A 288358-nucleotide genomic window follows, 5' to 3' on the forward strand; every position below is an offset into this window, starting at 1 on the left:
GCTCGATCACAGCGGCCGGTCAGCTTTTAAGAATACTAGATTCAGTATACTGGGTAGTCTTTCGGATTCTCTGCCTCTGATCTGTACTGCATTTTTGGTTAAACTTACAAGCTGAGTGCCCAGCATATATGATTTCTCTTTGCTTACCATGTAAGTTCTATGCACTATCACTGTAATGTTTAATGAAATCACCAAAATCATCTTTTTCATCCCCTTCTGTAGCCATCGAGAGCCATGTGAGAGACAGGCCTAACCATGTCTCTGAGCGATTGGTCTCTTTCCAAATGCCGTAACTTCAGCAGTCGCAGTTTCCCTCGGACAGCCTTATGTGGTTCAACGACTGTGGTTGTGGTAAGTTCCTATGGGGCCAAACTTCTGAGGTCATCGGTCGCAACGACCTTGTTTTGTCGACATATACTAAGCGGACTTTGGTGAGGTATACCGCTTATATATACTCACTTTTGCCTTTTCTCAGTCACATCAACCAGTGCAGTTAATTTGTTGAAAACAACAGAAAGATCCGAGAATAAGTACTTAATCCGTTAATACTTCTGTTGAGTGCTTGAAATCTAACAGTATGATGCGTAATACTGTCGTTGAGCTTCTGAATTTTCATGTTATCATTTCTCCCTGATAAAATTGTCTATACTGTAAAATATAATGTCATTACCCAGTTGTTCCACTACATATACACAATTCCATTATCTTTCAAAGACATCCTGAAAGCTCCAACATCATTCGGCTGTTTTGTTTTATCGATAGGTACAAAGCTATGCTGTAAACAATCGCATCAATCTCTATACAAATTTGTAAAGCCATCGAAAGTGCCTTGTAAATGTGTTTTGCCGGCAAAAAGATAAGTATTTGCTTATTTGATGCTGATTTTTCACAATGAGATCGTTGAATACGAACACCACAGTAGGTTTTACTCCTTCAGGTGCTGCGACGTCTTCACATTGATGAAAGTCTTTTATGAAATACCGTCAACACCTGAAAAAAGTAGCCGGTACTTTTGAAACAGTGTTTTTGACAATACATATCCATTCTCATGAACACCATTTTGACGCATTAGTAGGGACATGAGAAGATTAGTTTACCCTGAAGACGGCCCGCCCTGTTGGCCGTGCGGTCTAACGCACGGCTTTCCGGACTGTCATATTAACTATTACAAATACCCAAATATCAATAAACCTATAATATTTATGGGTGTCAGTGCAAGCCACTACATACAAATAAAATAATATTTAGGAGATAGGTGGGTAGGATTAGGAAAGGAAAACACACAAAACACACTCACTCATCTTTCATCCACATTAAGTACTACTGTGTAATTGAATAGTGTTAACTGTGTAAATGCAATTCTGTCAAAATTTGATGTTCATCTTGTGTATCAAGTAGTAGTGGCAGCAATGTATTACAGTCAATAATAGTTAAGTCAACGTCATAGTCTTCATGTCAAGACCAATGTTTGCCAAGCCAGATCAAAATGTACGGTTGCTGAACAACTGTCAGTGAGCCAAGATATGCAATTACTTCCTCTCTCCAAAAAAAAAGTATATACTGCTTAGTGATTTAACAAAGTGTGTGTATAGACAATCTTCCTTCTACTTGAGTGTTCTAGTCTGCTATCTTCATCCTCCTTGTTCCATATAGACCAACAAAAAAAATATGCACCTCACTTACTTTACCTCTTATCCACCAAAACTCCAATAATCATCAGCATCACATAATCTCAATACTTCAATAATACCTCTTACGTCGATACATATAAATCTTATTATCAATATCATTTACCTTACCTTTTGTCCACAAATACTCCAATAATCATCAACTTCATATAATCTCAGTACCTCAATAATACCTCTTCAATACGTCGACACTTACATACCTTATTACCAATATCATTTCACTTCCATAACAACTCTTTCCTCTAGTCAGTCTCCTCGAACAAGTACAGATAAAATCCTAATGCAAACCTCATCATCACATACAATCCGAAGACACACTGTCAACACACAACCTCTGTGTAATCCATCTGACCCAAATCTTCTACTCATTATGAATTATAAACAAAAGAAATGCATACATGACCTCTAACAGACTTAGTTCGAATAACTCTCAGTAATTAAGTACGATTACGGAGTGTGAATGATCATAATATTTCACAGTGTGTACACCACTTCAAGAATTATGGCAAACAGAAGCAAACATGTGGAGTATTTCTTGTGTCAAGTGTCACTTCCTATTTCAATTGCTCACGAAAAATGCAGTGTAATAACTGTCAATGGTCTAAACCTAGTTTTGGTATGTCATGTCGTTAGCTTCCTTCCTATTAGCATAAATTTATACAGCTTCCATAAAACCTCAGCTCATGTGACTTCTATGAAGTTTCTTGTACTAATGTCGTTCGTCGAATTATAGCAGTTCATTTTCTTATCTTAAAAATATAAGGCACTGAGCGTAAGCAAAACATGCAATAGCGAGTAAATATACCAGTAGAGAACAGAAGGTCAACAAGTGGATGCAGCACAATTCTTACAACGAGGCTCTGCCAAGCGAACAATCTATAATTCATACCATAGTGTGACCTAAACTCTATGTTCGTACACTGTACATCAGCATTTCTATATACCAAATCAAAGAGTAGTTATGACAACAAAACAGAAATGTGTAAATACGCAATCCATAAGCAAGGCAGCAAATATGTTATCTAACATAATAAACAGGTCATTAGCATCATATCAGCATAAGCAAATAAATGTTCATATGTAATCTTAATAAGTAAACATGAAGGCGCAAGCAGATAAATCACAAAGTATAACTTACACACATATCAGCATAACTAATCAGGTGACAATTATAATTTAAATAAATAAGCACAGCAGACACATAATAAAAAATATGACATCAGTGAAAAAGCAGTGCAGCCAAGCGATGCATAATATATACAAATAACAACCCTGTTCATTAATAATCATTGTCCAAATCAGTTAACGTACGCAAGCACGTCGCTTCACAAGTAAATTCATAGAACATGAAATTTAGCACAAAGTCTGAATCACGTAATCGCGAGTAGCAAATTACGTCTAAAGTACGTACCTAAGTGGAAATATGTTACCTGAAAAAATAAACTCAATTAATAGTTACCTTTTTAGTTTATTAGTTTCTTCTTGGAAATTACATTCTTTCTGAAATTTTCTCGATAGCAAGTCCTCTTAACGTCGGAGACACACAGAATTTACCTGAAGTTCTTAAATATTTTATACAACCGTATCCTGAAAAATACTGAACGTTAATAACATAATTCATCAAGTCACTATAGCTTTATACTGAATTTAGTCTGAGAAATTGGACTGTGTATTTGTTTACGGCTGTCAGTGCATTCGCACTGAGCGCTCGATCAGCTGTAGGCGCGTGACGTAGGAAGCAATTGTGTGCGGTCAACGACTGCCTTGTGGGGCGCGCAGACTTGACTGTTGCTTTGAGTATATGCCGCCGCCAAAACACAGCGCGGTATCCTTGTATTCTCTGCATGTTTACGTAAACTGTTGGTTTCTCGAAAGTATGTCATTCCACAAAAATTTTGACGTTTGATATATGATGTATTCCCTTAGAGCGTCGTGATTTAAGAGTTTCTACTTCAACAGTGTTATCATGAATAATTTTACGAATTCTATATGGACCGTTATAAAGCAGAAAAAATTTGCGACACAAGCCTTTTCCTTTGTGAGACAAACGGTGGGACTTAATTAACACCTTCTGACCAACTGACAAGATTTTTAAACGACCAGGACGCTTAGCTGATTTCTCTCTTCTAGCAGCCGCAGATGCAATATTTTGCAGAGCCATTTTCACAACGTCAGAATGCCGCAGTTTCCGTGAAGGCGGAAAAGGAACGATTTCAGATATGCGATTTGTCGGTGCTTTGTTTTTTAATATCAGTATAGGCGGTAAAGAAGTTAAGTCATTAGGAAGTTCATTCAGGATGTTTTGAAAAATATGAAGATACTGATCCCAAGTTCTGTGATTCTGATGACAATAAAGACGACACAATTTACTGATTTCCTTCATCCATCTCTCTGAAGCGTTAGATTGAGGGTGAAAAAGTGAAATGAAAATTGGTTTAATTTTACGACGCCGTAGAGTACGAAGCCAAATTTTAGAGCGAAACTGTGATCCATTATCTGATATAACCTTATCAACATGACCAACTTCTTTAAGAAAATGTTTGATGAAAGCGTTAGATACTGAACGAGCTATTGCTTTGCGTAAAGGTGTAAAACACACATATTTTGATGTCAATTCCACTACTACGAAAATGTACGCAAAACCATTAGTAGAACGAACCACTGGACCGAACAAATCAACTGCAGCCATGTCCTTTAATTTCGCTGGAACGATAGGAAACAACGGTGCTCTGTGAGAAATTGTTGGCGGCTTAGCCTTTTGACATAATTTGCATTTGGCCAGAACAGATCGAATACGTTTTTCCATATTACTGAAGTAGCAATTTTCCCGTAACTTATGAAAGCATTTTCTGGGACCAAAGTGTGCATAACTGAAATGCGTATACCAAATCAGCTTATTAACCCACTCATCAGGAATACAAACTAACCAAACAGAGTTGTCGAGCGATTTTCGTTTAAAAAGAACTTTCCAGATAGATCGCAAAAACGAGGTGTGGCCAAATCGTCCAATCTAACAAAGCGTCTAAGAAAATTACAGACACCAAGGAAACTACGAACATCACGTTTTGTGGTAGGAACAGCATAATTACGAATAGCGTCTAATTTCTCTGGATCAGGAAGAATACCTTCTGTAGACATAATGTGACCGAGAAATTTCACCTGAGAACGACCAAATTTAGATTTTTCTAAGTTCACTGTAATGCCAACTCTTGCAAAAATACGTAATAATGAATCCAAAATTTTGTTGTGCTCACTCCAAGAACGTTTAGCAATAAGAATATCGTCAACACATGAAGTAATATTGTCACGAAGATAAACAGGTAAATTTTCGTTTAAACTAGGATGAATGCTGCTGAAGATATAGTAAGTCTAAACGCTAATTTCCGAAATCACTTTTGGGTAAATAGTCATATCCGGTTATTGTTTACTTACTCTCTAGATAGATTGATAGTCGAAGAGTTGTTTTGACAGATGCAAAGAATAGTAAAAGAGTAGGCAGCGGTACAGAAAACTAAAAGGGAAATAGCACCACTACAGCTCGGGGCCCTATGCACACTACGGCACATATTCACTTAGTGTAGTGAATCCCCTGAGGACTTTAATAGCTGCACATAATTTCCAGTTTGTGACTTAGTGGCCAATTTGGTGGAAGTGCGTACATAAATTGATCTAACCATGCACATGGATGTAAGTCATTCTTAGAATTGCGGAAGATCTTAAATTTCCGAACAGTCAAAAAGTGTTTATAGTCAAAGCTTTCGCCTCGTGGCGACAAAGACCTACCGCGTCTGTCCCAGTCCCAATGGCGATTATTGTTAAATTCACGCGCCTGGCGCTCTCTTGTTGCATCCCGTAAATGAAACAAATTATTTTCTTCAAACCCCTCTGGTATCTGTGATCCTAAATTTCTTTTGCCGTCTTTTCCTACGATTTCGCCTTCAATTTGTTTGACTTGCTTTTATAATGCCTCAAATTCCCTTTTCACGCGTTCATTAAATTTTCCCAGATTTTCAACATGCTTATTTATGTTCTGACACTCTTCGGTTTCTGCAAGTGGCAATGGTGCTGTATCATCTGAATCTCTGTCCCCACTTAAACTAAGACTTGTCAGTTTATCCGAAATCTCCTCAACTCTTTCCGATAAATCACCTATTTGTTCTTTCTGTTTATTTACGTCTTCTGTAAGTGTCGCGACTCGGGTTTCAGTATTAACACATTTGGTAGTTAACTGTTCATATTGTTGTGTTAGGTTATTTATTCTGTCATTTGGTACGGATTCCTCGATTCTCTCAAATATTTCTTCCTTATCGTGTGCGCGTTGTAAATTTAACTCTGAAAATTTCTGTACTATCACGCGATTTCTTTCCTCCTGTTCTCTATCCTGTTCCCTTTGTCTAATCTCTACTGCAACTAATCTATTATTATGAGAATTCAAAATCAGTTGTACTTCTTCTCTGATTTCTTTCTTTAACTCATCTTTCATATTTTTGAAACATGTCCCTATTCGTGAGTCTAACCGTGTTTCCAAAGTTCCCATCTCTGTTTTAATTGATCCAATCTCTGTTTTAAATTCGGATTCTAACCGTGTTTCCATTGTTCCCATATCAGTTTTAATTGTTCCCATCTCAGTTTTAATTGTTCCTATCTCAGTTTTAATTGTTCCTATCTCTGTTTTAATTGTTCCTATTTGTGAGTCTAACCGTGTTTCCATTCGTGCTCCCAAATTTAATATAGCACTCATCAACTGCTCCGTATGAACTAGTTCAAAATTCCTTTCGCCCCTAACATTTCCCAATAAAAAACCAGCTTCCTTCGTCATAGCTGTAAGGCCATCTGTGTTCGATACTATTACAGAATCTTCTGTCGTAATCTCGTATTCTGTGAATTTTCTGATTGAGAAAAATTTTGAAATGGTTCCGGACTATTTTCCCGACTTATTAAATTGCTTTCCACTTCATTATTCATCACACTGTTCTCCTGTGTTGGCGAGTTCGCCATGTTAACAATTTCGTCATTCTCACTATTCATCATTTTTGCCTTTTTCATTGATCGCGTAATCATTTACAAAATATACAAAACTCGTCACTATATGAAAATTGCACACAATGACACTTTATCTCCAACAATACCATCCACACGAAATGTTTCCTTCAAACACGATTAACGAACAATTGAAATAATTGCACTAAATTATCAAACCCGTAGACAAGACAACAAAAATTAAATTCTACAAACAAACAAAAAATTACCATTAGAAGAATGACAATTACCAAATCTACACATGCAATATAGACTACAATTACTAAACTACAAATTACTACAACAATACTACTGTCTACTATTTTTACAATCAGAAGAATTCCAAGGGACGTGCATGGGGACTTAATTATTATTAAATTTGAAAATCATTTTTATTTTTGGTGGCTGTATGTCCGATTACGCTGTTTCGTAAACGGTTGGCCCTGACTAGTTTTTGTCCGCAATCTGACTGCATGGAACAACAACAAAGAATGAAATGAAATTTTTCGTTAACACAATTAATTAATTATGTCCCCAGCAACTATAAAACCTACGAAACCAAAGCACAAGTATAACTGTTCTGTATGTGGAAGTATGACTCAACGCACATCTGGCACGGTTCTTCTTCAACAAGACAAGAATTTTTAAATACCAATTATACTGACGTGATAAAAAAATTAGAAATACTATAATTGCGCAAGAAAACCAGAATTACACTCTAATACAAGAACGCACGCCAGATGCTTTGTTGACTGAACCTGTAAGGACGCATTATTCAGGACACTGAAATAATGAGAGAGAAAAGAAAATTTTTTTTACCTTCATTTATATTGATGGAAAGCACTCTAAACATTACAATATCTCCACACCGACTCGTTACTATCACATCTCAGCAAGCACTTACTACCACGAGTTTTCAACAAGCACTGACTACTACGAGTTCTCCCCAAGCACTGCTAGTGGAGGCGGCTGAATAATACTCTTTGGCGCAATCTCTGGCGCAGTGGCTCAGTGTAGCCACCTTTCAGTACACCACCATTACTCTTCCACGCAAAGATACTGGTTGCACTCGTCTGGTGAGAGACGTTCCCTGGGGGGTTCACCGGGGGCCGAACCGCACAATAACCCAGGGTTCGGTGTGGGGCGGCGGAGGGGTTAAGTGGACTGCGGTAGTCGTCGTGGGGTTGTGGACCACTGCGGCTGCGGTAGGGACGGAGCCTCTCCGTCGTTTCTAGGTCCCCAGTTAACATACAATACAATACAATACAATACAATTACCCTGAAGACGATGGACAGCAATAACCGATCTGATACAACTGGTCCGTAGTGCTCCATTCTTGTTATTCAATTTTTCTGTAGTATTCTCAGACCAACTAGTCTTAGCGAAGTCTTTGTAAAGAACATTCTTTGTCCATCTTCTCTTGTCGAATACTACAATACTACACTAGCATTCAAGATGTTTGCTATGATAAAAGAACACAGATGTCATATACATACTTCATTCATTTCTACAGATAGCTGAGTATATACAAAATGAAGAAAAAATGCCGCACTTTGGCGGTCGGCATGTGATTCCTTATCCTAGTTCAAGGCAAAAATGTTTCTAACAAAACTTAGCTCCAGCAATTGGTTTAATGGGAGTGCGATTTAAAAAAAAAACGAGTCTCTGACAACGCTGTAATTGCGTGCAGCAGGGTTAAGAACAGGTAGGATGAACTCGGTGCTGTGCTGGAGCTGTCCCTTTAGCTCAGTGAAACGAGGGAATATTGTGGGGAACGTGTATGCAGGCTCATCTATGTTTGAGTCGTGTTGGCACCAATTTGTTTAGTTAATGCAATACGTAGCTTGAATCTGAGTACTCCAACTTCAAATATGAAAATGACATCTGATAGTTACACTCACAGCTTCGGGCCAGGCTGCGACGCGGTCACCACGTCGGACGGCGCTTGACGTGCAGTGGCGAGTGACGTGTGGGCGGCTGCCGGTAGCCAGTGGCCGCGGGAGGGTGAGGAAAGTCTAGACCGTAAGGTGTGGTAGTGGTGTGGAGGTAACAATGTTACCAGTAGTATCCTGCGCCGTACACCCTTAGGTGGCTTGTAGATTATACTGGGTGTCTCTTTAGAGCGTGCAAAAATGTAACAGGACATAGAGAATGCTCCACTGAACAATTTGAGGTAGGGAACTTGGTGTCAGAGAAGCTATCTTAAGGAGATATGGAAGTAAACTTGTCTACCGCTTTGTCTAGCATTACTGTTTTCCAGCTTATTTACAATTAAGATGTGTAGAAGGTTACACGTGCTGTTTATTTACATGTACATTATGTGATCAAAAGCGCCCGGACACCCCCAAAAACATACATTTTTCATATCAAGGGCATTGTTCTGCCACCTACTGCCAGGTCCTTCATATCAACAACCTCAGTAGCCATTAGACGTCGTGAGAGAGCAGAATGGGGCGCTCCATAGAACTCACGGCCTTCTAGGCGCTCCATAGAACTCACAGCCTTCTAGGCGCTCCATAGAACTCACGGCTTTCTAACGTGGTCAGGTGATTGGGTGTCGCCGGCCGGTGTGGCCGAGCGGTTCTAGGCGCTTCAGTCTGGAACCGCGCGACCGCTACGGTCGCAGGTTCTAATCCTGTCTCGGCCATGTATGTGTGTGATGTCCTTAGGTTAATTAGGTTTAAGTAGTTCCAAGTTCTAGGGGACTGATTACCTCAGATGTTAAGTCCCATAGTGCTCAGAGTCATTTTGATTGGGTGTCCCTTGTGTCATTTATCTGTACGTGAGATTTCCACGCTTCTAAGCATCCCTAGGTCCACTGTTTCCTATGAGATAGTGAAGTGGAAACCTGAAGGGACACGTGCAGCACAGAAGCGTACAGGCCGACCTCGTCTGTTGACTGACAGAGACCGCCGGCATTTGAAGAGAGTCATAATGCATAATAGGCAGACATCTGTCCAGACCATCACACAGGTATTCCAAATTGCATCATGGTCCACTGCAAGTACTATGACAGTTGGGCAAGTACTATGACAGTTGGGCGGTAGGTGATGAAATTTGGATTTCATGGTCGAGGGGCTGCTCATAAGCCACCCATCATGCCGGTAGATGACAAACGACGCGTCGCTTCGTGTAAGGAGCCTACACATTGGACGATTGAAAAGTGGAAAAACCTTATGTGGAGTGACGAATCACGGTACATAATGTGGCGATCCGATGACAGAGTGTGGGAATGGTGAATGCCAGAACGCGAGTAATGCCAACAGTAAAATTGGGAGGCAGTGGTGTTATGGTGTGGTCACGTTTTTCATGGAGGGAGTTTTCACCTCTTGTTCTTTTGCGTGGAACCATTACAGAACAGGCCTACATTGATGTTTAAGCACCCTCTTACTTCCCACTGTTGAAGAGCAATTCGGGAATGGTGATTGCATCTTTCAACACGATCGAGCATCTATTCATAATGCACGGCCCTTGTTGGAGTGGTTACGCGACAGTAACATCCCTGTAATGGAGTCGCCTGCACAGAGTCCTGACCTGAATCCTATAGAACGCCTTTGAGATGTTTTGGAACGCCGACTTCGTGCCAATCCTCACCAACTGACAACGATACATCTCATCAGTGCATCACTCCGTGAAGAAAGGGCTGCCATTCCCCAAGAAACCTTCCAGCACCTGACTAAACGTATGCCTGCGGGAGTGGAAGTTGTCATCAAGGTTAAAGGTGGGCCTACACCATACTGAATTCCAGCATTAACGATGGAGGGCGCCACGCTAGTCATTTTCAGCCAGGTGTCCGGACACTTCTGATCACATAGTGTACATTTTTTATTTCCTACTAGCAAACAAGGAGGACGAACCTGATTACTAGGAAGTTATGATGCATGTTTTATTTACTTTGCTTGTTCATAAGATGGCTCTGTTGTATCGTATTTACATTTCGCCATAACAGAACGTGCTATAAATCAACGAATGACCATTTATTATTCAGTGCTATTCAGAGACGTACAGTGCAATACGCTAGAGCTGTACCGGTACAATTTCGCAGAACTCACTGACATGCACCCTGTGTATGGGGAAGTATACGTTGCAATGCTACCGCTGCACAAAGGCTATACAAGAAACGATTTCCTAACAGGAAGCTTCCGTTATGACGAGTTTTTATTTCTCTCGATCGATTAATGCAGGTGACTAGTTCATTGGAAAGAAGAACGTGAGGACCACTCGCACACCAGGTCGCGAAGAGAAGGTGCTGGAACGTGTTGCAGCGGATCCACTACAAGTACTCATCGTACTGCATATGAATGGGCGTTGCACATAGATGTGCCGAGTACTTCACGAACAGCGATTACACCCATATCACCCACAACGAGTCCATGCGATGCTGGTGACTGACGTTGCACCAAGGGTCGCATTGTATCAGTGGTTGCTGCAACAATGGACTGATCGACCAGATTTCTTCAAAATCGTGCTCTTTACTCACGAGGCCTCTTTTGATCGTGACGGTGTTTCGAACAGCAGAAACATCCATTTGTGGGATGAGGAAAACCATCACGCTCTAGTATAGTCAAACCATCAAGTACGTTTTGCTGTGAATGGGTCGGCATTGTAGGCAATAATCTCATTGGACCATATCTTCTACCTGGCCATCTGAGTGCCCACAGGTAGTTGAGGTTTTTGCAGAGAGTTCTCCCTGAGTCGTCGGAGAACGATTCTTTGGTTGTTCCTGAGGAGATGCGGATAAAACATGACTGTGAACCGCCTCACGTCAGTGTGGACGACCGCAGCCATCTCAATGCTGTATTTTCTGGTCGCTGGATTGGAAGGGGAGGTCCTATTCCATGGCCTACGACGTCACCTGACCTGAATAGCCTTACATATTTCCTATATAGATATCTAAAGTCACCTCTGTGTGAGACCCGAGTGGGTACGGAGATGGAATTAGTTGCTAGAATGCCTGTGATGTGATTCGAAACACACAGGAGATACTTGTCAGGATGCGTCAGAATCTTGTTCGCCGATGTCACGCTTGCAATGAGGCTGATGGCAGTCAGTTTTGTAAGATACAGTACAAATGGTAAGTTCATTGTGTAAGTTGTGGTATTTTCATTTAACTGTAGATAATATAAATAAAAAAGTATACAGTATTCGTATCATTTTAAGCTGCCTTTTCGAATTCAGGTTCCCTACCTCAAATTGTTCAGTGGAACACCCTCTTCGTCTTGTTAAATTTTTGCACACTCTTACGGAAACACTCTGTATATGTAGAGGTGGTAGTGAAGACTACTGACGGCTTTGTTCAGGGAGGGTCAGTCAGGCAGTAGCAGCCGGCCGCGACACAAGCAGCAACAGGGAAGTCACCGAGTTCGCAACTTTTACAAGTTCCTAACCGGGAACGGATTTTATAATGTAATCTGTGTGCTTTAATAGTTTAGTTTCTTGAGTTTCTGCGTGTTAATTTAATATCTAACAACCACAGTTCTCGCGTTTTCGTTTGCGTCGGAAAATAACAAATTTTATGACATATTACAAGTCCTAATCAGGCGAATTATTCAGTTTCACTTAAGTGGTTCGGTAGTTAGGTTTTTGAATCTCTGCGTATTAATCTAATTTGTTAGACACAATTCCTGCGTTTTCGTCAGGGTCTACAGTAGAGCTGCGCAGCTCGTGGCGGTAGTTCGTTTACCTGTATAGTTTAGTTTTCCACGGTCTTAAGTATGGACAGGGACTGCGATTGTTGCGTGCGGATGCGAGCAGAGTTGGTGACACTTCGCTTTCAGCTACAAGCTGTGATGGCCTCTGTTACACAGCTTGAGGCTGCAGTGGATGGGCACTACCATTGTGGGTCGGCCGTGGGGTTCAAACGGACGTCCAGCATGCCCGAGTTCTCCACTCAGCTCCCACCGGTGGCCAGCCTAGTTTCTGTTCGTAGTGAGGTTGACCCCTCGAGTGGGAGGTCGCCCCGGAGCGAATCAAGCTGTGAAAGACCTCCCAGGCGGCCGCACGTAAGGCCTCCGCGGTTCGTCTGACAAACAGGTTCCAGGTGCTGTCTTTGGCTGACACTGTCGCTGATCCAGATGCTGTTGCCTGTCCTGTTTCAGAGGAAACCTCTCAGCCAGCACGATCCGGACACTTACAGAGGGTGGGTTTATTGATAGTTGGGTGCTCCAGCGTTAGGCGCGTTAACGGGCCCCTTAGGGACATGACTGCCAAGAAGGGAAAGAAAACCAATATGCACTCTATGTGCATACCGGATTGAGTCATGCCAGATTGGAACGGATCCCACCGGATGCCATGAAGAGCATAGAGTGCAGTAAACTGCAGGTGGTTGCTCAAGTCGTTACCAATGACTTGTGTCACTTTGGATCAGAAGAAATTCTCTCTGGTTTCGACCGGCTAACAGAAGTGGTAAGGGGAAATCAGAGCTGACCATTTGCAGCATAGTCGACAGGACCGATTGCGGACCTCTGGTGCAGAGCCGAGTGGAGGGTCTGTATCAGAGGGTCAGACGGTTGTGCGACCGTGTAGGTTGCAGATTCCTCGACTTGCGCCAAAGGGTTGGTTGTGTTTCGGGTTCCGCTGAATTGGTTAGGTGTCCACTATACGCAGGAGGCGGCTACGCGGTTAGCAGGGGCTGTGTGACGTGGACTGCGCTGAGTTTTAGGTTATGGGGTCTCGGGAAAACACAAGAAGGGCTTCAGTCACAATAGGTGCATGCCGAACACAGAAAGAACGTAGATACAGGAACCATCGGTATAACAGATGTAAATTGTCGTACCTTTGTTGGGAAAGTACCAGAACTCCAAGCACTAATAGAAAGCACTATTGCTCAAACCGTTATAGGCAATAAAAGCTGGCTAAAGCCGGATATAAGCTCAGCCGAAATTTCAGCGAAGAACCTAACGATGTTCCGAAAGGACAGACTAAACACTGATGGCGGTGGCGTGTTTGTTGCTGTTAGAAGTAGTGTATCTTGTCGCGAAATTGAAGTAGACAGTGAAGCAACTTAAATCACCCAATAAAAGCAAGTATTCTGGTCCAGACTGTATACCAATTAGGTTCCTTTCAGAGTATGCTGATGCATTATCTCCATACTTAACAATCATGTACAACCGTTCGCTCGACGAAAGATCCGTATCCAAACACTGGAAAGTTGAACAGGTCACACCAATATTCAAGAAAGGTAGTAGGAGTAATCCACTTAATTGAGGGCCCATATAATTACCGTAGATATGCAGCAGCATTCTGGAACATGAATTGTGTTCGAGCATTATGAAATTACCGTGAAGGGAACGGTCTATTGTCAGACAGTCAACATGGGTTTAGAAAACATCGTTCTTGTGAAACACAAGTAGCTCTTTATTCGCATGAAATGTTAGTGCTATTGACAAGGAATTTCTGATCGATTCCGTAAGTCTAGATTTCCGGAAGCCTTTTGACATCACACAAGAGGCTTGTAGTGAAAATGCGTGCTTACGGACTATCATCTCAGTTATGTGACTGGATTTGTGATTTCCTGTCAGATAGGTCACAGTTCGTAGTAACTGACGGAAAGTCGTAGAGTAAAATAGAAGTGATTTCTGGTGTTCCCCAAAGTAGTGTTATAGACCCTTTCGTGTTCCTTATCTGTATAAACAATTTGGGAGACAATCTGAGCAGCCGTCTTCGGTTGTTTGCAGATGACGATGTCGTTTATCGACTAATTAAGTCATCATAAAATCAAAACAAATTTTAAAACGATTTAGAAAAGATATCTGAATGTTACGAAAATTGGATAACGGAAACTGTGAGGTCATCCACATGAGTGCTAAAAGGTATTAGTTAAACTTCGGTTACACGATAAATTAGTCAAATCTAAAGGCCGTAAATTCAACTAAAAACCTAGAAATTACAATTACGAACAACATAAATTCTAAGGGACACATAAAAAATGTTGCGGGGAAGGCTAACCAAAGATTGCGTTTTATCGGCAGGACACTTAGAAAATGTAAAAGATGTGCTAAGGAGACTACCTACACTACGCTTGTCCGTCCTCTTTTAGAACACTGCTGCGCGATGTGGGATTCTTAACAGATGGGACTGACGGAGTACATCGAAAAAGTTCAAACAAGGTCAGCGCGTTTTGTATTATCTCGAAATATGGGAGAGTGTCTCACTGAAATGATACAGGATGTGGGATGGACATCAGTAAAAGTAAGGCGTTTTTCGTTGTGACAGAATCTTCTCACGAAATTCCAGTCACCAATCTTCTCCTTCGAATGGGAAAATATTTTGTTGACACCGACCTACATAGGGAGAAACGATCACTGTGATAAAATACGCACTATACGAGGTTGGAATATTAGAGAGTTGTGAATGTGGTTCGATGAACCATCTGCCATTCACTTAAATATGATTTGCAGAGTATCCATGTAGATGTTGTTGAACGTTAGGAAGTTTAATACTGGTAGGAGTGATCTGGAGCAAGTAGGAGTGAGAATTGCTAGCCGGCCGGTGTGGCGCTTCAGTCCGAAACTGCGCGACTGCTACGGTTGCAGGTTCGAATCCTGCCTCGGGCATAGATGTGTGTGATGTCCTTAGGTTAGTTAGGTTTAAGTAGTTCTATGTTCTAGGGGACTGATGACCTTAGAAGTCAAGTCTCATAGTGCTCAGAGCCATTTGAACCATTTTGAACCATTGAGGATTGCTCTTAGGTAGTAGAGGTAAGAGACCGGGAATTTCTCAGTTTTAAATGTGTCACACTGGCAAATTGATTAAGAGCGAGTCTGTTCTTAGTGACAATGAGCATTGGTGGCCGGAAGACCCCTCGCGGGGTGGTTTGGCCACCGCTCCACAAGTTCTTTAACGCCATTACGGACTTGCGAGTGAATGAGGATGAAATGATGATGAAAGACACACAACACCCAGTCATCTCGAGGCAGAGAAAATCCCTGACCCCGCCGGGAATCGAACCCAGGACCTCATGCGCGGGAAGCGAGAACGCTACCGCAAGACCACGAGCCGCGGACTCTGTTCTTAGTAATTTTTGTAAGCATTAAATTTACACCAGTTTTTAATACCCCTCCTTTGAACCACCATTCAACAATGATAGTAAATAGTGTGTTGAAATAGGTTATTTTTCTGACTGACAAATATTGTTTACAATTTGGAAGAACTATTTTCTCTCTAATACATGGTTAACATAGGTTGATTGCAAATAAATTACCTCTATAAACTTTATTTAATTTGGTAGTAATGAAGAAGCTGAGATGCAGACAAATTTATTGAGTAAAATAACGTGTGAATGAACAGCCATAGATCGCTAGTGCAATAAATAAAGAAAACAACAGTTCTTTATTTCAAACTTAATATTTGCTTTTAGAGACTAAAGCTCACTATTTTTCATTTATTGCCGGCCGTTGTGGCCTAGCGGTTCTAGGCGCTTCAGTCCGGAACCGCGCTGCTGCTACGGTCGCAGGTTCGAATCCTGCTTCGGGCATGGATGTGTATGATGTCCTTAGGTTAGTTAGGTTTAAGTAGTTCTAAGTCTAGGGGACTGATGACCTCAGATGTTAAGTACCATAGTTCTCAGAGCCATTTGACCCATTTTTGAACCATTTTTTTCATTTATTGAAAAATTAATATATCGAAATATCAATATTTCGTATCCGATATAACACCGGCATCTGACGATTTATTGAAAAGTCAGCGTATCGATACTTCGGAATACTGCGCCATCTCTAATAGAGGGGTTGCTAGAGTTCATCTGAGAGGCCTCGGATGATTTCGTGTCTCACCCACCCTCAGCTTAGGCCACAAATGAAACATATACCCCTACGTTGGTGAGCTCGGGGAAGTCTCTCCGGCAAGCGGTGCCGGCAGGTGACACGCTGGGTGGATGTGTGAGGGAGGCAGCGAGCCGCCTCGGCTTGCGCTCGGGCTGGCTCACGGTGACTCGGCGCAGCCTTTGTTTTGGCAGTCCGGGTCCCAACAGCGGACGCGGCGGCGCCTGGCTCTGCCGGCGGCTGACGGGAACACAAAGGAGGCGTGTAGCGCCGTGGGGCGGCGCCGGCTCATCTGCCGGCCACGGCAAGGTGCGGGCCTCGCCTCCTGCCCCGTGTCTTCCGTGTGGTACCAACTGTCAGTGGACTGCCAACCCACCTGTGTGTGACAAAAATGTGTGATACTTTTACGCAGTTGTCCTCATGTGCAGTCAAGTATCCACTCATCTACTGTAACTGAACAGTCCCCAACAGGAAACTAAAACCTTCAGGTTGCAAATTTACCCTTTGCCTGATCTTATTTTTAAAGCCACTGAATCTTTAGGACACAGACCAGAAAAAGTATTTATTGTAGTGGCAGCTACCTCGGGTGAGCGTGCCATGAGCAAGGCGACCATTTTCTTTTTGGTCATCAGTCTTATGACTAGTTTGAGGCGGTCTGCCATGAATTCTTTTCCTGCGCAAACCTCTTCCTTTTAGAGTTGCACGCTACATCCTCAATTATGTATCGCAGTCTCTGTTTTCCTCTTCAGATTTTACTCTCTACGGTTCTCTCTAATACCATGGAGTGTAATCCCTGATCCCTTAATAAATGTCCCGTCATCCCGTTCTTTCTTATTGTCAATTTTTTTCAAATGCTCCTTTCTTCACCAACTCTGCAGAGAACATCCATTTTCCTTTTCTTATCAGTCCATTTGATTTTCAACATTCTTATGTAGCACCATGTCTTAAGCGCTTCTATTCTCCTCTCTTCCATTTTTTCCCCACTGTCCATGATTCTCTACCATACAGTGCTGTACTCCAAACGTACATTCGCAGAAATTTCTTCCTCAAATTAAGGCCTATGTTTGACACCGGTAGACTTCTCTTGGCCAAGTATACCCTCTTCTACAAGGACTAATCTGCTTTTTGTGTCCTCCTTGCTCCATCCGTCATAGATACATTGCTTCCAAGGTATAAAAATTCCTTAACTTCGTTTGTTTCATGATCACTAGTTTTCGTGTTAAGTTTCTCGGTATTTTTATTTCTGCTGCTTCTCATAACTTTCGTCTTTCTTACTCTCAATACATCTTCTGTACTCATTAGACAGTTCATTTCATTCAACAAATTTTATAATTCTCCTTCACTTTCACTGAGTATGCCAGTGTTATCAACGAATCTTGTCATCGATATCCTTTCATCCTGTATTTTAGTCCCACTCTTGAACTTTTTTTTATTTCTTTGCTTGTTCGATGTATAGATTGAACAGTAGGAACGAAACACCTTTTTCAATTCACGCACTTCATTCTAGGTCTTCCTGTTCCCTCCTGGTTCTTGTACATATTGCATATCATTCGTCTTTCTGTATAGCTGACTCCTATTTTTTTTCCTAATTCTTGAACATTTTGCACCATTTCTCATTGACTAAACGCTTTTTTTTAGATCGAGAAGATCCTTTTGATATTTCCTCAGTCTTGCTTCCATTATCAACCGCAAAGTCATCACTGTATCTATCGTGCCTTTACTTTTCATAAAGCCCAACTGATCATCAGCCATAAATACTTCCTCATGAATTTTTCAGTAAGGTAGCCATAAATCATTGTCCGCCATCGTTCCCTCGTCGACCCGCAGAAGTGTATGGCTCTCTGGACCCAAGGACATTTCGCTCCATTCATCGTCCTTCTGGAACTTCGTTTACTGACCATGTTTCAGATTACCACAGAATGTGGGCTGCAACTGAATCCCTGCCCTGGCTACAGCCCATGTTTTTTGCGCAAGAACATCTGCACAGTGCAAAGGAACACTGAGATATAGCCTATAGTGGCTATTTCTTGAAGATGACACCTCAGTCAGCTTCCCCATGGACATTTGCAATTTGTTAAGTAACTTTGTTAGGGATCCTTGTTGAATAATTAATGTAATTATCTCCTACTCTGTCTAAGTGAATGACATGTTCCAGACCATTGTTTTACATCTCTTTTTCATGAAAGAAAAATTATTTTTTGATTCTTACATATGATTTCCTAGTAGCCGCTTATAATTTATTTACGCTATCAATGAGGATGCAGTCATAAAAAAAACCTGGTGTTTTACGGATCAGAGCATGTAATGTTAGCTCCCTTAATCGAATAGTTAGAGAATTCAAAATGGAAAATTGATATTTTGATGGTAGATATAGCGTGACAGGAGTAAGATCAGGACTACAATTAAAAAGTCAAATAGTAGTAATGCAGGAGTAGGTCTAATAATGACTAACAAAACAGGACTGTAGATATGCTACTGTCAACAGATTAGTGAACATATTATCAGAGACAGAACAGACATGAAGCCAACTCTCACCACTGAAAGTCTGTATGTCTACTAGCTCCGCAGATGACAAAGAACTCGGAACGGTGTTTGATGAGATAACTAAAATAATCTGGTAGCTAAGTAATGGCCTTGCAGCAGTGGATACACCGGTTCCCGTGAGATCACCGAAGTTAAGCGCTGTCGGGGGTGGACGGCACTTGGGTGGATGACCATACAGGCCGTCAAGCGCTGTTGACATTTTTCGGGGTGCACTCAGCCTCGTGATGCCAATTGAGGAGCTACTCGACCGAATAGTAGCGGCTTCGGTAAAGAATACCACTTTACGACCAGGAGAGCGGTGTGCTGACCCCATGCCCCTCCTATCCGCATCCTCCACCGGTGATGACATGGCGGTCGGATTTTCCCGGTAGGCCACTCGTGGCCTGAAGACGGAGTGCTTTAATCTGGAAGTTAAATGTTTGAAGCCTCCTAGCAGATTTAAACTGTGGACAGACGCTCACCAACTGAGCTATCCAGGCACGATTCACGACACTCACCACAGATTCTCTTTTCACAAGTCCTTTTCCCTACCTTCTAAATTTTACAACAGTTCTGTTGCATACCAAGTGTGACTAACACTAATGGAAGAAAAGATACTGCGGCAACATGGTTTAGTCATAGTCTGCGGGATTGTTTACAGAAAGAATGTTACTTGTGCAGCGGAGTGTGAGGCGATTTCAAAATTCCTAGTAGATTAAAAATGTGTGCTGGACCGGGAATCGAACCTTGGACCTTTACGTTCCGAGGGAAAATACTTGCCGACTGAGCAATCCAAGCATAGAACTTTTAAAACGCACCTTCCAGGTTTCTGTAGCTCTGGGGAAAGTTCCACGGTAACAAGGCGCAACTTAACCAGAACCCTACTGTTCATAGCGTGGTCCGCAAATGTTACATTTGGAATAACTGACAGGAAATGCAAGGTAGCCAAACAGGGATGTTAAGAAGATAAATGCACGGCTGCTGAAGCGTGCAAGACTATGGGAATACCAATTATTGGAGAATTAAAGAGGTCGGTGGAGAAAAGAGAAGTAGCTGTAGGAATATCAAGAGCTCAGATAGCGAGCCAGTACTAAGAAAAGAAGGGAAACCGAAAGGTAGAAGAAATGTATAGAAAAACCACAAGGGAAATAGAGTCAGTAATATTGAAAGGGAAGAGGAAATGAACGAAGTTGAAATGAGTGATGGAACACTGCGAGAAGTATTTGATAGGGCACTGAAAGACATAAGTTGAAACGAGACACTTCGAACAGAAGACATTCTCTCAGAAATACTGAGATTCTCGGGGGAGATATTCATGACGAAACTATTCCACCTGGTATGCAAGATGTAGGAGGCAGGGGAAATACCTTTGTGCCTTCACGCTTCAGAAAGAATGTTGTAATTCCAGTTCCAAAGCAGGATTTGTTGACAAGTGTGCGTATTAAACAATTATCAGTATAAGAAGTCGTGGTTACAAAATAATGACAAATTATTTAGATGAGAGTGGAGGAATTGGTGGAGGCCGACCCTTGGAAAAATTTTATTGGATTCCGGAGAAATATGCGAGGCATTGTTGACGTTACAACTTATTATAGAAGACAGACTGAAAAAGGGCAAACCCACGTTTTAAAGCATTTGTAGATTTAGAAAAAACTTTTGATTATGTTAACTTGGATAAATTCTTTGAAATTCTGAGAGCAGTAGCGATAAAATACAGGGAGTGTAACACTATTCACAACTGTAGCCATAAAACACGAAGGGCATGAAAAAGAAGCAGTATTTGAGAAAGGAGTTAGACAGGATTGTTGCCTATTCCCAACGTCATTCAGTGTGCAAGCAGTAAGAAAAAGCAATGAGAAGCTATGAATTAACGTTCAAGAAGAATAAATAAAAACATTGATGTTCACCCACGGCATTTTAATTCCGTCAAACAGCAAAATACTTGGAAGAACCGTTGAGCGAAATGGGCAATGTCTTGAGTAGAGCTTATAAGAGGATCAGCAACAAAACTAAAACAAGGGTATGGGATGTAGCTGAATGCAATCAGGCAATGGTGAGGGAATTACGTGAGGAAATGAAACACATAAAAATAGTACAAGTGTTTTGCAATTTGGATAGCAAAGCAACTGATTGTGGCCGAAGTTCAGAGAATATAAAATGCACACTAAAGATAGCAAGAACAGAATTCTATGTAAGAGAAACTTGTTAATATCTAATATAAATTTGAATGTTATGAAGTTTTTTACGGAGATATTTGTCTTGGATCCAACCCTGTACAAAAGTGAAACATGGCCAATAAGCAGTTGAGACAAGACGAGAATAGAAGGTTTTGAAATGTTATGCTACAGAAGAATGCCGATGATTAGATGTGTTGATCAAATAACTGATGAGGTGATACTACACCTAATTGTGGAAAAAAGGAATTAATGGCTCAACATGCCTAAACGAAGGGACCAGTTGACAGGACACTTCATAAGGCATGAAGGAATCATCGATTTGGTAATGAAAGGAAGCGTGGGGACTATAACATTAGAGTAAGAGCAAGGCTTGAATAGTGTCCATACTCGTTTATAATAGCTCAGCTGTGTTGTGAATGCTGTTGCTGCTAGTAAAAATCGGTAACACCAGCCATTTTCCTGTTTACAAGAGAACATACTGCAATCCAAACAGTATGTTATACTATTATGTACGTCATTCCTTGTCGCTAGATCCTGCGAGATTTTATCCACTTCTTTTGGGTGGTAACGTGTGTCTGTATCTAAGCTCTGCACATCACTATGAAGTGCATGACAGGGATACGTTTTTCACTGCACATATTAAAATTTCTTTCTGTTCCATTCGTGTCTGCCTGTTTTGGGTGGAGTGGCCTCGGTTCAAGTGGGGGACCGAGACAAGACTAAAGTAAGCAGGTTCGAATGGATGTGGTTGTAGTAGTGATATAGAGATAAAACTAGAGCGAAGGGTTGTAACAAACCAGTCTTTACGTTCAAGAACACTAAAGACCACAAGGCCAATCTATTGTCTGCCCTACAAATCTAATGGTTCAAATGGCTCTGAGCACTATGCTACTTACCTTCTGAGGTCATCAGTCGCCTAGAACTTAGAACTAATTAAATCTAACTAACCTAAGGACATCACACACATCCATGCCCGAGGCAGGATTCGAACCTGCGACCGTAGCGGTGGCTTGGTTCCAGACTGTAGCGCCTAGAACCGCACGGCCACTCCGGCCGGCTACAAATCTAATCATTGTTTATCTTCAGCGGTATGGCACTCAGTTATTATAAGGAAAGTTGGTAGGACAGGAGGGTCACTACATATTATTGCGGCATGGATAAAATTATCTGGACACAGCATCACTATTAAAATCCAGTATTGTAAATTTTGTATGGCCCCAATCTCCATTGCTGACAAATTTATTCGAGATGGTGGATCCAAGATGGCGGTGAAAGATATGGCAACATCGCAATGACGTCACGGCGGGAAGCTCAAATTTTGGCGGGAAGATAGCTCAATTGGGCTACCTCGACTAACCTAACCTCCCTCCTCTTCTCCTCCCACACAAAATGGTGAGAAGTACAAACTTTGGTGGGGAAAAAAGGTCACTTGGGCTACCTCCACTAACCTAAGAAAATGACAGGAAAATAGGTCACTTGGGCTACCTCCACTAACCTAAGTCATCCAACTGCCATCTCTTCCAAGGAATTCGTTGGGAAAGGACTCAGCATGTGCTGGATAGGATGGACATTTTATTTTCAGTCTTTATTTAAACTATTTGAGGCAGGAGCTCCATCCAGTGTGTACACCATGAGGTCTTGAGTCCAGCTGACTTACCACACAGTACTGCAACCAGAGGGCGCTGTCGTCCCCTCTGTGACATAACCCAAGATGGCGATCTGGAGGGGACAAATGGCAGGAAAAGGTTTCAACCTGTTCTGGACTGCTGGAGAGAGGAAGGAGTGTGCTTTATTTATTTCAGAACAATGTATATAGAAACGGATTTGACATAGTATTTTTCTTACACTGATACAAAACACTCACCCTCACATGCTTGGGATCACAATACACGCCCTACAAGCCTCCAAACTGCTCATAAATAATGCAGTAGACTGATGTGCAGAGATGCAAAAAACATGCTTGTTAATTGTCAACTGTCGAAATCATGCACTGCACAGCCTGCACACTTGTTCACAAAATAATGCAACAGACACGAAAACAACTCGTAAATTCAAGAGGTAATGTGTGTCTAATGCTTTCAAAACCGCTCACAATGCTTAAACACAAGAAAATAATGTAGTGCACAAACACTCAGTGGATGTAAAAAACGCAACATATCAGCGAACTGTTTCAATACGTGCACGAGCTTTGCAGGGCCAGCCAGATGCAAGACAGCACCGGAGTGCGAGACATTGCTATTACGTCGCTGCAGGTGGCATGTGAAAGTTGCATCTATTTTCAGGTGTACAGTCAGAGTTCTTCGAGTGTTATACTGACGTCACATGTCTATGTTAATAAGCTCCCAATCACCCTCTGGACTGCATGCATGTGTTCATTTTTGGTGGTGGAATCACTCTCTCTATCTGCAGTCCAGTGAAGACCTGATTATCGAGCGACTAACCTTCGCAGATGCTGCAGAAAGCCATTCCATTGCTTTCGAGAATAGCACAGGCTTCATTGTTCCTAGCGATCGTAACGGGACACGCGAAATGCATCTAGTTGTGCACGCATTTACCAGCCAAGTATGGCTGACACATCACTGCAATTGCTTACATAGTTAAACACTACTGCAAGTGCATCTAAAAGGTTCTCATTGTTATACTCATGTCACATGGCTACGTAAAATAAGAGCCAAGTCGACCTCATGGAAATTGTATAGTGTCTCAGAAATAGTTAACGGTTGCTTTTGTAAGAGCTTTTGTGATGTCGCAGGTTGTCTGCATGGAAATTCTTGCCCTAACAGAACCTGTTTACGAAAATAGTGCAGAATAACGCCGAATGCATTCCTCATGATGGTCCCAATGTGGCACTCCGTCCATTACGTGTTACCCTTCCTGGAAATCGTCAAGTCCTGCTTTCAACGAACACCTCCGAAACGCTAACATTCACACCTCTATGTAGAGGATCCTATGCCCCAGCACGAAGGATGTCTTATGAGTGAATGGAGCATTAAAATTGTCTCTTATTGAATTTACGCGCCGAAATACTGATGCCGCCAGTGTGGAAGCACTGTCCACCTTTCTGTTTTCTTTCTGCAGATGAGATTTTCAGTGGCAAAATGTATTTTGTACAGATCACCATACTGAACCAATCATTAAACCCTGCAAAGTGGCCTACAGATCGTCAAATACAGAAAGATACTTACTCATTTACGCCGCTCTGACACTGGTGGTGGGAGCTTGAATATTTGGGCGTTAAACCGATCTACAACCCAGCAATATATCACCGACTACCATGTCGATGTAGTAAACATACAATTCGTATCCTGCTCTATACAAAATCGCCCCTTTTACATCATTCGTTTAGCTATCGACAGACGCTCGTACATATACCGTGAAGACAGACAGCATGAGCACGTGCTCCATAGGTATACTACTCCCTGCACTAGATATTTCCTGCGAGGTCGGGCAGTCATCCACCCCCAATGCGTGACAAGAGCGCCCTCAGTGGACCGAAGGCATTCTCAGAACTGTTCTACAAATTCGGGATCGGCTCCCCTCCGCACAAACGCGCTACTGTTTCTGGTCCCGAACTGGTAGCTTTTCTACACCCATCTCAAGACTCTGAGATTGCAAGAACATATGTAAGTTCGCATGGTTTGCAGGAATATCATTCCATTTTCACGATACTTCTCGATATCAAGGACGTAGCAATATCGCTTGAATAGCTTGCAAGAACTCCTCAATTTCCCCTAGTTTCATTGTATTTTCTATCAATTTACGTCCAAAGATGTGTTCTGTGTTCGAAGTTGGGGCCATCCGTGGCAGAACCTGGTCCTGGGAGCCACCTGTGTCACATACACATGTGAATACATATAGAAAACAGAGCAAACGCACTGCAGATGTGGAATATGTGGGTGGAGGCGACAGGATGCAATCGAGTACAGTGCTATACTACACCTCCCGATCAGTGCATCTGCGCTAGGTGTTGCCAGTTGCACTACATTTACAAGGAATTTTAGAACACGGAACTGGAGGTGACACCATGATTGCATGGGTAGAAGTGTCATAAAAAAATCAATAGAATTGTGGAAAATGATGGAAAATACGTATAAATTGATAGAAAATACACTGAAATGTGGGGAAATTGAGGAAGCTCTTGCATGCCTTCTGGTTGGCGCAAAAGAATTCTTGTACTTGAGAACGAGTATGCAACAGCAAGAGGAATACAAGCAAACATTGACATCAAAGCATCAGGAACTGGGTAGCAATCACTTTTTTCCCTTTGGGCAGCATTCTATTCTATGTCTATTGTGGTAATAGTGATACATATGAGTTGACTTCTGTCTTTGATGATTTCCTGGAAAAACAGAGAACCATCTGCCTCTAAACTTACTTGCATCTGCAATAAAGGATGACGTAGAGTGGATGGGGTGCTCGGTTGAGATGGAGTTGTAATGAGGTACGATTTAATGGTAGACTGACGATGGATTCTAGAGAGAGAGAGGGAGACGTTGCTGCAGGTGAGTTTTTCCAATGTTGTGTCAGGATGCAATGGTTGCATGACATAGGCTGCATTCAACTCGTATACAACTGCGTGTTCAGTATGGGTCTTAGAGCAGTGTGTACTTGCCATCATTAAGGGTGAACCTTTTGGTCATCAGAGGACTTCCATCTCATGTGTGATGAAATGTGACACATTCCTCTAAACGAACCAATTTATGTGATGTACTCCATTCTCCTATCACATACTGGGTATAACATCAAGACTTCAGTTTCACTACTAAGATGATTCTAAGTCAGCGACAGGTGTTTGTGAGGGACTGCAATCCTCATGTATACGTTTTCCTGACAGATGTCCTGTTTACAGCGATAGTGGTGCCATGATGTGTAAATTCACGTGTCAGTCGCCGCTGCTATGTGTTTACCTGTTTCTTTCTAGGAGGTATTCTCCATTACTAACGATCATTTTATATAGGACAGATGCAGGAATAATATAATTTCTGAATCATGATTGGATGTGAACAGTGGACGCGATACATCATGTATCACACAGAATCGATATTTTAAGGAAGCAGTTTTTTCATTTTACAGTTTGTTACCATAGTTTATTGTAGAGAAACCAGCAAGAAGGATGTATGTCTTGCACTGGAAATATATTTGTTACATTAGATTATTGAAGGCATTACATTCCATATGATTAATAAGTCGGAAACTGGAGAGATCTAACATTATAGCCAGTTTTAAGTGCGAAACCTTGTAGCCTAGGAGTCCATTTGTTTATGACCTCTCTCACCAGTACCTTCCAGGTACTGACCCCAGATTATAGAATAATACTTTCGAGTTGATAGCATGGTAGATTTGTGTAAAAATGCTTCGAACTCCATCCTCGTGGAGCTCCAACTTGCACAAAAACCAGCAGGTTCTTGTTATTCTTAACCGTCTTCAATTACATCACAACACATTCCAATCTGTTACTGTACACCGATAAGGGCCGCTAACCCCCTCGACATGGGCGCATCTGGAGAAATCTTGCGTACTTTTATGGGTGAGAACTCAGCTAGCTCCATTCATTCACGAGATGTGGAATGTAATGGTATACTTTTGGCCAGCTGCAGATTAAATCGGTAATGGTGCTGCAGGGCAGGCTGCTCAATGAAAGTGCAAGGGGTTCTTTCAGTCTATAATTTTATCCTAAGACTGCGACAATGCTCTGTGGCTCCCATCTGCATAGAGATGAGTCGTAAATTAAGCTTTACGCTCGAGGTGCTAGAAAAATGTAGGGCACTGTCTGGTATACTTTGATGATGTATGTTTTTGAGAATTAACAATGCATGGACATACCACACAGTCAGCTATCTACATTTGCAATGATACTCGCAAAGTAGAGAAGCGGTGGTTTAGCTATGATACTGAAACTGGGAAACATGCTGTTGCATCATTGGTTGGTGTTGTAATTACTGTATAATGGTTAAAATTGTTCGCTCCATCAACTGTGATGCCTATTATTATAGTACATCGATGGTGCCTTTCCCACTACATTTGTCTGCTGGTACAATGTGGGTTACCACAAATGATTGACTGACACCGTTTGTTTGAGATAAACAAAGAGTTTTGGTGGAGGGGCAACACCTCCTAGGGATGGCTAGCGCTGAAACACTGAATGCGTATGTGACTGAAATATGAGGAATCAGTCGAAACAGAATGCAGAGCCATCAGTTATTCTGTCACTGTGACAGATAAGTTCAGATGTAGAGGTCGTCAATTACCTTCAGACAGCAGTTTGCAAACTCTTCACAACGTCGCCAAACTCTTCCAGTTTCCTTATGTTGTAACTGTCTTTTATTTAAAATCATCCAGTGTGTGTGGTGTGTTATGGTAGAAACAGTAACAACATGACTTATACCATGTGACATCTAGTTTCCTGTGAGAGACAATGGGTCAGAACGTGTTAATGTCAGATTAGACCCTGACACAGGCCTCGATGCTGTGGCGGAAAAGCAAAATGTATGGCAGTTGACAAAGCGTTTTACAGCAGAAAAAAATCAATGTTTCATACGAGGTCACAGGGTCACAGGGAGGATCTCTTCGACTTGTAGCATGGTTTGTGGGATATAGTCACCCTCCTACAGTACAGGCAATGCAACTTTACACTGGTCTGTGGAATGGATCAATAGCTGTATATTTAATAGGATTGTCACATGTGGTCGATTCCAGCATGCAGATGGTATTTGTTTCCCATAAATGAGATGAGAGAGATGCAGCAAATATCTTATCAAGTTCTCTTTCAGATGAAGTTAGGAGAGCATTTGTAGTTCGTAATGTTTCTCTGTTGGATGGTACAGAATAACGAAGAAACATGTTGGTGTAATAGATATGAATGGGCTCTGAGTTACGCGGATCCGCTTCACACAACAATAGTTGTATGTAGTTTGGGGGTGCACCACAATGCAATAGCAAAATCCTCATTCTCACCCCAGCTTCTGTACTGTCTTTTATACTACCTGGTATTGTAGGAGCCGGCTTCGTTTGGTGCTCCCCTTACACATCGTACATTGTTAGCAGAGCTATGACAATATGTTCCCATTTTCACCAAATGGTGAAAACATGGTACGGTCATAGTAACTCAGGTCACTCTGTTTCTAAGTTGCAGAAGGTGGTAGACACAGCTCTCCCCGACTTCTGCTCAGTTCTTACTTAAATTGGAACGACCACATGTGCAAAGCTGCAGGAATGGCTGCAGTTGCATGTGGCATAGGGACTATTTAAAATTTTACTGTGGCTGATAGGTTCGAAAAAGGTGACTCTCAAGGTATGAGAGTGCCAGAAATATGATTCCCTACAGGCTGTAATCATGAAAGTACTTCTACATCGGATCCAATTCAGATATGTGGTTCAATGGAGAGACTTGATTTCAAATGCCAGACAGCATTTCTAGGAGATAGCGTACCAATAGAGATCTGAAAAGCTATTGTACATTTCTTATGACCTCAATCAGCACACCATCTACTGTTTGTGATCCTTCTCAATCAGCCATCACCTATAACCCAGTCGATATATCACCGAACCTCTGACACGGTATTGAGACAAAATGCGTTACAAACACTGGAAAATATCTATCGGCAGCAGCATGCGAGAGTTACAAATAAACAGTTTCTTACCATGTTCCTTAGTCAAATCACTTTCTAAATTCAGTAATTTTATAATACACTCTGACAATCACTGTCTATATTCAGTGTCACGGTATTCATCTGGGAAAACCACTTCATACGGAGGTAATGCCACACCTCGGTTTATACAGCCAGTAAAGCTTTTAACATGAATACTTCTGTGCACCTGTGTAACAAAGACAGTTTGTGATAGTTACGTGGTCGTGTTTTTTTAATCATATATCGGTTTGTAAGACTATTACACCACTCTTTCTAAGACACAGTGGTAGCACTCGCAAGAAAAACTTATCAGACATGTCCACCCATTGCTGATTTTCTATCAATATTATTTCGTATTGGCAGCAATAAATTATTGGCAGAGTATTATACATAGTAGTAGAGGGTGCGTGATAGGTTCGCCTTGAGTGTCAAGCTTATAAAAGTGTGTGTGTGTGTGTGTGTGTGTGTGTGTGTGTGTGTGTCTGCTTGTGTGTGTGTTCTGATATGTGCAAAGGAAATGACTATGTCCAGTCATAAGGAAGGTATAGTTTGATGTGGAATACTGTGATAGCGAGGGGGAAAGTATGTGAAGTCATAAGAATGGTACAGATCTTTCTATTTCCATAGCCACAGACGTCAGCAGCGTGTATTTCCGATACTTCACTCATTTTCAGATGTAATCCAATTGAGAGAGCGATCGTAATATTTAGTTGTAAGTACAGCGATAATATATATATATATATATATATATGTGTGTGTGTGTGTGTGTGTGTGTGTGTGTGTGTGTGTGGTCGTCTTCCTAGGATAATGATTCTGCCTATGCATGCTTGGCATGCAGCGCCAGTGCCCTGTAGCAGGAACGATTCACGTTTCTAGCTAATGGTTGGAGCTGTCTGAATGGAGAGATCTGTTGGGGTGCAGGATTGTAGCTGACATGACCATGGTGATCACATGGAAATTCGAGAAGATTCAATATGGGCGTGTGTTTATGTTGAACCATTATTCCCTTCCATGTAAATTGTCCAGTTGACTGCTTCTGGACATTTCGCACCTTTATTTAGTTGAGGGAACACCGATTGTGTTGTGTGCATCTAGCGGGTGAAAGACAAGTGGAAACACGTTTGCTGGTTCTCTAGACATGAAAAATACCTTAGTTGACTTTGTAAATTATAGGGTTGATTTGGAATCTCTTACATCACCGACATCAGGATTCATGAGTTGAAATATGTTTCCTCTATTTTTTTTTCTTCACATTATCATGGTTAAGGTCTTCACAGATGGGATAAGTTTGTGGTTACTCAGTGGCTTACAGTACGATCCATCTCACTAAAGTTTCAGGTTTGTAGAGAAATAGAATCCAATCTATATATTTGGAATTATGTTACGCAAGCGATTGGTAGGATACCGCGAAAATGGTATAATATGACGACAAACCATGCGAAAATACATGTGTTCTTGTAATTCGAGAGTTTGGAGATAGGTGTAGAAAAGCAAGCAAGCAAGTAGGTGCGGACCAGAAACAGTAACACGATTGTGCCAAGGGGCAACGAGCCCCGAATTTGTATCTCTCTTCTGAGAGTGACTTTGGTCCTCTGAGGGCGCTCTGGTCACATGTAGTGAGTGGATGACTTGTGACCATCGGCTGTGGGAAAATATCTAGTGATACGAGGAGTATATATGGTGCTGTCTGTCTTCACAGTAAATGTACGAGTGGCTGATGGTCAATAGCTATACAAATTATATAAAAGGGTCGATTTTTGTATGGCACAGGATATGTATTGCATGTTTACTACATCAGCATAGTATGTGGTGATATATTGCTGGGTTGGAGATCGGTTTCACACTCTATTATTCAAGCTCCTGTCCTCAGTGGCAGCACAGTGTAATTGACGTATTTGACGATCTGTAGGCACTTTGCAAGGTTTAATTGTCGGTTCAGTATGGTAATCTGTGCAAAATAGTATTTTGCTGCTAAGCGTCTCATCTGCAGAAAGAAAAAAAAGGAAGTCGGACAGTGCTTCCTCATCTGTGACATCATTAATTCGGTGGGTACATTCTATAAGAGCAATTCATAATGCTCCATTCATTTCAGAAGACATCCTTTGTACCGGGATGTAGGAGGCTCTATATAGTGGTGAGAACATTTGTGTTTCAGAGATGTTCATTGAAAGCATGACTTAACGATTTCCAGGAAGGGTAACATGTGATGGATGGGGTGCCATGTTAGGACAATCAGGAGGAATAGATTCGGCAATTTTCTGCTCTATTTTCGTAAACAGGTTCTGGTAGAACAGGAATATCCGTGTAGACAAGCTGAGACATCATAAAAGCCCCTACAAAAGCGACCATTAACTATTTCTGGGCCACAATACTGCATCTGAGAGGTTGACTTTGCTCTTATTTTACGTAGCCATGTGACATCACTATAAAACTTGAAGAACTGTAACTGTGATCCCAAAAACAGAAACGACTTTCACCTGTCGTCAGCATCGACACTGTAGCAATGGCCTGCCCTCCGGTGCTGGCTTGTGTCCGGCTGGCCCTGCAAAGCGTGTGTGAGCATTGGAACAGTTTGCTGATAATTTGCGATTTTTTAAGTGCACTGAGTGTTTGAGCACTACATTATTTTCTGGTGTTTAAGCGTTGTGAGCGCGTTTGAATAGCGTTACACACGCATTATCATTTGACAATTTACGAGTGTTTTTTGTAACTGTTGGATTAGTTTGTGAACAGGTGTGGAGGCTGCGAAATGCATGGTTTTGACAGTTCACAATTAGCAAGCATGTTGTTTGCATCTCTGCACATCATTATACTACATTATATATGAGTAGTTTGAACGTCTGTAGGCTGTGGATTGTGACAAGAAGCATGTGAGGGTTAGTGTTTTGTATCAGTGCAATAAATATACTATGTGAAATCCGTTTCTAAATACATTGTTCTCCTTCCATATATTGTGTGTGTGTGCGTGTGTGTGTGTGTGTGTGTGTGTGTGTGTGTGTGTGTGTGTGTGCGTGTGTGTATTTGTGTGTTTATGTGTTTGTATGTTTTACTAATGACAAAGCTCAAGTATTCATACTTTTTTGGACGTGTCTGTGCCCACATATGAGATGTGATGAGCAGAGGTGGAAAGTGAGAGAAAGAGAGAGAGAGAGAGAAATAGGAAATTTACATTGGTGCATAAATAAGAGAGATGATGATGAAGCAGATGCGGAAGTATTTTGTGCACTCAATCAATTGAGAGCAAACTTAAGGATGAGACAAATGGAATGTTATTCCAGTAGGTATTTTATACCCTGTTTTTTGTGTTCTTCTATAACTCTCTTCTTCAGCCATTACCAGTTACTTGGCTACCGAAACAGCTAAAATCGTCTACTACCATCAGTTTCTCATTTCGTAATCTGATTCCTTCACCATCGCCTGATTTGCTTTGATTACATTCAGTTAGCGTTACTTTACTTTTGCGGGTATCGTCTTATAACGTCCACTCCATCTCACCAACATTCAAAGCCATGTTGTGTCTCAGAGAATTATAGTGTCATCGGAAAATCCCATAGTTTATATTTATTCACGTTAAACTTTGTTTCCTTTGATTTCCCTTACTGATTTTTCAATGTGCAAATTGAATAACGTTGGGGTAAGCTATAATCTATCTCCCTTTCTTTTCCGACTCTTATGTCTATGATCTAGTCTCTTTACAAGTTATGGACAACTTTTTACTGATTGCGTAGATAGTTCTACAGTGGCCCACCCAAGTCTCAAGAATAGGGAATGAAACGTGCAAATAAAAAAAAAATTCTACAGTTTTGTCATCAAGTTAGTTCCCCTAATATGGATAGATCAGGTGTACCTTCCATTTCTTAGTCTTGTCTTCTTTGCTTAGAAATAGGTTCCCATCTCAGCTCTTAACATACACACAGGTGCTTCTCGTTCTGCCATAGGTCTTCATAATTTTTCTATAGGTGGCCTCGGAGTTCTCCATAGTGAGCAAATGAGCCCTTACCAACAGAAGGGACAAGGTAATTGGACGGGTGCTACAGCCTCCAGGAAATGTTAACCTGGTGCAATGAGCAGTAGCGAGGAAAAATAGGAGTGGCAGATGAAAAGTAGAATACGCAAAATAGATTGTAGCTGATGCTTAGTGTAGCAGTTATGTAGGGATGTAAAGTTTAGTACAGTGTACGACAAGGTAGAAAACGGCCTCAAAAAAAGGTAGACTTACTTAATTATGTCTGGCAAGGGCTATGTCGTCCATACGCCTGTTCTACAAATCTCTTTTAGTTCTTCCTGTATAGTGCGTTGGCTGACCATTCGGAGCTGATGTTCACACTAGCTGTCTCATCCCGGATATTTTCTCTTCTCCTAATTCTTGGTCTTCGTCGCGGTGTAACTACCCTTTTAGAGAATGTTAGTGCACGTAGACTATGTGACATAACAGTCATATGTCGTTACGAGATGTTTATTTTCTTATTTAATAATTTTTTATTCTTTTTGAGAAAGGCATGAAGCTGGCTAGCTATGGAGGATTATTTCAGCTTGCCTTGGTGGCAAGCGAGCGGGCTGAGTGGCCGCATAGCGGTTGCAGCGTGACCACAGGAGCTGTCTGTCACAAAGGCTCTGGTGGAAATAGGTCGAACTCATGGGTGCTGCTTTTCGCAGAAGCGTCTGTAGTAAGCCCCTGGCCGTCCGTTTCGACTACGAATGCGTTTTTTTTTTTTTTTTTTTTTCCTTTGAATGGAGTCGCCGACTAGCCTCCAGAGAATTGCCGTGTGTGACGCATTCACCTTTCGGTAAACAGAGCGCGTAAGAGAACGATATGGCGCCGCTAGCCTACCGTGGGAAGCTCGTTGCCTTCCCTCCAAAATTGAGGTTGTCCAATCATTTGAATTTTGAACGACACAATACTTTGGCGCGAAGGACTCGACCAGCGAGTGGAACCTATCTACTAGTCAGTACGAGCCTCCTTCATTCTGAAATGCATTCAGCAAGGAAAGGATGGGAAAAGGAAAATTTGTGCAGGGTTCACTGTGCTGGGGAAGAAACGAAATTCTCGCTGCTTACTGTGGCGACGCCTGGAGATTTTTCAAGAGGTATAGAGTTAGGAGGAGACGACAGTTCCATTTCGGGACCTGCCATCGAGAAGTTGTCTGGACCTGAGTAGTAGGATAATGGCGGCATGTTAGTGAAGGTTGCCTACATCAGGGGTTAGTATACATTCACAGGCAAACCTATTGTTCTCTTCTGATTGACAGGTCCTTAACCTATAGTTCTGTTAAGCAAAGTATGACCCCTGGAGGTAATCCATCCTTCCAAGAAATCTCCATCCCTCCCCCTCCTCCTTCCCCTCTCCCCCCCCCCCCCCCCCCCGCCCCACACACCTCGCAACTCCTTTCGCCAATAAATGTACACTTTGGTATCAATTGGATTGACTATTTTATTAAATCAGTCAAAATAATTAACCCTTTCCCTCTGGGAAGCCCCCAGACTTCCCTCTCCCTTCCAGTACCTGGAAGCTGGTGGGAAAAACTCAGTTGATTGGCCATTTGGTCGGAAATCGACAGCATTGTGTGGAATATTGTTCAGGAGTGGAATTAAAATACAAGGTGAAAGGATATCAATGATACGATTCGCTGATGACATTGCTATCCTGAGTGAAAGTGAAGAAGAATTATATGATCTGCCGAACGGGATGAACAGTCTAATGAGTACACAGTATGGTTTGAGAGTGAATCGGAGAAAGGCGAAGGTAATGAGAAGTAGTAGAAATGAGAACAGCGAGAAACTTAACATCAGGATTGATGGTCACGAAGTCAATGAAGTTAAGGAATTCTGCTACCTAGGCAGTAAAATAACCAATGACGGACGGAGCAAGGAAGACATCAAAAGCAGACTCGCTATGGCAAAAAAGGCATTTCTGGCCAAGAGAAGTCTACTAATATCAAATACCGGCCTTAATTTGAGAAAGAAATTTCTGAGGATGTACGTCTGGAGTACAGCATTGTATGGTAGTGAAACATGGACTGTGGGAAAACCGGAACAGAAGAGAATCGAAGCATTTGAGATGTGGTGCTGTAGACGAATGTTGAAAACTAGGTGGACTGATAAGGTAAGGAATGAGGAGGTTCTACGCAGAATCGGAGAGGAAAGGAATATGTGGGAAACACTGATAAGGAGAAGGGACAGGATGGTAGGACATCTGCTAAGACATGAGGGAATGACTTCCATGGTACTAGAGGGAGCTGTAGAGGGCAAAAACTGTAGAGGAAGACAGAGATTGGAATACGTCAAGCAAATAATTGAGGACGTAGGTTGCAAGTGCTACTCTGAGATGAAGAGGTTAGCACAGGAAAGGAATTCGTGGCGGGCCGCATCAAACCAGTCAGTAGACTGATGACCAAAAAAAAAAAATCTCCAAACACATGGACGAAGGTTTTCATCTCTCCTCAGAATAATATGTTGTTATTGGTTAAGGCTGGAGACGAAGGGAGAGCTGACCCAATTTCGATATAAAAACTAGAGTGAAATAATCCATTTGCACTACCGTATCAGATTAATGATTTAACAATTTACAGGAGTCAAATAGATGGCTTAAAACACTCACCTCCACCTTACAATGATCCTTCTCCATAATAAAACATACTTTCAACGTTTGAGCAATACACACAAACATTTTTAGTTGGTTGGTGTATAAGATGCGAAAATATTTTCGTAGAAAATCAAAGAGCACATGAATATGTGAGCAATATGACCATACACATATGAAATACCGTAAAAAACAAAAATGACAAAGACCGTAAAATTTGGCCGAAACCTTGTATAATCGCGAGAAATTGAGAGAAATACGATGAAATATGCAAAATCGCGAAGATCTAGTGAAACTGCAGAAATTGACTGAGAATAGATAAAATTAGAGAAAAGTACTGTGAAATGAGTACTGAGCAAAATCAATAAAATTGCGTGTTTTGTTTGAGGAGGGCTGTAGACTGATGTTACATATACATGCCTTAATAGTGGAGAGAGGAGGCATTCTAGAGACGTGGCGTCAAGGTGAAACGGCAATGTTATCCTGCACATGATCCATACAGCCTAACATCGGACCATGACTTCTGTGTGCAAGAGGAAGTTTGCCAGGGACAGTGTTGAACTACGATAAGACTGTTACATCTCCTCTGGCTGCAGAACATGGTGTTTATCTCCTCGTAAGATGTCACTGTTTCTTTGTATGCCTTTCCAGCTGTCGAAGATAACTGTATAGAACTGTTGTGAACATACTATAATTTCCGAACCGTGATCTGGATTTAACTTCATAATCATCAGGAATCATACAATTTACATTTTGTCACCATAGTTTATCAGATAGTAACTTGCAGAACATACTATAATTTCCGTACCGGAATCTGGATTTAACTTCATAATCAGCAGGAACCATACCATTTACATTTTGTCACCATAGTTTATCAGATAGCAACTTGCAGAGAGGGTGTATGTCATGCAAGGGCAATATATTTCTTACATTGTAATATTGACAGCGCTGCATTCCAGAGGAATAATAGGTCGCAAGCCGCACCACTCTAGCATTACAGCACGTTTCAGTGCAGAACCGTTTAACCCTTGGAATGCGTTCATGTTCCGTGATCATATCTCTCTTACCAATGTCTTCTTGGTAGGGGCACCAAAACCAGAACACTACTTCAGAATTGATAGCTCAGTCGATTTACGTAAAATGTTTTGAACTACGTCTGTCTGGAGCTGCATCATGCAATAAAACACATGTTTCTCCTTAAGTTACACCGAGCGAGGTGGCAAAGTGATTAGACACTGGACTCCCATTCGGGAGGACGACGGTTCAATCCCACGTTCGGCCATCCCTAAATCGCTCCAGGCAAATGCCGGGATGGTTCCTTTGAAAGGGCACGGCCGACTTCCTTCCCCGTCCTTCCCTAATCCGGTGAGGCCGATGACCTCTCTGTCTGGTCTCCTTCCCCAAACAACCCAACCCCAACCCTCTTAAGCGCCTGTTATATCATCACAACACTTTCATATCTTTCAAACACCGTTAAGGGCTGCTAACCTCCTCGACATGCACGCATCTGGAGAAATCTTTTGCATTTGTGTGGGTGCTGTGAGTAAGATTGGTGAGGAACAGAAGTTATGGACTCGACTCGCTCTGCTCCTTCACGAGAGATGGAATGTAGTAGTCTGTTTCTGTTCAGCTGCAAATTAAGTCGGTGATTGTTGGAAGGAGGTTTGGTCAAAGACAATGCGAGGAGATCTTTTGGCCTCTAATTTTATCCTGAGAATGCGAGAATGCTCTGTGACTTCCATCGACGTAAGGAAAGATAGGCAATCATCATCGTACATTACGCCCTATGATCGAAGTGCTTGAGGTTTGAAGATCGCAGTGTGGCATACTTTGGTGTATATGTTCGAGAATTAACAATGAATAGGGGTACTGCGCAGTCATCTATCTACATTCGCAATCTAGCATATGGTAATCGCAAAATAGTGGAGAGGTGGTTTAGTGGTGGTACAGAAATTGGGAAGCATGCTATCGTGTCACTGGTCGTCATTGAAATCACGGAAAAAATTGCTAAAATTGATGGCACTATCAACTGTGGTGTTTATTATAGTACATCGCTCCATGTCGATAGTGCCTTTTTCATCCACTTTGTCCACTGGCATGCTGTTGATTACCACATAATGATTGACTGATGGCACTTGTTTCAGATGGAGAGACTCTTGAAGGGAGTGACACCATTCGGGGATGGCTTGCATGAAACAGTGATCGTGTGCATGACTGTAATACAGGGTGTTTCAAAAATGACTGGTATATTTGAAACGGCAATAAAAACTAAACGAGCAGCGATAGAAATACACCGTTTGTTGCAATATGCTTCGGACAACAGCACATTTTCAGGCAGACAAACTTTCGAAATTACAGTAGTTACAATTTTCAACAACAGATGGCGCTGCAAGTGATGTGAAAGATATAGAAGACAACGCAGTCTGTGGGTGCGCCATTCTGTACGCCGTCTTTCTGCTGTAAGCGTGTGCTGTTCACAACGTGCAAGTGTGCTGTAGACAACATGGTTTATTCCTTAGAACAGAGGATTTTTCTAGTGTTGGAATTCCACCGCCTAGAACACAGTGTTGTTGCAACAAGACGAAGTTTTCAACGGAGGTTTAATGTAACCAAAGGACCGAAAAGCGATACAATAAAGGATCTGTTTGAAAAATTTCAACGGGCTGGGAACGTGATGGATGAACGTGCTGGAAAGGTAGGGTGACCGCGTACGGCAACCACAGAGGGCAACGCGCAGCTAGTGCAGCAGGTGATCCAACAGCGGCCTCGGGTTTCCGTTCGCCGTGTTGCAGCTGCGGTCCAAATGACGCCAACGTCCACGTATCGTCTCATGCTCCAGAGTTTACACCTCTATCCATACAAAATTCAGACGCGGCAACCCCTCAGCGCCGCTACCATTGCTGCACGAGAGACATTCACTAACGATATAGTGCACAGCATTGATAACGGCGATATGCATGTGGGCAGCATTTGGTTTACTGACGAAGCTCATTTTTACCTGGACGGCTTCGTCAATAAACAGCACTGGCGCATATGGGGAACCGAAAAGCCCTATGTTGCAGTCCCATAGTCCCTGCATCCGCAAAAAGTACTGGTCTGGGACGCCATTTCTTCCAAAGGAATCATTGGCCCATTTCTCAGATCCGAAACGATTACTGCATCACGCTATCTGGACATTCTTCGTGAATTTGTGGCGGTACAAACTGCCTTAGACGACACTGCGAGCACCTCGTGGTTTATGCAAGATGGTGCCCGGCCACATCGCACGGCCGACGTCTTTAATTTCCTGAATGAATATTTCGATGATCGTGTGATTGCTTTGGGCTATCCGAAACATACAGGAGGCGGCGTGGATTGGCCTCCCTAATCGCCAGACATGAACACCTGTGACTTCTTTCTGTGGGGACACTTGAAAGACCAGGTGTACCGCCAGACTCCAGAAACAATTGAACAGCTGAAGCAGTACATCTCATCTGCATGTGAAGCCATTCCGCCAGACACGTTGTCAAAGGTTTCGGGTAATTTCATTCAGAGACTACGCCATATTATTGCTACGCATGGTGGATATGTGGAAAATATCGTACTATTGAGTTTTCCAGACCGCAGCGCCATCTGTTGTTGAAAATTGTAACTACTGTAATTTCGAAAGTTTGTCTGCCTGAAAATGTACTGTTGTCCCAAACATATTGCAACAAACGGTGTGTTTCTATCGCTGCTCGTTTAGTTTTTATTGCCGTTTCAAATATACCGGTCATTTTTGAAACACCCTGTATGAGGAAACAATGAAAGCGGTACACCTTGAGATATACTACGCCGTCACTGTGGAAGATGAGTTTAATTGTAGGAGGTCATCAATCACCTTCGAGTAGCTGTTTGGAATTGGCCCACAATGCCGCAAACTCTTCCAGTTACCATATGTTATGATTCTTACAATTTTTTTTCAATAAGAAACACAATCTCTGTATTTCATTTCAGGCATCCTGTGTGTTGTGAGAACAGCAGCAGCATAATTTACACTGTGCAGTGTCAGAGCCAATGGACTGAAGCGTGTTAATGTCAGTTTAGCACCTGACACAGACCTCGAAGTCATGATAGAAGAAACATGTAGGGCTCTTTAAAATTATGAAGGTGGCAGGTGTAAAATACAGGGGGCGACAGGATGTTTACTATTTGTGCAGTAACCAGATGGCAGTTACAAGAGTCGAGTGGCACAAAAGAGAAGCAGTGGTTGAGAAGGGAGTGTAACAGGGTTGTAGACTATCCCCGATGTTGTTCAATCTGTATATTGAGCAAACAGTAAACAAAAGAAAAATTGGGAGTAAGAATTAAAATCCATGCAAAAGAAACAAAACCTTTGAGGTTTGCCGACAGCATTGAAATTTTGTCAGAGACAGCAAAGGACCTGGAAGAGCATTTGAATGGAATGGACAGTGTCTTGAAAGGAGGCAGTAAGATGAATGTCAACAAAAGCAAAACGTGGATAATAGAATGTGGTCAAATTAAATCAGGTGGTGCTGAGGGAATTAGATTAGGAAATGAGATACTTAAAGTAGTAGATGAGTTTCGCTATTTGGGAAGCAAAATAACTGATGATAGTTGAAATAGAGGGGATGTAAAATGTAGGTTGTCTGTGGCCAGGAAAGCGTTTCTGAAGAATAGTACTTTATTAATATTGAGTACAGATTTAAGTGTCAGGAAGTCCTTTCTGAAAGTATTAGTGTGGAGTATAACCATGTATGTAAGTGAAACATGGACGATAAATAGTTTAGATACGAATAGAATAGAAGCTTTTGAAATGTGGTGCTGCAGAAGAATGCTGAAGTTTAGATTGGTAGATCATGTAATTAATGAGGAGGTACAGAGAAGAATTGGGGGAAAAAAGAATTTGTGGCATAACATGACTAGAAGAAAGGATTGGTTGATAGGACACGTTCTGAGGTATCAAGGGATCATCATTTTAGTATTGGAGGGAAGTGTGGAGGGTAAAAATCGTAGAGGAAGACCAAGAGATGAATACACTAAGCAGTTTCAGAAGGATATGGTTGCAGTAGTTACCCGGAGATGAAGAGGCTTGCACAGGATACAGTCTCATGGAGAGCTGCATTAAACCAGTCTCTGGAGTGAAGACCACAATAACAACATGGCTGTGTACACACCTGCAGCTATAAACTGCTTCAATGTGTTACAGTAAATAAGCTAATGTATCCGGAAACAACACAGGGACCTTATCTTGCAACTGATAGTTCATGGAACATGATCCTCCTGCAGTATGGGTGAAAAAGCGTTACACTGGTCTGTGGAAGCGACTTCGATCATTGGTCGCCCGCTCCAGTGGGTCAACACATGTACTCGTATATACAACGGGATAATGATATGGTCAATGCCAGCATGCAGACGGTATTCATTTTTGATATATCGGAAGAGAGGGGCGTCGTAATATCTTACCGAGCACTCTACTGAGTGACATTAGCGATGTTTTTATAGTTCTCTGTTGGATGGTACACAATAACGAGAAGGGACAGAATGTTTGGGTGACAGACTTGAATGCTCTCTGAGAATGCAGATCTCCTTTGAACTACAGTACCTGTATATAGTTTGGTGACGCAGTGCAGTGCAGCAGCCAAATCATCATTTTTCTTCCAGTTCCCATACGATGTGGAGTTTCCCAATAAGTAATACCACCTTAATTGCTCGTACTGTCTTTTCTACTACCTCGTGTTGCAGAGGAGAGAAAGCTTCTTTTGTAACCTGCCTTACGCATCGTACGTGGTTGGCAGAGCTATGAAAATATGTTCCCATTTCCACCAAGTGGTCAAAAGATGGTTCTGTTACATTAACTCAACTCGAACTGTTTCTCTAGTGGTTGCAGGAGGTCTTAGATATAACGATTTCCGACTTCTGTTCAGTTCCAACTGAAACTGGAATGATCACACAGACAGAGCTGCACAGTGGAAGAGGGGGGGGGGGGGGGGGGGGCAGGGCAGAGACTTAGGAACAGTTACAAGATATGAGAGCGGCGCGAATATGATCACCAGTGGCTGTAGCTGTAATCATTAAAATACCTCTCCATAGTATCCAGTGCAAGTATGTGGTTGAATGGATAGACTTGATTCCAAATGGCAGACAGCATTTCTACCAGAGAGCGTAACACAATCAGCGACTCTTGTGTGTGCCTGTAGAACCAAGACCGCTTTTTATGCAGGGTGGAGGTAAAATAGTTCCTGTGATCGTGCTGTCCTTATGCGAAATGTATGTTGCTGGTAGTAGACTCCTTCTACGATCAGCTTTAAATATTAGTTCTCAATACTGTTCCTGGAAAGCAACATTGTCTTCCCTCCAATGATTCCCGTTTCAACTACCTGGCGAGTATAATCCTACTACTAAATTAGAAAAATTAGTCGCCCTGGAAAGTTACTCTCATGATCAATTTAATTAAGTAGTTATATGATCAGTTTGATATCAGTGATATGCCACCTGGCAAGTAGAAGCGATGGCTAGGATACTACGGATATGATTCTTCAGGTGGAGGGGTAACTAGGCGTTTTCTTCGTTGTGGCGATATCTATTACCAAAATTTCAGTCACCTACCTACACAGGGAGAGACGACCGTCGAAATAGAATCAGATGTATTACCGAATTTATGAAGTGATATGTAGTAAAAACCTAATATTTGTAAATTCTCTGTGCTGTTACTTTAAGAGATCCTGCGAGGCATTTGGTTGCTTTAAGATAGTTCGAAAGTGAGGAGGCATCCCTTGACAAGGGTACAGCATACTCTTAGCACACCGTCATTAACCAAATGGTTCAAATGGCTCTGAGTACTATGGGACTTAACATCTGTGGTCATCAGTCCCCTCGAACTTAGAACTACTTAAACCTAACTAACCTAAGGACAGCACACACAGCCATGCCCGAGGCAGGATTCGAACCTGCGACCGTAGCGGTCACGCGGTTCCAGACTGAAGCGCCTAGAACCGCACGGCCACACCGGCCGGCGTCATGAGCCAAAAATGAGTTTAATGTTCTATCCTTGTGACACGTAACGTTAACAGGTAATAGAAGATTTATCCTACCTGATAGAGAATACTCAGGGGAGATATAGCATATGCCAAAGTGTTGTACAGGATTTTCACAATAAGTAACTATACTTTAGCGATGTAAAAACGTGTGTATCCACCGATTTCTTCTGTCTTCGAAAGTAACTTTTATAAATGAGAGAAAACTACATTTCGTGTGAGAAATTCGAGGCGTATAGCCTACAGTATCGCTGTCTCGGATTGGGTAGAGTGAATTTTTTTTAAATTGGAGGATCTATGTCAGATGTAATTGGTTGGAACTACTGTCCACATCCAAGCCACAGCTGTTTGTTTCACACTGCAATGCGGCTCGCTGCAAGGGTGGTCACGAGCAGTCGGCGACAAGAAGTAATGGATTAGCTCAGCGTGTGACAGGATGTTAGGAACAAAGAATGCACTACATTGTCTGCTCTTGTCGGTGGCAGCATCGGCCAGCAAAGTGACCAATGTGTTGGGTGGGCAGCGATAGAAACCGACGCCTGTGTTTTGTGAGAAGATTCAAAATAAAAATGTTTGCGCTGCACGATTATTCCACTCATGGAAACTGATTGGTTGATGCTTGGTGAAAGTCTTTCTCTGATCTGTGAGCACTTGATAAGGCGGGTATGTGGATGTCGGGGGATGGGCGTGTGACTGTCGGCATAGCGGATACGTGTGGAGGTCTTCTTTTCTCAGTGGCGCTCCCAAGACGTGGCGATGTCCTGGCCGGAGGCGGATGGCGCGACTGCGGCTCCTGGCAGTGGCGGACAGCGCACTCTTCATGATCGCGAATTTAGGTGATCGGTTGGTTTTTTCACCTGATATGTCTAGTGGAGACCTCGTAGTGGAGAAGGGTGTTTTGCCATCAGACATCCGTGCATACAAGAGCTCGGATATACCGGGTGATAAAAAAGTCAGTATAAATTTGAAAACTTAATAAACCACGGAATAATGCAGATAGAGAGGTAAATATTGACACGCATGCTAGGAATGACATGGGGTTTTATTAGAACAAAAAAAATTTCACAAAATGTCCGACAGATGGCGCTGGACAGTAAACCGTCAGTGACTGCGCATGACAATCGTGTATAAAAGGAGCTGTAATGAGAGAGCGAATCAGATGCGCCAGAAGTCGCAGCATGTTGACGTTACCTGAAAAGGCGCTTTTAGTGAAGCTGTATTATCAGAATGGGGAATGTGTTAGTTCAGCGTTACGATCCTATCGCCATAGGAAGGGGATTCGAACGGGTAAAGATCCGTTAACAAATGCAGCTGTGGCAAGAATGATTTCGAAGTTCGAAGCCACGGGTTATTTAGACGATAGACCCCGTAGTGGCCGACCGAGCACAAGGCGTATTGCTGCTGAGACAGTTCAGGAAGAAATGGAGATTGCAGCGGGTTCGTCTATGCGCGGGGAAGTCAGCGCTCGTACAGTCGCACGTCGCACCGGCATTCCATACACTCCTGTTTGGTTGGCACTGAGGCGTACCCTCGGATACTATCCGTACAAAATCCATCGGCATCATGAACTGTTACCTGGCGATTTAGTGAAGCGGAGGGCATTTGCGGTGTGGGCGTTTCAGAAGATGGCGGAAGATAACGATTGGTTGAGTAACGTGTTGTGGACCGACGAAGCTCATTTTACGCTCCGAGGTTCTGTCAAAGCCCACAACTGCAGAATTAGAGATACCGAAAATCCTAGAACTGTCGTGGAAACTCCATTGCACGACAAGAAAGTCACGGTATGGGTTGGAATTACCATATCTACCGTTATCGGGCCTTTTTTCTTCGAGCAAATGCGTGATTCTGGTTTTGTAACTGCTACCGTGACGGGTGAGAGGTACGCAGATATGTTACAGAATGTAGTGGGACGCGAAATTGAAGCGTCACCCATCCACCAGTGTCAGCCCAGTTTGCAGGTGAATATAAGTTTAATTTAGTGTTTTGTTTATGTATTTTGTAATATTTGTAATGGTTGTGAACTATCTAAAGTTTTGTATTCATTTTTTATGTTTGATATACGGAGAGGGCGGCGCAACGAACGGACACAGCATCTTCACTGCCGGGACCAGAGAGAAAATTGCTGGCCACTATACGTCGCGGGTCGACAGCCAAAGAGCAACAGAAGATCCTGAAACCGAGTTGTTGCGTCGTGCTTCTAAAAACTGAAAAAATAAGAATTTGTAATGTTTCTACAACAATGACGTCATAGAAAGTTTAATCATGTTGTAAATGTTCAGTCCTATCTTGTCAAGTCTCAGGTTCACGTCTATATGTAGGAAGATAATAAACTAGTGGATGCTACTAAAGTTTAAATACGTGTTCCGAGAATTTATTAAGAAGAATTATGTTAATGAATTACTAATTTATTTGACAAAATTATTAATTTTGACAACGTTCATCGCGAGTTTGAGTCTTGAAAGTTTATTCAATATGGTTCTAATATTTATTAAAGCACATAACTTGCATTAATATAATTTCTGAGAAGAAACAAAACGACATCTAGATTGGAAAAAGATTGCGCAAACCAACTGGACTGAGTGACGTAATTCTGCGCATACGACTCAAATGATGATATTTTAATTACAGTTTCGTTCAAGAACCATTCAGAGACAATTTTAAAAAGAATTTAAATAATTTTGAAGTGTGTTGTAACTGACGTAGGTGACGAAGTGTGCACATGGTCATATGTCAAAAGAAAATCATTTATACAAAACGTACGTCGTTACACTACAAGAATCGAATCATCCCCAGCCTGATTGATAAACACCTGCTGGAACGTACGATGTTTATGCAGGATGGCGCTCCACCCCGTATTGCTAGACGCGTGAAAGATCTCTTGCGCGCGTCGTTTGGTGATGATCGTGTGCTCAGCCGCCACTTTCCTCATGCTTGACCTCCCAGGTCCCCAGACCTCAGTCCGTGCAATTATTGGGTTTGGGGTTGCCCGAAGTCGCAAGTGTATCGTGATCGACCGACATATCTAGTGCTGAAAGACAACATCCGAAGCCAATGCCACACCATAACTCCGGACATGCTTTACAGTGCTGTTCAAACATTATTCCTCGACTACAGCTATTGTTGAGGAATGATGGTGGACGTATTGAGTATTTCCTGTAAAGAACATCATCTTTGCTTTGTCTTACTTTATTATGCTAATTATTGCTATTTTGATCAGATGAAGCGCCATCTGTCGGACATTTTTTTAACTTTTGTATTTTTTTCGTTCTAGCAAAACCCCATGTCATTCCAAGGATGTGTGTCAATTTTTACCTCTCTATCTAGATTATTCCGTGGTTTATTAAGTTTTCAAATTTATACTGACTTTTTGATCACCCGGTATTTAATGCTACGATCTATTTGTAGCGGAAATTTCGTAACTTGGTTTACTTAATGTTTTTGTGTGACGCTTAAACGTTGTAAGTGTGTTTAATTATGTAGAAGGATCATTGTAAGGTGGAGGTGAGTGTTTTAAGCGATCTATTTGACTCCTGTAAATTGTTAACCAATTAATCTGATAGGGTAGTACAAATGGATTATTTCACTCTATTTTTGATATCGAAATTGTATCAGCTCTCCAGTTGTCTCCAGCATCAGCCAATAAGAACACAATATTCTGAGGAGAGACAAAAACCTTCGTCTGTGTGTTTCGAGACGTTGGTTCACATGAAAAAACGGGTAGTGGCCTCTTGAGAAAGACAGAGACAGGAAGCGAGTCTGGAATATCCCAATCAACGGAATGCAATCACTTGGTGCTTGATTTAAAGGCCGCCAGATTAAAGGAGGCCGATATTCGGTCCGTCGTCGTTGGTATTTAGGAATCTGATCTGTAATTAGGACGATGGGCGATTTTGACCTTCGTGGTGACGCCCTGACGATAGACACAGATGCGGGAGACCCCAAACAGTGGCTACTATATCACACTTCATTCCATTCATGATTCATAGAACACTTTTGCAGGGTTTAACTATCAGCGCAACATGACTGCTGCGTGTTTCTCGATCTGTACAAAATAGTTTGCCCCTAAAATTTTATTAATTTGTGCATCTGCAGAAAGTGGCGGACAGTGCTCCCACACCAGCAGCAGCAAAGTGGCTCTTAAATTTAGTAAGAACCAATCAGAATGCTCTATTCACAGGAAGTTCCATGACGTCACAGAGTCACAAGAGATTCTTTGTGGGTGGGCGTAGGAGTCTCTATAAATGGGTCGAAGAAGACAGAGGGAGAGCTATGTATCTACAGAATGTTATGTGACCTAAGAGAGTCATGTTATGTCATCTTTGTTCGAGTGTTCAGAGACAAGTCCAAGCACACCAGCCTCCTCTGGTTTGCCCAGAGGGGATACTGTCCCCCGGATCGCCATTGTGGCTTTAGAGCATATCCAGACCAGTATTTGTAGGACATCACAAATTCTCCGAAAAATCCAGTCATTTTTATTGTCTGGAGGACAGTGCTTCGAATTCTGTTAGAGATTTTTTTTACGATCTCTTGTCGGTTTCGAAATATGTGATGAGCTTTTAGATATGTAATTGTTCTGATTTTTCCATCTGTGCTTAGATACCGGTGTGCTTCGAAACGTGCAAAAATAACAAATAAGAGCCTTAACATACCTGACTCCCGGATCAGATGTATACTAAGCCCACTAAGCGTTTCCATGTGCGATCAGAATAAAAAAGCGCCACAGTTGTTTAAATATTCTATATTGCCTTGTCACCCACAAATTGTTTAAATAGACAGTATTTCATACACGGCTGTCAGTTGCCCCACAAATTCTTTAACTTAGTAAATGAACTATATTTCAAACGCTGCCTTGTGTCCCATAAACTGTTTAAATAAACAATATTCCACACATTGCCTTTTTTCCAGCAATTGTTTGAACAATATTGCACGCACTGCAATCGATTTCCCACCAAATTCTTCGAATACACAAATAAAGAAATAAACTATATTTAATACACTGACTTGCATCACATAAACTATTTAAATGAAGAATACTCCACAAACTGTCTAAATCCTATAAACTATATTCCATACACAGCAAACGATTTCCCACCAAACGGCAGATCAACTTTTTCTCTCAATTTTCAGATGAGGGGGGAGCTGGGTGGTTTCCCAGAGGGGAATGGGTTAATTAATTTATCAATTTTAATAATTAGTCAATGAAATTGATATCAAAAGTGTGCTACTATCAGCAAGAAGAGTTACCAGAGGGATGGGGGAGGAGGAGTGAAAGGGGGAGGGTAAGTGGGAGAGATGATGGTTTCTTGGAAGGATGGATTATCTCCAGGGAGATCTGTTTAGCAGAACAATAGGTTGACTTGTCAGTCAAAAGAGAATAGGTTGCCCCTTGATGTAGGCAATCTGCACTAACAAATTGTGTTCATCCCGCCAAGTATTGACCCAAGTATTGACCTGTCCTGACGCTTGCCTCAGGTTTTCCCATCCACCATCTCAGTTATTTAGCATTTGTTGCTTACTTGTGCGGTAGGACACATGTTCGTTGAGTTTTAAGTAAGCCACAAGGACTGAAGTCCGGGGAGTATGATGGATGGTACAGTACTTCTCAGTCCCATCGACCGAACAGAACAGCCACAGCTTGCGCTGTATGCTCCCGCGCATTGTCGTGCAAAATAATAGGTTGGTTGCGCAGAAAGTGTCGCCGCTTCTTTCGCAAAGCTGGTCGCAGATGATGCTTCACAAACGAACAGTAATACTGTGCAGTGAAGGTCCGCCGTGGAGGAACGTAATGTGTTATGATAACACCATCACAGTCGTACACGAGAATCACCATAACCTTACACCGCTCCATTCGCACCATCAACAGAACAGTCTCTGCTAACGGTATACTATGCCTTCCACATCGCTGGCAACGGGTTCTGCACAGCGCTGGTGACTACTTTGAAGGACAGTAACAGGTGCGAACATGTAACTCTTTTGTATCGGTTGTGAATAAATAGTTACCACTTTTTATGTTCCAACCCTCGTAATTTATACTTTAGTATTTGTGAATTGTTAACGTTATTCCGTAGATTATAGATAATCTTATTCCAGTATGAGCCGCGTTGCCGTATCTCGGACATATTTTTACATAATTATTCTACCTCGCTCTTAAAAGGTACGTTTTGTACAATCAATATTTTGAAATTCTCATTCAGTTCAATTAGCTGACCCTCATGACCACTGCCCTGAGTTAATCGAGAGAAAGTGTCGGCTACAATATTGTGTTTACTTTTAATATATTTAATTTCTATTTGGTATTCCTGTAATAGCCTGTCTCATCAGCCTTGAATGAAGAATTTTGCACGTCTTAAGAAAGGTCAAAGCCTTGTGGTCACAATATACTTCTACACTTTTTGCATATACAAAATGTCTAAACAACTCGAGAGCCCACACAACGGCTAATATCTCCCACTTGGTCGTAGTATATGCCCAATCGCAGTTGGAAAGTGTGCAGCTTGCAAATCAGATGACCTTAATATCTTCCAAATTGTCAGTCTCTTTGACCTGGAATAACATGGCACCTTTACCCACTGCTGATGCCCGTGTCATAATGGAAAATTCTTTATTGATGTCAGGGTGACACAATAGATTAGCCTTTAACAAAGCTCCATGTACATCGTCAAAAGCTTTGCTACATTAGTTATTACATTTCCAACGCGCATTCATTTTTAATAGTCTCAGAAGCACGTCATAGTTTAGTAAGAAACTGGGTAAAAGCGTTCTGAAAAAAGACGATGTATCTAGAAAAGATTTTGTCTCTTTGTTTGAGGGTACGGACAGTTCCTAATCACATCCAATTCTTTGGTTTAGGTGCTATCCCATCTGGCGAGATAATATTCCTGAGAAATTTGATTTTATCTCATCCAGATTTAGATTCTTCTAGATTCACAGTTACATCATATTCACTGAACTTATCTAAAACCCTCTTCACCAAATCAACGTGCGCTTCCCAAGTAGCAGTGGCTATTAGTAAATCATCGACATAAGTGGTTACTTTCCCAACACCGTGTCGAGCATGGCGATAAAAACACATCCACTTACGTTTAACACGAAGGGCATCACGCAAATCGAAAGCTCCTCCTGGCAAATATAAAAGACGTGTATTTCCTAAAATTTTTAGCTAGTTTAGTTTGCCATAAGATCATAAGTCCAGAGAAGTTAAACAGTGCACCCTGTGGAAACTCTGAACTAATTCTTCTAAATTTCATGTTCTGGTATGTACAGGTTTGATGATTTTATTAAAACATCAGGTGTCCAGAACCAAACACTAACTACCATCTGATTTAACCACAGCTACTAAGCGACTGCTGTACGGAGAAGTGAAAGGCTCAATAATGTTCCATTGCAACATGCTTCGAATTTCCTGTTTCTTTTCCGCCCAAAGTATTGAGTATGATGCTTTACAGAACATCTGATGAGGGTATATATCCATCTCGTACTCATAATCCTTTATAACACCAGGTTTTATTTTATCAAAAACATTACCATGATTCTGAAGTACTGCAGCTAGTTCTTACCTTTACCCATTGTATAGATATTCAGATTCTACCATTTTAACTCTTAAAACAGCGTAGTGAACGCATTATTGTGGCCAAGATAGACACGAAGCCCACGCCTACTACGGTAGTACAAGTTTACATGTCAACTAGCTCTGCAGATGACGAAGAAATTGATGAAATGTATGATGAGATAAAAGAAATTATTCAGGTAGTGAAGGTTTTAAATTGTAAGACATTTCCAGGCGCAGGTGTGGACTCTGACCACAATCTATTGGTTATGAACTGTAGATTAAAACGGCAGAAACTGCAAAAAAGTGGGAATTTACGGAGATGGGACCTGGATAAACTGAAAGAACCAGAGGTTGTAGAGAGATTCAGGGAGAGCATAAGGGGACAATCGACAGAAATGGGGGAAAGAAATACAGTAGAAGAAGAATAGGTAGCTTTGAGGGATGAAATAGTGAAGGCAGCAGAGGATCAAATAGGTAAAAAGACGAGGGCTGGTAGAAACCCTTGGGTAACAGAAGAAATACTGAATTTAATTGGTGAAAGGAGAAAATACAAAAATGCAGTAAATGAAGCAGGCAAAAAGGAATACAAACGTCTCAAAAATGAGATCGACAGGAAGTGCAAAATGACTAAGCGGGGATGGCTAGAGGACAAATGTGAGGATAAAGAGGCTTATCTCACTAGGGGTAAGATAGATACTGCTTACAGTAAAATTAAAGAGACCTATGGAGAAAGGAGAACCACTTGAATGAATATCAAGAGCTTTGATGGAAACCCAGTTCTAAGCAAAGAAGGGAAAGCAGAAAGGTGGAAGGAGTATATAGAGGGTCTATACGAGGGCGATGTACTTGAGGACAATATTATGGAAATGGAAGAGGATGTAGATGAAGACGAACTGGGAGATACGATACTGCGTGAAGAGTTTGACAGAGCACTGAAAGACCTAAGTCGAAACAAGGCCCCGGGAGTAGACAACATTCCATTAGAACTACTGACAGCCTTGGGAGAGCCAGTCCTGACAAAATTCTACCATCTGGTGAGCAAGATGTATGAGACAGGCGAAATACCCTCAGACTTAAAGAAGAATATAATAATCCCAATCCCAAAGAAAGCAGGTGTTGACAGATGTGAAAATTACCGAACTATCAGTTTAATAAATCACGGCTGCAAAATACTAACGCGAATTCTGTACAGACGAATGGAAAAACTGATAGAAGCCGACCTCGGGGAAGATCAGTTTGGATTCCGTAGAAATGTTGGAACACGTGAGGCAATACTGACCCTACGACTTATCTTAGAAGAAAGATTAAGAAAAGGCAAACCTACATTTCTAGCATTTGTAGACTTAGAGAAAGATTTTGACAATTTTGATTGGAATACTCTCTTTCATATTCTGAAGGTGGCAGGGGTAAAATACAATTTGTACAGAAACCAGAGGGCAGTTGTAAGAGTCGAGCGGCATGGAAGGGAAGCAGTGGTTGGGAAGGGAGTGAGACAGGGTTGTAGCCTATCCCCGATGTTATTCAATCTGTATTTTGAGCAAGCAATAAAGGAAACAAAAGAAAAGTTCGGAGTAGGTATTAAAACCCACGGAGAAGAAATAAAAACTTTGAGGTTCGCCGATGACATTGTAATTCCGTCAGAGACAGCAAAGGACTTGGAAGAGCAGTTGTACGGAATGGACAGTGTCTTGAAAGGAGGATATAAGATGAACATCAACCAAAGTAAAACGAGGATAATGGAATGTAGTCGAATTAAGTCGGGTGATGCTGAGGGAATTATATTAGGAAGTGAGACACTTAAAGTAGTAAAGGAGTTTTGCTATTTGGGGAGCAAAATAACTGATGATGGTCGAAGAAGAGAGGATGTAAAATGTAAACTGGTAATGGCAAGGAAAACGTTTCTGAAGGAGAAAAATTTGTTAATATCGAGCATTGATTTAAGTGTCAGGAAGCAGTTTCTGAAAGTATTTGTATGGAGTGTAGCCATGTATGGAAGTGAAACATGGACGATAAATAGCTTGGACAAGAAGAGAATAGAATCTTTCGATATGTGGTGCTACAGAAGAATGCTGAAGATTAGATGGGTTGATCACATAACTAATGAGGAGGTACTGAATAGAATTGGGGAGGAGCTTGTGGCACAACTTGACTAGAAGAAGGGATCGGTTGGTGGGACATGTTCTGAGACATCGAGGGATCATCAATTTAGTATTGGAGGGCAGCATGGAGGGTAAAAATCGCAGAGGGAGACCAAGAGATGAATACACTAAGCAGATTCAGAAGGATGTAGGCTGCAGTAGGTACTGGGAGATGAAGAAGCTTGCACAGGACAGAGTAGCATGGAGAGCTGCATCAAACCAGTCTCAGGACTGAAGACCACAACAACAACAACAAGTTCATTGATGTCTGACTCTCCTTGATCGGTTGACAAATATATGAGGTAGAGTAGTTTAGTTTCATTAATTCTTATTTTAATTTGATTCCATATTTTGTTTTGAAATTCCTGTTTCTGTACTAATGGTAACTCAACAAACCATCCCCAGCTGTTGAAGGAAAACACGCCCATCTCAGTGTCGAGCATTATGTCTCGCTTACGCATAAAATTGCATCCCCAAATACATGGGTAACTTAAATTAGGAACCATCAAGAAGGTGTTAATAAGTCGTTGTCCTTGCGCTACTATTTCTACTTGTACTTGGGCCTTCATAGGTACAGAATGGGTTCCTAATGCTCCATAGAAAAACGGTTGGCTACATTTAATACTAGCAGCTTCTGTTTGCTATTGTAATATTTATAAAGTCCCATATTCATCACACTAAATGTTGCGCCAGTGTCCAACGGATGCTAATATCTGCATCTAACATTTTAACTTTAGCCATAGCTTGACCCACTTCAAGAGGATTGTTACATAATTTTCTCGATTATATAAGAGTTTTTGTCTAATATACATACCATCATTATAGCTCAATACACACGCCTTTAAGATTTTATTGACTCGTGTCTCTTTGCCAGCTATACTGGAAAGGCTCATGGCAGTTTGCCGGGTGGTTACCCGTTTCATCAAGTACCACTCGAACCCCAGAATTCTGACCTTTCCATTCATTGTTACTGTTAGAAGAGATATTCTCAGGCACAGACATTATGGGCGTTGGTACAAATGGTCTGTTAGCTGTAATGACATTAGTGGGAGCTCCCCACTGAATATTCGGTCCATTACCCCACTGAACACGCCTGTCTTGAGCTGGTCCATGATGTTCCAACTGCTCTTCGTACTTTCGTTTTCTATTAAAACAGTTTGAATTGTGTCCATTCTGATTTTGCTGATTAATATTGCTATATTCTGCGTTATTTTGTCCATTACTTCCCTAACTGTTATTAGAATTATTCTGTTTATAATTTTTTACCTCCAGACCGATTACCATTATCCTGATTGTTACACTAACCATTCTGATTTCGGTTAACATAGTGACCTTCTTCGTCGTCTAGCTTTTTACCATTACTGTTATTGCCACTACAACAATTGTTTTGTTGAGAGTTGTTACAATTAAAATTAAACTTCTCCAGAACAGACCAGGAAGGTCCAACGGTACCGACCGGCCGCCGTGTCATCCGCAGCCCACAGGTGTCACTGGATGCGGATATGGAGCTGCATGTGGTCAGCACACCGCTCTCCCGGCCATATTTCAGTTTCCGAGACTGTGTTACATTAGTACGGTGAAACTGATTCCCCATGCTCTTAGTGTGTTCCTGAATTACGTCCAGGGAATCAATAACTGACAAAAATTGGTCAACATCGTCATCTGGTACGTTTATTAATTTCCGCGTAAATAAATAGATAACCTTCCCCTGAGAATTCTAATAACCTCTCTGTGACTAATGGGATTATCCAGTATCGAGATCTATTGAAGTACTTTTCAAAGTATTTTCATAAGTCCCTTTTTTAGGATTGCAAAATTCCGGAACATAAATTTCATTTCTTAATTGATTTCGTTTGCTTTCCGACAATATTTCACGATGAATAATTTTCCAAATCTCTACATGGACTACAACTTGCAGCTGCTTCCGATGCCTACAATGAAACTTCTCCACTGGTCCTTGACACTATAAACTGTATTTTATCTTGTTCCTCCCAGGATCGAGGAAATATCTATCTGAATCTTTTTATGAACACCATTGTGTGTATTCAATTTTTGTCGTTCGAAAATATTTGAGATTCCCTAACTTTGAAAAAACTGTATTCGAGTTAGAGGATGAAACAGTCCTCTTGCGATCATAACATCGATCTTCAAGATCGGACTCATCGCTACTGCTACCGTTACTACAATCGCCACTTCCCCTTCCTAACGGGTGATTGATTTCTAGAATATGGTTCTCGATATCTTTCAAATTGGTTTTGACTTTTAGGACTACCTTCAGCTTTTGACAAACGATTAGTTACATATTCCTGCCACGTAGGCATCTCGTATAAAACTTTCTCCGTAATAAGACTGAATTATACTTTCATTTGACCTATGCTGTGTACCTCCTCGCTCCGCAGTGCATTTGGTTTATTCCGTTGCTCCGCGTTCTCGATAGCATTGTGAACTTGCGTGTAAACTTCTCACGCCTTTGCTTCTAACTATTCTGACAAATCCTTTGAGATCTTAGTCGTTTGTTTACTAAGACAGTTATCAGTGAACTCCTGCCCTGTGATTTTTAAATCCTCTACTTGTTTAATTACTTTATCGATCTGTTCAGCTGTTTTAGTCTGTTCTTTATTTATTGCCTCCGCATTCCCCTCTAATATAGAGACAGTAGTTAACAATGTTTCGTTAATTTCATTAGATGATTTTACACTTAATGTTAATTTATCTACCTCGACAGGTAAGTACCCATTCCTTTTCTTAGTACGTGATTCTAGGTAATCTTCAATACCTCTTTCTTAAATTCTTGATCTTGATGATCCCATTGTTTCTGTAATTCTAACATCTCCTCCCGAAAAGCTTTTACTGCAAGTTTGAGTTGTTTCTCTTGTTCCCTTTCTCTAAGTTTGCGTTGTTTTCTTGTTCCCTTTCTCTAAGTTCTCGTTGTTTGTTTTTCTCTAAAATTTCCGCTGTAAAGCCTTTATCTTTAAGATCACGTCGTTTATTTAACTATATTTCTCTGACTCAAAGTTGTTTGCTTTGCTGTAATTGTTCCTGATTTGATTTCACTAGAAATTCGAACAGCTTATTGATACTGATATCTCCAGATGGCATATTTACCACACTGGTAGCATTACTTTCCCCACAAGTATCGACAGTTTCAAACTCGTCACTTTCGGTATGGTCATTGCTCCTTACCAAACTAGTTCCGCTCATGTTTGACATTTCAGGTTCCAACAAATCCTCTGTCCTATTAACATCTAAATTTTTCACACGGTTTTTGTTCTCTCTCGTATCTTCTCTCCTCAAACTCACTAGACTTGTATCTAGATTCGATCATAAAAAGTATCCCCGTTCCACTGTTATCAACATATACTCTCAGAATAACACCGCAGTAATAATACACAATAAATAAAATATAACCCTAACTACTTATACAGTTTCTGTGGCTCCAACTGGTCTCATATATCCACGTAATTGAAATTAAAAGGAGGCACAATGAGGTACTGTGCAGCCAGTAATAATATTTCTTTACACATACAAGTCCGAACCGCAGTAACACAAGTCAATTATTTCCTACCTTCCGTACAGATTTTAATATCTGTAGTTCCCGGAGGTAGGCACCTCGTTATCGGCCGCACTCCATAATCAGCTCGCGTCGTTGCGCGTGCGTCGTGGGATGTCGTAGCGGAGAGTATGAAACATATAATTGGAAGTTTTCAGTCACTGTTCATTACGTAATCACGCAATAATTGTTTTTCATACCTTTTTTCGAGCCCCACGTTTGGCGCCAGTTGTAGCCGCCCTCCATCGATCTGCTGTCGTCGACTTCTCTAACGTAAGATAAGTTGTTATCTACTGTATATGCCAGAATTTCCGTTATATCTACACATCAGATGGAGCAGCCACAAACATCGTCATTGTAACGGCGACTAAATTTCGGGTTTTCATAATAATAATTAATGTTTACTTTTTGCACAATCGTTCACCCTCCATTTCTTGCTGCGTTACCGGGTACAAGATAGCTAATAACGTCTTTGGATGTTAGTTATTATTTCAACTTCCTATTTCCGACGTTACTACTTACCCGCACTGTTTCTGATTTTGCATTATATCTGTCCGACTACAAATGAAATGTTAAAAAATTTTAAGTCACGATTTACGCTTCGTAATATTTCGTAATCGAACCTTCCGTCATCCAGAGATACAGTTAGCAGCTTGCCTATGATTATCGTTGACTAATACACACGCTATTATTGAAATCACTTTAGTTTTCTATTAACAAGATTTAATAATAACTAAATGATCATGAACGATTGCGTTTTGTATATAAAGAAAAAGAAGGTTGGTCCTACAGTTACTCTCAGCAATTACGGCAACGAAAATGTCCGTGATTTTTATAGTTGGTCACTCAAAGATATTATAGCAAGGACTATGGTCCATTACTGTACTTCGATACAGTCATTCAAACTTCGTATGCGTTTACTTTCACAAAACTAAGTGTCCAATTCCGTTCTTATATTCAATTTAACGTCCCTTCGTATAGTACACAGATCCTGTTATCGGTTATTTGGCAACGTAATAGAGTTTAATACTGAGCGCTACTTTCTCGCACGCACACAATTCCTCAGATATTCTTAGTGCGTGACCTTACGGCAAAGATCTACCTAGACCACAGTATAAGTTTCAACGCAAGTCTATCCCGTATAAATTAACTCCAGTCACTTTTCTTGCAGTTTAACGGAAGTGCCCTGATCACTTCCGTAGCATATCACACAGCAATGGCAGCTACATCGCCCGCCGCAGCTACGTAGACGCATTCAGAGAGCAGAAAACAACACAAGGCAATACCCGTGCATGGTTTACATAGTAGAATTTAGAAACAAAAATAGCCGCTTTGAACCCTCTTTGAATTCCCTGAGGGCGTTATTATGACGAGTGATTATATATCGACAATTGTAATTAAAACTTTTTAATGATATTAATTATTTCTTATATTATCGATCACCTCTCCGCTATATGAAAATAAGCTTGATAATATTGTTCTCAATTAAAATACCTGTAAACGACCATCATTTGCGTGCAATGAGATTCTGCTTTCATCGCTGAAGGCCACGGTGCGCCATACCATCCTCCAAGTGATCCTCTGACGCCACCTGTCGAGCCGTGCACGCCGATGCTGAGGCGTGAGTGGTAAAAGGGTTAGAGGCGTACGTGCACGTAGCCTCACCGCTAATAATCCGTTCGGAGTACAGGTACTGTTATCTGTGCTTGGGTAGCTGTAAAATCTGCCACTGCAGCCCTTACATTACTACTTTCCTCGCGGCTTGCCCTACATGAACTGCCCGCCGGAGTGGCCAAGCGGTTCTAGGCGCTACAGTCTGGAACTGCTCGACCGCTACGGTCGCAGGTTCTCACCCTGCCTCGGGCATGGATGTGTGTGATGTCCTTAGGTTTGTTAGGTTTCTAAGTTCTAGGGGACTGATGACCTCAGAAGTTAAGTCCCATAGTGCTCAGAGCCATTTGAACCCTACATGAACTGCCAGGACCTCGTCCACGGCTGTGAGAATGTTCACGTGATCACCGATACCAGCATCGTTGCACAATTGACGCAGCATATCCAGCTTGTGCGGCAGTTCTCCTAAAATACGATCCCGCCAATCGGAAAGCCACAATTTAACCTCTTTAACGCGGTCAGTTGGCTGTGGGGAACACGATTGCGTCTCCGTGGCATGGTTGCCTGCTTGTCTACACTGAGACTGCTGATTGTGTGTATTCCCTACTAAGGAGTAGACGTAGACGGCGCTCTGGTAGCTATGCCACTCTGTTGGCGACGACTTTAAAACTGTTATCAGTACGCGTACTATCCCTGAGACGGCATACGCCGTCATCATATCATAATCGACGTCGTCTTCCTAAGTATACTATTTTTTTTTTTCCGGCAGTGCATTTGCCCCTGACCGGACAAAGGATACATTGCACCTTTCGGGGCAGTTGGTGTAAATTATCGAAATACTAATAATTGGAAATGTCGTCTTTCCCCACTCATTCTTTATCATCTGCATCTGCCCTGTAGGCTGCTTACTGAATACCTGAAGAACCTACTGTAACTGGGAATGGTCGTCCCATTACAGACCGGTGAAAGACGGAAGCGGGGAAGAACATACGAGGTCTCGACCCGCGAACACCTGCCGTGCAACTCTAGCCACCAGGAAAGTAGCAGGCAGTTAGCGCACGTGCTCGCTGGACGTGCGGCTAGGCGGCGGCGGCGGCGGCAAGGTGCGGGAAAGCGAAAGCTTGGCGTATACGCACGGCGGCGCAACTGGTCCGGCGGCTGGGGTCGGGAGGTCGGCTGCTGCCCAGCCCGGTCTGGAACGACTGCAGCCACTACCAGCACCGCCACGGCGGCAGAACTGGCAGCGCGCGCCATTTCCCTAAATCTACGCAGCCGGCGTCGGCGCGCACGAGCCGACAACCGGCTTTCGCCGCGGCAGCCGGGCGCCTCCTCGGCTCCGGCCTGCTCCTTTTTTTTAATTATCCCGGCGAGATGCTGGTTATTCAAATAACTAAATTATCGGGGCGGCCACGCCTTAATGGGCCATTAGGCGGCTCCACCTGCGGCCGGCAGGCGCCGTCGTCCGCTGGGTGTGGCCGGCCCGGCCGCCACTGCAGCCAACCTCGGCCGTGCCTTACCGGCCGGCGGAGCGCGTTATAAACTGCCCGGCCTTGGTGGGCGCCTCCTTCACGGTTACTGGCGTCCCCATCCAGCTGCCAGCACCGCCGCTCCCTATCTCTCTGGAGTACCGCGAACTAACAGGACGCCTGCTTCCGAAGCATTTCATTTACGGTACTCTGAATTCACGGACGTGTTGTGGACTCACGTTTAGTTTCTATCAATCAGACACATCAACAACTGTGTCTCTGCATCGGTAACAAAGGTAAAGATACGAAGGTGATGAAGACACTGAATACTTTAGACACGTGTACACGTGTTTCCTTCTCTAAGTCAGCAACTTCTGTCTTGCTCTGGAGTTTCTCTGTTAACGAAGATGTTCGCGATTTGTGGGAAGGTTCAAATGGCTCTGAGCACTATGGTACTTAACTTCTGAGGTAATCAGTCCCCTAGAACTTAGAACTACTTAAACTTAACCAACCTAAGGACATCACACACATCCATGCCCTAGGCAGGATTAGAACGTGCGACTGTAGCGGTCTCTCGGTTCCACACTGTAGCGCCTAGAACCGCTAGGCCACCCCGGCCGGCAATTTATGGGAAGGTACAAAAACTCCCAGTTTACGTTCAAAATGGCTCTGAGCACTATGGGACATAACAGCTGAGGTCATCAGTCCCCTAGAACTGAACTACTTAAAGCTAACCAACCTAAGGACGTCACACACATCCATGCCCGAGGCAGGACTCGATCCTGCGACCGTAGCAGTCGCGCGGTTCTTAGAACTACTTAAAGGTAACCAACCTAAGGACGTCACACACATCCATGCCCGAGGCATGATTCGAACCTGCGACCGTAGCAGTCGCGAGGTTTCGGACTGAAGCGCCTAGAACCGCTCGGCCACCACGGTCGGCCCAGTTTACGTCAAACGCACAACAAACTGTTGCTTACTCCCAGAGAGTAGATTTCTTTGATTTGAGTGAGTGACGTGGGTGCGTCTTGCTATCTGTCCCCCACGCGAACTAATGTAAACATGATGTTGACTCTATAATGCTTGAAGTCTAATCTGAAGTGCGCTACTACAGCGACAAAATATATTTATGAACCTTAGTATATTACAACGGATCCCATGTGAACAGGCATTTACAGGTGACTGTAGAACGACTGTACTGCTGTCAACGTGTATTTTGCATAAGGAAATTAGCTAAGAGAAATTAGGACTCGTGAGGGAGGCTTATAGGTAGTAGTGTTTTCCCTCGCTCCATTTGCAACAGGAGAGGTTCAAAAATGGCTCTGAGCACTATGGGACTTAACATCTGTGGTCATCAGTCGTCTAGAACTTAGAACTACTTAAACCTAACTAACCTAAGGACATCACAAACATCCATGCCCGACGTAGGATTCGAACCTGCGACGTAGCGGTCACGCGGTTCCAGACTGAGGATGTAGATGTAGAATGTCGCTTATGCACACGCGATAAAACGTTCCCTTTGAAAAATTAAGAATGACAGTGCTGGAAAACCTCTTACGTTATTTGATTTTCAAACAGCTCAGCAAAACTGAACGTACTCACACAGTTCTCTCTTTACTTATTCGGATCATCACTAAACTGACTCACAATATTTTTAGGGCAACCTAATCTGTCTGTCAATAATCCCTACAAAAGAATGGCCCTGACTAACAATGACCTATACCTTTCATGAATCACTTACCTCACAAAAATCTTCGTTACTCGAACTACTGCAATACAGCGAGCGCCAATACTGCCAGCTAAATAAAAGATTCTAACGACTGAAGGCACTAACTACTGATAGGCATAGTTAGCATATTTGCTGCTCCAAATCAGGAAATGGAATCAAAAAGGAAGGTAACGAGTTTAGATGGAAACAGCATACCAACTCACTAAAATATATATATACAACCCGAAGTGCTCCTACAGACACACAAAACTAAAACATTACGATTACACAATTAAACCAGAAGACCTCTGTGCTACAGAAGCACTGATTTTGAATAGCAATCTGAAGTCAAAACATTCGAAAAAGGTAAAGAAGTATTATGAGAAGAATCCTGGCAACAAAGTGCAGATGAAGTCATTCGAGGCTGGGAAGCAACCAATGAATCAAGTGGTAACAATGTTTCACGCTGACACGAAAAAACGCAGATTAAAATTTTACAGTTACGTGAAGATGAAAAAACCATAGACTTACATGAAAATAGTTGTCATTTATTTAAACAGCAGGAAAGCAAAAACAGACATTGAAATTGATTAAGGAAACAAAAAATAAAAAATGGTCGGTAACGTCGGCGGCGCTCGCACAAAACGGTATCCAGAATAGACATATTTTTCGAGATGAAGTTTAATAACGGTAAGGTGACTAGGCGAAAAAAAAACTGGCTAAGGAACCTGGAGCAACTTGATACGAAAAGAAGAAAAAAGCTTTAAGCAACATCACGAAAGAAGTATGGGCACAGAGGAAGTAAAACCAACGTTTGTAAGCATTTTATGGATTCCTAAATTGACTCATTTGCATCCAAAAAATTATAAAAATTGTAAAAATCGTCAATTTTCGATGTTTATTTTCTGTTAATCGGTTTTATTAGGGTGTGTGGAATGTGTAGGATGATGCTGGTCACAAGACCGTTGATCCGTTAACCGTTAATTAACGAAGTTAACTTTTCAAGTAAAGGACAACTGGGTGTTGGCCGTTTGTTGTTGTTGGTTTAATGAATTCGCTTTAAGTACCAATTTTTGTTAATGGACTGACAGTGGAACTGAAATCATGGAATCGTACTCTAGCAGTAACAACAGTCTAAAGAGAAGCCTAGCAGTAGGACATCTGTAAAAAGTAAAACCTGGATTCTAGTTAAATATGGCTGGACATGAAATCGGAAGACTCATTCAACTAATCGGTATTTCTTTGGGAAGAGGTTTTAGTAATCCTCCATTGCTGCACTGAAACGACTTTTTTCTGTGGGCAAAGGCATTTGATCTCCTAATTGAGCCTCGCTCTCAGATGGAAACTTTAACATGGGATTTTTACTAAGGAAAATATGCACCTTATGTTTGATATTTTCTGATTCTCCTGTATTTTGAATCTCCCGTGATTTAACATGGATTAGTACATAATTATAAAACTAAATTATTAAATTGTTGTTTATTTGTCTTCGATGTGCTACCTAAACCTCTACGACCAAAACATTTTTATCTGAGTAGCGGTAACACGTTTGATTCACTTACTTATTTCACTATGCCTACCACATAATGTTTACTATTACGAATTGATGATTAAGTTCAACTTCCTATAAATCTCCTGTGAAGTAACGATTCAACGTTTAGCGAAGTTAACTTTTTCAGTAACGGATTAAGGATTAGGGAAGTTAACTTTTTGATTAACGTTGCCCAGCTATGGATGTACCCTGTCGTTAAGAACCATTCACGTATGTGACTAGAGTGACTTTGTCTAACCGAAAACAATACTGACATTCAAACTGCTTTATTAAAAATCACATTTAAATTAGCCTAACACATCCCTGTAGGCAATCAATTGTTTCTATTTGTTTCAACCACTGAATGTACAATACAGCTAGTCCTTTCTACCTCTTTTCAAACGAGTATGTGTTGACAAAAACAAATCTCATGGAAAATTAAATATACTACGACGTGAATAACGCAAACAGCCACAAATACTTTTTAGATGTTTTATTTTAGTGCCGTAATTGCATACGTTCCAGTAGATGGTGATTTGTTTTTGTGCACAACTATTTTGAATCAAGTATATAAAAAATGCAAATACTTTTGCGTATATTTTTTAATGAAACACCTGATAAAGTGGCACTAAATACTCAAATATGCACGTGCAGTGTGGAACAGTCGACATGCTGTTGGTCTAAACGTCTATGTACCGAAAAATATTGGGCATTTGAAGATGGGCATGGTAGAACGAAACCGATAATGGGACTAAAACAAAACGTTTACAAAATATTTGTGGCTAGTAGCATTATTCACCAACTATCATTAACCGCCGCCGAGCTTTCAAGATCCAACATGGATAAAATAACATTAAAATTATTGTTTCGAGGAGAATGGTGTAGACTGCTTTTCCAATTATTCATCTATTCATCATACCGGACAGAGAGTCTGTTAATATCTTATGCTTTTTGAAGCAAATTCCGTATTCCTTTTTACGTTCTGCAGAGATAATAAAGATGGATAGACATTACTGAAATGAAAAGCAACTTTATTATAAATTTTCTCTTCAGAACTTCTTGAGATAACAATGATGTTGGCACTCTTTTTTGGTTTTGGGTAACTTATACATCGGGATACATCTACCTATAATGCGATTGCGATGGCGAGCTCTCGTGTGCCATGTTCTACCAATACTCACCAAGCGTCGGGCTTCACTGAGGCACAGCAGACCTCAACTCGCTGATAAAAGTCAAGACGTTGGCAAGTAATAAACTTTCAACGTCGTACTTTACTCGGGCAATATCACGAGGAGGAGTCCTCTGGAACATTATATGTTTCCTGATATTGTGAGGTTATATGAGAGGTTTAATGATCGGTTCCCATGTAACTGTCACACTCACATCTCATCGGGAAAGAGAGTAGAGTCGTATCATCTGATACTGACCACCGAACTATCAGCGCACGAAGAAAGACAGGTTCTCTGCAGGTAACTCCCTTTTAATGCATGCAGGGTTCCACCCTGATGTCGTGTAGGAAGGGACTGGCTCATTAAGGAATTAGCGTCGGCCGGTTGGCAGGCGTGCCTCTAGCCTTGGACGCTGCGTTATCCGCCAACGCTTCATCTCCTGCTCACGCCAGTTATGCGTCCCGAAATACAGCAGGAAGAAAGAGGCCGTAATGCTGCTCCGTCTGACTACAGGTCTACTTATGAAGCTGGTGATCTTGCAGCTCTCGAAGAATTAAAGTATACTGAAAGTTATACAGACCCGTAAGCAGCTAAAGGTCTGATTTCATTGTAATTTCAAATGTTCACTTTGTGGCCAGCTAGTGAGTAAAGGAGAATTAGGAAATAAGAAAGTGACGAAAAGTCCTAAAATTTCTTGAAAGTGAATTTGCTGTTGGTTCTCCCGAGTTATTGAGATCTGTTATGTAACTGACAGAATGTGAATCCATAACTTAGTCTAAGATTAGGGGGCGTTTAAAGAGAAGCCCAAAATGCTGTCTTAACTGCAATTACGAAGTTTGAAAGACTCAGCAGTAAGGTGGAGATAAAGGCAGGCTGTCTAGGGCTGAAGATGTTTCAAGAAAGAAATGAAAAGATAAACGCAAATAGTCATGTAGAACTTTGCAGACAGTGGTTGTGTTATGCTTTGTGTAGCATCTTTTGGCGCATGAAATAGCCAGAGACTGGAAGGTAATTGTAAGAGCTGTGTAATCGAACACCCAGAAGACACAATCATTTAAAAAAAAGGTGTTTGTCTGATACTTGCGTTTCACCGTCAGCGTTAGAGTATTTGCGGGCAAGCGCGCTTTACCTAGCGTCTGGAGCAACAGTACTTCGCTTCATTTGATCAGCCCTCTGTTGCGAAACTACCAGAGTCTTGTTGCATTTAATTTGTACATCAGATGCAGTACTCAATAGGAGGAAAAGAAAGTTTATGTTTTCAGGTAAACCACCTGCAATTCTTTTACAAAATTATTCTTTAAAACGAAGAATGGAACTTGTGCCGTAGATGTGGTCATCATTACAAACGGAGCACCATCTTACTTCGGCAAAACCGTGCATTACCAGTGCTGGTGTATTTTTACTTCCTTGTGATCTTACCTTAAGCAACAGTGTTTGATATGAAGAAAGCATACCACAATGTAACTCAGCTGTAATGTTCTAAATAGTATTAAGACTGTTACCACAAATGAGAGGTAATACATAGTTAAGATTTTATTTACTTTTCACCATTACTTGCCGTAACAACTCGAAGGAAGTGTTCTAACTGTTTACAGTAGTTGTTTATAACCAACATTTTTCATTTTTTTATCTGGGGTGTATACGTTCAAATTTTTTCACTCGAGAGCAAGCTACCGTGAGAGAAGCCGGAGTCTTTGAGGTTGATACCGCAATATTTGATTGTCCTTGCGCTTTGTTAATTGTAAAACTGCAGGCTACCTTATTGGAAACTGCTGTCTTTTAAACTGAAATGGAAGTTCAGTAGAGTTAATTGGTATTCTGGGGAGAAAAAGTGTGTGTCCTTTGTACTTCCCAGTCATAACTTCTGCTTCGATTATATTATTCGATAGCTGTTTGACAATTAACCTTGGTCCATTACATACTTTTGATGAGTTGAGAATTCTGAATAGTATGGTTGGAGATCCAATTTTAAGTTAAAGGCAGTGTAATGGCATTCCTGGTACTTGCAGAGAGTTAAGAAATTCTGTAGTAAAGTTCACACTTTCTTCAACCTTAACCATCTTGTCGATCTATTTGTACATTCCCTCTTCACCAGGAATTTTCCTTTTAATATTAAAGCTAGTGTCGCTGACAATATTATTTTTATTTGCCAAAATTACCGTTCCTAATAGCCATTCCGGATTGCTGTAGTTGGATAAATTTGATCGATGGGTTCGTTTTCAGCAGTGACTATGTTGCAGAAATCACTATTGAGTTTAATGAGGCCAGTCGTCTAGTCAGTACGATATGTGTCTTCCACTACTTGTAGAAGTTTCCCAAAACATACCAAAAAGGCCTCGAATGGTCCACAATGTCCCAAAACATTTCCTAACATTCGAGAGTGCGCTGGTCCGGATCATTGTGGAACATTTCGGAGCATTGTGGGAAGTTGTGGAATGCTCTCGAATGTTCTAAAATATTCTCGAATACTCTTGAACGTTCTAGGAATTTCTGGAAGGCGAAACTTCCCAGCCCCTGTATCTTCGAAAACACGCCGTTCAGGTAAAAAAGGGAACCTTCTTCACGGATGGGGATAGAGGACTACCACACCATGTAACTCCCTTGATCGTACCGGGACTCGTTCCTGCGTTTTAGCGGCAAACACACTGTGCACTCAGTTTTATAATATATAATGATTACTTGGTTTCGTACAATTCAATATAGGTCTAAAACAGCCCATCAAGTGCTCACTTCAGCAAGATTTTTTGCAGTTTCTTTCTGGTAACAACTCAACGTTTTATTTAATGAGGGGTAGTTTTTACAAATTCTGTTATTTTTTGCCTGTTAACTTCCTACTTTGAGTAATTCTCTAGCACGATAAATTACTATTCTGTGCAATATACTGAAAAACTTCAATTTATTTATTCCATATTCTCGTTTCTCCATTCTTGTACTGCTTGTCGGAGACCAGAAGCGTTTGATATCCGACTGGTAATACAAATGAACCAGCGAAGGTAATTTATTAAACGAACTGTAAACTACTATTCGTTCTGGCTTCACATTGGCCACCTAGGGAGATAGCACGGTGGCTTCGAAAATGAACTCATATTCCGGAACTGGGAGTTCACACTCGCTAAAACCTCCTGGTTAAAGCTTTCTGTGGTTTCTCTATGAACGATTTCACTCTCCGTCCTTATCGTAGACAGGACTCTGAACACCCTACTTTCCGTTTGTTTATCGAATTCGCCATTACTATTGTTGAACGCGCAACAGACTGGTTTATTAGATTTTAATAGAACCATTTCTTTGCTGACCATGGCGTATACACTGAAATGTTTTCAACAGAATTGTGTTAGAAGTACAGGTAACGCAGGTTGTATACCGTCTTTTACGACTGTGACGAAAGTCTTATTAAGACCATGTACGTTTCGCTTTATTTTAAACCATCTTCAGTGCTCATCGCAAAAGTTCTAAATTACTTCTATTAAGCAACATCAAATTACTTTTATTACTCAGGATTATAATTTTTTTTCCTGTTTCATTCTTCTGCGTCGTATACTTTGATTGATGTTGCGGGATGCATTCGTCTTTTCTTTTATTTTGTACTGATGGAAGCGTCTGCTACTATTGGTTTGGGTACGTGTTTATGTTTTTCGACCAGTGTGCGTGTGTGTGTGTGTGTGTGTGTATGTGTGTGTGTGTGTGTGTGTGTATATGTGTGTGTGTGCGAACATGTGTGCGTACATACGTGTGTGAGTAACGGAGAAGATATACCCTAATTTCTGTGTGCATAAATTATTTCTCTTTTAAAAATATTGTGCAACTGTACTGCGATGGGTGATCATATGTCGATATGTTGCCTAGATTATGTTTTTATGGCGGCTATAGGGGCTGTTACTTATCTGCTGCATGTTTTATTAGTTTAAATAAAGATCTGCTGACAATGTTTGTTTGGTAATTTATTATGTCATTTATTATGTGCTTCTTTTCTGTTATTGCCTTCTGATTTTCGAAGTTTCGTTACAGGCTTAAATGTTGTTTGTTACTCAGTCTGATTGTTTTCACGTCTGTTTCAATTGTGGTAGGATGGTAGTTACCTTGCCAGCATTGTTATTCAAATGTTGCATGGCTGGTGACACATTTCATAGCTATTTTCTGATGGTCTGTCCTAAGTAGGGAGCATCACAGCCGGAGTTGGTAAACACCAGACGTTTTATGTCTGTCGTTGACAAACACCTTTAAACATGTCTGTATTGAGCTATTACAATGTTAAGCTAGTTTTATTCCTCGTTTCTTAAGGATGTTACCAATTTTGTGTGAAGTGTATTCGAAATTATGTCCATCCGAACAGGGTACACCTGCTTGTGTTAGAATGTGGACACAGTTTCTGCTGTTCTGGTAATGATACATGGGCTTCCGAAAATTTATTGTTGTAAATATATTGAGGACCATCACAACTGTTTTAGGTTCGCGGTTCACATTTTCTACACGAGCTAACTCATGTCACTGGCTGTGACAATAAATTCAACATGAAAATTACGAGTCACAGCTATCGTAGAACACGATCGATCGAATACTTTAAAATGTGTCGAACGGACCTATAGAAGGTAGCACAACTCAACTTGAAAACTAAAATACTTACTTCGTTGTGATGTATGTTTACACGTTCCAACGTTGTTGAGCACCTTCAGAGGTGTCTTCCACAACTGTTATCTGAATCAGAGAAACGCTTTTGGACCCGCAATAGTGACTCGGGATTTATCGTAGGATGGACTCTATTTCCGAGATCCCCTGGTGTTTCGTAGCGAACCTGATAGCCCGTGACTCACCTCTCTAAAAATACGGGCCATAACATTTCAATTTATGCACTTTGTGTGGTCAACGACACCGACGGCGCGTCGTAGGGTCGTTGACAAATACGACCGGCGCCCACACGGGACGGGTTTCGCAGTCCAGCGACACTGGAGCTGTGGCGGGTGAGACCATTTGGGGAGACGGCGGCTCCTCTAATTTCGTGACACCGCGTCCACAACTCCTGCCGCTAAAATAGTGAACCGGCGCCGGGTGTCAAAGAAGAACGTCCGAACGACAGGGAACCTGTTCTCTAATCTTGATCACCCAAAGAAACCGTGCTTTGCGTCAGCGCTCAGGTGCACTTCAATGTCGACCGTATCCCCTTTTTCAGCCCTTACACTCCTTTATGCCTCGTTCATCTCGGTATAGGAATGAAAGTTTTGCAGTTGGTGGAACACGTCAACTTCTTCTGTTACTTAAATTACGTCGATTACATACATTTGGCTGACATGCAACGGGCTACTAAGCTCCGTTCACAGACTGTATCTCATGTTAAGAACCAGCAATGCTGAAAAGGAGTAAAGAAGTACTTCCTGGAGGTTGCTTCTTATTTATATGTAACGTACTATAGCACCCGTTGAGATTCTCTGGAAAGCCAGTACGTTTCCAACTAATGTTCAGAGTTGAACCATCTTGATACCGGATCGATTTTTATTTTATTTTTCTACTTCTCTGTCTCTCTCTTTTGGTTTCATGCAGTCCGCAACGACTGCCTCTCCTGTGTCAGTCTCTTCATCTCAGAGCAGCATTTGCATCCCACTTCCTCAGTTATTTGTTGTATGTGTTTTAAATTCTTTCTTTCGCTATAATGTTTCCTCTACGACTACCGATGGTCCCGTAGAAATTATTTCTTGACCTTGTAGACGTCCAATGGAGTGCAGTTGTATTTGGAACGTCAGTGGCAACAGTTGAAAATATATTCATCTACATCTACATCTACATGGTTATTCTGCAGTTCACACTTAAGTGCCTGGCCGAGGGTTCATCGAACCATTTTCATACTGCTTCTCTACCATTCCACTCTCGAATGGCGCGAGGGAAAAAGGAACACCGAAATATTTCCGCTCTAGCTCTGATTTCTCTTATTTTATTATGATGATCATTTCTCCCTACGTAGGTGGGTGTCCAAATAATTAGGCCTGCGGGAGATAAAGTTGTTGATTGAAATTTCGTAAATAGATCCCGCCGCAAAGAAAATCTCCTTTGTTTCAGTGACTGCCACCCCAACTCGCGTATCATATCAGTGACACTCTCATCCCTATTGGGCGGTAACACGAAACGAGCTGCCCTTCTTTGCACTTTTTCGATGTCCTACCTGGTAAGGAGCGACATGTGTTTATATGGAGAGGGCTTTAAAGGGACTACGAATGGGACAGTCCGGCATTTCACATGACTGGGACACTGTCAAACCTTGTGACGATCCTTCGTCTTTCTCCAGAGCAGGATATAAAAGATAGTATCGACGTAAGATAACCGCCACATCGTCGGTGCCCAAAAGCATGGAACTTTCCATCTAAACAGTTGTGCAGGGTGCGGGGGGCGAACTATTGAAGTGCCACTTTTTCGAGGGTGTACCGAGAGCAGGGTACCTCGAATCAAGAAAAAACTTCCGCCTCCACACTCAGTTGGATAGGTAGCAAAGTCTATGCTCCGTTCAGAGGGTAACAAAAAGGATGAAAGATGTGTGTTATGATAAAAAGCAATCACTACTTCCACAAGTACAGCCGGCACGGTAGCTCAGCGTGTTCGGTCAGAGAGTTCGTTGGCCTCTGTCATAAAAAAAACTGAGTGAAACGATGAACAACGAAGTTGAATGGATGTTACGTGATGTCCGCAACGACCAAACACAACGATCAACAACGAACAAAATGAAAAAAAATATTGATAGGTAAGACATGAATTCTTGAAGCTGTGCAAAAAGTATGATTCTTATGCCACAGAAAACAATTTGGAAAAACTCTCTGTCTCGTCAAGTTCAATAAAAATAGTTACACACACAAACATTTCCGTGATACAGAGTATCTGAAAAAAAAAATGGGTTGGCGTACCTAGTATTCGAATATTACACAGTGAGTAATGATTCATCAAGACAGTGATCAACTGAACAAATATTAGCTTTCTAATTATAGCGTACAACTGCGCACTGAGGATGTTTCCTCGGTTTTGTTATCACTGATTTTAAATACAAAGAATAATTGAACCCTCAGCACCAATACATAATTCGTGGATATCTTTTTCACCCAACATCATAGTAACGTGCGAGATCATTCTGCGCAACGTTTATCAACCAACAATCATCGAAACAGCACCGGTTGACCTACCTTGTCTGCATCTGAAAACTGGTAGCATCCATAGAAAAGCTATTTTGTCCTAACGGTTTGTGACTGCAACTCAATATGTGGTTTCCGATACTTCAGAATATATGTGGAATATGACGCGAATCCAGAGCACGCAACACGTTGGTGGCCATGCATAAGTAACAGGAAGTGATGGGGTTTACATATAAATAACACCGGGAGAGTTGTACCGATAACCGTACACAGTGGCACCAAGATGTATTGGCGCAGACACCTTTTCGCATCAAATAAAAAATGTATAAATACTAGGTACATTATATGTAACCACTAACCCTGACTCACTAAAGGATATAACTTGTATATTACAATATTTTCCCAACGTAAAATAAACACAGGTATTCAAGTAAATAGGGGATTCTCTTTGTCAAAAAGGTATTGGCACACTGTACAACGTTTTTTTGTTGTGTTTGACGGACAGCGTCACGCGTACCAGATTTGTGCAACCGGAGCTGAGAAGCAGTTCTGTCACTTGCCTGTCGGCCAGCGTAAGGGTCATTCACTTGTCACGATGAAGCCGAAGGACCATTCTGTGTCGTTCCACAACAAGGCGGTTCAATTACACTCGCAGGGTAAAAGTTATCGTGAGATTGGTAAGAAACTTTCTGTTAATTGTATGACAGTGCAGGCAATTATCAAGAAATTTCAGGAGACTGACACAGCAAATAATAAATTCAGATCAGAACGACCAAGAGTTCTTACATGTAGGGATCGTCGGAGAACAGTTCGTCTTGCACAAAAAGAGCCATTTAAAAGTACAGGGTCGTTTGTGTCGGAGATACAGTCAATGTCCAACAAACAGGTCAGTGCTCGAACTATTGGGAATGTTTAGAACGCAGCTGATATTGATAGCAGATCTTCCAGAAAGAAGCCATTTATTTCGGAAGTTAACCGAAGAAAACGCACTTGCAACTGGCCAAAGATAATGTCAATAAATTAATTGAACTGTGCAGCGCAGACCAAATACAGAGTTCCTGTCACAACGTGTTCTACCTAAAGTAAAACATGGGTGAGGGAACATAATGATTTGAGGATGCATGGCAGCTTCTGGTGTTGGTGACTTGGCAGTTACTGTAGGTGTCATGATTAGCGTAAATATACCGATGTGTTGCGAGGCCATTTAAGTAGCATTGCACAGATGATGGCGTCTTTTACCTTCAAGAAGACAACAACCATAAACATGCGGCTCTGAGAACTCGGGCGTGGTTATTATATAATGTTCTAAGAAGGATTTTCACTCCACCATAAGGCTCTGATCTTAACCCGTTAGAGCATCTTTGGGCACACTGGGATTCAAATGTTCGAAAACGTCGTTCTACGCGGAAGCGGGAGTTTCAGACGCTACTATTAGAGCAATTCCCGAAGATCTCACCAGAAATTACTTGCAACTTTGTTGAATCCATGCCAAGATGTCTACAAGCTTTCATCAGTGCCAACGGAATGCATACAGGCTACTAGGATTGAGCTGCATGAATTAGAGACTTTAACTTCATTTTTGAATAGTTGTGCCATTACTTTTTTAATGCGTGGAGTAACTGATTTCTTCTTGTATTTTTTAAAGGAAATACACTAAATAAATATGATAGTGTGTTGGCATCATCTTTATTTGTTTGTAATGTGTGTATAATTGTAAATGTGCCAATACTTCGCGGTGCCACTGTATATTGCTACTAAACAAGGGTAACTCATTTACAAGCCCACATCGATCCTCAAAAGCGCAGACACAAAATTAAAATACACGAGAAGTAATAGGAATATCACATTTCCAGTCCAATACTTTGAACAAAGAAATAACTGTTTCATAGTTTAGGAGAGGGTGACAACTTCTATTTACAGTACGACGAACTGAAAGAGTAATATACGGCGCTACACTCTGCTACCGTTCAATCAAGTTCGACAATCTACAAGTTACCAGATGCAAACACACTGCAGTCTGTCTAATCGTGGGTCAATCATGACCAAGGACTGCCGAAATAACCTATGAACTTCATCTAAACTTCAACGCGGCAAATAATAATTGGAATGGGCTCACCGAATACCTTCATCGATATAGAACCTCCACAACAGCAAACAGCTCCACCAGAAAAAGACAGTGTTTTTCTTCCAAGGCGGAGCATAGAAAAGGACTCCTCAGACACGGCACCGTCAACTATAAGAATGACGAAAGCCCTTTCAAATAGGCCAGCCTCATGACTCCAAATTTGTGAAGACTTTCCACTGACAGAAGCAAAAGACTCCCCAAAGATGTAAACACACACAACGACCATGGAAAAAAGTTTCTCTCAGTTTAAAGTATGCCATTGATAAATGTCACTATCTACTAGAAGCAAAATGGAATGGGAAGAAATGAAACTGCCGAATTAACAGGCAATTATCAAGGAGCGGACAAGCTTACAGGACTCAGTGCTCATATAAAGAGGAAAAAATAAATTTTATGATCGTGGACCGGTAACGCTTTATTTTCGCTTTAGAATTAAGATAGTACGTCGTAATGACATGGTAGCAGAGTGTATCAGCGTACCCAGTTAAACTCTTTCTTACTTGAAATAATCATACTACACTCTCACCAGCTGCGAAATCGTAAGAATATTACAAGAGAGGCCTTAACAGATACTGGATTCTAAACGACGGTGGGATGTTGCACGTATCGTTGATAATCGAGGTCATTTTCAACACAATGTAAGAAAGTGTTATACTGATACTTTGTGTGGGTTTCTCACGAAATCTGTACACTTTTGTTACAGTGTTTGTAGAGTGTTAGCAGTAATGCCAATCAGCAGTCAACTATATAAGTAGGAGGGAATACCAATTACTATTCGATTATACCGGTATTATTGGGAACAAGCAGCTGGAAAGAACAATGACTGTAAAATGCCTAGGAGTATCCATCAGCAGGAACCGAAAGTATAAAGGTAACAAAAAGCTAAGTGTAGGAAAAAAATGAATGCAAACTAGGATTCAATAGAAGAAACCCGTGGGAATGTAATTAACCCACGATGTAAGTGGACTACAAACCATTCGTTCGACCTATTCTTGAGTCTGTGTCCTTTCCGGGCAGACTTAGTAGAGGGGATACAGATCCAAATAGAGCGACGTATTTCGTCACAAGTTCGTTAGGATAGCGAGAGGACGTAACAGGGATGCCCACACAACGAAGAACACCGTGTTTCGTCACAAGATCTTTGAATCGGGGAGAGAGTGTTATGTAGACTTTCAACAAATTACTGTCGCCGACGCTGCGAGAGAGATGGTGTGCATCAGGGTCATATTTATCACTGAAGTGCCGAGATTACGTTCCTAGAAGAGTCGGGTAACAATCTCTTCCTCCCGCATGACTTTGCAAAACAACGTCAAAAAATATAAATTCAAGCGTGGCCTTCCGGACAGTAGCTCTTCATAGCAGCATTCTCAAGTCAGGTGGAAAAGGAAAGTTAGGGAACGACGGTGATACTGGACGTATCCTACAAGACAGACCGTAAGACGGCTCATCCAGTTTAGCTGTCGACGTATTTACGTTTGTCAGTGAATATGAATTAGGTTGAGCCATTTACGAACAATGGACCGTAGATATTCCTGTTGCACACTCACACACTAGTAACAAACCTTCATTAGCGTAATGTAGTCCTGCTACTGTGTTGATAATCGTACACGGGCTTACAACAGCTATAACCAAACCCGTTAGCGAGCAAAACTAACCAGTAGACTTCACAACAGATACAGCCAAGCTGTGTTAATATTAGCAGAAATACACTCAATTATACCTGTTAAGAAGACCTTGATTTAGATTCAGTTATGCGAGTTTACAAACATAACAATTACTTCATCGACTTCGAGGTTGTTACAGATGAAACACAATAAGAGCTGGAAACGATTGATGACGAAACTGGCTATGATTTGTGTAAGTTTTCTGAAAGTAATTTGAGAGTGATTCACGGAAACCAAACTAAATAAAAGAGATTTGACGGTTAATTGAATCTGCACCTGTTACTACAAGACGAATACATCTAAAATGGCGCTACTCTATCAAATGCCGAATGTTTGGAATTCGTATAGTGTGGGAAATTTGCAGCACAAAATTTCATCTCACAGTAAATTTACAAATCTGCACATCACTTTCAAAAATGTGGCTTTCTGTGTTAAGTAGCCCCATACTATATGCAGAACAGCTACCAAATCCATGTAATATCATGTCAGTACCGACGTGTTAAAATTAGGTGAGTCTCCAGCCACGGTATAGCATCGGGATATGTTACTTCAGGTTAAGTATGCATAAATGATGAAGTGATAATATTTGAGATGTTATGGAACGCAAGAGAGAGGAAGTGTTCATTTGTCCGTTGGGAATATGTCAGTGGAATTGAATGGGAGGCAAGTAATTACGGAAGTTATCCAGATTACACGGTACGATACCTTGTAGGAAATAAATACTGAGGTTACCAAATGAAAGATAACGCCATTTTAGGCGGTGCATCAGTTTCAGAGATCGTAATACTGATTTTAGCTGGCGAAATTTTATATTGCATTGCTCTTGTTAATTAAAAAAATTAAATAGTTCTTTTTTACAGTCCAATGTTTATGGAATGTAGTAAGGTCGCTAGCATTAACAAATGTGTTGTGTGGCAACAAGAGCATCGGTTCGCCTTAACAATGCCGTGTATCTGACACTCCGTTAACATCTTGAATAGAAGGGTATAAAAGGAAAGACAAGTATAAGATTAGATGAAGAGTACGGAAGATGAAGTGCGTGAATTAAGTGCAAAATAAGAGGAAATGTAAGTTACAATAAAAAAGATAGCCTCTTGGAGAATGTTGTGGAGTACCAACGCTGCTGACATAATGAGCAAGACGATTAACACCTTTCTTCAATAGCTGTAATACGTTCTCGTTAAAACCAGGACACAGCCTCCATGATACAACCGGTTTTATTCCATTTAGCCTCCAGAAAATTGATCCGCAGAGGCTCTGAACGTTTCAAATCGTCTCAGACCGTAGGTGTATCACGGAAAGAATAGAAATACTTCACTTGTCATATTAAGAACTTCCCTTTACTACAGCGTGCGGAAAGAACGAACACGTATATCTTCCCGTACGAGCTCTGATTTCCATTATTTTACCGTGGTGATCGTTTCTCTCTATGTAGGTCAGTGTTAACAAAATAATTTCGCATTCGGAGGAGAAAATTGGTGATTGGAATTGCGTGAGAAGATTCCGCCGCAACGAAAAACGCCTTTCTTTTAATGACGTCCAGCCCAAATCCTGTATCATTTCAGTGACACTCTCTCCAATATTTCACGATAATACAAAACGTGCTGCCCTTCTTTGACTTTTTTCGATGTACTCCGTCAGTCCTATCTGGTAACGATCCCACACCGCACGGCAGTGTTCTAAAAGAGGACCGATAAGCGTAGTGTAGGCAGTCTCCTTAGTAGATCTGTTACACTTTCTAAGTGTCGTGCCAATAAAACACATTCTTAGGTTAGCCTTCCCCACAACATTTTCGATGTGTACCTTCCAATGTAAGTTGTTCGCAATTGTAATTCCTAGGTATTTAGTTAAATTTACAGATTTTAGATTACACTGATTTATAGAGTAACCGAAGTTTAACGAATTCCCTTTTAGCACTCATGTGGGTGGCCTCACACTTTTCGTTCTTTAGAGTCAACTGCCAATTTTCGCACCATTCAGATATCTTTTATAAATCGTTTTGCAATTTGTTTTGATCTTCTGATGAGTTTGTTAATCGATAAAAGACAGCGTCATCTGCTAACAACCTAAGACGGCTGCTCAGATTGTCTCCCAAATCGTTTATATAGATAAGGAACAGCAAAGGGCCTATAACAATACCGTGGGGAACGCCAGAAATCACTTTGGTTTTACTCGAGGACTTTCCGTCAGCTACTACGAACTGTGACCACGCTGCCAGGAAATCACAAACCCAGTTATATAATTGAGACGGTATTCCATAAGCGCCGGCCGGAGTGGCCAAGCGGTTCTAGGCGCTTCAGTCTGGAACCGCGCGACCACTACGCTCGCAGGTTTGAATCCTGCCTCGGGCATGGATGTGTGTGATGTCCGTAGGTTAGTTAGGTTTAAGTAGTTCTAAGTTCTAGGGGACTGATGACCTCAGATGTTAAGTCCCATAGTGCTCAGAGCCATTTGAACCAAGCCATTCCATAAGCATGCAATTTCCCTACAAGCCGCTTGTGTGGTACAGTGTCAAAAGCATTCCGGAAATCCAGAAATACGGAATCTATCTGAGATCCCTTGTCAATAGCACTCAACACTTCATGCGAATAAAGAACTGGTTGAGTTTCACAAGAACGATGTTTTCTAAACCGTTGTTGACTGTTTGTCAATAGACCGTTTTCTTCGTGATAATTCATAGTGCTCGAACACAATATATGTTCCAGAATAATGTCGGATATCGACATTAATAATGTGGACCTGTAATTAAGTAGATTACTCCTACTAACTTTCTTGAATATTGATGTGAACTGTGCAACTTTCCAGTCTTTGTGTACGGATCTGTCGTCAAGTGAACGGTTGTATATGATTGTTAAGTAAGGAGCTAATGCATCAGTATACTCCAAAAGGCACCTTATTGGTATACAGTCTGGACTAGAAGACTTGCTTTTAGTAAGTTATTTAAGTTGCTTCACTACTCCGAGAATGTTTACCTCTATGTTGCTCAAGTTGGCAGCTGTTCTTGATTCGAATTCTGGAATATTTACTTCGTCTTCTTTTGTGAAGGCATTTCGGAAGGCTGTGTTTAGTAACTCTGCTATGGCAGCAATGTCTTCGATAGTATCTCCACTGCTATCACGCAGAGAAGTCATTGATTGTTTCTTGTCGCTAATATACTTCACATACGACCAGAATCTCTTGGATTTTTTGCAATGTTTTGGGATAAATTTCCGTTGTGCAAACAGTTATAAGCATCTCACATTGAAGTCCGCTCTAAATTTTGAACATCTGTGAAAGATCACCAATCTTGGCGATTTTGCGTCTGTTTGGATTTGACATGTGTTGTGTACATAGTTCTGCGTAGTCAGCGCGTACACAACTTTCCCATTAGAGCGCGCCCCGCTAAGCACAACAGCGCAGGCGCAGCGCTCGTCCGTCTCCACACTACGAGATGGCGCTGTCTTAGAGACGGACCAAATTCTGCTTCCGCCGATCCGCGTATTAATATGTAACGCAGCCAATTGCTGCTAACGTAGAACCTTTTCTCCTCGCGGATCACATTCGCGCAGTGATACCTGAATGCTCGAGGTATTATAGCGAGTGTACAGACCTCCGCTTAGTCAGTCTGCATCAGTCTGCATTAGTCTGTACCAGTCTATAGTCAAGTTTCAGTCTGCGCCTAATAAGATTATCATATTCCTGTACATAGCCATGAAGAGAAATGTATAGACACTTTGTCAAGTATCAGAGATATGTGAGAATAAGATTAACGTACCAAGACCAAAGGAACTTCAGATTGTCAATTGTAAATAACATCCAGAACCAAGTTAAGTTAGTCCTATGCTTTTTATTATTTTAATAAATGTGTGTGAAAATTAATCAAGTTCTGTTTAAAGTTGGTCACCGTCAATCTGCTACTCTAAGCGTGCAAGTGGAATTTCTATCGTCTGACCTAACGGCAGAAGATAAACACGCCACGATAAGACCATGAGACATATTGCTGACACTCGCCTACTTCGTTAGAGCGACAAGTCAAATAATCTGATGGTGTGTGTACCGAAGGTCTTACAGTATGCACACCACATCATGCAAGAAAAATATCAAAGGTTCCATTCTGGAGATTATTTACTCGATTTAATGCAAGATCTTCATTAGGATAATGATGCAGTAAAACCTCGCTTTGTAACTGGAGAACAGTATGAACTAAAGTTGTTCATGACCTGAAGGTGACCATGAGCATACAGGACTTACTGGGCATGAACATAGTGGGCATGGTATTTATTTACATTTCTCCAATGTCTGGACTAGATGAACCAGCCATTTACAGGAAATCTACCGTCTGAGTTGGACTGCAAACCACGATACAATATGACTTTTTCATGTAGGCTACTCATTGTGAAGGAAGAGAGAAGCAGTAAGAGGTCATGGACTCCTGGCAGAAGTTGGAATGAAACACATAGGTACAAAGAAGGTAGTTGCTAAGATACCAGGCGTAAGAGAAGAAATACTCTAGCTGATCTATGAAAGAAAGGAGTACAAAAATGTTCAGGAAAATTCCGGAATGCACAAATACAAGTTCTCTTTGGAATGAAATAAATACAAAGTGCAGAGAAGCTAGGGCGAAATGCAAGCTTGAAAAATGTGAAGAAATCGAGGAAGAAATGATTGTTGGAAGGACTGGCTCAGCATATAGAAAAATCAAAACAACCTTTGATATATATATATATATATATATATATATATATATATATATATATATATATATGTGTGTGTGTGTGTGTGTGTGTGTGTAGGCAGACACACGTCCAGATCGTCCGCTTATAGTAACCTCTCAAAACTCTGGCATCTCTGTCTCCACATCCACTACTGTTGGCGGGTCACCTCCAACTGGCCAACGCTATGCACTGTTCACATCCAACAGCCCAACACTACACAAGCGAATGTTCCAACAATGAGCCTAACCAGCCACAGACTGCACACAGCGCAGTCAGCGATTTTCATACAGAGCACTACGTGGCGTTACCAACATGAAAACCTAAACAGCCTACTTACACCATAACCTAAAACAGCAGATGCGAGGACATGTGAACAAAACCGAACATTGAGCCTAGTGTGTCCCGCATTGAAAGCAGTCGCCAAGAATGGGGAAACAAATACAAGGACTATTATCTAATACCAGTTTGGTTTTAGAGAAAATGTGGGAACGAGAGATGCTATGTAGGCACTGAGACAAGTGATAGAGAAACAACTGAAAAATGGCAAGGATACATTCATAGCACTTGTAGATCTTGACAAAACATTTGACAATGTCAACTTGAATTTATTATTCAGTATCCTTCGCCATTCAGGTATCAGCCTTAGAGAGAGAAGACTTTTACATAACATCTATTTATGTACAATCGGAGTAGTTCACTGTAGTAATAAAGAAGAATTAGCTAGCACTGAAAAGGGAAAAAAGCCAAGTTGCTCTCTATTTCCACACTTACTGAATCTGTGCATACAAGATCCAATCGACAAGGTGAGACAAGAAGAAAACATTGGATTAACATTCATGGAGATAAGGTAGACATTTTGATACAGCGCTAATTGCAGAAAGTGAAGGTGGCCTGCATAAAATCCTCAACGCAATAGACACAAAAATTGAGGAGGAATTCCGTATGACAATAAACACACACAAAACAGAAGTTCTAGCCTGTAGTACCAAGAAAGAAAGCAAGACAACCGTAATGTTGAAAAATGAAACAGCTGAGGAAGTGAGCGAGTTTTATTCTCTGAGAAGTAAAATCAAGACTGATGGTAGAAGCTACAAGGAAACTGTACGCATATTTCCCCAGGTGAAGAAAACATATCCATACAAAAGAAAATGAGCCTTGATGTGAGGAAAAGAAGTTGAAGATCTATTTGTGGAGCATTAAAACATATGGCAGCGAAGTTTGCAAGATAAAAGACACTTCATGTAACATCAGTAGTGGTGTAAGGGGGATCTGAGGACAGTTGTAATTTGTTCATGATGGTGGACACTCCTTCCTCCCCCTCTCGGAAATCTGCAGCCTTAACCCAACTTTTTTCCCTTCGTATAGATGTAACAACATCGCACTGATGGCATCATGGGGTTCCTGCTTCCTGTCTCACGCCATCCCGCCCCCTAGCTCCTGTTCCCCATGTTCTCTCCCATCTCCCCTCCCCCACTAGGAAATTGGTGAGAAAAATCGCTCAGCCTGTCCTAAGGTGTTTGTGTGGAAGAACATATTGTAGCTTATTTTCTTTATTTTGGGTGTTATCCTGCTGGAAATAGGCAGAAAAAGCTCAGCCCCATTCCCTCCTCATAGTTGGAAAAATGGCAACATTTAATTGAAATCAATGTCAGTTACACTGCAGAGAATATAATAATATATTGTTTAGATATAAAAGAATGGACGGTGAAGATGTTGGAAAATATTTCAGAAAAAAATATCGAGCTGTCAAAAAGTAATTAAATGCGTGTATAGATCGCTGTTTTACCGATCGCACATCCAATATCATTTCGAAACTGATGTCAACATCAATATAAGACACTCCGCAGAACGCACTAAAGAAATCTGGAAAAACAGTGATCTTTTTTATGTAAATCATACATATCAACAAAAGACGGCAGTTAAAAACAACTTCACAGGTATGTAAAACACTCACTGCATATAATTACACTGCAACAGATTGCAGCCATGTCCCACTCTAATTACACAGCTACTGACTGGCGGGAATAACAATAAAGATTCAAAACATCGCAAACAGAGATCTAAATATACTAGTAAGATCCCAAAAACTTCGCCTAACATGCACCGCAAATAGAGCCTATAAAACGTGCACCCTCTACTAAAAAACACTGCGCTCAGTGAGAGGTCGGCACCAGCGGTCAGCGATTGTGTCTCTACAAGAGTCAGTCAGACACGCCAATGGCATAATTCCTTGCGCTACCATCAGTGGGCAGGCTACCAACGCTGCCCTCCTCCCTGCGACCCCTTATGATCCCACAGAAGTCACTGCGCTGGTTGAACAAAGTACACCTCGCGGCGTCTTTGATGTTGAAACTGGGGAAAAATACCGAGATGCTTCCTATGTAACTATCTCGGATCCCCTGGACACTTAACAATATGCTTCAAATATTCTGTACGTGTGCCAACCTTGTGAACGATACCTATCGCTGGGACTATGCACCACCTTTGCTGTAGCTGACAAGAGATTTTCCTGGAGCATGGAGCTTGAGAATAATAACCCTTCCAGAGGATTTACACCTGTTTTTATTTTAATGACGAAGAATTCTCCATTTCTGTCTTCCCATCTATGGTCTGTATGTGGGTGGTCCTGAAAGATATGAACTACACCACTGCCAAAGGATTTCCACTAGCTTTAATGTAGTCAAAATCCAGTTTTCTGGGAACAGGTGGCAAATGCTTACAAAGCCATTCTCCGTCTTCCCATCTGCATTCTGTGTGTGGTTGGTCGTGAAGGATGTAAACAGTACCTAATGTGTCTGAACCTGCAGGCCTTGGTTTCCCCTCCCACCACCTGGAAATTGGTGGAAGACTAGTTCAGAACACTGCATCAGAAGGGAGCATGAAATTGTAATATCATAAGTTTTCCTCACTCTTTGTCCCATCCACTCCACTTTGGAAAACTCCCGACTCTCTCCATCACTCGCCACCCCCCTCCTCCCCTCCTGCTCCACCCCCACCAAATGCAGGTCTGGGTTTATAAACTTTCTTATTGGTTCCTACCAAATTAGTGGCAGGCAGCTGGAGCCTGTATAAACCCTATCCCCTCCACAGTCGTCCTCATTCTGTTCTAGTCTGTGTTTGTGTCTCATCATAGATAGCGACCTCATCCAGCCCACTGAAGTGAGCAGCAAACAGCAACAGCAACAGTGGCAGCGCCTAACATCTGAGACAGTATTTGGAGAAATTGCCATGTAAGTACGTATTTTATACCATGTATCCTGAATGGTGTGTGTGTGAATATATATATATATATTGTTGTGGTCTTCAGTCCTGAGACTGGTTTGATGCAGCTCTCCATGCTACTCTATCCTGTGGAAGCTTCTTCATCTCCCAGTACCTACTGCAGCCTACATCCTTCTGAATCTGCTTAGTGTATTCATCTCTTGGTCTCCCTCTACGATTTTTACCCTCCACGCTGCCCTCCAATACTAAATTGGTCATCCCTCGGTGTCTCAGAACATGTCCTACCAACCGATCCCTTCTTCTAGTCAAGTTGTGCCACAAGCTCCTCTTCTTCCCAATTCTATTCAACAACTCCTCATTAGTTACGTGATCTACCCATCTAATCTTCAGCATTCTTCTGCAGCACCACATTTCGAAAACTTCTATTCTCTTCTTGTCTAAACTATTTATCGTCCATGTTTCACTTCCATACATGGCTACAATCCATACAAATACTTTCAGAAACGACTTCCTGATACTTAAATCTATACTCGATGTTAACAAATTTCAGAAATGCTTTCCTCTGCCATTGCCAGTCTACATTTTATATCCTCTCTACTTCGACTATCATCAGTTATTTTGCTACCCAAATAGCAAAACTCCTTTACTACTTTAAGTGTCTCATTTCCTAATCTAATTCCCTTAGCATCACCCGAATTAATTCGACTACATTCCATTATCCTCGTTTTACTTTTGTTGATGTTCATCTTATACCCTCCTTTAAAGACACTGTCCATTCCGTTCAACTGCTCTTCCAAGTCCTTTGCTGTCTCTGACAGAATTACAATGTCATCGGTGAACCTCAAAGTTTTTATTTCTTCACCATGGATTTTAATACCTACTCCTAACTTTTCTTTTGTTTCCTTTATTGCTTGCTTAATATACGGATTGAATAGCATCGGGGAGAGGCTATAATCCTGTCTCACTCCCTTCCCAACCACTGCTTCCCTTTCACGCCCCTCAACCCTTATAACTGCCATCTGGTTTTCAACAAATTGTAAATAGCCTCTCGCACCCTGTATTTTAACCCTGCCCCCTCTAGAATTTGAAAGAGAGTATTGCAATCAACATTGTCAAAAGCTTTCTCTAAGTCTACAAATGCTAGAAACGTAGGTTTGCCTTTCCTCAATCTTTCTTCTAAGATAAGTCGTAGGGTCAGTATTGCCTCTTGTGTTCCAACATTTGTACGGAATCCAAAGTGATCTTCCCCAAGGTCGGCTTCTATCAATTTTTCCATTCGTCTGTAAAGAATTCGCGTTAGTATTTTGCAGCTGTGACTTATTAAACTGAAAGTTCGGTAATTTTCACATCTGTCAACACCTGCTTTCTTTGGGATTCTTCTTGAAGTCTGAGGGTATTTCGCCTGTCTCATACATCTTGCTCACCAGATGGTAGAATTTTGTCAGGACTGGCTCTCCCAAGGCTGTCAGTAGATCTAATGGAATGTTTTCTACTCCGGGGGCCTTGTTTCGACTCAGGTCTTGCAGTGCCCTGTCACTCTCTTCACGCAATATCATATCTCCCATTTCATCTTCATCTACATCCTCTTCCATTTCCATAATATCGTCCTCAAGAACATCGCCCCTGTATAGACCCTCTATATACTCCTTCCACCTTTCTGCGTTCCCTTCTTTGCTTAGAACTGGTTTTCCATCTGAGCTTTTGATATTCATGCAAGTGGTTCTCTTTTCTCCAAAGGTCTCTTTAATTTTCCTGTAGGCAGTATCTATCTAACCCCTAGTGAGATGAGCCTCTACATCCTCCTCTTGCCATCCCTGCTTAGCAATTTTGCACTTCCTTTCGATCTCATTTTTGAGACGTCTGTATTCCTTTTTGCCTGCTTCATTTACTGTATTTTTATATTTTCTCCTTTCATCAATTAAATTGAATATTTCTTCTGTTACCCAAGGTTTGCTACTAGCGCTCGTCTTTTTACCTATTTGATCCTCTGCTGCCTTCACTATTTCATCCCTCAAAGCTACCCATTCTTTATCTACTGTGTTTCTTCCCCCAATTCCTGTCAGTTCTACCCTTATGCTCTCCCTGAAACACTGTACAACCTCTGGTTTAGTTTATCCAGGTCCCATCTCCTTAAATTCCCACCTTTTTGCAGTTTCTTCAGTTTTAATCTACAGTTCATAACCAATAGATCGTGGTCAGAGCCCACATCTGCCCCTGGAAACGTCTTACAATTTAAAACCTGGTTCCTAAATCTCTCATGGATGTGTGTGATGTCATTAGGTTAGTTAGGTTTAAGTAGTTCTAAGTTCTAGGGGACTGATGACCTCAGATGTTAAGTCCCATAGTGCTCAGAGCCATTTGAACCATTTGAACCTAAATCTCTGTCTTACCATTATATAATCTATGTGATACCTTTTATTATCTCCTGGGTTCTTCCGTGTATACAACCTTCTTTTATGATTCTTGAACCAAGTATTAGCTATGATTAAGTTATGCTCTGCGCAAAATTCTAACAGGCGGCTTCCTCTTTCATTTCTTAGCCCCAATCCATATTACCCTACTATGTTTCCTTCTCTCCCTTTTCCTACTCTCGAATTCCAGTCACCCATGACTATTAAATTTTCGTCTTCCTTCACTACCTGAGTAATTTCATTTATCTCATCATACATTTCATCAATTTCTTCGTCATCTTCAGAGCTAGTTGGCATATAAACTTGTACTACTGTAGTAGGCGTGGGCTTCGTGTCTATCTTGGCCACAATAACGCGTTCACTATGCTGTTTGTAGTAGCTTACCCGTCCTCCTATTATTTTATTCATTACTAAACCTACTCCTGCATTACCCCTATTTGATTTTGTATTTATAACCCTGTATTCACCTGACCAAAAGTCTTGTTCCTCCTGCCACCGAACTTCACTAATTCCCACTGTATCTAACTTTAGCCTATCCATTTCCCTTTATTAAATTTTCTAACCTACCTGCCCGATTAAGGGATCTGACCATCCACGCTTCGATCCGTAGATTGCCAGTTTTCTTTCTCCTGATAACAACGTCCTCCTGAGTAGTCCCCACCCGGAGATTCGAATGGGGGACTATTTTACCTCCGGAATATTTTACCCAAGAGAACGCCATCATCATTTAATCATACAGTAAAGCTGCATGCCCTTGGGAAAAATTACGGCTGTAGGTTCCCCTCGCTTTCAGCCGTTCGCAGTACCAGAACAGCAAGGCCATTTTGGTTAGTGTTACAAGGCCAGATCAGTCAATCATCCAGACTGTTGCCCCTGCAACTACTGAAAAGGCTGCTGCCCCTCTTCAGGAACCACACGTTTGTTTGGCCTCTCAACAGATACCCCTCCGTTGTGGTTGCACGTATGGTACGGCTATCTGTATCGTTGAGGCACGCAAGCCTCCCCACCAACGGCAAGGTATATATATATATATATATATATATATATATATATATATATGTGTGTGTGTGTGTGTGTGTGTGTGTGTGTGTGTGTATGTGCATGCAAGTTCCTCAGCAGGTATTTCACTTGTAGTGTGGTAGAAGGCAACTCTTCCTGCACTTCAGCGATGGTTTGCTGTCCAGTCACTTCATACCATGTATGTATGTGTGTATGTAAGTTCCAGAGCAACTGTTTCACTTGAGGCTTGGCAGGATGCGACTCCTGCAAGACTTCAGTGATAGTTTAGTGCCCTATCCTTTCGTACATGCGTGATCAGATTTCCTGGTATATTTTCGTAGTTTGTGTCTATGATCTGATTTTGTAGTATGTTTTTGTTGTTTGCGATCAGAATTCGTAGTATATTTTCCTAATTTGTGTTTGTGATGGGGTTTCATAGTATTTTGTACTCTGTGATTAGATTTCATAGTATAGTTCTGTAGTATGTGTTTAGATTTTTTTAGTATATTTTCGCAGTTTGCGTTCAGATTCCGTAGCATGAGATAATTCTTCTTTTTGTTGTATAACATACATATTACAGATGTTGGCTGATCTCGATCAGCAGCTCGAGGCCAAGGAAGAGCAGCAGCAGCAGACCATCCCAAAGAAGTCTCCTGTGATAAATGATTTCCCATCACAGCTGGAGTTATGTGAATAAATATTCTTGTTTCTTTTTATAATAATTTTCATGTGTTTACCACCACAGTATAGACTTTTTTCTAAACCAGTCTGTTGTTTCTGTATCAGTACGCGATTCTGGGAACTTGGTTCCAAAACGGTTCAAATGGCTCTAAGCACTATGGGACAAACCTAACTAACCTAAGGACATCACACACATCCAAGCCCAAGGCAGGATTCGATCTAGCGACCGCAGCTGCAGCGCGGTTCTGGACCGAAGCGCCTATAAACCCTCGGTCACAGCGGCCGGCGGGAACTTGGTAATTGGATCCATAGCAACATTGACACTGTGGTACATCAGTGGGTGGAAGAGATGGACCAAGAGTTGTGGTCATGTGATACTGAATTACCAATGGCTGGGTGGATGGAGGTGGTTGTTGAGGCAGGGCTTTGGGACACAATAACATCAGGGAGATTTCGGTAATTTATGTACCTGCCTTTAATATTTCTGTAGTGCACATAACTCGTGTTCTTTCTTTCTTTGATGTCACAGGTGAGTTTATAACGTGTTTGTACCTATTCTTTGTCTCTCTCTCTCACATTCTGCAGCTACTCCTTATTGCCACTATGCTGTGTAGTGAAAATTGGGAGCAACAAAGAACTATGATCCATATAAAGTAATGAGGTGCATATAAAGTAATGAGGTGCCAGACTAATGCATTCTACACATCTTCCTACATAGTCGATAATCCTTACAATGTTGTTACGCAGAACAAGAAGGTTATCAGCCTTCTGAAAGATGAGGCGAATGGATTGCCGACGGTGGAGTTTGTGGATTTTAAATTCAAAATGTATGCTTGTTGCACACTGGGATGTGCGTTGTGTGACATCAAGAGCCTTCATGACTGAAGATTACTTGCAGTTCACCACAGCCATGGCAAATGGTACAGCAAGTGGGATTCAGTCACATGAGCACAAGGTGTACACAGAACTGCAGTCTAAAATTGATCTGACACCTCATGTAATAAGCAGATCATTTGAAATTATGGGACTGAAACTTACCTGTACTCATGTGTGTGAATAAGGGAATGTGAATAAGAGAGTGTGAGAATTTGTGTGATCAGTGGTTGTATATGGAATGGTAAGAGTCATTTATCATAGTGTAAATATTTCTAGTATATATATATATATATATATATATATATATATATATATATATACCATGTGTACTGGCATAGTTGTGCTCTGTAAATGTATATGCACACCATGTGTGGAACGATAATTAAATAGATCAAAATATCATGTAAAATATATGTACACCATGTGTGCTGACATAGTTGTGCAATAAGTGACTTGTAAACATATGCACACCATATGTGTAGTGACAGTGTAAATAGACCAAAAATGGTGTAAAATATGTGCACACCATGTGTGCTGACAAAAAGAATGCTTGTAAATATTCCTTTCAGATGCATACACTTGTAAATAGTCCCTGCATGTAATGTTAACGGAATAGTTTTTAAGTTTCACCTGCTGCTTGTCATTCAAGTCTGAATAGTTTTTAGTGTACATATATCTTAACTCCCAGTCCATCAAGAAAACTATCAATATTTTTAATCAGTGCGACCTATCGAAAAAATTGTGAATATTTTTAACCACTGTTTGTCTGCTCCAAAAATTGTAAATGCAGAACCAGTGCTACTGTTGGCTGTATTGTGGGGTTTTCTTGAGTCACAGTTATTGGTATTAGTAACAGTGTACAAATAAAAACGTTTGTCTTCATTGAAAAATATTATGTGAAAAAGATCCAAACTGTGTCAGTGTTGTGAGCAAAATCAAACTGTATCATAACAACAAAACTGTGTCAGCGTTATGAAAAAAAAAACTAATTCTATCTGAACAGCCAAATTGTATCTCAAGCACCAAAATGGCATGCATTGTGAAAAAAAGAAAGGAATTGTATGAACTGGTTTTCAAGAACCAAATTGTATCTATATATCTGTGGGCATTCAATAAATGGAATTCGTTACCATATGTCATTGTCGTTCTCCTTCACAGACAATCTATCTCCCATTGCATTATTTATGTAGAGGGTGTGACAGACACACACACAAAATTAGTGAAATTAGTTTGTAATTTGAGCATGAAATTTAAGATGGTGAATATATATATATATATATATATATATATATATATATATATATATATATATATATATATTGGTTACATGGTATTTGCCTACCATACTGGGTTATGAGAGCAGATGGCACATGACTGTATCTGCTTCCAGAGACATATAGCAGACATGTGTAAAATTATATCACCTGTGCTTTGAGGAGAGCTGCAGAAGCAGTATCTAGACAAACTTGCACAGTATATGACTATCAAAGGGTGAGCAGGGCGAAATCAATAAAAAAAATTACACAGAATGCAATGTAAAAATTATTACATTTCTTATCCAGCTTGAAAGTACTTCATTTTCATAGGCAGACACAACACTACTTTGCCACATGTTCTCTTTCTTCTTGAGCTCGTAGAGAGCATGGCATCCATATAATTCCACGTCTTGAAGAGCTGCTTATTGAAGATTCAGTGCATCCATGCGATCTTCTCTTTCCCTTTAATGTTGATGATGGTATCTGTGTAGTCAAATAAAGGAAGCGATGTCACTATATCTTTATAGAGTATACCAGACTCGTCCCAATGAATTCCATTGAAGAAACGTGATAACCACTTTGAAACCCTCTGTGTTTTAGCAACTTCAAATTCCTGAAATCAATCAGTGCTTGCTGACAAAATCTCTATTACAACATTATCTTCTATTAATGCTGTGAATGCAATATCGCTTTAAATACACTGAAGAGCCAAAGAAACTGGTGCACCTGTATAATGTCGAGTAGGGCCCCGCGAGAAGGCAGAAGTGCAGCAACACAACGTGGCGTTGACTCGACAAAAGTCTGAAGTAGTGCTGGAGGGAACTGACACCATGAAGCCTGCAGGGCTGTCCATAAACCTGTAAGAGTACGACGGGGTGGAAATCTCTTCTGAACAACACATTGCAAGGCATCCCAGATATGGTCATTAATGTTCATGTCTTGGGAGTTTGGTGGCCAGTTGAAGGGTTTAAACTCAGAAGAGTGGTCCTGGTGCCACACTGTAGCAATTCTGGACGTGTGGGATGTCACATTGTCCTGCTGGAGTTGCTTAAGTCCTTGGAATGCTCAATGCACATGAATGGATGCAGGTGATGAGACAGGGTGCTTATGTACGTGTCACGTATCAGAGTCGCATCTAGATATATCAGTGGCCTCCATATCACTCGAACTGCACATGCCCCACATCATTAGAGAGCCTCCACCAACTTGAACAGTCCCATGCTGACATGCAGGGTCCTTGGATTCATCAAGTTGTCTCCATACCTGCACGTGTCCATCCGCTTGATACAATTTAAAACGAGACTCGTCCGACCAGGCAACATGTTTCCAGTCATCAACAGTCTGATGTCAGTGTTGACGGGCCCAGGCGAGGTGTAAAGCTTTATGTCTGCAGTTATCAAGGGTATACGAATGGGTCTTCGGCTCTGAAAGCCAATATCGATGATATTTCGTTGAATAGTTCGCACGCTGACAGTTGTTGAAGGCCCAGCATTGAAATCTGCAGCAATTTACTGGAGGGTTGCACTTCTGTCATGTTGAACTATTCTCTCCAGTCGTCATTGGTTCCTTTCTTGCAGCATCTTTTTTCGGCCGCAGTGATGATGGAGATCTGATGTTTTACCTGATTCCTGATATTCACGGTTTCACTCGTGAAATGGTCGTACGGGAAAATACCCATTTCATCGCTACCTCGGAGATGCTGTCCCCCACGGCTCGTGCGGTGAATATAACACCATTTTCAAACTCACTTAAATCTTGATGACCTGCCACTGTAGCAGAATATGCATGCCTAGACAAGTTTTTTTTGCACTTCTGTGTACGAACCGTTTGCATTCGTTATCATAGGAAACTTGAACTTGTGCAACGATGTTCACTATTTGAGATTCCATTGTGAAATGCTCTGGATATGACACAACACTTGTTCATTTATACAGCTCGTTGCACAACACCAGTGATCTGGCGATAGTTAATCACACAATCATGCGTAACTTGAGCATATGTAATATTGCATTCCAGGAAATTTGCTGAAGATTCAGATTCAATTCACTCATTTATCAGTCCTGGTTTAATTATCTCGTTCTGTTTTGAGCAGTCTAGTGCAATAATTTGTACCAACTCCTTGAATTTCTGAGTGCTAAGTAGACATCCTTTCTCTTCAACATCCTTATAGTAGCAAGCATGTAATTTTGCATACATGTCAATGATAGACTGTGTATATTTTCATTCCACTGTGGCAATGAATTTTCTGGCATTAACTAATTTTCGGTTGTCAAATGTGATGGAGTCATTTGCTATATTCCCCCTTCTATTCGTCTGAAATGAAAGTATGATGAATCTAGATGTCTCCAATTGAACAGAGGTTTTAACGGCCCACGTTTGTCTGATGGCTGCTGGTAGACTGGGTACCCAAAACGTTCTGATGAACAGAAATTTAATGACAGATATGCACTGGCAGTCAGAACTTTTGAAAGCTTGGAACACTCCTTATCCATTACAGTGATGTTAGACATTTTCCAAATTATTTTATTGATGAAGATCTCGTTTTCCTCTTGGGGCCCTTGAATGTAAGAGTTGTTACCCATCGCACTCTGTACCAGAACAAGCTCCTGTTTAACGTTCATAATAATTCCTACATATCCTGAAAGTACTCTTAAGCAGTTTTACAGGTATGCAGGCAGTTAATCCCTTGTACCCTCCCACTGTTCTCCCCACTGGTTCGTCTATGAACCCTCCTGCATTGACTAAACCTTCCAAAGCTGAGGGCAAGGCAGAGACATATGTTTTAAGGTTGATGCTGTGCCTACATTATGTGTACAGTCAATCTCAAACCCGTTAATTTCATATCAGCTACAGTTAGGCCAACATCAGAAATCTCACTGAGAGATATATGGCGGTGGTGGGAGTCTCAGAAGTCGATACCCTAGTCCAACCGATGTGAAGAATCCGTAATCTATATGAAGCGCGCAAACGTTGAGATTCGTTGCAATGTTACACTCGATTCGTTCTTGATCGTCCACTCTTATTATTCCCTCTTGGTTGTTGTACATATTGTATATGACCCGTCTCTCCCTATAGCTTACCCCTACTTTTTTCAGAATCTCGAACAGCTTGCACCATTTCATATTGTCGAACGCTTTTTCCAGGTCGACAAATCCTATGAAAGTGTCTTGATTTTTCTTTAGCCTTGCTTCCATTACTAGCCGTAACGTCAGAATTGCCTCTCTCGTCCCTTTACTTTTCCTAAAGCCAAACTGATCGTCATCTAGCGCATTCTCAATTTTCTTTTCCATTCTTCTGCATATTATTCTTGTAAGCAGCTTCGATGCATGAGCTGTTAAGCTGATTGTGCGATAATTCTCGCACTTGTCAGCTCTTGCTGTCTTCGGAATTGTGTGGATGATGTTTTCCGAAAGTCAGATGGTATGTCGCCAGACTCATATATTCTACACACCAACGTGAATAGTCGTTTTGTCGCCACTTCCCCCAATGATTTTAGAAATTCTGATGGAATGTTATCTATCCCTTCTGCCTTTGAAGGCTACAACCTAGGAAGTGTGGTGCCTTGTGGTGACACCATACTCTTCACACCCTCTCGTTTTCTCCTTTGGAGTACCTCTCTCCCCTCCCGCAGTTGATTGATCACTGGTGTCTTAATCTCTGTCAACGACCAGGAACCGCTTTATATTGCAGTCAAGTCTTTCTTGTGAAGTCTGAAAGACTGTAAGGAGGCGTCGAGATTCACAAACCAAAGCTTGTACCACACGCGATAGTTGCAGATACAGTCACAGTGGAGCCAACATCGGGAAATTCCTTCGACGGCCGACGTCTCCTAGCTGCTACGATCATTTCAAATAAAGCCAAAAATATTACCGCGGTTTCATTGTCGTCAACCGCGTCCGATGCAACAACACTGACGTCGGGCAAAATGCAATCGAGACCAACGCAATATTCTTTTCTTTTTTTCTTAAATATACGGCGCCTCCCTTGCACGCCATTGGCTTCCCACCCTCCTTCCAGTGGTCGCACCCTACAGTATGAGAACCACTGTTATTAAGTAGAGTGAGAGCCAAGGAAAAGAAAATGCTTCACAAAACAGTTCTTCTCAAAGAGACACAGAAACATACTAATAATCCATCCAAACGGGTGGAGATCATTTCAGTGGTTAGGAATCAAATACGTGGATTAGCAAATGAGCACACGTAAAATGAATCGTTCGATGTCTCACGTGACCATAATGTCCTCAGGATTCATACTCCATGTCTGCGTGACAGTCGAGCGCAGGATGTCTACTCCAGCCTTGAACCAGAAGCAGTTGAAGACACTGCAGAATTGACTTTCTGAAGTAAAAAGTGCTATATCAACGCACTGGATCGCCACCAGTTCACGGAAATCCGAACCATGGAGAATGTTTCCGTCGACCGCGTACAGCTACGTTTACGCCACTACTTCTTAGTATTTGTTAACTGTTTATTAGTTAGCAGGTTCGTCTTCTTCAGGAAAAACAGAGAGTTTTAACATATTAAGGTTTCTTGTTAGAAATTTGCATGAAATTCATCGTAAAGCAACCTTCATTGCAGCTTAGACAACCAGTGACTTTGTTTGATATAGCGCTCACTTAACCACTGGATCTCTGGATTTTTGTGTTATCAGTTAAATCAAAATTAAATGATTTCACCACTACTATACATTAGAGTATCTTTCAATGAATCGGAATAATATACCATTTCTTCATATTTCATTACGAGTTGTTCTGTATAAACACCAATACTGTTTTGGAAATAGTTCTCGACAAGCGATTTTAATGCCATCGGTATTCCTTCCATCTTTCTCTCTCTCTCTCTCTCTCTCTCTCTCAGATGCCATGCGTCTCACCATTCTTCTCGCTGTCCGCTTTCTGTTTCAGCTGCTAGTATGAAGATCAATTCATATAATCCATTATTTGTTTAATGCACTCCAGTATGGGTCGTCCACTGTAATTTCTGCCTTCTAATGCCCCCTCAATTATTGTTTTCAATAGACCACTGTGTCAGAGTATATGGCCATCAGCTTACCCCTTCTTCTTTCTTGGTCTTAGTAATGGAGTAAGGGGCATGTGAGGACAGTTTATTCAAGATAACGGACTGTCCCCCCTCCCCTATCCCTCTGGGAAATCCCCAGCCCTCCCCCATCCCTGCCCCAAGGTGTAGATATGGCAATGTCACACTGAAGACCTCATGCCCCCCCCCTTGTCCCTCCCCTCTTCCCCACCTCCCATCCCCCACCTCCATTCCCCTCCCACACTTGGAAATTGATTGGAAAAAACTCTGTCTGTTCTGAGCTGTTGGTGTGGAAGGACATAGGATAGCTTTTCAGAGTGTGGTCCTGTTGGAAATTGGTAAGAAAAGCCCACAGTTTGCATAATTGATGAGATGGCATTGCTCAGAGTGGAGTCTGATAACTGTATTACCTGTAATGATGGAGCTGAGGTCTATGTCCATAACGACTTACATGAGGATTGGAAATGAAAGATAATGAATGAGTGTAAGAGGAAGAATACCTTCCAGAAAATAATGGTGATGCAGTGGGAGGGTTTGAAGATCCATTTCACAAATCATGCAGACTGTTCCTTGTGCTGGAGCTGTCAACCTTTTTTGAAATGGCCAGTCGATATGCTGGAAACGAAAGTGTGCTCTTCGAAAACCCAAAACTGACTGACCTATTTCACAATACTGCTACCACGTGCACTCAGACTTGTGATATCATGAATGAAAAACTGGTGAAACCAATGATAATCGTGCATCTGGTCACAAGATCGTGATGTCAGGTATATAAGGCGATCACAGTAGTTCTCTAGTCCCAGTCAGTGGAAGGATCATGAGATCAAGAGCAGCATAAGATAAGAACATGCAGCGCCTCTCATCAGGTTAGGAAGAAGTAGAAAAGAAATTACTCATTAAATGTATTATTTGTCTGTCCATAGTTGCTATTACTATTGTTATTACCGCGCTTAACAGTTCATCTTCTCCTCCCCTTTTGTTCAGCGGTTTCAAACATGCAGGGTCCAGTGGAGATGATCTCTGGATTGCTGGGACCTTCAGCAGCAGCAGGCTCCAGCTTATCAGGACCTACATGAGTGGCAGTGGCCTCCAGCTTGTTGTGACTGGATGCAGTCTCCAGCATGCCAGAAACTGCAGTGACTTCCACCATATGGGATCCTGTTGCACTCATGGTCAACATGTTGGAGATGTACAAAGGGCTGCTCTTGTCTGTACTGCTCATCAATGAAGACACCTAACACGCCCTGACTCACACAAATGTGCTGGGGGTTTCAAACAGTATGGTGCAGGTCAGTACTGTACTCCAACATAGAAACCATCCCACAGCACTCCAGTGACACTGAAAGAACAGAGTGTGGCTGTAGGGGATGATGAGATACATATTGCTCCCTATGTACTATTACTATTCACTTTCATGTATAATTGAACCTCTAGTGGAACAAAACATCTGAATAGAGGCATAGAAGCAGCAGACAGTGACTGGCATGTGATGATGGAGATTCAGAACGTGATGAAGAGTGTTTAAGTGGATAGGAAGAATTATGTTGTGCAATAGCCTACATCAATGCTCAAATGACTGCAGAGTATCTGTCTCCCTCAGGACGTTTACTGTACTCACTTGACACTGTCTATAACATCAATGTATGTGAAATCTGGTTTGGCAGGACAGAGCAGATCAGGTTATGGTTGTGGAGGGGGCCATAATCAGTTACTGTTAGTTGCACAAAACACACGAACATTGTTTTCCTAAGAACCACTTAATTACTCATCGCCTTAAAAGTATCAAATTATAACAATATGGCTGAAGGCCTAGTTAAGAAAACTTGAGATACCTCCTGGTCTGAAGGCCCAAAACCATACCGAAAAGAATAATGGCTGAAGGCCTGAACACAAGTTGTAAAAATTACATTAAAGAATACATGCGGCTGAAGTCCTTATTCAAAAAAAGAACAATGTTTCACGTAAATACTCGTTGAAGGCCACACACAAGACATTGAACACCTCAAGGCTTAGGGCCTGGACAACAACTTTAATTTAATACGGCTGAAGGCCTTATCTTAAAAATATTTCCTGTAAAGACTCGGCTGAGGGCCACACACTGGGCAATGAACAACTCAAGCCTTAAGGCCTGGATAACAAGAATTTCACATAGAAAAAACTTTCAAAATTTAGTTTTTAAACAAATCAATCTTCAAATTTTAATTTAAGTCAGCTGAAGGCCTCATTTTAAAATTTAAATAAACTGAATTAATAGACAGCTGAAGGTTTCACATAGTACATCAGACTAAAATGAAACTCACATTCTAAAGCCAACAGAACAGTGGTGTTCAGAAGTGTTCCAAGGGTCGGCCTGAGGAGGTAGCTCTAATGTAAGGTGAGGTGAGACAGGCAGCCAAGAGTAAGATTAAATAATCGGATGGCAACTCAACCCAGGGATGGCTGAACGACAGACCAACAACCTAATCAATTCCCTTCCATCTGACCAACGGTATGACAACGAAAAATATCAGTCTATGACGGAAATACCAGCAGCACTGCCTCTTCAAAATTGGTGTCTAAAATCAGCCAAGTCACAATAACCACACTCAAGAAAAAACATGAACGAACAACTAGAAGGCTGTCAAACTACACGCCATGACAGACAGCCTCAACAGGGCGAGGAAAAACACACTGCCAGAAAACTACACTAACGACCAGGGCAGTTAACTGGGGCATTAACGGCCACAAGGCAGAAAATACCTCTGGTGACTTCACTGATAAGTAACAACCAATTTAATTGTTAAAGACCACACAGGAGGACGGCTGCAAAATTTCGCTGACTCCAACACACCAAGCATTGCTGCTAACTGGAACGGCCCAGGAAGCAACAACTGACGATTAATGAGGTTTCATAACAGGTTAACTGATCACTCAACTTCGTTGTCTAGGTTCGGTGGGCAACGAAATTTGTAGCTCTCGCAGCTAGCGCCTCACAATCAGATCGCGCGTGCTCGCCGCCAGCGGTCTTGGCCTGACCTTGCACCGCGGAGACTTCCTCGCTGCTCTGTCCCATCCGGCCGGCTCAATACAGCACACGGATCGCATTAAAATGACTGCTCAGTCAAAACTACACAATCAACACACGGTTCCACGAAATGCTTCCACAAACAACTCGAACTATACTAAAACCAGTCGCTGTGGAACAACTAGGGGGAATCACAAGTCGACACACGCAGAGAACCCGGATGCAGTCAGTGACCAAATACACGTCGTCCGATGAGGCGACTGACTGAACGACCAACCAAGGTCGTCCCCACTGAAGTTCTGTGTGCCAGCAACGATCGGGCGAGTCATGGCTGTCTGGACCTGACTGGTGCTCCGTCTCCCACAGAACTCCTGACACACAATGACCCAGAAATACTAGCGGTCGGTCCAAAGATAGTACGACAGTGCTCTTATCGATAATCGCTGCTGCTGTCACTCATGAGCAGGCAAGCCAGCAACTTAGTGACGCCAGTAAATCGAATAAGAAACGAGATGGGATTACTGCCAAGACAAGATGTCAAGCAATAACAGCAATAACATGTGGCGCACGTGGCTCAGTATCATGATGAAGCTGAAGGGAGGAATCTGGAAATGATCCATTTACTTATGGTACTCTATTGTTACTATCTTATTTGTACTAAGTATGGTGCTATCTTTCATGTTAGAGGGACAGGAGCGATGACTACTTTGTATTTGTATAGTGTACATGTTGATGATTTAGAACGGTGCTTTAGTTCATGTATCAATGCAGTGCTAAAGTCACTCCGATAACTAAAGAGTCCATCCACATTAAATTGACAGATGGAATACCCAAGTTTTCTTATGCTTCTATCAGATTCAGGGGAAAACATGCAGAATTTACTACATACAAGCAACATTGGAAAAATGAACCAGTGGAAATTTTTATGTAATGTATCCTGTATACCATTGCTGAAGTGTAAATAAAATATGCATATTATTGCGAATCATCTGTCATTTTTTACTTCATAACCCTCTCATTATAACATAGCCATTGTAGCCCAGCTGATAAGCTGATTGCACTATAGTGGCTACATATATTATTACAAATGTTTTTGTTTTTATAAAAGCTCATAGCACACCAATACCTGATGTGCTAGGGAGAATCACAGGATGGGTGAAGCATCTTTCATCACAGGGACTTTGTTGTAAGTCAGTGCTCCTGTGATGGCATGCAAGACCAGAAGAAGAATGGGATACTCCTTCCTGTTAATGCTGAGCGATAATTGTACATCCATACAGTTGAGGGATGGTCACGGCTGACACGCCTGGATGGAGTCTGCTTTGAGCTCAAAAGCGTATTTTCAAAAATACTGTTTCAGGTCAAATACCAACTATTACGGGAGATACTGCATAGTGTCGATGGTGTGACATACATGGCATTCACTGAAAACAGTGCTGTCCCTCCTCCAGAAAAAGTAAAGCCAAATACTGTGTTAATATTTGACGATATTGCTGTGAAAACCAGGATCATATTCGAATATATCTCTGTTTTGGTCATCATATGGCTGTTGAAATATTTAATTGGAATCGGACATTTAGCAGAATCCAAAAACGGTTGGTGAGAGACAGTGCGTAACTGATTATGGTCATAAAACAATACAGTTAGAATTTAAGGCACATTTATCAATGAAGTAGAAATTGATATGTCATTCAATGAAATTGGAAAGATACATGGAGATTACTGGAATCAGACCCAGTGCAGGTATCTTGATGCTGACAAAACAAGAAAGCTGATCGATGTTAAGTTTACACGAAACTACTGAGTCTTTCTATGTATACAATTACGACAAGGGCTGACTGCATCAGCATATGTCACTCCATGGACAAGTTCACATCAATTTCGAGCGCTCAACCTGATAGGATGGGTATACACAGACAGAATATTCACTTGAACATAGATGGAAAAATTCAGGCTCTCGAACATGCAGTCAGGCGTATAAGCAAGGAACTGCTGATGTTTTGTCAGGCTCTCATGAGATTGGATCAATACATTAAATGATATGGTCATTGAACCCTCTGCCAGGCACTTTATTGTGAATAGCAGAGTAATCACGTAGATGTAGGTGTAGATGTAGATAGGGTAAATGTAATAGAAAAGGAAGTAAATGACTTAACTGTAAAGCTCGATGCAATTGAAAAGCAATCAGTTTCAAAGAATAGCATGTCTACTTTGCCCTTATTTTCCTAAGACCTACGAAAACCCTAAATTATTCAGCTGAAGAATTGAGATATGTGGTAAAATACCACATTTGGCCGATCTACATAAGAATGAAAATGGAGTACCAAAAAACAAAAGCAGTGTTACCCATCAAAACAGAAACGGGGGAAGATATCATAGAGGGATTTCAGCGTTTTTTGCAGACAGAAGCGAACTGATGTCCAGACAACCTTCAAACTGATTATGTGTGGAGAGTTTTGCAATAGATGGGGTAGTCTGGAAGACACCACTATTCAACATTCATCCACCGGAAGGTAAGTACCGTGGAATGTCTGAACAGAACAATAAAGGGTCCAATGCGGATGTGTGTTAACCTCCACAGTTCATACACACAGGTACGTATCCATCCTCTCACTAATAATTTCACAGTATAGTCGAATCAAACATAGCAACATAGAAATGAGACCAACTGATGTCTGTGACAAAGGACTTCTTGGTACAATATACAATCACATTAACATGCTGGATTCGTGCAAACAAAACTTTAATGTCGGTGATTTAATATGTAGAACACAAGGCGGCATTTGAGAAGTCATATCTGCCAAACTGACCAACAGAGATATTGCAGTTTCCACAGTGCAATGGAAAAATCCTGTAACTTAAATCTAAAATACAGCAGTGATACCGGAATTGGAGGGTGCTTTTACACAGTGAAACTGCAGAAAAGCACTAAAATATATGTGTTTCTTGTAGGGAAGGTCATAAGACATCGACAGAGCAGTATGCTAGTCAAATGGCTAGGTTTTCCTGCAGCACAAAACAGTTGTATCAATATGACGATTTGCTTATAAAAGGGTTTGCAGACCACAGCCACCACAGTAGCGTAACATGCGTGGTAGGAGATGCATTAGAGGTGGTGATAGTACTCTCGACTAACTGCCAGTCAAGTTACAAATTCCCAGGTATAACTACTGTGGACCGAAACGAAGCTTCAAAAACGGTTGACATATGGTGATAAGGGCATTAATCTGTTTGAAAAGGCATGAATGGAATGACACTGCGTGTGCTAAGCATAGAGATCTCCCAGGATGTCACGCTGCAGATCGAAATTTAGCTATAAAGCCAAGGCAATGCATGCAAGATGGGACGCTGGTAGAGCCCGTTATGGTATTTTCGGCAATACTTTGCGCACTAAAGAAGAAGACGAAGATGATGAAGAGGAAGGAGCAGGGATGTTTAAAAAACGGTATTCTGGGAGCGATGCATTCAGCTAAAACCCGCTCTGAAGCATAAAGGAGCGGTTAAGGCACCCAGGGTTCAGCCAATGCCCGAGACATCAGGTGAAATTATTCCATCCCTCATTCTGGCGCTCGCAGGTCTCTCAGCAGTGAGTTCGCTGGCTGGTGATACTGCAGCTCTTGCCAAGACTGTCAAGAACTCACAGTACTCCCAGAAGCGACTAGAGGAAGCAAGAAGATATAATGGCATGAAGAAACCAGCAGACATCGGGAAAGGACAATACCTGGAAGTAGACGAAAAACACTAGACTATTCACAAATAAAAAAAAGCGCTTAAACATCATACCGGTTATAACGCTTACAAATGCAGATCTGTTTGGGTTTGTTAGTAAAAAATTCGACATTCCGTGAATCTGCATGTGTTTACGCGGGATACATTGTCAAAGACCACGTGAAAATCCCGAGAATGTGGAATTACAATTTATATGTTGCAGGAGAAGCTGGAACCCACTTTGTGGCGTCTGTAAGAAAAAAATACAAAAAATGTCTAGTATTTCAACGCATTTGGTGACCTGCAACTTATGGAAGAATTACAACGATTCTTTGCCAGAAGGAGAAATGTGTTCTACAATTTTCAACGCTATCAAAACGTAAATACATACCTGGGTATTCATCTATGCACCATCTTCCTCCTAACGTTTATGAAGAAGGATACATAAAGAGGTGGATTAAGCATCCATTCACAAGTCGAGTTTCATATGCAATGCCACATACTCTGAAATTTAAAATAATGATCCTCAGAATTACACATTAACTACTTCTCACCAGATGATAGAAGTGTTGGAGAATGGAGTATTCCCCTGATTGGCCTGGAGAGATACAACAGCATACCAAATATCATTGAGACTAACAATAAACTGCATCTATAACTTAATGCTGAAAAAGAAGTTGTGGAAATAGAGCCTGGTGTAAATGATACTGACGATGTAAACGAAAATTTAAAACAGTCTGGAAAAGGGGTCGGACTATATGCAAAGATCAATACATATAATTCCCAAATAAGGATAGAGAATACAACGACTGACTTTAACGAGCAAGACACAACAGGACGCTACTGGGTTTCACAAAGGGCAGCTTTTGAAGAAGGATTCTAATAAGTTTCACAGATCTGATCGGACTGTGAATATATTCCCTGTCAATTCAATCTGTGTCGAGTGTAAGAAGGGTGTAAGACAAGGTTGTAGCCTTTCGCCCCTACTCTTCAATCTGTACATCGAGGAAGCAATGGTGGAAATAAAAGAAAGGTTCAGGAGTGGAATAAAAATACAAGGTGAAAGGATATCAATGATAAGATTCGCTGATGACATTGCTATCCTGAGCGAAAGTGAAGTCTAATGAGTACACAGTATGGTTTGAGAGTAAATCGGAGAAAGACGAAGGTAATGAGAAGTAGTAGATATGAGAACAGCGAGAAACTTAACATCAGGATTGATGGTCACGAAGTCAATGAAGTTAAGGAATTCTGCTATAACCAATGACGGCCGGAGCAAGGAGGACATCAAAAGCAGACTCGCTATGGCAAAAAAGGCATTTCCAGCCAACAGAAGTCTACTAATATCAAATACCGGCCTTAATTTGAGGAAGAAATTTCTGAGGATGTACGTCTGGAGTACAGCATTGTATGGTAGTGAAACATGAACTGTGGGAAAACCGGAACAGAAGAGAATCGAAGCATTTGAGATGTGGTGCTATAGACGAATGTTGAAAATTAGGTGGACTGATAAGGTAAGGAATGAGGAGGTTCTACACAGAATCGGAGAGGAAAGGAATATTTGGAAAACACTGATTAGGAGAAGGGACAGGATGGTAGAACATCTGCTAAGACATGAGGGAATGACTTCCATGGTACTAGAGGGAGCTGTAGAGGGCAAAAACTGTAGAGGAAGACAGAGATTGGAATACGTCAAGCAAATAATTGAGGACGTACGTTGCAAGTGCTACTCTGAGATGAAGAGGTTAGCACAGGAAAGGAATTCGTGGCGGGCCGCATCAAACCAGTCAGCAGAAGCAGACTGATGGAAAAAAAAAAAAAAAAAAAAAAAAAAGCCTTCAAATCGGCCGCTGTCGACGCTAGCAGACCGAGTGCCGCCACTCGGCTGGTCTTACGAGACAAGCTAGCGCACTGCCCAGTTCTACAGCCACAGCCGACTTGAATAGGAATGGTTCACTTGTTATAGCCTCAGAGATCTCATCTGCGGAGACGCTAGTTAGCATAGCCTTCAGCTAAGTCAGTAATTACGACCTAGCCAAGCGCCACATACAGTTTGTGCATTGAAAATTGATTTATATTTGTGAAGCAATCAGAATTGTAAAGAAGTTCAAATGGCTCTGAGCACTATGGGACTTAACATCTGTGGTCATCAGTCCCCTAGAACTTAGAACTACTTATACCTAACTAACCTAAGGACATCACACACGTCCATGCCCGAGGCAGGATTCGAACCTGCGACCATAGCGGTCACGTGGTTTCAGACTGAAGAGCCTAGAACCGCACGGCCACACCGGCCGGCATTGTAAAGAAGTATTCGCAGTTCAGTCTATAACTGCACTTGTAAATATTATTGTACAAAGTCAAGATCGATGTTCACCGCTGATGCTGAACTAAAGCTAAGTATTTAATTGTATTCTTGTCTACTTTCTAATCACCTAAAATGTTCCAGATACATCCCGTCAAGTATAGTTCATTGATACTCAGGTCAGCTTACATGATCAACGCGTGCAATTAATGGCCATACCTCCTGATCAGACTTAGAGTTAAATTGCGTGACTCGGACGGGTCACCCTTTTTCCATGAGGCCCATAGTTCCGCCTCATACACAACAATGAGAACTACTTGTTGCTAGGCTTCCGAAAACTACATTGCTGAAGAAGGTCCGTAGTGTGTAATTTGTTTAATCAGTTCAGCTGCTGATACTGTAACCTCCCCTTAGAAAATTTATGAATGACTGTGCTGATAAACCTCTTACGTTATTTGGTTTTGAAACAGCTGAGCAGAACTGTACGTACTCCGACATTTCGCCCTTTACTTATTCTGATCAACACTAAACTGACACACAATATTTTTAGCGCAACGCAATCTGACTTTCAATAATTCCTAAAAAAGAATGGTCCTGACTAGCAATAACCTATACGTTTCATGACTCACTTACCTTACAAAAATCTTCGTTACTCGAACTACTGCAATACAGAGGGCGCCAATACTGCCAGCTAAGTAAAAGATTCTAACTACAGAAGGCACTAACTACTGATAGGTATAGTTAGCAAATGAAAGATTTTGATAGAGAACGAACAACGTATTTACCTTAATAATGTTCAGTTCATGATATCCAGTATTACAAGTTTACTCTTTCTGATGGACACACGTCCAGATCGTAGGCTCTCAAAATTCTGCCATCTCTCGCCCCACACCCACCAATGCTGGCGGCTCACCTCCAACTGCACAACGCTACGCGCTGTTCACATCTAACTGCCGAACACTACAATAGCGAATATTCCAACAATGCCAACCAGTCACAGACTGCACACAGCACAGCCAGTGATTTTCATACAGAGCGCTACGTGACGTTAACAACATAAAAACCTAAACAGCCTACTTACAATGCCATGAACAAGTTAAATAATCATCTTGGAACCAAACATCCTGAACTAACCGGAAAACCAAAAGAATTCTCTGTTTCGAAACTAAATGTTTTATGGTATACTCAGTAGAACTTGTTAAAACGATGAATATGACAAATCAAACATCACCATTGTTCATTCATAGTTTTTGAGAGATAAGGATAAAGTATTTGTTCTGTATTCGAGTAGTGTCGATTACTGTTGCGTAAAATCTTTCTACATTGGAATTGGTCAAACAGAGAATAAGGCAAAGAAAAAGCAAGAAATTGCTATTTTACGAAATAGGTTGAGTCCTTTGGATTGGCTCGTGAAGGGGAGTCCAGAGAAAAAATGTTAGAGAGCCACTGATTTGTAGTAAGAGGGTACTTCTTTACGCCAATAGCAGTAATCCTGATATTGACACGTACCGAGAGGAATGTCGCAATGCTTAGCATACTGGACTCGGATTCGGGAAGACGACCGTTCACATCCATGTCCGGCCATCCAGATCTAAATTTTCCGTGATTTCCCTAAATTGCCTCAAGCAAATGCCGTGATGGTTCTTTGTAGGGGCACGACCGATTTCCTTATCCACGCTCGGAATCTTCCGAGTTTGCGCTCCATCTCTAATGACGGGAAGGGACGTTAAACCGTAATCTTCGTTCCTTCCTTATTTAGTACTGACCCGTGAAGGCTCCTGAAACATGCACTGATCGTAGCGTTACCATTAATGGTTAGTATTCATCGGAGTCAAAGGCAACGCCCAGCAGTGGCCCAGGTAAGGTCGCAGAACTGCACACATTCTCCATGTACGTGAACTAGGTGTCCTAGCGGATGGGCAGCGCTTTGAGTCCGTTTGTTAATAACACAGTTCTGTTCGTGAAAGTCTAGTACCTGATTTACGTTTCAGGATTACTTGGACGGAATTTCGATTGGGTGCAATGAACAGCATCGTGGATAAATGGTTCAAATGGCTCTGAGCACTATGGGACTTAGCTTCTGAGGTAATCAGTCCCCTAGAACTTAGAACTACTTACACCTAACTAACCTAAGGACATCACACACATCCATGCCCGAGACCGGATTCGAACCTGCGACCGTAGCGGTCACGCAGTTCGGGACTGTAGCGCCTAGAACCGCTTGGCCACTCCGGCCGGCTCATCGTGGATAAATGTAAGTTAATGTTTGTGGATAAGGAAAATATTTCTCTCGTGTTCGTATACGGTGCTAATGGTTTTATTCTTGAGTCGATTAAATATCTGCCGCAACACTGCGAAAAGACTTGAAACGAAACCAGCACATAAGGACAGTTGTGAGGAAGTCAAATGGAGTCTTATGGTCCATTGGAAAAGTTTCGTTAAGTATAGCACACATATGAATGACATTGCTTACTGTCTTGTCAGACGCTTTGTGATCCACAGTAGGTCAGTTTAAAGGACGACCTCGAGCATTTCATGTGAGTGCTCATGGATTTTCTACAAGTCTGCCCGATCAATGCAGGAGTCCTACGGAAATTTGCCGTAAGCACTCAGCCATTGTGACAGATTACAGAATGACTCTACTGACTCCGCCTGCATAAGTGCATGAAGGAGAAAATGGAGATTACGGGTCGTTCAGTAGTAAAGGCAATCGTTCTACTCTTGTTCCACTTGCTAGTGGAAAGGGAATGACTAGCAGTCGTGCGTAAGTACAACATGTCATACCTTGGCCTTGCCTGTGTGCCCCTACTGTTCGCTATTGTGGACGCCAAGGCAAGTTTCCGCAAGCTCGAGGGAAAGAACTTTTGTCTGGCCTAAAGATGTTGGCCAGTCAGCTCTACGAAGTGGGCTGTAATCTGCGCTTAATGGTGAATAATTTTCCCATGACGGCCAGTGTTTTCCAGCACCTGAACAAAGCAAACTTCTGAAGGTCCTGGCAGTCTGCTGCACATTGTACACTAGTCCGAGTAGCGAGAGTGGAAGGCAAATTGAAATGTCAGATTTCTGTTCCTCCGACTGATTGCCAGAAAGGCTTACATATTAAATGATTTTACGGAACTATTAGGAGCTCGTGAAATCGAAGAATCGGCTGACAGCCTTTTTTAGGTGTATAATTGGTGTGTCATCTGGGGTGGAAGTGATGTTCTCGTAGTGTATTTCTAAAATTCGGAATAGGTTATCTTCCGTGATCAACCAATTTATTACTTCATGACAGAAAACGTAGAGAATCCGAAAGAATGTGCCCACGTGCAGAGGTGGATTTTCGGTTGTCACATTTTCCTTTTTCTGGACCAATGTTGCCGTTCAGCGGGTGTAGACACACTCCTGTGACAGATTTCGAATTATATTGCGGAGCCAAGCAGCTTTCAGGACTGTGGTGTTTAGTGTACGAGACGGACTTTGTGAGATTTGATTGAAACCAATAAATTATATACGATTTCGTGGAATTCTGATGTGGCACGTTTGTGTGGCTGTTCCTCTGCTGAATTTAGACTATATCGATATGCTTATGTCGCGGAGACTTAAGTCGGATGTTGCCAGAAACCGACCAGAGGGGGTGTACGAACCAAAATATCGTTAAAGATTTCGTGACCACTTGTTGAAAAACTGGCGGTAGGCTTCTGTCTCGAGTTCTTGGATCATCATTTTTTTAAGGTTTCGCCAGTGTGAGTGGCTGGCTTTGTCAAAGCTTCACCCTCCATTGCTAGTGTTGTATGAGCTGTTCGCGAATCATATTCGAGTGCAGTGGTCTGACCTTGGAATCTTCCTGATCGGAATTAGCTACTGGGTTTTAAGTGCTGATAAGTTTAACACGATCTCGCGGATGCAAGGAAGACTGGAAACTCCTATTTAGACAGATTTTACGCGTACAGAAGTGCAGAGAATTAATCCGAGTCAGTTAACAGAAGTTTGTGAGAAAAATCTGTGGAACAGTGCGTCATGTAATTTGTTCCGAGCGCCGTTCTAAGCAAAGAATGCGAGGTTTCTCGTCGCGGCCGCTAGTGGTACCTTGCACGACACTCCGGGAACAGCTAGGGTGGACGAAAGATGTCATAGACAATATACTGGGTTGCGGGGTCTGAATATACGAGGGTCGTTCAATAAATAACACCGCATAATTTTTCTTTCATAGAACATATTTCTTCTTAAGATTTAGATTTTGGGGACTATATAAGTCAGCATGTCTTTACATGTGGAGTTTTTGTACACAGTATCCGTTACGTTCTAAGACCTTAGTCCCGACATGTTTAAGAACATGCATTCCCTGTTGGAAAAACCTCTTGTCGGGCTCCTAACCACGTAGGCACTGCATAAGTTACGCTTGCATCGTGATCAGAGTGCTTCGCTCGTAGAGAATCCCAAAGTAAACCAAGCAGATCCACCATATCGGGAACGGTACGTGTGATAGGACATACCGACCTTGGCCGATCATGGAGCCCAGTTTCTGCACTTCCTGACGCTTCAACTACCTCTACTCATCGCCCAACAGCATTTCTATGAACTGCATCATACACTGCGCACAAGTTCACCTCGGTTTTATTTTCCGTAACCATGAACTATACACGTACCATATATATATATATATATATATATATATATATATATATATATATATATATATATAGGGTGTCCCATTTAGGCCGGCGGGAGTGACCGAGCGGTTCTAGGCGCTTCAGTTGGGAACCGCGCGACCGCCACGGTCGCATGTTCGAGTCCTGCCTCGGGTATGGATGTGTGTGATGTCCTTAGGTTAGTTAGGTTTAAGTAGTTCTAAGTTCTATCGGACTGATGACCTCAGATGTTAAGTCCCATAGAGCTCAGAGCCATTTGAACCATTTGTCCCATTTATCCTGACCACCCTAAATAACTGTTTGTCCAGATGAAAATTACAAAATGTTCAAGCACATACTCTTTAACCGTCAGGAGGACACTAATCAGCATGATTGCCTTCGTTGTAGCTTTATTTTTACAAAGATAGAAACAGTGGTACGACTTTTTTAAATGTCACCCTGTGTTTTGTATTCGGTAATTCATTTCCTCTCCTAACAACCTATCCAAAAATGTATCACATTGTACCATTCACTGAAACACAACGTTATTAATTACACAACACATCATTGACGTTGACACTCCCTGCGCTTAGTGCAGGTACTCGGGTTAGTGGAACACATCCACGTGCTGACGTTGACAGAGGACAAATGTAAACATAAGAATAATGCACACTCGTCATTCCGTCAACCATCGTCAGTTGAAGAGTTGTGTGAGTAGAATGTACACCAATGAAGAGAACGTAGAAATGCTACTCCTCTATGGGGAATGTGAGTTAGCAGAACAGTAATTTCAATACTGTTTTCTTACGTACGGGTACATTTAGTACAGTAGTTTAGTCCTTTTAAATACTGTTGTGTAGAGTAGGCATACAGTAAAGGCTGTCCTTCCTACAAATTGCGTCGGCATAACGTTTCTTTTATTGTTGCTGTTGAAGGTAGACGAAATGATACGCAGGCAGCGGAAATGCACAGAGAGCGATATCCTGACAAAAACACATCTTCCCGTCGGATGTTTTCTCGTTTTGTTGTGACGCTTCAGGAAACGGGAAGCTTCAACCCACGACAACGCAATCGCCGTAGCACTCGCACAGACGAAGTGCCAAAGTTACTGTTCTCGCTTCGTTGCTATGAATCCACATGTGAGCACAAGCACACGACGTCTATAACACGAGATTGGCATTCCTAAAACCAGTGTGCATCGCATTCTTACACGTCACCGGTTCCATCCTTACAATGCACACCTACATCAAGAATTGCATGGGAACGATTTCCAGAATCGTGTATATACTTCAGTCAGTGGGCACAGCAGCAATTCCTCGCCAACCCGAACTACTTCTCCAATGTTCTGTTTATCGATGAATGTTCCTTCTCAAACAAAGGATAGGTAAATGCAAGGAACATGCATTATTGGTCCAATGGCAACCCACGATGGCTTAGACAGGTGGAACATCAGCATCAATGGAGAGTTAGCGTCTGGTGTGCAATGCTTGGTACTACACTTATTGGCCCTTATTTCATCAGTGGTAGTCTAAACGGCACGGGGTATGCCAACTTCCTCAGACGAATTCTTTCTCCTCTTCTGGATGAAATGCCGCTAAGAACCAAAATGCTTATGTGGTATCAACACGATGGATATCCAACACATAATGCCTTGCGTGCACGTCGTGTTCTGAACCGAAGGTATCCTGCCAGATGGATTGGTCTGGGAGAAACAGTTACTTGGCCTGCTAGGTCTCCTGATTTAAATCCTCTTTTTTCTTTGGGGATGCATTAAAGACGTTGTCTATATTCCAACAACTCCAGAGGACACGCAGGGACGTATCGTGCTTGCTTGTAATTCTCTTCAGCAGGCAACACTGGAAGCAGTAAATAATTCTTTCATTCAAAGAGTGCACCTGTGTAGCGGTGTCCAGCGTCAAACTTTGAGCACATTTGAATGTTCTACCCCTGGGCAGTGGTACAAGTGTATCAAAGTCAATTTTGTGTTATCTTTTTTCTTGGTTTTCATTTGTTTTCTGACAACTCCAGCAAGTGGACGAGTTTGTGATCCCGGACTCAAGGTCAATGCTGTGTTATTAATTAATAACGTTATGTTTCAGTGAATGATACAATGTGATACATTTTTAATAGGTCTTTAGGAGAGGAAATGAATTACAGAATAAAAAGTACAGGGTGCCACTTAAAAAAGCCATACCGCTGTTCATATCTTAGTAAAAAACAAAGCTACAACGAAGGCAATCATGTTAATTGATGTCCCCCTGAAGGCTAAAGAACATTTGCTTGAAACAGTTTGTAATTTGCATATGGACAAACAGTTACTTAGGGTGTTCAAGATAAATGGGACATCATGTATATATAAATTCTCGAGTAAAAATTTTTGTAATATATATATACATGATGTCCCATTTATCTTGAACATATATATATATATATATATATATATATATATATATATATAACATTTTCCCAAGGTTTGTTGAATTTAAGGGATATGTGGCACACAATATAACTGGTACCAATTAGAACCTGGAAAAAAAGAAAAAAAATGTATGTAATCTACAAGAGTGTAGCTAGTGAACCACGTAGGTGATTTTGGAAATAATGATTTTTGTGTAATTAGCGTTTGTTTGAATAAAGCCATTCGATTTTCACCAGAAAAGGACTCATTTCTTAATAAACATTGTTTAAATTAACTTATCAAAAATCCCCTAACGTTTCGCTTTGAAACGTTACTTAAAAGCTCTCATTAAATTTTCAAATAAAAAGATTGAAAATTGTTAGTGTTATGCTGCATGACGTTTTGAAATATCATGTTTCGAGAAAAATACTTTTGAAGTTTTGAAATGTGTTAGAGACATGAATAAAATAAATTCCTTTTAGAAAACTCTTGCCTTTAATCTGTTATCCCAGGACTGGCCTGTGACAATGTTTCCGATGCGATCGAAATCGTATCCATTAGTTTACCAGAAAACGATTGAAATATCGGTCGTGGCAATTCCATGAACGCACAAAACTTTACTATTTCGTTTTGCCCTAGGACAATTTGACGGTTGATTTCATATGCGTTCCGTACAAACTTACTACTTGGTATAACAACTTCTGGACAGGTTTGAGAGGCAATAAGGATTGTGAAGCCTAAGCCGCGACAGCTCCATTCCCGCAACGCAATGCCAGTACTTCACGTTTTCATAGTTAAGGCGTTAAGACATAACATAAAAAACGGCAAGAAAATTTATATCCTATAGCTCACTTCGTAATTCACATCAGACCCCTAGTGAGATTTTCAGTTTCTAAACGGAGGAACTGATTCCTCCAGAACTGCTCTCAGCCTTATATCTATTCTTTGAACGCTTCGGCGCGTTGGGTACGATCTTTTCGTACCTTTCCTGCATGACTACAATCAGTCTTTCAGACTTTAAAGACAAAAATGTATAATATGAGATAACAAACTATCAAAAGCACACAAAAATCAAGATCCGAGGCGAAAGAATCGTCTTTTTCTTGCAAGTACTGATGCTTGCTGATTCCAAGCTAACGTATTATTGTTCTGAAATGCTTCTAACTATACCCAGATACTACATGAGATATCGACCTGGCGCAAATGGGCCGTTTTGGGCGATCCTAAGCGCTAGAGGAGGAGCTCGGCTTTCCGTAGAAATAAATTTTTTATCATACCTTTCGTCCCATTCACCGATGGCAAAAACGCTGCAACACCATGAAGGAGCTGTACGACAGTAGTGGGGCGCAGCCATTTCTGCGTCGCTTTAGATATAAAATTGACATCAAATTAATTATGAAAATTAATTAATTGATCAATTGATTACCCTACTCCTAACCCACATCCCCAGATGTATTGGGTTTTTCCCAGCCTGCACATGAGCCCCTTCCCATTCCCTTCCCTCCCACCCTCCACCATCACCCCTGGAAATGGTAGGAAACCGAAAATTTGGAGGGACATTGAAAAATGGTGGGAAATTAAAATTTGTTGGTGGGAACATCAACCGTGTGGTTCAGAGACCAGACGCACTAGTTCACAACACCACTGGCAGAGGGCACTGTTGGCCCTAGTGGACGCCCCCTCTGCCCACCCCATATGGAAATTGGGAGAAAAAGGACTCAGTGTGCTAGGCTGTCAGATAGAACAGATGTAAGTCTTTATTATTTTGTATGCAGTGCGTTATTTTCTTTATTTAAACAAATTTACTTGCCATTGATCGAGCACTAGACAGTAACTCCGTCAATAACTGATGGATGTGGGGTAAATACTTTCGATAGTAGTCTCTAGAGTTGCACCAGCCAGCCTAGAAGAAAATCGCCCTATTTGGGAAGGATAGGTGCTAATAACAATGAGACAGGAAGGTGTCAGTGAAGTACAGGAGAACAGGCTCTTGCCGATCTACAAGTGAATAATTGCTGGATGCGGAGAGAATATTTTCTCTATTAGACTATCAGTAGAGAGCTGCTCCAGCCCTACATGAGAAAGATGGCTAATAATAATATGACAGCAAGCTATCACTGAAGTACAGGGGAGTAGCCTCCTGCCAGTGAATGGCTACTGCTTGGAGAGATTTAAGCGTGGGTAATAGCAATATTACACTACTGTCCATTAAGATTGCTACACCACGAAGATGACGTGCTACAGACGCGAAATTTTACCGACAGGAAGAAGATGCTGTGATATGCAAATGATTAGCTTTTCGGAGCATTCACACAAGGCTGGCGCCGGTGGCGACACCTACAACGTGATGACATGAGGAAAGTTTCCAACCGATTTCTCATACACAAACAGCAGTTGACCGGCGTTGCCTGGTGAAACGTTGTTGTGATGCCTCGTGTAAGGAGGAGAAATGCGTACCATCACGTTTCCGACTTTCATAAAGGTTGGATTGTAGCCTATCGAGATTTCGGTTTATCGTATCGAGACATTGCTCCTCGCCTTGGTCGAGATCCAATGACTGTTAGCAGAATATGGAATCGGTGGGTTCAGGAGGGTTATACGGAACGCCGTGCTGGATCCCAATGGCCTCGTATCACTAGCACTCGAGGTGACAGGCGTCTTATCCGAATGGCTGTAACGGATCGTGCAGCCACGTCTCGATCCCTGAATCAGCAGACGGGGACGTTTGCAAGACAACAATCATCTGTACGAACAGTTCGACGACGTTTGCAGCAGCATGGACTATCAGCTCGGAGACCATGGCTGCGGTTACCCTTGACGCTACATCACACACAGGAGCGCCTGTGATGGTGTACTCAACGACGAACCTGGGTGCACGAATGGCAAAACGTCATTTTTTCGGATGAATCCATGTTCTGTTTCCAGCATCATGACGGTCGCATCCGTGTTTGGTGACATCGCGGTGAACGCACATTGGAAGCGTGTATTCGTCATCGCCATACTGGCGTATCACCCGGTATGATGGTATAGGGTGCCATTGGTTACACGTCTCGGTCACCTCTTGTTCGCATTGACGGCACTTTGAACAGTGGAGGTTACATTTCAGATGTGTTACGACCCGTTGCTCCACTCTTCATTCGATCTCTGCGAAACCCTATATTTCAGTAGGATAATGCACGACCGCATGTTGCAGGTTCTCTATGGACCTTTCTGGATACAGAAAATGTTAGACTGCTGCCCTGGCCAACACATTCTCCAGATCTCTCACCAATTGAAAACGTCTGGTCAATGGTGGGGAGCAACTGGCTCGTCACAATACGCCAGTCACTACTCTTGATGAACTGTGGTATCGTGTTGAAGTTTCATGGGCAGCTGTACCTGTACAAGCCATCCAAGCTCTGTTTGACTCAAAGCCCAGGCGTATCAAGGCCGTTATTACGGCCAGAGATGGTTGGTCTGGGTACTGATTTCTCAGGATCTATGCACCCAAATTGCGTGAAAATGTAATCACATGTCAGTTCTAGTATAATGTATTTGTCCAATGAATACCCGTTCATCATCTGCATTTCTTCTTGGTGTAGCAACTTTAGTGGCCAGTAGTGTAGAACAGCGATCTACTGTCTCACTGCACCTTTTTTTTATTGCTGTATTGTTTTTTCATACCCCTGAACCATGTGGCGAGGGGTGGGCTGGCAGCGGTACAATTCGCCACTCTTCAGCCAAGAGACTATATAAAATATCACAGGAGAATGATAACATACAAAAATACAGTGATAAAAGGTGAAATTTACACATGAGAGTGGGAAAGAATTGGAGTTTCAATACACAAAAAAGGAAAGTTTGATGAGGCACATTGACATAAAATCCACATGTAATTAAAATGACATTCGATAAAGACATTACTCATAAACACTGGCGAACGAACAGCACAATTAGAAACAGTGTTCACAGTATGATATGACGAAGGAACCATATTATGTCTTTGACAGTGGGAATGGGCAGCAGGAATTGTTGCGTTGGAGGGGTTGATCAATGGGACGAACAGGGTATTGAATCTGGTTTGATGGGTGGGTGTTTTGCCTAAGATTTAGAAGAATAGGTGGGGTGGGCTTCATTACATGTACTGCAGGAAGGACGGAAGGCGAGGCTGAGAGACTGTTTGGGAAAATGAGGGGCTTTGCAGTGGGGGAAGGTAGGAGGATTTTTACAGGGGAAGGTAAGGTGATCGTTGTAAACCAGGCACTTTTGGCACCCGTAGGATTGGGAAGGGGAGCAGGAAGGATCTACAGGGAGGCAGCGGTTATAAATAAAGGCTCCTTGGTTGGGTAGGTGGTCGATGGAGGAGGGGATCACTGCATCTGTAACATCCTGCCCATCGGTACAGGGCACCTGTCGCAACGTCATTTAGAAGTGAAACACACTTTCATGTATTTATTGATCGCAAATCACATCCTAGCCAACAGAAATTTGGAAATTATATCGAACGATATTCTTTACGAATATAGCTCTCATTACCTTAACCGAACAGAGAAAAAGAAAACTGACCTGTCACTTCCAGCCTAGTCCAAAGCCGTCTACTGGGTGTTTAGTGTACCTGAAAAGCCAGCCGACCGAGGAACCGCCGCTGGCCACGACCATAAGCTGCGACTTCTCTTACCCCGATATCTTCGCGACCATCGTGGCATGAAACGGTGAGACTCGGACTAACAGTGGGCCCACACCTATCATAGACTCGTCACTATAAAAAAAGTCCGATATCGGATGGTGTTTTGTCACTACACCTTGAATTTCTCACCCAAAATTCCTCCTATACGCGTGTTCACATTGCTAAAGTGTCGTTATTTGTTGTGGAAATCCTGTACAACACGATGGCATAGGCTTTATTTCCACTGAGCATTCTCTCATCAGTTTAGAAAAATTTGTTCTTATCTGCCCCATCCTGCATCATAGGATTAGAATATTAAACTCTTTTTTGCCTCATAAAGGAGTGCTAAAGGAATACCTCTGTCACAGGATACCTCCTCACTTTCGAATTCTCTTAAGGTAAGGAAATGTCTCGTCACATATGAAGTCTCTCAAGCTAACAGCACAGAGAAACTGTACCTACCAGTTTTATACTACATGCCACTTTACAAATTCGATAGTATAGCTGGGTTATTATGATGAATGATAATCAAATAGACACCCTAGATGCAAACAGGCGTTGATGTACTTCATTGGGGACATGTTGAAAATGTGTGTCCTGACTGGGACTCGAACCCGGCATCTGCTGCTTACATGTATGATGGGCAAACATCTATTAGGCGCACTACGAATGTAGTGGTGTGGACATGTTGGGAATGTGGATCTCACGGGGAGCGTGCAAGGAACCGAGTCCCTGCAGGCGCAGTATCCTCTGTGCCCTCGGTGGCTCAGTTCGAAAGAGTGTCTGCCATGTAAGCAGGAGATCCCGGGTTCGAGTCCTGGTCGGGGCACACATTTTCAAAATGTTACCAATGAAGTACATCAACGCCTGTTTGCAGCTAGGGTGTCTATTTAATTATCATTCATCATAATAACACAGCTATACTATCAAATTTGTAAAGTGGAATGTAGTATAAAACTGGTAGGTTTAATTATCATATCATTTATAGCAAAGCTGCATGGTCATCTACGGTAACTGTTCTTTCGAGAACAGATACTACTGTCATATATAGTTACTATGAGGAACATCTTTCACCGTGTAGGTGAGAGATTGAAATTCCGTTAAAAGATCTCATAGCAACGAAAAAACGTCTGATTACCGCTACAAGTCTTGAATCAAATCTGTGGTACTCTCACCACGCTCCCGACCAGCCGGCACATCATTGGTATCAAATTGATATGCTAACTAATTAAATTAATCAAGAGAGCTCCTTTGCATGGCGAGTAATATTTTTTCCTACAGTCGGGTTACACTCGCCAGGTAACTATAACAGACACTTCCGTGATGTCTCTATAGTTCTCCCACAGGCTAGTAGTGTCCAGTGCTCATATCCGATTATGGTTCAGAAATTATGCTATACTCGCATCAGTCCTGTAAAATGATCGCTACCAATGGAAAAGGCATCTTGTTAGGAAACAGACAAATGCACCGCAGTGGTGTCTGACATGTGAAATTACACACCACTTAGCATTAACTTCGTAGACAGGTCAACTATCAAGCAAATGTACACACACGGGGTTTGCAGTACTTCACAAACCTCTGTCAGTGATTTAGAAAAGAGGTTTGAAACATTTTACGTAAATCACTTGTGCCAGTAATTCTGAAGTAATGTTCCGGTGTTCGGTGTCCGTTCCAAGAAGATATCGGAAAGAGAGAAAAGATAATGGAAATAAACACATTACAAGGGCTACACGGTTCTGCACTTAAAGACGCTATAACGCTATAGCTATGCAGTTTCCGGCCTATTAGTAGTGTGAAATGCGACGTTGTTAATATTTCAATGTAAGGAACATATTTCCAGTGCGTGACTTACATTCTCCATGTAAGTTCCTCTCCGATAAATTATTATGACAAACTGGAAGACGATGAAACAACTACCTTTCACACCACAGAAAACATCGATTCTTTGTAACACGAACACTACATAGGTTTCCGAAGGTGTATGACGCCTTCTGTTTACGAATTGATGCCTGATTACGGTTCGGAAATTACGAAATGTTCTCAAAAGTCCTATAAAATGATCATCAGCAACCGAAAACGCATACGGCGAAGCAGTGATATTATATGAGGAAATAAAAGCCACGATCAATAGTCAGAGGAGATGTAACTGACTTATCGGAGATTACCAACGCTCCTGTTAACCTTCCTCTTGCACACGAAAGTCATGGTCCGACGTTAATTTGTATTACTCATATGCGGGATAATATTGTCGTTTCACATTGACACCACACCATACAGTGCCTCCCCTTTCCGTTATCAAGGTGTGTATATGTAGCATCAGTCTACTCTTCTCCTACAGAACATGCTATTTTATTCATTTCGCTCACTACTCATTTCATAGTATTTCTTACCTAACTTTATGTACTCTGAATCAGTTTCCATGATTTTACAAAGTTTTCAAGTTTTTAGAAATTATATCGATTTTTCCTTAATTTTTACGTATTTCACATCAATTTTTCGTGATTATGCCGGGTTTTCATCGAATGCTACCGATTTTATGTCATTTTTCATATTTTTCGACAGTTTCTCATATGTATGTGGTCATATTGCTGACTTTTCCATGTATTCATTGATTTTCTACTAGAATATTTGCGCGTCTTGTACAACAACCTACTAAAAAATCCTAAGGCTTCCCCTCTCCTCGATGATCTACATGTATGCATTTTGGGTGGATGATGATGAAAAGTATAGTAACAGTCGCTTCGTACCTATGTGAGACTGAACGAGTGGTGCAGGCGATGACTGTATTGGGAACTCGAAGGCTGGAAATAATTCCGCGTACTGCTCCGACCCATCAGAGGAGCTTGCCTGCTGACTCATGCAGTGACGCACTGTTGGAAACTAAAAGTCTGCAAACAGTTCTACATGTTCTTTTGACTTCCAGTCCATCGTGTAGGGTTCTGCTGCTGGGATTTGACATGTGTACAGATCTGATTTCTGTTGCTGCTCAGGTGTTTTTTCCGTAAGTATATGTTCTTATTGCTTACCACATGGCTTCGTTATTTCTGTTTATACTTTCCAATTCTGATACGTACCCACAGCCCTCTGTACAAACTACAGCTTTCTGGAGTTTATTTTTATTGCCCCAGTAATAAGTTATTCGTTAGTTGATAGTGTGTCTACTGCACGTAACATATTGGACCATAAGAATTTCCCTTCTCTACAAACAAAGTGCATCTCCCCGGCAGCGTCATTTATAGACGACCAGTTAGCAAGTTACGCATCCGGACCGCAACCATCCACCACTAATAGCTCTACTCCTACACATAAAGACTGTAGACGCTTATTACCAATCACGAAGTCTCGAATTATTTTCGACAGTTACACAGCTCTGCAAATAGTTAAATGCTCTTCGCAAAGCGGTTTTGCGGCTGGTGTGAGCACATGTAAATTCACTCTGGTAAAGAACATAACATCTTAGATATAATTCATATTATTCATATTATCAATACAAGATTGTCTAGATTCTCCATTAACAACAACCATTAGAGAAAAACTGATAAAAATGCTAAAATTGATGGAACTATCAAGTTTGGTGCTTATTACAGCAGATCGCCCCACACTGATAGTGTCTTACCCATCCCGTCCCTCCACTGGTATGCTGATGATTATCGCATAACGATTGATTGACACCAATTGTTTGAGATGGAGAGACTCTTGGTGGGAGCAACACCTTCTGGGGATGGCCAGCACCGAGACAGTGATCGCGTACATGGCTGCACTGTGACGAATCAAAGCTCTTCGTCTCTTCGAGATGGAAGACCGAGACATCTGCTGCCCTATCACTGTGGAAAATGAGATTAATTGTAGAGGTGATCACCTTTGGATACCTGCATCAAAACTCTCCACAATGACACAAATTGTTCCAGTTCCCGTACGTTGCTATGTCTTCCATATTTTTATCAATAGGAAATAACCCCTCTGCCTTTTATTTCAGACATCTTGTGTGTTATGGGAGCAGCATAGTTTACACCATGCAATGTCCATCTTTCTGACAGAGCCAATGGATCAAAACGTGTTAATGTCAGTTTAGCATCTGACATGGACCTCGAAATCATGGTAGATATACAAAGTGTACGAATGTGTACGCAGCTATAGTCATATACTGCTTTCATGTGTTAAAAAAAGAAGAACAACGTATCAAACTGCTTGTGAAACAAGCACACTCTTGTAGCTAATAATCGATATGCTTTTTCTCCAGTACCCGCGACAAAACATTACAAAAGTCCGTGTAAGCGACTTCGATCACTGGTCGCTTCCTCCAGTGGACCAATACATGCATATTTTAATGGGATCACCACATATGGTCGATGTCAACATGTAGACGTTATTTGTCCCGATACATCGGAAGAGGTAAACGCGGTAAAGTCTTACTGAGTTCTCTGCGAGATAACGTTGGTGAAGCTTTTATAATTCGTAGTTTTACGCCGCTGGATATTACAAAAATAATGAGGTGGAAGAGAGAGAGAGAGAGACACTGTGCTATCAGTGAAGACTCGGATACCATTACACTGTCGTATTTTTAGCGTGGTAATCATAGGAACAAGATAAATGTGATTAGGACGTGTATAGTGTGATATTTATAGACTGTTACTGATAATTAGAAGACTGGATTTACTTCTATATGCTTACTTCACAAGCCATCGTCCGTTGTTTTCCGCTACAAGTCATTCCCTTTTCTATTCCACTCGCAGGGGATAGACTACCTATATGTCTCTCTGGGAGCGCTAATTTCTCTTGTCTTACCTTTGTGCTCCTCATGCTCAATGTATGTTAGCGGAAGTCAGCTTCAAACGCGAGTTCTCAATAGTGTTCCTGGAAAAGAACGTTTGAGTTCTCGAATCACCTGCCCACTAATTTGTCGGGTGACAATTGGAATGCGTCTATACAGCTGTATTCTGATGGAAACCTACGTCTGCAGACTCTAACACGTTTGGGATGTAAAGGTCAATAGACAGGTATTTTGTTACTGCTCACGGCGTCAGCCGTCCCGGCATAATTGCAGGAAACGTAGAACGTTTTGCTTTACAGGAGGGATCGGGGAAGCATATTGCTCAACATTTATCCCAGCAACGTTTAAGTGCTCATTCCATCTGAGAAGGATAAGACAACTTTTGCGAGCCTGGAATCATTTACAGCTGTCCGGCAGTGCAGGTGGTGGATTGTCGGCCAGGAATAGCGCAGTCCTGATGTACAGGTGGAGGTTCGCAAGCCGATGGCACCTGTAAAGATCGAACCTGGTCGCGGTGGTGCCGGGGGATGGAGAAGAGAGTGAAACATCTTACTGTCCCCCGTAGACTGACGAGTCTCAGCAGGATTAGTTTGGCGGCGGTATACCAGAATTCTAAGTGACTTACTTCCACCAGCAGGACAGGACAACTGAGAGACAGAATGTAATTAGTATTGGATGTCTTCAGCTATTTGACGACGTTTACCACCCATTTTTGTATCAGAGGAAGTGACTACCTAGCCTGTGGGAGCGCTATAGAGGCATCACGGAAGTGTCTGTTACAGTTACCTGGCGAGTGTAATCCAACTGTAGAGAAAAAAATACTCGTCATGCAAATTAATTAGTATAGCAATTTGATACCAATGATGTGCCGGTGGGTCGGAGGAAGCGTGGTGAGAGTACCACAGATTTGATTCAAGAGTTGGAGCGGTAATCAGCTATGAGAGCTTCTGACGGAATTTCAATCTCCCACCTACACAGCGAGAGATGTTTATCATAATAACCCAGCTGTATTATCGAATCTGTAAAGTGTCATATAGTATAAAACTGCTACGTACAGCTTTCTCTGTGCTTTTAGCTTGAGAGACTTCATATGTGACGAGACATTTCTTTACTTTAAGAGAATTCGAAAGTGAGGAGGCATCCTGTGACAGATATATAGAGCGTGCTCTTAGCATTCTGTTATGAGCCAAATTAATTTAATATTCTAATCCTATGATGCAGGATGTGGCAGGTAAGAACGATTTTCCTAACCTGATAAGGGAATAATAAATGAAAAGGACCAGTTTGCTTTTGTTCTACAATATTACTTTTATTGTTAACCGTTTACAATAAAAGTAATATTGTAGAACAAAATCAAACTGGTGCTTTTCATTTATTTATAATGTTATTCTACCAAGAACAGACGGAAGATTCTGTTAATACGATAAGAAAATGCTTAGAGGAAATGTAGCCTATGCCATCGTGTTGTACAGGATTTCCACAACAAGTAACGATACTTTAGCAGTCTGAAATCGCATGTTGGAGATACCTACATGTATCCTGAGGAATTCTAGATGTATTGACGAAATGCCATTCGCGTTTCCCGCGTTTCGTGTTTCTCAAACTGAGGAGTCAGCTGAGGAAAGCCCATGACGTCATCCGGGGCGGGGGGTTACGTGGTGGGTAAGTTATTGATCAATTAATTATTTTGCATAGTTTATTTGATGTTACTGTGTTGCACCACTTGCGACATAAACGGAGGTTAGTAGGCGTGTTCCTACATCTGAAACACGATGTTTATTACAATAGCAAGTCAGCAGGGAGGCGCTACTGTCACCAGTATGAAAATCAGGTTTTTTTTTTAACTACACGCTGTAACTTTCGTGAGCGTTAGCTACCTTTAGGATTGGACGTAGCGACAAAGATTCCGTTATCAGCATTTCACTGAGTTTGAATGAGGTCTTGTAATAGGGCTACAAGTAGCTGGAGGTTCGTTCTGCGATATTGCAGCCAGACTAGACAGGAATGTAGCCACTGTAAATGACGGCTGGTCGTGGGAATGTACTGTCGCATGAAGACCGCGCTCCGAACGGCTACGTGGCACTACCGGGAGGAAAGACCCTCGTGTTCGGCGTACGGTTCTCGCGCTTCGCTCGGTACCTGCAGCAGCAATGTAAGCAGCAGTTGGAAAGACAGTGACGCAACAAACTGTCAAAAACCGATTACTTCAAGGAAATCTCCGAACCTGACGACCTGCAGCGCGAATTCCACTGATTCCAAACCACTGCCATTTTCGACTTCAGTGGTGTCAAGCAAGCTCGTCGCAGGGCAGGTTGGAGCTCTGTTGTGTTTTCTGATGAAAGCTGGCTCTGCTTTTGTGCCAATGTTGGCCATGTGTTGGTTAGATGAAGGCCAATCGAGGGCCGGCAACCAGCCTGCTGCGTGCTCAGCACACTGGACCTACACCTGGAGTTATGGTCTGGGATGTGATTTCGTATGACAGCAGGAGCACTCTGGCAGTTATTCCGCACGTCCTGACTGAAAATTTGTGAGTCTGTCTGCTGATTCGAGCTGTTGAGCGGCTATTCATTAACAGCATTCCAAGTGGTGTTTTCCACCAGGTTAACGCTCGCCCACATACCGCTGTTGTATCCCAACATGCTCTACAGTGTGTCGACATGTCGCCGTGACCTGCTCGATCACCAGCTCTGTCTCAAGTCGAGCACATATGGGACATCATCCGACGGCAACTGCAGCGTCGTCCACAAATAACATTAACCATCTCTGTATTGACCGACCAAGTGCGACAGGCATGAATCTCCATCCCACAAACTTACGTCTGGCATCTACACTCCTGGAAATTGAAATAAGAACACCGTGAATTCATTGTCCCAGGAAGGGGAAACTTTATTGACACATTCCTGGGGTCAGATACATCACATGATCACACTGACAGAACCACAGGCACATAGACACAGGCAACAGAGCATGCACAATGTCGGCACTAGTACAGTGTATATCCACCTTTCGCAGCAATGCAGGCTGCTATTCTCCCATGGAGACGATCGTAGAGATGCTGGATGTAGTCCTGTGGAACGGCTTGCCATGCCATTTCCACCTGGCGCCTCAGTTGGACCAGCGTTCGTGCTGGACGTGCAGACCGCGTGAGACGACGCTTCATCCAGTCCCAAACATGCTCAATGGGGGACAGATCCGGAGATCTTGCTGGCCAGTGTAGTTGACTTACACCTTCTAGAGCACGTTGGGTGGCACGGGATACATGCGGACGTGCATTGTCCTGTTGGAACAGCAAGTTCCCTTGCCGGTCTAGGAATGGTAGAACGATGGGTTCGATGACGGTTTGGATGTACCGTGCACTATTCAGTGTCCCCTCGACGATCACCAGTGGTGTACGGCCAGTGTAGGAGATCGCTCCCCACACCATGATGCCGGGTGTTGGCCCTGTGTGCCTCGGTCGTATGCAGTCCTGATTGTGGCGCTCACCTGCACGGCGCCAAACACGCATATGACCATCATTGGCACCAAGGCAGAAGCGACTCTCATCGCTGAAGACGACAGGTCTCCATTCGTCCCTCCATTCACGCCTGTCGCGACACCACTGGAGGCGGGCTGCACGATGTTGGGGCGTGAGCGGAAGGCGGCCTAACGGTGTGCGGGACCGTAGCCAAGCTTCATGGAGACGGTTGCGAATGGTCCTCGCCGATACCCCAGGAGCAACAGTGTCCCTAATTTGCTGGGAAGTGGCGGTGCGGTCCCCTACGGCACTGCGTAGGATCCTACGGTCTTGGCGTGCATCCGTGCGTCGCTGCGGTCCGGTCCCAGGTCGACGGGCACGTGCACCTTCCGCCGACCACTGGCGACAACATCGGTGTACTGTAGAGACCTCACGCCCCACGTGTTGAGCAATTCGGCGGTACGTCCACCCGGCCTCCCGCATGCCCACTATACGCCCTCGCTCAAAGTCCGTCAACTGCACATACGGTTCACGTCCACGCTGTCGCGGCATGCTACCAGTGTTAAAGACTGCGATGGAGCTCCGTATGCCACGGCAAACTGGCTGACACTGACGGCGGCGGTGCACAAATGCTGCGCAGCTAGCGCCATTCGACGGCCAACACCGCGGTTCCTGGTGTGTCCGCTGTGCCGTGCGTGTGATCATTGCTTGTACAGCCCTCTCGCAGTGTCCGGAGCAAGTATGGTGGGTGTGACACACCGGTGTCAATGTGTTCTTTTTTCCATTTCCAGGAGTGTATACAACACAATGCGTACACGTTTGAAATCTTGAAGCAACATTCTGGTGGCTACAAGGGTTATTAATGTACCAGCATTATCTCGCGTTTATATTAACCTGTAAGCTTAAGTGTTAATCATTAAAATACAGCGTGAGCCAAAATGGGCTTTACAACTTTCGAATGATGTAGAAACTAAGTTAACTTACTGAATAGGTAGATGTGTCATTGTGTAGCAAACAACCAGAAGTCTAGTTCACGTTGTGCATCAGTACCCCATTTCGCCACCGGGAGCGCCAGCGTAGTGCATAGATAACATGATTGATATCATGGGTGTGGAGAGTGCTCTCTGTGTGTTTTGGTTTCATGAAACGAACTTTGCAACAGCTATTCAGTTCAAATTTCGCAGGTTGACTAAGATGACCGAGATGGGATGGTTTACTACCAGCAAGACTGTGCACCACCTCATTTTGTCATGGAAGTTCGAGGTACAGCTATTCAGCGAAAATTTCGCAGGTTGACGAAGGTGACCGAGATGGGAGTTTACTACCAGCGAGACTGTGCACCACCTCATTTTCTCATGGAAGTTCGAGGTTCCCTTGGTGATCGCTTCCCAGGTCGGTGGACTGGCCAGTCAGATGACGACCTCACTCCCCAGACTTGACGCTACTGGATTCGTTTCTTTGGGGTTTCATTAAAGATCGTGCGTATGTATTCCTCCCCTACCAAACAATTTAGCTGACCTTAAAAATCGAATCTACGCTGCGGTTGTGAAAGTTACCTCCAACATGCTGCAGCGAGTATGGGAAGAAATTCATTACGGGCAGGATGTTTGCCACATGAAAGGTGGTAATGACATCGGTCCAAAATGACATTTGAAATTTTTGTGTGAAACTTCCGGTTGTTGACTAGAAAATGAGACATCTACTGATTCCGTAAGTTATCCTCATAAATTTCTATATCATTTCAAATTAGTAAAGTCCTTTTTGACTCACGTTATATGTTACCTTGACAATGCACTCCCGAAATTTCGTTATCTTACATTAATTATTTTTTGGTGTTGTGATATCTTTTGCCGCTAGTATATTTTAGGAAGTTCAAAGCATCTCTTAAGAGGAAAAGAAATTGTTTTTTTGAAAACTCTACAGCGATATTACCCCTTAGGCCGATTTTACACTATAATATTTCTTTGACAAGAATTTACTCAAAGATGTGATCAAATATTCGCCAATTTTGGTTGACAAAGATATTTGACATGGCACTAAAAAGGAGTATTACATTGTCATCATATTTTTTGTCAAGTTCAAGATGGCTGACAACAACAACTTGTTTTAATGCTCAGCAGTTGCATGTACAACAATTGCACTGTGTGCTCATTTGGAAGAGAAGGGGGGAAAAGAAAAAGAAACGTACCTGGGTGAAACCATGGGTTTTACGACGAAACGATAAAAGTATTCAACAAAATTTGTTACGTGGGCTTCTAGTGGAGGACCTCAAGTTGTACATAAAATAATTAAGAATGGATGAACATACATTTCAGTATTTGTTCAGTGAAGTGTCTCGTCATATCACAAAGCACAATACTCACTTAAGAACTCTTATATCTGGAGAGACAGGCTCACAGTAACACTCCGATTTATAACTTCAGGAGAGAGTTACTCTAGCTTACAGTACAGCACTCGAATACCACAATGCGCACTAACTAAAATAATACCTGAAACGTGTTAAGCAATTTATAACGGACTAAAGGACCAATATCTGAAAGCAAATAAATGTGCAATACACTTTATGTGCATTAAGAGCTATTTTTATTGTAGATAAAACTAATAATTACATTTTATGTCCCACAATTACAAAATTAATAGAAATTTTTGAAGCTGATGAGGCGCTTTACAGTGTGAGGCATCCTGAGTACAAAAACAGATTAAGAAGACTGGGGAGCTCAAAATGAAATAAGTATCTCGATACGTACTTTTGGTTTCTCCTGAGAGTAGCTTGAGCGGAGGCGATTAATTTTCTTATTTATGTCGTGAGCCGAGCATCCGGGCGGTATATCACGACTAATGACCTCCGCAATTTTTTTGTAGCTCTCCAGACTTCTTAATCTAATTTTGTACTCAGGGTGCCTCACGTTGTAAAGCGCCTCATTAGCTTCATACATTTCTATTAATTTTGTAGCTGACGGCACACATGAATTAAACTTCGTAGCCATGTTTACAAACACACTACTGGTGGCAGAACGCTACAGCGTAACATTTAACATTCAAGTTAACAGAAGACAAGTGATTTTTATGATCAAATTGACAGCGAGGCCCTAGATTTGATCATGTTTATTTGACGTCAGGCTAGATTTGACAAAGTTCCCTATTACACTAATTTCTTTTAAAAAATGGTTCAAATGGCTCTGAGCACTATGGGACTTAACATCTAAGGTCATAAGTCACCTAGAACTTAGAACTACTTAAACCTAAGTAACCTAAGGACATCACACACATCCATACCCAACGCAAGATTCGAACTTGCGACGTAGCGGTCGCGCGCTTCCACACTGAAGCGCCTAGAACCTCTCGGCGCCTAGAACCGGCCGGCTCAAATTTCTTATATCAACTTTGACAAAGGAATATGACAGTGTAATACCAGCCTTAACACTGGGTGCTCACAACTGATTGGTCGAATGCACATTGCCGGCCGGGATGGCCGGGCGGTTCCACGAGCTACAGTCTGGAACCGCGGGACCGCTACGGTCGCAGTTCGAATCCTGCCTCGGGCACGGATGTGTGTGATGTCCTTGGGTTAGTTAGGTTTAAGTAGTTTTGGGTTCTAGGGGACTGATGACCTTAGAAGTTAAGTCCCATAGTGCTCAGAGCCATTTGAGCCATTTTTTTTTTTTTTTTTTTTTACTGTAAGAAAAAGGTGTAGTATTTATTGATCGACACTGGTAGGTATGCTGAACCTTGAGGGACTGCGGCCAGTACTGGTTTCCAATGCGGCGACTTCGTCATCTGCCGGGTGCCCGAGCGACCGTTGAGGGCGTCGCATCGCGGTTGCCGCCGCGCCGCAGGACGCGGCCCGCCGCTGTTTTATGGCGGCGGCAGCGGCGGCGCTGTCCTAGCCTGTCGCTGCCTGCGATAGCGGCGCCGCCAGCCGGCTGCTGCCTGCTGCCTGCCTACCTGCTAAAAGCCGCCAGAGTTACGGCCCGAGATAGCGCGCGCCTCTTCGGCCTTGTAATACATAAATAGTGTTAGCGCGGTTCGCGTCCGGCCGCCCTAAAGAAGATATCCGCTGGAGATTTGTGTCCGGATCGGAGCATTCGCCGCGCCGTGAGCTGTCTCCTGTGTGTGTGTGTGTGTGTGTGTGTGTGTGTGTTTGTGTATCGTCTTGTATCGGCAATCGGAAATTCTGAACACCTCGGAATGTGGTCTGCAGCAGCATTTAGTACGCAAGCAAATGCACAACTAATGGCGTCTGGTTCCAATCGGAATCCGCGCTCCCTCTCTGCTCTCTTTTTCCTCCGCGCCTGCGCGGTGTCTACGCGAAGCGTCCCCTTTTTCCGCGTCCCGAGTGCACTACCGACAGTGAGCGTAATTTATCTGCCGATCGTGCCGCTGGAAATATTATCTCTCCCCTGCCCCCTTCCCTTTTAATCGCTCGGCGCGGCAGAACGGAGAGCGCAGTGTTAGGAGGCGCAGCCAACATAAAAGGAGACAAGAATTGCCGCGAATAAATAACTGTAATGAAACGGAGCAAAAGTATAATGTCCAATAAAACGACAGCAGCACCGCGGCCTGAGTTACATACGCTCTGATTTAGATTCTAGGCTCTCTGTTCGCCGTAAGACGCTGCCTGTTCTACGTCGTCGGGTACCGAGAGAGGGATGTAATTTCAAAGTAATAAATTTGTGACTTCTTCGGGGAAAGGACGGTAAATCTGCGTAATATAAGCTGTAAGAAGCGGCGCTCCGGGCGAGCGCAACCCGTGCGCTACCTGGCCGGCGCCAGGCTGGCGCGCCGCCCGCCGCCAGTAAAAGTTCCGCACTGTGTAAAGACCGGGGACAGCCGAGTGAAATACGAGCGCCGCGGCGGTGTCGAATACCCGAATGAGGTCCGCGTTGCTATGCTTCACCGAAAGCAACATCTGACACAACGCCCGCGTGTCTGTGTGAAATATTGCTAATTCGCAACAGTTGGGTCCCGACCGTCACGGGACTGTACGTGCCGAATTGCGGGACCGTATCACCCAGCTATACATACTCACGTCCTTCTTTGGTTAAAGAGTCGTGCTTGAATTTTCCAGTGCGCAGTTGCCGATAAGTTATATGTCGTCAGAGCTATAAATAAAGAGTAGTATTTTGTCGTCCTGTTTTTCTTTCCCTCCTTGTACCCTTTTCGAAAAAAATATGAGGGTTGAGGTGTATCATCAATTCGTTCCGTGTGCTACGAAAATTATGTCGCAGCCACCTGTGACCTCCACATCAGGGATATATCCTTGTAGAAGACCTATTTTCCTCTTCTTAGAAATAATTTATGGCTCTTCCTGTGGATTCAACCGATTTACACCTGCAGTTGTAATGTATCGGGTGGTTATAATTAAACTTTCCCTATTTAAAAGGCTTAACATGGAAACTAATTAAAGTACGCGTACCAAACTTGACAAAATTAATGCCCAGAGTATGGAGTGCATGATTTCCATCCATCACAGTGCCACCGTCCAGTTCCAACTATGGCCACCAGGTGCCGTAATCAGTCACCGCGATTCACAAGCTCACACAGCTGACCAGTCGCCGTGCACTTGTTGACGTGTCAAAATGAGCTTGGACAAAAGGAACAGGAAATTACTGGCGAAGTTCTAGTATCAAAACAACAATAATGCTTAATCTGCACTTAGACAACATCGCTGGCTGAAAGGATTCTCCACTTGCTGCATGGAGCATGATGGAGAGGGTCGAATCAACTGGAGAACTGGGCGTCGCTCCAGTAAGGGGCCGACGACCGGTTGCCCTACAGGTGGTTGATGAAATCGCTGTTGCTATGGCAGATAACGTTGCGCGCATTTCCGGATCGTCAGGCAGTACGCGTGCCGTGTCACTACAGTTGAACATCCCGTGGTCCACTGTACGGAAGGTGCTTCGAACCATTGTCAAATGGTATCCGTACAAGATCCATATCGTACAGCAGCTTGCACCACAGGACACACAACGACGTGTTGACTTCGCTCTCAACTTTCTCGGAAGGAATGAAGTTGACGAGGGTTAGCCCTGTACCATCCTATGTACAGACGAAGCTCATTTTTCTCTGACCGCTGCAGTGAAAACACAAAGTTGCCGACTGCGGGGATCTTCACCTCCAGTCACTGCCCATGAAGTTCCTCTGTATGGTGAAAGTGTCATCGTGTGGTGTGGCTGTACGGCTACATTCATTATTGCCCCATTCTCTATTGAGCAGTTTGGCGCTCAAGGACCAAAGACGTGCAGTGTGACGTCATAGTTACTGCGATATGCTTCGCCAGAATGTCATACCCGCCCTACAGGAGAGAGACGCATTGAACTCAATAGTTTTCATGCAAGATCGGGCCCCACCGCAAATCGCTCGTGAAGTTCACCTGCTTGTCCGAAACACATTTGGAAACGATCGAGTTATCAGCCGATCGTTTCCAATTGCTAGGCCGGCACAGTCATCTGATCTCATTCCCTGTGATTTCTAGTTGTTGGACTATTTGAAGGACAGGGTTTACCATGGGAACATTCACACATGTGCTGATCTGAGGCGCAGCATATCAAGGGAGTTAGCCAGCGTTTCTATGGACATGCTTCGTTATGCTGTGCAGAATCCAATCCTGCGCTTTCAGACTTTTCTGAACACTGATGGGCGCCTTATTGAGCCTTTTTCGTTGCAGTAATGAAAATAGTACCGATATGTAATGTTGTGATGCAGCAGTACTTTCAGAGTGTTTCAATTTAATTGGCTCTACATTATTTCTCTTCCTCCTGTCGTTGACATTAATGTTACCAAGTTCGGTGCGCGTAAGGAAATTAGTTTCCATGTTATAAGATGTTAAATAGGGAAAATTTAATATAAGCACCCGATATTATCACAGGACATGTGTTTACCTTTTCTGTTTTAGAAGTATCATCAGTCGTTTGTTGTATTCAGAACACTCTACTATTAAGAACGTTCAGTTCGCATTTTGTTAAGTTTTGTACTAATGACTAATAAAAATATTGATCTAGTCTACGCCCCAAACTGAGAAACCTATTTATTACTATCGGCCTTGCCGGAGTGGTAACACCGGTTCCTGTCAGATCACCAAAGTTAAGCGCTGTTGGGATTGGCTAGCGGTTGTATGGGTCACCCTCCACGTCTACCAAGTGATGTTGGCTAGTGGGGTGTACTCAGGCCTTGTGAGGCGAGTTGAGGAGCTACTTCATCGAGAAGTAGTGACACCGGTCACGGGAACTGACAACGGCCGGGAGAGCGGTGTACTGACCACATGCCCATCCGTATCCGCATCCGGTGACACCTATGGTCTGAGGCCGGCCGGCCGACCGATCGGTACCGCTGAGCCTTCAACGTCTGTTCGGACGGTGTTTGGTATTTTTTCCGTTTCAGTTACCAGTAATTTCTTAATCTACTTCAAGACCGCTTTCGAAGCATAAAGCTTCGTCTTCAGGTGCCTCGAACTATGAACAAGGAGGAGGAGGAGATTAGTGTTTAACGTCCCGTCGACAACAAGGTCATTAGAGACGGAGCGCAAGCTCGGGTGAGGGAAGGATGGGGAAGGAAATCGGCCCTGCCCATTCAAAGGAACCATCCCGGCATTTGCCTGAAGCGATTTAGGGAAATCACGGAAAACCTAAATCAGGATGGCCGGAGACGGGATTGAACCGTCGTCCTCCCGAATGCGAGTCCAGTGTGCTAACCACTGCGCCACCTCGCTCGGTATATGAACAAGAGGAGGGGCTACCAGTGTGCATGTAGTATTGGGCTGAGGTATTAGAATTAAAGCTGCAGCTGTGAAATGTGTTGTACTCACATAACTACAGTAACATAAATGTGTGGAGGGCGGTACATTCAGTCATGGGACAAACAAACACATGGGACTGTAACAAAAAGGCTGTTGGGAGGGTTCTGGACAGAAATGAAATTAATAATAATGAAAATAAATAAGTAGTTGAACTCACGCGTAGGATCAGCAAGCACAGCGGTCGCCAGGACAGCGGGACACAGAAATTACTTGCGCAGGCGGCCCACAAGCCACTTGATCGCCGCGGCGGAAGCGACTGACGAAGGAGCCAGTGAGCTGGAGATGGCCGCGGAAAAACGGGAAACGGCGACAGACTTGTCCGTCCGCTTACACAAGTGTGGTTCACAAGTGACATGGGAGCGTCGCCTTTAAGACACTAATTATAATAAACCATACTGCTACGCTCGCAGGTTCCAATCCCGCCTTGGGCATGGATGTGTGTGATGTCTTAGTTTAGTTAGATTTAAGTAGTTCTAAGTTCTGGGGGACTGATGACCACAGATGTTAAGTCCCATAGTGCTCAGAGCCATTTGAACCATAATAAACCATAAAGATATCTAATATACACTCCTGGAAATGGAAAAAAGAACACATTGACACCGGTGTGTCAGACCCACCATACTTGCTCCGGACACTGCGAGAGGGCTGTACAAGCAATGATCACACGCACGGCACAGCGGACACACCAGGAACCGCGGTGTTGGCCGTCGAATGGCGCTAGCTGCGCAGCATTTGTGCACCGCCGTCGTCAGTGTCAGCCAGTTTGCCGTGGCATACGGAGCTCCATCGCAGTCTTTAACACTGGTAGCATGCCGCGACAGCGTGGACGTGAACCGTATGTGCAGTTGACGGACTTTGAGCGAGGGCGTATAGTGGGCATGCGGGTGGCCGGGTGGACGTACCGCCGAATTGCTCAACACGTGGGGCGTGAGGTCTCCACAGTACATCGATGTTGTCGCCAGTGGTCGGCGGAAGGTGCACGTGCCCGTCGACCTGGGACCGGACCGCAGCGACGCACGGATGCACGCCAAGACCGTAGGATCCTACGCAGTGCCGTAGGGGACCGCACCGCCACTTCCCAGCAAGTTAGGGACACTGTTGCTCCTGGGGTATCGGCGAGGACCATTCGCAACAGTCTCAATGAAGCTGGGCTACGGTCCCGCACACCGTTAGGCCGTCTTCCGCTCACGCCCCAACATCGTGCAGCCCGCCTCCAGTGGTGTCGCGACAGGCGTGAATGGAGGGACGAATGGAGACCTGTCGTCTTCAGCGATGAGAGTCGCTTCTGCCTTGGTGCCAATGATGGTCGTATGCGTGTTTTGCGCCGTGCAGGTGAGCGCCACAATCAGGACTGCATACGACCGAGGCACACAGGCCCAACACCCGGCATCATGGTGTGGGGAGCGATCTCCTACACTGGCCGTACACCACTGGTGATCGCCGAGGGGACACTGAATAGTGCACGGTACATCCAAACCGTCATCGAACCCATCGTTCTACCATTCCTTGACCGGCAAGGGAACTTGCTGTAACTTGCTGTTCCAACAGACAATGCACGTCCGCATGTATCCCGTGCCACCCAACGTGCTCTAGAAGGTGTAAGTCAGCTACCCTGGCCAGCAAGATCTCCGGATCTGTCCCCCATTGAGCATGTTTGGGACTAGATGAAGCGTCGTCTCACGCGGTCTGCACGTCCAGCACGAACGCTGGTCCAACTGAGGCGCCAGGTGGAAATGGCATGGCAAGCCGTTCCACAGGACTACATCCAGCATCTCTACGATCGTCTCCATGGGAGAATAGCAGCCTGCATTGCTGCGAAAGGTGGATATACACTGTACTAGTGCCGACATTGTGCATGCTCTGTTGCCTGTGTCTATGTGCCTGTGGTTCTGTCAGTGTGATCATGTGATTTATCTGACCCCAGGAATGTGTCAATAAAGTTTCCCCTTCCTGGGACAATGAATTCACGGTGTTCTTATTTCAATTTCCGGGAGTGTAGTTTAGGTTACTTCATTTCAACGACTCTGTCGTTGCATTAATCCTGTGTACTCCGACAACCTAGATCCGATCCACTACATGTAGGCTTAATGTCTTTACTCGCTTTCTCTAGTCCTATTTTATAGCCCCTTTTACTTCTCAGTTCTTTTTATTACCTCTCGTACTGTGTGGATTCGAAGTGCTGTCGTTTATGTGTATATTGTCATTTCTGTTGCGTTTATCATTTTAGTCCCATCTAAAGTTTTTATGCTAAGACGTTTCTGTTTCCTAGGACTAGTCTATAAATGAGTACGGGACCCAACTGCTGGCATCATTCTCCTATCACACCTCTTCTCTTGTTATTATAGCTCAGGTTTTATATAGTATCCTTACCCATTGTTTTACTTGCATTTTTATCTTATATTTCTTTAATCTGATGTACCATGTCACGTTGAGCTTTAGGCATTTTTGCCGATTCTTCATGTTTGTATTGTGTTATTTTCGTTGTTATATTTGTAGTTATATTTTGTATCGATCTTGTGAGCCACGCTTATGTAGATGGACGGACCAGTCAGTCCGCGTTTCCCGCTCTTTTGCGGCTGTTTACTTTGATTCACCACCTCACTGGATCCTACGTCAGTAGCTTCCGCCGCCGCAGTCAGCTGGCTTCTGGGTCGGCCGTACTCGTCACTTCCATGTCGCGCTGTCCAGGCGACTGCTGTGGTTGATCACATTACTTATTTGTTTATTTATTTGTTATAATTACAGAGTGACCCATGACCTTGGTAACTATAGTGATTCTTTAGCTACTACAAACTAGACAATTTTCAGAATTTTAGTACTTTTCTTGTTTTTATGTATAGTTAAATTTTTTTGTTTAAGAAGGGAAAAAACACGTGTGGCATTACTATTCAGTTCAAAGTTAGAGTTTTTGTTTTAGTCTCATGCGTTTGATTGTCGTAGGTGTGAACTAAGACTGAGTGGTCCGACTGCGCTGATTTATAACAATTGTTACACTAGGACACAGAACCTTATGTTGCGTTGTTATCATATTTCCTTGTCTCGCCAACAGTTTATGTTACTGTTATGCTTCCAGTCCTGCGTAAAACATATTTTATACTTTTACAGTAGTTCCAGCGACCCGCGCCAGTTTCGCACGAGTAGCACTAACAAGGAACTCGTTGAGTGAGAGATCGCAAAAGCCCAGTGATGTTTACGCCATTAAACGCCCCAAATATTGTCTGCCATGTAACCACAATATTGGTTGCTAATGCCAACAGGGGGCGTATCTGGATTTATCCAACGGTGAGCACAGCACGAGGCTACTGAGCATACCTCAACTGCTTAGTCGAAGAGCAACTGACATCAGTGTTACAATACTAGTGGTATAAATTCAACTAAATGCTTGGGGGTTACAATTACAAATAACCAAAATTGGAATGATCACTTAGAAAGTGTTGTGGGTAGAGCAAACCAAAGATTGCGATTCATTGTCAGAAAACTTAGAAGGAGTAACAGGCTTACTAAAGTGACTGATTACACTACCTTTGTCCGCTCTATTCTGGAGTACTGCTGTGCGGTGTGGGATCCGCATCAGGTGGGACTGACGGATGACATCGAAAAAGTTCAAAGAATGGCAGCTCGTTTTGTACTATTGCGAAATAGGGGAGATAGTGCCACAGACATAATAAGTGAATTGGAGTGGCAATCACTGAAACAAAGGCCTTTTTCGTTGCGACCGGATCTTCTCATGAAGTTTCAATCAGTAGTTTTCTCATCCGATTGCGAAAACATTCTGCTTGCACCCCCCTACATACGGAGAAATGATCATCACCATAAAATAAGAGAGGTCAGGGCACTCACAGAAAAATTTAAGTGCTCGTTTTTCCCTTGCGCCGTTCGACAGTGGATCGGTAGAGACAGCTTTAAGGTGGCTCATTGAACCCTCTGCCAGGTACTTTATTGTGAATCGCAGAGTAATCAGGTAGACGTAGATAGAAACATTGCATTACACCTACAACAACAGTTGCCTAAGTTGACATTTCCAGTAACTCAACACTGATTCAGTGCTAGTGGTGAGGATACAAAGAGAACAATGGCAACTAAAAGAAAAAAAAACACTGCATTATATCTACAACGACAATTGCCGAAGTTGACTTTTCTTCACAAGGAACCAGAGGAATTTCGCAGAGTGAGAAAGAATTTGCAGATGAAATATTATCGTTTCTACAAGGTGAGTCAATGGAAATGTGTAGTGTCGTATAAGCTCGACCGTGCGGTCAATGTACATGAGGAGTACAATGATGACGACACGTGCTTAGGAAGTGAAACTGATACTGAAACCGGTGTCGAGCCATGTAGTTCGTCATCCTCATTGGACGGGGAGCCGCAGATGCGTCTCCAGTGAAACGCAATAAGGGACATTCATTGTCCAAGGAGCGGGCACTTGTCACAAAAACTTGTGTTTGTGCTTTTCAAGGATGCTCCATAGAATTTACAGGATTTACATGATAGTGACGCTCTACGTTATGGACATCAAATTGCTCGAGAGACACAGATTACAGTGATTTCAAGGGAAGCAGTGGATGGCTGCATAACTTCAAACAGCGTTATAGAATTGGAAAACGTAAGACAGCGAAATTTGAAACAAAGCGTGAACTTGACAATGCACAGCAAAACGCAGAATCGGCTCGAAAATTGGTAGGTAAGATAAATCAACTCATCTCATCGTTCAGTAAGGAATACGTTTTCAACTCCGACCAATAGGTATTTGGAGAGGAAATGCATATGATAGGAACCCTAGAAATTAGAGATACCGAGAGAGTTGTATCAAGATAAGCTAACATCAATGCCTTGACGCTTCTTACACAGTTATGCCGACTGTTAATTCATACGGTAAAGTGGATGGAAAGTTATTTAATGTGCTGTGAGAAACTGAAGGTACTCTGCCCCTAAAGATACATTTTTGTGTGCGTGACCTTGCAAGAGTAATAGGGAATATTTACGTCACAAGAAGCAAGAGCCGGAAAACAGATGGAAAAGAACTACACTTGTGGTATGTGCAGTGCTCTTTGGCCAAAAGCAGGTCAAAATAACTTGATTTTGCTTGATTCCTGATCTGAGTGTAAAAACTATACTCCTTTAGAGCAAATTATCCCTCCTGAAAAGTGTCTGACAAGTTTTACTATTTGAGAAGCGAAATAACTGATAACTGTCGAAGTACATCTACATCTACATTTATACTCAGCAAGCCACCCAACGGTGTGTGGCAGAGGGCACTTTACGTACCACTGTCATTACCTCCCTTTTCTGTTCCAGTCGCGTATGGTTCGCGGGAAGAACGACTGCCGGAAAGCCTCCGTGCGCGCTCGAATCTCTCTAATTTTACAATCGTGATCTCCTCGGGAGGTATAAGTAGGCGGAAGCAATATATTCGATACCTCATCCAGAATCGCACCCTCTCGAAACCTGGACAGCAAGCTACACCGCGATGCAGAGCCCCTCTCTTGCAGAGTCTGCCACTTGAGTTTGCTAAACATCTCCGTAACGCTATCACGGTTACCAAATAACCCTGTGACGAAACGCGCCGCTCTTCTTTGGACCTTCTCTATCTCCTTCGTCAACCCGATCTGGTACGGATCCCACACTGATGAGAATACTCAAGTATAGGTCGAACCGAGTGTTTTGTAAGCCACTTCGTTTGTTGATGGACTACATTTTCTAAGGACTCTCCCAATGAATCTCAACCGGGTACCCGCCTTACCAACAATTAATTTTATATGATCATTCCATTTCAAATCGTTCCGCACGCATACTCCCAGATATTTTACAGAAGTAACTGCTACCAGTGTTTGTTCCCCTATCAGATAATCATACAATAAAGGATCCTTCTTCCTATGTATTCGCATCTACCTGGGAGCCTGTATCTAATATTTTCTGGGTCTCATGAACAAATAAAGCGAGTTGGGTCTCACACGAAACCTGTTTCCGGAATCCATGTTGATTCCTACATAGTAGATTCTGGGTTTCCAAAAACGACATGATACTCGAGCAAAAAACATGTTCTAAAATTCTACAACAGATCGACGTCAGAGATATAGGTCTATAGTTTTGCGCATCTGCTCGACGACCCTTCTTGAAGACTGGGACTAGCTGTGCTCTTTTCCAATCATTTGGAACCTTCCGGTCCTCTAGAGACTTGCAGTACACGGCTGTTAGAAGGGGGGCAAGTTCTTTCGCGTACTCTATGTAGAATCGAATTGGTATCCCGTCAGGTCCAGTGGACTTTCCTCTATTGAGTGATTCCAGTTGATTTTCTATTCCTTGGACACTTATTTCGATGTCAGCCATTTTTTCGTTTGTGCGAGGATTTAGAGAAGGAACTGCAGTGCGGTCTTCCTCTGTGAAACGGCTTTGGAAAAAGGTGTTTAGTATTTCAGCTTTACGCGTGTCATCCTCTGTTTCAATGCCATCATCATCCCGTAGTGTCTGGATATGCTGTTTCGAGCCACTTACTGATTTAACGTAAGACCAGAACTTCCTAGGATTTTCTGTCAAGTCGGTACATAGAATTTTACTTTCGAATTCAATGAACGCTTCACGCATAGCCCTCCTTACGCTAACTTTGACATCGTTTAGCTTCTGTTTGTCTGAGAGGTTTTGGCTGCGTTTAAACTTGGAGTGAAGCTCTCTTTGCTTTCGCAGTAGTTTCCTAACTTTGTTGTTGAACCACGGTGGGTTTTTCCCGTCCCTCACAGATTTACTCGGCACGTACCTGTCTAAAACGCATTTTACGATTGCCTTGAACTTTTTCCATAAACACTCAACATTGTCAGTGTCGGAACCGAAATTTTCGTTTTGATTTGTTAGGCAGTCTGAAATCTGCCTTCTATTACTCTTGCTAAACAGATAAATCTTCCTCCCTTTTTTTATATTCCTATTAACGTCCATATTCAGAGATGCTGCAACGGCCTTATGAGCAGTGATTCCCCGTTCTGCACTTACAGAGTCGAAAAGTTCGAGTCTGTTATCAGTAGGTCCAACATGTTATCTCCACGAGTCGGTTCTCTGTTTAATTGCTCGTGGTAATTTTCGGATAGTGCACTCAGTATAATGTCACTCGATGTTTTGTCCCTACCACCCGTCCTAAACATCTGAGTGTCCCAGTATATCTCTGGTAAATTGAAATCTCCACCTAAGACTATAACATGCTGAGAAAATTTATGTGAAATGTATTCCAAATTTTCTCTCAGTTGTACTGCCACTAATGCTGCAGAGCCGGGAGGTCGGTAAAAGGAGCCAATTATTAACCTAGATCGATTGTTGAGTGTAACCTCCACCCATAATAATTCACAGGAACTATCCACTTCTACTTCACTACAGGATAAACTACTACTAACAGCGACAAACACGCCACCACCGGTTGCATACAATCTATCCTTTCTAAACACCGTCTGTGCCTTTGTAAAAATTTCGGCAGAATTTATCTCTGGCTTCAGCCAGCTTTCTGTACCTATAAGGATTTCAGCTTCAGTGGTTTCTATCAGCGCTTAAAGTTCCGGTACTTTAACAATGCAGCTTCGACAGTTTACAATTACAATACCGATTGCTGCTTGGTCCCCGCATGTCCTGACTTCGCCCCGCACCCTTTGAGGCTGTTGCCCTTTCTGTACTTGCCTGAGGCCATCTAACCTAAAAAAACCGCCCAGTCCACGCCACACAACCCCTGCTACCCGTGTAGCCGCTTGCTGCGTGTAGTGGACTCCTGACCTATCCAGCGGAACCCGAAACCCCACCACCCTATGGCGCAAGTCGAGGAATCTGCAGCCCACACGGTCGCAGAACCGTCTCAGCCTCTGATTCAGACCCTCCACTCGGCTCTGTACCGAAGGTACGCAGTCAGTCCTGTCGACGATGCTGCATATGGTGAGCTCTGCTTTCGTCCCGCTAGCGGGACTGGCAGTCTTCACCAAATCAGATAGCCGCCGGAAGCCAGAGAGGATTTCCTCAGATCCATAGAGACACACATCATTGGTGCCGACATGAGCGACCACCTGCAGATGGGAGCACCCTGAACCCTTCATGGCATCCGGAAGGACCCTTTCCACATCTGGAATGACTCCCCCCAGTATGCACACGGAGTGCACATTGGTTTTCTTCCCCTCTCTTGCTGCCATTTCCCTAAGGGGCCCCATTACACGCCTGACGTTGGAGCTCCCAACTACCAGTAAGCCCACCCTCTGCGACCGCCCGAATCTTGCAGACTGAGGGGCAACCTCTGGAACAGGACAAGCAGCCATGTCCGGCCGAAGATCAGTATCAGCCTGAGACAGAGCCTGAAACCGCTTCGTCAGACAAACTGGAGAGGTCTTCCGTTCAGCCCTCCGGAATGTCTTTCGCCTCCTGCCACACCTCGAGACGACCTCCCACTCTACCACAGGTGAGGGATCAGCCTCAATGTGGGCAGTATCCCGGGCAGCCACAGTCGTAGTCCGATGGGGGGATGCGTGGGACGAGCTGGCCGTCCCCGACAAACCCCCATCCGGACCCCCACAGTGATGCCCATTGGCAACAACCTCAAGCTGTGTGACCGAAGCCAACACTGCCTGAAGCTGGGAGCGAAGGGATGCCAACTCAGTCTGCATCCGAACACAGCAGCTGCAGTCCCTGTCCATGCTAAAAACTGTTGTGCAAAGAACGTCTGAACTAATCTACAGAGAGCACAAACAAATCGACACAAAATTTAAACGGTTATTAAAATACAAGATTGCCTAGTAAATGCAGTAATGCTGCTACTTGCGCACTGCTGACACACTGCTCGGTGGCGGAAGGAGACTATGCGATTTTATACTATTCAGGTACTAAAACGCGATGCTGCAACTCTTAAATACTATAGTACGCCCGAAATTTACGAATTAAACAATGCAAGTACCAAAAACACGCAAAGAAATTAAGAATTAAACTATGTAACAAATAATTGAGTTAGGAGTATACGACTTGTGCTGGCAGCTGCTTATCCAACGGCGGCAGGGAGCACACTGGCTGTGACCAACCGACACTGGCCGCTCAAAACAAAAACAGAAGTCAGACGACTACGCGAATTTACACTATTCAGGTACTAAAACGCGATGCTCCAACTCTCAAATACTATAATACGCCCGAAATTTATGAATTAAACAATGCAATTACCAAAAACATGCAAAGAAATTAAGAATGAAACTATATAACAAACAAGTGAGCTAAGAGTATATGACTTTCTGCTGGCAGCTGCTTATCCAACGGTGGCAAAAAATGAAGTAGAGAGGATATAAAATGTAGACTGGTTATGGTAAGGAAAGCGTTTCCCAAGAAGAGAAATTTGTTAACATCGAGTATAGATTTAAGAGTCAGAAAGTCTTTTCAGGAAGTATTTCTACTGAGTGTAGCCATATATGGAAGTGAAACATGGACAATGAACAGTTCAGCCAAAGAGAGAATAGAAGCTTTTGAAATGTGGTGCTACAGAAGAATGCTGAAGATTAGATGAGCAGATCACGTAACTAGTGAGGGGGTGCTGTATTGAATTGCGAAGAGAAATTTACGGTACAGCCTAACTAAAAGAAGGGATCGGTTGGTAGGACACATTCTGAGGCATCAAGGGATCACCAGTTAGTACTGGAGGGAGGCGTGGAGCGTAAAAATCGTAGAGGGAGACCATGAGATGAATACACTAAATAGATTCAGAAGGATGTAGACGGGGCTTGCACCGGATAGAGTAGCATAAAGAGCTGCATCAAACCGGTCTCTGGACTGAAAAAAACAATACCAGCCGGAACCACTGGAAAAATTCGGCATCTGGATGTTGTTTTATCAGTGCCTATGAAACATATCGCACTATCTACAGCTATGCGTTAAAAGATAACCAGTTTCACGACACTCTCCACAACAGACTGTTTCACCTTCGTTGCGTGCCATCACATTCCATCAGTTCTCATCACCTCGTTACACCAAAATAATTCTGTATGCATTCTTTAAGAGTATATATCTAGCTGAGCGTCCTGCACGGTTTATAACTCTCAAGGAGACCGTCTTTGTGATCACTGTGATGCGCCATTTTTCATTCGGTGTTCATAGCGCAAATTAATGGTTTGTTTTGAACATTTCTTGAATGTCGACTGTGTCCATTTTGGAAATGTAATACATGAATCCCGTAGAAGGTTGATCTCTGCACCTCCCAGACACTAATTTTCTGTTGCTCTCCTGATGAACAAAGTGTGTCAATGGCAGCTAATATTTTTCCTGTCATAACTGTTAACACATCAGTTTCAATAGAGCCTTACTAAAGATTGAATTTGCGACCTATCACTCAAGTTACTTGTAAATATTCTGCGGCTGGATGACTTGTCTGATACTGCCGTAATTTTGTTTACGGGCCACAGCGTACTGATTAAAAATCAAAGAGAAACATTATGTAACTAAATATTAACTCTAAATTCTAGTGTTGATAATGACCGTATAAAAAATCGAAAAAAGTTTATTGCATTCAGATTTCAGAAGAAGTCATTTAAAAACTTACAGTTTATGTTTTACCAGTGGTCCAGTAGATACGTTTTATGTATTTAAAGTATTTCTTGGTACACTAGATTGATAACATCATCAGGGTTAAGAGCAAAAAATGAACATATTACGTTCTGATGCCATATGTGGTAGGGCCACGTACAACTACTGTGTGAAAAACACTGCACACTTACAGGGGCATCACATGGAAATCGGATTTACGTATTTTTTTATGCTCGTGGTACGAGATTTTGAGAACTCATAAATCAGTCAGCAGCTGTAGTTAGACCCATATCTCAGAAATTCTATAGAAAACCAACTTTGAAATTTTCGGACTAAAAAATCGACTTTGAAGTTTCGGACCGCTTTTGATATGTTATAGCGAGGTCAATCTTGATATCTCACGTGGCTATGTGGCAGAATGCTTGCTTAGTACATGTATGAACTGCATTCGATTCCCAGATTTTTCAAAGTTTTAAACAAAGGCGTGCTTTGTAATTTTTAATCTAAACAATCTGTTGTAAAAGATCATCAATTAAGAATTTATGTTTGCAATGAGAACTGGATTTTTGTATGCGATGTATGTATAGAAATAGGAATAAGTGCATTGTTAATAAAACAGTAATTAGATATCCGTTAATCAGCATATATTTGATGAATTTTATGTTTGAATGACTTGGGTATTCGAACTGAACAGTAAAAACGAAAAAATAATGACTGAAACGAGAATCGAATCTGTGATTACATGTCTCTAGTGTTACTGATTTTTTTCCATCTTTACGTATTTTTAACTCCACGGAATTGCTAGCAGAACATTATTATTATGTATTATTCTGCCTAGTGGCAGGTCCATGTCTTCGTACGGAGAATTTCTGATTCCACTGTTCCCTGTCTTCAGCTTCTTCCTTCGGTCTGTTGTATCTCCTTCCATCTTTCATGTCGTCCAGATGTTGAATTCTTCTTCTTCCTGGTCCTGAGTTTCCTCTGAGTTTCCCTACGATGACATCATGTATGAGTCCCTCGTGTATAAGTACATGTCCAATCCAGTTGGCCTTTCTCAGAACAACTGTAGGCTGAATACTTCTCTTCTCTCCTACTCTTCGCAGTATATCGTCATTTTTTATGCGATCTGTCCCTTGATCTTTTCCATTCTCCTCCAGCACCACATTTCAAAGCTCTCTAAGTATTTTTCTCCTTCTTTCTCATGGTCCATGTCTCTGCTCTATACAGTGCAATGCTCCAAATGTAACACTTTATCAGTTTTTTCCTCAATGCCAAACTCAACTTGCTGCTCAGCAGAGTCCTCTTCTTGTTGAAAGCAGCTTTGCCCATGGCGATTCTTGTTCGGATTTCGTTGGTGCAGTGGGCATCCTTTGTGATAAAACTTCCCAGGTACTTGAACTGATTCACATTTTCCAGTTCCTGATCGTCAACAGTTATCTTCAAGTGTTTCTCATGTTTTGATATGCGCATCACTTTTGATTTTCCGATGTTGATTTCCGTGCCGTATTTTCTTCCCGTTTCCACCAAATTGTTCATCATGTGTTGCAGCTGTCTCTGATTTTTGGCGAGCACTACCAGGTCACCTGCATACTTGATGGTGTTGATGAGACGTCCTCCTGCTTTGAAGTTTCTGCATCCTTTCAGCGCTTCTCTCGCCAGCATTTCTTCATACAGGTTGGAGAGACTAGGCCACAGACAATGTCCTTGTCTCACTCCCCTTCCTATTTCCACACTGTTCGTTTCTCCATAGTTCAATCTTACCTTTACCCTTTCTCCTATGTACAAGTTCCTTATAAGTCTCCGATCTCTCCAGTTGATTTGATTCCAGTCTATAAAACAAGCGCAAACTTCTTCGTTAACGGCCAGAACTCTCTCTGACAGTATCCTCATCATGCCAATGGCGTCTCTGGTCCCCCTTTTCCTATCCTGAAGCCAAACTGGTCTTCTCCCATCACTTCTTCAATTTTGTTTTCCAACCGTCTATTTAGTATTCTTTCAGTGATCTTTGCCACATGAGATATCAGACTAATTGTTGTATAATCACTACACTTCTTGGCTTCCTTTTTCTTCTCAAGAGTAACCATTGTGACGTCCAAAAGGTCTTCAGGCCATTTCATAGATTTTGTTTGAGTTGTCAGAACATGCACCGTTTTTTAAAAATAAGCCTCAGCTAGGAGTCGAGAACACGAGCATTCTACCACAGCGCAACATGGCCTTCAGAGACTGACACACCTTGCCTTAGCATATTTAAGACGATCGGAAAACTTCAAAGTCGATTTTCTCGAGAATTTTTGAGAGTTATATCTAATTGTTTTGGGCGTATCAACAGTAATGGGTACATCCAACTTGGTTTGTGAATAAAGTGGTATACTTTTCAATTAACACCGATACTTTCAGTACCGAAACAAAGACATTATTATAATGATTTAACTGTATATAGCTTTAAATTTGCCATTTCTCATTGTAATCAAGTTGTTAGCAAAATGTGTTTAATCTCGTCTAGAAGACATAAATTTCGTACTAGTTCTAAGTTCCAATTATATGCGGCCACAGGTATTATCTTTACGAAGATGTCTCGACTTCATCCGCTGTCGTCTCTCTTGAGACTACTGGTAGAATTTGACAGAAGTCTCCGGAGAACAAAACCATGCAGTCGCCCGTAGGGTGATTGTTGTTACTCTAATCTAGAGTTGTACTTTCGAAATCTCCAAAGAACATTTTATGTGGCATTGAAATCTCAATCCAAACAATAAAGGTGCAATCATGCATTACTTTACCAGTAGTACTTTGTTTAGCAGCATTATAGACGCTGTCGGTCTCGTCACCACAACCTTTCAAGAGAAGTTTGAATGTAGATTGAGCAGATCGGCCACCTTCTAAAAGTGTGGCAGCAGTGCCAGACGATGCCACGGTGACGGCAATGTTTCCACCAGATTTAAATTTTGCGAGCTTTAGATTAATCAAAAATGTCTAGCCCGTGTCTCCCTCCATTCGCATTTCGTAAACATTTTTTGCTCGTGATTTAAACGACAGCAATTTTGAATGGTCTGTAAGTCAGCAATTATCGTAGTTTGTTTCTCGCAAATACTCAGCGTTTGTTGACGTATTTATATTGGAATTTATCGCCAAGGAAAGTCCAAAATGTGTTAGAGGTTTTCCTGAGAGAGAGAGGCAGCCTATTTATTCAATTTAATAATGCTTCATCAAAAATGTTTGGTTGTAATCTGTATCATCTGATGACAGTTCTTGTCGTTTATGATGCAGTGTGTCTTGAGCCATGCTTTTGGAACGATTTTGTTGGTCCAAATGGCTCTGAGCACTATGCGACTCAACTTCTGAGGACATCAGTCGCCTAGAACTTAGAACTACTGAAATCTAACAAACCTAAGGACATCACACATATCCATGCCCGAGGCAGGATTCGAACCTGAGACCGTAGCGGTCGCTCGGCTCAAGACTGTAGCGCCTAGAACCGCACGACCACTCCGGCCGGCGACGATTTTGTCAGCGGAGCATAGGATCGGTAACTGCACAAAACGAAACAGTGATAACAAACGGATGTCTGAGCGATTTTGCTGAACAGCATATTGCAGGTCAGATTTTTTTTTTTTTTTTTTTTTTTTTTTTTTTTTTTTTTTTTTTTTTTGCCAGTAAGAATCGTCTTCTAGTAGAACTATGGTTTCGCGCACTCCTTGCAGGATATCGTAAGTCATCTATCACCACTAGATCACAAGGGTATAGTTTTCGGAGATTATGCTAATAATAACTCAATTCCTTCCCCCCCCTGATCAGTGGACCTTGCCGTTGATGGGGGAGCTTGCATGCCTCAGCGATACAGATAGCCGTACCATAGGTGCAACCCCAACGGAGGGGTGTCTGTTGAGAGGCCAGACAAACGTGTGGTTCCTGAAGAGGGGCACCAGCCTTTTCAGTAGTTTCAGGGCCAAGTGTCTGGATGACTGACTGATCTGTCCGTGTAACATCAACCAAAACGGCCTTGCTCTGCCGGTACTGCGAACGGCTGAAAGAAAGGGGAAACTCTACACCCGTAATTTTTCCCAAGGGCATCCAGCTCTGCTGTATGGTTAAATGATCATGGCATCCTCTTGGGTAAAATATTCCGCAGGAAATTTGGATCTTCGGCAGGGAAATATTCAAGAGGACGTCGTCATCAGGAGAAACAAAACTGGCTTTCTGCGGATCAGAGAGTGGAATGTCAGATCCCTTAATCGGGCAGGTAGATTAGAAAAATTAAAAACCGAAATGGGTAGGTTAAAGGCAAATATAGTGGAAATTAGTGAAGTTTGGTTGCAGGAGAAACAGGACTGCTCGTCAGCAGAATAAAGGGTTATAAATACAAAATAAAATAAGTGTAATGCAGGGGTAGATGTAATAACGAGTGATAAAATAGGAATGCGGACAAGCTACTACGAACATCCACCACAGTAGTACAAGTTTATATGCCAATCAGCTCCGCAGATGAGGAGGAGACTGAAGAAATGTATGATGAGATAAAACAAATTATTCAGATAGTTAAAGAGGCCGCAAATTTAATAGTCATGGGGGACAGGAATTCGATAGTAGGAAAGGGAAGACCAGGAAAGGTAGTAGGTGAATATGGACTGGGGAAAGAAATGAAAGAGGAGTCCGCCTGGTAGAATTTTACACAGAGCATAATTTAATCAGAATTAACACATGGCTTAAGAATCATGAAAGAAGATTATGTACGTGGAAGAGACCTGCAGACACCAGAAGGTTTAGGTAGATTATATAACGGTTAGACAGAGCTCTAGGAACCAGATTTTTAATTGTAAAACATTTTCAGGGACAGATGTGGATTCTGATTACAATTTATTGCTTATGAACTGCAGATTAAAACTGAAAAAAATGCAAAAAATTAAAAAAAGGTATTCAAGTAGATGGGACATGGATAAACTGAAAGAATTAGAAGTTATAGAGACTTTCAGAGGCAGCATTAGGGAACGATTGACAACAGGAGGGGAAAGGAATACATTAGAAGAAGAATGGGTAGCTTTGAGAGATGAAATAGTGAAGGCAGCAGAAGATCAAGTAGGTAAAAAGACGGGGGATAGTAGAAATCTTTGTGTAACAGAAGAGATATCGAATTTCACCGATGAAAGGAGAAAATATAAAAATGCAATAAACGAAGCTGGTGAAAGGGAATACAAACGTCTCAAAAATGAGATCGACAGGAAGTGCAAAATGGCTAAGCAGGGATGGCTAGAGGACAAATGTAAGGATGTAGAGGCTTATCTCACGAGCGTTAAGATAGATACTGCCTACAGGAAAATTAAAGAGTGGTTTGAAGAAATGAGAACCACTTATATGGATATCAAGAGCTCAGATGGGAAACCAGTTCTAAGCAAAGAAGGGAAAGTAGAAGGGGGGAAGAAGTATATAGAGGGCCTATACATGGGCGATGCACTTGAGGGTAATATTATGTAAATGGAAGAGGACATAGATGAAGATGAAGTGGCAGATATGATGCTGTGTGAAGAGTTTTATACAGCACTCAAAGACCTAAGTCGAAACAAGGCCCTGTGAGTAGATAACATTCTATTAGAACTACTGATAACCTTGGGAGAGCCAGCTCTGACAAAATTCTACCATCTGGTGAGCAGGATGTATGAGACAGGCGAAATACCCTCCCAAAGAAAGCAGGTGTTGATAGGTGTAAAAATTACCGAACTATGAGGTTAATAATCACTGCTGCAAAATACTAACACAATTCACTTACAGAAGAATGGAAAAACTGGGAGAAGCCAACCTCGGGAATACCAGAGTGGATTCCGGAGAACTGCAGGAGCACGCGAGGCAATACTGACCCTACGACTTCTCAAGGCAAACCTACGTTTATAGCATTTGTAGACTTAGAGAGAGCTTTTAACAATGTTGACTGGAATACTGTCTTTCAAATTCTAAAGGGGGCATGGGTAAAATACAGGAAGTGAAATGATATTTATAATTGGTACAGAAACCATATGGCAGTCGTAAGAGTCGAGGGGCATGAAAACCAAGCAGTGGTTGAGAAGGAATTGAGACAGGCTTGTAGCCTATCCATGTTATTCAATCCATACATTGAGCAAGTAGTAAAGGAAACAAAAGAAAGATATGGGGTAGGGATTGAAGTCCAGGGAAAAGATATAAAAACGTTGAGGTTTGCCGATGATATTGTAACCCGTCAGATACAGCAAAGGACTTGGAAGAACAGTTGAACGGAATGGACAGTACCTTGGAAGGAGAATATAAGATGAACATCAACAAAAGCAAAACCAGCATAATGGAATGTGGTCGAATTAAATCAGGTGATGCTGAGGGAATTATGCTAGGAAATGAGACATGTAAAGTAGTAAATGAGTTTTTTTCTACTTGGGAAGCAAAGTAACTGATGATTGCCGAAGTAGGAGGATACAAAGAGGAGACTGGCAATGGGAAGGAAAGCCTTTCTGAAGAAAAGAAATTTGTTAACATCGATTATAGATTGAAGTGTCTGGAAGTCCTTTCTAAAAGTATTTGTGTGGAGCATAGTCATGTATGGAAGTGAAACATAAACAATAAACAATTTAGACAAGAAGAGAATAGAAGTTTTTGGGATGTGGTACTACAGAAGAATGCTGAAGATCAGATGGCAGAGCGCATAACTAATGAGAAGGTACTGTATAGAATTGGGGAGAAGAGAAATTTGTGGTACAACTTGACTAAAAAGGGATCGGTTGGTAGGACACATTCTGAGGCATCAAGGGATCACCAATTTATACTGGAGGGAAGCGTGGGGGGTAAAAATCGTAGAGGGAGTCCAAGAGATTGATATAATAAGCAGATTCAGAGGGATATAGGTTGCAGTAGTTACTCAGAGATGAAGAGGCTTGCACAGGATAGAGTAGCACGGAGAGCTGCACCAAAGCAGTCTTTAGACTGAAATCCACAACAAAAATTCCACGTGAGTCAACGTCCAGATGCAAGTTTTTCAATTGGACGCCGTTTAGACGACTTGAGTCTCCCTAACCACTTATACAACTGGGAAAAGACGGCCTACATGTCACTGAGAAGTGATTGCCAGGATTCAAAAACAGAATGAATATGTATAGTCTGACCGAGATCGGATTTAGCGACCTTCTTTTTTTCAGATACGTGCTTTACCGCTACGCTACCAGGCCCGACTTCTATTTCGCGCAAGCTTCGCTGTTCTCTGGCGTCGTGGCTGCTGTACCGCTTTGATGGCAAAAACAACCTTTTCACAGAGACAGCGCACTTTAACTCATCATATTTCAGCCAGTTTCCAGGAAGTACTTGTAATTTTCCCCTTTTGTTTTTGTAATTTAATATACATGCTCTTTTTCGTGAAACAGTCTATGTATTAGTCAAAATCAGATCAAAATCCCTTTAGTAGACTCCAACATTAATTCAAACATACAAACAGAAGCAAACAGAGAACTTCAAGTCATATATACAGTGAGGTGATAAAAGTCGTGGGATACCACCTAATATCGTGTCGGACCCCCTTTTGCACGACATAGTGCAACAACTCAACGCAACATGGGATCAATAAGTCTCTGGAAGTTCACTGCCTCTTTAGCCGTGCATAATTACGAAATTGTTCCGATGGACGATTTTGTGTATGAGCTGACCTATAGATTATGTCCCATAAATGTTCAACGGGATTCATGTCGGGCGGGTGTCCTGGGTGGTCAAATCATTGTCTCGGATTGTCCAGAACATTCTTCTGACTAGTCGTGAGCAACTGTGGCCTGACGACAAGGTGTATTGTCATCCACAAAAATTCCATTCTGGTCGGGAACATGAATTCCCTGAATGGCTGCAAATGATCTCAGAGCAGCCTAACATAACTAGATCCTACCAATGATCGGTTCAGTTGGACTATAGCACCTGGTGTAGTCCGTGTAATCACAGCCCATACAATTATGGAGGCACCACCAACCTGCACAATATCTCGTTGACAACAGGGATCCACGGCTTCGTGGGGTCTGGACCACACTCGAACCCTTTTATCAACTGAAATCCGGCCTTATCTGACCTGACCACGGTTTTCGAGTCGTCTGTTATCCAATCGATATGGTAACGAGCACAGGAGAGGCTCTTTTGACGATGTCGTGTTATCAGCAAAGTCACTCGCGTTGGTCGTGTACTGCCATAGCCTACTAACACCAAATTTCGCCGCAGTATCCTAACGGATATGTTCGTCATACTTCCCACATTGCTTACTGCTGTTGCTTCACGCAGTGTTGCTTGTTTGTTAGCACTGACAACTCTACGCAAACACTGCTCCTCCAGATTGTTAAGTGAAGACCGTAGGCCAGTGCGTCGTCCACTGTGAGAGGTAATGCCTGAAATGTGGCATTCTGCCGGCCGGAGTGGCCGAGCGGTTCTAGGCGCTACAGTCTGGAACGGCGCGACCGCTACGATCGCAGGTTCGAATCCTGCCTCGGGCATGGATGTGTGTGATGTCCTTTGGTTAGTTAGGTTCAAGTAATTCTACGCTCAAGGGAACTGATGACCTCAGAAGTTAAGTCTGATAGTGCTCAGAGCCATTTGAACCATTTTTTTTTGTGGTATTCTCGGTTCGTTCTTGATGCTATGGATCTCGGAATATTGAATTCCCTAACGATTTCCGAAATGGAATGTCCCATGCGTCTAGGTCCAACTACCATTCCGTGTTCGAAGTTTGTTAATTCTCGTACTGCGGCCGTAATCAGGTCAGGAACCTTTTCACAAGAATCACCTGAGTGCAAATGGCAGCTCGGCCAAAGCACTGCCCTTTTATACCTTGTGTATATGATCCTGCCGCTATCTGTATATGTGAAAATCGCTATTCGATCACTTTCGTCACCACAGTGTGTATAGAGGTTGGTGCATCTGTACAGCAGTGAAATGTTCTTTGATATTATAGTTCTTTTGTAGCAAAAAATGAGTAGTTCTATATTTATTTATTCATGTGAAATAATTTCAGGGCAGTTTCTTATTTTGATCATCACATTTTCATAACAAGTGAATTTGTTTTGAAAATGACCAGATACTTTGGGAATTTCAGTTTCAGATCTGCATACTGCTTCCTAAAGTGTCCCTTGCGTCAAAACGACTGTAGAAAGTGGCGTTACTTGTGAATATTATTCTCTACATATATTTCATTTCTAAAATATGTTTCGAGCCATGTACCCTCGCACACGCCAGTAGATAGCGTGCCATCACTCGATCCTACTTCAAGCAATCGACAATCCCCAAGTGCTCCTGATGGAGTGCACCATATAACTGGACCTGTAATGCTTCGGCGGCACAAGATAGACTGTTAGTGGCCAAGGTGCCAGTTGGGATACCTTTGACTTCGAGTTATTTAATGTTTATTAGACTGACAGTATCTTTGTGTCGGATTTTTGGAGGCTAAATTTTGTAAAAATTGGTGAATGATCATATATGGCCTCCTTTTTATTAAGATATAATCGTGGACGTTTGTGACATTAAATTGTGTTCATTTGTCAAAATATTTTGACACAAACATTTTCAAATAAAATTTTTATTTTAAGAAAAATACTACCGGTAGCCCCAGTATGTCTTTGAGTTCTGTGACTGTTTACCTGTACGATGTAAAATGAAAGTAAGAGTGTTAAATATTCATTTTTTACTGGCAACTGAAACTTGAATAACATTTACCGCAAAATGTGCTGAGATAGTGTACGTTTTATTGCCTATGAAGAAGTAGAAATACAGTCTCATGAGCAGCGCGACTTCTTCATGAAACTGTCGCGGAATAAAAATGCAGTTTGTCAGGAGGATTTCATTCTACTCCGTTTAGACACACATCCTAAGAACATCGTGCACACTAGCATTAACAAGACACACTGGCACTAACTCTGAAGTATTCACGTCTTGGACTGCTTTTCACTGTGCTTCCGGTAAAAGTGACGTTTCTGGTCAGATATAGGGGAAGGCGGGGCAAGACGGGGAGGTGGGGTAAGACGGGGAAGGGCTATAAGCTACAGTGAGAATACTGCCATATGTGGATAGCTACGTCAACAACATCAATACACAGGTCCCAGTGTGTTGACATTGTTGAACCTTAGTTTCGCGGCGGTTTCTGTGAGGTTTGCAAGGTACGAACAATTGTTGTACTGATTTGCAATGTTTTACAACTTTCGAGGTCCTAAAACATGTGTTTCGTGAATATTTGTCCAGACTGTATATATAGCACTGAATAGTAAGTCTTATTAACAGTAAACTGCTGTGTCAGTAGTCAATGTTCACTAAATAGTGTTCATGTAGGCGTAACATAACCTGACAGCATAGTAGGGGGCAAGACGTGGTGGGGCAAGATGGGGAGCTTCCCCGTCTTACCCCTACTATTTGTCACCATTACGTTCTTATCGTCTCATGCGTTTACCTCGCTGCGGGTTTTGAGCACGTACATTATACGTTGAATACAATTGTAAATAGAATGCTATTCGTTATTCCAACGCTTAATAATTAATTACAAACTATGCCTTAGGCTATATGGTGAATAAAAATACACAAAACGTGCAAAGTCAGTATTCTTGCTATGCTTTAACTACTGACTATTAGAAATATGGTATTTACTATATAATACAGATTACCAGGAACGACCTGAGTCAATAGTACGTTCCACGTATTATTTCAGATGGTTCCCAAGTATCGGCGACGAACGTCTAGGCAAGATTGGTCATTGGAGTCAATGGAAGGCGCTGTAAATGCTGTTATAGAAGGTCATATGGGTTCTTTCATGGCTGCTCGACAGTTCAACGTGCCACAGACAATGATTGAACGACATGTGGCAAAGAAACATGCTAATCCTGGCTATACAGTTGTGAAAAGGTTAGGACCAATCACTAGTGTGTTTACCATCCAACAGGCGTGGAAAACCCGTTGTTTTAACCGAATCTCCGTATAAGAGTGAACTATCTGAAGAAATTAAACGAAAAGGAGTCCAAAACGTGCTGCATGTAAACGAAAACTCTTCTCAAAGACGTTTAATAAACCTGGGATACCACCAAAAGGACATAATGACAACGAAAAAGTGACGAACGTTACTGACGTCTTACCCACCCCTTCATGCTCAAGGGATAATAAACTGAGGTCGAATGACAACGAGGAAGAGAGTGAAGAATGTTTATACTGCTATGACTTCTCTGAAGGAGGCTGGATACGGTGTATAAGCTGCGGACGCTGGGCCCACGACACTTGTGCAGGGATAGAAAGTGATGATGACGAGGCTGTCCACACTTGTGCACGATGTGAAAGTAAGAGGCCTAAATAAAACGTAATACCTGATTCTACAATTAGCAGAACCATGTTTCGAAATCTTATCGTCACATTATTTCGTTATTCCAGTCCTTATTTAAGCTTTAGAGATGAATTCATGCTAGTTCCCCATCTTACCCCGCATATGGGGCAAGACGGGGAATTGGTAGTTTATGTTTCAGATCGAGATATTTCTAACTAAATGTAACAAGTTTGCAGGTTTCTTTGCATGCTATTGTAATTCAATGGTTAAGTAACCAAATGACAATCAAACATACTTGAATTTGTTTATTTTTGTCCCTTTTGTAAGGGTTTAAACTTAGCTTCCCCATCTTGCCCCGCCTTCCCCTACGTGGCACTACTGAGCCTATACTTATTATCCTCGTGTAATCGATACTACTTTTTACGGGGACACTGTTCTCGGCGTTCTCTGATTTGGATTAATTCGGGCAGTGGTTTCTGGAGCATTTTTTTACGTATGTTGTCATACGTCATCAGTTAAAATGAGTTTAAACCTTAAACCGACAGTGCGGATGGATTTAAACGCCGTCTCGTAATGCCACTAATATTGAATAGGGGGTCAATGACCAGCATGGCAGATAGTAATAATAAAAATCTGAATTAACCGTAAAAGTTGTTACAAGCGTAAAAAGTCAACCAAGTTGATAACAATCAGATGTTTCCCCAGCTGTAATTTTATGTTACTGAATACTCGACTGTGAAGTACGATCGTATTAGGATACCTCGCAAAGTTGAGAGAAAATTGCCAAACACAATCAGTTGCAGCCTATGGCCTTACAATCGAAAAGAAGCACTATATGACATACGAGAAAAACACAGTTATCCGCTTCAACTGGTGTTTACACTCTCGCTTTGCAGTCGTCTGTGTAATTATCGCCTCCGCTGAGTCACTTGTTGTTTATACCACCAGCGAAGCGATAACTCCTTCTCCTCCACTTACTTCGCATCACCGGAGACGAATTACCTTCTCAGCTATAGATCGCGGTGAGGATAACTATCTTCGGTACACTGTTCTCTAACGAGACCCGCGCGGCTTTCTCGGCAAGTGCAGATATCATATCGCTTCACCTAGCCTTCAATTTGAAGTCGCAGCCAATTAGTGCAAAAGTTTTATCAGCAATTAAAGTTATGTGAACTGTAACGAGCGGAGACGTTACTTACAAAAGCTGTTCAGGAATTCCGTAAGCCTGCGAACTACGCCCAAGGTGAAGTAGAAAGCTAGGGAGAACTATAAGGAATGTTGCAGAAGGCTAAAAGGTCTGCAAGGAGAACTAAGACAGACTGCGCTCTTTGTTATTACATGGCAGAGAACGAAACACTTCTACCTCTAAGTTTATAAACGTATGCTGGAACACTCATTTTGTTACAGAGGAAGTCCAAAAGCTCTTGTATCAAAACTGTACCTGTCGAAGCGCCATTACAAATTAATAAATAAATATCCTCCCCCCCCCCTTACCCAGATTCCGATGACGTCACAGTTTCGTCCCTTTCCTCCCATTTTAAATCACCCCTCCCCCCACATCATTATGATCGTGTTTTATGTCCATAACTACTGTAGGGATTTTTACACTGGTTTCACTAATAGACAGACCGATTCACGATGGAGGTTTTAGCACATAATTTATAAATAGTTCGTGCAAATTTGCTGTACTACGATGAATTAAAGACACCTACCGCTTTTTTCTGTCTCTGTGTGAAAGTAATGGATTATTTAAAGCTTAGACTGTGACGATTCCCGCGCCGTCACTTTACGCCAAAACGGTTTTCAGTAACGGATGTTCCCATCACATTAGCGTACACCACATAACGCTCGAACTTGAAACCCCTATCGTAAGGCACAAAACATTGAAGATGCACCTCGAGGTGATTTCCCGCTTCCAGCAGCGTCTGTTATAAACTGGAACAGACGTACACACTCCCTTCTTGGAGACAGCTGGAAGATGTTGGTCGATCCAGATAATGCGCAGTGTCTCCACGCGACAAATCTGATCTCTAGACGTCCACTGGGAACAACTGTGCAAACCCCATTCACCGTGGTGTTTGAAAGAGGTTGATCAAAGCAACACGAGCGAAGGAACCTGGTTCAATGGCGTCGTATTCTCTTGACTGATTTACACAGGATATATATGACGCCTGATGATCGTCGTGGAAGAGCGTGAAGGCACCTATGGGCGCCTCGGGCATGAAATCACTCTGGTTCAGCTAAGAGATTGCTCTGTCACTTTTTTGGATGGTATTGTGTGTGAAGGTCGGACATTTATGTCTCCATTCGCTTTCTGGATAAGAGCCTAGTGAAGCACCGAAACCAGTTGCTTAAATAATGAAATTTTTAGAAACAATTGCGGCTGTTGGTATCCCCTTCCTGCGAGTTATTGATCAGCAGCAGTCCCGCAGATGGTAGCCAATAGTGCAGTACGAGATCAGAATGGCCCTTAGACCCGATCCATCGTTGAGGAAGCTCGTTGTGACGATATGCTCTTACATTAAGGAGCCAGTGCGATGGCGCTCCACCCCGTAGAAAAATAAAATTTTCGGCATGTTCTCGCAGCAACTGCAAACGTATCCAGGTTCCTGGTTTTCGTAAGCGTATTTTTCTCGTAGAAGAACAGGCTGTAAGTAGACTGAAGAGTCAAAGAAACTGGTACGTGTGCCTAATATCGCGCAGGGCCCCCGCGAGCACACAGAAGTGCCACAACACGTCGCGTCATGGACTCTACTAATATCTGAAGTAGTGGTGGAGGGAATTGACACCATGACGAAAATTTACACTGGAGACTGCTTTTGCACGTAAGTTTCTTTTTACCGAAAACTGGCGCGGTGACGCATGTGCGTAGGTTTTCACTGCGTGGCCGCCCTCTGTTGGATTTAGCGCTCTCTGTTAAAAATTGCTCCATCTTTGGCACGCAGGTGCATGCTTTACGGTGATTCTGCGTGCGCACCACCTGTTGAGCTGCAGGTGCGCAGAATTAAAGTTTAATTATCAAAATAATAAAATTAATTATCACCGGACGTATTATTATGCGCAAAATTTTGTCCTTCTGAAGTTGTTGGAGGATTGACTGCGTGCCAGGACTTTTCAAATAGAAAGCCACTGTCACCGCCAAAAGTATTTCCAAAGACTCCTTAATAACGGAATCCCAGAAGGATCAATCCCTGACCAAAATTTTTGTGGCTGAATAATCCATATGATGTTCTGTGGGAATAACCTACGACGTTCTGTTATGGCTGACATGTTGGAAATCATGTTCCATCACCCTTCAAGAACTGTGCGACTGGTTTGACAAATGTAGGCTTTTCCAAGTTGACGTGGTGTTCGTAAACTCACCTGAAGATGGATGAAGACTTGTTGGCCGATACATTGGGGTACGACGTCATCGTTATGCGCCTGCAAGCCCGAAACCTTACGGAATATTACGGTCCTGCCGGTAGTGTCGATGAACTACAGCAACACACAGTGAATGGGTGTCAGTGCACGGATGGTTGTCAGTGCATAGCGAACATGTCTATGATTTTTGAAGATGTACGAGGATCGATGAGGAGGCAAGCTAAGGCCTGTCCTCACATGAGCGGCGGCCATCTGTAACACTTGTAATAAGGTGTTTGTCCTCACGTGCATGTCTGCACTTCGGTTTCTCGTACTCTCTTAACAGATAGCAACAGCTGTACTTTTTTAAGTCACAAAGCAACGTAATTCCATTTTGATACTTCGGTGAAGGTATAATAAAGACTGTAAATGAGTAACTTTGTATCAAACCCGAACATCTGTCTTCCGGATGAAATTTAGTTACCAGTGTATTCCGACAGGGAATTTTCTACTCCTGTCATTGGTGAAGCCCGTTCGTTTGAGAAATGGACGTAAATATGATAAATTACACATTGAAACTCACCGTTCACTTCAAAAGTGGATACCTACACGACGGCTTGGTATCGAATTCTGGCATTTGGTTAATAAACCAATGTGAACCAAAAGTAAGGCAGTTTATGATCACACGACCTCCAAAATCAGACATGTGAACCGTCTGTGCAAGATAATAAACGTGTTAACCTGCTCTTCAGGTTCTGAAGCGTTTCTACAGTGTTGCTACCGATAATTAACGGTTAGGTGAATGGAGCGAAATGTTTCACCAGCCACAGAAGGAAGAGAATTCGGCAACCTGAAAAACGTAAAAGAAACACTGAAAAGAGACGACGAAGATAATGATAGCTTGTAATCTATGCTGCTCCATTTGTATGTGTATTGCAATTATTGTATCCTATCAATTATTGGAAAGAATTTTGATGTCAGAAATAGCGAAAGAATATACAGGGAGGGATCTGAAAAGAATTTTAACTGGCCTCATACTAAGAATTTCCGAGATACAGAGTCATGTAAAGTAGTAGTATAGGCCGTATTACTGACTGAAAAACCGACAAATTCTTATTCGTTACTGATTGCCACTGCTATTTTGATGATGAAATCTGAGGTTGTGGGTTGGAGTTTTGGCTAAAGTGGCGTAAGAAAAGGGGCGAGAGATTCACTTATTAAAAATATGTACTAAAATACAGAAAAATATTAAAATGCAAAACTGGAACCAACAAAGCAAACGTGTTCCCAAATTCACTGCTGTCAACATAATTTTAGAATCACAATATTAATGGATCTAAGTATCCATTTTTATGTGGTCCTGTCTACGTTTCGTGTAATTTCTTTAGCTGTTAAATGTGCCTGCTGTCCTTATATGGTAATATAGAACAAACAACCAAGCACAGGATCATAGATGTGTTCAAAAATTCCAAGAAAGGTAAGTCTCATGTTCCAGTAGAGCCCCGAGATGGAAATCACAAGGAGATCAGTTTTTCCCACATGGAGGAACACTGAAGACCTTCATTTGGAATCTAAATGACTGTTAAATGTAATATTCAAGAGAACAGGCATTCCATGTTTATTTGTCAACATATCACATCATCAGTGAACTACGGAGAATGTTCAATGCGTAAAAAGACGATTAAGAGAAAGACACTCAAGTTCTTTTCAGAAAACAATTTTTCTGCATACCGTTTAACACAGAATTTTCATGCTAAAGTGTAGATGAGTGTAACAAATGCATTGAACTGGTTAATAGAAGCTCAATGGAACAAAGTGAGACTGTGAAGTCAGGATTGAAAATTAAATTAGAACTACATAAGAAACAAGCACAAGTTTTTCTCTAGGACTGCGTTTAAAGCCAACAGACTGTTTCCTCTTCAGCTTTGACTGTCAAAAGAACCTTGTTGTCCCTAGGGTAATAGGCCAAATTGCCTGCTACCCCAGATAGCTTTACTGCTACAACGTTTCAGTTGTTCAAGGCTTGTCAGCTGATTATCTAAAGTCTGTTAATGTCTCAATATACAGCAGGACTGAAGGTGAAGGCAAGAAATCCTGGAATGAGGCTTCCATCATATTCAGTGAGTTGAAAGCTGTTGGTTTCTCAGGCTATAACACCATCCGTCTGCTGACGGATGGACGTGCGGAAACAAACAAGAATATCAGCAGGTTTATAACGTTGAACAAGTTCCTAGCTAGCTATGCACCAATAAACATAATGAAGATTGACGTAGTCTTCTCAGTTACTGACCACTCTTTCCTACCTTGAGATAGTGCTCGATATAACAGAAAGAGATTTAGGAAAAAATCTACCATCATTAATATAGCTGAGTATCACAAACTTTTTGAGAAAGTGATTGGAAAGAGAAAGCTAAGCGGCATTTGAGGTCAGCATATCAGCTCCATTTCAAACTATCAGCATGCAGTGTATAATTTTTCGGATAACGAAGTCGAGAGTAGTGGTGGTCAAAGAAGAACTTGCTTACAACATAGGCATGGGAGCAGAGAGGGCAGTTTCTGAGCCCAGCAGCAAACCAGAAGACATAAACTGCCAGAATATTCCCACTGCTATAGTAATCAAGGCAGAAAAACCTGGACATGTTAACAGATTGCTATGCAAACATTTTGGAGAAAATTGGAAGAATCTTCCCACTCTTGAGAGGTACAAAAATGTAACACAGAGACCAGCTCCTGACTCAGAATTTGAAACATGGCAGAATGATTTTGGCAATGATGTTGTTTTAATGTCTATGTGAAATCAGATTTATGTGTATTTGCATTTAGATTTTCAAATTTAAGTTAAAAACTTAAGATTTCTCTGGCAATTTTCTCACAATGTAAGAACTTTAAGATACAAACAAGTTTCATTATTACTCAGGATTCTGAAAACGTGCAAAACATGTTAAAGATCACTAAAACACGTATACATTTTATTTTGATTATTGCACTCATATTATTGTAGGTTTTACTTTCTTCAGTAATGTAATAGCGTTTAAAAGTTAATGTATTGTGAAAGATTCACAGCATTATGAAGTAAATCAAGAAAGGACACATGCTAGCATCTTTGCATCAAAAGTGGACATCTGCACATTATAGTTTTAAAGATGAGTTGATGTATTTTCAAAGAAAATTTTACTGGTTTCTCTGATTAAAGTGATATTGGGTACTCTGCAGCACCGTTTCAGCAACACTGAAGTTAATAACAATATGGAAATATATTAGAGCCACACTTCGTAATATAGAAATGACGTTTATTTCTGTTTCTTGCAGACGACAGATGTCCTTCTTTGATGATAGCACTCCGTCTTCAGGCCACAAGTGGCCCATCGGGACCATCTGACCGCCGTGTCATCCTCAGATGAGGATGCAGGTAAGAGGGGCGTGTGGTCAGCACATGGCTGTCCCGATTATGATAGTTTTCTGTGACCGAAGCCGCTACTATTCGGTCGAGAAGCTCCTCAATTGGCATCATGAGGCTGAGTGCACCCTAAAAAATGGTAACAGCGCATGGCGGCCTGGATGGTCACCCATCCAAGTGCCGGCCCCGTCCGACAGCGCTTATCTTCTGTCATCCCACGGGAATCGTTTTATCCACTGCGGCAAGGCTGTTGCCGCTAACTTTGGTGATAATCTCTTCAAAATATTCAGGTCAGACGATAGAAATGCCACTTGCACGCTTAGAGTTGCAGATTGACGGTGACCAACTTTAAACAGAACTTGATTAATTTTCACACACATTTATTAAATAGCATAGACATTACGTAACTTGATTCTGGATGCTGTTTACAATTGACAATCTGAAGTTCCTTTGGTCTTGGTACGTTAATGTTATTCTCACATATCTCTGATACTTGACAAAGTGTCTATTCACTTATCTTCATGGCTATGTACAGGAATATGGTAATCTTATTAGGTGCAGACTGAAACTTGACTATAGACTGGTACAGACAAATGCAGACTGGTACAGACTGGTGCAGAAAAATGCGGACTGACTAATCGGAGGTCTGTACACTCATTATAATACCACGCGTGTTCAAGTATCACTGCGCGAGTGTGATCCGTGTGGAGAAAAGGTTCTACATTAGCAGCGATCTCATTGACTGCATTACGTATTAATACGCGGATTGGCGGAAGCAGAATTTGGTCCGTCTCTAAGGCAGTGCCATCTCGTCGTGCGGAGACGGACGGGCGCTGCGCCTGCGCTGTTGTGCTTAGCGGGGCGCGCTCTAGTGGGAAAGTTGTGTACACGCTGACTACGCGGAACTATGTACACAACAGTAAGTACTGTGACAGCAGAAATAAATGGTGCAAATGTCTCTGAGCACTATGGGACTTAACTTCTGAGGTCATCAGTCCACTAGAACTTAGAACTATTTAAACCTAACGAACCTAAGGACATGACACACGTCAATGCCAGAGGCAGGATTCGAACCTGCGACCCTAGCGGTTGCGCGGTTCCAGACTGTAGCGCCTAGAACCGCTCGGCCACCCCGGCCGGCAGCAGAAATAATTTGTAAAGTTAACGATGCAGCAACTGTATTTAACCTTTTACCTTGTTGGTATTGCAGGCATTAGAAAATGTCAACAGGGCCGAAATTGGCAAGTAATGTAGTATATGATGAAATGAAGCACATCTCTATTGTTAGGCTGGAGGTGTTTGACCTCTACAGTAAAAAGATGGAATGGGTTGTCAATGGTTAGGAAGTCAGCAGTTCACCACCTTGGGACGGGTGGCAGTGGAGTGGTAAGTGGATGCCCGGTTTTTGACGTAGTGTGATGAAACCACACAGTGAAACATTCATTTCATTGCACAGCAAACTGCAACAGGTGTGACAATGCTCGGGCTCCCAAAGAGTGATCTTGGAATGGTCGTCGAGAAGGTGCTGCCGTCAGCAAATGGCCTTTTGTTACTGGTAACTAGTGGCGTCGTTAGGCCAGTGAAATGGTGACGCGAGAGATCGGCGAGAGCGATGATTCAGGTAGCGCACAGCTGTCCACGACGGCAGCCACACAGATTAGAGGCAGCCACGCAGATCAGAGCAGGGCGGCCCGGAGCACACGTGGAATCACACCGTGGGGCGCAGGTGGACGGCAGCAGAGCTAACCCGCAAGGCAGCCAGCTTGCTAGGCCCCACTCTGGAAGTGTAGATTACCAGGGCAGGAGGTTAACAGAGACTGGAAGTAGTCCTAGTGGTGTCCACCGGTTGGAGGGCGATAAGTCAGCAGCGATGACTTAATACGGATGATAGGCCCGTGGCTAGAGGAGCGAAGTCTTGTGGTGGAAGCTTATTGATCTACGTCGACTCTAAGACCTGCGTTTACCTTCCATCGAAGCTGGCCACTGCCAGACTGCACACACCTGTCATACATACGGGGTGTTTCCGTGCAACAGGACGTAGAGGGTGCTCCACCGAACAGTTTGAGGTAGGGAACATAGGGTCGGAGAAACCAGCTTAAGGATATAATAGGAATAAAATCACATTACTGTGCACCTTTTTATTTAGATTAGTTACAGTTAACTGTAAATACCTTCACTGATATAATTAATGTACCATTTATACTGTATCTTACAAAATGCACTGAAAATGACAGCCCTCAACCTCAGCGCAAGCATGACATCGGCGAACAAGATTCTGACGCACCATGACCAATACCACTGCTGTGCTTCGAGTCACATCATAGGCAACTAATTCCAACTCTGTATCGACTGGCTGTCGCAGATAAGTGTCTTTAGATATCCCTGCAGGAAATAATCAAGGGAATTCTGGGAAGGTGACCTCGCAGACCATTGAATAGGACCTCCCATTCCAGTCTAGCGACCTGGAAATACAGCACTGAGATGGTTGCGGACATCCACACTGAAGTGAGGCATGCAACGTCATGTTATATCCACCCCGTCTCGTGATAGGGCAAGGGTACGTTCTCCAACAACTCAGGTAGAACTCTTAGCACGAACCTCAAGTACAGGTGACTATTGAGACGGCCAGGTGGAAGATGTGGCCCAATGAGATTGTCGCCCACAATGCCGGCCCAGATATTCACAGCAAAAGATGCTTGATGGTATGACTCTGCTAGAGCGTGAGGATTTTCCTCATCCCACACAAGGCTATTCCTGCTGTTCGAAATACCATCACGATCAAATAAGACCTCGTCAGCAATCAGTACGATTTGGAGGAAACGCGGTCGATCAATCCATTGTTAGAACAACAACTGACACAATGCGCCCGTTGGTGCGAAGTGGGTTTAAAAAAATGATTCATATGGCTCTGAGCACTATGGGACTTAAGACCTTAGGTCATCAGTCCCCTAGAACTTAGAACTACTTAAACCTAGCTGACCTAAGGACATCACATACATCCATGCCCGAGGCAGGATTCGAACCTGTGACCGTAGCGATCGCGCGGTTCCAGACTGAAGCGCCTAGAACCGCTCGGCCACTTTGGCCGGCAAAGTGGGTTACAAGCATTGCATAGACTCGTTGTGGGTTATGTGAATGTAACCGTGGTTCGTGGAGTACTCGCCACATGCTACTGTGAACAGAGCCCATTTCATATGCAGTAAATGAGTACTTGTGGAGGAGTCCGCTGCAACATGTTCCAGCACCTCCTCTTCACAATTGGGTGTGCGAGTGGTTCTCATGTTCTTCTTTGCAATGAACCAGTCTCCCGCATTCGTCGATCGAGAGAAATAAAAACTCGTCGTGACTGGTGATGCCAGTGAGGAAATGGTTCCCTGTACAGCCTTTCAGCAGTGAGAGCTTAACAACGTACTTCCCCACACACAAGGTGCATGTCAATGATTTCTGCGAAACTGTTCCGGTACTGCTCCATCATATCATACCGTACGTCTCTGAATAGCATTGAGTAATGAAGGGGTCTGTCGTTGATTCATATCACTGTCTGCCATGGGACAATGTAAATACGATGAAACAGGGCCATCTTATGGACGAGCATAATAAACAAGACCTACATCATGACTTCCTAGTAATCAGCCTCGTCCCCCTTGTTTCCTTGTAGGAAATAAAGAATTTACATGCAAAGAATTAGCACAGTACGTGTAAACTTGTGCGTATATTAGTTGTAAATAAGCTGGAAAACAGTAATGCCAGACAAAGCGGTAGGCAAGTTTACTTCCATATCTCCTTAAGATGGCTCCTCCAATCCCGTGTACCCCATCTTAAATTGTTCGGTGGCGCATTCTCTATGTCCACCTACATTTCGGCATGCCCTTACGGAAACACCCTGTGTAATGCGTATTTTAGATTAGTAATTTTCTGCACACTCACACATCAATGCGGCATGATTTTCTGAGTGATGGATGACTTAGTGGAGATCTTCGTTGTAGGAGTCCGATTTATGGCTGTTCAAGAAACGTTCGAACACGAAATTTGTCTCATCGTCGTTCTGAAACGCATCCTATGCATCAATTTTTCATCCGAGTAAAGAAAAAGAAATTTCTGGCTGTCACATCAAGAGAATAGAGGAAGCGAAGCAAACATTGATAGACCAAACAAGCAGCATGTATAACTCGGTGCCATGCAGAATGACCTAGGGCGTTGTGGAGCAAAAACATCCCGTCGTACAGTTCCCGCAACGCTCCGTCTTAAAAGGTTCCCGTAACCTCGTCAGAAGTTTCAGGCGGTGTGTTCCTCTGAAGATTTGTCTCCTCTGAGTCCAGTCAGTTAGCTCCACACTACTGCATTTTCTAGATATGTACTCAGCGCCAACATACCCGATGATGCTTGGATCTTCACCTGTTTTTTCAATGGAGAATCTGCGTGTTTCCACTGCTTGCTTTTCTCCTGTCGGGGACACAGTGATACGCACAGCGTAGAGATCAAGATGCTAGAGCAGTCATCTGGATTGGTCTGACACAGCTGAAACCTTTCCGCTGCTGCGTCGGTTAGGCGGTATTCTTGTATGTGCGTTGGAAGTCGCGGGGCCCAGCAGGCGGCGACCCTTTCATGTTAAAAATGTCGTGCAAAATACTGAAAACTTATCAGTCACTGATTTTCACTTTCTCGACCATCACCTCGACTGTGATACTTCTGTCATGGACCTCAGCGTTCTGCCACTTTTTTCTTCGTCATTCAGACTTTAAAGAACGCACTGCAAGCGCTTGCGTCACCTGAAGGTGAGTTTTCACTGACTACATGCATTGTTGCAGTACTGTGCCTCCTGAAATACAGAACACAAATCACCGCACAACAGTCCTCTTTATCAATGGAATCTTCTGTTTCTTTTAGGTTCCTCTAACACCATGATTCGCTATTGTGTTGCTAGGATTTAAATTTGAACTAGGCCTGCAGACATGTACCTGCAGGTGTATGCATGTATCTGCCACTTAACTTTATTCTTTCGAGATGATAGTTAAAACTTTAGGACTAGACCTCCAGCGTCACCAACATGCGTGAAAACTTGTCCGACGCTGAACAGGCGAACCACTTGGCTGGCGTAAGTTAGGCCCGTTGCATGGTCTCGCTGTGCCCCGTTCCTACTGCTAAAGCGTGGCTTTCTAGCCTCGGAGAGCCCGCAGGCTGACTGCCACCTTTTTATTCCCGCCCCGCTAGTAGCGTCGTGCCTCGGTTTCTCTCCGCCCCCCCCCCCCCCTGTCACCCTCTGGTGCTGGACCTGCAGCAGCCGCCGAGCACGCGCCAAGGCGCTGGTAGCGAACACTCGCGCCTCTCCGCCCGCGCATGCCCTGTAGCTAAACGTAATTAACACAGACTCGCGTTACGACGCCATTGTAGCGGGTAATTACTCGGCGGCCGGGTAACGCTATTAGCAGCGTGCTGCGCGCTGCTCTCGCTTCTTTCTCTGCCCAGGCCGCAGCAATGTGGGCGGCTGCCCGCGCACTTCGCGTCGATTCGCCAGGACAGGCAAGTGGTCCACGTAGTCTGGGGCGGCGGGCAAATAATCAAATCGTCTCTGTTCTCCATTATGTCGTTATGAAAACACTCTTAAATTATCTGTGTGTGCTTTTCATCCACCTTCGCCGTCTACATGAGCCTTAAAACTACACTCATGTTTGAAAAAAAAAGCAGAACGCCTTGAACGACTAGAGATAGTATGTTCATATTAACAGGACATTAGTATTTCTGCAGAAATGATTAGCATTTCAGTCGCCGGGGTTCAGCACGAGTCCTGTTACCTAGTGGGCACAGTGTCCACCATGGGCCATGGTAACTTGTTGTATTCGTGATGGCATCGACGCATATAAGGCGAGAACGGCTTCCTGTGCTATAGCCATCCACGCTGCATTCACCTGGTTCCGAAGTTCATCTGGTGGTTGTCATTGGGTCACCCGTCGTTTCATCATATCAAAAATGGTTCAAATGGCTCTGAGCACTATGGGACTTAACTTCTGAGGTCATCAGTCCCCTAGAACTTAGAATTACTTAAACCTAACTAACCTAAGGACATCACACACACCCATGACCGAGGAAGGATTAGAGTCTGCGACCGTAGCGGTCGCGTGGGTCCAGACTGTAGCGCCTAGAACCGCTTGGCCACCCCGGCCGGATTCACCGTATCCCACACGTTTTCTATCGGCGACGAGTCTGGTAACCTGGCATTCCAGGGTAAAAGGCTGACATCTTGTGACACCACGAAGCCGTGAAGGACGCAGATCCGTCCTGCAGTGCCATTCGGATGAGGTGTCGATCTTCTCTAGGAGTGGTCTGGGTGGCGCGACCTGACCCATCTTGTCGTATTCTACAGCCTTCCGCGAACTATTATTCACACACCCAGTCGTGCATTGTCTTTCTGAAAAATGGCGCCTGGAGTGTTGTGCAGAAAGGGCATGGCTACGAGTCGCAGGATGTCATTCACGTACGTCAAGCTGGTCACAGTGCCCTGGACGTGCACCAACTGTGATTTGCCGTTGTACCCAATAGCAATCCACACCAGAAGGCCTTACTTTGCTGCCGTATGTCTTGTGCAAATGCAGTCACTGTGACGCCGCTCACCCTGATTGTGGCAAACCAAAATGCAGCCACCATTTCCTAACAAACAGAATCTTAGTCCTAAAACACTATCTGATGCCATTCCTGTCCATAGAGACGACGTTCCATTTACCATTGCCGTAATGCGCGTTTCTGCACATTCGGTAAAGGTAGGCCGGGAAGTGGACGACGCGCACGTAACCCCTGCCGCAATGAACGGCGACGAACTGTCACTCCTGATAAGTGTACGATATCGCGCACCAGAGCCGAGAAGGGCACAGACCTGTCCTGTAATGCCATTAGGATGAGGTGTCGGTCTTCACGAGAAGTGGTGTGGGTGACGACCTGACCCAACTCGTCGTATTCTACGGCTTTCCGCGAAACTATCTGCACACACTCGGTGCACTGCCGATGCAGTTAGTTGCACTCGAGCAGCAATTTCCCGGATGGACACTTCACATTCTTTCATGCCAATAATGCGCACTCTTTCAAACTCACTGATTTGAAGTACGGTTCGAGCATACGTCTGTGAAACATTCTGCACATCTGCTCATGTCCCATTACCTTCGGTTTATAGCGATATCGAGAGCCGTAGACACATTTTATCAGTAGGTGGTATTGCACCGAAATATCGATGTTGACCTTGAACTCACAGGCCGATAGGATTCAAATGTTAGTCATTTCTGCAGAGCATACTTATGTCCATGTCCTGTGAATATGAACGTCCTATCTCTTGTCGTTCAAGGCGTTCACTTTTTTCTAAGCATGAGTGCATTTTTGCGGTCAGTCAGAAAGCGATCTAGAATATACTGACCATAATTTCCAGTATGCGAGTCCTCATTACTCTTTGCCCTCACGATAAGAAAATGTTCCTACTTGCTATTCACTCAGTGGATCAGGAACTGCGACTATAAATGAAAGTTTTGAGTTTTTACTGATTGACATCGTTTGTAAAAGTTCACACTCACAAAATATTGCTCTTAGTATACTAACCTATATCCCTATCGGAAACATCTCTATTAATAGTTGAGAGTCCAAAGTAAAATGGTCTGTCGCCTTGACTTCTAATCACAAAAAGTTAGTTGCTGTCCTTAAAAGTGGAAAATAATGTCACCACTTTTACCGAAAAAGCGCTCAGGTCTGCCCAACTCTGACGTCATCCGAGGCACAAAGCATACGTTTTAATGGCACAGACAGATTGATATATCGGTGCGAAGTACGTCTTGCCACTGCCTCCCTGACTGTATTTATTAAGGGGCGCAGTGGACCGCCAAACGGAACCGCTGCTATCAGTTGCCTTAGGCAAAGGTAGCATTATCTAGTTGGCCCCTTTCTCGGACCCGTATTAAATAATAGTTCAGTCGTTTAACAATTTAAAATATACTTAATTTTTATATAAATTTAGTTATGTTTGCGTTAGCTATTGAAATAGTTTTAGCTCGAATGAATTTAAGCTTTATCGGTTAGAGTTTTTAGAACGGAAGCGACAGCAGAACGTAACCTCGGAACTGAACCTTTAAGATTCCTTGTAACCATTGTTGTTTACAATGCAGTCTTGAAACTTGGTACAGCTGTATCATTGCATGAATGTAATCGAGTGCTGTAATTAGAACTTCGTATTAGAAATACAATTGATATGTAATCCACCATGAATACGGACGTTTTCGTTCCAAACTGGATTTTAGTAAATAACTTGAAAAGTAATAGAAGTAGCTTTTTGGTGTCACATATTTAGAATTTTTACGTGCAACTGAAGCTACATACGAATTTCCAGCTTTCTGAGTCTAACATTTAGCGGCTTCAGTTTTTCGTAGAAACGCCGATTTTAATCAAATTATTACTATTGTAAGTGGGTTGCTTCTGTATTGGTAGCGCTGTGTAGCGCCTTGCATTGGATCTCTCACTGCGCTATCTTTGTAAGGGACTCTGTGGATGGTTGGGCTCGTTGTTTGAAGTTAATCGCCCGTAGTGTCGGGCAGTTGGAAATTAGTCGCCAGCAGTGATGGAAGTCCTGTTGGGCAGTTGGAGGTGTACGGCCAGCAGTGATGGACGTTGGATGTGAGAAGTTAGCATTGATAGAGGGTAAAGGTCGGAAGTGTTAGCATAGGCTAACGATCTGTACATGTTGGACTTGGAGATTGAATATTATTCAAGATTATATACCTTTGTACTAGATGTCAATGACGATTTATGTTTGTGTCTGAACCGGATGTCGTCACATTATTATTGTAAAAAATATATTATTTAGTTTGCAACAAAATCTTTCCTTTGCTAACCACATGCCTATTAGTAGTTGGTGGCTTTAGTAGTTAGAATCTTTTATTTAGCTGGCAGTACTGACGCTCGCTGTATTGCAGTAGTTCACGTAATTAAGATTTTTGTGAGGTAAGTGCTTAATGAAGTGTATAGGTTATTGTTAAGATTTCTTTTTAGTCAGGGCCATTCTTTTGAATTAGTTATTTGAAGTCAGGTTATCCTTTTTTTGAGTAGTCAGATTGCGTTGCGCTAGAATATTGTGGGTCAGTGTTGACATGATAAGAATAAGTAAAGGGAAAGTAGGTTCACTTGCATTCAATTTCACTCAGCAGTTTAAGTAAAACATTTAATAAAGAAGTTTCACTCTGATAAAGGGGAGACTTGTAACTTTTAATTGCGACACAATTACGTATTCTGACCAGATTTTATCTTTCTAGTTTTATTATTCGGCAGCACTTATTTATTTCTTAAAATCGTGTGTTTTGCCGAACATACTCATCTGATCACTCTGAGACTTTACGATGTTGATGTTAATGTACTTAAGAACACACTGACGAAATCTGGAAAAGGTATTTTAATTTTTCATTTCACTCTTTAATTATGGTGCAGTCTTTTGTATATTAAGCACAGGCGCGTCCTGATGACGTGGCGTTGATAGTAGTGAACGGGGATAAGCCCCTGCACACTCGCTCGCCTCAGTATCCTCTCACAATGATACAGCGCTTATTTCGTCTAACTAGGACGCCAGCATAATCAGTCAGGCCTAGTCTGCCTGTTTGCCTCCGTACTGTGAAACCCAAAGGGGTGGAAATTTTGCAAACGACAGTTACACGATGCTGTTAACGTGTGAGACATTACTTTAGCGGCTGTGATCTTCAGATCACAGACAGTTTTGGTACAACTCTGCACGCATGTCTGCCTGTGAAAGCAAATTCACCTCTGCAAAACTGCTAAAACCTTCACTCATTTAAACATGTTAACACATCACTTCATCACCGAACTGACGACTACTTGATGCCTCAGGATGTGTCCTAACGAGCTATCCCTTCTATTAGTCTATTCGTGCCTTAAAGCTGTTTTCTTGCCAGCTGTATTCAGTAGCTTTTCATTACTTTTGCGATATAACCATGTAGTCGCCAGCATTCTTCTACAGCAATACGTTTTTTGTGCTTCTTTAAAAAATTAAAAAATAAATAAATAAAAAATAGAAAATAAAAATATACTTACAAAAACGCAAAAAAACAAAGAAATGCATTAAAATAAACATTTATTTTTAAAAAAGTGGCTAGCGTTCCTGCCTCTAGACTATGGTGTCCCTTGTTCGATTCCAGGCCGGCGTGGGTATTTTCTCCGCCCAGGGACAACGTGTTTGTGTTTTCCTCATCATTTCTTCATCATTAATGGAAATGGCGAGATTGGACTCAGTAAAAATTGGGAATTTGTACGGGCGCTGATAACCGCGTAGTTGAGCTCCCCACAAACCAAACATCATCATCATCATCCATTCTACCAACTTCGAAAGTCCTTTGCCATCTCTGACAAAATTAGAAAGTCATCGATAAGCCTCAGGTTTTTATTTCTTCTCCCAAAACTCTAATTCTTTTTGTAAATTTTTCGATTCGTGCTCAGTGTACCGTTTGAGTAACATCTTCCATTTCTTGTCCATCGACTCTTACAGTTGAAGTCTGGTCTTCACACAAGCTGTAGATAACTTATTGCTCGCTACCTTCAGAACATTCTTGTTGTTTCAAAATTTGTCATTTTCTATTGTTAAAACGATGACAACAGTAGTGTGAAAAAGGAAATTCGACTTGAAGATTATCGTCTTAAGACTTTCATAACGGCCTAACTCAGCAAGAGGGCCTCGAGACGCTTCGTTTGACTTTTGGTAATCACAGTTTACAATACTTTTGCATAATCTTGACGTTGTGCTTTCATCAGAAATGGATTTTGTGAAATTCGACAAACATCGGTTGTTGTTTATAAAACCTGTAAGTGCTACTGGCAATATAACTAAGTAGGACTGTCGTGTGACTCACCGAGAGATACAAATATCTGTAGACGCTAGATTTTGCGTTAATATTTGGGCGTGAAATAGATTTGTTCCTGATGGATTCCTCACAATTTCAATGTTTCTCAAAACCAGGCTCATTTCAGTTCGTGTCAGATAATATTCAAAAACCTCGACCGAGGGAATGCAAAGTCTGTACATAGAATCGTAACACGAGACAAAACTTGGATGAATTCATACGATCCGGAAACTGAACAACATCCAACTGCTTTAGTGTTCCAAAATGAAGCGAAATCAATGGAAATGGTTCGTTTGCAGAGAACTTACAACAAAACGATCATATGATTTTTATTGCACTGTCGATGGTTGCTTTGGCGGAAGCCAGAAGTCACCGAAAACGTGCCATTAAGCAATGTGATTATCTGACAGTGGAAAGATCTAATTAACATCTCACTGCACTTAATCATCTTATTTGTTGCCCATCAGTTTGTTTTGGTTCCGTTACTTAAAATAAAAAATGCGTAGCGACTTTGATCATTTCAAGAAAACTGTTGAATCCTTCCACAATAATTTTGTTTGCTATCAACATCAGTGAGGAAAGGATTGGTTCAAACGCATGCAAATGCATAATATTTTACACGCGAATATTTTAGTAACAATGTAACAATTCGTAGGGAGCAAATCTTTCTTTCATTGTACACTCCTGGAAATTGAAATAAGAACACCGTGAATTCATTGTCCCAGGAAGGGGAAACTTTATTGACACATTCCTGGGGTCAGATACATCACATGATCACACTGACAGAACCACAGGCACATCGACACAGGCAACAGAGCATGCACAATGTCGGCACTAGTACAGTGTATATCCACCTTTCGCAGCAATGCAGGCTGCTATTCTCCCATGGAGACGATCGTAGAGATGCTGGATGTAGTCCTGTGGAACGGCTTGCCATGCCATTTCCACCTGGCGCCTCAGTTGGACCAGCGTACGTGCTGGACGTGCAGACCGCGTGAGACGACGCTTCATCCAGTCCCAAACATGCTCAATGGGGGACAGATCCGGAGATCTTGCTGGCCAGGGTAGTTGACTTACACCTTCTAGAGCACGTTGGGTGGCACGGGATACATGCGGACGTGCATTGTCCTGTTGAAACAGCAAGTTCCCTTGCCGGTCTAGGAATGGTAGAACGATGGGTTCGATGACGGTTTGGATGTACCGTGCACTATTCAGTGTCCCCTCGACGATCACCAGTGGTGTACGGCCAGTGTAGGAGATCGCTCCCCACACCATGATGCCGGGTGTTGGCCCTGTGTGCCTCGGTCGTATGAAGTCCTGATGTGGCGCTCACCTGCACGGCGCCAAAAACGCATACGACCATCATTGGCACCAAGGTAGAAGCGACTCTCATCGCTGAAGACGACACGTCTCCATTCGTCCCTCCATTCACGCCTGTCGCGACACCACTGGAGGCGGGCTGCACGATGTTGGGGCGTGAACGGAAGACGGCCTAACGGTGTGCGGGACCGTAGCCCAGCTTCATGGACACGGTTGCGAATGGTCCTCGCCGATACCCCAGGAGCAACAGTGTCCCTAATTTGCTGGGAAGTGGCGGTGCGGTCCCCTACGGCACTGCGTAGGATCCTACGGTCTTGGCGTGCATCCGTGCGTCGCTGCGGTCCGGTCCCAGGTCGACGGGCACGTGCACCTCCCGCCGACCACTGGCGACAACATCGATGTACTGTGGAGACCTCACGCCCCAAGTGTTGAGCAATTCGGCGGTACGTCCACCCGGCCTCCCGCATGCCCACTATACGCCCTCGCTCAAAGTCCGTCAACTGCACATACGGTTCACGTCCAAGCTGTCGCGGCATGCTACCAGTGTTAAAGACTGCGATGGAGCTCCGTATGCCACGGCAAACTGGCTGACACTGACGGCGGCGGTGCACAAATGCTGCGCAGCTAGCGCCATTCGACGGCCAACACCGCGGTTCCTGGTGTGTCCGCTGTGCCGTGCGTGTGATCATTGCTTGTACAGCCCTCTCGCAGTGTCCGGAGCAAGTATGGTGGGTCTGACACACTGGTGTCAATGTGTTCTGTTTTCCATTTCCAGGAGTGTATTTGTAAAATCTTAAAAGGCTCTCATCGAAATACGACTGTATGACCCAAATAAAAAGAGGCACTTAGTTTAGTTGAAGTGTGACATAAATGAGGCGCGTTCAAAAGAAATGGTACGAAACAACATTTTATTGTGTGTATTGGACCAAACACGTAGAAGTCGCAGGGGGACATGTTTGATCTATAGGTTCGCCGCTACACTTTGTGTGACCTTGGCCATGTGTGGACGCCAGTTACCGTGGAGCAGAATCTGTCCCTCCGTGAGCAGCTCAGGTCTTTTGCTCTTGATGCACATTCGTAGTTTACGAAGTGTCTCTCAGTACATGTGCCTTACAATACACGTCCCTGTTAATGGTTATTCCGTGCTCGAGGAATTCGGTGAATATTGGACCTCGGACGTCAAGAAGACGGTGAGCATCACTGCTTGCTGAGGGCAGAGTTTTGACTTTTTTAGTGGGAAGTGACGGCACTACATTCGCGTTCCCAGATGTGTCATTACGTTACCCAGAACGGAATGTGCTAACTTCAACCGGTTTGCTTGTTACGACGTTTCATACCTTTCCACTTCAACACTGTTTATGGCCTCATGTCGAGTCTACAACTTCACACACTTACTTTCCATGGTGCCGAGACGAGAGATAGACGAAAATTAGAAAATATGATTCTCTAGTTGCAGAAATATTGTTGTTACTTAACACCGACTGCTTTGTTGTCATGAACTGTCTGTGAGATGGTGGGGACCGCCACTTAGGTTCCCTTGCAAGAAGGACGCCATGGGTGGAAAAGTACCGGAGGGAGAGACGGTTAGTACCAGCCTGGTAAAGGTAACATAACAGATCTGTAAATTTTCCTCACTGGGCTAATTCCTCGTAGAGTGGTCCGTATGTGATAGCTACAGAAAATGGTACCAACGACGACAGTATGCTGTTTTATTGCTGGGACCGAGTCTTTAAATACGACCCAGCAGGATCACACAATCTCAGATTTGTCGGTTTTCCTGAAGCAGCCAGCACGTTAACGCCCTCGTCACGTAGTCAGCGTCCACCAGGACGGACATGTGCCAGACCTCACGTTGACGGTAGTCTTACACACGGAGAGTTCAAGCCCTCAGGTCAGTGCGAGCGTCTACAGCAGCTCCTAACGCTTATCGTTCGTAAAGCGTTAATTAATTACTTTCGTTGCAGGAGGACCAACCACCTGGCCGCCGCCTGCAGCTACATGTCATGATACTGTCTCCTACAGGATGAATAACGCGCCCCCGTGTTCCTCTGTCACTGCTCGTTGTTCGTATTTCTCTCCCTTGCTCCTCTAACCCCTCGCCCCCTCCCCCCGCCACAGTGTCTTACGAAATGTCAGAAGTTATTCACTTTGTAACATTATTTCTTAACCGGTGTTTTGACTGTCAACGAATTCATCTGACCAGTGCACAACGATTCCGACAACTATAGGTTCAAACGAAAGGGAGGAGAAGAGAACAGTGAAACGAGCAGCTAACCGTACTAAACAAGGGTAACAGGTTTTCTGACTGAGTACATGAACACCTTAAAGCGGTCTAACAGTATATAGTATTCAACTGACCCTTCCATTGGTAACTAACTCTAATAATGTGCCGCATCACCTCCGATGTCTGAATAATTACGTGCCGCTTCTCATGCACTTTAACACGTCTTGTGGACGACGATATACGGTCTGTAACTAATAACTATCAACCCCACCACTGCTTCTTCTTTGTCTATAGTAAGTAAAACGATTAAAATTCGTCTTTCTGTTACTTGCTGTTCACACATAAGCACCCTACAATATTATGCTGAACACTTCTTCTAGGAACTTCCCCTCAAAATGTCACATTTTTAACTTGCGGTATCTTCACCAAAACGTTGAATGCTATGCTTATGTTTCTGTAGGACCTGTTCGTTACTAGTCTCACTCCTGCTAACGGAAGATGTTGAACAGATGCAAAGAAAGGCAGCACGATTAGTAGCAGCGTTATTTGACCCATTGGAGAGTGTCATTAAGATGGCTCAAATGACTCTAAACACTATGAGACTTAACATCTGAGGTCATCAGACCCCTAGACTTAGAAATACTTAAACCTAACTAAACTAAGATCGTCACACACATCCACGCCTCAGGCAGGATTCGAACCTGAGACCGTAGCAGCCGCGTGGTTCCGGACTGAAGCACATATAATCGCTCGGGTCACGATGATGCTGATAGAACTGATCTGACAGACACTTGAAGAGAGACACAAGTGGTCTCTTGAAAATCTACTCAGAAATTTTCTAGAACCAAATTTAAACGACAAATCTAGGAATGTATCACAACCCCCTCGTATCCCCTACGTATCGCTCCCATAGAGGTCGGAAAGACTGGACTAGATTAATTACAGAGCTCAGAGAGGCATTTAAGCATTCAGTCTTCCCTACCCGCTACTTGAATCAAACGGGAAAACCCCTAACAACTGATACATCCGGACGTACCCTCTGCCAAGAAGTATACAGTGATTTGTAGAGTATGGCTATAGGTTTAGCTGTAGATGAATTACCCTGGCATGTCAAATATCCTTGTAAAATTGATCCAAGGTTGAACTAATAGACAGAAATATCCATAAACCTTAAAATTGATATCTGTCGGAGAAGGGCCACATTACTTTCCCGACACCCTATTGGTAAATTTAGGCCGACCACTGTGGCTGCGCGGTTCTAGGCACTACAGTCTGGAACAGCGTGACCGTTACGGTCGCAGGTTTGAATCCTGCCTCGGGCAAGGATGTGTGTGATGTCCTTAGGTTTAAGTAGTTCTCAGTTCTAGGGGACGGATGACCTCAGAAGTTAAGTCCCATAGTGCTCAGAGCCATTTAGGTAAATTTAGAGAACTTGTATTCGACGAGTAGTGTATTCGACCCTCGTATGCATTGCATAGGAACCATGCGAATAGGGCAAGGGAGAAAAGAGAGCGTGACGACACCTGTAGACAGTCGTTCTATCCTCGATAAGTGTGCGAATGGAACAGAACAATAAACCGCTATCACTTATCCGAAGTCTCGTTCAACAAACATGGTGGCCAGAGAAGTTTGTCTGAAGATGTAGATTCTGTATTGTGTATGCCTGGCCTCGTCGATCATTACATTGCACCGAGTTTTTGCCATCAGATAATCTGTTACACAATTCAGAAACTTCATGTTTATTGGCTCTTCACTTTCCGTACATGATGTTTTCCTGCAGAGTGCGATGTGTGCGGTGAACATTTCGTTGTCTGTCCATGAGCTTATCGAGCCAATCGGAACATTGCACTGGGTAAGGACGCTGATAAAATTTAAGTTAACTGTACGTGTCACAATTTATTCAATTCGATTACGTATGTGAAACATTCTCAGCAACACTAATCGGTCACTAAATTGTCATCATCAACCAAAAGCGTATTATCATCTTGTTGAAATAGGAAACTCTTGCTACAGAGTTTTTGTGTTTACGAAACAAGATTTTTCTATCGCTGCTTTTATCCTTATGTGTTTTACCACCAACATGCATTCTTCAGTGGCTTTTGTTTTACCTCTGAAAATGTGAGACAGTTTTTAACGGTTTTCTCTTTTATATCCGTAAGTCTAGAAACAGTAATACGTGCATTGACACTTATACAGTCCAGAACTGTAGTATTTCTTAGACAAACTTTGTTAAACTCGTTAACGCTTTGCAGATGATAGTGTTAGAAAAAAATTCATCTGCAGGAATAATAGAAATAAAAGCGTCAAAAAGAAACCAGATGTTTAATGAACTGCCAAGTTCAGCAGTTTGAACTAATAATACAAATTGTGAACTAGATCGTCATCGCTTGTCCATTTTTCAATTTTTTTAACCTGTTCTCATCAATGCCGACAGGCCCTCTCCTACATCGATTCAGGAACTTATGACTGTCAACAAGTTATACACTCTTCGGTTACAACTGGCATTATCAAATCTACATAATGGATACTATAGCACACAATGAGCTACGTGTGCCGGATCCTCCTTTATGACGGGAAAGGAGATAACATGAGTGACTAAATTCAAACATTGTGCTGTTTTATGTCAGACATTTGTATTTTTACTGGCAAAGATTTGAATCTGGCAAATAAATTATTTATAGCATTATCTGCGTCATTAATTCCTGATAAAGACAATCAGCCGAAATTTGAACTGAAAACAACAATATTTTTTGGTAGGCAAAAGCTCGAATGAAGATATCCAAAGTTGTATGAGAGTATTGTTCCTGAAAATACTAACGTCATCAGTCCTTCAGCCTAAAATAATAACATGGAAAACCAGCCAGACTTGTAAAACATTTAAGAAAAAATGCAGTAAGATCCACTGAAGATCGCACAAACGTGCTGAAATATATCTTGGCTTGAAAAAGGAAAGAAAAGCATTTTGTGATTTGCTGCAGAAGTCGATATTACAAAATCAGTGTTCAATAGTGTACTGTTTGATTTTTGGAACGTTAAAATTGTTTCGATTTGTCCTTATATAAAAAAACGCAATAGGGGTAATTGGCATAAAATCTCCAGCACAGTACACGCAGTACATGTAATCTTTTTGCATCTTATCTGCATATGTAGAGCAGCTTTTCCCTTCGAAGACGTCGTATCCTTGATTGTTATCGACGTTATATGGAACACGAGACGTGATTGAGTTGACTTTTTTGACCATCTTACATTTTTCCACAGCCTTATCACTACAACCTTAAATGACAACATTTATGCTTGAGTCGGGCAGGATTTCCCTTCGAAGACATGGTGTCCTTAACAATTACCGTCTTTATATGTAACGCGAGGCGTGGTTAAGTTGACTTGGTTGACCCTCTAACGTTTTTCGACGCTCTTATCAGTACAGCCTTAAATGACGATATTGCTGTATCAAGAAAACTACATCTAAGGATAGTGCCCATGCAGCGACTCATTGTGATGGACGATATGAACTGGAATACCGGTATTTTTCTCAGAGATGTTCTTTGCTTAGCTGTCCAGTAACCTGCTATACAAGCGTACAGGCCGCAGCCGTACATGTTCTTACACCTTGTCAGCTGATAGTGGCTTTCTCACCTCATCTACACTTCTAATCGGTACTACTGGCAGTCGAACCTGAACATTCAGCGAACCTCGCCGTTTGCTCGTTAATACGTTAATCGATGTTTCAGTAGAGGCTTCACAACCAGGTCTTTCCAAATGGAGCGCACAGAGATGATCGAATAATTTCTCCGTAATTCAGTAACTCGGCTCATACCTTTCACATTCCGTCATGTGCCCTCCAGATCATGTAATGCACCCGCATCCACATCGCAAATGGGATGACAGTTTTCTCGCTGTTTAGAAATCTGCTCCGAGAGGAACGTTTCATTTTTGCTGTTCCCAAGAAGAGAAATTAATACGATATTGTTATTATTAAATATCTGATAACTTTGTGTTGCCCAGCAGCTTATTTATTCCAGTCACGCATCTAGTGGTGCTAGGAATGTCTAACTCCCCATCGGTTTTTCCGGTTAGTAAGTGATATCATTACCAACATTGCTTGCAACTGCTCGTCACATCCCAAAATTATGCTCTTCGTACCAAGCCTCTTCCCAGTCCTACCGCAAAGGGCCAAATGTCATCAGGATTTATGGTACAATCTAATCGGTTAGAGTGCGTCATATTTCTCTTCAAACTTCTTTGGTGCTCGGCGTTTCGACCAATCTGCTGGGATTATCTTCAGAGTCTGGTGTGTGTGGATGACTAAACACTCCCGAAAAACTGTGTTATGTTCACTTAAAAAAAAGGTTACTTTCCTGCACTATTCCAGCAATTTAAAAGTGAATACGACGCCATCTTTCGTTAGTGTTCAGTCGCCTGGAGACTCCAGTGGAATTCTGAAGGTGATGCTGGCAGAAGGAATCGAAACGTCGAGAACTGAAGAAGTTTGAAGAGGAACCTGACGCGGCCTAACGGCCCAGATTTTAGTTTCAGTGGCAGTGACCAAGAAAGCCTGCAGACTTGTTACCAGGGTCTTCACCATTAAGAGTAGGAACCCAGAATATAATGGATTCGACACTAATATCCATAATTTTCGATCATTTTTACATGTTGCTGCTTTCCCGTCCCCAAGCCCGTTCTAGTGGAGGCAGAGATGACTTGCTCCCACAGTATTTTGCTCTAGATAGTAGATCCAAGCCATATGTGATACAAGTTTAGCTGAAATTTCTCTGGCGTTCCCTAGTTACGCTTACATGCCATCTATTTCCCTCCCTATCCCCATGCCCGACATTAGGACAGCTAGCGGTGTCTTACCTCAACAACAGATTTTTCAAGATAGTAAATCAAATATGAACCAATTTTGGTTAAAATTACTCTAGACGTTTCAGAATTATAATTTCATTTAACACTCTCCCCCTCCTACCTTCACAAGTGCAAAGAGTGTGTGCAAATAGTGTCTTACCTACATGACGGCGATTGTCTCCTGGAACTAAGTCATATGTTTTACAAGTTTGGCTGAAAATGCTCCGGTCTTTCTTGAACTACGCTGGAATACACACACGTATCCGTATAATGCTTTCTTCACCTCAGGATCTTAGTGTGTATGGATAGAAAAGTTTAAAATAATTTTACACAAACTGCCATGATGGGGAACTGTTTAAGTGATGTAAGGAACCAGGCCGATATCTAGTATGTGTTAATAGGCTTTTTAATGCACTTTGATTAAAATTTCGCGCTGGTCATGGAACTTTGAGAGCTCTTGTTGCAATAACTTGAGCAATGTGGGCAGTTAGCGCCAGGCGTGTACAGGGCCGGTTGCGGCGGTGGGCTCTTGAGCGCTACACAGTGGCTTTGTGTGGCAGCGTCGTGAGGTGCCGGCGCCCCTAATGATGGTGCGTGTGCCGTGCTGTGCTGCGCTGTACTTTCTCTCCAAGTCCGGCTCGTGAATGAGCTGCGAGGGCCGGCAGCGGGCAGCCGCCGGCACTCCTGACTAGCCCATTCTTGTCAGCGTGTTCTCGGGAGGCAGGCGAGTCATCTATGACGAAACGAGCGAAACTCTTTGCACTGGTTTTTCGTAAGCTAGCGCGTTCGATACTCATCAAAGATCAAGGATCGGGGGGAAGACCATTTTCTATTACTTATTTTTCCTTTTTTTCTTACAAGCTCCTAAACATAGTGACAAAACCACCAAGACTATATTTTGGTTTCTTGAAGACTACTACTCACTTTAAATTTGAAATTGAAGCTTCCTGGCAGATTAAAACTGTGCATCGGACCGGGAGTCGAACTCGCGAACGTTGTCTTTCGCGGGAAAGTGCTCTACCAACAGAGCTACCCAAGCACGACTCACAACCCCTCCTCACTGCTTCAATTCCTCCAGTACCTCGTATCCTACCTCCCAAACTTCACAGAAGCTCTCCTGCAGACCTCGCAGAACTAGCACTCCTGGAAGAAAGGATACTGCGAAGAGTTCCCGAGTTCGAATCTCGGTTCGGCACACAGTTTTAATCTGCCAGGAAGTTTCATATCAGCGCACACTCCACCGCAGAGTGAAAGTTTCATTCTTGGAAACATCCCCCAGGCTGTGACTAAGCCATGTCTCCGCAACATCCTTTTTTCCAGGAGTGCTGGTTTTGCAGGAGAGCTTCTGTGAAGTTTGGAAGGTTGGAGACGAGGTACTGGCGGAATTGAAGCTGTGAGGACGAGTCATAAGTCGTGCTTGGGTAGTTGAGTTGGTAGAGCACTTTCCCGTGACAGTCAAAATTCCCGAGTTCGACTCTCCGTCCGGCACACAGTTTTAATCTGCCAGGAAGTTTCGTATCAGCGCAAACTCCGCTGCAGAGCGAAAAATTTCATTCTGGAAACATTTAAAACTATTTTATGAGGATGTTCTCTGTATATGGTTTCTCTTTATACAGCTATGACAATAGGCCTGATAAAATTAGCAGGTGACTGTCACTGATTAGGCTCTGTTAATATCTACAAGAAAACTACTTAATTTCATTGAAGCCTCGTTTCTGACGGATGATATTTCGTTATCATGGTTTCCAGTAAGGAAAGTTCCCAGTGCCTGGTTCAAATGGCTCTGAGCACCATGCCACTTAACATTGGAGGTCATCAGTCCCCGAGAACTTAGAACTACTTAAACCTAACTAGCCTAAGGACATCACACACATCTATGCCCGAGGCAGGATTCGAACCTGCGACCGTAGTAGTCGCGCGGTTCCGGACTGTCCCAGTGCCCATTTAGTACTATCGGTATCAATATGTTCAAAAAAGCCTCCACCAAAAAGGCGATTTTTCATTCGGACATATATCGGGTTCTATTCATCACAGAGATAAGGGGTCAAATGTTTTTCGGATATCCCTTGGCCCAGGGACAATTTGCATAGCTATCGGTAGGAAGGACGTACTGTAGCTATTCTACAGGCAAACTGAGAAAACCGATTGGTTTTTGTGCAGTAGGTGATTTCTAGGTTTCGCCTTAGATGGTTTAAAAAAACACCATTTGTTCATCGACGATTCCCGGGAAAACCCAGAAAAGCTATGATTTTTTGTACCAGACATACCAATTATGGGCTGGCCACTTCTGAAGTTTTTACTCATAGTAAACCAGCAAAATTTTTGCCATATGTTCTGAAGATGATGTTTTTGGAGGACCTTATCCATTAACTAGGTCCGGAGGTCCAAAGTTACCGTACATATGCACGTAAAATATGCACTTAATATTCGATCTGAAGCGCAAATGTAGTTTTAACCGATGCAGTGAGCACCTGGCAAAGGTTCTGGGGCCATCACAAGGGTTCTGTGGTCGCAAACTATGTTTTTAGTTGCAATTATTTCATCAATAAAATGTTATGGTGCCCTCGCTCTGTACAGTGGGCATTTCGCGCCTACATAAGCCTTATGATGTGGAAATTATTCGATGGCGCTACCTGCCGTCGTAGGCACCTTACAAAAATGTGATTATGTCATACGAAATTCTTAGTGCATGGAAATCAAAAAGCTCGTTCTTTTCGTATACTGGTGCAGCCTAAAAATGTTGTGCATTTTTATGTAAGGTAGTGTAAAATGAACTTACATTAGAAGGTAGACAGTTTTGTGTTTATACGTACTTATGCGTATTTGCTTGTTGTTTATCTGTGTCAGTATGAGTAAATATGTTGAAAACTTCACTAGCCTAAAGAACTCGATTTATCCAAGGAGCATAACAGAGAAAAGAAGGGAACCAGCAAAAAAGGCAAATATCATCTTATTTAAAATACTGTGACTGATAAGTGGGGATCCAGGTTTCTCAGTCCATATTCCGCCTTCCTCACCAAACATTTTGGCCTGCGAAAATATTAGCGCTTTTTGTGCTGCAAGAAAGTAGCAGAGAGACACTGACTGCGGAGGAGGGAGGTGAGAGTGCCAGTGAGAGAGGAGGAGAGAGAAAACAGTGACGGTGAAAGAGAGAACGTGACAGTGAAGGAGAAAGAGGGAGAGATAGAAACAACATCAGTGGGAGTTGAAGAGAGGACATATGACGGTCAGTGAGAGGCAGTGGCAGTAAAAGAGAAAGAGTGGTGGATGGAGATAAAAGCAGGGGCAAAAGAGAAGGGAGACAGTGCAAATGAAAAAGAGACATGAACGGATACTATACATAGGATAGGGGGGGAGTCAACATCAACATGCGATAATTTGCTCAGTTTCCCCTATCCCCTGTATCTACGTGTTAAAGTTTCACAGACTAGGAGTCAAAGCCCTGAGCAAACCATTCTTATGGACGTGAGTGGAGAAGAGAAAATGGTGGTTGAAGAGAAAGACAGCAAACTGTAAGCGAGAGAAAAGAGATAGTGACAATGAGAGAGAAAAAGAGTGGGGCAAAGACCATGGCTGTGGGATAGAGCAGGTACTGGAAATCGCAGAGAAGGAGACAGTGGTACAGAATGAGTCAGAGAAAGGGATGAAGACAGTGACATTGGGAGAGAAAGACAAGAGAAAGTGCGAATGGGAGGAAAAGGAGCAATGGGGGAAAGCTATACATAGACACTGGCAGTGAGAGAGAGTTAAATGAGGTGCTGAGCATGCAGGCCTCACTGCAAGGAGAGAATGGGTAAAAGGATTTAGAATGTTCTGTGTTAAAGGAGCGCGAATGAGTTCGCATACAAAAATTTTTGGCAAGGCAGGAGGAATGGAAAATAAGGCAGTTGGTTCGCCACTTTTCTGTCCGAGTCTTTTAAAGCGGAGCGTATTCACCTTTTTATGTTTCGACACAAACATTTTTCAGCTGGTATGTTAATCAGTTGTTAAATGTATTTATTACTAGAATAAAGTACAATTAGTGTCATTCACCAGTAGGTAAAATAACTATCGTAAATCAAATAAATGGACAAAGAGAAAAAAAGATAATAATAATGACCTAGAATCTAAACGGAAGTCCTTTTCAAGTTCTATGCCTACACACAAAAATATCATCCACACTATTCCTTCGAACGTACTATGCAAACACGTTCTGCTTGACCTGATGTTAGCACAGAATTAAAGTGTGAAAACATAAACTGCCAACTGCTCTATTCGTTTTAATTCTAGTAAGCGGTTTTCGATTTACCATGTTAGGTAATGAATAATACTGAATATCAGGAAAGTAAGATAGAAATTTTTTTAAATGCGTATATTATTAAGAAAGTTTACGATGTACTTCCACAATTAAAGTACTAGAAAAAAGATTGGAATATTAAAGATGTAAAACGTAAAATATGAGTTAAATTGGACTAAAATTTGTGCGAGAACTAAATTACCGATCCACATGGATCTGTGATAAGACTAGGCTAGTATTCAGAAGGATTGGGCTTCACATTCCAGTCCATCTTTCCAGATAGAAAGAAATTATGTTGCTTTACTAAATCACCCAAAGAAAATGTCGAATTTTGCTGATTTTCTTCCCTGCCTTTCCCCAATGCAAGTACATCGTTGTCGACAGGATGTTAAGTCCTAATCTTTCATTCTTCCCTAAAAGTAAAGTGGAAATGAAACGTTTCCTAAAATCCTTCATACTCTCGACCTTTATACAGAAATGCATATATAATGATTAGCAAGTTCAAGAGATAGAGAAACCAGGTAAACAGATTTCAGAGTGATCTGCTGAAGTGGCATTTGGGTACAACAGAATAACAAGGCGATGAAGAGAACAATGCTATCGTCCTACAGATCACGGTGGGACATGAAACATTCAGTGGAAGCAGGGACAGACAATCACAGTCTATTTACTGTCTAGGATTTCTTTTAAAGGAGTTGTTTGATACCAAATAATATTTTAGACAGTGTATTTAGGTTCGGGGAGAGAAGGTATCGGAAGAATTGGGTCTCTAAGGTAGGGTCGTGAGTCGAACAGGGATAGCTAAGTCGGTGTGCACTTGCTTAGGAAAGACATAGTCAAGAGGTAGAGAAACCAGGTATAGAGATTTCAGAGAGAAGTGGAGAAGTAGCATTTGACTACAACAGAATAACAAGGCAATGAAGAGAACAATGCTATCGTCCTCCAGAAGCAATCGGTGGAAGCAAGGACAGACAAGCACAGTCTATTTATTAGCTACGATTTTTGTTAATGGATTCGTCCGGCACACAGTTTTAGTGCGCCAGGACGTTTCTGTGTTCCAGGCGTTATGGTCAGCTATACAATTCACGGAAACTGCTTTCTGTATACCACTTGTTACCATAATGAAGGACTACATTCTTTATGCTCTCTAATTCATCACTCCATCTCACGTTATTTTTACGTATTTGTCACATTATTACGCTTCCCAGAGATCTAAATCTTGACGTTTAATGTTTATGAAGTAACTTTAGTGGTTTTCTGATTTTTGTATCTTACTTGAAAAAGTAGGGAGAGATAGAAATTAAAGCGAACTGCTTATCTGTAGATATACCACATTCTAATTTTGCAAAATCTGCTTGATATCTGTGCACGTTGTTCATGTATAACATCTTAAACCTCAGTCATATTTTTGTGCCATATATCACGTATACCCTGCTCCAAACGATTTAGTATTTTATTAATATGATGTGCTTAGTATACAGGGTGGTCTGAAATTCCCGTTGCAAACGTTTAGGATTTGTAGGAAGTAGTGAGTGCAGAACATTTTGAATAGGAACCCATGTCCGGAATCGTGTCGTTTCCGTTGTACGACAGTTTCAATTCAGATGTGTACCTCGTCAACGTCTGCATAGGGCAAGAGAAACGTCTCAGAGTTCCCTGTCCTGGTATGCAACAGGGTAGACACGATGACGTGTATTACTTCAAACGATCCCCAAATGTCAATTATTGTCTGCTTTGCTGTGAGATCGAGTCAATACATGTGCATCACCGATAGAGGAAACATGGTGTAGTACACGTTTGCGGTATACACAGACATGCTGCTTGTGTATGGCGAAGCTGGAGGTAACGGAAGCGGTGCTATCTGGCTGTCTCACGAACGTTTTCCACACCGTCACACTCCATCGCACAAACTGTTTGCCCAAGTTACACAACGACGAGAGACGGGTACCTTCACCGTGAGGAGTCAGGACGGTGGTGCTCCATGGCGACGCCGCACTCCCGAATTTGGAGAAGGTGTCCTGCGTCACATTGAAGACAGCACGTCAACGAGTTCGCGAACAATTGCACGTGCAAAGGCTGTTAGCCACAGTACCGTCTTGGACGTCCCGCATGAGCAACATTTACATCCGTGCCACTTACAAAGGGTACACGCTATGGATCCAGCAGACTTTCCACAACGCGTCGCCTTCTGCACACGGTTCCTGCACCGTTGCATCGACGCGCCCCTGTTTCCACGTCGAGTTCTTTTCACAGATGAATGTAGGTTCACAAGGGATTCTGTTCTGAATGCTCGAAATAGCCATGTCAGGGCGGACGAAAACCCGCATGCCACGCATGTTCAGAGATTTCAAGACAGGTTTGGAATTAACGTGTGATTGGACCATACCTCATTCCATCCAAGCTCACGGGTCCCGCAGGAAATGTGGTTTCAGCATGATGGAGCACCATCTCACTTTTCGCTGGCTGTCCGGAGACATCTCAACAGACGGTATGGTGAAAGATGGATAGGCCGTGATGGTCCAACCACGTGGCCGCCACGATCGCTGGAGTTAACCCCTATGACTATTTCTTGTGGGGTCGTATGAAGAGCCTAATTTATGAGACACCTGTACAGTCAGAGGAAGATATGTTGGCACGAGTTCTGGCCGCTGCACAAGACACTAAAGAGACACTCAGGTGGGATGGAGAGAGTGTACCAGAACATGCTTCAGAGGAACAATGTGTGTAACACCGTTAGTAGTCACCACATCGAGCCTCTGCTGAAATGCATCGGTACCTTACGGCTGGTGACGCAGATGCTGGGTTCTTGTTGTTGTCGTCTAATGTAAACCATAAGGTGTAAGTTGTAATGTAAATGCATAAGTGATAACGGAACGAGTCAGTATTCTTTTCAAAAGGATTGTAACAATTGTACTGCGTCACACCTAAGTATATTCCTCACATGGGTGGGGATGAGATAATCATCTGCCTTGAAACTGTCGTAGAACGGAAAAGATACCTTTCCGGACATGGGTTCCTAATCAAAATGTTATGTACTCACTACCCTCTACATGTCCTAGAAGTTTGTAACTGGAATTTCTGACCAAGAGTGGGCCAAGAGTGGAAGCTAAACTAGTAAGATGTTCGCGTGCCGCAGTGGCTAAAATATACCGTGCACGGCAAAATGGTGCTACATTTGCAATAATTGGGTCACTGAAACACGTTAGCATTTCTGCCTATCATTTTCTGATTTGGGAATAGAGAAACCGGCTTGAGTATACCCTTGCAGTCTCAAGCACATAGTATTAATAGAACCTCCCGCTTCATAACTCAGGGAAGGGAATATAATTGAAAGTTCGTTTCGAAGCGTTCTCACAACCTCTACTCAACTTTTTATTCCAGACGCTGCAGCGCGACGAATGCATTTCTAGGCGCTCCAACTGAACACTATCATCATAACAGCAGTGGTGGTGCATCAGATTTATCTGAAATGTAATTATGAATTGCGATGGGAATATTGAGCATTCAAGAAAAATTCACTTTGCAAATAACACTGTTTTGTGTGCAAGTGTGTCCTGATTAGCCAGGAGGGAAATCGTAGCTGATAGTTACAGGAGGAATGCAAAGGAACCAGGGAAAATTCTGCGCTGCAAGCAACACCAGTTGTTGCGGCTGTATGTCCTCTCTAGGCAGCGGCGAGACCATGCATATTTCATGATCGTACTTAGCCGTTAGATTCATGAATATACCTCCTGACCCCTGAGCAGAGTCGACATCTCTCTCCGACGAAAATACCTGATCAAGACTCGAGCTATTCCAAGGTTCACGTGCTCACGTGAATTAATAAGAAATCATGAAGTCTACATAAATATTTCGAGGTTTAATTTTACAGTAAAAAGACAATAAAGTTATACTTGGACAGCATATTCTGAGACAATTTTTTTCTTTTCACTCATGAGTAAGACAGAAATTTTTCGTTTTACTTATAGTTCAAGGAATTTTCAGGGAACTAGCTGTACGACTTGCATCTACACATCAAGAAGCAGATGTGCTACAAAGGAATACGTACGTCATCGTATGGAACGTACGTCATCGTATGGTTGCGGTAGAAATGAGGGATATCCTCATTGTTCTCTAAATCCTTTTAAGGGTTTCTCAACCTTCTATCAGACCGAATACGACTTGTTCTACATGCAATTTCATACTGAAAACAACTTGTAACAAGGAGACACATGAGTGCCAAGGCAATAAAGACTTTTATGAGCGTACTCCCTAAATTGAAGTGAAAGGTAGACGATAGGCAAGAATCACACAGACGATCTGCAGGCAACAGAAGTGAGACTATAGAGAAAACTAATTAAAACGAGCTGGAAATAAAATAAATCTAACGAAGAATTTTTTTTAGAAATAGAGCGATAGAAATCAAAAATGTGCACCATATTATCAGTCACAGCACCTTTCTTGTAGGGGAATACTTGGAAAAGACCAAGAGGTAGATCCAAAAGACGTCGATAACGTTCAGGAACTACCAAAAAAAGAAGTACGAGGCAGAAGACAGAATGCTATGGTGGCAATAAGGAGGTTTAGACTTTAGAATATGACATGGCCTGGTGACAAATAACTGACAACAGTGCTCAGTAAACACATTTTGGGCTAAGTGGTGTTATAGAAATGAGATGAAAGCAGGGCGTGTGATCTGTTGCTGGTTCATAACGTCCACTTTTCGCAGAGTGTCAGTGGAACCCCAGCAAATCACAAACCACGATATTCTAAGCTTTCACTCCAATCAATCTTACACAAATGAATATTTTTATGCAGAATATTTGTAAACTTAAAACCAAGAGACATCACTTATCTTTCTTCCCACTGATGTTTAGAGAATAACGCACAATATCTAACCATAAATATCGTTCGCTACCGTCCTGCTTCTTTTGTTTTGTACATCTTTCATTTCCTGCCCATGACAGCAGGTAGACTGATGCAGACATTCTTTCTTCTCGCTCAAACCCGGCAATCTGCACCTGGAGCAAAGGGATTCGTAATTGAGAATATTTGCGAGATTTCCAGTTCTGCCATTCGCCTGACAGCCAAGGAAAAAGTCCCGCAAGCTGTGGTCCGAAGCACGCGATTGGAACTTTTGGGGTTGTTTCAGGAACATTGTCCTACACAAAATTAGAGGCGCTCGCTTAGTTTTGTGTGTGTGCGTGTGCGTGTGTGTGTGTGTGTGTGTGTGTGTTAGAGAGACAGAGACAGAGAGAGAGAGAAGGAGAATGAGTATGAGATTAAGGATAAACTGAGAGGAGTCTAAACGGACTAGAACATTTTTTAAATATACTTTACATTCTCGAAGCACACCCAAATATTTGGGCCAAATACGAGGAGAGATGAGCAGAGGACGAACCTATTACGAGTATTTGGGAGGGGATTTCCTTTTCTGGATTTTCTTACAAAGAGTCCTCCCGAGTACCAAGCCAGAACTGGAGAATGGGAACTATTTAGTTTAATTCTGGAACAATTTGCCCTAGACGAAAAATTTTAAAGCCTAGTATGTGCGAAAATGTGCGTCTCTCTCACTCTCTCTCTTTCTCTCTCCCCCTGTGTATGTGTGTGTGTGCAAAGTAAAGCCGATAGCTTGTTCGGCATGTAAAGTGGCTCTATCTAGGGTAAACAGTGGAATCTTACTTGTTGTTTCATCCTCCATGCCCCAAGTCGGTGGGGCGGGAGGACACGTAACATACACAAACGCGAACACAAATTAAAATGTGAGACATTTACACATCATTTTAAAATTTGTAAAGAATGATTTTTATGCATATTCTACACAAGAAAAACTGATTTTCTTCGTTTTTTAAGATTATAACAGGAAAAATAAGCGGTAAAATTAAAAGAATGACAATACTTTTGAAACACGTTGTGAAAGCAGTGATCTTAAAAAAATGAAGCGCAGAACTTCTAACAAAAAACTGAGGTAGGTGAACGGCGGTTAGGGTCGGCCAGAGGGTAACATGAGCCAGTCGGTGTTTCTAGGGTTTGCTGCAAAACAGCGGATGCTTGCAGTGCTCGGAATAAGGCGCAGACATCACTCCAATATTTTCTGAGCTTGAGTGATGGAGCTGTTAAGTGTGTCACAAGTAAATTTTATTAGTCTTTGAGTATCGAAGTTGGCAAAAGACGTAATTTTCAGCATCGGTTTATGGTTTTAAGGGTAAGAAGTAATATTATCACACTAGTATTCATATTTAAGTACTCCAATGTAAATTGTAACATAATAATGAAATTCCATTCACTCAAGACGGTTTTTGTTTCTACCATGTTCAAACCTGCAGTCTCAGTCGAGTCACGTGGGCCACCCAGGAGTCGGGTGGGATGGGCCATATAAGTAGTTCTTGTTGTAGTGGTCTTCAGTCCTGAGACTGGTTTGATGCAGCTCTCCATGCTACTCTATCATGTGCAAGCTTCTTCATCTCCCAGTACCTACTGCAACCTACATCCTTCTAAATCTGCTTAGTGTATTCATCTCTTGGTCTCCCTCTACGATTTTTACCCTCCACGCTGCCCTCCAGTACCAAACTGGTGATCCCTTGATGTCACAGAATATGCCCTACCAACCGATCCCTTCTTCTAGTCAAGTTGTGCCACAAACTCCACTTCTCCCCAATTCTATTCAATACCTCCACATTAGTTATGTGATCTACCCATCTAATCTTCAGCATTCTTCTGTAGCACCACATTTCGAAAGCTTCTATTCTCTTCTTGTCTAAACTATTTATCGTCCATGTTTCACTTCCATACATGGCTACACTCCATACATATACTTTAAGAAACGACTTCCTGACACTTAAAACAATACTCGATGTTAACAAATTGCTCTTCTTCAGAAACGCTTTCCTTGCCATTGCCAGTCTACATTTTATATCCTCTCTACTTCGACCATCATCAGTTATTTCGCTCCCCAAATAGCAAAACTCCTTTACTATTTTAAGTGTCTCATTTCCTAATCTAATTCTCTCATCATCACCCGACTTAATTCGACTACATTCCATTCTCCTCGTTTTGCTTTTGTTGATGTCCATCTTATATCCTCCTTTCAAGACACTACTCATTCCGTTCAACTGCTCTTCCAAGTCCTTTGGTGTCTCTGACAGAATTACAATGTCATCGGCAAACCTCAAAGTTTTTTTTCTTCTCCATGGATTTCAATACCTACTCCGAGCTTTTCTATTTTTTCCTTTACTGCTTGCTCAATATACATATTGAACAGCATCGGGGAGAGGCTACAACCCTGTCTCACTCCCTTCCCAACCACTGCTTCCCTTTCATGTCCATCGACTCTTATAACTCCCATCTGGTTTCTGTACAAATTGTAAATAGCCTTTCGCTCCCTGCATTTTACCCCTGCCACCTTCAGAATTTGAAAGAGAGTATTCCAGTCAACATTGTCAAAAGCTTTCTCTAAGTCTACAAATGCTAGAAACGTAGGTTTGCCTTTCCTTAATCTTTTTCTAAAATAAGTCGTAGGGTCAGTATTGCCGCACGTGCTCCAACATTTCTACGGAATCCAAACTGATCTTCCCCGAGGTCAGCTTCAACCAGTTTTTTCATTCGTCTGTAAAGAATTCGCGTTAGTATTTTACAGCTGTGACTAATTAAACTGATAGTTCGGTAACTTTCACATCTGTCAACACCTGCTTTCTTTGGGATTGGAATTATTATATTCTTCTTGAAGTCTGAGGGTATTTCGCCTGTTTCATACATCTTGCTCACCAGATGGTAGAGTTTTGTCAGGACTGGCTCTCCCATGGCTGTCAGTAGTTCTAATGGAATGTTGTCTACTCCCGGGGCCTTGTTTCGAATCAGGTCTTTCAGTGCTCTGTCAAACTCTTCACGCAATATCACATCTCCCATTTCATCTTCATTTACCTCCTCTTCCATTTCCATAATATTGTCCTCAAGAACATCGCCCCTGTATAGACCCTCTATATACTCCTTCCACCTTTCTGCTTTCCCTTCTTTACTTAGAACTGGGTTTCCATCTCAGCTCTTGATATTCATACGAGTAGTTCTCTTCTCTCCAAAGGTCTCTTTAATTTTCCTGTAGGCAGTATCTATCTTACCCCTCGTGAGATAAGCCTCTACATCCTTACATTTGTCCTCTAGTCATCCCTGCTTAGCCATTTTGCACTTCCTGTCGATCTCATTTTTTGAGACGTTTGTATTCCTTTTTGCCTGTTTCATTTACTGCATTTTTATATTTTCTTCTTTCATCAATTAAATTCAGTATATCTTCTGTTACCCAAGGATTTCTACTAGCCCTCGTCTTTTTACCTACTTGATCCTCTGCTGCCTCCACTACTTCATCCCTCAAAGCTACCCATTCTTCTTCTGCTGTATTTCTTTCCCCCATTCCTTTCAATTGTTCCCCTATGCTCTCCCTGAAACTCTGTACAACCTCTGGTTCTTCCAGTTTATCCAGGTCCCATCTCCTTAAATTCCCACCTTTTTGTAGTTTCTTCAGTTTTAATCTTCAGTTCATAACCAATAGAGTGTGGTCAGAGTCCACATCTGCCCCTGGAAATGTCTTACAATTTAAAATCTGGTTCCTAAATCTCTGTCTTACCATTATATAATCTATCTGAAACCTTTTAGTATCTCCAGGGTTCTTCCATGTATACAACCTTCTTTCATGATTCTTGAACCAAGTGTTAGCTATGATTAAGTTATGCTCTGTGCAAAACTCTACCAGGCGGCTTCCTCTTTCATTTCTTAACCCCAATCCATATTCACCTACTACATTTCCTTCTCTTCGTTTTCCTACTGTCGAATTCCAGTCACCCACAACTATTAAATTTCCGTCTCCCTTCACTACCTGAATAATTTCTTTTACCTCATCATACATTTCATCAATTTCTTCATCATCTGCAGAGCTAGTTGGCATATAAACTTGTACTAGTGTAGTAGGCGTGGGCTTCGTGTCTTTCTTGGCCACAATAATGCGTTCACTATGCTGCTTGTAGTATCTTACCCGCACTCCTATTTTTTATTCATTGTTAAACCTACTCCTGCATTACCCCTATTTGATTTTGTATTTATTACCCTGTATTCACCTGACCAAAAGTCTTGTTCCTCCTGCCACCGAACGTCACTAATTGCCACTATATCTAACTTTAACCTATCCATTTCCCTTTTTAAATTTTCTAACCTACCTGCCAGATTAAGGGATCTGACATTCCACGCTCCGATCCGTAGAACGCCAGTTTTCTTTCTCTTGATAACGACGTCCTCTTGAGTAGTCCCCGCCCGGAGATCCGAATGGGGCACTATTTTACCTCCGGAATATTTTACCCAAGAGGACGCCATCATCATTTAATCATACAGTAATGCTGCATGCCCTCGGGAAAAATTACGGCTGTTGTTTCCCCTTGCTTTCAGCCGTTCGCAGTACCACAACAGCAAGGCCGTTTTGGTTAGTGTTACAAGGCCAGATCAGTCAATCATCCAGACTGTTGCCCCTGCAACTACTGAAAAGGCTGCTGCCCCTCTTCAGGAACCACACGTTTGTCTTGCCTCTCAACAGATACCACTCCGTTGTGGTTGCACCTACGGTACGGCTATCTATATCGTTGAGGCAGGCAAGCCTCCCCACCAATGGCAAGGTCCATGGTTCATGGGGGGGGGGGGGGGGGGGAGGGGGGGGTATAAGTAGTTATATTTTGTTTTTAGGGCACGATTCCAAGTTACTACAACAAATCTTGCAGTAAGAGTAAACCAATATTCGTGCTTTCCATTGTTTATCTGAGTTTTTGTGTACCATCCCAAATCAAATACAGTCTGACGTATGGAACTTTGTGTATTACCCACGCGATGTGAAAAACGAGCAGCAAGTAGAAGTATAAATTAGAAAATTGGCATTAATAGTCTTTACCGAGGGTATAAAAAAAGACACTTATCTTGTTAGGAATGTGTAATGTAACCATAAATTACAGAAAACTTTCAAAGTGAAACTGATTGTATAGATTGTCCGTCGTAGTAGTTATTGGAGAAATCTCGCAAAAACTTAAATCCTGACTTTTCTCAAAAGGAGTGAATATTAGTGCTATAAATTTATATTTCATCCTCCTGGAGGTGCACGCAGAAATCGTGCACGTATACAGATATGAAGTCCATTGTCTGTATGTTCCAAAAGGGTCAACCTATATCGGACAGTATGCTTTCAACGAGAGTGGATCATTCCAAAACTCTGAGTCGAATGTACGAACTGATAGATCAGAAATGTGTGTCCTTCGACGTCTACAGAATTCCTCAAGTCACTGAATTTTCGGATCGCTCTTTGTATGACGACGAAGCAAGATGGCACAGTGGTTGAAACACTGGACATGGGAGGAGCGGGTTTCAAAATGGCTCGTGGCACTATGGGACTTAACATCTGAGGTCATCAGTCCCCTAGAACTTAGAACTACTTAAACCTAACCTAAGGACATCACACACATCCATGCCCCAGGCAGGATTCGAACCTGCGACCGTAATGGTCGCGCGGCTCAAGACTGTAGCGCCTAGAACCGATCGGCCACCCCCCGGCCGGCGGAGCGGGTTTCAAATCCGCATGTTACTTCATGTAACCGCCTGGATTGTTCCTCGAAAATGGGCACGATCGATTTCATTCCACATCCTAAACCGTTCCCACGTTGCACTTAACTCCTAATAATCGAGCCGCCGTCGGGGCGCTAAATCCATGTCTTCCTTTCTTATTTTCCTCTATAGACGAAGAATGAAACGAACGAAGTAAACAAAGAAGAGAAAAATGAATTGATTGAGTGAAGGAAGAAACGTTTTACTTGATTGATAATCGGTGTAGATAACATACAGACAGCACCGTATTACATAACTGGCTCACTTAATAATTAACAAATTATGTGCTTACATACAGAGGATATAGCAACCGCTAAGAATTCATAATAACGCAGCATGGTAGAGGGCAATAATTACACTTCACTTAGGTTATTTATGGTAAAAAACGTAAAAAACAGTATGAACGACAATTCGTTCAGAAGTGAGATGGAATTGGAGGAAAAGTTACATATGTAGATTGCAATTCTTATGAATTTCACTGTAATTTTGTAAGTTATCACATTTTTCTATGATAGTGGTGATGTTAGTCTGAAAGTGGTATTTCAAACTGCCCAGTCACTTGCTCCAAGATATTTATTGATGGCGATTCTACTCACGCGAAAAGAGTATATGATTTAAATCACTTCTGGTATTGAATCACTTTCCGATGTTGAGTTGCATGCCCAAGATGAGTAATCTCTAACGCCTACCCGGTTGTTAACGGGAAGTTTCCGTGGTGAAATAACATCCTTTTGGTAGGTATTGTTTGCTGCATGACCAGTCAGTAAAATATTGTATTCTGGGGGAAGATGCTGCACGTTTTTTGTCCTGGTGGCGTTTCTGCAATTGTGCTCCTTACAAGTCTTCTTGTCATTCGTTATTTGCTCGTCTCAAGTTCAGTGAGGCAATGAAATAATGTAGAACAAAGTGGCCAATGTGCTGTACACATACTGACCAAATTACTGCTCAGCCACCTCACAAGATGAACGTTCTGGTCCTTTAGCGATGCTAGGACGTTGAGAGTTCATAACACACTTTAAATGTAAGATATGCTCGAGATCTCGTCCAGTGCAACCGACCTGAAGAAAAGTGAAGAGCTTTCATGACGGCCGCTACCTGTGCTGTGAAGAGCGACGAGTTCTGAGTCGGGCCATGATCGTTCTCCTTGTAGATTAGGCCAAAATTAACTGGTACCCACATACGACGGACTGGTAATTTCGTATTCGTCAGTGAGTATTTTAATGTTATTTGGTCGTTAAATTGGACCAGTTGTGAATGTGTTGTTGATGTTTAAAGGCGGCAGTTTTAGAGTACAGGGGTGTTTTGCACAAAGTGAGTAGCTAAGACGAGTGAATTTCAGAGCATTTTCTTAACGTAAAAGTACAGTGCCGGGAAAAAACTCCTTGAAGACAGAATTCGATACACTGATGTGATAAAGCCATGGATTACTTCCTAATATCCTTTCGGGCCTCCTTTTGTGCGCGTAGTGCAGCAGCTCGACGTGGCATGGACCCAAAAAGTCTTCGGAAGTCCCTTGCACAAATATTGAGTCACGCTGTTTCTACAGCCATCCGTAATTGCAAAAGTTTTGCAATGACAGGGTTTTTGCACTAACTAACCTCTCGGTTCTTCAAAGCAATCACGAACAACTGTGGCTCGATGACATGATGCATTGTCATCCATAAAAATTCCATTGTTCTTTGGGAACAAGTCAATGAATGGTTGCAGATGGCCTCTATAAAATGACTTTTATCTTAATAATATGAATATTTATAAAAGTGTTTGGAGAGAGAGAGAGATTGGTTTTGATTGAGACTTTACTGTAAGTCGTAACTGGTAACCGGATTTTGGTTGCGGCCTCCTTAAATGATCAGCTTCTGCACCAGTTGGTGACGTATTATAATTTGGAGGAAGTTATTGTTCTTTAAGACTTAAAGTACGACTCTGTTGGTTACTTGGCCGTATTGCGGATAGCTTTGAGCCCAAGTTTTCGTAGCTTATCATACCTAAGGGACCACTGTTGTTAAGTACATAAGATCAAACAGCAAACTGCTTTTCGTGAGAAAAGGAGATTGATTGGCACACAAACTTCCTTCAAACTACACGAACTGCTACATGAAAATTGGTAAGTGGCATTCAGCACCGTACTATTGTACAAGAACATAATCCAATTACTGTAAGTAAGAAATTATGAGAGGTTGTTATGTATTGAATTACAACTATAGTGAATGCATTTCTTTTCCTGTACTTTAGTGAACTTTGTACATTTACAGTTCTGTCGATAGATAGACGGCGACGACAATGAAGTTCACCTCCTTGTCCAAAAACAGTTTATTTCTATTCTTCACTTCAAGAAAATGTGTATACATAAATTTTTGGCAGCTGTTACACATACTTTATTCGGTTTTATCATTAAAATATCAATTTTCATTAAATGTAACAATACCGGTAGGTTCTGAGCTACGGCCTAGCAACACGTCCTCTTTCCACAAGATACAGATTAACAGTCCCCTTTGTTTTTTTAACAAATCAATTGTCTTTTTTTTAGAGTCCAACTCAAAGATTCACAACTACTATCGTTGCGGGGATTGCGCGCTAAAGAGTTTCTTGCTGTTCAGCTGCGCTTCACTTCAATTCAAGTACTTCTTGAATCACTTTTACATTCACGGTGTTTACATATATTACTGAGTTTCTCAGAACAAAATCAGGCATAAATTAGTTTAAAAAAAGGGCAGTGAGGCTCACATAACATTACACCTCCAAGTAGCCGAACGTAACCGCTTCCATCAACGTTCGCTTCAATTGGACCACAGGACATAGTCCTTTTCTCAGGAAAATGTGTGGAATGAACCAATAGCTGGTGGCTGGAACGGTTGGCAATTGCGGGGAGCGAGAAGGATTTGCACAGGTACCTGGATACAGGATGTTGGCACTGTGTGGCCACCAGTGGCTGAGGAAGGTGCGTATGCAGTGTGTGCAGCGGATTGGCTATACACGTTTGCAAAACTTTCAACGTGATTCATAGGAAGTTGTTCCTTGAATTAAAAATGGAAGCTGTATTCATCACGATGAAATCGAAGAAGCAAAGGAATCTAGATCAAAGTGGGGAGGCTGGCGATTTATCCAATCAAACTATTAGCGGTTTAGAAGGAGGAATTAATCCTAACTTGATAAAATTGCTTAAAGCACTTTCCGTACAGGTAGAAGAAGTTAACGAAGAACTTGATACAAGATTAGTGCAAAATACTAGTGAACAGTTAGGTGCAAAGTTTAAAGAGAACAATGAATAGCTCCGTATGCTTAGGGACGGAAATACCGCACAGCTACGTGTGTTCAGGAGGAAAACAACGAATTTTAAATAAGAGGAACATGAAAGGTTAACTAAAATGTAGAGGAATATTGTAGCAAATACTGCATGAACAGAACAGGTAAAAATGTCTATTGAGCCTAGCCTACAAAGCATCGGTGTCAGAGTAGGTACTGTTGAGAATAGAACTGTTAATTTGGAAACTGAGTTTGTAAAATAAACCGTAAATGGAGACAAAAGTTTGCGCATATTGTTTCTGCAATTAAAGAGGAGGATGGAAAAACGTGGAATGAGTTGCAGAGCGTAAGAAACACTTGTGAAAGTTCTCGATGACGCTCAATTGCGCGGCCATCGCCTGTACAATGTCCCAGTTTTTACACAGTCCACGTTTTTTACTCTGTCCAATCTAACCACTGTCGCGAATGATGATGATGATGATGATGATGAAATGATGAGGACACCAGAAACACTCAGTCCACGGGCAGAGAAAATCCTCAACCCGGCTAGGAATCCAACCCGGGACCCCATGATCCAGAGTCAGCAACGCTACCCACTAGACCACGAACTGCGGACGGTAAAAGTTCTCGTTGATGCGTTATTGTCTTTCGTAGTAACTTGTCGCCAAGTGTAGTGAGCAGTAGTATTTAAGTTACAAGGTTGGCAGTGTAATAGACTTGTAGCGAACTGTTAATGTTATTTATGTACCTGTTTCAAGATTTTGCCAAGTTATATGAATATATTTCTGAGCTTTATGAATATGACATTGCAGTTCGCAATAAAAAGTGTGGAATTTCAGGAAAAGTGTTATAGTAACTCCATAGCAAGCCCGAGCCTCCTTTCCAGAGTATCTGAATGGAATGTAGCTCCCTGTGGACAATAACGCCGCAATGAGATAAGTTGAAATGAATTTTTTTTTGTTCTGTACCAGCGCTACTGTTATTATATACATTTCATTACACATAAAACGCAATGGTGATACGTCATCTACGATATTGATTATTAATTATTGCTAAACACTAGTCGTAGCTTTAGAATCTGTTAAAATCAGGTTTCACCATTCATTCGTATAATGGCTACACCAGTTAGAGCACGTTCACAAATGTCCCCCCCCCCCCCCATCCATTCCCCCCGACCATCGACTTTGGCGTTTTCAATATTTTTCTTTTATAACGAGTAGGCCATCTGAGGTCCAAGTTCCAATTTTAGTCCTTCATTATTTGTTCTTTCCTTTTCTTTCAGTACGGTTTCATCTGTTCACTAGGTTCCCTCTTGTATTCAAATTATTTTGAGCCAGTCTTCTTGGCTACCCTGCCTTGGACTCCTTCCATTTTTTGTACATTTTCCCGAAATGCTTCCCTGTTGTTTATATCTTCTGCTTTTGTATTGTTTCTTTCTAAATCCTTTTTTCTACGTTGAGCGAGCTTGTTGTGGGCTTCTTAACACACAAATATTTGGAAAAAAATAGTTAATCTACTGTGTTGCGTTAGAAATAAATGTCCAAGAAACATAAGTCTTTTTTTTCTGATTACGTTTGAAATATTTTCTATAATTTGGTATATTTCAGAATTACTTCGTAATTTCCAACCTTCTGCTGTGCTTCGTGGTCCTAATATTTTCCTTATAATGCGCCTTTCCAGTACTTCTAATTTATCTAAATTGTAGTTCAATGCCAGGCATTCGCTTGAATATAAGCCATTACTGTGTTGTAATGTCTTGTTTTTGTATTTTTGGATAGGCACTTTTTATTGGAGGTGACTTTGGTGATACAATACGCTCTCGTCATTTTATGCACCCTTTCCTTTATTGAAGATCTCGCCAAAGCATTTTCTTGTGTTATCTCCCCGAGATATTTGAATATTTTACTCTCTCTATTCGGCCAATATTTGTTTTCAGACATTTTGGAGCATCCTTGACGTTTGTTAGAAATTTTATTTTTCTACAGAAATTGTTAAGTCGATTCTGTTGGCTATTTCTGCATGGAAATTTATATGTGTTCTAGCAGATGCCACATTTTCGGAGAGTATAGAAAAATCGTCTGAAAATGCAAGACAGTTAATTTCCACCATTTTTCATCCTCTTCCTAACCGTATAGGTAAATGTTGATTTCAATAACTTTTTCTTTTCAAAATGTGATTTTTTTCTCTAACACACCATTAGAAAAAATTTGCGGTAGGCCATCACCTTGTCGTACAGCTGTTTTTATTTTGAAGGGTTGTGAAATCTCTCCCGTACAGATTGTAGCTGTAAATGTTTCACAGATTAGGTTTGCCAATTTAGACTTTACGCCAAAGTCTCGAATTATTTTATCTATAGTATCTCTTTCAACAGAATCAAAAGCCTTTTTGAAATCTACAAACACAACTACAATGTCCTTTGAATTAAATAATCTGTTGTGAATTACTGATTTGACATTAAATATTTGTTCTTGAGCATGACCTTCTCTTCCTAAAACCACCTTGATATTTACGTAAGTGACGGTCTAGTTTTGTTTCTATTTTGCTTAATAATATCTTGGAAAATACTTTATACGCTACTGGCAGTAAAGAGACTGCTCTTTAGTTGTTAGCATTCAGTTTATTACCTGTTCTTGTGGGCTACATGTATCAAGGCAACTTTCCATTCCTCTGGGATTTTTTAACAATTATTGATTTAATTTGTAAACTGTTTGTTCTGCTTTGTTATTTCGTAGCTGTACCCGCTTGTAACAATTCACCACTACAATACTGCACACTGTGGCCAATCTTCGAATAGACTGACGGACTCTATGCGAGAATCCGTGACAACCCCTACATGACAGGATTCTCACAAATGTATTACTTGTTTAGACATGAAAATGATTAGCATTTTAGCGCTACGTCATAACGTATGTAGGGGTAACGTCATGTACATTCCGCATATAAGGAAATATTAAGCACAATGTTGGTCAGACATAAATCGCATTTTTCTGTGATTTATTCCACATCTACGAGTTGACGGTTACTCTGCATATCACACTGAAGTGCATGGCAGAGGGTTCATAGAACCACCTTCACAATAATTTTCTATTATTCCACTCCGGAACAGCGCGCTGAAGAGGCAAACATCTGTCTCTTACGGTGCGAGCTCTGATTTTCCTTATCTTATTATAATGACCGTTTCTCCCGATGTAAGTCGGCGTCAACAAAATATTTTTGCATTCGGAGGAGAAATTTGGTGATTGAAATTTTGTGAGAAGATCCCGCCACAACGAGAAACCCCTTTGTTTTAATGCTGTCCACACCAAGTCCTAGATCATGTTAGAGGCACTCTCTCCCCTATTTCTTGATAATACAAAGCGTGCTGTTTTCGGGATGTACTCCTTTAATCCTATCTGGCAAAGATCCCACAAAGCGTGGCAGTGCTCTAAAGGACGACGGGCAAGCGTAGTGTAGGCAGTCTCCGTAGTAGATCTGTTACATTTTCAAGTGCCTGCGATAAAACGAAGTCTTTGGTTAGCCTTCCACACATTTTCTATGTATTCTTTCCGGTTTAAGTTGTTTGTAATTGTAATTCCTAGGTACATGATTGATTTTAGGGCCTTTAGATTGGACTGAGTTATCGTGTAACCGAAGTTTAATGGATTCCTTTTAGCACTCACGCGGATAACTTGTTTAGGCTCAACTGCCAATTTTCGCACCATGCAGATCTTTTCTAAATCGTTTTGCTATATGTTTTGATCTTCTGATCATTTTACCAGGCGATAAACGACAGCATTATCTCCAAACAATCTAAGCGGCTGCTTAGATTGTCTCCTAAATCGTTTATATAGATAATGAACAGCAGAGGGCATATGACACTACCTTGGGGAGCGCCAAAAATCACTTCTGTTTTACACAATGACTTTACGTCAGTTGTTACGACCTGTGACCTCTCAGAAGGAAAATTGCGAATCCAGTCACATAACTGAGATGATATTCCATAAACATGTAATTTAATTACAAACCGCTTTTGAGGTACAGTGTCAAAAGCTTTCTGGAAATACAAAACTATGGAGTCATTTTGAAATCGCTTGTCGATAGCACTCCGCACTTAGCGTGAGTAAAGAGGTAGTTGTGTTTCACAAGAACGTTTTCTAAATCCATGTTGCCTGTGAGTCAATAGACCGTTCTTTTGGAGGTAACTCATAATGTTCGAACACAAAATATGTTTCAAAATCCTGCTGCAAATCGACGTTAATGATGCAGACCTATAATTTAGTACATTACTCATATTGCCTTTCTTGAATACTGTTGTGACCTGTACAACTTTCCAGTCTTTGGATGTGAATCTTTCGTCGAGCGAGCGGTTGCATGTAATTGTTAAATATGGAGCTATTGCATCAGCATATTCTGTAAGGGACAGTCTGGACCGGAAGATCTACTTTTATTAAGTGATTTAAGTTGCCAGAATGAGATTTTCACTCTGCAGCGGAGTGTGCGCTGATATGAAACTTCCTGGCAGATTAAAACTGTGTGCCCGACCGAGACTCGAACTCGGGACCTTTGCCTTTCGCGGGCAAGTGCTCTACCAACTGAGCTACCGAAGCACGACTCACGCCCGGTACTCACAGCTTTACTTCTGCCAGTACCTCGTCTCCTACCTTCCAAACTTTACAGAAGCTCTTCTGCGAACCTTGCAGAACTAGCACTCCTGAAAGAAAGGATACTGCGGAGACATGGCTTAGCCACAGCCTGGGGGATGTTTCCAGAATGAGATTTTCACTCTGCAGCGGAGTGTGCGCTGATATGAAACTTCCTGGCAGTTTGATTTAAGTTGCTTCGCCATTCCGAGGATATCTACTCTAAGTTCCTCTTATTGGCGGATTTTCTTGATTCGAATTCTGGAATATTTACTTCGTCTTCCTTTATGAAGGAACTCAGGAAGACTGTGTTTAATAACTCTCTCTTAGTAGCACTTTTCATCGATAGTATTTCCATTGCTTTCACGCAGAGAAGGCATCGATAGTGTCTTGCCGCTAACGTATTTTACATACCACCAGAATCTCTTTGGATTTTCTGCCAGGTTTCGAAACAAAATTTCACTAAGGAGACTATTTCGAGCTTCTGTAAAATATCTCCAATTTTGGGGATTTTGCGTTAGTTTAAATTTGGCATGCTTTTTGGTTGTTTCTGCACCAGTGGTCTGACCTGTTTTGTGTACCATGTAGGATTAGTTCCGTCGTTTGTTAATTTATTTTCTATAAATCTCTCGACTGCTGTCGATATTATTTCTATGATTTCGAGCCACTTCTGGTCTACATTTATAATGTTAATTTGGAAGTAGTGCAGATTGTCCCTCAGGAAGGTGTCAAGCAAATTTTCATCTGATTTTTTGTACAGGTATATTTTTCGTTTATTTTTGGTGGATTTGGGAGTTACAGTATTCATTCTCGCTACGACAACCCTGTGTTCACTAATCCCTGTATCCGTTTTGATGCTCGTTATTTCTAAGGAGATCGTGTTGTAGCGCAAAATGAAGCATGTGGGAATTTGACAGCGGGAAGAACATGGCCAACCGAGACTGCCGATTATCGTTCCACGTCACTGCTACTCGCGTTGCTCACGGTCCCAATGTGGAAACTATGGCTTCAGGAGGGTCATACTCAACGACATCCAGGATCTCAAAATCCGTTAAACTCGGCCATGGAGGACCGAAGGGCAACATCAATCACCTGGAGTTAAGGCAAGTATCCACATGAAAGGCGCGATGGACGTTTGGAGCGCGACAGACTGGCAACCATTGTTGCGAATGTTGTTGACGAGCCAGAATAGAGTGGTACATCGACAATGGTACGTCCAACAGCAACATTGGACACAGGAGCGCCATCACTTCGTCTCCTCAGACGAGTACTGGTTCAGTATACTCCTTCACGATGGATGTACCTGTGTATGTGTGTGTGTGTGTGCGTGCGATTCATACAGCGAATTATTTGGGCAAAAGGTGTTATTATTTCAAACGTGGTACGGCCGGTGGCTGAGCTGTTCTGATCTAGGACAATACTGATATTCGACTATTGCCTTGGCACGTCCTCCAAATCTCACACGCATTGAACACATCTGGCTCCCGATTGCCGAGAGACTCGTATACGGCCGAGCGAGGTAGGCGAGCGGTCTATGGAGCCTTGCCACGATTCGCGCGGCTTCCCCCATCGGAGGTTCGAGTCCTCCCTCGGGCATGGGTGTGTGTGTTATCCTTAGCATAAGTTAGTTTAAGTTAGATTAAGTTGCTTGTAAGCCTAGGGAACGATGGCCTCAGCAGTTTGGTACCATAGGAACCTACCACAAAAAGACCCGTATACCACCACCTGTCAGTGACCACGACCACCATTAGCGTAATCAGGCTCCGAGCTTAAGCATGGAATGACGCCCTCATATCTGTCATAAAAGCTCAGATTGTCTTGATGCCCAGCCTGCTTCGAACCGTTGTTGCTCCAAGTGTAGCACCTCTGTGTACTAAATTCTGCAATCTGGGTAGCCCGTAATCATTCACAAATTTAATCATGTATTCTTCCTGCCATCCAACCTACTGGTATTGAGAATTGAATGGACAGTAGTGTACAGGGTGGGCGAGAATTCCCCGTAACCATGCAACTCCTGTTTAGTGTCAGATGTTACTACGCAGGATGGTAGCTATTACCTCTCATAAATTGTTGCAATGCCTGTTTTCATGTTTTGCAGTCGCAGTAACAGTCGAAATGGTTCAAATGGCTCTGAGCACTATGGGAATTAATATTTGAGGTCATCAGTCCCCTAGACGTAGAACTACTTAGACCTAACTAACCTAAGGGCATCACACAAATCCATGCCCGAGGCAGTATTCGAACCTGCGACCGTAGCAGCAGCGCGGTTCCAGACTGAAGCACCTAGAACCGCTCGGCCACAGCGGCCGGTCCAGTAGCAGTCAACTTTTAATTTATAGGCGTGGCAGATGTGAGCGGTCATACAGGGTGACACAGAAAAATGGGGTCATTTCCACACTCCAATAAACCTAGAAGTAATGAAGGAAAGAAATTGCATTCAAAGTAATTGAAACCTTACAACTTTGCCATTTATGAAACATTGATTGCCAGACAATTCTCGCACATATGACATTGATTGCCGTGCAGTGTGTGATGTCGCTCCGTCCTTTTGAAACAAGGCTTCTTGGACGTTTGGAAAGTTGTTCAATGTAGGTGTAATGAAAGTTCGTAACATCTTCACATAACGATCGGCACGGGCAGTTATTGTGTTTCCCCTGTTCATTTGCGAAGAAATATGGTCCTATAACTCCATGTGATGAAACATGACACCATACTGTCACTTTACTAGCCTGTAAAGGGCGCTCTTGAACGTCATTAGGATTTGTGTTTGGCCTCTAACGGTAGTTATGTTTATTCACATAACTTGCGATATGAAAACGTGCCTCATCTGACATCCACAACTTGTTTAGAAATTCATCGTCATTGTTTACTTTTGTTATCATTTGTTGACAGAATCCTAATAGTAACCGGCAATCGTTGTCCTTCAATTGTTGCACCATCTATAGTTTGTATGGATGAAATTTTAAATCAAAATGAAGAATTCTACGAATACTCTCCCGGGGCATTACAACCACTGCTGCTTGCTTACGAATTGAACGCCGTGCGCTTTGTAAGACAGACTCGTGTACGATATCAATGTTAGCTGGAGAACGCACACTTATTGGTCGTCCTGTTGGTTTCTTCTTGAGGTCAGATCCAGTCTCTTAAAATTTATTAATCCAACATTTTATTTCGTGTTTCGACGGAACGGCATCATCACGCCCTAAATTATAAAAGCGTGTAAGCTCCCTCTGCACCGCTACCAAGCGATCATTGTGTTTATAAAACATTTTTATAGCTAATGCACCCTCTTGTCAGTGCCACTGATCCATGATTGCCGAAATGGCGGACTGTTTACTCGCTAACTGTCACGGACCCGCAGTGCTGCCACCTGCCCATGGGTGCCGCTACACATTTCAAACATTCGTGTTATTGTGTGTCACCCTGTAGTTACACTATTGAGGAGTGTTTACTGTCAACGTTGTGGAAGCACGAACGACAACAAAGAGGCCAGACACTGAGACAGATATGCCAGCATTCCAAGAATGATTTAATAAAGTTCCATCGCGAAAGGCAACACTCCTGGATTGGGAAAGACGTGCTTTTTCTCTTGGCAGTGTTAAAAGCAGGCCGCCGAGTGGAGAGAAGACATGAGATGAAACAGCTACCGGAATCTCTGCTTCGATCGAACAATAAACGTAAACGTGCTTCGAACTTGGTATACCGAGGACACCAATGCGAGATCACTCGAAGAATGACCTTAAGGTCAGACCTTTTCGATCGACCTTCGTAAACGAGTTATCGGATACATACTGGAATGAGTGCGTTTTAGCATGTCGTGCTCTGTTAACTCAGTTTCCAAATGCAGTGAACAGTGTCAAGGTTATGTTTTCACATGAATGTGCCATTTATCACAGCTCATGTCCTACGTTTATTGTGGTTTAGGCCAGAGAGAATCCTTGTTACTCATTAGCGTTAGGAAGGAATCCGCCTCTCGTAACGATATGGGCAGCAATGACATGAAGCATGTTTCGACGGCACTTTTTTGAAGGGACTGTGAATGCCGCAAATTATTGACACATGTTACAAATATACTTAATACCTCAGCCTGAGCAAAGGGCCTCACAGAACGCATATGGTTGCAGCTAGACGGAGCGCCTCCTGCTTGGGCGTTCCTAAATGAGCACTTTCCAATACGGTGGATAGGTCGTGGCTAATCAGCAACACCAGCTTTCTTGAAATGGCCACCAAGAAGTTCTGAGGCCACCACAGCTGAAAATTCGTATGGGAGGTTATTAAGGGGCATGAGTGTGGCCGTCATTATTTTACAAACGAAGAATTGCGCAATGCTGTTGAGGATATATTTCGCACTGTAATACCGGACATGTTCAAAGTATCTTATGAAGAACTTGGAAGCGTACGGGAATGTGTGTACAGGACACTTAATACGTAAGTAGGTACTTGTCCTAAAACAGATGAAATCACTTAGCATCTATCAGAGATCATTGGAACGGCGGAAAGTTCCACTGGATTGGAAGAAGACCAAGGTCATAGCAATCCATAAAAAGGGTAGAAAATCGGATGCACATTATTACCGGCCAATTTCACTGACATCGATTTGTTGTAGAATCATGGAACATATTTTGTGTTCAGACATTATGACCTTTCTAGACTCTGAGAAGCTCATCTGCAGAAACCAGCACGGTTTTAGGAAACAGCGGTCATGCGAGACAGAGCTGGACCTCTTTGTGCATGATATACAACAGGCTCTAGATACCGGCACCCAGGTTGATGCCATATTTCTCGACTTTCGAAAGACGTTCGACTCAGTTCCGCACTGTCGCTTGCTACAAAAAGTGCGCGCTCACGGACTATCCGATGACATATGCGGTTGGATAGAAAGTTTTCTAACAGACAGGGAGCAGTATGTCGTCCTGAACGGGGTAACTTCAACCAAGCGTAGCTTCAGGAGTGCCCCAGGGCACATAGGTACAGAAAGCTGGTACAAATGGCTCTGAGCACTATGGGACTTAACATCTATGGTCATCAGTCCCCTAGAACTTAGAACTACTTAAACCTAACTAACCTAAGGACAGCACACAACACCCAGCCATCACGAGTCAGAGAAAATCCCTGACCCCGCCGGGAATCGAACCCGGGAACCCTGGCGTGGGAAGCGAGAACGCTACCGCACGACCACGAGATGCGGGCACCGAAATTTTTACAAAGGTACAGACGGTGTTTAGAAAGGATAGATTGCATGCAACCGGTGGTGGAGTGTTCGTCGCTGTTAGTAGTAGTTTATCCTGTAGTGAAGTAGAAGTGGATAGTTCCTGTGAATTATTATGGGTGGAGGTTACACTAAACAACCGAACTAGGTTAATAATTGGCTCCTTTTACCGACCTCCCGACTCAGCAGCATTAGTGGCAGTACAACAGAGAAAATTTGGAATACATTTCACATAAATTTTCTCAGCATGTTATAGTCTTAGGTGGAGATTTCAATTTACCAGATATAGACTGGGACACTCAGATGTTTAGGACGGGTGGTAGGGACAGAGCATCGAGTGACATTATACTGAGTGCACTATCCGAAAATTACCTCGAGCAATTAAACAGAGAACCGACTCGTGGAGATAACATCTTGGACCTACTGATAACAAACAGACCCGAACTTTTCGACTCTGTATGTACAGAACAGGGAATCAGTGATCATAAGGCCGTTGCAGCATCCCTGAATATGGTAGTTAATAGGAATATAAAAAAAGGGAGGAAGGTTTATCTGTTTAGCAAGAGTAATAGAAGGCAGATTTCAGACTACCTAACAGATCAAAATGAAAATTTCTGTTCCGACACTGACAATGTTGAGTCTTTATGGAAAAAGTTCAAGGCAATCGTAAAATGCGTTTTAGACAGGTACGTGCCGAGTAAAACTGTGAGGGACGGGAAAAACCCACCGTGGTACAACAACAAAGTTAGGAAACTACTGCGAAAGCAAAGAGAGCTCCACTCCAAGTTTAAACGCAGCCAAAACCTCTCAGACAAACAGAAGCTAAACGATGTCAAAGTTAGCGTAAGGAGGGCTATGCGTGAAGCGTTCATTGAATTCGAAAGTAAAATTCTATGTACCGACTTGACAGAAAATCCTAGGAAGTTCTGGTCTTACGTTAAATCAGTAAGTGGCTCGAAACAGCATATCCAGACACACCGGGATGATGATGGCATTGAAACAGAGGATGACACGCGTAAAGCTGAAATACTAAACACCTTTTTCCAAAGCTGTTTCACAGAGGAAGACCGCACTGCAGTTCCTTCTCTAAATCCTCGCACAAACGAAAAAATGGCTGACATCGAAATAAGTGTCCAAGGAATAGAAAAGCAACTGGAATCACTCAATAGAGGAAAGTCCACTGGACCTGACGGGATACCAATTCGATTCTACACAGAGTACGCGAAAGAACTTGCCCCCCTTCTAACAGCCGTGTACCGCAAGTCTCTAGAGGAACGGAGGGTTCCAAATGATTGGAAAAGAGCACAGATAGTCCCAGTCTTCAAGAAGGGTCGTCGAGCAGATGCGCAAAACTATAGACCTATATCTCTTACGTCGATCTCTTGTAGAATTTTAGAACATGTTTTTTGCTCGCGTATCATGTCATTTCTGGAAACCCAGAATCTACTATGTAGGAATCAACATGGATTCCGGAAACAGCGATCGTGTGAGACCCAACTCGCCTTATTAGTTCATGAGACCCAAAAAATATTAGATACAGGCTCCCAGGTAGATGCTATTTTTCTTGACTTCCGGAAGGCGTTCCATACAGTTCCGCACTGTCGCCTGATAAACAAAGTAAGAGCCTACGGAATATCAGACCAGCTGTGTGGCTGGATTGAAGAGTTTTTAGCAAACAGAACACAGCATGTTGTTATCAATGGAGAGACGTCTACAGACGTTAAAGTAACCTCTGGCGTGCCACAGGGGAGTGTTATGGGACCATTGCTTTTCACAATATATATAAATGACTTAGTAGATAGTGTCGGAAGTTCCATGCGGCTTTTCGCGGATGATGCTGTAGTATACAGAGAAGTTGCAGCATTAGAAAATTGTAGCGAAATGCAGGAAGATCTGCAGCGGATAGGCACTTGGTGCAGGGAGTGGCAACTGACCCTTAACATAGACAAATGTAATGTATTGCGAATACATAGAAAGAAGGATCCTTTATTGTATGATTATATGATAGCGGAACAAACACTGGTAGCAGTTACGTCTGTAAAATATCTGGGAGTATGCGTGCGGAACGATTTGAAGTGGAATGATCATATAAAATTAATTGTTGGTAAGGCGGGTACCAGGTTGAGATTCATTGGGAGAGTGCTTAGAAAATGTAGTCCATCAACAAAGGAGGTGGCTTACAAAACACTCGTTCGACCTATACTTGAGTATTGCTCATCAGTGTGGGATCCGTACCAGGTCGGGTTGACGGAAGAGATAGAGAAGATCCAAAGAAGAGCGGCGCGTTTCGTTACCGGGTTATTTGGTAACCGTGATACCGTTACGGAGATGTTTAATAAACTCAAGTGGCAGACTCTGCAAGAGAGGCGCTCTGCATCGCGGTGTAACTTGCTCGCCAGGTTTCGAGAGGGTGCGTTTCTGGATGAGGTATCGAATATATTGCTTCCCCCTACTTATACCTCCCGAGGAGATGACGAATGTAACATTAGAGAGATTAGAGCGCGCACGGAGGCTTTCAGACAGTCGTTCTTCCCGCGAACCAAACGCGACTGGAACAGGAAAGGGAGGTAATGACAGTGGCACGTAAAGTGCCCTCCGCCACACACCGTTGGGTGGCTTGCAGAGTATCAATGTAGATGTAGATGTAGATGTAGGTCCTCTGCTTTTTACGATTTACATAAACGATCTGGTTGACGGTATTGACAGCGGCGTTAGACTGTTTGTCGATGATGCTGTAATCTACAGGAAAGTAGTATCACACGAAAGTTGTGAACAAATCAATGAGGATTTGCAGAAAACAAATGCGTGGTGTAATGACTGGCAGTTATCTCTCAATATTAGTAAGTGTAACCTACTGAGTATAACAAGGCGAAAATCCCCATTAATGTATGAGTACAAAATAAATGATCAGTCTTTGGAAGCGGTAACATCAGTGAAGTATCTGGGTGTGACTTCGAAATGATCTCAAATGGAATGATCAGATTACACAGCCGGCCGGAGTGGCCGAGCGGTTCTAGGCGCTACAGTCTGGAACCGCGCGATCGCTACGGTCGCAGGTTCGAATTCTGCCTCGGGCATGGATGTGTGTGATGTCCTTAGGCTGGTTATGTTTAAGTAGTTCTAAGTTCTAGGGGACTGATGACCTCAGAAGTTAAGTCCCATAGTTCTCAGAGCCAACCATCAGATTACACAAGTAATGAGTAAGGCGAACTCTAGATTGCGGTTTATTGATAGAATCCTGAAGCGATGCAGTCCTTCAACAAAGGAAGTGGCTTACAATACGTTAGTTCGTCCAGTCTTAGAGTACTGTTCGTCTGTATGGGACCCTTACCAGTTGGGTCTGATTCTAGAGATTGAGTAGGTCCAAAGAAGAGCGGCAAGATTCGTGACTGGTACATTTAGCCATCGCGAGACCGTTACAAATCTTACAGGAATTTTGAAGATAGACGGCGCTCTAAACGAAAGGGGCTGCTCACTAAATTCCGAAAGCCGATCTTCACCGAGGATGTAGAGCATATATTATTATCGTCAACCGTCCGCCCCCGATAGCTGAGTGGTCAGCGTGACAGAATGTCAATACTAAGGGCCTGGGTTCGATTCCCGGCTGGGTCGGAGATTTTCTCCGCTCAGGGACTGGGTGTTGTGTTGTCCTAATCATCATCATTTCATCCCCATCGACGCGCAAGTCGCCGAAGTGGCGTCAAATCGAAAGACTTGCACCAGGCGAACGGTCTGCCCGACGGGAGGCCTTAGTTACACGACATCAAATCGCGTAATGATCATCATTCAAAGATAAGAGAAATAAGAGCTCGTACTGAGGCGTTCGAACATTCGTCATTCGTTTTTCCCTTGCGCTATCCGCGAGTGGAACAGAGGGGGGGGGGGGGGGGGGAATATGACTTTGGCGCGAATTGTGCCCTCCGCCACACACCGCTTGGTGGCTAGAGGAGTATATATGTAGATGTAGATGTAGCATTCAATACCAGGGGTGCGGGGACTTTTCACTCACGCTGTGTGTACTTGCGATTGCGTTGCGTTTTCTCGAGTGCCGTCTTTTCACTGAATAATGAACAGCAACCTTACGAAATTCACTTGACAGCTTTAACGTGGGCGAACCTTGTCAGAAAGATCAGATAAGATGTGCTACATCCCGCGAACGAACCAATTATTGACCATTTGCATACGCTAGCGGCCGGTAGGGCCTCCAAAGAACGGAGGAGCGGGACACAATAACCAGCTGCGACAGTCGATCCACAGCGCCCTGTGTCCGGTCGAAACACGACAGGCCATTAGCTGTCGCATCAACACGATATTTTACGCTCATCTTAACACAAACATACTCAAAACTGACCCGCCGGACGACAATGAAGCTACTTCGTTAAAGCGGACAGGACACTTTTCTTTCCGAATTACGTTACCGAAACACAATCGGCGGGCCGTTCCTCGGGCGACGTTATCTGCCGGCCCGGTGATGTAGCGGCGTCCCGGGAACCTGTTGTCGGCGGGCGGGTCCGGCGGCCGCGACACGCGCCGCGCCGCGCCGCGCCGTACTGTGGAACCGGCGGCGCGCCGCTCGCGCGTGCGCAGATTTACGCGCCTGCCCTAAAGACACATTAAGTTATCCCAATAAATAAATGGATAAACAAGTGGCACGTGTCGCGGGCCCCGCCCACTCTCGGCCGCAGGCGTGGCCGGTCCTACCTGCTGCGGCCGTCGCGTTGTGAAACGCCGAAAAGCGCAGCCGGACGCTGGAGCGCCGCAGCGCCTCCGGTCTTGGGAACTTTCTCTCTCTCTCTCCGTGCGACAATTACTGTCTCATAGTGCTACTCGTAAATCTGGCTTGTAAACTAAAAGTGCACGCTCGAGACCGCTGGGATACGCCCACTAGCACCGACGTTATCTCAGCACACACACACATCGACACACACACGCACACCCGCACATACACACACACACACACACACACACACACACACACACGCACACGCACACGCACACGCTTTAACGAGTACAGTCTCCGGCGGACAAAGAGACAAAGGCGACGCAATGGCAAGGCGGTAAACCGTTAGTCCCATGGTTCGGGTCCCGTTACGGCAAGTGTCACAGTTTCCCTAGCCAACACAGGCGAATAAGTGTTTTACTGTTCCAGACTTCTACGAAACTAAGCGAGAGTTCCGTGTCTCACGATTTGCCTTGCAACACTCCTCTCTCTGCCTGTAACAGCGGTCGCAGGCCCGGGCACGGAGTTGTTAAATTGCTGTTCAAACTCCTATCTGCAGTGAAAGCAGGCATGCTTCCGTTATTGCGCTCCTATTTTGAATAATTTCGCAGTTCGGAAACCGTGATTTACGCCCTCTTGAGTGTCTACAGGAAAGTTAAGTAAAGTGTCATCAGGAAAGAGTCCATATTGGGTTCAAATGGCTCTGAGCACTATGGGACTTAACTGCTGAGGTCTTCAGTCCCCTAGAACTTAGAACTGGTTAAGCCTAACTAACCTAAGGACAGCACACACATCCATGCCCGAGGCAGGCTTCGAACCTGCGACCGTAGCGGTCGTGCGGTACCAGACTGTAGCGCCTAGAACCGTTCGGCCACCCCGGATGGCCCTTATTAGGGACTCAGACTTTGTGCGAATGGGAACTAACTGCATGTGGTGTCCCATACAGTTCCATCTCAGGATCTTATATTTTCTTGTATGTATCGATGATTTTTCAGCAGTGACATTATCAGATGCTGTTCGAGTGGCTTACTGATAGAACAAACATTCTGATAAATAGCAAATCAGATGTAATTCTGCAAAGAGGTGGTAATGGCATTTTGAGGGTTTTTATGGTTTCTGCCTAAGCCACTGCCATCAAACTCTGTAATAAAAGCCCTCACTATGTCCAGATCACACCTGCATAACATTACCAAACGACATGTGTATAAAATATTGGGATGTAGAGATAGTAAATTGTTAATCCCATGATTCGAGTCTCGTTACGGCAACCGCCACACTTCCACGGACGAATACACTGATGAGCCAAAACGTTATAACTGCCTGCTTAATAGCTTGATTGTCGATCTTTGGACCAAATACATCACTGACTCCGGGGTATCAGGGATCCGACAGTTTGTTGGTAGGTCTGTGGAGGTATGTGGCATTAGATGTCCACGCACAGTTCACACAATTCGCGTAAATAACGGGCCGCTGATTCCGTGCGTGGTGATAGCGCCAGATAGTGACACAGATGGGTTCCATAGAATTTAGATCAGGCGCATTTGGTCGCCTGGACATCTATGTGAGTTCATTATAATGCTCGTCAAATCACTGTAGCGTGGTTCTGGTTCAGAGACACGGACAATACACTCCTGGAAATGGAAAAAAGAACACATTGACACCGGTGTGTCAGACCCACCATACTTGCTCCGGACACTGCGAGAGGGCTGTACAAGCAATGATCACACGCACGGCACAGCGGACACACCAGGAACCGCGGTGTTGGCCGTCGAATGGCGCTAGCTGCGCAGCATTTGTGCACCGCCGCCGTCAGTGTCAGCCAGTTTGCCGTGGCATACGGAGCTCCATCGCAGTCTTTAACACTGGTAGCATGCCGCCGAATTGCTCAACACGTGGGGCGTGAGGTCTCCACAGTACATCGATGTTGTCGCCAGTGGTCGGCGGAAGGTGCACGTGCCCGTCGACCTGGGACCGGACCGCAGCGACGCACGGGTGCACGCCAAGACCGTAGGATCCTACGCAGTGCCGTAGAGGACCGCACCGCCACTTCCCAGCAAATTAGGGACACTGTTGCTCCTGGGGTATCGGCGAGAACCATTCGCAACCGTCTCCATGAAGCTGGGCTACGGTCCCGCACACCGTTAGGCCGTCTTCCGCTCACGCCCCAACATCGTGCAGCCCGCCTCCAGTGGTGTCGTGACAGGCGTGAATGGAGGGACGAATGGAGACGTGTCGTCTTCAGCGATGAGAGTCGCTTCTGCCTTGGTGCCAATGATGGTCGTATGCGTGTTTGGCGCCGTGCAGGTGAGCGCCACAATCAGGACTGCATACGACCGAGGCACACAGGGCCAACACCCGGCATCATGGTGTGGGGAGCGATCTCCTACACTGGCCGTACACCACTGGTGATCGTCGAGGGGACACTGAATAGTGCACGGTACATCCAAACCGTCATCGAACCCATCGTTCTACCATTCCTAGACCGGCAAGGGAACTTGCTGTTCCAACAGGACAATGCACGTCCGCATGTATCCCGTGCCACCCAACGTGCTCTAGAAGGTGTAAGTCAACTACCCTGGCCAGCAAGATCTCCGGATCTGTCCCCCATTGAGCATGTTTGGGACTGGATGAAGCGTCGTCTCACGCGGTCTGCACGTCCAGCACGAACGCTGGTCCAACTGAGGCGCCAGGTGGAAATGGCATGGCAAGCCGTTCCACAGGACTACATCCAGCATCTCTACGATCGTCTCCATGGGAGAATAGCAGCCTGCATTGCTGCGAAAGGTGGATATACACTGTACTAGTGCCGACATTGTGCATGCTCTGTTACCTGTGTCTATGTGCCTGTGGTTCTGTCAGTGTGATCATGTGATGTATCTGACCCCAGGAATGTGTCAATAAAGTTTCCCCTTCCTGGGACAATGAATTCACGGTGTTCTTATTTCAATTTCCAGGAGTGTATATACTTCGATGTCGGGAAAGTCATCAAGTATGAAGGAATGCAGGTGGTTAGCAGCTGCCAGCGTATCTTCGATTACTATTACAGGTCCAATGCAAGCGCATGAGAATGTCTTCCATAGCATAATACTGCTCCACCAGGCTGCGCTCGTCTTGCGCTGCGCGTTTCAAGCCGCTGTTCATCCCGATGATGGCGGTTGTGGATACGACCATCGATCTAGTGTAGCAAACTTATGATGCACCGGAAGAGTCGACACGTTTCCACTGATCGACGGTCGAATCCACTGCAGTAGTAACAGACCACGTCGTTTGGTCAATACGTGAGCACGTAGGGGCGGTCTGCTGTGGAGCTCATGTACAACAATATACGACGAGCGGTGTGCTCCGAAACGCTTGTGCGTGCACCAGCATTGAGCTCTTCCCGCAGAGATACCACAGATCACCCTCTATCCCACTTTACAGAGCAGACAAGTCTCTGAAATCCAAGTCTGTGAAGAGTCGTGGACGTCCAACCATTTAGTGCCTAGTGCTAGTTTCACTGTCCTTCTAACTTTTTCCGTAGTTGCTCACGACAGTAGCACGTGAACATTCGACCTGCTTCACCGCTTTCGAGATACTCGTTCACAGGCTCTGCGTAATATTAATCTGCCCTTTGTCAAAGTCCCTTATCTCAATGGATTTCCCCATTTGCAGCCCATATCTTCGATATGGTGATCCCCCGTCCGTGCCTTCTTCGCTTACAGACTTTTGGTAGCGCGTCACCTGCTTGCAACGACACCAGTCGCCATCCAACGTCACGAAGGGCAGTGGTCATAACGTTTTGGCTCATCAGTGTAAGTTTTTTACTTTTAATTACTTATACGACACTAAACGAGAGCTATGTGTCTTACGTTTTGGCTTTCTCCACTCCTCTCTCCGCCTGTAACAGCAGTTGCAGGCCAGGGTAAGAGGTCATCCACTAACTGTTCAGACTCTAATCGGCAATGGATGCAAGCATGCTAACTTTATTGTGCTCCTCATTTGAATACGTTCGCAGGTCGACGACTGTGGTTTGGGTCCTGTATGGCGTCAACAGGGAAGATAAAGTGTCACTAGGAAAAATTCCTTGTTAAGGTCTCAGTATTTATCCGAATGACAAATATCAGTACGTGACAGAAATATTTTTAATTTTTTTTTAAATACTAAAATGTTACATAAAACTCTTTTGGTAGCCGCATTAGCTGTTAACAGTTTCTCTATTACAGGATCGTACTCAACCGGTTTCTCGATGTTTTAATAGCATCTTCAAATGTATTCATCTATGAAAAAATGTAATATGAATTAAAATGTGTGGCAATAATATGAATAGCGCACTTAGTCAGAAGGTCAGGTAACAAACGCTCACATAACTGTTTTAAAATTGGTCATATAAAAATACACGGACCCGCAAAATTTGGACGCCATTCGAATTGCCAGAACCGCTTGAATTAGATGGTAACAGTATGGATATGGTGTATGATCTTTCGGACATTTATGACCTGCAGCCGTCTAGAACGAAATTAGAATTATGTGAATACCTTCAGCTGCTGACGGGCGTTGATACATATCAACGGGGACAGGTGGAAATGTGTGCCCCGACCGGGACTCGAACTCGGGATCTCCTCCTTACATGACATCTGAGCAACCGAGGGCACCGAGGGTAACGCGACTGCAGGGACTATCTCACGCAAGCCTCCCGCGAGACCCAGATTCTTGGCCGAGCGGTTCTAAGCACTTCAGTCTGGAACCGCGCGACCGCTACGGTCGCAGGATAGAATCCTGCCTCGGGCATGGATGTGTGTGATGTCCGTAGGTTGTTAGGTTTAAGTAGTTCTAAGTTCTAGGGGACTGATGACCTGAGATGTTAAGTCCCACAGTGCTCAGAGCCATTTGAACCATTTGAACCCAGATTTTCCCTTTTGTATGTCCACACACTGCATTCGTAGTGTCCTACCCCAACACACTCATTACTCGTGGAAGGAATTCTTACCAAGTCTCGTAAGAGTTCTGGGAATACGTGTGCATCTGCACAGAAGAAGAAGGTCATGGCCGATATTGCCAGAACTATATACTTATATGGATATGATGTCTGTTCTTTCAGACATGTGGGTCTCGCGGGAGGCGTGAGCGAAATAGTTCCTGCAGTCGTACTATCCTCTGTGGCCTCGGTGGCTCAGGTGAATAGAGCGTCTGCCATGTAAACAGGAGGTCCCGGGTTCGAGTCCCGTTCGGGGCACACATTTTCACCTGTCCCCGTTGATATATATCAACGCCCGTTAGCAGCTGAAGGTATTAATATCATTCTAATTTCGTCTAGATAACATAGAGGTTCACCAATGATTAAAAACAAACAAGTGAAGAAAAAGCCAATTGTTGGAGACGTGACTGCCTGAAGCTAGGCCATCTGGTGTTACTGAAACTGCTAGCGTGCAGTGTGTCAGGGTCCCACGCGGCTCCATCTCACCGAGCGAGGTTATGCAGTGGTTAGCTCATTCGGGAGGACGACGGTTCAAGCCTCCTGTCCTTTCCGTGATTTCCCTAAATCGCTACAGCCGAATGCCATGACGGTTCCTTTGAAAGACCATGACCGATTTCCTTTCCCAACCTTGACACGATCCGAGCTTGTGCTCCATCTCTAATGCCCTCGACGTCCAAGGGATGTTAAACCCAATCTTCTTTCCTTCTATTACATCTCAGCATCTTTATATTTTCTTGTGTGTATTAACGATTTTTCAATAGTGACACTGTCATATGCTGTTATGTTTGCTTGCTGATAACGGAAGCATTGTGATAAATAGCAAATCATGTACAGTTTTGGAAAGAGGTGGTAACGGCAGTTCATGGGCTTTAAAGATTTCTAGGCAATAATAGACTACCACTAAACTCTGAAATAAAAACCCTCACATATCCAGCTCACGCCTACAAAACATTACTGGACAACATGTGTAAGAAATACAGGGACGTAGAGAGGGAACAGAAGAACAGAGTTAAATATCTGAGATTAAAACTTGATGATAAATTCTTTTTGGATGAGTATAGAACAGAAGTACTGAAACTCCTTAATCGGTCATTGTTTAAAATGCGAGTATTGTCCTACAAACATGACACATAAACGAAGAAGACGGCTGACATTCTTCTCTTACTTTCTTTTAGTTACGTCATACGATATCGTATTTTGGGCTCCTCATCTGTCGAAACAAAAGTTTCCTAATTAAAAACCGTGTATTACGGATTACTTGTGGTGTGAGTTAATGTATGTACTTATACGAACTTTAATATTTTTGTTTTCCGGACATATTCGAAATTCTCGAGGATCTCTCACAATGGGTCTACGAAACGCCACGTTGTATGTAATCTAACCTAATCCACAATAATTACAAATCTATCTTTAAACCTCACAAAGGATAGCAAATGGGAGTGTTCCCGGAAATCGTGCTGTCTAATCTTTCCCTCACTGTGTGTACTGCAACAAAGTAGTCTATTACGATCTCCAGCAAACTTTCGGCAAATTTGTAGCGGGCATACATTTAAATATTCTTAGGCGGAGAAAATCAGTTATACCAATCTCTTAAAAATTCGAAATGAATTACATAGACTGCAGTGAAGTGGACAGACCAATGCGGGTGAAATCAGTGGAGGTTCAACAACATAAAATGACATCTGCGCACGCCTTTCACCCACAAAGAATCTGCACTGCTTTGAGTCCCGGCCTGAAGCAGATTTTCAACTGTCGCCACACACATATTTCACTGCCAGTTTAGCATATTTTGACGGATGTATTGATATAATTTGATGTTAGTGCATCATGTATTTCATCCCCATCGATCTTTTCGTTCATTTTATCGCATTCAATTCATTTCATATACAATTTATATTCTTTGCGACAGGGAAATCCACGATCCTCCATCGACTCCCACGTCCCCTGTGGGAGAATTCTGGTAGTCGTGTTCGGAAATCACAGGTAGAAACGTCAGTGACAATAAGCGTTCAAGTCAGGCCTGGATACGTTTTCAGATAGCCTATTAGTTACGGCTGCTGCTTACGATAAGTGGGAAATCCGGATTCGAGGCAATGTTTTTCAGACATTTCTCATTGTTACTATACATTTGTTAAGAGATTGTCTAATAACATCACAAAACCTGAAGCCAGTAATGAAACTCAAACGGTCTAAGCACACCACACCAAAATTAATGTATTTCTAACTCCATCTGCACCATCTAGCTGTGAACCAAAGGAGATTGTTTTTCTCTCTGTATGCTATGCGTATCCACCTCGTCTTAATATATTATCAAAGATTTTCATCTACTTCGCTGCAGCTCCATCTTCGAAAATGGTTCAAATGGCTCTGAGCACTATGGGACTTAACTTCTGAGGTCATCAGACCCCTAGAACTTAGAACTACTTAAACCTAACTAACCTAAGGACATCACACACATCCATGCCCGAGGCAGGATTCGAACCTGCGACCGTAGCGGTCACGCGGTTCCAGACTGTAGCGCCTAGAATCGCTCGGCCACCCCGGCCGGCGCTCCATCTTCAGGTTGACCCTGCGATATTGTGTGTTTCCTCATTCCCAAAGCCCATGAGAAACATATAATTTTCTTCCGTTTATTACCAGTGAGGCAAAGCCACATACCTCACATTTCTTACATTAGTTGTTAGCTAAAGCGAAATCTATTTCCTTCGAGACCCCCTTTCGCAGATGGACCCATAGTCTTCTCTTTTCCCTGTTGTGCCGGCCGAAGTGGCCGTGCGGTTAAAGGCGCTGCAGTCTGGAACCGCAGGACCGCTACGGTCGCAGGTTCGAATCCTGCCTCGGGCATGGATGTTTGTGATGTCCTTAGGTTTGGCTAATTCTAAGTTCTAGGGGACTAATGACCTCAGAAGTTGAGTCCCATAGTGCTCAGAGTCATTTGAACCATTTTGATTTTCCCTGTTGTATCTTGGCCTCTTTCCTACAATGTTCGGCAGAATTAGGTGACGTTCCTTTGTGCAGTTTATACTCGGAGCCGACATGACGGAGGCTACCAAGTTGAAACTTCTTGTGGACAGTGACAGGCTCCCGTCTCTAATACCCATTATCATTCAGGCCCGTTAACAGCTCGACTTGTTTCAGGCAAGAGTAGTCACGTACCCACGACAAGATACTAAATACTCTTCATGTAATATACTATTTACTGTAACATTCTGGTAAAACTGATATTTTCTTAATCAGCAGTGGAGGGAACTGTGTTGGTAGAAACGACGAGGGACAGAAAAACTAACTATGGAAAAGACAAGTCGTGACGACGTCTAAGAGTCTATTAAAAAAAATTGAATGCAGGTAACCTGTCTATGTTATTATACACAATCTAACCGAGACACTTATAGAAAGGTAGTGAAACGATATTAAGAAATACATAACAAAAACTTTGATACTTACAGCTGAATACGTCAAGCGCAAAGAGATCCGCATTTGGTGCCAAGGAATCAGAAGTGATCAGAAAGACGTAGAGATTGAATAACATAACATATATATGTTTCTAAAGACAGTTTTATATTCCCATAAGCTAGAAGGGTAAGTGTAGGGAAGTGATCAGAAGTTCGAAACGACAGCACTCCGATCGAATGAAAAATGGAAAAACCGGGAGTTAAATCAGAAGAAGTTATTAACGTGGTACTTAGGAGGCACAAATCGAGTAAAGAATGAAGAGGTCGTAGTTATGTTCAACAGCTGGATTAAGTATGTCAAATGGAGACGTGTATTCCAATGGATCACACTGTTTCAGTGTTAAGACACTTGTTGGCTTCCTGTAGATGTGTAACAGTATAGATACGACATTTATTAAGTGGTTTTTCATGCCGATGTATGATATGACATGTGATTACTATTTTCATACGAAGCAGATGATACGATAACGATACCGACTCTAATAAAAGGTATCTGTCATGCAGTTGAAAAAAAATGCATATAATACTGCTGTTGGAACGTAACTACAAAAAATGTTCAAATTGTTTGATTCATCGTCAATGGACGTGACTCAAAAAGAGAACATTCTGAAATTTACTCGAAGTGATACAGAAATACCTCAGGCAACCTGAATCAACGTGGCTCAGTAGGAGTATGAACTTAACCTCACGAACACGTCAAGAACCTCTGTCACTTCGGCCATTGCTTCTCCATGAACTATATATATCTGAGAAGGCCTCATATTTACGTTACGTGGCACGCAAACGGGTATTTTTAAGGGTAGCCTAAAAGCGTAGGTGATGGAAATGAAACATTCAATATTATTTCGGCTAAGTATTATTATTATTTATACAAACGTTCTTTGATGATCGAACAAGAAAACATTTATCGTTTTCGCCATGATCACGCCACGGCGGAAATATTCATAATAGCATCCGTTTCAAAGAAATCTTTTGCTGTCTTCATGTATGTTACACATTCCTTTCCTTTTATTTTTTCCTTTTCTTCTTCTTTTACTTTTTCATGTTATTTTTAAGTTTTTGTGTAAGTCACACGAACAACGTTTCTCTTAGTTTATTTGGAAAGAACCTTCTGCGAAAAATCAAAATTTGAGGCAGTAAACCTGTATATTATACTCATTAAGAGATTCGACGGAATGCTTATGGCGATTGACTACAAGGGTGCTCTATAAAGAGGATAGACCGAATCGAATCTAAAGATGTACATGACACCGTTCAGTTTGACAGGGAAATTCGGTACTAGGTACTAGCATTTGATCGCAGAAATACGTTAACAACACTTTTCAACAAACAGTTAATAAACAAACACATAAAACTTAATAATATTCCTAATTTTTAACATATTCATGTTACTTGAAAACCTTTACAGTAAGAAGAACAGGGTAATGCACCTTCTTCATTTACTTTACCCGAGGTAGAATCCAAATATGAATAAGTGAAAATAAGATAAAAGTGCCCAGAACAAATAAATACCCACTCAAAATATTTTAGTACAGCTACAATCATGAAAACTTCAGTATCAGTAGCACGAGATAAAGTTAGTGTAATATAATGCATTATTGTGTCAAGGTATTACGAGAGCTAGCAATATCGACATTCTGCCACTTTTGATTCGCCTAAAAAAAAAAGTTCATTAAAATTCATTTTCTCAGACCAAGTTATGTAATTTTAGTGGTAAAAGCTTCATTGGTGTCTACTCCAAGTAGAGATGTAAATCGGAAATGTTTGTGCAGAAAAATACGTTATATAAAATATTCATTAAAATATTTTTTTTCTTTATTTCAACAGCGGAAACATTATCATGGTCAAACATTGCAATAGGACAGTCAGTAGACTACTACGCTTCGAAAACAACAATAATTTTATCTGAATTTTCTATTCCAGATATAAATGCATGTATTTTTTTGGTAATTTCCGCAAGTAGCGCATTTAGGTATATGTCAGCATATGTATCTACCTCATACTTCGTAAGCCACTTAATGGTGTGTGTCAGAGGGTACTTTTATTACAACTAACTGAGCTCTCCAACCCTGTTCCACTTGCTAAGAGCATGTGGGAAGAATGACTGTCGGTAAGCCTCTGTACTGGAGCTAATTTTATGAATTTTCTCTTGGAATTAATGAACAGATTGATTACATTTTCGTGACTGACTGCACAACTGTGTATCAACAACTTTGTTGCTTCTGGTGAATTAGAGAATGCTTTCAAGTGTTGTAGTTGAGTTTTTTTCTGAAATACACTGTAGATAATAATCTGTCGTCTAAACTGTAACGGAAAACATTCGTATTTTTTAAGAAAGTGAAAGATGTTAAATACTTGCCATGCTTCAATGTTCATGTTACATATAAAAAAGTTATTTCGTGATGTCTCACCACGATAAGTGAAGGAGGACAATTATCTATCAGTATGTATCGAAGAAAAATTTATACAACTTTGTGGGTGGATTACGTACTGACTCTTACAGTTATTTAAAATTTCGTGCCATTGGTCCCACTGTCATCAGTATTTTCGCGCTGTCCTTTGTTTTGTAGCAATTACATGTCAGTAATGGAGGATACATTTATTGCACAACATTTTTTTTTTGTAATCTGCTAACCTGGGGCTGCAGACAAAGCCAACAAGAAAAGGAGCGACAAGAGCATCCTTAGCTGCTGCAAGGCCCTCATCAATGTAATGTCCGTGACAGGCAGAGTATTAAATTCTAAGACCCCCCAGCAACTGCCGTTTGCCTCCAGCGGCGTCATAAGTCAGATTCCAGTTACTTGCACGTGAGATAAGGATCGTTGCCACCACCCAACGCTGGCCACCCAGTTGGCGTGAAATTCTGTTTAGACGCGATTTAGTCTCGGATCTGGTGGAGGTATTTCGCGCAGGGGAAAACTTGTAATAAATGACGCACAGCCAACACGGATCAAAAGATGATGCAAGCAGTCGCAATCTGGCGTGCAGTGGCTCCTGGGTGCCGTGTAAATCCCACTATACTAGCTGTGATTAGCACAGCCGTCGGAATAAAAGCAAAGCAACAATAGATGTTGACACCAGCAGGCGAGCGCAGTTGTCACGCTGGTGTTACATTTGCGTCACGAATTTTTTTTTTCCCTCGTCCCGCTCAGGGTCTTAGCCCTGCGCGCCAGTTACCTATGCTCACTGGTTACTTTCAAGACTGTAGCCAGATCACCGAGGAAGCTGGATCCGCAGTTAAGGCACTGCACTCGGATTCAACAGGAATGGAGTTTGAATCGACGTTCAGAGATCGAGATTTGTGATTTTCAGAAATCACATGCTCAACATCCATGTTCTTAGTGTGGCGATGACATTAGACGTAACAATAAGTTCAATTTTATACCAGGAGAGTGTTGGCAGTGTGTTGTGTAGTGTGGAGTGACTCGGAGAGACAAATGAATGAACGGCTTAGTACTACCTTTCTACATTATTAAATAACTTGTTTCTAAAACAGTGTTGTACGCTGGGGGTAAACCGAATGAGATATCATTGTTTCAAACAGACTGCCGTTTTGTTGGGATGAGTGAAGGTTCCAAACTTCGTCTAGCTATTTTGATTTAGGTTTTCCGTGGTTTCGCTGAATTACTTTAGGCATATGTCGAGATGGATTGTTTCACTGACTGGCACAAAAAACACAACACGTAATAAGCGTTTGATTATCAATTAAATAAAAGTGCAACACTATTGTGTATTTTTAGACGATGTATGCTGTTGGTGTGCTATTTCATTGTTTTGCGAGTAAACAATGAAGAGTCGATTGTTTATTGCACTAGGCTTAATCATTGTATGTATGTTTGACATTGCTTCAATCGTTAGGGGCGATCTGAAGGTTGTATTGTTCTCGAAGAATCAAGATTACCACGGTCGCTAGTAATTCTTTTTATTACTGTTATTAGCGACCTTGACGAAATTGATTTTTCAAGAATAATACTTAATTACTGTTTTTTCGCACAACCTGAAAAATACGCCATTGGAAGTGGGGCAGTGATATTTCCTTGCTCTTGTAGCACTTGTTTTGTACTTTGTATTCTTTCCATTTTAAATCACACAAGTCTGCATGATTTTCCTGTGATTATCGCAATCATTTTTTCTGTAGCATACATACCGTTAAACTCTTAAGATGCCGTGAAGGTTGTTGCTTCAATGGAAGATGGTCAGAGGAAGCATTACTTTGCAGAAATGACACGAAATACACCTTAAACCATTTCCAGAACCGTAAGAAAGTACAGGGAAATGGAAACTATGCAAGGAAACAAGGAACCGGCTCGAGGAAAGGAACGTCAGCAAGAGATGACTATATCTTACAGGTGTAAGTTATCCGGAAACTTCGCACCACCGCCGTTGAAGCACGAAATCGGGCCCCTCCTAATTCTAGGGGTCAATATTAGTGAGAAAACCGTCCAAAGAAGACAGGAAGAAAACAATCTTCAATCTAGAAGATCTGACACATGCCTAGAACTGTCAGAGAACAACACACATCCCGGCTACGTTTCGCAAGTGAACATCACGGCTGGAGAGTACAACAGCGGGAGCGAGTGTTGCTCACCGATGAGTCGCGATTTGACCTGCGATCGCCTGGCAGTAGACATGGGTTGTGGAAAAGGCCAGAGAAAAGATGTTTTCCTTCACAGTCTCGTTCAGGACGTCTTTTCACGGTGGTTCCCTGATGGTATGGGCAGGAATCTGTCTGACTACAAGGGTGGATTTGGTCTTCACGGAGCATGAGAGGCGTACAGGATATCGGTTTGCACTTCAAGACTTAATCGTTGCACCATGAGGGAGGACATCAAACAGAATAGTCCCCTCATTTTCCCAGAAGACAGTAGCCATAAGTTTACAGACTGAGCGTGCGGCTTTGAACTTTTTTTCTGATAGGAGGTAGAATGGGGCAACTAACTTGATTCCCGTTTTGTTTCATGTTCGGCCTGATGAATCCATGTTTAATCGCCTTTGACGATGTTCGACAAAAAATTGTCACGATCAGCATCATAACGCGCAAGAAATTACGCACAGATGGTCTTCTTTGCTCTTTATGATCTCCTGTTAGGCGCCAACGAATGCAGCGGGCACACTCCAACTGGTAGTCGAGTGTGTCAGAACTACCAACATACATATGCAGTTGTGCAGTTTGATTGTGATACGTCGATCACCTCTAATGAGAGTGTCCCCACTTTCCAACATTGCAGGAGTCACAGCTACGTGCGGCTGGCTGGAGAGCGTGAGAGCAGACAGATATGAGCGATCTTGTTGCGATGATGACAGCAGCCTCGGCCAACGAGTCACCGTGCTTTTGTTCACTGCCAAATCTCCATAGACACTCTGTAAGCGTCTATAAATGTCTGTGATGTTGTGGTTTTCTGTGAAAGAAACTCAGTGAGAGCTTCCTGCTTGAAATGCACCCCCGTTACAGACGCCATTATGAATGGCCGTCACCCATAGGAACTTCATAAAACTATAAAAGCTGGGATGGGAATATTCCAGGATGCCCTACAACAAATTCTGAATTTTTTGGTCAGAAATTGGTCGAGAAAAAAAGTATTGCATTACTTACTGAACGCCCCTAGTATCATGAACGGAAGCCAAGGCGGATAGGTATCAGTATTACAGTATGTGATCAAAAGTATGCGGACACTCCCAAAAACATACATTTTTCATATTAGGTGCATTTTTCTGCCACACTCCATATCAGCGACGTCAGCAGTCATTTGGCATCGTGAGAGAGCAGAATGGGGCGATCGCGGAACTCACGGCCTTCGAACGTGGTCAGGTGACTGGGTGTCACTTGCGTCATACGCCTGCACGCGAGATTTCCACACTCCTAAATATCCCTAGGTCAACTGCTTCCGATGTGATAGTGAAGTGGAAACGTGAAGGGGCACATACAGCACAAAAGCGTATACACTGACCTCGTCTATTGACTGACAGAGACGGCCGACAGTGAAGAGTGTCGTAATGTGTGATAGACAGACGTCTATCCAGACGATCAGACAGGAATCCGAAACTGCTTCTGGATCCACTGCAAGTACTATGAAAGTTAGGCGAGATATGAGAAAACTTGAATTTCATGGTCGAACGGCTGCTCATAACCCACACTTCACTCCGGTAAATGCCAAACGACGACTCTCTTGATGTAAGGAGCGTAAATATTGGACGATTGAACGGTGGAGAAACGTAGTATGGAATGACGAATCACGGTACACAATGTGGCGATCTGATGGCAGGGTGTGGGTATGGCGAATCCCGATGAACGTCATCTGCCAGCATGTGTAGTGTGAACAGCAAAATTCGGAGGCGCTATTGTTATGGTATAGTCGTGTTTTTCATGTAAGGGGCTTGCACCCCTTGTAGTTTTACGTGGCACTATCACAGCACAGGCCTACATAGATGTTTTAAGCACCGTCTTGCTTCCCACCGTTGAAGAGCAATTCGGGGACGGCGATTGCATCTTTCAACGCGATCGATCACCTGTTGATAGTGACGGCCTGTGGCGGAGTGGTTACACAACAATAACATCCCTGTACTGTACTGGCCTGCACAGAGTCCTGACCTGAATCCTATAGAACACCTTTGGGATGTTTTGGAACGCCGACTTCGTGCCAGGCCTCATCGAGCGACATCGATACCTCTCCTCAGTGCAGCACACTGTGTAGAATGGGCTGTCATTCCCCAAGAAACCTTCCAGAACCTGATTGAAGCTACGAGAGTGGAGGCTGTCATCAAGGCTAAGGGTGGGTCGACACCATATTGAATTCCAGCATTACGGATGGAACTTGTAAGTCATTTCCAACAAGGTGTCCGGATACTTTTGATCACGTGGTGAATATGTTTTGCGGACATATTTGAAAGAATATGCATCGTATACTGATTCTGCGGCTGTCTGTATACGTGATGAAGACAAATACCACCCGACTTTTACCTTACCATTTACGATTGTGCTACCCTGTTAACTAAGACACGAAAATACCTCAGGCTAATACTTGATCGCTAATGGACGGGAGTTGGATATGACCCCGAGATGAAGGAGCAAAGCAATCGGTGGAAAAAAGTGGATTCATCACTGCCGAAAGAGGTGAAAAACAGAGAATCTTCGGGCAAGGTGATGATGAGAGCTTTGGGACTGCCATGACCTGGTGTTAACAGATAATACACGTTTTGGGCACATCACCCAAGGCTCTTGAAGAGGTTACTGGAGAGTGTCAAGACGATGCGTCACGAGAAGCTGTCCTAAGGGATATGTTTGCTCTCTGTGCTAATTGTGCACAGCGAAGTCTCCGCCAAGTCATGCATCGTTTTGTCAAATGTGATCCGTTCAAATGTGAATTTTTAGAGAAGGACTAGTACTAACATCAGCTGGCTTGGCGCAACTTTAATTTTCTCATGTGACAATTAAATTTTTAGAGAAGGACTAGTACTAACATCAGCTGGCATAGTCGCAACTTTAATTTTCTCATGTGACAAATAAATGTTTATGACTAGCTCCCTTACTTTCGTGTGGATACGATACCTAGTCACATTCGTAATTTTGGTCATAGTTCGTCATCTTATTCACAACTATCCCTTCTACGTACAGTTAACAGCTGATATTTTCTTAGATTCTTTTAGAGCCTCATCAACATATACAGTTCCTCTTACTTAAAAAGATCAGAGTAAATATTCGTTTCCATCAGAACAAAATGGTCTCTCTTGATCAGGTTGGTTTCCATTCTGAAAGTGGGTGCACTCAGCGACTGTTATGTGACTTATATATTATAGACTGCAGCAATCAGTCGTCCTTTTTTAGATTTATTACGCAAATCTAGATTTCGACTAGTAGCTAGCCATTCTCAATGCACTGTTTTCTATTGCCAAAGCACGTAAGTTCCCGTTGTTTGGGCGTCAGTCACAGTTCTTTGAATCAACCCGACTCAAAGAACTGTGACTGACGCCCGAACAACAGAGACTTAACTGCATTGACAACAGAAAATAGTGGAAATCAGGATTTGCATAGTAAAATCAAAAAAAGGACGACTGATTGCTGCACTCTATAATTTATTTTAAAAAAATGATCTCCGTTTCACTCTATAACACATCTGCCTTCTCTACATGTCTTGCTGGCGGGAACAAAACTTGAGAACGGTCTCTCTCACCACATAAAACAGAATTACGCCTCAGTAACCCACAGGTATTCATCGCCCTGTCTCTTGAAACAACAATAATTGTGTCACTTGCTTTTGAGCGTGCCCTTTTTTGCATTGAAACTACACCCTCCTACTGCCAAGTTCTTCGTCAATTTCACATACTTTCTCAACCCGTGAAGTTTCATTCGGTTTCTTCCTCCCCTTTTGGGTGCTTCACTTTTCTTCTCAGTCCTCGTTTCCCAAAATATCTGAGTGGGGCAGTCTACCTGAATTTCTCTTTCTTGCAACTAGAGACGTCTTATCAAAAATTTTTACTGTTACTCTTCATCATATTTTCATTTCCTGTTGTCTCTGTAGTCGGTGACATTATTATTATTATTATTGTTGTTGTAATTTATTGGCTCACTGACTTTAAACAGTACTGATGTTTTGGGATGGTCATATAAGAATGTAATCAGTAAGTTAACTTTCGTTTTCGACAACCTGACGCACTAATTGGTCTGGTCATATTCTCACTGCATCTGGTTTGTAAACCATTTATTCACAATACAGTAAGATCTTGTTGTTGGGTGACTTTCTAAGCACCTAAGGAGCACTAATAGGCCTATATATGGTGGTATGACGTAATAAAACGTATCAATTACGCATCACTGGTTCTCTGGAATATCCGTAGCTGAAGGTCAACTTTTTCCTAGCAGGGGCTCTACTGTCTTGCTGTCTTATTTAACAATGCCAAAGAGCGAACAGCCACGCTCCAGGATGCTAGTAGGGAGTCGCTGTTATTATTAGAACAGTTTGGTGATGTGATGAAATATAAGTTTGGAACTTTTTCGTCCGTTGGTACTGCAGCAGTGAGTAATTTATTCGGTTTATTCGCAGGATTATCATAGTTTTTAGTCAACATCATCCTTTTGTAAGACATATTATTCGAACAGTTATAAATGCTACCGTAGACTGTCATAGCGCGAAAGATTAATTCGGAAAAGCAGTGCAGTAATGAAAGACTTCAGTGTGAAAGTTGAGTAAACTTATCTGTAAGTAGGAACGTGGATGGGTGGAGATACAGTAACCAGATGTCCCGATTTGGCTGAGACACTTCCGATTTTTAAGTCCAGTCCACTTATCCCCGTCGAGTTCCACCATACCCCTAAACATTTCGGTCTTTAAAAATCAGATTAACTTCTCGGCGATATGAGGTTTCAACACACAACTTTTTATATTTCTAGCAAGTTTCTATACTTTATTTCAATACCGTATGCCAATATAACTTACCATGACGCGCTGTATTATGAAATACGTTCACACGGCGCACTTTATGATGGGTTCAAGTTCGAGATTTCCAGTAATACTTGTCATAAATTGATATTGCTCAGCTGAATTTGCTAAGTGGTAACCCTATAGCTTTAAGGTGTATTTCGTTGCCGTGAGTGTGTAAGATATATCATGCGATAGTGTTAAAGGTTGAACGACAGCGTGCTACAATTTTAGAGGCTAGAGAAGCATTTCATGATTTAAGAATGAATATGACATAAAAATAAGAAACCAAATTCATGCCACACGTTGTAAGAACTGATTTCAGCAAATTTGAATCTTAGTGGAATATAGACGTTATTAAGTCCAATGAAAATATGTGTGAATTTTATGATAGCAGTGCACAATACGCTGAAAAATGTACGAATAATTTAATACATTATCAGTCTACATATGAGCTGTTTTGCACCATGTACCTTCATGAAATGAAGTACAAAAATGCTGCGAGTCTCTCAAAAATGCGTTAGCAAACTGCAAAATTAATGATAATGACTTGCTCCTAGGGCACCATTTTGTCACGTCTCAGAAAACAGAGAAATAGAGTGTAGGAAAAAACGTCACTGATATGTGTTGGGTACAAATATTTCAGCACTTCACGTTGAAACATATATCTTCTGAAAATATTTCTAGGATTGTTGAGTTTGTGTTACGTATTTCCCGGTAGAAATGCAGCAGTCGAACGTGTAATTTCTTTGATGAATAAGATACGGAAAGTAGAGATTTATGCAACTATAATGATTATGGAAGTTAGTTTTAAAAACAGTTTTTCGGAATTCTTTGACTCCTTAAAGTTAAAGGGAATCACATATCTGCTGCACCAAATTCATTCATCGCAGAAGTATAGTGACGTGAACAATGGTGTGTTCAAATATGTGTGTAGGTACCTAAGCATATTGTGTTCTATTTGATAACAATTAAGATTTTAATTGTTTATAATTATACAGTAACTGAGAATGTGCCTATGTTTTAGATTATGTATGCTATATTATCATTTGGTGATTACTATTCATTTTGCCGTAAGCTTTAATAATACAGTGCATTGTCGCATTCCGAGCAGTGAGCAATTGTAAAAGTGATCCCAACTTCAACTCCCAGAAATGTGGGCACCTTGGTCTAGGTATTGATAGGAAGTGTGTTACTTACGAAATCAGTACAAAAAGTAATGTGGTACGTGCTATTGTTCTATCAAACCGACATTTTTCCACCTAAATTCTAAGAACTCTAATATTTGTAAAGCGAAAGGGACGGGTTTTCGTTTTAGGCAATGACGTCAGATTTCAAGAAAAAGCTTGTTCTCTATGTTAACCACCCTTTCTGATAAGCGCGAACTAAGTTACTGCTATGAAGCATGAGCAATGTTGGAGAGGCGTTTTACAACTTCCTTAGCTCTGTTGATACGTCAGGTCTATTGTGTCGTATAGTTCTGTCAGCTAATTTCGTGTTTTTCGTTTTCTGCACAAGAGAGATTATTGTATTCGTTCTGTGGAGAAAACTCTTTCATTAATTGTTAGTAATGTCCCAAAGTCTTGCTGATTACTTTGGAGAATTCATCATGGCCCTTTAATGTGTGTGTGCGCCAGAGTTTTGGATCCAGTTGTATTGTACGCTATAATCTCCTTCTGATCCCACAACTCATGCACTTCATAGATCTGTTCCTTGCTCCTTCGGGATATACTTTCCACACGTATATCGTCGGAATAACTAATATCGCTGTCAAGTGTTTGCTGTCATTATTAAAGTGAAAATAGGATTTTGTAGCCAAAAGAGAGGGGAATAATATGGTACTCTGGAACCCAGAATAAAACCAACCTGCTTTCAGAAAAAATGTGTTGCGTTACTTTTTGAGTGCCCTGTACATCTTTAGTGTAGATGGACTCTACATCCGACCTCTTACGGGAATCATGCTGAATGCTGGGAGCAGTGAGGGTGATGGACAAGAGGGCACTATGGCGGTGGTGTGGGTCAAGTGTAAGTAGGCTGTTTATGTTTTCTTATTGGCAACGTTACGTAGCGCTCAATATGAAAATCACTGGCTGTGCTGTGTGCAGTCTGTCGCTAGTTTGCATTGTTGTCTGCCATTGTAGTGTTGGGCAGCGGCAGCTGGCTGTGAACAGCGCGTAGCGTTGCGCAGTTGGAGGTGAGCCGCCAGCAGTGGTGGATGTGGGGAGAGAGATGGCGGAGTTTTGAAATTTGGCATGAACTGATATATTTATATATGATGATATTAAGGTAAATACATTGTTTGTTCTCTATTAATATCTTTCATTTGCTAACTATCCCTATCAGTAGTTAGTGCCTTTAGTAGTTTGAATCTTTTATTTAGCTGGGAGTAGTGGCGCTTGCTGTATTGCAGTAGTGGGAGAAACGAAGATTATTGTGAGGTAAGTGATTTAGTGATTTGTGAAAGGTATAGTTTAATGTTTGTCAGGCCCATTCTTTAGTAGGAAATTTTGAAAGTCAGATTGCGTTGCGCTAAAAATATTGTGTGTCAGGTTAAGCACAGTCGTATGTATAATTGTTCAAAGGGGACGTTTCATATGTCGACCCTTAGCCTAGGATACCTCACTGGAATCTTCTGATTTTTTCTTGTAGTTTGTGTATTTAGTGTAGCTTTTGTTTATTGCTAGCGCGTAATTGTAGAGAGAATCTCCTTTGTAGTTGTAGTTTTCATTGTTGTAGAGTAAAACAGTTGTGGCATGCATGTAGATTTGCACCAAGTATTTCGCAGCTGCAATTAACTAGACATTATTTCCATTGCTACGTTATTTTATTTTGCTCTTCAAATTGTGTTTTTCTGTGTTGTCGTGTGAAATACTGTGACAATAATGGCGTGTGAAAAACGTAATACTAGGCTCCAAAGTAAACTGAGAAATGACAGTGAAGACGAAGGCAGTGTGTTAGCGCCGCAGAGTAATGAATTAACTGATGTTCAAAGTAGTAATTTGGTAATCGTGCATAGGGAAATGGAGCGGGCGGCAAACAATGGCACGGTCAGTGAAACAATTAGTGAAGAGGGAAGCATTATCGATCGATCGGTCGGCAACAGCTCGCCTCAGGAATCCGAAATGACAGGACACAATTTCGCAAATACTGTAGATTCAGGTTTTGGGTCATCACCGTTTTCTCAAATAAGTCAAGACACATTTTCTGCTTGTCAAAATGTGAATGTTGTCGGTGCAAATGCACTGCCGAAAAGTGTAGAGAAACAGATTCCAGACACTAATACATTATTATTGCAATTAATGCAACAAATGGAACAAAATCAGAGACAAACACAGCAAAAGCTTGAAAAGTTAGACACAATGGAACAAAATCAGAGACAAACACAGCAAAAGCTTCAAAAGTTAGACACAATGGAACAAAATCAGAGACAAACACAGCAAAAGCTTCAAAAGTTAGACTCATTGGAGCAAACTCTTGAACGAACACGTGAGGATTTAACTGCTGAGTTACATCACATTGAATCGAAATGTCAAAAAGTCTGTAACGACGTAAAAACACAAATTTGTGAGCATTTCCAACCTATTTTTTCGCGTCATGAAAATGCATTACAGAATCACGAAGCAGCCATAAAAGAACTGCAAACTATTGTTCATGAAAATCACAACACCTTGCAAGCTAAAATTGACGCAGTTGCATCTACCGATTCGGTTGCGCAACTTGCAAAAAGTCAAGAAAACTTAAAAGACACAGTAGACACGATTGCAACACAAATGGACACTCTGAAACTTGGTTCAGAAAAACATACAGAGGAAATGATTTCACTATCGGATAAAGTAGCCGAACTTTCAGATCAGTTCACTAACTTATCTACAAAGGTAGATGATGATCTGAATGACACAACACCTGTAGCCTTCACTGACACAGAAGAGTATGAACAAATTAGAAAATTCAAACAAAATCAAAATCAAATCAATACACAGTACAAAAGAGAAATCCGGGAAGTGCAAGATCAGTTGGCACAAGTAGTACAAGAATTACGTATTTCAGAGGACACTCGCGCCCCAATACGGGAAGAGGGACATACAAATACGGAACAGACACAAAATAACACAGGGCATTTCGGAAGTAATGAAAGAAATTGGGAATGTGCACCGAATTTTGAGAGGGAACGGCCGACACGACCTAACAATGACCGATATGCGACTCGACGACATGATGATTTTGACTATAAGCTGTTCATTACTACACGTAAATTCAAAACATTTAAGAATTCTGGCAACGACATTCATCCACAAGCATGGCTCCATCAATTCTCTCATTGTTTTCCTCCCAACTGGTCATTGGAGCACAGATTAGAATTTATGTGTGGCTACTTGGAGAATGAACCAGCTGTAAGAATGCGATCGGTAATTCACGATTGCCACAGTGAAGGAGAGTTTTACCATGCCTTCCTCTCAGCATATTGGTCTCAAGCCACACAAGACCGTGTAAAACATAGTATCATAATGATGAAACATTTCGAACAATCTGAATTCTCCAGTCTTGTGAAATATTTTGAAGACATGTTGCACAAGAATCAGTACCTGTCAAACCCATACAGCCCCTCAGAACTCATCCGCATTTGCTTAATCAAATTACCTGAACATTTACGACATATTATTTTGGCAGGACGTTGCAAAGACGACATTGAAGCTTTTCAGGGACTGTTACAAGAATTAGAAATTGACACTGACAATCGCGGAACGCGAAAACAGGAAAACAATCACTTCAGGTCACATACGTCACAATTCCGTGATGACAGAAACAATAACTGGACACGAAAAGGCTATTCTTACAACGTAAATCGTGACCAAAACAGACACCACCCGTATGACAACCACTGGCAGAGTAGTAATAATTACAGAGAAAGATCGCACTTCCGTAATTATGAATATGACAGAGATAACCATAGAAACAGACAATATGGAAACCAAAACAATTATTATCAAGGGAGACAAAATAACTTCAGACGCAACAGTTCAGCGCGCAGTTACGATTCCGGGAGAAATTCTCCACCACATGACCGACAAGAAAGAAACTACAGGAATTACCGACATGACGACAGACGATATGATCGTAACGACAGATCTGAATTGCATCAGAACTGGAGGGATTCTAACAGAGCTGGGCCCTCTCGGCAAGGCGAATTTGTAGAAGTTAGGTCTCCTAATCCCAATAACAACGCGCGCCAACAAAGAAACAGACAATGACTCGCAACGCAGGCAGCCACCTGCGCCCGCTGGCTCTGAGAAAAATAACATAAGACGCTACCCTTGAGAAAATTTTAGCATTCTTTACCGATGTATACAACATGATAATTGCTTTGAAGTTGAAACTCTGCGTACTAGGAGGAGTAAAGGTTTACACCACATTTCTCATGTAAAACCGTTTATCGACAGATAATCTGCCTTTTAACTTTGTCTTTGCCATAAAACGTTTCACTTCACGTTACTAGTATGCTTTAGAAACTGTTACCATGTAACAATGTTTGAAGTTAAATATCCAGCCAAGAACCAAGAGAAATTATTTAAACAGAAATTACGAATGCATTGTTATTGCGAACAGACGACCCAGTGTAATTGTGTGTGTACATTCTTGCTTGTTAGTTGCACGATTAGAACATTTACCAGTACTGCTAATGCGATTTTAATGCAACATTTTGGTTTATTTGAAAATACATTCTGAATTTAAAGTGCTTTCTGAGAGATACCAGATGACACAGAGGTTAGTTTATGTAACAGCTACACGATTTTTATCACGACGCTACTAAGGAGTGACAATTTACAATGTTGCTTTTGCGGTGTATCTGTTTTATATCTGCACAGTTTTCTGAATTCTTCTGGAAATCAAAACATGTTTTATTAGTAACTTTTGTGGTATAGCTACAAGGAGACAGCCTTTTCCATAGCACAACAATACGTTACAGCACAGTACTTTCATCATCACAACAATAAGCGTAATAACTAAGATATCTCTACGCAAAGCATTTCACTTTTGTTTATCATGAGGTAAGTACATTGGCTTCTGCAGAACTTAGCTTTTGGAGGAAAATAACTACGACACTTTCACAGAGATTATGCACATTTAGCGCTACAGGACACGCATTTCAGTGATTAATTTTGTACTTAAAACATTTATTTTTAAAGATTTTTGAATTACAAAGAAAGTTTTCAGTGATACATTTCATTTCATTGCTGTAATCTGTAACACCTGAGGGTATAATTACATTAATCCTCAGGGGGGTACACGCTTACTTTGTGTACCATGTGTTTGGCAAGCACAAGGAACCCTAGCTAATATGGTATTTGCTTATACAACTTTACACATCGGTACCATATTTCTCTAACACACAAATTACACAGCTATCTGATCATTTAACTGAGAGATAAACATTTTTTTTTTACTACGTCAGTGACAGATGTTTACGCAATTACACAGTTGGATAACTTCACACTTACGAAACTGTATTTTGTCTGTACTTTGTAAACTGTTCATATTTTTTCGGAATCACTGTGATACTATGAGAGCTTTGAATGATATATTGGGTATGAGATCATGGTTTTTAAAGTACGTTTGAGGTAGATGACACTATTTAAATGAGCAGAGAATTCTTTTTAGGCTTAGAAATTATTGGAGGAAGCTACGACGATTTTGAGATTTGACTGAGGTGTTATGATGTTATTATTACGACGACGATGTGTATTATGTTGTTGAGGAATGTTTATTATGCTACGTATTTCTTATGATGAAATACTGAAGAAGTGTCGACGAATAAGGTAAGGAATAATGAGTAGTGTTTAGGGACTCTGATTTGTGGAAAAGGTTGTTGGAAACCAAGAATCGTACTTTAAGAGTTATGACGTGTGTGTATATTCGTGAATGTATTACAATGCAGACGAAAATTTTTTTGGACACTGTTATATCTATAGCATTTTGTTTCTACAGATTTGCAACGCTAATTCTTGACCTGTGAAATATTTCTATGTGAGACGGTAGCAGAAACTGCTGTCGTAAATATTTCCGTACGAAAGTTAAGTGACCACCTGCACATAATGCGTCGTGGGCACCCAGGTGTGTCAGACACCTGGAGAACAAGCCATTAGTGTGAGTGCCTCGTCAGAAGCACAGGTAAAAAAACAGAAAGGGAAGGCCATTGTCCGCGCTACTGACATCTCCTTGTTGAAAGCATACTGTGGAGCTCGTAATTTATGATATTTTACTGAAATGCCTAATGAAACGATGAGAAACATTTCACAGCTATTGTCTTGCTAGTTAAGAAAAATGCCATATGGCTTGCTTTATGTATTTATTTACACATTTTGTTTAATATCAAGTTTCTAGCTGCACTGCAGCATTGGTTAAAATAAAATTTAATATATGTACTAATATAGTTATTTTATGCCTACAGATCCAGTCAATAAGAAATTTATGATCTACTTACAAGAAAACGAGGGCACATAAATAGACATTTCCCTTCACAGGAATTGCATAAATAATTTCTTTACGATTTGGTAACTTATCTGCTAGTGTAAGTTCTCGTGATGCATCACTCTAATGTTAAGATGTGACATAGGTTTTAGACATGGCCATTTTAGTGTAATATTTTTTCTGCTTGAGCTATGTCATGTCTAGGTATAAGTTGCTGCTGTTTGCCAGGCGTAGTGCTACTGAATTTTAATTTGTGTTACTCTGCTAAGCCAGGTTTAATGCTGCTTGCTTTGCAAATTTGAATTTTTTTCGTCATTGATGTTTGTGTTAATTGTTTTGTGCTGCTGCATTGCCTCGTCCCTTAGTTTAGCATCTGAGCTCAGTAGATTTAAGTTAGCTTAAGAGGGGGTAGACTATATGAGAAACTGACTATGGAGAATAGGTAAAGAATGCATTGCGAAGTTATATAAAAAGGATTTGGGCCCAAATGAGTATTGTACAATCAGAAATAATTATTTTGAAAGAAATATGAACGGAATACAGAAAGCATGCTTGGATAAGATTTTTTTGGTGGAAGCAAAGGTTGAAATAAGACGAAAGATCTATAGAATGAAGTTTTGGGTTGGACTGCAGTACCACATGTTACACTGAAAACGAACCCTGTCCTCTCCTATTGGTGTTATCCCACTATGTGTTTGTGTACCCTTGTGTATTTGTTTTCTTCCTGTCTCTGTGTAGTTTCATAGAATTTTTTTTCTTTTAATATTAAGCTACATTCACTATGAGGAGGAATACTGTTATCCTCAAATATAAGTTGCATTAATAATATGTTATTTTCTTTGTAAAGTTGTTTACAATTCTGTTCTGTTTCAATGTTCATGTGTGAAATTAATGTTTCGAAAACTATTCTCATTATTTTATTTATGTACTCATGTCATAATTCCTGTAACACTGATGTATATGTTATTTCGATTCTTTTGTAAAGCCTGTACTACAAATGTTATCTGTATTATTATGTTTTCAATGATGTATTTTGTACCTTTGTAATTGTATTCTTATGTTATAAAATTGTAATTGTCACCAGTTCATGACATTATTAACTTGTTAGTTACGTTTCACTGCACACGTTTCTGTTGGTCATAGTATGTGGACAATATGTGAGAAGTAGGGACTGTTAGTGTTTGCACGTGTGTTCAGAACTCAGCAAGGGACTGGATAACAGCATTGCTGGTTCTAAGGACAATTTCAAAAACTTTGTGAGTGCACAAGTGGTGGTTTATGGACTTGCTATATTATCCGCAAGACTCTTCAATGGTGATTGTGCACCTGCACAGTCACAACAGATGGCTGCTGGCCATCTCTTCAAGGACTACAGTGGGTCTACATCTTTGATGATCCATCAACGCCATTATTTCTACAAGGACTGCAGTGGGTCTGCACCTCTGGTGGCCCACCAATACCACAATCTCTACCAGGACTCCAGTGGGTCTGCTCTGTGATGACCTACCTACCAATATTCTTCCAAACTTCGAATGACTCTGCTGTGGGTTTGCTCTGTTGTGGCCCATTACCTGTCTGCATGTCAAGAGTCAGCACTGTCTTTCCGTTGGAAGGTCAACACTACTTCTTCAAGACTGCATGGAAATCCACTACTTCCGTGTGCATTTTCTTTTACTGCTCAGACTTTGAGAAAAACTCTGCATTTTTACTGTGATGAACAATGTGGACTGTCTTTATGGACTGTGAGAAATTTTTAGCTTTTGACCAACATTGTATCAATAAGTGTGTGCATTTGATTTCTTTGTTATTGTAATTATGAAAAAATTTTTTCAAATCTGTATTGGCCACTGCCCCATCCAATTTGTAAAAAATTTTTGTGGGGAGCATGGGGGCTATGTAAGTAGGCTGTTTATGTTTTCTTATTGGCAACGTTACGTAGCGCTCAATATGAAAATCACTGGCTGTGCTGTGTGCAGTCTGTCGCTAGTTTGCATTGTTGTCTGCCATTGTAGTGTTGGGCAGCGGCAGCTGGCTGTGAACAGCGCGTAGCGTTGCGCAGTTGGAGGTGAGCCGCCAGCAGTGGTGGGAGAGAGATGGCGGAGTTTTGAAATTTGGCATGAACTGATATATTTATATATGATGATATTAAGGTAAATACATTGTTTGTTCTCTATTAATATCTTTCATTTGCTAACTATCCCTATCAGTAGTTAGTGCCTTTAGTAGTTTGAATCTTTTATTTAGCTGGGAGTAGTGGCGCTTGCTGTATTGCAGTAGTGGGAGAAACGAAGATTATTGTGAGGTAAGTGATTTAGTGATTTGTGAAAGGTATAGTTTAATGTTTGTCAGGGCCATTCTTTAGTAGGAAATTTTGAAAGTCAGATTGCGTTGCGCTAAAAATATTGTGTGTCAGGTTAAGCACAGTCGTATGTATAATTGTTCAAAGGGGACGTTTCACAAGTTGAGAATTTATGGCCGGCCGGGGTGGCCGAGCGGCTCTAGGCACTACAGTCTGGAACCGCGCGACCACAACGGTCGCAGGTTCGAATCCTGTGTGTGATGTCCTTAGGTTAGTTGAGTTTAAGTAGTTCTAAGTTCTAGGGGACTGATGACCTGAGAAGTTAATTCCCATAGTGCTCAGAGCCATTTGAACCATTTTGAGAATTTATGGTGGACAGGTAGCGTGCTTGGATAGCCGAAGGGGTTAAGGTGACCGCTTCCAACACCCTGAAAATCCGGGCTCAAGCCCTGCTCTGGCACAATTTTTTACTTGGTGACATTGAATTATTACAATGCCCTCACGCGGCGGACGTTGGTATTTCACTTTCATCAAAACAACTGCACCATATGACGATGCATTGTTGCGGTAAACGCCCACCAACTCAGCACTGACCCTTTCTGCATTGGTGTCCCACAAATGCAAAAACGAATCACCACACCATTCTTCACTTAATCTATGGGCGGCTCCATTTTCTTTGGCTACTGTAGCATCATGCTACGGTGCTGTGAGTCGGGGGATTTCGCTGTCTAGGAGCAGTAGAGCCATGTACCCGCAAACAAACATAAAATTAATTAATTACTATTAAAAACAGTCTTGATCACGATTTATTTAACAAGGTGACCGGTTTCGACCACTACTGCGGTCATTTTCAGACCTACAAGATGTATACAAAGCACTAATTAGAGGGCTACATGCATTAATGAAAATACATAGAGTTATACGGCTATAAAGCTATAAAACGTTGAATTACCATTGAGTAGGAACCCCTTTCTGTTGGAGAATCACAACTGGAGAAACCAGTGCACGTCTTACTTTATATAATGGAGGCTCCACACACTTCTGACTGCATGATGTCATTGTTAACCAATGAGTTATAAGTCGAATTACAATTTAAAATTTCTTAGTTAAAAGAACATTGTCAGGAATTAGAAATAAATATACACTAAACTTAGCTTATTAAACAGCTATTGTCAAATAAAAAGCGTTAAAAATATTTAAATATGTAGGAAAATGAACTTCGGTTTGGCAGTACATGGGTTGCCCTCTCGTGGCCTGTCAGTGAACCATTTGGAACCACTGGTTGCTATGGTGAAGTTAGACGCCGTTGCAAAGATGAAGAAGCAAGCTTTTTCCACTGAAGTTGTTGTAGAGTCGATAGTTGAACTAGTGGTTGCCATGGTGAGGACAAACGCCGATGCAAAGATGTGGCAGCAGGCTTCTATCCAACGAAGTTGTTGCGAAGTGGAATGGAAAAGACTGTGGCGTCAGACGATGTATTATTGAGCAGCAACTTGTCTTTATTGAAACGAAAAGAGTAAGCTACAATAATCTGTAGCTGATATATATACTACATGCTGCACAAATACGCTACGAAGTAGTTGACTGTATATATGAAATATTATCTATGAAGTTAGTATGTAGATTACAAGTGCCATTTTTTTTTTAAGGCATTGCTATTCCTCAAGTTACATACCAGTCATATAAGCAAATAAAAATGAAAGAATTTAAAATTATTAAATTATGAGCCACTGTCAAAAATAAAATAAAACGATGTGAATTAGCAAAATGCAGTCTAAAAGCATAAAAGCAATAATTCTAAAACAGATAGTCAATCATAAAATGATGTTTGGTAAATACAATTACAATGTAAAGATAAAATATTTGCTAAAAGTCTTAATAATTTAAAAGAACTTTTTTTAAAACAAATACAGAAGAGTAGACATTCTAAAGCAGATCATCGAAAAGCTCAAAGAAATGTTTGTCTTTGAACTGAAGTTGTTCGTTTAAAACAGATAGACACCAAAAGTCAGGTGTTTATAAAATAATATGTAATGACTGTGAGAAACAGTATATTGGCCAAACTGGCCGAAACTTTTTAACACGTTTCAGAGAACATACTACTGGTGCTGCACGTATCAAATGAATATTCGGTCAACATCTTGATGAATACAATCATTCTGACGGTTGCATTTCTAGCAATTTGAAAATAGTACATACTGTACCAAAAGGACCACTGCTAAATACCTTAGAAGAAATTGAAATTTTTTCACTTCACAAAAGTAATCCATTATCTGTTTTAAACGAACAACTTCAGTTCAAAGACAAACATTTCTTTGAGCTTTTCGATGATCTGCTTTAGAATGTCTACTCTTCTGTATTTGTTTTAAAAAAAGTTCTTTTAAATTATTAAGACTTTTAGCAAATATTTTATCTTTACATTGTAATTGTATTTTACCAAACATTATTTTATGATTGACTATCTGTTTTAGAATTATTGCTTTTATGCTTTTAGACTGCATTTTGCTAATTCACATCGTTTTATTTTATTTTTGACAGTGGCTCATAATTTAATAATTTTAAATTCTTTCATTTTTATTTGCTTATATGACTGGTATGTAACTTGAGGAATAGCAATGCCTTAAAAAAAAAAATGGCACTTGTAATCTACATACTAACTTCATAGATAATATTTCATATATACAGTCAACTACTTCGTAGCGTATTTGTGCAGCATGTAGTATATATATCAGCTACAGATTATTGTAGCTTACTCTTTTCGTTTCAATAAAGACAAGTTGCTGCTCAATAATACATCGTCTGACGCCACAGTCTTTTACATTCCACTTCGTAACAACTTCGTTGGAAAGAAGCCTGCTGCCACATCTTTGCATCGGCGTTTGTCCTCCCCATGGCAACCACTAGTTCAACTATCGACTCTACAACAACTTCAGTGGAAAAAGCTTGCTTCTTCATCTTTGCAACGGCGTCTAACTTCACCATAGCAACCAGTGGTTCCAAATGGTTCACTGACAGGCCACGAGAGGGCAACCCATGTACTGCCAAACCGAAGTTCATTTTCCTACATATTTAAATATTTTTAACGCTTTTTAATTAACAATAGCTGTTTAATAAGCTAAGTTTAGTGTATATTTATTTCTAATTCCTGACAATGTTCTTTTAACTAAGAAATTTTAAATTGTAATTCGACTTATAACTCATTGGTTAACAATGACATCATGCAGTCAGAAGTGTGTGGAGCCTCCATTATATAAAGTAAGACGTGCACTGGTTTCTCCAGTTGTGATTCTCCAACAGAAAGGGGTTCCTACTCAATGGTAATTCAACGTTTTATAGCTTTATAGCCGTATAACTCTATGTATTTTCATTAATGCATGTAGCCCTCTAATTAGTGCTTTGTATACATCTTGTAGGTCTGAAGATGACCACAGTAGTGGTCGACACCGGTCACCTTGTTAAATAAATCGTGATCAAGACTGTTTTTAATAGTAATTATTTACAAGACATTGATCACTGCTGTTCCCATAATGCATTCAAAAGTAATTAAGAAAATTAATTATGTACCTTGATACTGAGGTGACAAAAATCATAGGATATTGATATGTGCATACATAGATGGCGATAGTATGGCGTACATAACGTATGCGTTGGAGGAGCTGCATTTGTATCCAGGTGATTCATGTAAAAAGGTTTCTGACGTTATTATGGCTGCACAAAGGGAATTAACAGACTTTGAACGCAGAATAGTAGTTGGACATAGATGTATGAGACATTCTATTTCGGAAATCGTAAGGGAATTTGGTATTTCCAGATGCACAGTGTGAAGAGAGTACCGAGAATACCAAATTTCATATATTACCCCCCCCCCCCTCCCCCCACCACGGACAATGCAGAGACCGACGACCTCCACTTAACGACAGAGAGCAACGGCGTTTGCGTAGAGTTGTCAGTGCCAACAGATAAGCAACACTGCGTGAAATAATCGCAGTTATCAATGTTGGATATACGACGAACATATCCATTAGGGACAGTGCGGCGAAATTTAGCGTTAATGGGCTTTGGCAGCACACGACATACGCGAGTGCCTTTGCTAACAGCACGAATCGTTTGCAGCGCCTCTGATGGGCTCGTGAACATTTCGGTTCAACCGTAGACTACTGGAAAACAGTGGTCGATCGGATGCGTCCCGTATTCAGTTGGCGAAAGCTTATGGTAGGGTTCGAGTGGGGCGCAGACTCCAAGAAGACAGAGTCCCAAGTTTCCAGAATGAGATTTTCACTCTGCAGCGGAGTGTGCGCTGATGTGAAACTTCCTGACAGATTAAAACTGTGTGCCGGACCGAGACTCTAACTCGGGACCTTTGCCTTTCGCGGGCAAGTGCTCTACCATCTGAGCCACCCAAGCACGACTCACGCCCCGTCCTCACAGCTTTACTTCTGCCAGTACCTCGTCTCCTACCTTCCAACAGGAGAGCTTCTGTAAAATTTGGAAGGTAGGAGACGAGGTACTGGCAGAAGTAAAGCTGTGAGGACGGGGCATGAGTCATGCTTGGGTAGCTCAGATGGTAGAACACTTGGGCGGAAAGGCAAAGGTCCCGAGTTCGAGTCTCGGTTCGGCACACAGTTTTAATCTGCCAGGAAGTTTCATGGACCCAAGTTGCCAACAAGACACTGTGCAAGCTGGTGGTGGCTCCATAATGATGTGGGCTGCATTTACATGGAATGGACTGGATCCTCTGGTCCAGCTGAACCAATCATTGACCAGAAATGTTTATATTCGGCTACTTGGAGACCTTTTACAGCCATTCATGGACTTGATGTTATCAAACAACGATGGAGTTTTTACAGAGGTAACATGGCTCAATATTTTTGCAGGGGTCATCGAACGACCTGTTGAGTGCACGCCACGTCGAAATGCCGCACTACGACAGGCAAAAGGAGGTTCGCCACGGTTTTAGGAGGTATCTCAAGACTTCTGTCACCTCAGGGTCAGAATTAAGAGCGTCTGGGCAGGCTTCTTTTTGACTTCGGTATTTCTGTAATTCTGGCCTCCGGCGGTGTGCGGAGGAGTCGCGGCTTCAGGTGATGAGCGTGCAGGAGCCGCAGAGCGCCTCTGCTGAGACGGCTGTGCGGCGCAGGCGCAGTGCGGTCGCTCCTCAGTGCGTGGCCCGCCCGCTCAGAACTGGAGCAGCGCTGACAGCACAATGAGCGGCGGGGGCCGGGGCGCCGCCGCCTGCGTCTTGTACCGGCGATTCTGCCGCGATGCTCCGCTATTGTAATTTATCTAAATGATCCAGCATAAACCTGGCCCCTATATGGAAGCCGCGGCCTGTTAAGGCTCGCCGCCTTTGTAATAAACGTCGCATATATCATATGTGGGGCAGACGCAGCGGGAAAGGCTATACGCCGCCCGCGTCTGTCAATTTGCGAATGACGTGCCGGACGGCGCGGAGCGGCGCAGCGCTACGTAGCGTTGCCTAGCAACGGCCTCTTTCACAATGCCCGACGCACGCTTACAAGAACGCCTAATTGTCACTTTTTTGGCGAACCAGCCTGTCGTTCTAAATTACGACACGAACACGTTCCGTTACATGGGCAACAGGAATAATACCTATACCAAACATGCAGCCGAACTGGTTTTGCTTAAAATCTTGTTTCAGTTAGCTGAAATGCATGTGTAGACTTAGTTATTCGTGGAATTACATTGAAGTGAAAACCCTTAGCTGCTTATAGGCGTACGTCAACGGGAACAGATGAAAATGTGTGCCCCGATCGGGACTCGAACCCGGGATCTCCTGCTTACATGGCAGACACTCTATCCAACTGAACCATCGAGGACACAGAGGATGATAGTGCGACTGCAGGGATTTATGTCTGGCGTGCCTCCCGCGAGACCAACATTCTCAATGTATTGTCCCGCACAACATTCGTAGTGCCCCCGCCCATTATACTCATTACTCGCGGCGCGTTGCCGATTCCCGTGAGTTCGGGCACTGTTTGTGCATCCGCACAGAAGAAGAAGGTGGTCAAATGGCCGGTGAGCCTTAATTATATATGTATGAAGATGGTATCTGTTCTTTCGGACATGTCCGAAATAACAGATACCGTCTTCGTATATATATAGTTAAGGCTCACCGGCCATTTGACCACCTTCAGGTCCATCAAATACCGTCTTCGTATGTATTTAGTTATTCTCCTCGCAGAAACATGTCTGTTTTCTAATTTTCAGTAATTACTTTTTTTTTCATTTTGTCATCAGTATTCTCACTAGTCTGGTGCGACCCGCCTCTCCCGTGCCAACCACTTTACCTCAGCGCTGCGGTTACACCTAACGCCCTTTTTTATCTGCTGCATACACACGTTTTAACTTCTAAGTCTGCCTCATGGACCGTGGAAATTATTCCCTAAGCTGTTAACACATGCTCTGTCATCTTTTCCTATCATGTAGTTCGTGTTTCATGTGTAGTTCTTTCCTTTCGATTCTACGGGGCACTCCCGTCATTTATTATTAGTCTAACTAACTTTCAGCATCCACATCTCAAACTTTTCCATTTTTTCCCATTCTCTTCCACTGCCTATGATTCACTTTCATGAAATAGTGTGCTCTAGAAATACTATCTCAATTTTTTTCCTCAAATTAAATTATAAATTTGATTTCCTTTTGTATGGAGTGCTCTTTGCTCTTTATGTCCTCCTTGCATCGCCCGTCATGCGGTATTTTTCATCAAGGCAGAAAAACATCGTCCACTTCGTCTACACAATGTAGTTCACACTTTTCATGTAAAATTATCTATGTTTTTTTTTTTTTGCTTCTTCTTGCGTTTCACTCTCTTATTTCCTGTGCTTTGGAGACTGTCCAGTCCATTCAGCAGGGCCTGTAATTCTTCTTCACTTATATCAGTATACAAACGAAGCAGTGTTGCAGTTAATTACGTTACCTGAAAACTTTTTTTTCTTTCCTAATTTCGTTCTAGACGCTTTTATTTTCATTTATCACCAAGAGCTTACATTAACAACGAGAACAGACTCATGCGTTATGTTCCTTTAAGTAACAGCGCTTGTTAAACTATCTAGTTGATCACTCACTTCAGTCAATCTATCCCTGAATTAAGGGATGTAAACGTTGCTATGCATGGGCTGCATAGTCGGTAAAGAGGATGCGAAGTATTGTTTGATATTTTAAATATTCACCCCTGTGTTGCTGATCGCAGCTATGAGTATCGTGCTGGGGCCCGGTAGTGGAGAGTGCTACCTACCTGCCACACGTATTCAACTCAAAGACGATATCCAGACTGGTGTAAGCTTTATATTGGCTTACCAAACTAGTAATCACAGTTATTTAAAAAGCTCTGTGATATCAGGACTGTACTGAATGCGAAGCAGTTCTTATAAGCCATTTGTGATACAAATTAACATACCCCTTATGTTCCATGTAGCGGCACCTGCTTTGCAACAGAACGCCTTCACAGTAATAGCACAATTAAGTTCTGCAGAAGAAATCGGCCATATTTCTTATTTAATAAGGGTCGCCTGAGTTGAATTGTTTTAAGACAGTAAAAGGGGAAAACAAATCGATTCTCACAAACAATGGATTCATTTTCTCTAGATTGGTTTACAATAAAAATCATATTACTTTATAAGTGAGGCAAAAATAATTACTTGAAACTCAACGAAAGAGAAATTAACTCTGAAAAATTTAAAAAATTATATTCCGCAATAGAATGCACTTTGATGTGCTTAAAACTGCAGTAAACGATTGCCTGAAAGAAGCTTACTTGGGAAAAATGTTCTTTTAACAAGTGATATATCTCTCTGATTGAATAGAAGATTGCTATCGAACCGCAGCTGGCTTTCCAAAGTCTGTGCAGCCCTCGGACGCAAGTTAAAACCAGATCCAAGATCGAAATAAGTAAAGGCACTGAAACGCAACGTAAGTTACGGAACTGTTCTCGCAAATTGTGATCTGGACAGATCAAAAGCAGCTGTAGGGATGAAAAAGCGACAATTAGTCGATAGATTCACCGAAAAGTGCGCCACGTTGCCATCAGGCGCTTCTCTCTCTCTCTCTCTCTCTCTCTCTCTCTCTCTCTCTCTCGACGTGCCCTCTCGGCCACGTGTCACCGCACCGACTGCTCGCCTCATTCCAGTTCCATTCCGTTACCAGAAAACCACCGCTTAGAGAGGACGATTCACAACTTTCGCCATAGTGACGACAAAGAATTCCCCTCAGCACTGCGAATCACAGGTAAGCATAGCGAAAGTTGTCCACTATGGCTTACAGTGTGCCCATTCACTGGACAAAAGTTGTTACACTGTAAATGCTGTGTGGCCACTCATTGGTTCAGAAATTCGCGCTACAGCTCCTATGCTGATGAACCTTCTGACTGGCTGAACGTCTTCTAGATGAAATGAAGGTTTCTCACACCAGTATTGCTGAGGGGACCTGTGATCATCATGATTGAATTTCGAAGACCATGCTGCCTTGATGATAACGGAAACGGGCCAGCGTGCAGCCTCAGCACTCCCACGAACCAGCTGCCCAGCGGGAGGGGTAGCTGGAGCTGTCCCGTGTTCAAAGCGCCGCAAGCACACAGATCCGTACCGCATTCTCTCAGGCCTACTTCAGCAAGGGAAATTCACGGTCATTATTTATGTGTTTTCTACCAACATGGCTAAGAACATTAAGTCGCTAAGTTTACTTACTATCGCAAAAGCGATATATGTGGTGTTATTGTCACATGTTATATAGAACTGAGCAACAACTGAGTGTAAACGATGAATATTTTCTGCCACTTCCGATGTTGGTATAAATCTGTTTCAAGTGTGAAGGTAGAGAGTTTTTTTTTTTTTATTGTTATTTCACTCCCCAAAATGGGCGGGCTGGCAGTAGCACAATACGCCGCTCTTCAGCCAAGAGAGTTACAGAAAAATAACCATAGTCAAATGAGAAAACAAAACATGACATAGAATGATATAAAGTGATGACTAAACAAGAACAAAAATAGATGAGTGTAAATGGTAGATTTAAAAACAACATAGACGAGAGCTACACACACATGCAGAGAATGAACACTGTGAGTCGACACAAAAACAAAGAATACCCCACACTGGGAACACAAATGAATGATGCTGGTGACACTGTTGATGCTGGTGGAATGTAGCACTGCACACGACACTGAAGAAACACTGACACCACAACAAAAACGTTAAGAATAAATGAACTGAAGGGGACCTACCACTGGGTGAGGGGTGGAGGGGGGGGGGGTAGAAAACGGGGGTAGAGACGGTAGAGGGAAACCAGGAGCGGGTAGGAGGGAGGCAGTCGAGGGGAGAAGGAAAGGAGCCGGAAGTCCGGGGGTGGGGGGGGAGGGGAGGAGAAAGATGGTGTTGGGCAGGGAAAAAGGAGGAAAAAGGGAAGGGTAAGAGGGAGGGAGAGAGGGAGCCCTAAGGAGGGGGGGGGGAGAAGGAGGAATTAGATCTGGTAGCAGGGATAGATGGAAGACACGAGGAAATCTGGGATGGGGAGTTGGTGGAAGCCCCCTTGGGCGAGGGTATGGACTGTGTGGAGATGGAGACCAGGCAGGACACTGTGGTACAGGCACGACAGCGGACTAGGGTGGAAGAGGATGGGGGAAACCAAAATGTCCATATTCGTTCAAGGAACAGGAGGAGATGGGGGAAGGGAAACAGATCATAAAGGATCCGCGTGGGGGACGGGAGACGGATGAGGTAAGTGAGGCAGAGTGCATGGCGCAAAGAGAGAAAATGATCCTGTATTTCAAATTGCTACACAAACTAGGCATTTACAGGAACCAATAGAGCAAAATCAATGTGTGGTGTCTGTTTTACAGACATGTCCGAAAGAACAGACACCATGCATTCATATAATTGATTCAACTCGATGGACAATGATTCAGTTAGCTCCAGTGTGGATGCAAAATTACTTTCGAGCTCCTGCAGGAATCTCAAAGAACCAAGCATGAAGGATATGGACGGGGACTGTGTATAGATGGCGTTAGGTGGGAATGTGGAGTGCCAAGGAGGCGTGCCGAGACTGTCCACGCAGTGGCGATAAACACTGTGTCCGTATGGCGCAGTTTTTAACACAATTGCCTAGTATGGAGTGTATCCCCGATTCAGATCCCGGTGTGGCATGCATTTTCACTCTTTGCCACTGGTGCCCCATCAAGTCCCGATGCAGCTGACATCAATGGTTTCTTCCCAGTCCTTTCCTTTCTCCCCTCTACCTTCTATTTTGGAAAGTGTCTCGGTACACGGCAAAAAGTTATTTAATGTCCAGAAAGAGAAGAATACTGCGTTGTTCAGATAGGGAAGAAAATCGTTTACAGTAGACAACAAAGCCCTGTTGAAGGTGACAGAAGTAAGAGCAACTGCATTTAACTCTTGAATTGGAATACAATGAAAACTTATGGATATCAAGAGGCGTGGCCTTCTGATGCTATATAGGCCATTTGGAAAGCGAGTCCTGCAGAACGTCTGACAGATACACTTCCATATCCATATACATTCTGTGAAAGTCATTGAAATGTGAAACCTTCTCATCTTATAAATAATATGTAGACTTCCTTCCTTTAGAGTGACGAAAAAAATGTGATACGTTTAGGTGCTTACATTTTTCGATCCTTCGATTCCCTGGTTCTCAGTGAATAATTGCGGATCGGTGATAAATTTCTCATTTCTGCATAAAAAATTGCTTTCCTTTTAGTTTCGTAAATATTTATCCACATATTAATCGACATCTCTTATAGAGTGTGTGACAGTTCTTATTGTTCTCTATTTGCATAGGGTTTGTAGTGACACTTTCAGAGCCCCACAATAGGAAGCTAATTTATGTAGTGTACTTTGGTTAAGTACTTTGTGAAAATAATTTGTATAGTGAGGCGATTATTGTGTTTTCCAGATTCATCACTAATTTACATTAATTCATAAATTACACGTGGTATAAGAAATGGTACAGCTTTAATATGACCATAATATACCTGTTACCATGTTGCGTGGTCTATCGGATAGCACGCTTGTGCATTCAGGAGTGTGCGGAACTCGCTCCGTCTGGTTCTGTATGGTAATTTCTCGCTATTATCGCCGGGCATTAGTGGTATGTAATGGACCATCCCTAATCTGGAAGTATTATACGAAGTGCATTATCAGTGAAGTACAATGGTCCGTTTGCCTTAAAACATTAAGAACAGGATGGCTCAAATGGTTCTGAGCACAATGCGACTTAACTTCTGAGGTCATCAGTCGCCTAGAACTTAGCACTAATTAAACCTAACTAACCTAAGGACATCACACACATCCATGCCCGAGGCAGGATTCGAACCTTCGACCGTAGCGGTCGCTCGGCTCTAGACTGCAGCGCCTAGAACCGCACGGCCACTCCGGCCGGCAAGAACAAGATGAACCACAACAAACTTAGCAAATCATTCATAAAATTAAAAAGTAGATTGTCTGTTTCCAGTCTGCATAATATGCCTTCAACTGCTTTTAGCTTTTGAAAAAGGACTTATTAACATGAACAATACGGTTTTCCAGCCTCAGTTTTACCCTTCAGACTAACTATTCGTAATGCCCAAATAGTGGCATTGCAACATGACCTCTGGGCAGTGTTTCAAAAAATTGGGATCAACAGGAGAATACTGGTGATGTTTCGTAGTATTCAGCCACTTATCACTTTTAGAGAAAAGCAATGAACAGTGTACTGACTAGGTTTTCTTTCATTTGTCTATTTAATTAAATATTTTAATTCTATATATCTTGAAACTGAGGCAGCCAAATTTTTTCAGTGTTCGATTTCTACGTTTATTGCAGGAAATAATGGGAATAAAATACCGAATCGGTTATTTCGGAAACCGGTTATCTTGAGTGGTTTTAACACTCAGATTAAACTGGCATTGAAAAAAAATGATATAGCGATAACCGGCTGTTTCAGCGATAACTGCCGTCTCAGCGTGCATGGATAGTACGGTGGCGGCTGGGTCGAATGGGCAAAGCGTCTCACAGCAATAACACTGACCCATAGCGAACACTGTCACGTATAGGCCGACGTGCCCACAGCGGATGATGAGGAAATAAACTGTAATACATGAATTTATAAAACACGTGAAGGGGTACGAAAATTTGATATGTGTAGCTGGCTGGAACGTATTATAGGGGAGGGAGTGGAAGATAGTGCCAAGGGTTTGATAGGTTACAACTAAATTTAGCAAACATCCGCTTTCAAATCACAAGAGAAGAGGGTATTTTTGCAAAAGACTAGGTGAAGGGGTTTCTTATCTCCTTTCATCACACACATTACTTAGCTTCTTTCTCAGGATACTAGGATACTAAGTTTATTTTTCGTTCTCCATAGAATACTGTTTGAGATTTCCGGACAAATGGTTCAAATGACTCTAAGCACTATGAGACTTAACATCTGAGGTCATCAGTCCACTAGACTTAGAACTACTTAAATGGCTCTGAGCACTATGGGACTTAACATCCCAGGTCATCAGTCTCCTAGAACTTAGAACTACTTAAACCTAACTAACCTAAGGACATCACACACATCCATGCCCGAGGCAGGATTCGAACCGGCGACCGTAGCAGCAGCGAGGGTCCGGACTGATGCGCCCAGAACCGCTCGACCACAGCGGCCGGCGTTTCCGGACATTTGAATCAAGTTTCCATTCTTTGTACCTCTTTCAAATCTTGCCAAGTTCCGTCCGAATGTCTGTGCAGCTCTTTTCAGATCTTGAATTATAAGACCTATACGATCACCTGAGTTACAGGATTTTCTCTTTACTTCAACGCTGGGGTGCTGTTCTAATGCCGGAGAGCCCTGGCAATACTGACGATTTAGTGGGAAAATAATTGAAGATATGAACTGAATTTTGTGCTGGAGAGGGCATCCCATTTGGCTAGTCCGTGTAACAACGTTACCCATAGTGCTGCGTTGATTTACTGGTCAGTATTCCTGCCTAATATTCAAGAAAACCCGGGTTCAAGTACAGACCGTGGCAGTAATTTTAATTCATTTATTCAGCTTTCATCATTATCTTTAAGATAGTACTTCATTACAGATAAATGCGACATCAGTGAAAAATATGAGGTTACTTTTAATATTATCTGCAATATCATTAATATACAGCAAAAACAGCAAGTGTTCCAACATATTTCGCTGAGCCACACTTGAAATTAATTCTACAACTTTCGGTGACTCTCCACCCAAGATAACACGCGTCCTCCCAACCAAGGAATCTACAATTCAGTCACAAATTTCCCGTGACACCACATACGACAGTAATTCCATAGGTGTGGTACTAAGTGGAATGCTCTTCTAGTATCAGGAAATACTGCACTGCTATGATCCTTGGTTCTCAGGGTGTCACGTGAGGAAAATACGAGTAGGATATCGGAATCCACGCTGATTGGAGTGGAGGATGTTATCCTGTTCGAGATTTATTCGGTGAAACGACGCAGAATTTTACGTCGGCGAACCATGTAGTCTACTGTGAAAGAGAAAGAGAGAGATCGAATCTGGCTTCCGCCTGGCTTCTGCGTGGGCTCAGCTCAGCTCCCGTATTTATAATATCGTTGGTGTTAGTTTCATTTTGAAGCTCCATTACTGATAATTCCCATGGGGTAAATGTTGTGTTAGAAGAAGTCCAGCTGATAATTCTTTGTAATCCATTTTATTGTTCATGGATGCGTCTGTGTTTTCCATTTACGCTGCTATAGTAGACTAATGCTATCCTACATTTCTAACAACTGTGTAGCATGTATATCTGCTTTTCTTTCTTTGAGAATATTTCAGTATTGCGACTGACTAAAACTACAACAGCTGAGAGTGGATTTTCGATGTACTTCATGTCACATTTTGACATAGAAGCCCAGTGTGACGTCTATTGGATTCAACCACATTTGTGAATAAGTTTTAAAACTTTGTTCAGACTGCTTTACGCAGGATATATTCTCCGATTAACATTATGTACATGACCTACTATCATAGCTTCAGTATTGACTCTAGTGGTTTCTTAATAATCAGCAGTTGACTCACGCGTAAATATAATAACGCATAACAGTGTAATGCGCAGCGTGATATCAAGAGAGACGGTAAGGTGAGCGAGTCTCGCCTCCAATCGGTACCGGTCACTGGACAGATTGAATGCAGTTTTTAGGCCGTTTCCTACGGTCGTTTAGGCATGTGCTCGATTGGTCCCCAGTTTCCACCTCACAAACAGTTAAAATACGGTACGTTACAGAAAAAAGTTTGCATGATTCATAGTCAGATGGCGCACGATTTCGCTCCCATAGCATACCGTCACGTCTGCGGCATCAGGAAGGGCATCGTATTCGGCAGCAAAGTTAAATAATAAAATCAAACTTACCAGTTCGTGAAAAGCGGGCCCCGTTCTAGACGGGATAAACGTTATGGATAAGAGATATTCACTTACCAGTATCCTACGTACTGTTACTGTCTTCAGTTTCTACTTTCATGTATTATGCGAAACCTATACTCTGACCTCCAATTTCTACTTCTTTTTACAAGGTTTCCAGCAACTTGCAATTTTCTCAATGTATTTGTGTGGTAAAATAATTATTAGTGTGGATCTTATTCAATTTTGTGCTGATCGTTAAGATATTTTGTGGGTTTGTTTTCCCTGTGCGAAATGTTTCAAGGTTTAGTATACCTTGTTATATTATAAATTGTAATTACCGTTTCCTGTGAATAACTTTATCTTATGTTTCTCGCTCCGATTATTAAAATTATTATGTAAGCAAATGAGTGACTGTATACATTCAGTTACCAGGATTTATTTAACTTTTTTCACCTTTTTTACAGCCATATCTCTGAGAAATTTCTGGTATGCAGAAAATCGACACCCCCTCCCCCCCCCCCTTTCCTCTGATTTCTGCTCTTATTTGGTACCACGTGTGATTTTCGCTTGTTATAACTGTAAATACGAAATACTTTAACTTATCAGTGTTATTTACATTTAAGATAACAGAGGGTATCAAATGGTTCAAAAGACTCTAAGCACTATGGGACTTAACATCTGAGGTCATCAGTCCCTAGACTTAGAACTACTTAAATCTAACTAACCTAAGGACATCACACACATCCATGCCCGAGGCAGGATTCGAACCTGCGTCCGTAGCAGCAGCGCGGTTCCGGATTGAAGCACCTAGAACCGCTCGGCCACAGTGGCCGGCCAGAGGGTATCACGAAATCCTTCTATTCCATTCAATGAAAGTGAGAGATTGCAGGGCATTCTCACTTCTGATACGGTGTTATACTTGTTAATGTTCTTAGGGAAATTGATCTTTTTTAATTGGTTGCTATACATGGGTACGATCTGACTTCACCCATGTGATGAAATGGATAGTCGGCCCGCAGCCGTGCTAGCGTGCGGAGCTGCTCCGCGCGCCGTCCGACGCTCCGCTCTCGGCGGTGTTTACTTCCGTGTCGCGGTGTTTGTGTGTATCGAGTCCAGTACTAACGTACACCATGGCGCACTCGTACCGCCGTGCAACGATCAAAAAAATGGTTCAAATCGCTCTGAGCACTATGGGACTCAACTGCTGAGGTCATTAGTCCCCTATAACTTAGAACTACTTAAACCTAACCAACCTAAGGACATCACAAACATCCATGTCCGAGGCAGGATTCGAACCTGCGACCGTAGCGGTCTTGCGGTTCCAGACTGCAGCGCCTTTAACCGCACGGCCACTTCGGCCGGCTGCAACGATCAAAGTAACGTTTCAGGCCGAACATCCACGACCCAGAACTTTCGAAGTCGAACAGTTCATACGTGAGGATCTACGTTTGAACCCCCAGGACGTAATCGGCATACATTTTTCCATCACTGGAAGTGTTGTCTACATCAAAATGTCGACGGAGGAAATTTGCAATGACATAATTCACCGCCATGCCACCGGACTGAAATTTAAACACTCTGATGGGCATATGGGTGCTGTGACAGTCGCCCATGCTGGATTCGGTCTCCGGACATTGCGGGTGTTTGAGCTCCCGTTCGAGGTGCCTCAGGATGTGGTCATTGCCGCTTTCCAACCATATGGCACCGTCTTGGGTCACGTCGCGGAGAAGTGGCAAACATTTACGACCTACCCCGTATTAAATGGCGTCCGGCAAATAAAAATTGAGTTGACGAAACATGTCCCATCGTACCTGCTGATTGGCGGTGTGAGGGCCATCGTCATGTATGATGGACAGCCACGAACGTGCGCAGGATGTGGCTAGGACGGACATGTACGTTCCGAATTCTTACACCGCCGTTTAATACAGACGCCGTTACGTGAAGAGACCCAGGCTTCGACGGTCACGTCCTTACCCATCACCTACGCCAAGGTTGCACAGGACCCCGTCGTACCAATCTCGATTGCGCCAACAGCATCGTCAACGCCACCCGCCGCAGCACAACGCGCCGGGGACACAAGCACGGCGTCACCTCCAGTGCTCGCTTCAGGACCGTCCGGTTTGCAGACCGAAACCGATGTTCCTGTTGGAACCATGGACGTCGACCTCGGTGTCGTGCCGACGTCTGCCTTTGTCCAGACGGGCTCGGCGTCAGACGACGGGCGACCACATTCTGATTCAGAAGGCCACATCAGAAAACAGCGGTCGCCTCGCAATCACAGGAAACGACGACGAACGCCTTCCGATGACGCCCTTTCTCAGACGGCCCCACGAGATGTCGACCTGATGTCTGACGGTGATCTTCCACATTGCGTCCAGTCATGCGATGTGGCAGCAACAGGCGCCCCACCTGCGACGCCTACTCTCCCAGCCTGGGACGTGTCCTCGCCGTTGTCAACGAATGATGACGGCGGTCCCCCTGCCACTCATGTTGCGGAATCCACAACACCCGTTCCGGAACTACGTGACCGTCACATGTCCACGTCGTCAGCTTCCTGGGCCGATGACGTTGAAGAAGAAGCGGAACAGACTGCCAGCGTGTCTGCACAGGAGTCCACCTCGGCGACACTGGGGCTGGCGCCCCGCCAGTAATTATCACCACTGCGGGACCACCGGCGGGTCTCCACCTGCCGGCTACTTCTACCGCACGTTCTGCAAATACTGAGGATGGCCGCACACAGCAATATCGTATCGCCACGATGAATCTTGCCACCATTCGTGCCCCCCATAAACTGGCCATGTTCAGAGATACTATTTACTCTGCGGATGTGGATATAGCACTCTTACAAGAGGTTTTTGTGGCTGACTTCCTAGTTTCCACCGGATACAACGCCCATGTTTCCCCCGCATCCGATACCGGTAGCGGCGTCGCCATCCTGCTACGCGACGGACTCCCCACAGAGGACGTCATCTACCTCCCCACTGCGCGAGGTATGGCCCTCACACTGTTCGGCGTGCGTATTATTAATATCTACGCTCCGTCCGGCACTGGCCGCCGTCATGACCGACAAACTTTTTTTGCCGAAAGCGTCACACCCCTCTTCACCGGTCCGCAGGACGATTTGGTACTCGGTGGGGATTTTAACTCGACACAAGATCCCGCGGACCAACTCCCGCGACATTCCCCTTGTGCATCTGTCTCAGTGGTCATCGACCGTCTCCGACTTGCTGACACATGGAATAAGCTCCACGGAATTCAACCGGGCTATACATTCTACACCTCTCACTCGTCAAGCCGCATAAATCGCATCTACTTTACCCGCTCCCTTGCTGATGGCACACGTCATGCGGAAGTCTGGCCCTTGGCCTTTTCAGACCATGATGCGTACCTCTGTGACGTCACTCTCGCCCGACAGCAAGTGTGGCATAGTCGTGGTCTGTGGAAACTCAATGTCGCTCACCTGACCACCTCAGACTGTCGCCGTATGGTCGAAGAAGCGTGGGCACGCTGCCACCATCGTCGAGAAGCCTATGACTCCACCTTATCATGGTGGCTCTCCTGTGCAAAGCCGACCCTCAGGAAGACTCTGATGAGTTTTGGGAAGGAATTAAAGGTGTGGCAAACTAATACCCTGCACTTCTACTACTCCATTCTACGTGACTGTACGACGATGCCTTTCTCGCCAGCCCGGCAGTCGATGGTTCATCGCACGAAGGCGCAGATCTCCTTGATCATGCAGCGTAACTTGGAAGGCACTGTAGTCCGTTCTCGAGCTTCTAATCGAATCCCTCAAGAACTTCCGTCGATGTACCACCTCCTTCAGGAAAGACAACGACGACGACGAGCTCTGATCCAAGTCCTCACTGATGTGGAAGGGCGCCGGCACGACACCCAACAAACCATCGGTCGTGCTCTCCTTGCTCATTTTGCCGGGCTATACGCAGCCGTACCGCATTCTGCAGCACTGATTACAGAAGTCGCTCAGCTTACTACGAACACTCTTCCGGAGGATGCAGTGCATGACCTCCAAGACGACGTAACCACAGACGAAGTGGTAGATGCTATCAAGGCGGGTTCTGATAACAGATCTCCTGGACCTGGCGGTATACCCATCGAATTTTATAAAAGTTTTCACTATTTGTTGGCTTCCACGTGGACGGCAATCGCACAAGAGCTGATGCCACCGATGACAGTGGTCCCGAGCGCCTTTCTAGAAGGAACTATTATCCCCGTACATAAACCGCGCGGGTTGTCGAGGGTCCAGGACTATCGACCAATTACTTTGCTCAACAGCGACATGAAAATATTCACACGGCTACTGGCATCGCGACTCAAGAAGGTCGCACGTTACGTCACCTCCTGCGACCAGACTTCCCTAGGAGGCGACAACAACATCCGTACGGCCCTTTGCCGTTACAGAGACATGATAGCATTAGCGCATCATCAGCGTCTCCCTGGCGCCTTGGCTTCACTGGACTTTAGCCAGGCTTTCGACCGTGTTGACCACTTCCATTTGCGGACAGTTCTTCAGCATACGGGTTTTCCTGGCGGTATTGTAACAGTGGTTATGCGCCTGTTGAGTAGTGCAACCTCTAAAATCATGTACAATGGTCGTCTTACACCGTCCCTGGTCATCGCACGATCTGTACGACAAAGATGCCCTCTTTCCACGATTTTGTATGCTTTCGCCTTGGATCCCCTGCTCCAGGGCATGCGCCAACGTTTGGAAGGCATGGCTGTGCAAGGCCACCGTTTTTGTTGTACAGCCTAAGCAGACGACATAGTACTATATCTGCGCAGTGAAGATGAAGTACGAGCAGCACTGACATGGGTGGCGACTTACGGCGAAGCGTTGGGGAGCTGCCTCAACGTGTCAAAATCCAAGGTCCTGCTCATTGGTGAGGGCTTGCCGGAGAGATGCGCTGCCCCCCTTAGTGTGGCCGCCACCATACAGTGTCTTGGACTTGATTTCACAGCACACCTGCGCCGCTCAGCGACTATCAATGGTAGACGCTTGCTACAGACAATCAGAGCAAATCTCGCAGATCACCGGCTACGAGCTCTCGACGTTATCCAACGCCCGCACTACGTGAACATGTATCATGCTTCCCGTATACCACACGTGGCTCAAGTACTACCAGTCCCAAATCTCCTGGCGCGACGACTGTTGATGGCTTTCGGCTCCTTCGTCAGCTCGGGGATGTTATTCAAGGTGCAGTATGAATCCCTTGCACTGCCACGAGATCGTGGCGGGGTGGGACTCATCCACGTGCCGACTCGTGTGAAGGCACTATACGTCAGCTCCCAACTAAAACTTTGGCATCGTTGCCCACAGAGCCTTACTAGCCTCCTGTTTCACAACTTTGCACCGGCCTCCTTGTCCGCCCCAGTACTGGTATCGACCATTCCAACCCCCTTTTATTACATCCAACGATTTTTCCTGGAGTTCAGTTATATCTACCGGTCCTTACCACTTACACGTTTGTACATCACGAAAACAGTCTCCGAATTGTTACAACAGTGCCGCCCGTCCAACCACATCGAACGTAAGTATCCACAGTACGTGTGGCGACACATATGGAAGGCGATTTATGAGCGTTTTCTCGAATCAGACGTTCAATCAGCGTGGTACATCACCGTGAATGGCAAACAAGTTAACCGAGATCGTCTGCACCGCATCCATCTCGCCGATTCATCCCTCTGCACCCACTGTGGCGTGGATGACACGGATGTCCACCGGTTCCACTGTGGCACAGCGCTAGACGTCTGGACACTTGCGCAGCGAATTTTGGCGTTTCTTACTCGCCAGACACCGGCTCAGATCGACGTCCACATGCTTTTGTACCCCGATAAGACTTTCTACCCCTCCGCCAAAACTAACTCTGTGAATTGGATCTGTGGCCAAACGATCCGCTATCTTTTTACTTCTGGCGACAAGTCTACGCTAGGATATTGGACTTATCTCAACGAACGACACTGCGTCCTGATACGCAACCCACACTATAAACAATATTTTTCCAATTTCTTACGGAGTACTTTCGATGACCCACCTAGTAGCTGGAACATCCAAGCCCTGAGAAGCTGAAAACTGTATAAAACGAACCGAACTGAATAGGTCTGCTACACAGAACCCACGCCTACGCCATGAGAAGACACGTTTGGACGAGCTGACATGCTGTAGGCGGATACACTTCAGGAGCTCCTGTAAGAACTGGACTTTAACTACAAGTCGCACGACGACTTAAAAAGCTTTTCCTTATTTCTTCCTCACAGTTTGTTCTTAAAGGAAAAAGAAAAATTGATTTTGGCATTGAGAAACTTTTTTTGTTCCAAAAGATTGCTTCTTCGCCAACAAGACGAAGGAGACTCATTTTTGTTTACTGGAAGGAGAAACCAGTATAATCGGAGTCTTTGTTTTCTTTTGAAAAAAAAAACTTTTCCTTATTTACTACTCACAATTTGTTCTTAAAGGAAAAAGAAATTCGAGTTTGGCTTCGAAAAAAATTTTTTTTTTCCCAAAAGATTGCTCCTTCGCCAACAAGAAGAAGGAGACTAAAAAGAAAAAAGGGGGGGTAGCGTCTAAAAAAAAAGGGTAGCGTCTAAAAAAAAGGTGGTGCAGTAAAAAAAAAATAAAAATTAAAAAAAATGGTTGATAGTAGTTAACGCTCTTGCTTGTGTGCTCTAGTAAAAGAATAGCGGTAAGTTTTATCTGCGTTCAAAGGAAGAGGGTGTCGATTTAAACGACCGCAGTAAAAGCGTACGGCAGATAAGGACCGAGGGGAGCGTTTTTTTTTTTTTTTTCTGCGGAACCTACGTGAAAACGTTGAAGAATGCCCAGTTCCTCCGTCTCTTTGTGCAGACACGTTGGATGGCTCCGGTCGGTCGGCGGCCGCGTCTATGTAGGTTGATTAGCGCCGAGGAGTCGCTGCTGCTATGGGTAGAGCAATGATGACCAATAAAGCAATGAAGCAGAGGATGGGACCTTGTTAGGTAGGAAGCCGATGAGACGGCTGTGCGTTTCTTTGAATTTCTCTGGGACACGTCAGTGGCGCCCAGACGCCCATACTTTGATGCAAAACAAATTTGTGAAGGCACGAGGCTTTTAGCGATTTTATGGCCAGCCTTTGGAAAGTTCGAAATGGACGCAACAGGGGTGGTAACGATCTTTTTATGGAGGGCGGTGGTTCTATCCAGATCGTGATTTTAGCAAAGACACGGCTTAAATGCGTGAGAAAGAGCCCGCAAAGCTGTATCATTTTTTTCTTTTTCTCCCAATTAATTTTTAAAGTCGCTGGTTGGTGAAATCTGGGTATGCAGTGCAAGGGGTGGTCTCCCAGCTTCAAAAATGGTTCAAATGGCTTTGAGCACTATGGGACTCAACATCTGAGTTCATCAGTCGCCTAGAACTTACAACTACTTAAGCCTAACTAACTTAAGAACATCACACACATCCACGCCCGAGGCAGGATTCGAACCTGCGACCGTAGCGGTCACGCGGTTCCAGACTGAAGCGCCTATCCACAGCGGCCGGTTCTCTCAGCTTCGACTGCTGCACTATACCTCTTGATTGACTTGGGGTGCAGTGGGTGTAGTCTAAGCATGTAAATGTGCTGTGCTACCGAGCTGGCGAGGAAAACTGAGAGAAAGAGAAGAGATCACTCCTGTACTAACAGTTCGCTAGTTGAGAACTTCCGGTTTTTACCTAAATGGTGAGACTTGTGTCCTTTGCTAGTGTGCCACTTAGAGCCCGTGCCAGTCACCGTCTGAACCATCAGAGGTACTGCTTCTAGCATCACGCAAATGATGAATAATGTGTGGGTGTACTTATTTGTCTTGAGTCGGCCATCTAAACATTTGACATATTCCGTCGCGCACAGTCGTGGCACGGAGTCAGATTGGTTTGGCAGACCAGCAAATGGGTCCACCTGCAAACTGGAATCCACTGGGATTTCAGAGGCTCATAGGGAAGTATCTGCGTTCCAAATCACCCGAACGCGAGACCGCATACTTGCATTATCTTTTCGGGCGCGCGCCATTAATAACAGATTGCTGCCGTCCATGACTCCAGTCGCCGAGTGCATCGTGGTGTCCTGCCATGACCAGCAGGACTGTAAGTTAATCACTGCTACGGCGTAGGGCTCCAATATATGCTTCTCAGCACCCTGTTCCTTGGAACCATATTTTTCTTTGTGGAATAGTAAAGTATAGAGGCTTGATAGTAGCTTAGTTCTTGGGCCGTACCACAGATTCGCATGTATGAAGTCAGGTAAAGCTATTAGTCCTGGTTATTGTCCTGTGATGATCCCCACCTGATCACTTTGTTCACCATAGACCGAATATTAGTGAAAGCGTTTGTCAAATAAAAATGTGTGTGTGACGTTTCTTTAGCAATTTTTTTTTTGTCTGGTGATATTAAGAATAAATAAATCTATTGTTATTTAGACCACAACTCCTCCCAGTGTTGTGATTAACATTACCTTTGCAATTTTTATTGAAGTCATGATTACAACTGAAAGCTGGAAGCTTGTAAAAAAGTCATAGTGAGCCAGAGTGCATATATTTCTACCCCAGCTGCGGGGAGATTCACAGGAGGGGAAAAGGTTATTTAGTGATATCTAATATACAATGCAGACAAAAGAAGCAAAGCATGTAGGGAGATTCAAATAAATCAGTAAAACATACGGATAAGAGATGGAGATACAGTAATAAATGATCTACATCAGCTACTAAGCTTTTTAAGAGGGAGGTTTTGACGTATTGCTGAGAAGTTATAACAAAATTCCCAAAACTACATATGTAACAGATGTAAACTCTTATGATCCAAGGAAGATTATATTACCAACTGCCGTGGATAAAGTCAGTAAAAGCGACAGAAGGAGAAGCGGGTTTCACTAGTCTCAAAGGCAACTCACCTTTTCAGATCCCAACTTTGCGACGATATCTTGAACAGATTTATCTCCAGACTGAAGATATTTCATGGTTTCCGTAACTGAAATAAAACTAGCCAGTTAACATCCATTGCTGGATTACAAATAATCACTTTGCTTATCTCTTTCGGGTTCCTGTCCACGACTACGAGAGACCTCTCTCCAATGCTGACCTTACCACTCTTGGTAAGTTTGATCTGATCTATGTTGTACAGTAAAATTTTTATTATTGCGAACTGCAATAACAAAAAAATGAAATTGTAATGTAACTATAACGTAAGAACAATTAATTCCACGAGTACTCGATTGTTCAATTACTTATTTTCATATTATTATAACTTCGTCAGTTGTATTTGGTTAGCTGCATTTATATTTTTTAATCACATTATTTTGTCTACCAGAATTGTTCACTATTAGAAATTCGCTGGATTAGGTTTTCCTTCAGCTTATCACAGAAGAATTAGAGGGAAATCTAGTTTTTCTAAAATGTTCTCGTAGATTTTACTTGTATAGTGTAAGCGGTTAAATATTCGAGTACAAGTGTTGGTTCGTATTTCTATGCAATTCACTAAGAGACGGTTCAGCTCAATTTGGCTAAGTTTCACAAAAAGCCATTTCTGTCAGCCATTGTCACGTAGGCCTGTGTAACGATTTACTGTAATGGGAAAAACTGACAACTGAGTCAGTGCGGTTTTATTTTCGGCAATGAAAGCGTAAAACTGAAGAAGGGCAAAGAGTAACGAAAAGCCATCCGCTCATCACTATGCGATTTCTATAAACAGAGTTGAATACACGGCTTAAAAATGTTTTCCGGTGGAAAGTACTCGGTTAAGAAATTTTTAGGAGCTGTATCTCACTGTGAAACATTTTCTCACAGCGCCTACTGAGCACCTACTTTGCGCATGTTACGTCACAAGAACGACATGTGGCCAACAAATGAAACCAGTTTACTATGCTGGGACAATTTTGCTCCACCAATACGTGACTTTGGAAAAACATTTAGTTGACGATTTTCGCTACGGCTTTTGTACTGTACTTCATGGAACACAGAAATAAGATAAAGATATATTTCTTTATAGGCTCTTTGTCAAAGTATCGAAATTGGTCAAATTTTTTTCAAAATTTTGCGACGTACAGCAAAGAACATTTATCTGCACAACAATTTCTATCTTTTTGGGTTTCAATGCTTCTTTAGATTCCATAAAATTTCTTTGTATCCAGCAAACAGCAATGAAAAACGATGGTGAGTTACCGTAGGCAGCAGTTTCAACACAAGCCGTTGTCACGGACTCAGATTATATTAACCCGCAATTTTGCTGTTAGCGTTCACTATCCGAGTATGACAAAGCCATTATTTATTGCGAAATATTATTACATAATACAGTTACGATACAGTACTGTCCTTTCCCTTCTATGTAGCTAGTAAATTACTGGAGCTTAATACCGAGTTACAAAAATAGGATACCGGAACACGGCAAAAAGCTTGAACGCGGTAAAAAGAGCAAGTTACTTGGCATGACGTCAACGCTGTGGGAAAACATTAATCACCCTTCGCCTGGGAATAATTAATTTCTGAGCGTGGCCGTCAATAGCGATAGGCAGACAGAGGCACGCCTGCCGGCCAAGCGCCCACGCCTCTTCGTGTCCTCGCCAAGCCCTTCCGCCGCGAGGCGAAACGAAACGAAAGGACTCTTACACGAGCATCAACAGAGGCAAGTTGATCTTTCCTTCAAGAGGCGCTGTGTCCTTCCACGCACATGTCATACGAATAATCAAATCAGAATCAGCAGCCGGCCAGGATAGCCGAGCGGTTCTAGGCGCTACAGTTTGGAAACGCACGACCGCTACGGTCGCAGGTTCGAATCTTGTCTCGGGCATGGATGTGTGTGATGTCCTTAGGCTAGTTAGGTTTAAGTAGTTCTAAGTTCTAGGGGACTGATGACCTCAGATGTTAAGTCTCATAGTGCTCAGAGCCGTTTGAACCAGAATCAGCATCTGTAATTTATTCCTCCAAGTGTCATTGTACGATGATGTAGAATGAGTCAGCTTAACACGACGAAGTCGTAAGTAATCTATACGGACATACGAATGTCATAACAGTATGTACGTTTGTTTAAGATGGATAGGGTGGCCATGGATTTACTGAAGGAACCGTATCGGCCATTGCCCGATGTGATACGGGAGAAGTACTCAAAATCTAAACCAGGATGGCCAAGCAGAGCATGAAACAGAGTCCTCCAGAACCTGAGGCCCGTGTCTTGCACTATCGCAGTCAATTTTACCTGGCGTACAGTCAACTTCCGTCCTTACATACCTAGAGCGAATTAGTTTAATATAAGGGGCGATCAAAAAGTTTGTGTTTGAGGGCGTCGCCGCAGGTTGTATGCAATGTAGCACAAATCTGATGCGGGTATGTAAGCACTGACATGGAGGCAAGAGTTACTGTGCCATTCATGTCTTTCCGATGTGCGTGTGTTAAAAGCGGGAACGACGGCCGTCGCTTTTGGTACAAGAAATGTGATTTATCCGCTTACGCGACACATTTCCATCGATTCATAGTTTAACATCCATGATCCCGTGCCCTGTAAAGTCGTAACTGAAGATGTCGTTGAATGAAGATGGGAATGTGTAGTAGTCATCTGCCGCAGAATTGAGTATTTGCACCGCAACATCTGTTCTTGCACTAGCGTTGTGCTCTCTCGTCAGACTCCAGTCCCCATGTTCTGTGTTGAGGTGTGAACATCAACCACCTTGTCACCTACTCGTGCTGTCAACGTTCCTCAACCACTTTCCACAGATGCTCACAATAGCAGCACGATAACTGCCGACCAGCCTCGCCGTTTCCGAGATGTTCGTTCTCACCTCACATACCACAACTCTCTGCCCATTGTCATAGGTGGCTATGCAAGTGGATTTCCCAATAAGCAACCCACATCGTCGCTAGGATGTCTCTTCGTTCGTCTTTGCTCCCCTTCATGCTTTCCTTAAATCATCACGTGCCCAGAACACCACGAACAACATCTAGTCTCGTGGTAGGCAGTGGGAATAATGTTTTCGTTCATCAGTGTACGAGAGAAAGACAGTTTTTTGCTAGGAAACTGCTGACATGCGCCGGTATCATATAAGCGTAAAATACTTCTTCTCTTATTCAACTAATTTTCATTCCTGTACAATAATCCGTAAATGAATAGCCTGAAATTTTTATAATAATGAAATACCTTTGTACATTATTAGAATAAATCCTGCTAAAGAACTTACCATTTTTTTATTCGTCTTATGACAGGTTCGATGCTGCGCATTATAGATTCCTCTCTCGTGCCGGCCTCTTCATCTTACCTTACCACTTGCACACTATGTCCTCTATTATTGGCTGGAGTATTCCAGTCTCTGTTTTCCTCTACAGTTTTTGTCCTCTACTGCTCCCATCCGTACCACGGAAGTTATTCCCTGATGTCTTAACGTTTGTCGTAGCATCTAGTCCTTCTTTTGTCAGTGTTTTACGTATATTCCTTTCCTGGCCGATTTTTCAGAGAACCTCATCATTTCTTAACTCTTTGAGGGTCAGATAACTGCCATAAAATTTACCCTAGAGGGACATGAACAATAAATTACTTAGAATGAGAAATTTCACTCTGCAGCGGAGTGTGCGCTGATATGAAACTTCCTGGCTGATTAAATCCATGTGTCGGACCGAGACTCAAACTCGGGACCTTCGCCTTTCGTGGACAAGTGCTCTAATATCTGAGCTACCCAAGCACGACTCACGACCTGTCCTCACAACTTCAATTCTGCCAGTACCTCGTCTCCTCCCTACCGAACTTCACAGAAGATCTTCTGCGAAGTTTGGAAGGTAGGAGACGAGGTACTGGCAGAATTGAAGTTGTGAGGACGGGTCGTGAGTCGTTCTTGGGTAGCTCAGATGATAGACCACTTGCCCGCGAAAGGCAAAAGTTCTGAGTTCGAGTCTCGCTCCGGCACACAGTTTTAATCTGCCAGGAAGTTTAATAAATTACATATTTCATACTTAATCCGTTTGCAACACATTAGTGTTGTTATTGTAATATGTCTTCTGCAGTAGTTTAGTAAAAATTCCCATTAACAACAATAAAATATTAGAATTAAACGTTGTCACAACTGTTAACGGCTGGCTGCAGTGGCTGAGCGGTTCTAGGCGCTTCAGTCTGGAACCACGCGAACGTTACGGTCGCAGGTTCGAATCCTGCCTCAGGTGTGGATGTGTGTGATGTCCCAGGTTAGTTAGGTTTAAGTAGTTCCAAGTTCTAGGGGACTGATGACCTCAGATGTTAAGTCCCATAGTGCTCAGAGCCATTTGAACCATTTGAACTGTTAACCATCACCACATTACATTAGACAAGTACGATAGTTGGTGGTTCAACTTTGGTATAACTTTCTTTTAATTAGCATGGTATGCCTTGAAACAATTTTTGGCTGCTCTCAGGCACAGATGTACTTTGCACACTGAACACTCCTACACAGTACGGACTGGGGTTTCTCTTAAACTGCAGACTGCACATATTCTAGATGATGAGTGAATGTGATGATGTTTACTGCTTTCGTGGCAAATACTTTCGTCTACCTGTGGCTTGTGTGCCTTGATCTGAGATGATAAATTATTTTTGTATGCAGAGGATGAAGCAGCAGCCACTGAAATTATTTCTGGAGACAACAAACTTTTGTTCACCTTTCGACTAGTTTTTATTGGAGAACTGCTCCCTTTTAATCTCGATTTTCGTCAGAAAATATTCGGTAAAATTCTTCCTCTGTTAATCTTTCTTGGCGAGACGTACTGGATGGAGATGAAAATATACTTGATGGAGAAAAACGGTGGTCGTCAGCGCCAACAGCCACACAGAAATCAGTCTTTGAAGTATACAGATCTTTTGGAATACCAAGTAATATTCTGGTAGATTTATGGAAGGTCAACACATAAATATAAACCATTACTTACCAAAAATACCCGTCTGAAGAAAAGCTACAGAGCGAAATGCACAACACTTCCACAAACAGTGAAGCATGAAATGGCAACCTGTGTCGTAAATATGCGACAAAAGTACTGCATTGTGATTCTCCTGCCATCTAGTAAGCTTCAGTCAGTTGAGAGAACTACTGTCCCTGAGCGGTAAACTGAAAAATATATTGTTAGTCACAGTGACCATCGCCCTTTCATGACTTCTACATAGGTGGTAGGTTACATTGATGCTCACACTTCAAAGAATTAACTTATCACTCCACTCAGTCCATCCAATTTTTAACATTCTTCTATAGCATCACATCCCTAAGGCATCGATTTCCTTCTTTTCCAGTTGTCCTGTAGCCTGTGAGTCACTATCATACAATGGAGTGCTCTGAATTTATATTTTCAGGAAGTCCTTCCTCAGATTAAGGTTGATGTTTGATGCTAGTAGACTTCTTTAGGTTTGGAATGTCCTCTTTGCTGTGCTTATTTGATGTTTATTTCCCACTTGCTTCATCTATCATTTGTTATTTAGCTTCACATGTAGCCAAATTCCTTAACTACAGGTAAATGTTCCAGATTGTTCATGGTCCATGAAACTTTTCCATTCCATAGGTTAAGGACCTGTCAATCAAAAGGAAGGGTTATTCATAGAGGGTCATAACCTGTGAATAAAAACGATTACTTATATCCAGAAGGTCTTAATTCTCTTAGCAGAACTATAGGTTAAGGACCTGTCAATCAAAGGAGAACCAGAGGTTTGCCCCTAAATGCGTACTTGCCCTGGAATGTAGGCAACCCACACTAACAAACTGTGCCAGAAAATAGTTTGCCCTACTACTTATCTCTAACCTCATCTCTTCTCCTCCTCCGTACTTTCACTTTTGATATACTCTCAGAAATGGCTCTGAACACTATGGGACTTAACATCTGAGGTCATGAATCCCCTAGAACTTGCAACTACATAAACCTAACTAACCTAAGGACATCACACACATCCATGTCCGAGGCAGGATTCGAACCTGCGACTGCAACAGTCACGTGCTTCCGGAATAAAGCGCCTAGAAACGCCCGGCCACCGCGGCCTCCGATGTACTCTCAAACCATATACAGTACACATTAGACTGACCCAGTTCAACATGTCCTGTTGGTCTTCTACACTTTCACTTATGACAGTAATGACACTTCAGAATTATCTCTCCTGTTCCATTTGCGAACTGTTCACAGGAAGAAAGAGTTCTGGTAAGCCTCTGTGTGTGGTTCAGTGTGTCTAATATTACCTTAATGGTCTTTTCACTTTACTTTCAGAAGGTCACATTCTATTAATTTTAAAAATAAACCAGATTTTGATGCTCAGTGTCTTTCATGCAAAGTCTAACACTGAAGTTGGGTGAGTAGTATGTTGGCGAACCTTTCAAAATTACCAAAGAACTTGTGGGGAAACTTGTTGCTTTTCTTTGGACCTTCTCTAGTTCCTCCATCAGTCCTACCTGGTACAGATCCAGGACTGACAAGCAATATTCAAGCACTGGTTGGACGACAGTTTTGAAAGTTACCCCCTTTGTGAGTGGACTACATTTCCTGTGAATTCTTTCAATGGACCTCAGTCCATTATGTGTGTTACCTGCTATTAGCTGTATGTGGTCGTTCCACTTTGAATCACTCAACACTCATACTTGCAGATACTTAACAGATGTTACTGCTCCCAGTGATTTTTCTATAATCGTGTAACAGGATAACAATGAGTCTTCATGTGCAATATGTTACATTTGCTTATGTTGTCGGCAAACTGTTAATCCTTGTACCAAATGCAGATTCTTCGCATGTCTTCCTGAATTTCGCTGCAATTTTCTACGATTGGAATTTCTCTGTATGTAACAGCTTCAGCTTATTGAACTTATAATGTTGTCCACGAGCTACTTATATTGTGTAAAGTCATGGTCCTTTAGCACTCCATCGGGATCCGCCAGAAATTAGTTAAAAAAAACTTAGGAATTCAGTAACTCGTTTTTCCACCTCTGACTCTTATAAATTGATTTGATATAGTTATTGGTGGTCCTTCTGAGGGATATTGTGCAAATTATGTCCAACTGACGAGAGAGATCCTCAGAATCCCGAGGTGGCTATAGGTCCCTGCCCATAATCGTCCAAACTTCTTCATGTTGGGAGAGACACGGCAACCTTGCTGGCCAAGTTAGGATTTGGGAACAAGAAGACAAGCAGTAGAAAATTTCGCCATGACGGGGCGTGCATTGTATTGCTGAAATGTAAGCCCAGGATGGGTTACCATGAAGGACAACAAAATGAGACGTAGAACATCCTCGACATACCCACGCGCAATATGGGTGAAACGGGTAGCTATCAAAGAGATTCTACAATAAAATGAAATGGCCCACCAGATCATCGCTCCTGGTTATCGGGCTGAATTGTGAGCGACAGTTGTCTGGGTAACCCACCGCTGTCAGGTGCGCCTTCGCCCTGGAGTCTCATTAACTGCAGTAGAATCTTCTTCAGTGAAGAGTCTCGCATCGAACTGAGCTCCGATGACTAGCACTGAACGGCGGTGGGTACCAATCTGAATGTAGCCCGCTATACGGCCCGACAGCTGGGAGTGATGTCTTAGTGTCTAGTTACCTCCATGAAGACTGAATGCTATGTTCTCTTTACTAGAGACTCTTCAATAAAATCACAAATCTGGTCTGATATTCCCATATCCTCGTACTTTGTTCATTGGTGGTAGTGTGTAACTGTATCGAAGTGTTTCTGGAAGTCAAGGAACACTGCTTCAACGTAGCCGGCGGTATCTACTATGATCAGAGCGAATTGGATATCACACAAATCAAAGACTTGCAATCCCCAGAAATGTCATTAAATGCGTTCATAAAATATTTCCCAAACTTCGACAACAGAACGATGTCAGCGAGTTAGGTCTACAGTTCTGCGCGTCTGTCGGCCGACCGTTTTTGAAAACGGGAATGACCTGTGCTAATTCACATTGCTTTGTTCATGCACGAAATCTCGCAAGCAACGGATTCTCTTTTCGACAATGTCGTTCGTCACTATACAGCGTCGTCGAATACTAAGGAAGATATGGTCATACGGAATATCTTAACAAATGTATGGTTGGCTCGATGAATAATTGGCTGATAGAGCCTAGTACGTTATGCTGGACGCTAATTTCTTTTGTTTCGTTCATTCAACATGCTCCAGTACAATATTTGTAATACTACATGTTTAGATGGCAAGATACATAAAGAAGGAGTCTAATTATAACGAATTACAATAGCACAAATGAAAATTATTCACATTAGAAAACTTCTTTAAGATCTGTATAGTTTTCTTGGTGGGACATCATAAAAGTATAATTATATTCGCAACAGTAAACTTTGTGTAATCGATATAAGGTTTTCAGGTAGAACCTAACGTTTTAAAAGTTTTAGTAACATAAATATTCAATTTCTGGAAAACGTGATTACATTACCAAATCTGTGAAAGTCGTTCACTTATAGTTCTGCTAGAACTGATTTACCGACGGGCCAGCTGCCTCCCTTTCCTGTAACACTCTTCCTCATGGCATCTCTCTCTCTGTATTTAGTTCACGACACACCCATAACAGGTGATCCACGGTTTAATCACCTTCTCCACACGTACATGCACCATTTGGGGTTAGCGTGAATCGATGGTAGTAAGACGTTAATTTTCCTTTCCCGGTTAAAATTGCCGTAACACTATATGACTGCGGTAACTTTATGGAAAAGCGATGTTGAATAGTCTGAAGAAAATCTTTTGTGATCGCCCCTTTAGTAGTTTCAGCCCATATTGCTTCCTATCGTCTTTCGCAGTGCATCTTAACTTTCTTCTCAATCACATCCAAACGGATTTTGTTGTACCTTTATGTTACTTTTTCTCGAGCTGTTAATATGGGAAGCTTGTCTGCCAGTTCATTCCCAGGAGTTCCTACATGTGCTTTCGTCCATGTGAAGTTTATATGCCATTTCCTATGCCGCAGTTCCCTAATTTTGTTTCTGGTCTCTTCTGCTAAATATTTATCAGTCCTGGAATTTTTTAATAAATCCAGCTCAATTTTGCTGCCTTCCGTATTACAGAAGCCATTTTAATTTTTTTTCTCGTAAGTTTTCTAGTTCCTCTAAGGCTCGCAACATTGCTAGTTTTTGTGGTTGCTCAATGATACACCCATTCCTTACTGCGTACTTTAACTGATAGGCATGTGTGCCATTAATCATTATTGCCATTCCTGAATCTGTTCCGTTTTGTGAATAACTTCCATCGATATAAATCTGTATAGGATATTCCTTGAGTTTGTAGGTTTCTTCTAAAGTTTCCATACTTGCTGGATCGGGCCCACTGTTTGTAATCCAAATGATTGTCTGTACGATGGACCGCGTGTTCAGTTTTCGTCATTTTGTGTTGCCTGTAGTTTAATAATTATTGGTGTACAGCCTGTTAGAATGCACAACGCTTTAGTAGACGTCATTCTGTAAGCCTTATCCATCTTTTAGTTGACGAAACGTTGGATTTCAAATCTTCATACAGTTATATTTTCTTCTTAGTGAATGAAACCAAACTGGAGCTGCATATGCCAATATTAGTAGAACATAAATTTAGAATCAATAATTTTACGCAAGTATTCTAATCGTTCAACTTGTAGCAAAGGATTATTGTTTAGAACGATCCTAACTGTTGCTTTGTCTTTACGCCTTCTGGTTGTTATTAGCATAATTTTCGAGTTTTCCTAATTAAAAAAGATTTTGTTGTTTTGGGCCCAAGCTGTGATTTTATTCCATTTCTCTGTAGTAGAGTTCCACAGCAATAATGACAGTATCTGCTTTGCTCAACACGAAAAAGTCCTCTGCAAATTCTACTGTTTTTGCGTTTATTGTGGAATCCAAATTAAGAAAATAATTATACTGTATCGTCCAAAGACCTGTACAGCATCTTTTAGTCACCTTCATTTCTAGTTTGATGCTGCTAAAAGCCATCTATCATTGAAATAGTTTTTTGCTACATTATGTAAGTTCCTAGGACATTAAAATTACAGTACCGCTTTAAGGGCGCTGGACCACTAATCTGCTTCAAAAACTCCCTCTGCACCAAGACTGACCATTATTACATATTTTCCTTGTGATACGCTTTCCTCTACGACGCTCTTAATAGCCAAAAAGGCACCGACTGTCTCTTTCTGTCGAGTAAATCCACACTGACTGTTGCTTAGGAGATCCTTTGAGAAGGCAGGGTGGATAGTTCTGTTTATTATTAGCTTTTACACTACATTTTCTTTCCGTATACAAAGGGCTGATGGGTCGATATTTGGACCCTTCCATGCTGTTTTCTTTACCAAGTTTGAAAATAAGTACAAATTTAGGTCTCGGAAAGCAACCGTTCTTTAGGTATTTGTTATGTAAAGCGGTAAGATAGGAAGAACGCTACACTATGAACGAAGTATCTTACCAGTAACAACATTTCCACCAGGAGTCTGGTTTTCAGGCAAGTTTATTATTATTTCCCCCCCCCCCCCCTTATTTCTGTCTTTGTAAAAGCTACATCGTCTACCATTCCGTTGGGTAGTAGTATTTGACATCTTATTATTTCGTAATATTCCTTGACTTGAGAGTTTGATCGTCCTTAGGCACAAAATATTCGAACATATAGGCGGAAGTTTAGGTTAAATCCGTTGTTGTCGTGTTATAACTTTTCCTTAGCGTTGTCGCGGGAACATTATTTCTGATTTACCCTAATGCGATTCGAGAGACTGTTTGTCAAGAATCCCAGATGTTCTGGGGACAAGCTGCAGTATTGCTTCCTTAACACGGTTTCTTTCTTTTTTGCAGTTAATTCAGATGTCCATCAGGGGACATATTTTCTCCCAATTCTGTATTTCAACTAGTTTTGTATATTGAACGTTTATTATATATGGTGTCTAGAACTTCTTCAAATTCTGTTATAACAGTTTCAGTACCTATTTCCGCTCGAACTTTTGCTGCCAAATCCTGGTCTATTTCTTTCAGGTTGTGTAAGTCGATGTTCGGTAAATATTTGTGTATTAGCTCTTCCAACAAGTACCCATAACAATCTCCGGTTTTCATCTCTAACAATATTTTTTTTAGTTTCAATTATGCTTTGACCATATTCCGTTGGGCATCCTTCTTGCTAAAAGTAATGATCTTAAGGTCGGAGGAACTCTTTTTCTTCACCACACGACAATTGGCTTAGCATCGGCAATAGATGAGAGGTGGCCATAGTTAAATCAATATCTATCTTTCCTTTACAATTTTCAAAAGTTTTTCTGTTACTCCCCTTGTTCAGTACGCACAGATCATATGAAGCCAGAAATTCTTCCAACCCCTTCCCTCTGGAGTTTCTTACTGTATCTTGCCACATGCTAGATCTTGCATTGGTGTCCCCAGTAATTACTAAACCAACTCCTTTATTGTAGGTTATCATGTAGTTAATTTTTCTCAGGTTATCTTCGATCGACTCTGTGATACCTAAGTACACGCTAGATGTGAAAAATCGCAAATTTTATTTTACAATTCCTACAAATTTTGTATCTTTTTCGGACAAGTGGCTGATTAGTACGGAATCAATATGTCTGTTGTTTATCAGTATTGCTGCCCTTTCCCTTGTATCACCTGCGCCAAATATCTTTTAGCCTCTAGTAATTCCACCAAAGTTTTATTGCTAACAATGTAATTCTTGTATGAAAGCAATGTCTATCTGATATAGCACAATAAGCTGCATTGAGTTAGCTGTTGCAGCCCTGGAGGCGCTGTGCATTTATTTGTGTGCACTTGATTTGTTTTTGTAGGGACTAAGTTGTTTGGCTTTTATTTGGTGTTGTCATTCGTGATAATCAGTGTTCGGTTTGCGATGTGTACATTTTACTAAGGACGTATCCACGCTACTATTTTGTTTTTACTCGAACACAGAGGTAATAATAATGAGCGTATGGCATTGGTGGCCGGGAGACCCCTCGCGGGGCGGTTCGGCCGCCGCTCCACAAGTACTTTAACGCCACTACGGCGACTTGCGAGTGAATGAGGATGAAATGATGATGAGAGACACACAACAGCCAGTCATCCCGAGGCAGAGAAAATGCCTGACCCCCGGGAATCGAACCCGGGACCCCGTGCGCGGGAAGCGAGAATGCTACCGCAAGACCATGAGCCGCAGACAACACAGAGCTGACGAACGCGTTTGTAACCTGGTGTTCATTGGAATAAATGCTGTTATTAGTGATGACTGATCTGTTGACAGCATCCTTATTAAGATCGAGATCAGATCGGCTTCTTTTAGTGTATTTATGTGATATTTCTAGAACGGTAGCGCCAGAGTCAGACGTATGTTGCTTTTTTCCCAGACCATGTGGGAGGAAAAGGAATGTTAGGAACGAAGAGGAATTTTAGGAACTACTTCTTGAACCGATGGTGATGTTTCTAGTACTGCGTCCCCTTAGAAAATTATGAATTATTGTGGTGGTAAACTTCTACGTAATTTAATACAAAGACAGCTGAGTAAAACTGAACGTAGTCAAACAGTTTTCTCTTTACTTATTCTGATCATCACTAAACTGACACACAATATTTTTAGCGCAACGCAATCTGACTTTCAATAATCCCTACAAAAGAATGGCCCTGACTAACAATAGCCTATACCTTTCATGAATCACTTACCTCACAAAAATCTGCGTTACTCGAACTACTGCAAAACAGTCAGCGCCAGTACTGCCAGCTAAATAAAAGATTCTAACTACTGATAGGCATAGTTAGCAAATGAAAGATTTTGATAGAGAACAAACAATGTATTTACCTTAATAATGATCACATCTCCAGCAGTGGTGGGTGTGGATAGAGAGAGATGCCAGCGTCTTAAGAGGTTGCTATAAGCGGACGATCTGGACGTTTTCTGGCGGAAACACGTCCAGATCGTCCGCTTATAGCAACCTCTCAAAACTCTGGCATCTCTCTCTCCACATCCACCACTGCTGGCGGGCTCACCTCCAACTGCCCAACGCTACGCGCTGTTCACATCCAGCTGCCCAACACTACAGTAACTAATATTCCAACAATGCAACCAGCCACAGACCGCACACGGCACAGTCAGTGATTTCCATATAGAGCGCTACGTGGCGTTACCAACATAAAAACCTAAACAGCCTACTTGGGCTATGTAAGTAGGCCTCTAGCGTCCTGGCTTCTGTGAAAACAGACACCTTAGTCTCCAGGCTGCGCTGACGTCAAAGAACCGCTTCTTTCACACCATTCCCTGCCCGACCTGTCTCAAATACAGTGCGGTGTGCTTTCCCACCGACACAAAAATAATTCATAAAACAACACATCCGAGCTTCATGTTAAATGAAAGGAAGTGAACATACACTCCTGGAAATTGAAATAAGAACACCGTGAATTGATTGTCCCAGGAAGGGGAAACTTTATTGACACATTCCTGGTGTCAGATACATCACATGATCACACTGACAGAACCACAGGCACATAGACACAGGCAACAGAGCATGCACAATGTCGGCACTAGTACAGTCTATATCCACCTTTCGCAGCAATGCAGGCTGCTATTCTCCCATGGAGACGATCGTAGAGATGCTGGATGTAGTCCTGTGGAACGGCTTGCCATGCCATTTCCACCTGGCGCCTCAGTTGGACCAGCGTTCGTGCTGGACGTGCAGACCGCGTGAGACGACGCTTCATCCAGTCCCAAACATGCTCAATGGGGGACAGATCCGAAGATCTTGCTGGCCAGGGTAGTTGACTTACACCTTCTAGAGCACGTTGGGTGGCACGGGATACATGCGGACGTGCATTGTCCTGTCGGAACAGCAAGTTCCCTTGCCGGTCTAGGAATGGCAGAACGATGGGTTCGATGACGGTTTGGATGTACCGTGCACTATTCAGTGTCCCCTCGACGATCACCAGTGGTGTACGGCCAGTGTAGGAGATCGCTCCCCACACCATGATGCCGGGTGTTGACCCTGTGTGCCTCGGTCGTATGCAGTCCTGATTGTGGCGCTCACCTGCACGGCGCCAAACACGCATACGACCATCGTTGGCACCAAGGCAGAAGCGACTCTCATCGCTGAAGACGACACGTCTCCATTCGTCCCTCCATTCACGCCTGTCGCGACACCACTGGAGGCGGGCTGCGCGATGTTGGGGCGTGAGCGGAAGACGGCCTAACGGTGTGCGGGACCGTAGCCCAGCTTCATGGAGACGGTTGTGAATGGTCCTCGCTGATACCCCAGGAGCAACAGTGTCCCTAATTTGCTGGGAAGTGGCGGTGCGGTCCCCTACGGCACTGCGTAGGATCCTACGGTCTTGGCGTGCATCCGTGCGTCGCTGCGGTCCGGTCCCAGGTCGACGGGCCCGTGCACCTTCCGCCGACCACTGGCGACAACATCGATGTACTGTGGAGACCTCACGCCCCACGTGTTGAGCAATTCGGCGGTACGTCCACCCGGCCTCCCGCATGCCCACTATACGCCCTCGCTCAAAGTCCGTCAACTGCACATACGGTTCACGTCCACGCTGTCGCGGCATGCTACCAGTGTTAAAGACTGCGATGGAGCTCCGTATGCCACGGCAAACTGGCTGACACTGACGGCGGCGGTGCACAAATGCTGCGCAGCTAGCGCCATTCGACGGCCAACACCGCGGTTCCTGGTGTGTCCGCTGTGCTGTGCGTGTGATCATTGCTTGTACAGCCCTCTCGCAGTGTCCGGAGCAAGTATGGTGGGTCTGACACACCGGTGTCAATGTGTTCTTTTTTCCATTTCCAGGAGTGTAGAAATAGCGGTGTACGACTAGTCACTGCCATTCGACGCCATTAAAAAAAAAATATCAGTCGAGGAATATGCATCATTACCTCTCTCTAATTACCTAATCAACTTCAAACTGAATGAAAAAGGCATGTGAAATTGCTTGTCGCATTTGAACCTTGTGGATCAAAATGGCTCTGAGCACTCTGAGACTCAAATTCTGAGGTCGTCAGTCCCCTAGAGCTTAGAACTACTTAAACCTAACTAACCTAAGGACATCACACACATACTTGCCCAAGGCAGGATACGAACCTGCGACCGCAGCGGTAGAGCGGTTCCTGACTGTAGCCCCTAGAACCGCTCAGCCACTCCGGCCGGCCTTGTGGATCACGTAGAATGAGCAGTACTTCCCACTATTTCAGAATCCACATCGATACCTACGTAGGAAATAAGTATACAAAATGCTTACAGTACACAGGTATAATCTGTCTTCAATAGACACAGCAGAGGTGTTTGAAATTTAAAGTATGAACTCGGTGAAACGCCTTGCCGCGTCCTCCTCACTAAACACCTAAAGATCAGTATTTGACTTTAAACAGCTACTTCAAGTGACAACGCACTGAGTACCTTAGCTACCTGCTGTGAAAAAGAAATTCCGCCGCTCGTTTGAATTTCCACCTGTCCGGATGGTAGTGCCAGCATGTAGCGGCGCTGAAATCAGGCCAGTGGGAGCGTGTGTCTACACCTAGCTATGCTGTGGTGTCACGAAAAAGTGGTTGGGAGAGTGGTGGTACAATTTGAAAGCTGCAACAGCGTGAACCACTTGCCGGTCGCGTGGGCAATGGCAGCGGACAAGATATTGCATGTGGCACTGGGCAATTATTTGGTGCTGTTGGTATTTTTGCCTCCCAGAGTTGCTCACACTGAGTTGCACCCCGAACAGCAGAGCCTACGTATATGACTGGACATTGGTTGTGTGCAGGCAATTGCAGTGAGACTTGGTGTTGGCTGCACGGAGTGGAATCTGGCACATCAGCTTGGACCATGCTGGGAACTGCTGTAGGCAATGATGCACGAGCTTTGGTTTCGATGGTAGTTTGACTGTGCTTGTCTTTGTGATCAGTGGAGCAGGCCAAAGGGTTGGCCACAGTCGAAAGCTAAATGTGCTGCAGTGGAGTTGGGAGTTTATGCTGACCAAATTAGATGGACCCTGGAGAAATAGCACAGTACCATGCAGTCGGGGAGACTAGTAGATGCGATAGAGCAGTGGTACTGCAATGATCAACTTGGGGTACGGTCGGTTGCATGTGGACCTCGTTTGGGTGGTGCAGCAAACTGTATTTCCTAATAACTCCCAGAAGATACTGCAGTTATGAGCCAGTGACGGGTTGTGGAAGAGTGTTTCCATTGCGACAGTTCTAAAGCTGATGAGAACAGTGACTTTGACTCTTGAGTGTGCCTATAGTTGCATATCTGCTGGCATTAGCATGTGGCAGGGCTTTCCATTTTCAGAACGAAAAACTTGTTATGCCAGTATTGGTCAGTAGTGCTTACGTAGTGGTACTTCAGTTGAAAAGGCGTGGTGAGGCAGTAGAGTGTTCTGACTTTATTACTGTCGCAATTGAACCAAAAAGGCATGCTGAGGCTGGGGTGTGTCTAATTATGTCGTAGAAATAAGGTTTGTGATTCTGTCCCCAGTTGATGTTGAATTCTATCTTGTTGTGTCAGGATACAATGTGTTCCTCTTACGTGTTGTCCATCCAGTGTGTGGTTAAGATGTTAGTTGTAGATGGCTGATGTATTTTCTAATAAGCCTGTGTCGTTGACAGTATTATTTTCTTTGCATCTCCTAAGGTTAGCTGCCGGCCCTTGTGACCGAGTGGTTCTAGGCGCTTCAGTCGGGAACCGCGCTGCTGCTACGGTCGCAGGTTCGAATCCTGCCTCGGGCATGGGTGTGTGTGATGTCCTTAGGTTAGATAGGTTCAAGTAGTTCTAAGTCGAGGGGACTGATGACCTCAGATGTCTCATAGCGCTTAGAGCCACTTGAACCATTTTGTAAGGTTAGCTTCAGCATGCGCATGTTTCTTATGAATGATATGTATATTTAGGCTAAGTACTATTTCATATTCTTAGTGCCTCCTTGTAACTTTTATGAATTTATCACTATGGAGAGTAGCTTTTTAACCATCGTTTTATTTGGTGTTGATTTGTGGCTGTCTTGTTTATGTATGCTCTCTGGTATTGTGATTCATGTTATCAAAACGAAGTAATCGGTCAGAAGACCACACTTACACATTCCCCTGCCAAAAACCACCCCCACTGAAATCCTGCGCCACAGGTACTTTGGCTAACGTAGTGCATGAGACTGTAGTTGACCACCAGTCAATCTATATGTTTAGGAACGTTTGATTTGCATTGCCTTTCACTCTTGTTGTTGTTACATTCAGTCCGAAGGCTAATGTCAAGCAGCTCTCCGGCCTAATCTGTCTTGTGTAAACTTGTGCAAACTACATCCATTTGAAACTGCTTGCTACATTCAAGTCTTGCGCTCTTACAACGTTCACCGCCGACGCTTTTCTCGACTACCAAACTGACAATTCCTTGACACCTGTCAAAAGAACTGTTCTTTTATTTATGTTTAGCCACAAATGTTTTTCTCATTTCTATGTAGTACTTCCACTTGAGTTTTTCGTTCGACACATCTAATCTTCAGGATTTTCTCTAACATAAAATTTCAAAAGCATCTTTATTCCCTTCTTGCCTGAATGTCACACTTTACCTACTACTTTTAGTATGGATGAAGATATTGCTAATTATGAGAGATTTTTTTTCTTTTTCGTCTTTCTTTCTTCTGATTCATTTGTTCTGTGAGTATATCTTTGATGGTCTCGAACAGTTTTTTGTTTTGTTCTGTAATATGAAACGTTATTAAGTATTGCTTTATTTGTATTGCTACATGAATCTCTATTTAAATTAGTATACGGAAGTTTCATTTTCCTTGTAATGTTTCTGTGTAGTGCACAGTGAAAAACTAAATGTAATGTGTAGCATTGTTGTGAGAGCGATAGCAATACTTGCAGTCGGACAGTCAAGTCAGTCAATTAAATTTGAACGTAGATGTTATGGAACAAAACGATTGACTGTGTAAGTGTTAGTGAGTTTCGTGGAGCTCTATAAACAGCAGTGACAATGCTTGCGCGAATGACTGTGTTGTCGTTGTGAGAACGGAAGTCTCTGCAGCTAACGGAACTGCACAAGCTAATGTACTTTGAAATTATTATCTCGTATGCAACTTACTGACGTGCCACGTGCGTTGAAACAATAACAGAGGCCGTGGAGACTTGCAAACTGATTGTGACATGTGGCACCATTTCCGGCAGAACTTTAATTTCCCGATCTTGGCGTTCATGCAAAAAGTGGATGAACTGTGAATTCGTGATGGGCGAGCCAGAGTGACTTTTATGCTGTTTTGGAAGCTATGTACTGGACGTTGACAGCGGAGCCATGAGTGCATGAGACGTCATTGCCGAGCATATACGATCTTGGATGTACACAACAACTACGTCTAACCGGCCTGTGACCAAAGGAATTATATGGAGGGTGATATTAGCGCCAGGAGAATCATTAACTAATCAAGAGGGTGTATCCACGGCAATTTCATGACTAGTGCTGCCATAATAATCGATCCGCCAGCACGGACGAGCTACCACTGACGTCACGACGCATCGTCTACAAAAAGATGAGCTGGAACGCCAAGCGCTCTCTCCCCCTAAAAACTCAAAGAACTTCGAGTACTATGAATGTAATGTCTTTCTTTTGTGACAAACTTTTCTTCAGACATGCTTTCTTTAAATATACAGGTAATTTCAGTGAGATGTATTATGTTCTGTGTTGTCATTGTTGACTTACCATCAACAATAGTTATTGCTTTTTCTCTCTCTATGTTCCTCTTTTATTTAATTGTAGTTCTTGTTGCATGTGTTTTTACGTGTTCTTTTGGAGGTCTGTGCTTTTACGCATGTGGATAGTGTTTGATGGTGAATTCACTTATTTATCGTGATAAGTGCCAGCTCACACAAGCTGTGGCTTCCGCTATTTGATTCCGGGCGCCGACCAATCGTAGCAAAGCTGCTCGCTCGCCATTGGTGCAAGGCACGCTGCTGCCGGGAAGTCTCATTTTGACAGCTGTCACTTACGTAAACTGCGTTTACATTCAATAAGACATCATATTACGGCATTCTCATTTCCAAATGCGAGTTTATTTAGCTCTTTCAGTTATAACTCAACAATATTTACGGGAGTTATCGTGTAATAAGTTCTTCTGGTATTTGTTGCCGAACTTTGACGTGGTAACTTTCGTTAAGTTTGGAAGTAAAACGGGATCTTCCGGATCTAAATAATCGAAATTACACGAAGTAGATGTCTGAGAACCGTTTTCTTCACATGTCTGATTTCCTAATCTACTTACCTCAGCATCGCCTGATTTAAATCAGTTATATTCCGTTACCTTTGTTTCACTTTTGTTGACTTTCAACTCACAAACTCTTTTCAAGACTCTATCCATTCCATGCAACTGATCTTCAAACTGCTTTGTCGTCCCCCAATTTTAAAATTTAATTTCTTCCCCTTCTATTTAATTCCCTTTCCTAACATCCCCTTGATTTAATTTGCTGCTTGCTCAATATACAGATTAAATGACATCCTGGATACGCTATAACTGTCTCACTACCTTCTCAGTTATAGTTTTCTTTTCCTGCCCTGTGGCTCCTTAACTGCAGTCTGGTTTCTATAGAAGTTGTAGACAACCTTATGCTTCCCTTATGTTGTTACCCCTACCATTTCAAAGAGTTTATTACAGTCAACATTGTCTAAAGCTTTGAATCGGAGCTGGCGGAAACATTTCTGCAGAAATGTTGTTGCCTGCGCTACTGGAGTGGCCATCAGCTTCCGGAACATCTGAGAGCGTGACTCACCGTAGAGATGTGGAACGAGGTTCCACGCACAGTAGAGAACAGAAGACGGCGTGGGCGGCAGGTCCTTGAAGAGAGCGCCGGTGACGCGTTAATCAGCCGTGGCAGCGCGGAGCCGCGCTGCGTTCTCCGGCGGTTCGGCACAGCACTTGCCGCGCGCAGGTTTCCCGGAATCGGATTAGTCATCGCGCACGCACGCTCCCGTCTGTTTCGCCTCATGAATATGCTTATGTGACAACGGTGCTCCAAGCCACTCGAGCGCGGCTCGATTTAGCACGGCGGTGTAATTCATATCATTGTCTGTACTGGACTACTTACCACTGTCATATTAAGCCTCCAACTTGCACGCCTGCCGCCAACTCAAATGGCACTGCGTTTCTCTTACCTTTCTAGTTTGCTTGTGAACAATTGCTGCCATTTACTGTAACAACTAGACATTTATTCCAGTTCTCGTCTTTCTCTTGAATATTCTGACATTTTTTGCTTTCTTCTACAAAGAAAAATCGAGAAGCTCATTTCAATTTTTTTTATTTTTGCACCTGAGCAGTCTATATGCAACCACCACCAAACCTTTGAAGAAGAAAACATTGAAGAGAAGCAGACGCATAGGATTTAATAGGATGTACTGTTGTGTCTAGACAAGACAGCCTAGACACAATGAGAGGAAGCCGAAAGGCACGCGCCTAAACTCACGCAGGCTGGCGTGAGGTCGGAAACAGGATAATGGCGCCTTGTTAGGTCGTAGCAAATGACTTAGCTGAAGGCTATGCTAACTATCGTCTCGGGCAATGAGAGCTTATTTGTCAGTCATCCATCTCTGCAAAGTCGGCTGTACAACTGGGCCAAGTGCTAGTACGTCTCTCTAGACCTGCCGTGTGGTGGCGCTCGGTCTGCAATTACTGACAGAGGCGACACGCTGGTCCGACGTATACTAATGGACCGCGGCCGATTTAAGTGCTACCACCTAGCAAGTGTGGTGTCTGGCGGTGACATCACATGTACATCAACATAAACATGTAATTACAGTAGAATCATATTAAGAAGTGAGCTGCTCTTCAAACAAAAAGCTGAAAAACGTGAATATTTTCGAGACTTTCCAGCACAGCAGTACGGTGACACATGTCAACAAACAGCAACCACTGGAGACAATAAATATGAGTTGATTTGTAGCGGTGGTAGCCAAAAACGACGTATTCGAAATCTTGTTCTTCCCTGCAGTCGCACAATGGGGATACGACCATACCAGTGCGATATAGCTGCTACTTGTAACAGCCGTGGTTGAGTGTGAGGCACCTTGTTGTGTTTGTCGTTTAAACTGGGAAGCTGAAGGCCTCGTCGACGAGGAGGAAACTAATAGGCAGGCACAATATCAAGTCGAGGAAGGAGGTCATCTATGTCCTAATCAAGGGGACCTAGTCAAACCAAGGAAAATATAAATCTAGATGATCTGTCAGAAAAGATTTGAATTGTAGTCAAGAATTTTAAGAAAATGTACCATCTTCCTCCGTGTTTAGCTCTGCCTCATAGGCATTTGTGATTTAATATGACCTATTTTGGTATACTTTCAATCTGCATATTGTTTCGCTTTAATTAAATTTGATTTCTCCACTGTTTCATTGGTGAAATTAAGAACAATTGTACCATTTAATACTCGATTATTTCCTTCAGCTGTTTCCAAGGCAATCACTTCTTCAAATCTTCATATGAATCAGTTAAATGCATTGTCACAAAGAAATTCAAATTTTGTAGTATGTATGCCAGCTTAATAAGCCACGGCTGTAAAATACTAACACGAATCCCTTACAGAATAATGAAAAAACTGGTAGGAGCCAACTTCGGGGAAGATGTGTTCGGATTCCTGAGGAATGTAGGAACACGCGAGCCAGAACTCAAATTGGTTTTTTGAAAGAATAGCTTGTTCTCTATCTTCCTTATTGTAGATACCAATATAATATTCGACTGATCCGTAAGTCCATCGAAATAAGCACAACGAAAGTCTTTAGCAGACTAGTATCCGGAAGACCAACACGTTGGGCGAAACTTTTTTAACCTACAAAGATATACCGAAAGTTCCCGTCTTTTAATACTGCGACTGAAGAAAAGGTACAACGTTCATACTGTGACATAAAAGTACTTAACTTCTTGAATTCCGTATGCAGTGTCGTCAAGTACTAGATTTAAATCATACGCTGCACAATGCACATGTTTTGCAGCTATCTGTATTTATTGAACTGTCGTTCTAACAGCGTTGTAATGCCTGACACATTGATACAACCGTCATAACCACGATCAAGGCATTCAATTAAAAAGAGTTTCTTTTCGTCTATTGCACTTAGTATTTCCTTTTCTATTCCTAATGCACTTTGATCTTTTATTTCATGGAAACCTAAAAAGTTTTCATTTATCTTCAAGTCATAGGGCTTTCCAGAGACACCATGTAAAACTGTAACATATTTAAATATCTGAGTAAATTGACTTTTGTAATGTCTTGTGTTTTATCTGTAATAGTAGAAAATAATGGAGCAGCTTTAATGTCATTAATATCTTTCTCAGTTGCGCAGGACAGTAAATTTATTAAATAATTCTGAATAGAAGGAATAAGTTACTTTTGCTTACTGGATCGTACTTTGCGAGAAGTTCTATGATTGATAAAAAGTCTGATTTTTCAATTTCCTTCTTATGTCCCCGAAAAGCACATTTCGAATACGCTCAAGGAGCTGTTTCCGTATATTCTCACATTTCTCTAGTTGTGAATCCGTACCCGAGTCAACAATGGTTTTCTTATGCCACGAACTGAAAACATCGTATGCGTTCGAAAGTGCGTAATTAATTTCATGTCGCACTATACATCCGGTTAGCCGCCTCCAATCTCTAACCCCTTCCCTCCAAGCTGACGTCAATTTTTTCCTCCAAAGAGCCATCATGGTTTACAGTAGACTGTAGTTTTTAGGTGAATAACAAAACCATTCTGTCCAAATTTTTTGTCCTATTAATGCGAACTTTTCGTAAAATTTAATGGAGAAGACCTGATTTCCTGCTTAGCGTCTTTAGGAAATGGACCCGATGGGTGGTAAGGATTTCGTCTAAAAAGTCCTTTTTAGTTTCATCATCTACAAATGACTGATAATCTGCACGATCATCCGAAACGTCTGCAATATTAATAGACCAAATTATATTTATCGCAATTTTGTTATAATCTACATTTGAGCTTTCATAATTGGTGTTATCACTTTCCACTTCACAAGCGCACTCACTTGTGACTTTGCAACATAAGAAGACGAAAAGATTAATTTTCACTACTTTGTTTGATCCTTCCCCTAATTTTCCCTTCTTTCTTATGCATCATTAGATTTTCGTTCATTAACAGTTTTCATTTATCTGTAACTGTACACAGATTAACGTGAAAAAATTTAAAACTTTAAGCTGTTCAAGTTCGAAAAATGTCTCACCACTTAACGATAAACGTATTATTAACTTCCCCAGGGAGGTGTAATAAAGGGAGTTGTGGCATCAAATACTTGAAGCCGACGTCCATCATGTTACTCACCCCCAAAAAAGGTAGCTTCTGGTGGGTGTGTTTTGATCAAAAATGGCAGTTTACATCGTTTGTGGGTGTACCAATCATTCTTATTATAGCCTCAAGTGTAAAAGAGTCTGTAAAAGGATCACATATCATTCGTAAGTGAGCTCGTTCAAGAGATATTTTCTTCTATATACGTGAATTATGTTTGCGCTGTTTATTTTTGCTTTAGGTTCTTATTTCTGTCATCTTGTTTTAGATATCCTATCATGACAAGTCTAAAAGGTTTCTGGATGGTCGTTGTGAGAAGGAACGATCGGAAACTGTCAAAACAAAGCAAAGTGTGTTCCTACATTCTCGGGTAGACACACAGATTGAACGTTAGTTTCATCAGTCCGTGTTATGAAAAATTCTGGATTACAAAAGCAGCCTTACTTATGTTCATGTTTATTCGAAACCGTATAACAAAAAGAAAGTTAGACCAACGAGGCGAAATCCGCCTTATTATTGGGTAAAAAAAAGCATTTAAGACCAGAAAAACGTTTGAAAATATGTTCCTGATGCAGTGTTACTCGTGAAAGCAGTGCAACATTTTCAACTATAACTACTGCTGCGGGCAAATGACAGAAATCAGGAACTTGAAACAATCATTAACAGCAGACTGATACTGCGGCAGCGGCTTCAAAGCAACGTACAGCATAAGTCCGTAGCGCCATCTCCCATTACTAAACATCGATGAACTTCCCGAGTATAAGTAGGCTGTTGACTAGTCGTTACTACACCGCAACATCTTGTTGGATAATTGACAATGTTGTCGAATAAAAGCTCGACAAAAGTTAAATGTCTAGCAAAAATGTGCGTAGTACAACCTCAAATACACTACAAATCAAAAAAGAATAATTTTCTACCTGAATGTGATATTTTGATATTCGTTTTCATTGTTGCCACTGTTTCAAAATAACTAATGTGCGCCGTCCTTTTGTGACGATCGAGGAACATGCTGCAAACCAAGTGTTACGAGAGGCGGCAAGGACAAGCACTATTTACACACTCAGTGTTTCCCGGTTCTACCAAAGCGTTTTTGATTTTACCATTTTTGTGCAAAGAGGTATTTTACTTGACTGTTTATCTTACATAAATTTTTGTATTTCTATTTGTATCCAGTCTAATTTGTGTTTTCATTTTTAATTTCAATAATAATCATACTTTATTTACTTTTCTGTATTCCTCTGAAGTGCCACGCCCTCTCGCGTTTTAGGCCCTAACATCACGATCCTGGCTATGGCCAACGTCTGTCAGAGATACAATGTTCAACAATGTTCAACAATAGAAGACTTGGTTTGCTGCAAAAGGGGGTTTCAGTGATCTTCCATGTTGTGCGTTTGTCTGGCCAATGTAAGCCATGCGCAACTTGTGGCAAACGTGATGAATCGTAATGAGATTCTCACTCTGCAGCGGAGTGTGCGCTAATATGAAACATCCTGGCGGATTAACTGTGTGCCGGACCGAGACTCGAACTTTGCCTTCCGCGGGCAAGTGCTCTACCATCTGAGCTACCCAGCACGACTCACACACCGTCCTCACAGCTTTACTTCTGCCAGTACCTCGTCTCCTACCTTCCAAACTTTACAGAAGCTCTCTGCGAACCTTGCAGAACGAGCACTCCTGAAAAAAAGGATATTGCGGAGACATGGCTCTCCTGCTTCTGTGAATTTCGGGAGGTTGGAGGCTAGGTACTGGCAGAATTAAAGCTGTGAGGACGGGGCGTGAGTCGTGCTTGTGTAGCTCAGATGGTAGAGCACTTGCCCGCGAAAGGCAAAGGTCCCAAGTTCAAGTCTCGGTCCGGCACACAGTTTTAATCTGCCAGGAAGTTTCAACTATCTTCAGGTTGCACGAGGCCTGAAGACCTTCCTGTGAATCATTTTGCTTTGCCTTTCAAAAACGAAAGTAATTGTGAAAATAATGGTTTAATGTCACTGAACAGTTGTTGTCACTTTTTGTGAAGTAATGCTACTGTGAGTGAGCCTGTAGAAGATCACCAGTCCTTAATTTATGTAGCAGGCTGTGTACTGAAAAATGTGATTGTATTGCAAAACATCTACAGCCAGTCTTTGTTAATCTATGATAAATTAAATGATTTATTTACATCAGTTAAAGAGAATAATAAAATGTCTTCTCATACGAAATGTCCAGCTGAAAATTGTATTATTTTCTTGAGGTCTCACCATGATCACCTGCACCGTTATCTAAATAGTCATGGGCACACAAGACGAATACATGATAATTAAGGAAACATGTTCTCTGCGCCCCATACAGTATTTCGTCACAAACATGCCATGAAAGAGAAACTTCTAAGGACAAGTATACCATTCATCACATGCAGATGTATGAAAGACAACAAAATTTTGAACAGAAGGAAGTTTTGTACAAAAAACTCGAATCTAAAACAGAAAGAAATTTAAATGATTTAAAAAAAATTGTGTTCAGTTATTCACCATATTAAAAACTGCAGTAACCTTCCCACACATCCAAATGTGTGATCTTGATCAGAGCCAAAACTGCAGATCTACAAACTAACACCTATTATCACAACTAAAATACATTCAACTGTGGGTTCATTTTCATGTGAACAAGAACAAAATGGTTCAAAGGCTCTGAGCACTGTGGGATTTAACTTCTGAGGTCATCAGTCCCGTAGAACTTAGAACTACTTAAACCTAACTAACCTAAGGTCATCTCACACATCCATGCCCGAGGCAAGATTCGAACCTGCGACCGTAGCGGTCGCGCTGTTCCATATTGTAGCGCCTAGAACCGCTCGGTGAACAAGAACAACTCAGACATGAAAACCATTATGGTGTCAAACTTTGTAATGCACTGCCAGTATACAAAAATATTTTGGAGGACGAAAGGAATTTTTGCATGGAATTTAAAAATTCTTCTTGACAAGAATTTGTATAATTTAAGTGAATATGTTGAAACTGCTGACTACACTTTTCACCTGATAAGAGGTGTATCCCTTTGCAACATCAATTTTCTGGAGTTTGTTTCCTATTTTATGTGTTACAGATGCACAGATGCATCTGTCAGCATACGATGAAAAGAAGAGCTTTAAAGTTCTATGACTGAAGTGCCATTGGTAGGAATTAGTGTGTTCATTTTCACAGTTGTAATTACCAACGTTCTCAAACGATACATAAACGAATCAAGTAAAGTAAATGAATCAAATGTAAATGTTGAATTTACATCTAACTAAATTATTGAAAATGACATATGTGTAGCCAAGAAATGTGTAATAATTGAGCACAAAGTAAGTTTTCTTTCCCCTTTTCTTTTCATGTGTTATTAGCAGAAAGTTTTGGCTACACTCATACAACTGCATCTTCTTCTGCTCCTAATTTGTTTTTCAATCGATGTAAAGAAATATTTGCGTGTTTCATGAAGTTGATTTGCCTTAAAGTAACTGTGAAGAAGGACATTTTCTTCCGACTGCGAATGTATACATATGAATTAATAGTAATAAAAATAAATTTGAGTTGACATTAGAGCATACTGTTATCACAGATAGAATGTTACTCTCAGTTTTTCATTGAAATTTATCGAATATTTTACTTTGCGAGATAACCAAAGCCTTTCAGTTTCTAGCTATGCGTTTGACCACCAGACTATGAGATCCAGACTACGGATTTGCAAACCATGTTTTCCTATATACAGAGTTTGTTGCAACACCTCTAGGGGCGCTGCTGCTGTTTTTGTCTTCTGTGTCATAACATAATCGGTGCCCCCTTTTATTTTCTTTATTTTCGTGTTCTGTGTTTATCAGTTTTCGAAGACTCATATGGACTGCCAGGTGCACATTCAAAGTGTCGTGGGGTGTTAAAAGAAAACTG

Source organism: Schistocerca serialis, chromosome 6 (genome assembly GCF_023864345.2).
Source record: "Schistocerca serialis cubense isolate TAMUIC-IGC-003099 chromosome 6, iqSchSeri2.2, whole genome shotgun sequence".
NCBI classification, from domain to species: Eukaryota; Metazoa; Arthropoda; class Insecta; order Orthoptera; family Acrididae; genus Schistocerca; species Schistocerca serialis.